Source organism: Triturus cristatus, chromosome 3_2 (assembly GCF_964204655.1).
Source record: "Triturus cristatus chromosome 3_2, aTriCri1.1, whole genome shotgun sequence".
In the NCBI taxonomy this organism is placed as follows: Eukaryota; Metazoa; Chordata; class Amphibia; order Caudata; family Salamandridae; genus Triturus; species Triturus cristatus.
Window position 1 is genome coordinate 170,876,751 of NC_140584.1, and position 288,358 is coordinate 171,165,108.

The 288,358-nt window shown below is 43.4% G+C and overlaps 1 protein-coding gene across 1 annotated transcript; it reads left to right on the forward strand.

Moving 5' to 3' along the window:
* Positions 1 to 13,261: 13,261 nt before the first annotated feature.
* Positions 13,262 to 191,434, forward strand: LOC146856971 (6-pyruvoyl tetrahydrobiopterin synthase-like). Its single transcript, XM_085646786.1, has 6 exons — positions 13,262 to 13,479; positions 123,469 to 123,548; positions 146,486 to 146,508; positions 164,628 to 164,684; positions 165,576 to 165,646; positions 190,970 to 191,434. The coding sequence occupies exons 1-6, from the start codon at positions 13,385 to 13,387 to the stop codon at positions 191,097 to 191,099; spliced, it is 456 nt and encodes a 151-aa protein (XP_085502912.1). The 5' UTR covers positions 13,262 to 13,384; the 3' UTR covers positions 191,100 to 191,434.
* Positions 191,435 to 288,358: the final 96,924 nt, after the last annotated feature.

Genomic DNA, 288,358 nt, shown 5'->3' on the forward strand with positions numbered 1-288,358 from the left:
AAATGTGCGATACCCTGCCTAGCATGCTGAATTCATGTCAATGGGGTGTGTAGCCTTATTTCCACAGATCCATCCCTGCATTGAAGGATGAGAGTGACATGCTGTGGTTTTGCCATACAGTTACACTGCTGGTTTGAGACAGTCGAAGTCAGAACAAACATTGCCTGTGCCATGGAGTCTCATAGTCCATTAAGTCTTCACATGCTCATTTGTGACATTACAAATGTGTTTTGTCCATAGGGTACTGAATGATGTGTGTACAGTTTTCAAAGTTCCCCTATGGTGATGTGTGCATTATGCACATGAGTACAATGCCTGTTTGTAACACTCTTGGTGGTAATTCATCTATGACACAACAGATAAAGGTGATTTGGAGATGTCATCCTTCTATAGATTTCATTATGTGTTTAGTCTCACATGTGTAGGCATTGTTATCCCGTTTCATATTGTACATGCATGTGATTTCTTTTATAGCCCACATTTAACCTCAGTGTGAGTCCCTCTGGCCTGCACAGAAACTGCCCAATGTTACAAGGACCCATCACTAAATGGACTGCGTGAAACATATGTGTTGTCCACCACCCTATTTCTCAATGAGCTATCTTAGGACTAAGGATTGCATAAGACAGGACTCCACCTTGTGAGAAGAGTGTGAGAATGTAAGTTCATGGCCCTAAATGTGACCACCATGACACATGTAGCCATGCACTGTGCAAGGACATTGAGGGGTGTGTAGTGTTGGACACTGTGAGTCTGCCACGACACATCAGTTCCAATGTATTGTATGTCATCTTCACTCACATACTGCATCACAGATGAGGGTAATTTTCACATCGGTTACTGTGTTGACACTCTGCATGTGTATGAGATGGCCATGTACATTGTCCACCCTCATACATGTATACATTTATCTGAGATTCTCTGATGCAAGTTTACTACATGTCATGCTGTATGGCCTCTGCTCAACATTTATGTATTAGTGTGCTATGTATTTTCATGCTCCTGTACTGACACACATTGGTACATAACACAGTGTCACTGAAACTTTCTCTTCTTGTCTCCCATGCCTGCAGCTTAAGGTCCACCAGCATAAGGTGATATGGAGGGCCATTGAACACAAGGTGTGGGCTCTTTGTGCCTCCAACCGATGGCACACATACTGTCACAAGAGGTGGGATGACATCTGCCGGCTGAGCAAAAACGTGGCAGAGATGACACTGGGGGTGCTCTCTCGGAGTGGCAGGTTGGCGCGCAGGAGCATGACACCACTAATGGCCCGCATCTTGGCAGTGACACAGTCAGAGCTGAATGGACGTTTGAGGGCCCATCAGAAGCAAGTTGGGGGTGAGTATTGTACAAAGTGTGACTTTGGGTGTGAGTGACTGAATGAATCCCAACCTGAGCCAGTGCGAAGCTCTGTTATTGTCTCTAGTGTGATGCAATTGCTTCTAAGTAGCCTCAGTGTTGAGTGCAGCTGTTCTGCATTTGTACAACATGTGGTTTCTCATGTGTTTAAAACCATGACCCTTGTCATTGCAGATAAGATGTGGCCTTGAGACATATGCTACATAGACATCACCTGGCAGTGAACAGCAGTGAGCATCATATTAGTGTGCATTCATAGATGTTTGCTGTCCACAACAGATAAATTGTGACATCTACACAGCTGATACCAATGTACAACTGTAGTTGTGCTTCAAAACACTGCATGGTGGATATCATGGGCTTGTAGCCATTGGAAAAGGACATTTTTGAGTTTTTCTCAATTGTGTGTCCTTAAATATACTCCATATATGACAGAGGCAACATGTTTTGATGTCTATCTATCTCACCTACAGGCACGTAGGTATGCTTACAGGGAATAGTATGTGTGGTTACAAGGAGGCACAGGGACAGCTATTTGGCTGTGTCAATGGCACATGGAGCATTACTATCAACTATGCATGTTTCTATCTTCTGATGATTGCATAAATTAAGCACATGCTGAATGTACATGGAGGAGTTCAACATGAGAGTATCATTTAAAAGTATTTTGCTCTGTTTGCATATGATGTACCTATGTCTCTGTCTCTTGCAGAATCTACCGAGGGCAGGGAAGGACGGGGGACTGACACCAGTGGGAAAATTGCTGGCATGACTGCTACACATGAGTTCACTGACACTGATGTGACCAGCGCCTCAGAGGGGAACAGGAGTACCCTGGATGAATCACGCCCGGAAACACCAACCTCCACATCTTCCGACTGCAGCAGTGACTCCTTGATGTTGGCGGGCTCAGGAAATTCCACATCTTCCTCTTCTTCTGCCACACCTTGTCTAGTGCCCACCCTCCAGGATGCTCCCAGAAGTGCTGTCTGTGCACCCAGCCCTAGGAAGAGTAGAGTCTCCATCCCCCCAGGCACCGCTGCCCCTGCCCATGTCTCCCCTGCTGCCCTCAGTGTGGAGGCAGTTGACCTTTTGCGCCAGCTGTGTTTGGGTCAGACTGCTCTCCTGAATCATGACAAGAAGTTGTCACAGGTAGTTGCATTCATGGAGGGCATTCATTCTGCAGGAGTGGCCTACACAGAACTATCCAGTCTTAGTCCTCCAGAGTGACGGCAGCCATTCAGCAGTCACAAGCTCCCAGTCCAGCAACCACCCTGCCATTGGCACTACCTGACAAGAGTGCCTACACGCTAGAGCCCTCAGGCACCAAGTCCTCCACACGCAGCACACAACAGCAGCACTCGAAGCGTACCAGACCATAGATACCATTACCACAGCACAAAACGGGCACACATGAGCGGAAAACCAAAAGCCCATTACGTGACACTCAGGGGCATTAGGCCAAGAAGCAGGCATCAACATCACATTCATAGAAAATCACCACCAACCAAGGGCAGTCCCATCCCCACACCTGCTCACAAAGACCCATAAACACTTGCCCTTTCTGCTGTGAACCTGGTGCCTGCCACGACCAAGCCCAATCACATTTCAAAGGCATATTCACCCAAAATGTCTACTCCCACCCACACCCCTGTGAAGCAGGGACAAGCAGGGACAAGAGCAAAGTGGGGAGTTTACCTTGACAACAGGGGATGCAGGGGAAGAGGCAAGGCCACCCCAAGCGCACCACCAGGTCCAGCAAATCCCCACGGGGAGAGCCACCTGCACCTGACACACCTTTGGTGGAGAGTGAGGCTGTTGTACCCACCTCACTTCCCACTCGGGCCAAGACACTAGTGGGCTATCGAATCCCCAAACAGTTGAGACCCAGCCCTCAACAATCACCCTCAACCACTGTGCCTCCACGCAGCATGTCTCCACCTCCACATGCCACCACTCCACCTGGTCCAAGCGGCCCTCAGGCTCCCGCACCCACTGATGCCTCTACCTCAGCAGGTTCTCTCTCTCCCAGGTCCAGTCCTCCAACTGGCCCGACAATCAGCCCCCTCCTAGTTCAACTTAAAGTCAAATATTTAAGCCAAGTCCTCCTCCCAACACCATTTCCCCAACAGCGGTTCCTGGGCTTCCCATATGTAGCCCCTGAGCTGTGGTGCTTTCATGGCACTGGACGGTGTTACCCATTTCCTCTGCAGTTTCTCATGCACACATGTGCGGACTAGAAATATGGACTGGCCAATGGCCGTGCTGTTTGTTAATTTTGATGCCCATTTCCTGTGCAGTTTCTCATGCACACATGTGCCTACTAGGAATTTGTACTGACCAATGGCCTTGCTGTTTGTTACTTTTGTTGGCCATTTCCTGTACAGTTTCTCATGCACAGACTAGAACTATGGACTAGACTATGACTATGGACTAGAACTATGGACTGGTCAATGACCTTGCAGTTTGGTACTTTTGATGCCCATTTCCTGTGCAGTTTCTCATGCACACATGTGTGGACTAGAACTATGGACTGGCCAATGGTCTTGAAGTTGGGTACTTTTGATACCCATTTCCTGTGCAGTTTCTTATGCACACATGTGCGGACTAGAACTATGGAATGGCCAATAGCCGTGCTGTTTGTTACTTTTGATGCCTATTTTTCTGTGCAGTCTGTCATGCACACATGTGCCTACTAGGAATTTGTACTGGCCAATGGCCTTGCTGTTTTTTACTTTTGATTCCCATTTCCTGTGCAGTTTCTCATGCACACATGTGCATGCTAGGAATTTGTAATGGCCAATGGCCTTGATGGTTTGTACTTTTGATGCCTATCTGGATATTATGTAATAAATACTGTTACTCCTGTTGTCTGCTTTGTGGCTGGCCTTGCTAAATGAAAAGAGTTTTATGTATGGGTATATGTTCATGTGACACCTGCTCTGTATGCCACTTCCATGGGCATCTGCGGAGGGTATGGGGCAAGGAGCGGCGCTTGCCCCCCCCTGGAGCGCCCCTCCTTGCCCCCCCCTGCAGACGCCCATGACCATCACCACGTGGTGTCTTCAATCCCTCGTTCACCCCTTTTTTAAACCTCACGTCAACTCGTCTCCCTCCTACCTCTACTTTAAACAGAGGTGCAACTAGAGTCAAATTTCAGGGGGGTGCTAATTTATCCAGCCATATGCAGAGCGGAAATGCAGGGGCTCTAAGAAGGGGTGAAAACACAACAAAGCCTCATTAGCAAGTAAATGGTCTTTTAAAGACCTGTGAAGTACTCGGTGCGGCTGTGTGTGTGCCCGGGAAGCTGTCTCAGCCGGTCTGCCACACACGACGGGTGGTGCTGCTAAAACCCTTTGAGCGCAATAAGCATGCATGCCTGACTTTAAACACTCTTTGTGCTAAAATCTGCGAATTTTTTTGTTGCTAGTTTAGTCTCCGATGGCAGCTTTGCTGGCGATAACAATTCAGGCACAAACTCCCATTAGCACCTGATACAGCATTATTATTTGGGTGCCGGCAATAGGGTATGTATTTGCATCCAATTACATGTGCCCTGAAACAAGGAAGAACATGAATAAACGTTTCCTGTGGCAAGTTTTGAATGTTATTACTCCTAGTGTACAGATTTGTTCATCAAATATCCTCCAGGTAGCACCCTTTGACAATTGCATGAGCAAACACAAGAGCAAACGGCATATATGATCAGCTCATAACTGGAGTAAGAACAAAAAATATAACCATTTGCCTTTGTTCTCTCCCCCACCTCAGAATTAGGCCTGTGAGGTGCTGTTTCTTCTTAAACCCTCGGCATAGAAACCAGACCAAACTAATGTAACTGTTTGTGTAATTGCGTATTTGTTGGGCAACCTGTTCTGGCACACATTGTTAATAGAGGGTAGAAAGCATTTACCACTTGCTTGTGAGCGTTATTATTTATTTGAGGTAAACCCACGCCCTTCAGATATTGGTGCACTTTAAAACGGGTGATTTACCACACACCTTTACAGTATATTGAGAATGACCTCATGTGGGGTACTACTGACATGTGCTCAGTACAGCGCAGAACATGAGGGTGCCCCTGCCAGATCCCGGGGCTGTTATTAAGCATGGTCCTGGATCCAGGGTGCCCTTCTTGAGGTAATGCTGATTTTGGCCTGGCTTAATTTGCCAACACCATGACACATTCAGCAGCACCCGCCACTGACAGCTCTTTATTCTGAGCATCAACCTGCAGACGGAGAAGGGGCTTTTTTCTTTTCACTTCCAGGTGGACCCAAACAATGGACTAATTTAAATGGCCATCAGCCCTCCTTTTGTTGTTGTATCACCTGGTGGAACCCCAAAACAAGGGCCTAATTTAAAGGGCCATCAGCACCCCTTTTGTTCGAGTATCATCATGGTGGGTACTACCTGGAGCCTAACACCTAAATGCTAATGCAATCCAGGGAAACTAACACCCACAGCTTGTGATCTGTACAAGGAAAATATGATTTGGAGGCAGGTTTTTGATGTTGAGATGACCACACACCGTAAGTATGTCAGATCTGGATGATTACACAAATTATAATTTTAAAAATGTTCTCATTTTTTAATTTAATTGTTTCATAGCATTTCTTATCCCAGTGTAGGGTGTCAAAGTATGTTACATCACACGCACACGTTAAACAAAAACAATAAATCATAAGTATTCAAATCAATCTAAAGTATGTTACATAAAACAATGAGGATTACAAATTGTCAAGAGTGCCTGGTCGGGAGAAACACAAAGTCATGATTAAAAACCCCATTAGACTTTCTTACTTCTGAATGACCTCTTTTAGCAATTTTGCTAACAGACAGATTTTGAAAATAACATTATGGTTCTAAACCCATGGTTCTAAACCCATACCTTGACACTTGCATGTAGCTCCTTGATGCCAATCCATAGCTCTCTGTGATATATTAGAATTATTGCAAGTTATGAACAGCAAGTAACAAGAGGATGTCAAAAGCAGTAACCCGCTTACCTTGATACATAAAATACAAATTTTAAATATGCATGTTAAACTTCATGATTCTTAATAGGGTGTGTACCAAACACAGATCTTTGCATTAACCACCAGAGACATCTTACTTTATTAAAGTAGGAGATGGATGTGGCACAACAACCCTATGGTGTATGAGATCATATGCAGCCTGATTCCTGTCCCCCATGGATCCTGCTGTGCCCCAGTGTTTATGTGCACCACCTGGCACACATCATGTCAGAGAATGGTGATGACGTTAACATTTTGCCTCTCCCAAGAAAAATTTCGGCGGACGCCCATGGCTACTTCCACATTGGCAATTACTTGGTTTACTTTTTCACAGGTTGCCAGAGGTCCCAGGCACTTTTGTTGTTCTTGACTCTGAGGCTTGAGGGTGTTAAGATGGTTGTTTGTGATGATCTACTCTTATCCTAATCATTCTATGTTCAGGTTTGCTAAATTGTAGACATATCATATTAGGATGCAATACCACAGCAGTGGTGGAGTCTATAACCAGGATTACTTGCTGGGTGTCCAGGGTCCCTCATATTTGTGTGATCTTTGCTGATGTGTGAACAGCAGTATTGATGTGTAGTCATCTTGTGTAGGCCTGTCTTCATGGCCACATGGGTACATTTGAATGTGTGCACTTGAGTAGTCATACAGTGTGATTGGCCTGTCATTGTCAGTAGCGTTGAGGTATATGTGCCCCTGCATATGCAAACCATACACATGTATGATCCAGGTAATGAGTGCCTGGTTGTTCACATTTTCAGAAATGTGCTTCAGATTGTGGGCACATGTAGGAGTTGTAGGTTGAGCACTGTGCAGTGTGTCGGTGTGTCCTTACACTCCTGTGGGACACCTACTTGTCGCTGTAAGTATGCAGAGTGTGTCACTGCAAAGTCTGTGTTGTATTTTGTTGATCAGCCATAGGCCTTGTTTAAGTTTGTGCTCACTGCGCTGACCTGCTCAGCCACAATGACATTATTTGTGAGTTTTCTCATGCATCGCTGTCACTTGACACATTTATGGGACAAGTATAGTATGTGGTATAAAGAGTCATACCATCCCCTATAGGTGCTTATGATGCTTACACATTGTGAGTTACTCCTCTGTGTGTTTTTGCACTGTACACTCCTGACCTGTCTAATACTGATGTACACACCACTACAGTCTCATGTCTTCCACCCCATGTCTTGCCAGTGTGTGACCCTCCCCACCACTTCATAGTGTGACACTATACTGTGGGAGGATGACCTGTGTACAGGACCAATGTGCCACTCAGGACAGTTTCACAATTAGTTATGTTGTATATTCCTCTACTTGATTCCAGTCATGGTTGCTCATGTGCAGTGCATATGTTCGGGCAGCACAGTTCTCTAGTCATGTTGTATGCATCTGGGTTTTCCTGAGTTGTGTAGCTGTGGGAGATGGCTAAGATGCATGTGTGTTTGCTGAGGTACTGCTACCCTTCCTGAGTGTGATGTGATCTGTGGACTGTGATGATTTGTGGTGTGGAAGTCCATGGTGGGGCACTCAGATGTGTGTGGTACTGGGTTTGTTGGTGTTCACACACTGCTTACTGTGCATGCACTGCTGTCAGTGTAAGTTGCCTTGTAGTTGTCTGGTGTGCATCCCCCTGATGTCCAGCTGACTTGACTTTGGGATGTATTGGTATGTGCATATGTTCCGTTTTTGTTGTTGATGGATGCAGTGTTTGCCCAGTGTTGGCTCTTTCTACTGGCAGGTGCATGTTTGTGTGATGTTCTAATTGCATGACATTGTGTGAGAGTAGTTTGTGCTTTACAATACATTCTGCTGTGTTTTGGATTTGTAGTGTGCATTTCTTGTGTGAATGTCACACGCTGCAATGTGTATTCTTGTTCATGAGTGTCTTTTGAGTGCATAATTGTGCTATGTCCTCCTATATTTGACCTGTCACTTGTCAGGATTGTGCATGTGCATTCTAGTGGTACACATTGACACCATGCTCACCTGATAACTGGTGTGGTGTCTATGTCTCTGTTAGATGATTTGTCCCATTGATCCCAGGTAGTGTTCATGATTGGCAATTGATGATGCAATTCTTGTTTGTGTTGGGGTATGGTGTCTGTGCATTTGTCCAGAATGCAAATGTTGTGTATTCCTGTTCTGTCTGGGGTCACATTGCCTATCCGCTGCTTGCCTTCACATGGCTGACCTTGTTGGACTTCTTTGGATATGTTTGTGAGATTTGTGTTTGGCTATTGGTTTTTGGATAGCATTGGTTCAGACATACCTGAGTGTGAGTCTGACATTTGTAGATACACACCAAGGTGTGTCATTGGTTGTCTGGGAATTCATAGGACCTTATTTGTACCTTTATGTGTGTTTCTCACAGATGTTAAGTGTTGCAGGTGTGAGACGGGTAGATGAGGGGTATGTGTGAAGGTCCTACTTGGGTTTGACAGTCAGGGAGTGTGACAATGAGTCATGTGTGTTGTGCTGGTGGCATACACATGTCAAGGTAGTTGAAACAGATTTGGACTGGTCACTGTATGGCTTCTGACACTTCCTATCATTCCTGTGCCTATACATAGCTTGCATTGCTCTATCCCAGAGATATTGCACAGATGTCACTTAGGTTTAATTACAATCACTGTGCCACCCATGTCTGATTTGATGGCCTAAGGGTTGTGTGATATGTTCCTCCTCTTGCATGTCATGTACAAATGCTATGTGGCTTGCTCCATGGTTTTCCAGCACTGTGCACTCCACTTTGGGCTAGTCCATTTCTTGTCATACATTGCTGCTGACCTATGGTATGTGTGTGTGGCAGAGTGTCAGTGTGGGATCTTTCTGAGGGACTTGAAATGCAGTGTGAACAGTTCAGTGGTTGTTAATATGTAGTGTGAGTCTTCAGTTCTTGTTTTACTCAGCTTGATTCACATGAGTGGTAGGCAGGTGTGAGGAGGAGGGTTGTCCAGGCCCTGCCGACCTGTGCAGGGTGTTCATCTTCACCCCAACCTTCCCAGTCAATCTACCTTGACCTTTGATATGTGAGGTGCGATGCCGAGCCACACCTGGCTGCTAAATGGTGCATTGAGGGGGGGCACAAAAGGGGCACACGGCATGTGCAGAAATGGATGTGGGAAGCGTTCTGTCAGCTGTGGCCAACTGATGAAGCCCACCATGTGGGTAGGGTGAAGGTGGGGCCCTGGGAAGCTGCCCAGACTGCCCATGCCTGGCGCTGGCCATGCCTACTACATTGTGGGCAGGTTTTCCTGCGTCTTCACTGCTGCGGTGAGTGCCTGGGACATTGCAGTGATTTTGCTGTTGATGGGTGACCCCGATGCGGAGGGGTGGATTTCTAGCAGGCAGGCATGTGCGAGTACACTGGGTGATATGTTCCTGTCTCCACCAGAGTGTCTGATGTAGACAGGAACCGTATTTCAGCACAGGAGTTGGAAATCATTTTCATCTTCACACTACTGATACTATTGACATTTTGATTTGTGTGTGTTCTATATGCGGATTTGATACGATGCCTGTATATTTAATTGTATGTTTCTGTGACTGCTCTATTCATTAATTTTTGGTTCCTTGTTGGCAACAAATCACTACTTTCAATATGTCACCTGTTCTTATGATATATTTAGTAATTGTCTTTTTGCATTAAGGAAATAGTCATTTAGTTATCCTAACCTCTTGTGGATTTTTGATACGTACCAGAGAATAAGCAAAAAGAAATTGCTTGTCTTTAGACTGATATTTTGAGATTAGTACACTTTGATTTAGTGGTTGCTGTTCAAGATGCATTTATATTGGTTAGAATTCATTTAATAAAAGTGTGGGTAATTGGTCAATTTTTCGCTGTGGATTTAGTTTTGATTATAAAAACAATGTTTTGCAGGGGACTTGCATGAATCAACATTTTGGATGACAACCACACTATGGTATAATTTATACTATTTTGGACTCAAATCATGTGGCAATACATATACGTATATACTATGTTTCTGGATTTATAAATGATGAAGGATAAATCTAATGAGAATATAATAGGATTAAAGAGAAATATCAAATGTCCTAGGCGATGTAGTTTGAAATAATACATAATGTCATACATGTAGATTTCTCAGTAGGTTCCACAGGGAGAATAGTTGTGCTCAATAGGATAGACATTGACTGATAGTACAACAAAGGGAGCCTAAGTGAATTAAATCACAAATCGTGTCATAGCTGAACAACCCATCCTGTCTCTAGACATGCTGTGTGTTCCAATTTTTAAATTAGGACTGAATTTCTTTGTGGCTCTATTACCTACGATAAAGGGTTATTAATGATCTTCCTGATGGCATATTGTGTAGTTGCATTTTTTTGTTTAGATATATTTTTAAGTATGACTGTTTTTTTTGTATTTTGTGTACATGATTGTATGATATTGAATTTTAGCTCTTGTTTATTGCTACTTATGTGTTTTTTATCATTCCGGAAGAAGTCCAAGTGTCTTAGGGATGGAACATGCTTGCTGTGTCTATGTCTTATTTGAACTTGTCAAGATGAAAATAAAGGATGCAAGTTCAGACAAGAGGAGTTGTCTAATTTTAAGATTTAATCAACTGATGAATGATATGGTGTTTTTTGCTTGGTTCATTTCAAATGTTGTAATATCACTCACTGAATGATTCTCCCATTTTATTTTGTTGGCCTGAACTTGCGACTTTGTCCTGGTCCAGCCTGACAAGATATATCCACGGTTGGCGCATTACACCTTTTGGTGCAATGTTCTCTAAAAACGTTAAAATTCAACATGTCCGGCTCTACTAATTAGATTTTTGTTGCTTTGGGCTTGTTTTATTTATTAAAAATCACTCTATTTTTCAAATACTGTTGTGGTGTCTTTTTGTGGTGTGTTTTTTACTGTTCGAAATGTTGCACAAATACTTTACACATTGCCTCTGAGTTAATCCTGACGGCTCTGTGTCAAGCTACCTGAGAGTTGAGTAGAGGTTAATTTAGGGTTTGCTAGTGACTTCACCCTGAGAAGGAATTTTGGATAAGTGCACATTGGTAACTATAGACAGACTTCTCTTAACTCCACATCTGCATATCTTGAATATATAATGCCAAGGTAAATATGTGTGAATTTAAGGGCCTGATTTAGATGTTGGTGGGATTTTAACGGAGAAGCCTTTGTTGGCGGCCTACCCGCCCACCTACCTGGTGGTCCTCCTTCCCGATTTAGATGCTGCATTGCAAGGGGCAAGAAGACCACTGAGATCCCGCCGATGCCGCCAGGACTTCGGACCCCACCCCTTCTGCAGGATGGGCTGTAGCAGGCAGCGGTGGAACTCCAGCCAGGATTACCACAGTTGGTATTAGGTTCTGGCTTATTTCAGAGGGAATTCCAATGGGAATCCCTTCTACTTGGAGTTGGCGAAAATGGATGAAGAGGGGTAAATACTCACCTTTTTTCAGGGTCTAGGCTGTGGTTACCTCCTCTTGTCCTTCGTCAAGGTCCCCCCGGTGCTGCTGTACCTTGATCGCGTCAGACCAGCAGCCCGTTTTGACAGACTAGAAGGTAAGTGTTGGTGGTGTGTGCGGGTATACACTGCATGGTGTGCATATGTTGGTGGGGTGGAAGGGTGGAGTGCAGAATGTACACATAACGCACACAACACTTATCCCACAGACATATATGTATGTCCTCACAACATATATGTGATGTACTTAAAGAAAATAATTAACATACCTACCCCCCGCTCCAGGAACAGCCCCCCCCCCCCCCGAACTCTGCCGACAGGACACTGCAAGGGTGGGCGGTTTGCCAGCACAGAAGACCGCCGCCACAGCGGTCTTCTTTCTATTGCGTATATATCTAGATAGGGCAGACGGACAGCCATCAGTTTAACAATGTTTCCGGAACTGCCAAGGTGGTGGGCTAGCAGTTGGACCGCCAAGATCTCAATCAGGCCCTAAATGTAGTAATCGATACTTAACTATTTGTACTTATGTTGCAAAACTTTTTTAACTATTAAGTCCATCAGGATTTTTCACTTTGATCATCCGGTTTTGGGACTTTACTCTGGGTGGGTTCGCTACCTTGGTCTCAATCATGGTATTTCACTGTAATTTGACTGAGCGTGTTTGCCAGTGTTCAAGAAAAGGCTGCTGATGCACAGTTGAGGCAAGGAACCCTGAGCTGGTTACAAGAGAACACTTGTGCACACGTCTGTAAGTACATGTGCGTTCTGCATGATTGAGCCTATAGTTCTGCGCAGCCCAGTAATTGTGCACCGGAAGCCTGGCGCAGAAAAGACTCTGAAAAGATAGGTGCTGATCTGGGGTCGGGCTCATAAAATTAGTGGGCATTCATAGATAAGTCAGTAGGCTTTACTCAAACTTCTGTAGTGCTTTCACTGTATTGTGCACCTTGTTGGGGGTGTTTCCGTTCCATTCAGCCTTGCATGCCCTTGACAGCAGTACATCACTGACCTTAAATGGTATGAGAGTGGGCTACGCGCTCTGCTCTCACTCGCGCACTCGCAGTTCCATCTTTGGACAAATAGACAGTCGTGCACAACGCTCTTCTATTCTCCATGTCCTATAATTTATATATTGGTGCACAAAATGTCTTTATTTAGACATGCAATACTAACTATTTATTTCTGAACAGTGCTTTGCAACTGACGTTTGGAGATGCATAAACGACATTACAGTTATCGACAACACTCGATTTTCATCTAAGTATGTTTGTTCTCAAAATGCAGAGAATATTTCACTCCTAAAAATATTCATCCCGTGTCCGTGTAAAATAAGGATCACTTGGCACCATAGTCCGAAGTAATGTGAAGCGCGAGGATAATTTGGCTCCATAGCCCGGTCATTTGAAGAGCGTCCATGATGTAATGGTCACAAGAAGAAACAGTATAAGTCAGACCCTCGGATGCAGGGCACAGTAGTCCTTTTCAGACGTTCATTGCCTGACGTTCACACTCTGCGAGAAGGGGTCCCGTTGAGACGCCATGACTCAAGTCAGCAACGCGAAGCGGGAACCATTTTCTAAAACGGTTACCCTGTCGTACACGCTGACCTTCGCAGCAGGACACAGACTGAGCAGGTGAGGTTACTCCCTCTCGCTCTCTTGCCATATCTATCTTCAGGCTCTCTCCCTTTCTCTTTATTTCACTAGTTCTCTTTCCGTATCAACCGTCCCCTCTCTTACACCCTTCCTCTTTGTCTCTCTTATTCTCTTCCTTCCTCTTGCTGTTTCACTGACTCTAGCGTCTCCCTCTCTTTGTATAACCTCATTCTTGTTTCACCTTCAACCCCTCTTTTCATATCTCTCTCTCGCTCTTTTTCACTGCATCAACTCAAACAAATATAATACTCATCATTACCAATAAGGTTTAGCAGAATTTCCTATTCATGGTATTTGTACTGTCCTTCCAAGACCTTGCTTTACGAGTCTGTGTAGAGAACGTATATAACAGAGCACTAGCACATCACGACAGCAGCCCTTGAAATCAGACATGAAAGTGAACACTTTTGGAAATTTCTTGTATATTTTGTGGTAAGACAGCAGGTGAAGTATGGTTGGAAGTGAGGTCCAAGCATCTGCAGGGGAGCAGGGGAAGAGTCATCAGTGTTGACATTTTTTCACTATTTGTGTGTCTAGCCTGCAACGTCGTTGCTTCTGGGAATGCCTGAGGTGTTTCTCACTACTTGTTAGGAGGCTAGTTATGCTCCCTTTGTTTGATGGTGGTGCCAGTTGTTTGTCAGGGATGAAGTAAGGTGATGTTCTTGCCTTCAGTGAAGAAAGTCTTTTTTGTGTAGAAGGAAACCTTTTATTGAAGACAAGGCTTTGACCTTTCAAATATGATTTGCAATGAGGTTTCTCTATTCAGCCTGCAGCCGGTGCTTTTGTTCCTTGTGTGTACCTAGGTTTCATTTTCTGTAGATTGATTGGCACTGGTGGTGCCCTGTGCGACAATGTTTGTTAGCAGCCCCCTAAGGCCACTTCACCCATGCATTGCCTCACTACCACCATTTAACAGTACCCCTTATGTCTCCAGAATCACACACTATCTGAGATACATTTAGTTTTATAGCACCACTCATCCTGTGTAAGGTGTCAGAACACTTTACATCACACACATATTGCACAGAGACAATTATACGTGTGTAATCAGTGTATAGGAAACGTTACATAAGACAGAGGTCTACAAGGTGCAGGAGTCACATGTCATCCTTAGTGGTAGGCTGTATAGTTTAAGAATCCTTGGTCTGGAAAAGCACTAATTTAAAATTTAAATTGTAACACCATTGTTAGGTGTTCTTTTTAACAATAAGAATTCATTTCTACCCAAATAAACCCTTTTCGCAAGATTAGGATAATGAAATACAAGGCAAAAAAGCATATAGCTCTAATCTACATCTTGCAGTTTGCAAGCAGTTCTTTGATGGCAGTTAATAGCTGACTGTAATCTGCATCTTGCAGTTTGCAAGCAGTTCTTTGATGACAGTTAACAGCTCACTGATCTATATTAGGATCTTAACTTCTAAACTTCAAGTAAAAAAAGGATGACTGTGACAAAAGCAGTAAACCACTGACCTATTTACATTATATGTTATCTGCACTGTATATATTCTTATCAGCAGGCATATTAACTCGCTGCTCTACGATGAGTCAAAACTTCCCCTAGACAAAACTCCGGTCTCTCTCTCTCTAGGAAGAACATTAATCACCAGAGTCATATTGACATTTTTATTGATGCCTGAACATTTCTGGAACCAAGGAACGCAGCTGTAGGTGCTTTTAAAATGATGGTATACTTGCAAACATGGCGTCCCCACCCCAAGTCAGCACCTTGTGCCATGGCACCGGTCGCACCGCCCAAGAGCCAGCCCTGTTGTAGGATGAAGTCTGCAGACATCAGAGGCGGAGTTGTATTTGCAAAAGCTGTTCAAGTGACCCTAAATAAGGCAGAAGGAAGTATTTTTCATGTGATGAAGGAGGATGTTGTCAGTTTTAGATCTTGATTTAGAGACTGGCGGATGGTTTACTCCATCACAAAAGTGACAGATATTCCGTCCACCTTATTACAAGTGACATAGGCTATAATGTGTGTATAATACATGGGAGCCTGCCATCCATGTTTGCAAGCCCTCTCTAACTTCCTTATTACAGGTGAATAGTAATACACAGAGGGTATATTTCCAAGGGAAGTGGCAGAGGGAGGCTTTAGTCTTTCTGCCTTAACGCCTCACTCTTCCACTTCAGAAACGCAGGGCTGCACCATATTTACAGGAATATGATGCAGCCCTGCATTTTCCACTGAGCTGGTGCTACACTTAGCAGCCTAGCACCAAAGCAGGCACCCTTGTCTGCGTGACGGGGAAGATTGTTTATGTACAGGAAGGTCCCCCTTCCTGCACATAAACACTCTCGAAATGCTGTTTATTAACTTCCATGTGTGCTGCTTAATGCAGCACACATAGAAATTGCTAAACTGCATTTAAAAAAAATGAATGTTTATGTGCAGGAAGGGGGACGTTCCTGTACATAAATAATGATTGGCCTTTTGCTGTTTTCATGTGTGCTGCACAATGCAGCACACATGAAAACAGCAAAAATGAGAAGAAATGAAACATTTCTCCTCGTTGTGCCAGGGTAAGACCAGGTTTTCCCTGGTCCAAATTCTGGCACTGCCTCCTCTTTACGGCTCCCTTGTAAATAGGGGGCAGCGTCAGGATTAATATGTGTTGCATGGGAACGCCCACTGCAACACCCATTGCCCTCCCCTTTCACGCTAAGCATAGTGTGAAAGGGGTCCTTATTTACAAGGCAGTGTTAGGCCATGTTAAGTGGCTTAACGCTGCCTTATAAATTAGGCGGAGCCCCTATCGCCAAAGGAACATCATAAAAAGTGACGTTCTCATGATGATAGGGGCTTGTAAATATGCCCCTCAGTCTATAATGAACAAATGATTCAGCCACTTAAAAATAATATCATATTTCAGTTGAGTCTTGACTTCACAATGCTTGCTACTAGAACCAGTAGCTGAGCAGAAATACAGGTCACAGAGCATAATTAAGGCAGAGGTTTCAAAACTGAAAACAATACCTGTGATGATCATAGCTTTGCCCCAGTAGTGGTGTGATGCCCCAGAACTACACTATGTGCATTCTTTGGCCAGGCATGGCAAGAGACTATAAAATTAATGGGTGAAGACCGCACATGGTCTTTTACAGCCCACACCAGCCACTGAGTGGCTTTGATGGGTCTTTAATGTGCATGTGCATGTGTTAGCCGCTCTACTGGTCCCTGCCTGACTAGCGCAGGGGCCTGTCACACTAGCAACAAGGGTTGGATCCACCTATTATTCCTGCTCATCTGACGCCACTCAGGTGGGTCACTGCGATCACCTCATAACGCCAATTCAGGCTGGCTGCCAAACGCTGCTTCAATTTCTGACCGGCCCGTCTCATGAGAGCATCAGAAAAACTCTGCTGTACGAGGGAGAATGAACTCATGAATGCTGAATGAAGCACATCAGGGAAAGTGTGAGTCATTTCCCCAGCGCAGCCTTACTCTGCCCGTGGCCACTGCAGGCCTGAGCAGTTCACTCCGAGCGCTCCGCTCCTCAAGCCACCATGAGGCTCCTCTCCCAAGACAGTCACCGCCACGGTAACCGGAATGGTCCCAGAATAACAAAGGCTACTCCAAGTCTGCTGCGAGTGGACACCAAAGAGGCACCAACAAGCATTTGCAGAGGTAAGAGGCTTTCACCTAACACCAGCAGACAAGTATTGGTCAAGTAAGAAAGAAAATTACTCTTCCCCTTGAGGCCTGCTCCTTTGTCATACTCACAGGGTCCCACAGCCATGGTCGATAACGCCAACAATGCTGAGTCTTCTCCAGGGATAACTCATGGCCAGCTTGCATGTGCTGGTTGGCGTGCTACCACCGTTCAGTGAAATCGCTGACCCGGCCACTGCTTCGCCTTGCTAGAAGCTGTGGGTTGGGAGGCTAGAGTACTTTTTTTATCCCCATGAGAGACTGATGGTACCATAAAACAGTCATTCCTGCTGCACTACATGGGTGAGGAGATATGCAAATTGTTTGAAAACTTGCAGACCGATGATGCAGCTGTGAGGGTGCTCAATGCACTTTTTGCACGCAGTTGAACGCCAAATTTGAGCATTTCAAGCTACCCCAAATCCGCCAATGCAAGGGGTAATCCATAGACACATTCTATGCATGCCTGCGTGAGTTGGCCTGCACCTGCACAGCAGATGACCAACCCAAGGGAGTAAGAGTTCAAATCATTCAGGGCTGCCCAAACAAAATTCTGATAGGTCCCATCCTGAGGCAGCCCAGCATCACCCTGGACGACATCCTCATTCTGGCCAGGTCCCCTGACCTCACAACCTGGGAAATGCACATAGCAATCCCACAACAACCAGAAAGAACCTCCTCGGGAAAGATAAATCACGTCAATGCCATGCACAAACAGGGCAAAACAGACAGACCCAGAATACCAAGAACCCCCCAGTCCAGATTCCACTGTGAAATTGTGGATGAAACAAGCACCCCCTTAAAGAATGCCTGATGCAAGAATGGACATGCTCGAAGTGTGGCATACCAAATCACTTTGCTGTTGCCTGCAGAGGGGGACCCAGAGGGAGAAGGGCATGAGGAAGACAAGCACCAATAAGGGCAATATGTCAATTATCCCTAGACAACTCGGAGTCACAAGGCGCTTCAAAGCCACCAACCCTTAACCAATTCGGGCTAGAAGACTCCTCACCGGACGATGAGGAGGAAGCGTTTCTAATTTCGTTCACAAGTGACCTCAAATGAACCAGACAACCTCAGCCTACATGCATACTTGAGATTGCAGGGTCCAGCATAAAACCCCTCATTGACACCGGTGCATCAGTGAACGTGAGGGACATCGAACAACACAGGCACCTGCAGCCAAAACCACCAATATCGCCAACAAACATCAAAATCTTAACGTATGGCAGCCAGACACAGCTACCGCTGAAAGGATGAATGACCATTAGAATAGGGTCGGAAGAGCAAGAAATTATGACTACATTCCATGTTGTTGACAGAGAAGTCAAAACACTGCTTGGGAACCACATGGCAGAAGACCTACGGCTAGTGTCACTACCACGCAATGTGACAGTCCTTCAAGAGAGACAAGCTCCTAAATCAGTTTTCAGATCTGTTCAAAGTACCCGGGTGCCTGAAGGCCCTGTCGATCAAGCTACACACCGACAAGTCCATCAAATCTGATAGCACCTCAACACCAATACATGCCTTTCCAATGAGTCCACTATTCAAACATAAGCAAACTCAAGAGCTAAGCGGTGATCAAAAGAGTCTCCAGCCCAATGCCGTGGATGTCCCCCGTGGTCATTGCTTAGAAACCTCAACCGCCAGGCAAGATATGGCTCTCCATAGACATACGCCTTCCCAACCAAGACATAAGTCACAAGTGTCACAAAATGCTGACAATGGATGACATACTTGTAGATCTGAACAAATCAAGATGGTTCTCCACGTTGGACCTCATTGCCGGGTACCATCAGCTACTACTCTCAGAAGAGAGCCGGTACATCACCACGTTCTCAAAACACTAAGGGTTACATTGATACAGAATTACATAAATGACAGAGATGATATCTTAATTCTTTCTGTGACAGCTGAGGAGCATCACCGTCACCTCCTAACAGCCCTGAGATGGCTGTCTGAACATGGCGTCACCCCTCATAAGGAAAAGTGCTTTCTTCCAAAACTTGATTGAGTTTCTTGGTACGTCTTTAACCAAGGAGTCCAAGTAGATCCCGACAAGTCCCACACCATCAAGCACGCGCCAACGCCAGCAGCAGTGTCTGAAGTGTGCCGTTTCCTGGAAATTGTCAAGTACTGTGGCTGATTTATCCCAAATCTGGTGACCATTGCCGAGCTCCTAAGGTCTCTCACCAAAAAAGACAACGCCTGGAAATGGGGCCGCAAAGAAAGGGGCACTTTACAAAAGAGAAGGAAGCCCTGCTCAGCAAGATGACGATGGCCTACTTTTCTAGATGAATTGTGATAAGCAGAAAGGAGAGATATATTACAACATGTTTATTGTCCCGCCATTTAGGTTGTTATAGAAAAGATTAAATGTATTTGAGCTTTAACACATCTGGATCTACAGCATTTTTTGAAATGTGACTTGTATTAAACCGATTCTAGTATCTCTCACACTGTTTTTGGATGTGTTTAGTTTTGCAGTAGCGATTCTAATTGTATTCTTCATGTTTAGAGACATTGTATATATTTTACAAGAAACATATCCAAGGATTTAAGTGTTTTGTGGAAAGGATGATGGTATGGCCTTGTATTAAATGGAATAAAGTACCCCTGCTGTACATTTTAAGGATATTGTAAATCATCTTGGAGTTCCATGATCTTATAAAGCAGCTTGGATTTTGGCCTTATTCCTCTATATATGGTCATGGAACTCTATGATGCATTTCAATATCCTTATAATTTATGATAGGGGCACTTTAGTCAATTTATATATTAGACAGATGAGATATTCCTCACATCTGTGAAGGACTAGCAGTTCTGCCAGACTCAGAACCTGACCCTAAATGTTGGCAATCACTAGTGAAATAGGGAAAGAATAAAAGCAAGATAATTTAATGAGAAGGGGGCAGGACACAGTTGGTTTATTTGTGGTGCCTCCTACTCCGGTTGCAACAAAGCTCTTGGACTGTTCCAGTCACTGTTATCTAGGAATGTTTTTTTAGAGGGTAGTGTGAAGGATGTCTGTAGAATCAATGAAGGATTTTGATTCCAAACTATTCACCCACTTTCCATGAGTCTGTAATCCCCTTAATGTTTCAAGGTTCTATAAGATTCTCCTGCTTATTCCTGTCAACTCTGTGTTTTTCCTTGACAATGTAAGTCTTTAAATGATCTTGAAGATCCATGATATTGGCTGTGTTTTGGTTATTTACTGGAAAAGGGCACCATGGTTTTGTTCCTGCCTAGTTTGTAGCAAATACTTTTTGATTTATGTCTTTCTATTTTTTGCTTCCTTCTTCATCTTTTTTCAGCTGACGTGTTTCACAGATTCAGCATCTGTGTTTCTGCTATCTTCTCTACATCTTTGATATGGGTAGATTATCTTCAGTGAAAGGGGCTTTTGGTTGTCTCAGTTTGCCATGTTACTAGGTTTATAAAACCAAAATGCTTGTTGTTTTACTTTAGATGTTTTCAAAGCTTTGTTACTCTGTACACACACACACACACACGCAATGAGGACTGGCTCATATGCTAGGGGTCATGTCCACATGTAGATGATGTAATTGCCTTTTGCCAATGCACTCCTCTTTCAAGAGTGAACGTCCATTCAGAATTACAAATGGAACCTTTCCCCCATGATTGAAATACCAAAGTGTGCATTTAGTACCACAAAAAATGGGTAGAAGGTAATTTGAGCAAGAGAGCCCTGTGGCATTTTTGTATAGGAAGAAGCAAATAGTTATTGCTACTAATAGTGATTCAGAGCAGAGGACACATCTGAGATCACTTCTATGTCAACCAAAACATACATTTGTGCACTTTTTACCAACACAGAAGTATACAAAAAAGTGATGGGTAGAATGCATGAAATAATCTCAGCCACTGGTAAGTACTAGGGCTGCATCATAGTCCACCATTAATTTACACATCACGCCACCTCAGTTTCGACCCAGCTTTAAGCAAATTAGTTGGTCCAGCCCAAACTGCCAGGCCAGGTCCTCCGTAACCCAGAACAGAAATAACTCAAGGCAGGATTCACCTGATTAGAACTCTTCAGTCAGATGTAGCTTTGCACCAGTGGTAAAGTGAGCAAGGAATTCACATCTAGGCATACCCATCAGACTTGGGGCATTGCATTGAAGAATACAAAAAAGAGATGGGGGAAATTTGTGTATCAATCTCAGCCACTAGTTGTTACCTGGGTCGCATCTATTGTTATTTTGCCCACAAAGTCACCTCAATTTGAAGCCAGCCATATGCAAATAAGTCTTGACCCTGATTTAAAACAAACAGTCCAGTCCGAATTAATAGCCATGTCCTCACTGAAATGGACCTCTAGCAATCCAAGACCTTTTTAAAGCTGATTATTACTTTCAGTCTGGTGTAGCTTTGCTCCACTGGCAAAATGATAACAGGACTTACATCTGGGCATACCCTTTACAGTTAGGGCTTTGCACTGGAGTATTCAAAAACTTGATAGGTGGGCTGCTTGAATCAATCTCAGTCACTGATAGTTACTTGGGCCACATCTCAATGTATAAATATCTTGCACAACATGCCACCTCAGTTTGGACCCAGCCATGTGTAGATCATTCTTGTTATGACTCCAACAGTAACAGTACAACACAAATTGCCAGGCTAGGTCCACTCCTGAACTAGAGCTGAGACTGTTTTTGCCCTGATCCAGGCTCCGCATTCAGGTATGGCTTGGTTACAGTGGTAAAGAGAGCACAGTATCCTTGTCTTGGTATCCACCTCAGGATTAAAGTGTCATACAGAAGTATACAAAACATGATGGGTGGAATGCTTGAATCGATTTCTGTCACTGCTAATTACTAAGGTCACATCTCAGTGCATCATTATTTTGCTCACCATGCCACCTCAGTTTGGAGCGACATATGCAAATCATTCTTGACTTTGCTACAATAGGGACAGTCCCGCCCAAACTGTCAGAACGGGTCCTCCCTGAACTGGAAAACAAATAACCTAAGAGCGGTTTTGTCCTGATTGTGTTTTTGCGGTTGGGTATAGCCCAGCTCCACTGGCAAAGTGAGCATAGGGCTCACTTCTGGGCATACCCAAGGCACTTAGAGCATCGCACTGAAGCATACCAAAAAGGGATGGGGGACTACATGAATCATTTTCAGCCTCTGGTACTTACTTGTGTCCACATCCAAGTCCATTGCTATTTTGCACACTATGCCACCTAAGTTTGGACAGGCATATGCAGATCAGTCTTGACATAGCTCCAGGAGGAACAGTCTAGCCCTAACTTCTAGCCCTAACTGCCTGGCCAGGCCTTCCCTGAAATGGAACACAAGCAACCCAAGACTGGTTTCACCTGAGGCTCTTCAGATAGGTGTAGCAAAATAAGAGAATATCATGACTTTAGAATTACATAGCTCCCATTGATTCCAAACAAACAAAAATAAAATCCTCAAAAATTGGTTCGCCATTCCTGATATTATCAAAATATGAAGGAGCGAAACTGCTGCACAGTAAGAATGACACATACATAACATCTCTATGAGGGAAGGATTTTAAGAAACTGGGAGGCAGTTTATTATCCAATTTCCAATACCCCCTTAAAAGTCTGTGATTACTTTGCCTCTCATTTCCTATACATGCCACCTGATTAGGTTTATTGCCTCTCCAATTGACAAATTGACATTCTGCTCCTCCTTGTTAAAAATCATTTAGTGGCCATTTGGGTGATTAGCTCCTTAGGAGCAGTTGCTTAAGATGTCAGTGTGGTGAGCACTGGCGATATGGTATAAAGCGAGCACTACCCCAGCACATATATATAATAATTGGGGCACTTGCCCAGTGAATATAGCTAACTCTCATCAAGTATCGGTGGAGACATATACTACCACATACCTATATGGTAGGCTGAATGATGGGATGAGAGCCACTTGAAGACCACTGGGGTGCACTAGGAATATTTTTAAGGTCCCTTTAGTGACCTAGATTATTTCATTGGCCCTTTAAGATTTGTTAGATCCCTTCATTTATGTTGGGCCACCTACATGTTAGCTGATGGGATTTAGGACTGGACTAGCAACAGGAAGGAATGAATAACCAGCAAGTTTATTGAAACACACTAACACAGGAATGAAGCCTTTGGTGCATGGGAATAATGTTTCCCATTAGAATTTGCAAAAAATTAATTTATGTAATATCTTGCAGTAACTATTTGAAGCGCCTGATCCAATGATGTAAATCGTGGCATACTGGCTTTCTAATTGATTGCTCTACAGTTATGTGTTTTTTTCTTTATGATTTTGCTGATACTGGCAACTTAAACTGAATGTGGAATTACATTTAACAAAGGTTTACAATGTATGCAATTAAATTATAATTATATTGCTTCATAATCCTCCAACTAGGTCAATCATGGTATACTGCTTTATGAATTGGCTGCTCTATATTTGTGTCTTTTTATGTCTATGATTTTGCTGATAATAATTGTCGAATTAATTTTGATGTGGAATTTACTATTTTAACAATGGTTTACAATGTATTTTATGAAATTATAATTATATATTGAGACATAACTGAAGGAGGATTATCACTGGGGCAAATTTCTAAAGATGGGTGCTTCAATATTCAGAGGAAGGCAGAAATGCTAAAATGGGTTCATGGAATACTAAACTTGTTTGATACAAATCAAATGTAGAACGGATCAGCCAGCTATCAATGTTATGGTTGCTCCTGTCTTCTTCCTTTTGTCCCTTTAGGTGTTCATGATAGGGACCCTGGAACCCGCAGGGTGTTTTAAAAGACCCCTCACTCACCTACCTAGTAGGTGACATGCTTCATCATTGGGTTCTCACCCTGGTTGACGAATGCTTCTAGGGTGTACACTGTTTGAAGCTTTTTTTAGCAGTGCTTGTATCTTTTCTCAGAATTGCGAAGAGAATTTCAAGTTTTAATATATGAGAGGTGATCAGTATCATATGCAGAAAAGGAGATCTTTGATACCAATTTTCTCTTGGCGATATATATCACCAGGTGGTGGGTGCTCCTGTGTAGTTATAGTTAGGTATGCATTTCCATAGGACATGCCTTTGTTGGTTTGCTAATATCTTTGGCATTGCTTCACGAATCATCACAAAAATTTACCAAAAAAGTGCACTTTTTCACCTAATTTATTCATGGAAAGTTTCATGGTGATCTGTCAAGCATTGAGGAGACAAGAAAAAGGGAGGGACCCCAAAACACAAATTCCCCACGCTCTTTCCATAGATTCTTTTTGAAAAGGTCTACTGCATAAATGGCTGAACAGAATTTCACCAAATGTGGCAGGAAACTAGATCTTGGTCCAGAAAACATGCTTTTTGTGATTTTGCATAAATCTGTTTATTAGTTTAGGAGAAATTAACATACAAAAATATTTGTATATCTTGATGTTTGGTTTCAAGAGACCCTTGCAGTAGTCTTACAAGCCCACAAAAAATAGGGCATTCTGATTGATATACAGGGCTTTTTCTCTTGGCCCTCCTCGCTCCTGCAGAAATGTATTCCTGCGGGAGCGATGGCTCCAATTGATGGCTGCAACACAAGAGTAATTTTGTGGCAGCCATGACAGGACTTGGGCATTTAGTCCCATGTCTTGAGCACATTAAAAAATCAAAAGAATATAGGGGTGCAGGGTAGTGATAGTGAATGGTAACTATAACTTGCACCCCTGCCATGCAAAGCCTTGTCATCAACTATATAATTTCAGATGTTGTAGGGATGTCATCAATGAAGTCATAGAGATGTAATATTTGAGGTAATTAGCAGTGCATGGAGGGGCATACGATGGAGATTGTAGTGGGGTAGAGTAGAGTGGCGTACACTGGATTTGCATAGAGAGGAGAAGCAGAGATTAGAGTTGCTCACTATTGAATAGAGTACAGTAGACTGCTGTAGAGGACAGTGGCATACAGTAGAAAAACATAAAGTGGAATTGCATACTGTAATGTAGGATAGCGCATAATGCAGTAGCATATAGTTGAGTAGCATATAGTAGATTAGCGTTCCCAGTAGTGCCGTACACTGGAATGGGGTAGAGTGGAATATAATCGAATGTAGTGACATACAGTGGAGTGTTGTCCAATGGAATAGCATAGAATGGAGTGGTGTACAGTGGAGTAGCATACACTAGAGTGGCATTTCTGTTAGATACCTCAGAGTGGTCTTACTCCCCATTTATCTGTGTGTGTGTTTCATCCAGAAGCAAGTCTGGTGTAGAGCCATCACAGGCTAGTGAAATGATACAGCTCAGCTGGAATTCAGGCATGGGGCAACCAGGACAATCCATAGAAATGCCCCTCGGCCAAACAAAGGCATAGGGCTGTTTATATAATTAAATCTGGACCCTTTCCTATTGTGCTGAGATCAGATTCGCTGTCATTGTTGATTCTAGCAATTCAGAGCTGTCTCCAAACAGACAACAATATGCAAGGGCAGTGTACTTGGACAAAATGTGCGATGTATGATAATGTGCCTATGAAGAAAGACATATACAAGCAAAACACTTTCTGAGTACACTATCGCATGTCAGAAAGCAAGCAAATTGTGCTAAAATGCATCATCTAAAAAGATGTCAACTTCAAACGTGAATGTGAGAAAGTGGCTCTGTATATACTGTTCCCAAATAGGTACAGTGTGTGCAGAGTTCACAGTCCCCAGAGGTTTGGCAGTGTCAAGTACCTCAACAGTAACTGGAAAGTTCCACAGGAGCAGATGACAGTTCCTCAATCCCCTACCCCGCTTCCGCGAACAGCTTAAAGGTATTCGCTAGGAGCAGAGAGGGGGAAAGGGGAGTTGGATGAGAAAAAGAGAGACTGCACTGCTTCGCTTCTCTGGGTCTCTTGATCTGGTTCTGTTCTGGAAACTCTTGTGAGACCTGAAAACCCAAGGGGACAAATTAAGCAACACTCTTAAACAAATCTAATATTACGTCTTTTTAACCTCTCTCTGAAGTACCTGTCTGTTTTCAGTGCCTAGCCACTCTCTATGCTTTCTTGCATTGGTGTTCGCAGTTCTACTTTGCTATTGGCATATGACTAGAGTTGTCTCCTGCAAAATATTAATGGTAGATGTTACAATGTCTGTAGAGCCTCTTATGTGAGCCTAAAACTACCTGATCTCCCTGTTACCTGTATCACAGTAGCGAAGCCTCTCTCATATGATTTAGAAAGAGGAAGTTGTCTTCACGCTCCTACTATTGATGAATGAATGAATTCCTTTTCTTGGAAGAGTTCTATATTATTTCAGTTGTCCATTATGCCTTGGTTGGTAAGTACCCTTATATCTATATATATATATATACACATAACTATACATACATGAAAATAAAGTTCTGTTCCTTTCACCTCTGGAACCTTATACTACAAAGAAACAGTTCTCGATGTCAGGCTGATTATCCAAGACTAATTCTTGTCAGGAAAATATGTACCTTCTTTAGTAAAGGGGTCTGTCCTCAGATGGGTAACTATACGAACCTTCTCGGTTCACAAGAACCCTACAGATACTTCTCACCAGAACTTGGACGTTGTCTCGAAATGAAGCTGCTGGAACTTCTGTGAATAAGCTGCTGGAACTTCTGTGAATAAGCTGCTGGAACTTCTGTGAATATTTCCCTTCTTCATGGAGTGGAACGCAAGAGAAAACTCCGAAGGACTAAAAGCTAAATTAGGTTGGCAGACGAGTCGGACCACAAATACGAAAACGGACTGCTCTCCTCAAAATTGACGGTTGAAGTGCGCCACACAGAGGGTGAGCGCGAGCCAAGCAACCGCGAAGTGAAAATTGTCCGAAACACTAGACCACCAACCTCAGCACCTCAATGGCAGCCATCTTGAGAGTCCGCGATCTGAGAGCGGACAAATCTTGGCAGCAGCAAGGTCAATTGCCTGATAGAGATGGCCCTACGCCTTCTGGAACACAGGTAACGGAGACCTCTTCTCTTTACGGGGCGGGTCCTAGAACTAGACTGACCATCCCTGACAGTACCTCCCACCAAACCCCCCCCCCCTCAACCTCATGTGGCTTATGTGGGTAGCTACGATGAAATTCCTTGATCAATCTAGGAGCATGTAAATTAGTCTTAGGTTCCCAAGATCTTTCCTCGGGACCAAATCCCTTCCAATCCACTAAATAGAACAACTTGCCACTCTTGATCTTGGAATCTAAGATTCGTTTTACCTCAAACTCTTCTTCTGACTGAAGGTTAATTGGGACTGGTGAACCCTTGGACATCAACTCTGTTGGACTTCTTTTGACCAGAGAAACATGAAACACTGAATGCAGCCTTAATTTGGGAGGGAGTCTGACCTTGACACTGACTGGATTCACCATTTTCTCTACACAAAAAGGACCCATGTATCTAGGCTGAAATTTTCGGTTTCCCTTCAAGCGAAAATTTCGAGTTGATATCCAGACCAAGTCCCCCTGTACATAAAGTGGATTTGGACGTCTCTTTTTGTCTGCCTGTTTCTTGTAAGAAATCTTTGCCTTAACTAAATTGTTGGCTGCAACTTGACAAGCCTTATGTAGACCTTGGATCACTGATTCTACCGCTGGCGAATCACTCTCCTGCTTCCCCACCAAAGTGTTTGGATGTCTACCTGAATTCAAATAAAAGGGGGAAAACCTGTAGAGGAGTGCTCAGCGTTGTTATAAGCAAATTCAGCTGCCCAAATTAAATTTGGCCACTCCCCTTCCTGATCCATCAAGAACAAACGCAAGTATTGCTCCAATTCTTGATTAACCCTCTCCGTTTGTCCATCCGTCTCCGGGTGGAAACTGGTAGACAAACGGGAGTCTACATTTAATCTCCTCAGAAAAGATCTCCAGAAATGAGACACAAATTGAGGGTCTCGATCTTAGATCACCACCTTGGGAATACCATGAGCCTTCACTACGTGCTGGGTAAATAAAGCTGATAACTGAGTAGCGTTTGGAACAGATTTCAGTGGCACAAAATGACTCATCTTAGAAAAATGATCTACCACTACCCAAATGGTATTGTACCCTTGACTAGAAGGAAGGTCAACTATAAAATCCATGGAAATGGTATGCCACGGATAAGGAGCTGGGGGAATCGGAAGCAGTAACCCCTGAGGAGCCTGTTGCAAAGGTTTTCCCTTGACACATTGCTCACAAGTAGCCACATATTGTCCCACCAGAGCATCCATTGCCGGCCACCAGAACTCTCTTTGAATCAACTCCAGGATCTTTTTAATTCCCTTGTGGCCAGCCATCAATCCATCATGAAAATGTTGTATAACCAGCTTCTGTAACTCCTCACTGGGCACAAATAATCTTTTCTCAAAATAAAGTTTCCCATCTTTCAATTCCCTTTCACTTCCTTCCTTTATCCAGTTCTTCTTCTCGTCTTCTGAATAGGCATTCACCAATTTGTTCTCAAACTCTGGGTACAGAATTGTTCCAATGATCTTGTCTGAGGGAATTATCAATCCAACGGGTTTCACTCGATCTTCATCACTCACACCCATTCGAGATAAAGCATCAGCTTTCCCATTGACTGATCCAGGCTTGTAGGTTAAGACAAAATTGTAGTCAGCAAAAAATAGCGACCATCTTAGCTGTCTAGGAGTAAGTGTTCGAGCTGATTTCAAAAACTGTAAATTGCGATGATCAGTAAACACGGTTACTTCATGCTTTGCCCCAAACAAATAGTGTCGCCACTCTTGGAAAGCATCCTTTACTGCCAACAATTTCTTATCTGCAATTGAGTAATTAGCCTCGGCATTAGTTAATTTGCGAGAGTGGAAAGCCACCGGATGAAGTTGGCCCGTGTTCTCATGCCTTTAGGAAAGGACACCCCCAATGGCCAAATTGGAGGCATCCGCTTCCACAAAAAACGGTGCTTCTGGATTTGGATGTTGCAGCACTGGAGCGGAGGTAAACACCTTCTTCAAATCTTGAAAGGCTTCTTCCGAGTCATTTCTCCACTCAAATTTGACTCCTTTCTTCAGTAACCGAGTGAGTGGACTAACCTTTTCAGAAAAATTCAAAATGAAGCGCCGATAAAAATTGGCAAAACCAATAAAGCTCTGCACCTCTTTCACACTCCTCGGGGACGGCCATTCTTGTATAGCTCTCACCTTGGCTTCATCCATTGAAACTCCCTCTGGTGTCAATACAAACCCCAAGAATTCCACTTGGGTAGAGTGAAACACACATTTCTCCAATTTGACAAACAGATGGTTTTCCAGCAGCTTCTTTAAAATGGCTCGCACATGCTGAACATGCTCCTTTATGTTGGGAGAAAAAATGAGTATGTCGTCTATGTAGACCACTGCAAAACGATCTAAAAATTCTTTCAAAACGTCATTAACAAAATGTTGAAATGCCGCCGGAGCATTACAAAGCCCGAATGGCATGACTTGATACTCAAAAAGGCCCAGTCTTGTTCGGAAAGCCGTTTTCCACTCCTCGCCTTCAGCCATGCGTACCAGATGATAGGCCCCCCTTAAATCCAATTTGGAGTACACTCTGGCTCCCTTTGCTTGATCTAACAATTCTGAGATTAAGGGCAAGGGGTAACGATTCTTCTTAGTTACCAAATTAAGCGCTCGATAATCTATGCACGTTCTCAAATTACCATCTTTCTTCGGAATGAAGAAAAGCGGAGAAGACACGGGTGATTGAGAGGGGCGAATAAAACCATTCGCCAAGTATTTCTCCACATAGTCCTTCAAATGTTGATTTTCTGTCTCTGAGAGGGCATAAATTCGACTGCAAGGTAAAGAAGCACCCGGAATCAGTTCAATTCGGCAATCATAGTCCCGATGAGGGGGTAATTTCTGGGCTTCCTGTTCGTCAAATACTGCGGCTAAATCCAGATATTCCTTTGGGATTTCCTGAACCTCCACTGAGCAAATGGAGCTGATTGGGTTGGCCAGATGCGTTGATGGTGAGGAAAAACACTCTTTACCACTCCTTTCTTGGCAATGATCCTGGCAATAATCTGAATCCATGACAATCGATCTCTTAGCCCAATCTATCTTCGGATTATGTTCTGTGAGCCAAGGCAACCCCAAGATGAGCTGAAATTGTGGGGCATCGATGAGACTAAACTTTAGAACACAAACATGATGACTTGGCCCTCTCAGAGTGATTTCCTCCGTGTCAAAAATGATGGGCCCCGATGACAAATTGGTTCCATCAACGGCTCGAACCGATTCAGGCCTTTCCTTCTTGAGAAATCCTATTCCTAAAGACCTTGCAAATCCAATGTCGCAAAAATTTACGGTAGCTCCAGAGTCAAACATCACTGAGATCTTGTCAACTATTGAATTTCCAAAACTAATTAAACCTGAAAGGATCAAGTGGGGAGCTGAAGATTGCAAGGTATTTGCTAATTGTTGAACATCGGAAGTTGTCTTTTGATTCGCTTCCACCAGGGCAACTTCTTCTACTGGTGGAGCCGGTCTTTTACCCATGTATTGTTCTTGGGCTTCTTAGAACATTCCCTAACAAAATGACCTGCTGCTCCACAATACATACAGAGCTTTCCCACTCTTCTCTTCTCTCTTTCTTCCTTAGATAAAGGACCTCGAATGGAACCAATTTGCATGGGTTCCTCTTCATTCACTGCCTCCTTTGATTTTACATTTTCCGACCTACTTCTATCAAACCGCGGTGGAAAACTTCTAACTTCTTTCCTTCGTTCACCTCTTCTTTCAGACTGTCGTTGGTCTATCTGCAGCACAAGATCGATTAACTCAGAAATTTCTGTAGGTCTCTTTGGAATTTGTGCCAAACCATCCTTCAGCTCGTCTTTCAATCCTCTATAAAAGATGGCAGCTCTCTTCGCTTCAGGCCAGTTGGTTTCCACGATCAACTTATTAAATTGAGCTAAATAAGCTACCAACTCTCGATTGCCTTGTTTTAGATCTAAAAGTTCATTATCAGTAGTTTGGGAAACTGATCGTCTGTCGCAGATTCGCAAGAATTCAGTCTTAAACTTCTCAAAGTCATAAAGAATGAGTTCATTATTATTCACCAAAGGCATTGACTAGGCAGCTGCATCTCCACTCAGGTAGGACAACACGAAGGCCACTTTAGACTGATCCTCTTTAAAGATTATGGGTCTACATAAAAAATGTAAGGAACACTGTGTCAGAAAAATCTGGGCCTTATTGGGATCCCCACTAAACCTCTCAGGAGCTGCCAAAGGAATTGTCGGAGAAATGGCATGAATCACCTGTGTAGTTAACTCAGCTGCTGAGGGGGCAGGGGAAAATAATGGGGACTTGTCCTCCTTAACTCCGGAACTAGTACCTTCTGCAAACTCATCAAACCTTTGTCTAAGGATCTGGGCCTCCTGCTGTGACCTCTTTACCTCTTCTCTAAGAGACTTATTCTCTTCCAGGGAATCACTTAGCTGTCTTTGTATATTATCTAATACTACAGCTAAAGCCTTAACATCTATTCCCTCAGTCATTCTGCTCAGGTGGAATACCGGTTGGTGGCACTTCAATCTGTCAAGTACCTCAACAGTAACTGGAAAGTTCCACAGGAGCAGATGACAGATCCTCAATCCCCTACCCCGCTTCCGCGAACAGCTTAAAGGTATTCGCTAGGAGCAGAGAGGGGGAAAGGGGAGTTGGATGAGAAAAAGAGAGACTGCACTGCTTCGCTTCTCTGGGTCTCTTGATCTGGTTCTGTTCTGGAAACTCTTGTGAGACCTGAAAACCCAAGGGGACAAATTAAGCAACACTCTTAAACAAATCTAATATTACGTCTTTTTAACCTCTCTCTGAAGTACCTGTCTGTTTTCAGTGCCTAGCTACTCTCTATGCTTTCTTGCATTGGTGTTCGCAGTTCTACTTCGCTATTGGCATATGACTAGAGTTGTCTCCTGCAAAATATTAATGGTAGATGTTACAATGTCTGTAGAGCCTCTTATGTGAGCCTAAAACTACCTGATCTCCCCGTTAGCTGTATCACAGTAGCGAAGCCTCTCTCATATGATTTAGAAAGAGGAAGTTGTCTTCACGCTCCTACTATTGATGAATGAATGAATTCCTTTTCTTGGAAGAGTTCTATATTATTTCAGTTGTCCATTATGCCTTGGTTGGTAATTACCCTTATATCTATATATATATATATATATACACATAACTATACATACATGAAAATAAAGTTCTGTTCCTTTCACCTCTGGAACCTTATACTACAAAGAAACAGTTCTCGATGTCAGGCTGATTATCCAAGACTAATTCTTGTCAGGAAAATATGTACCTTCTTTAGTAAAGGGGTCTGTCCTCAGATGGGTAACTATACGAACCTTCTCGGTTCACAAGAACCCTACAGATACTTCCCACCAGAACTTGGACGTTGTCTCGAAATGAAGCTGCTGGAACTTCTGTGAATAAGCTGCTGGAACTTCTGTGAATAAGCTGCTGGAACTTCTGTGAATATTTCCCTTCTTCATGGAGTGGAACGCAAGAGAAAACTCCGAAGGACTAAAAGCTTAATTAGGTTGGCAGACGAGTCGGACCACAAATACGAAAACGGACTGCTCTCCTCAAAATTGACGGTTGAAGTGCGCCACACAGAGGGTGAGCGAGAGCCAAGCAACCGCGAAGTGAAAATTGTCCGAAACACTAGACCGCCAACCTCAGCACCTCAATGGCAGCCATCTTGAGAGTCCGCGATCTGAGAGCGGACAAATCTTGGCAGCAGCAAGGTCAATTGCCTGATAGAGATGGCCCTACGCCTTCTGGAACACAGGTAACGGAGACCTCTTCTCTTTACGGGGCGGGTCCTAGAACTAGACTGACCATCCCTGACAGGCAGAGGCTAAAGTTAGATATAGCCTTACTCGCTAAAGTGGTAGCTTGATCGAGCAGTAAGGCAGTATCAGAGGACAGTGTAAAGCATTTTGTTGTACACACTCAGTCAGCAAATGGTTTCACACACTCAATAACTGAATTCTAGGCCAATGGTTTATATAAAAAAAATATATGCTTGTTTTATTTTAGAACCAACAATAGGTATCAAAATATACTTTCTAAGAATTAGATGCTTTAGGTAAATACTTTTGCAATATGCAATTGGCTTTTGTAGATAATTGCAAGTTGTTGCAATAAGCAACACAATTTCAAACACAATATTGCATTGAGCTCAATGGAAGGTTCAAGTTATTTGCAATAGATGACTTTCAGGATTACTTTTGTAACTCCAGGACTGGATCCTAGATTCAGTCCTGGGAAAGTTCTTAGAAACAAGTGATAAAAGTCGACTTAGTTACTGTTATGATTTTTAGGCAATATTTTTCTATTTTAAAAGTTGACACTTAGAAGAAATGTTATAGAAAATTCAAGTTGCAGGCATAGTATGTTCTCGTTACTTTTGTAAACCAGTACTGGGTGCCTAGACTCAGTACTGGGACCTCTATCTAAAACAGGTAAGTAATTACATTTTCACGATTTTTAAAGAATATTTAAAGTTTGCAAAAATCGACAGAAGAAATTTCACAGAAAAACATACAATGTTTTCCTATGGAAGAAAATTGGGTTACTGGTGAGTACGGTTGTGAATATTTTTCAGAGTCAGTGCTGGGTACCAAGATCCAGCACTGGGATCTCTCCTAAAAGCAGGTGAGCGTTTTTGTTTTCGTTACTCGGCTGATGCTTGGTGAATTTTTTAAATTTTAGAAACACCACACTAGAAGAAATTTCAGAAGAAACCAGTCAATGTTACCCTATGGAGAAAATTGAGTTATCGGCTTTTGGGTAAATACTCGACTGGCAGAGTTAAGGTTCTCGGCACAGACTCAGGGGTCTCCCAGGGTCAGGTAGTTACAGTTGTTACACCCTCAGCGGCGCTTGGGCAGCCGGGTGCAGAGTGAGTGAGGCCCAATGTTATCCTATGGGAGGCAGGGGGGCCTTGGTTTGTGGCTGCTGACTAGCAGGCCACGCGGCTGTGGGAGCTGGGCTCCTGGTCACTTGCTCAGGGCAAATGGGGAAGTAGATAGGTGTAGAGGTTACACTGCCAGGGCCACTCGGGCGGCTGGGTGCAGGGTGCTTTTGAGCCTTCGGGTGCTCAATTGATTTCAATGGGAAAGCTCCTGGTTGGAAAAAGGCTGCAAGCTCGGGGACGAAGATTCTTCAGGTGCCACCACCACTTCGAGAGGTAAGTTGGGTATTTGGAGGATAGGTAGGTACCCCGGGTTGGGCACAGGGGGCCGCAGGGCGCCGGGTGCAGGGGTGCCTTTTTGCGGTTGGGGGGTACCTGGTTCTGAGGCTGCAGGCGTCGTCAGGAGCATCAAGGGAAGTCCTTGGGTGCCGGACTCGGGGTCACAGTCGCCGGGGGGTCGTCCTTGTGGTCTTTGTTCACTCCGTCACAGGCCAGGCTTGGCGGGTGCAGAGTGTGCAGGGTTCGCAGTTCCGGGCTGATATCAGGGATTAGAAGTTGATTTTGAGCAGAGCCTCTGCTCATGGGAGTCCCAGGTGCTTAGAGCCAAAAGGTAGCCAGGTCCTCCGGGGTTTGTGAGGTTGCTGGCCACAAGAGGTGCCGGGTTGTAGCAGGAGCAGGTTCGAGGGTCGACAGGCCGGTAGGGCTGGGGCCAAAGCAGTTGGTGTCTTCCTCTTCTTAGCAGCTGCACAGCAGGTCTTCTTTCTTCTTGCTCTTCTTTGTATTTTTGGAATCTGGGGAAGGAAGGTTCAGGGTGCCACTAAATACTAGATTTAGGGGTGTTACAGGTACATAAAGGGCAGGGACCAATGGGTCCCTGTCCTGGGGTGGGTACACCCTCTATTCTGCCACTCTCCTGTGGGAGGGGGGCAGTAGCCTAGTCCTGATTGGGTAGGGCCTCCCATCTTCAAGATGGCGAGCGCCCGGAGATGTGCTTCACCTCGCCTCCCCCACCTAAGGGGTGGGGTTGGCAGGCTGGCACATCCCCTGTCCTTATTTGGGGTTTCCGGACAGGCTTTCCGCCAGACTGGGGGCTGCAAGTGGCCTGGGGAAGCTCACAGAGGCGACATGCCTTTGAAGCTTCGCCTTGTCCATCCTGGGGGAAGAGATCTAGCACCTCGCCCAGGATGTGCATTGTTGCAGGCCCAGGAAAGTAGGGTCTCTCCTACCCAGGGGTCCAGCAACATGTCTGCTGTGTGGCAGCCTAGGCAGCCTCCCAGACCAGACGTGGATTGTAGGTTAGGTTTCAGGGGGCATCTCTAAGATGCCCTCTGTGGTGCTTGGTACATTAAATCCCACACTGGCATCAGTGCGGGTTTAATGTGCTGAGAAGTTTGATACCAAACTTCTCAGTCTTCAGTGTTGCCATTATGGTGCTGTGGAGTTCGTATTTGACAAGCTCTCAGCACCATGTACTCTTAAATGGCAGCACTCCACTTACAGTGCCCAGGAATGGACCTGGGTACTGTAGGGGCACAGGGATCATGGCCCTGTGCCCACACTACTGGCATAGGACACCCAGCTAGAGGGGTGGCTGGTGTATGCCAGGGCAGTGTAGGTGGTGGGCATGGCACACAGGGATGTGTGCCATGTCAACTCTTTGTTTTATCTTGTACCCAGACACTCAGCCTGGGGGGACAGTGTGTGTATGTTAGGGTACAGGGCCTCTAAAGGTGGCACAAAGAGTGCTGCAGCCCTTAGAGGCCTTCCCTGGTCACAAGGCCCTGGGTACCTAGGGTACCATTTACCAGGGGCTGACATGTGGCCAGGGTTTGCCAATTTGGGTTTGAGGTTTTTAGGGAAGGAACATAGGCCCTGGGCACCTCATTGGCAAGAGCCCAGGGCACACTCAGTCAAAGTACATTCAGCAATTCAGCAAAAAGTGGGGGCATACCATAAAGAAAGATGGCACTTTCTCACACAACCCCCCCAAATGAAAGGTGATGAGACTAACCTTGCCCTATGGAGTCTTCATTGTCTAAGTGGAAGAACCTGGAAAGTCCATCTGCATTGGCATGGGCAGTCCCTGGTCTGTGTTCCATTTCAAAGTCCATTCCCTATAGGGAGCTGGACCACCTTAGTAGTTTTGGATTTTCCCCTTTCATCTGCATTAGCCATCCGAGAGGTCTGTGGTCAGTTTGAACCAGGAAGTGAGTACCAAACCAGTATGGCCTCAACTTCTGCAGGGACCAAACCACAGCAAAGGCCTCCCTCTCAATGGCACTCTAACGCTGCTCTCTGGGGAGTAGCCTCCTACTTATAAAAGCAACAGGTCGGTCTCGGCCTTCATCATTGGTCTGGGATAGGACCGCTCCTATCCCTAGCTCAGAGGCATCAGTCTGCACTATGAACTGCTTGGCATAATCTGGAGCTTATAGAATTGGTGCTGAGCACATTGCTTCTTTCAGGGTGTCAAAAGCCTTTTGGCAACTAACTGTCCAGTTAACCTTCTTGGGCATTTTCTTGGAGGTGAGTTCTGTGAGGGGGAGTCACAATGGACCCATATCCCTTCACAAACCTCCTGTAGTACCCAGTCAAGCCAAGGAATGCCCTGACTTAGGTCTGGGTTGTTGGAGCTACCCAGTCCAGGATGGCCTGGATCTTGGATTGTAAGGGTTGTACATGGCCTCCACCTACAAGGTGGCCCAAGTACACCACAGTGCCCTGCCCTATCCGGCATTTGGATGCCTTGATAGTGAGACCTGCATTTTGCATAGCCTCTAAAGCCTTCCCAAGGTGGATCAGGTGATCCTGCCAGGTGGAGATAAAGACAGCAATATCATCAAGATAAGCTGCACTAAAGGACTCCAGCCCAGCCAGGACATGGTTCACCAACCTCTGGACGGTGGCAGGGGCATTCTTTAACCCAAAGGGCATCACAGTAAACTGATTATGCCCATCAGGTGTGGAGAATGCTGTCTTTTCTTTTGCTCCTGGGGCCATGCCAATCTGCCAGTACCCTGCAGTTAAGTCAAAGTTACTGAGGAATTGGGCTGCCCCTAATTTATCTATCAGCTCATCTGCTCTTGGAATAGGGTGAGGATCTGTCTTTGTGACAGAGTGGAGCCCTCTATAGTCCACACAGAACCTCATCTCTCTCTTTCCACCCTGTTGATGAGGTTTGGGGACCAGAACCCCTGGGCTAGCCCAGGGGCTCTCAGAGGGTTCAATGACCCCTAACTCCAACATCTTGCTGACCTCAGCTTTGATGCTTTCCTTGACTTGGTCTGACTGGCGATAGATGTTGTTCTTGACAGGTGCACTGTCACCAGTGTCCACATCATGGGTACACCAGTTTATCGGACCAGGGGTAAGGGAAAAGAGTCTAGCTTACTGTTGCAAGACTTGCTTGCAGTCAGTCTGCTGTTGGGCAGAGAGGGTGTCTGAAAAGACTACACCATCTACTGACCCATCTTGTGGGCTGTAGGAGAGGAGGTCCAGGGAGAGGTTCACTCTCTGCATCCTGTTCCTCATCAGTCACCATCAGCATGGTGATGTCGCCCTGTCATTGTAGAGCTTAAGGCGGTTCACATGGCTAACCCTTTTGGGTGTCCTGCTAGTGCCCAGGTGAACTAAATAGGTGACCTCACTCTTTCTCTCTAGAATAGGGTAAGGGCCACTCCATCTATCTTGGAGGGCCCTTGGTGCCACTGGCTCCAAAACCCACACCTGTTGCCCAGGTTTAAATTCAACCGTTGCAGCTTTCTGGTCATACCACTGCTTCTGAAGCTCCTGGCTGGCCTCAAGGTTTTTGGATGCTTTCTCCATGTACTCAGCCATTCTGGACCTTAGGCCAAGCACATAGTCCACTATGTCTTGCTTGGGCTCTTGAAGAGGCCTCTCCCAGCCCTCTTTTACAAGACACAATGGTCCCCGTAGAGGATGACCAAACAGAAGTTCAAAGGGTGGGAAACCTACTCCCTTCTGTGGTACTTCTCTGTAAGTGAAAAGCAGGCATGATAACAGGACATCCCATCTCCTTTTGAGTTTCTCAGGGAGACCCATGATCATGCCTTTCAATGTCTTGTTGAATCTCTCAATAAGGCCATTGGTTTGTGGATGGTAGGGTGTAGTAAATTTGTACTGCACTCCACACTCCTTCCACATGTGTGTCGGGTGAGCAGACATGAAGTTGGAACCTCTGTCTGAAACCACCTCCTTAGGAAACCCTACCCTGGTGAAAACACCCAGGAGGGCCTTGGCTACTGCAGGGGCTGTAGTAGTCCTAAGTGGAATTGCTTCAGGGTACCTAGTAGCATGATCCACTACTACTAGAATACATGTGTTCCCTGAGGCTGAGGGAGGTTCAGGTGGACCCACAATGTCCACTCCTACCCTTTCAAAGGGCACCCCCAACACTGGTAGTGGGATGAGGGGGGGCCTTTGGGTAGCCACCTGTCTTGCCACTGGCTTAACAGGTAACACAGGCGATGACAAACTCCTTCACCTTTTGGTGCATCTGGGGCCAGTAAAAGTGACTCACTAGCCTTTCCCAAGTTTTGGATTGCCCCAGATGTCCAGCTAGGGGATGTCATGAACAAAATTTAGGAGGAACTCCCTATACTCCTGTGGCACTACCACCCTCCTGGTGGTTCCAGGAGTGGAGTTTCTTGCCTCAGCATACAGTAATACCTCTTCCCAATAAGCTCTGTGGGTACCACTGACATCTCCGTTTGCTCCTGCAAAAGCTTGCTGCCTCAGGTTTTCAAGAGTGGGACAGTCTCGCTGACCCTGGCACAGCTCTTCCCTAGAGGGTCCCCCTGGGCCCAAGAGTTCAACCTGGTAAGGGTCAAGCTCCTTGGGCTCTGTTCCCTCAAGGGTATCCAAATCTTCTCCCTGTGGAAAGGGGTCCTGAATGTTTTGCTGTACAGAAGCTGGTTCCCCAGTCTTCTTACCTTTTCTCTTGGTTGGTTGGGCCAATATTTCAGGCTCCAGACGTACTTTTTCATCCTTCCTCTTGCTCTGTGCTCTGGTTTGCACACACACCAATTCAGGGATGCCCAGCATGGCTGCATGGGCGTTTAGCTCAACCTCAGCCCAGGCTGAGGTTTCCAGATCATTTCCTACAGATATGCAGCTGGCAACTTTGGAGAGACCACTACCTGTTTCAGGCCAGTAAAACCCCCCCCAGCCTAATGTCACCATGGCCATGGGATGACTAGTGGTGACACTGTCAGCGTTGGTGACTGGGTAGGACTTCCCAATCAAATATTTCTCAAGGGAAACCAGTGTGTCTTTCACCATAGTGACACTGGCGCCTGTATCCCTCAGAGCTTCTACCCTAGTTCCATTCACCCAGGGGTACTGCAAATATTTCTTTAAGTTGGGTGGCCACAGAATACAGTGTCAAACCTTACTTCCCCTAGACTTGCTTCAGTGTGTTCCCAGATTTGCTCAGGGTACACTTCTGATTCCATCTGTATGCTTGCTGCCCCAGGAGTAGCTGTACTGGGTGCCTTAGGGGCTTTGTTGTGGGGGCAAGATTTATCTACAGTTAGGTGTCCTGACCTCTTACAGTTATTACACCATGTCTTTAAGGGATCAAAGTTCTTCCCCCTATAGGGTTGAGGCACATAGGGAGTCGTTTGGGTCCCACCCACCTGAACAGGTTTTTGGGGCCCTTCGGAAGACTCAGACTTTTTATCTTGGGGATTCTCACCACCTTTCCCCTGGGGAGGTTTTGTGACCACCATCTTCTGGTCACCCCCAGTGGCTGTCCTAGTCACCCTAGCGGTCTGCCTTCTTTCCCAATTCTTGGGAAGAAATTAGACCTAGGTCTACCAAATGCTGATGCAACTTTTTATTTGTGCAGTTACTTAATATATGTTCCTTCATGAATAAATTGTACAATCCAGTAAAATCCTGCACACCATGTCCAGCTAACCAACCATCCAGTGTCTTTACTGAGAAGTCTACAAAGTCAATCCAGGACTGGGTCTGGGTTTTGTGAGCCCCCTGAATCTAATTCTATACTCCTCAGTAGTGAATCCAAATCCCTCAATCAGAGTCTTCCTCATGAGGTCATAGGATCCTGCCTCTGGCCCAGAGAGGGTCATAAGCCTGTCTCTGCAGTTACCAGAGAACAGTTCCCACAGGAGTGCTCCCCAGAGAGGATTCATTACTCTTCTTATTTCACAAGCCCTCTCAAAGGCTGTGAACCATTTGGTGATGTCATCACCTTCCTCAAATTTAGGGACAATCCCTTTGGGGATTTTAGGATCAGACGTGTCCTCCCTATCCCTGTTTTTATTATTGTTGCCACCATTGATGGGTGCTAAACCCATCTCTCTCCTTTCTTTTTCTAGAGCCAGGAGCCTGGACTCTAGCTCTAATCTTTCGGCCAGCCTAGCTAAAAGGCTATCCTCTTCACTGGTGGGTCTCCCAGTGATCTCTCTGGTACCAGAGTAACCTGTGTGATCCCTAGGTCCCCAGATGCTAATTCTTGGATTGAAGGGTATGGGGGCCCTCTCCTCCCTAGGGAATAGTGTGGGGGGTCATTTTCCACCCCCTCTTCTTCCCTTTCCTCATCTGACTGGCCATCACCATGTTCAGATGGGTAGTCCTTAGCATACTCAGCCAAGAGCTCCTGGAGCCCTAGTTTGGTTGGATGCAGGCCCATTGGTATATTTTTAAGTTTGCACAGGGACCTCAATTCCTTGAAAGACAAGAATAAGTAAGGTGTGAGGTCGAGCTCCTCCACCAGGTCCATGTTATTATTTTCACTAATAGCTGGGTTTGTTTGAGTCATTCTAACCTAACAGTTCTAATCCTCTACCCTGACTATAGTGACTTTTATTTTTCTAAAATTCTAATGGGACTTAAGCAAGGCCTTGACAAGACTTTTAGTATTTTGAAAAAGACCAATCAGAATTCTAAAGGCAATTTTAAGAGTTCTGTCGTGTGATCAGATGGTAACTAAGTAGTCCAACAAATGCAAGTTTGTATCCCACCGCTGATCCACCAATGTGAGAAAGTGGCTCTGTATATACTGTTCCCAAATAGGTACAGTGTGTGCAGAGTCCACAGTCCCCAGAGGTTTGGCAGAGGATAAAGTTAGATATAACCTTACTCTCTAAAGTGGTAGCTTGGTCGAGCAGTAAGGCAGTATCAGAGGACAGTGTAAAGCATTTTGTTGTACACACTCAGTCAGCAAATGGTTTCACACACTCAATAACTGAATTCTAGGCCAATGGTTTATATAAAAAAAATATATGCTTCTTTTATTTTAGAACCAACAATAGGTATCAAAATATACTTTCTCAGAATGAGATGCTTTAGGTAAATACTTTTGCAATATGTAATTGGCTTTTATAGATAATTGCAAGTTGTTGCAATAAGCAACACAATTTCAAACACAATATTGTATTGAGTTCAATGGAAGTTTCAAGTTATTTGCAATAGATTACTTTCAGGATTACTTTTGCAACTCCAGGACTGGATCCTAGATTCAGTCCTGGGACAGTTCTTAGAAACAAGTGATACAAGTCGACTTTGTTACTGTTATGATTTTTAGGCAATATTTTGCTATTTTAAAAGTTGACACTTAGAAGAAATTTCATAGAAAACAGTCAATGATTCCCTAAGGAAGAAAATTCAAGTTGCAGGTATAGTATGTTCTTGTTACTTTTGTAATCCAGTACTATGTGCCTAGACTCAGTACTGGGACCTCTGTCTAAAACAGGTAAGTAATTACGTTTCAACAGTTAGCACAATTTGTAAAGAATATTTCAAGTTTGCAAAAATCGACAGAAGAAATTTCACAGAAAACAGACTATGGTTTCCTATGGAAGAAAATTGGGTTACTGGTAAGTACGGTAGTGAATATGTTTCAGGGTCAGTGCTGGGCACCAAGATCCAGCACTGGGATCTCTCCTAAAAGCAGGGGAGTATTTTTGTTTTTGCTACTCGGCTCATTTTTGGTGAATATTTTAAGTTTTAGAAACTCCACACTTAGAAGAAATTTCAGAAGAAACCAGTCAATGTTACCCTATGGAGAAAATTGAGCTATCGGCTTTTGGGTAAGTACTCGACTGGCAGAGTTAAGGTTCAGGGCACAGACTCAGGGATCTCCCAGGGTCAGGTAGGTACAGTTGTTACACCCTCAGCGGCGCAGGGGCAGCCGGGTGCAGAGTGAGTTAGGCCCAATGTTATCCTTTGGGAGGCAGGGGGGCCTTGGTTGGTGGCTTCTGACTAGCAGGCCACGCGGCTGTGGGAGCTGGGCTCCTGGTCACTTGCTCAGGGCAAATGGGGAAGTAGATAGGTGTAGAGGTTACACTGCCAGGCCACTCGGGCGGCTGGGTGCAGGGTGCTTTTGAGCCTTCGGGCACTAAATTGATTTCAATGGGAAAGCTCCTGGTTGGAAAAAGGCTGCAAGCTTGGGGACGAAGATTCTTCAGGTGCCACCACCACTTCGAGAGGTAAGTTGGGTAGTTGGAGGATAGGTAGGTACCCCGGGGTTGGGCACAGGGGGCCGCAGGGTGCCGGGTGCAGGGGTGTCTTTTGGTGTCGGGAAATCTTACCCTCTGTTAATTGTGGTGGGGGTAACTGGTTCTGAGGCTGCAGGCGTCGTCAGGAGCGTCGAGGGAAGTCCTTGGGTGCAAGACTCGGGGTCAAGGTCGCCGGGGGGTCGTCCTCGTGGTCTTTGTTCACTCCGGCACAGGCCAGGCTTGGCGGGTGCAGAGTGTGCAGGGTTCGCGGTTCCGGGCTGATGCCAGGGATTAGAAGCTGATTTTGAGCAGAGCCTCCGCTCATGGGAGTCCCAGGTGCTTAGAGCCAAAAGGTAGCCAGGTCCTCCGGGGTTTGTGAGGTTGCTGGCCACAAGAGGTGCCGGGTTGTAGCAGGAGCAGGAGCAGGTTCGAGGGTCGACAGGCCTGTAGGGCTGGGGCCAAAGCAGTTGGTGTCTTCCTCTTCTTAGCAGCTGCATGGCAGGTCTTCTTTCTTCTTGCTCTTCTTTGTATTTTTAGAATCTGGAATCTGGGGAAGGAAGGTTCAGGGTGCCCTTAAATACTAGATTTAGGGGCGTTACAGGTTGGTACAGGGCAGGGAACAATTGGTCCCTGTCTTGGGGCGGGTACACCCCCTATTCTGCCACTCTCCTGTGCGAGGGGGGCAGTAGCCTAGCCCTGATTGGGTAGGGCCTCCCATCTTCAAGATGGCGAGCGCCCGGAGATGTGCTTCACCGCGCCTCCCCCACCTGAGGGGTGGGGTTGGCAGGCTGGCACATCCCCTGTCCTGATTTGGGGTTTCCGGCCAGGCTTCCCGCCAGAGTGGAGGCTGCAAGTGGCCTGGGGAAGCTCACAGAGGTGGCATGCCTTTGAAGCTTCCCCCTGTTCATCCTGGGGGAGGAGATCTAGCACCTCACCCAGGATGTGCATTGTTGCAGGGGCTCTCCTACCCAGAGGTCCAGCAACAGGTCTGCTGTGTGGCAGCCTAGGCAGCCTCCCAGACCAGACGTGGATTGTAGGTTAGGTTTCAGGGGGCATCTCTAAGATGCCCTCTGTGGTGCTTGGTACATTAAATCCCACACTGGCATCAGTGCGGGTTTAATGTGCTGAGAAGTTTGATACCAAACTTCTCAGTCTTCAGTGTTGCCATTATGGTGCTGTGGCGTTCGTGTTTGACGAGCTCTCAGCACCATGTACTCTTAAATGGCAGCACTGCACTTACAGTGCCCAGGAATGGACCAGGGTACTGTAGGGGCACAGGGCTCATGCTCCTGTGCCCACACCACTGGCATAGCGCACCCAGCTAGAGGGGTGGCTGATGTATGCCAGGGCAGTGTAGGTGGTGGGCATGGCACACAGGGATGTGTGCCATGTTGAGTCTTTGTTTTGTCTTGTACCCAGATACTCAGCCTGCAAGGGCAGTGTGTGTGTGTTAGGGTACAGGGCCTCTAAGGGTGGCACAATGAGTGCCACAGCCCTTAGAGGCCTTCCCTGGTCACAAGGTACTGGGTACCTAGGGTACTATTTACCAGGGGCTGACATGTGGCCAGGGTTCGCCAATTTGGGTTTGAGGTTTTTAGGGAAGGAACATAGGCCCTGGGCACCTGATTGGCAGGAGCCCAGGGTACACTCAGTCAAAGTACATTCAGCAATTCAGCAAAAAGTGGGGGCATACCACGCAAGAAAGATGGCACTTTCTCACAGTGAACATGTAAGAAATGGGAGTATTTGTGCACAGGACCTAATAACCTCATACCACCGTAGGAGCAGCATAGACTGCAATATCATACAGTAGAGTGGTGTACAGTGGAGTGGCATACAGTGGGGTGGCATAGACTGCAGTGGCTTTCAGTGGAGTGGGGTAGAATGGAATATCTTAAAGTGGTGTGGCATAGAGTGTGTAGCGTAGAGTCAAGTGGCATAGACTGCAGTGTCATACACTGAAGTGGAGTAAAGTGGAATAACATAAAGTGGAGTGGTGTAGAGTGGAGCTGCGTTCAGTGAAATAGTGTAGAGTGCAATGCCATATAGTGGAGTGGTGTACAGTGGAATAGCACAGAGTGTAGTACAATGGAGTGACATACAGTGGAATAGCGTAGAGTGGAGTAGCATACATTGGAGTAGTGTACTGTGAACTGGCATAGACTGAAATGGTAGGGTACAATGGAATACCATACAGTATAGTGGCATAGATTGGAATTACGTCCAATGCCATATTGGGCAATCGAGAGGCATAGAATGGAGTACCGTAAACTACAGTAGCATACACTGCAGTGGAATACAGTGGAGTACTTCCAGTGGAGTGGCATTCAGTGGAATAGCGTGCAGTGGAGTCTGCTACATTTGAGTGTCATTCATTGGAAAAGCATAGATTGGGGAGGCTGGACAGTGGCAAGGTATAGAGTAGAATAGTGTATAGAGGAATAGCATACAGTGGAGTGGCGTACAAGTGGCATAAACTGGAGTGGTGTATGGTGTAGTTGGGTGTAGTGAAATACCATATGGTGGTGTGGCATAGAGAGGAGTTGCATACAGTGTAATAGAGTAGAGTGGAGTGGCATAGAATGGAGTGGCTAACAATGACATGGAAAAGAGGAGAGTGATGTGGAGTGTAGAGGTGTACTCTGTAGTGGCATACAGTGGAACACCGTAGAGTGGAGTGGTATTTAGTGGAGTGGCATAAAGTGGAGTTGCATACACAGGAGTGGCGTAGAGTAGAATACCATACAGTGGAGTGGCATATATTAAGGTGTGTACAGTGGAGAAGCATAGAGTGTAATGGTGTACAGTGGAGAGGCATATATTGGAGAGGCATAGAGTGGAGTGGTATACATTATAGTGGTGTAGAGTGGAATGGCGTATAGTATAGTGGCATAGAGCGGAGTGACAGAGTGCAGTGGTGTAAAATGCAGTGTTGTGTAGTGAAGTTTAATGTAGCTGGGGTAAAGGAGGCTCATTATGGTGGATATGCAAATGAAGGTATAAGTTAGTTAAGCAAAGTGATTTGATACATGTATCTAGAGTAACATATGGTAAATAAACAAGTTTGGCTAATATATGGTGCTTGGGGGCAATCTTTATTTTTCATTTCATTTCTATAAAGGCAGTCATTAATCAAACATAAAATGCCTTGTCATCGTCATGTACAGCTAAAATTACTGCTAAACTACTGCAACAACAAATATCACAAAATGTTATACCCTTATAACTTAAAAAATACCCTTTTTACCTCTAACCCCAGAAAAGATTATCTGCACACCTATTCTAATTCTGCCAGCTTTCCACCAAATATGACTGGCCATTTCGCCGTATGTCCAATACAAAAAGTCCATGGAAAATGCAATGGGACAAAATGTATTTTTTGACCCCCATTTTTTCTTTGCGCTCCTTTGACCAATCGCTGCAAAACTCTCCATCATCCACCAATGTAGAAGGAAGAAAAGGTAAGAAAAGCTTTATGGTAATTTGTCAAATTGCGCAAAGTAATTAAACGGCAAAAATCTGTGGCACTCCTATCTCTTATAACCATAACTTTAACTACAGAGTGGGTACTGCCACTCTCTAATATTTATATGCATTGCCCAGTGGCAGTCACCACTGGGTAGTTATAGTTAGGATCATGTTTCCATGGGAAATGTCTTTTGTGTTTTGCTAATAACTTTGGCGCCTTCAGCTGTTTGATGGATCTCCATGACACTTTCCAAAAAGTTCTCTTTTTTGCCCAGATTGTGCATGGAAAGTTTCAGGTTGATCCATTGATTGGATTACGGCAACCAAAGAGTGGGTCCCAAAATGCTAAATCTGCTTGCATTTTATTTCAGGCAGTGCTACCCAAAAAATTGCTGAACGGAATTTTACCATATTTGGCAAAAGGCTAGGTCTTGGCCCAGAAAGGGTACTTTTTGTGATTATGTATAAATGTGCTTAGTAGTTCTGGAACTGTTAAGCCCCAAAAATATGTGTATATCTGATTGATTAGGGGGACTCTCATGAGTGTCCCTTCAACCCAATTTTAAAAAAATTGGATTGGTGCAGTGGTCATTTTTACCACTCAACCATCTTGCTGCCATGGAGCAAGGCTATGATTGGCTGCTAGCAACATGAAGAAACATGTTGCTGGCATCCATTACAGGACCGTGGAACCCCTGTTCTGTAGTTAAAAAGTAAAACAAAAGTACAAGAGGGCAGGTTAGGGATGCCCTGCCTCCATTTACATGGCAGGGACCACAGGGACCCTAGGGACAATAATAAAAACAATTTACCATTTTTGGCATGATCCTGTTGGACTCCCACTCCATTGTAGAAAAAAATGGTGGTCTGCCATTTAAAAATGTATTTGGGGAAAGGTGTTGTTGGGGCCACCTCTCCAAGCCAATTTGGGCCCTGGCGACCCCATCCACTGGGGGCTGGTTTGTACAAAAAAGGGAGGGGCCTTAGAAGACCATGGGAACCCAATCCACTGGGAGCGAAATAAACCTTAAACTGAGAGTTGTCCATGTTGCCCCCCTCCCTAAACCTTAAAATGGTCAATTGCTCTGTTTAGGGAAGCCCGCCCTTGAGACAGAGTAGTTTCCATGCCCGCAGCAGCGCTGGCTGAGAAACATATACTTGCTCCCACCTGGTGGGATCAATTTTAAATCTCCCACCGGGTAGGAACAAACATGCCTTCCCTCCCTACAGCAACTTGGGCAGTGAATGCATGTCTGCTCCTAGTCTGCAAGAGATTTCAAAATACTTCTGCCTGCTGGGAGGAGACTTTTGTTTCTCTGCCCACACTCCTGCAGGCAGGAAACTGATATAGCTCTTGCTTGGAGGGAGCATGCAGCGGCAGCTGTTCCCTCTAGGCAGGTACAATGCAGGCTTCCATACCATGTGGAGATCTGACTGTGGCTGAGGGGCCCAGAGGTTCCCCCCACTGCCCGAATTTTGGTTTGTGGGTGAGCTGGATGTGCTCCAGGGCACCAATCTCTGGTCTGGAGATCGGGTAACCAAGGCATCTTCAGGCTAAAGGAGGGGGCCGTACGCCCCCGACTCATTAGTTAATTATGGCCCGGGACTGGGGTCCCAGGATACATTTAGGCTCAAGGATGGGGAACAAGTGTCCCTCTTCCCAATACACATATATTTGGCCCTGGGTATAGGGTTTCTGGGTATTCTTAAGGCTTGTGAAGGTGGGGGCCTTAATGCCCCCATCTCATATTAATTAGAATTTGGCTGTGGAGATGGGGTCCCTGAGACCCATTTGGGCTCAGGGAGGGGGCTCATGGGTCTTCTCCCTCAATATAAATATGTTCACCCCCAGGGATGGGGTGTCTGGGACCTCTTAAGGCTCATGGGGGTCATACACCCCCATTCATTTGAATTTGGACACAGTGAAGGGGTCCCTGAGGCCTTTTTGGGCTCAGGGAGGGGAAGCACACGTCCCTTAGCTAAAATAAGTGTTTTTGCCCCAGGGGCTGAGGTCCCCGGGCCTCTTCAGGATCAGGAAGGAGAGCCATGCACTCTCTCCACTATAAATTCTGTGTGACCATGTGGGATGGTGTACCCGGGACCCATTTGGGCTCAGGGTGGGGGGTAGTGTGCCCCTTTCCCTAACATAAATATTTTTGGCCCAAGAGAATAGGGTACTAGGGGCCAATAGTGGCCTGGGAATGTGGGGACAAGCAACCCCCTCCACCAGCAAGAAGCTGGCTGCCTGCATGAGGTAGGCCTGGGCGGTAAATTCCGTTCCGTTCGCGGAATTTGCGGAATTTGGGTAATTTCGCGTTCCGCGGAGAACGCGAAATTGCCCAAAAATCTGCGTTCCGCGACTTCGCGAAATTTTTTGCTTGTTCGCGTTCTCAATATGCGTGTTCGCGAGATATTTCACCCCGAGCACGCAAACAGCGATCGCGAATGGGAAAAAAGCATCGCGAACAAGCAATTCCGCGTGTTCGCGGAATTTCTGCGTGCTCGCGGAGATTTTTTACCGTTTCGCGGAGATTTGCGTAACGCGATTACGCAAATTCCGCCCACCCCTAGCATGAGGTTGGAGGTAGGGCCTTTCTGCAGGTCAGGCCCTGCAGCCAACCCCATGCTGCACAGCTAAAGGCCATGCATGGATGGGGTTGGCAGCCCGTGTAGAGCCATTTTCAGTGCCTCACCACATGCATTGACAGAGCACATGCATACAGTGGCTTATCAACAGGGCTGGTATTTATTTTTGCGACATTTCCGTCTGTATTTATCCATATATATTTTTTGTCAACTTTATCTGTATTTATTCATATTTATTTGGGGTTTTGGGAAAAAATAAAGCTGAAACTGGTATATTTCCACATTTATTTAACCAATAAATATGGAGTCATGCTTGAATGTCTGCCCAGTTTCAGCAATATGAACACCGGTAAAAGATAAATCAATGCACTTATATACAAATATGCACATTTCTTTTTCAGCCCTGCGCATATTAACTGCTGTCTAAGCCTTTTGAAAAAAATGCCTTTTTTTAACCCAGTTATTGGCCTGGCAGTCAGGGCAAAGTGTATTTAGAATCACTCACAACGCACCCAATTTCAGTTTTTATCCACATTTAAAAATAAGTACAGACAAGAAAATAAATGTTTTTTTGTCTGCATTTATCTGTAAAAATCAGTAAAAAAGGAAAACAAGGAGCCTTACTTATCAAGCACAGTACATGTGTAAGTATCTGGTGCACACAGTCATCTCTCCTATATAGCAATTATCACGCTGAGATGATTCTCCTAAAATATTCAAGGGTGCTTACAATTCTTAGTATTTACTATACACAATAATTGCACTGTTAAAAACAAATTTCAACAGAAAAAACTTGTCTGTTGGTCATCAACTGTCACCTGCATGCAGTGTTAGTCCTGTACACAAACATTCATAACCTGTTCAATACTTCAACACACATAGGAACCATTGGGAGCATAAATATTTTGTAAACATTTAGACTCGTCAGCAGCTAAGAGGTTGTATAAAATTAGATAGAGAACTAGGATGATACTTACCTTCCATTAAGCAAAGTATAAAACAAACCAACACACTCATTATATCAATCAACCGGGATTTATAAAGCATGACTAACCACCTGATAGGGTATCCAGGCAATTTCAAGTCCTGGAAGCTAATTCAAATAGCCAGATCTTGAGGGCCATTTGGAATTCTGGAAGTGAGGTGATTGGAGTTTCATTGGGAGGCTGTATCAGGTCATTGCTGCGATGTGGGAGAAGGAGTGTCATTCACTTTTGCTTCAGTAGATGGGGGGATTATGGGCAAGTGAAAGGGAGGCAAAGCATTCTCTTCTAGACGGTTGGTGGATGTTCAAGCTGTGGTTAATGAAGGTAGGTCCTTGGTTGTTAAAAAGCCTTGTGTGGGTCAGCAGCTTGAATTGGTATCTCCTCTGTACGGGGAGAAAATGAGGTTGCCTACGGTAGGCTCCGATGTGGGTTCAATCGGGGAAGGATGAGTCTGGCTGCAGTGTTATGTATGGTCTGAAGTCTCTGTAAGAGGTGTGCTATGATTCCAATATAGAGAGCATTGCCATAGTCCAGTCGTCTGGTGATGAGTGCCTGTGTCACGGTGTATTTCGTGTGTAGGGATAGTCATTTGAAGAACTCACTTTCATCTGCATGAGAAGAGTGAGGAAGCAGGTGGAGGAGATGGCATTGATCTGCGATTTCATGGTGAGCTGGTTGTCAATGAGGATTCCAAGGTTTCTGGTGTGGTCAGTGGGCGGGTCCTAGGTCTGATGGCCACCAGGAGTTGATCCATGTGGTGCTACTGTTGCTGAAGATCAGTACTTCTATCTTGTGTGTGTTCAGCTACAGGCAGTTGTTCTTAATCTAGTTAGAGATACTTGTCATGGATCTGTGGAAGTTGCTTCTGATGGTGGTGGGACTGTGAGTGAGTGAGAGGATTAGTTGGGTGTCATCTGTGTAGGAATTCTTTTTTGAGAGCGTTGGATCTGAAGATATTTACCAGCTGGATCATATATGGTTTGAAGAGCTTGGGGCAGAGGGATGAGCCCCGGGGGACACCATAGGTGATCTTCTTGGGTTTGAAGGTGAGCGGAGGGAGGTGGATCCTCTGGGTTCCTCTGGCAAAGAAGGATGAGATCCATCTGAGCATCTGAGCTTGCCTCTTGGATGCCTATGTGGTGGAGTCTTTTAATCAGAGTGTGGTGGGATACGGTATTGAAGGCTGCCAAGAGGTTGAGGAGGAGCAGAGCTGTTGTTCCCCCTTGGTTGAGGAGGGTTTGGATGTCATAGGAGGCTTCAATCAGGGCAGCTTTGGTGCTGTGATTGTTGTGGAAGCCAGATTGGGAGGAGCAGGGAGTAGCTGGTTCTGTTCCAGGTGTTTCATGAATTGCTTGTTAATGATCTTTCCAGTACCTTCCCTGGAAATGGGAGCAAGGAGAATGGCCGGTAGTGTTTGAGCTTGCTGGGGTTGGTAGAGGATTCTTTGAGTAGTGGGTTGGCATTGGTATGTTTCTAGGTGTCCGGAAATGTTGTAGTGTAGATAGAGGTGTGTTGTGCATGGTGGTGAGTTCCTGGCTAATCCTTTGGTTTCTGATATTGAAGATGTGGTGTGGGCATGGGTCTGAGGGAGCTTTAGAGTGGATGGATTTCATGGTGAAGGAGGTGTCCTGGGTGGAGAGGAGGTTCAAGGTGATCCGTCTGTGGTTTGTGTCAGTTGCAGTGGTAGTGTATCTGTCAAAGAAAATCTTAGGTGTGGGTTGGGGTTTGAAGTTTCTGTATATGGTTGTGATTTTCTCATGGAAAAAGTCAGCTCCTGTGATGGTGTGATGCTGTTTTTGCTGGCTGTTAGCAAATTCCTTAACAATGTTGAAAAGTTCCTTGTTGTTGGCACTGGTTTCGAGGTCTGTGGCTAGTGCTGCCTTCAGGAGGGAGAGGTTGAGAGAGGTGTTGATGGCAGCCCTGTCTGAGATGTCCTTGCTTACTTGGCATCTCCTCTCCAGCTGTTTGCTGTCTCATTTCACTGCTCTGAGTTCTTGGGTGTACCAGCTGGCCTTTTTGGTGGATTTTCTCTGGATGTTTCTCTTGATGGGAATGATGCAGTCAGTGCAATCGGTGATACAGGCGTTACAGTTCTTCACTCCCTGTTCGAGGTTAGAGGTGGTAGTGGGGTTGGAGGTGTTGAGGGCATCCACACAGCTGGTCCATGAGATTTTGTTCAGCCTCTGGAAGGGGGGTGCTGGTCATCTTGGGGATGGCGGTACGAGAGTTGGAGATGCTGAAGTGGATGATGGAGTGATCAGTCTATGTGAATTCCGTGACATGGCTGTATTTGATGCAGTTGCTGTAGGTGATAATGGGATCCAGCATGTTTCATGTGGTGTGTGTAGGGCCATGGATGATCTGGGTCAATCCGAGGATGTTCATACTGTTGAGTGTATATGGTGGTGGGGCACTGTATGCTTTCTTTGTGGATGATAGCTGTATGTCCTCCTGGCTTGTTGGTGTGGTCTTGGTGAGTGATTTTACATCCATTGTGGATTGCTGTGGCAATGTCTGAGGCAGATGTGGGGTTGAGCCAGGTCTCAGTGAGGAAGATGATGTTGAGTGCGAGGGTGGCAATGAGGTTACATATTTTCATTGGAATGCTTGCATAGTGAACATAAGTTGAGAAGGGTGGATGTGAGTTTGTGTTTTTGTTCAGGTGGCTTCTGTGGTGTGTTCAGGATGGGGCTGGTTGGTGGGCTGGTGTGTGTGCTGTGGCAGGTGCAGTGACCATTGCTGCAGGTGAAATGTCCTACCCTGGAAAGTGGGTCAGTGCATTGGCAGTGTTTGTTGTAGCATCTGGGGTTGAGGGTGTAGGGCTCTGCCAGGGTATATGTTCTGGGGGCAGGAGAACCAGGGGTTGTGGCACTCAGCTAGGTTCAGGTACGGATGGGCACTGAAGGGCTTGCCTTTAGTCCGCCAGTGGCATGACTGCTGTGGCATTCCGGTGGACAGTCAAGGAGTGGCCTGCAGTGGGCAGGACATCTGTTTGTGGGAAGAACCAGTAAGTGCAAAAACCCAAGTTTGAAAAACCAAGCAGCGGTGGTTTCACTGGATCAGTCTGGAACAAGCTGGAATTGGACACCGCAGGCACCACAGGCAAGTGGCAGGCTAGGTGTCCAGATGCTAACTGTGTGGTCGCACTGCAGCCTGCATTAAGTAAGTCCTGGAGTAGGTGGGGATTCTGTTGGCAGAAAGAATGGTGTGTGGGAAAACACTAACAGGAAAACCACCAGAGGGAAAACACGGGCATTAGCAGTGTCACTGGATCTGTTTTGAACCAGCAAATAGTAGGCTGGATGCCCAGGTGCCTACTAAGGCGGTTGTGCTGAGGCCTGCATTTAGTAGGTCCAGGGTTGGGTGGCACTTCTGTTGGCGGGAAGAATGGTGAGTGGGAAAAACCTGGGTTGGACAACCCTAGCATTAATCCAAGGCAGCAGCAGTGTCACTGGATCAGTTTGGAATAAGCAGGAACTGGAGGCCACGGGCAAGTGACTGGGTATGCTGACCAGGTGCCTACTAACTGGAAGATGTCATCAGTGATGTAATCAATGATGTGATTTGAGATGTCATCAGTGATTTCATAAATTATGTTATAGAACATGACATGAGTGTTGTAATATGTGAGGTCATAAGCCATGCAGAGCAGGGGACAAGGTTATATTTAGCTCTTCTAACTAACTGGTGAATTCCTGATCTTGGACATCCTTGGGGGCCAACAACCCCTACTGTTATCTCAAGTAAGTCCCACATAGCAGGATGGCGTGGAGTTGTTGGATGACACGCCCCCTTTAAACATCACACTGCAAATATGCCTCCTGGAGTACTACTGGTTGGGGTAAGAAGTCCACTTTAGCCCGGTGGCCCTCAGGAGTAGAGTAGAATTAATTCCCCAACCAGCAGTGCGCTAGGAGGCGGGTTTGCAGAGTCATGGGAAAAGTGTGTGTGGCTTCCAAGTCCTCTGAGCAATCCAGCTGCCAGGACTTACTGGAGGCAACAGGAGGGGTTCTTGGACCCAAAGGACTCTTAGAGTCCATGGGAAGTTCATCTCCCAACCACTACTATGCCAGGAGTCACATTTGCAGAGTGGTGGATAAGGGGCATGGCCTCTGGTGAGTTATAGTAGTTATTTTTAAACAATTGGAAGGAGGGGTGCTGCCCAGTTTCAGCCCCGGGACCCCATCCTCCAGGGCCCAGGCTGCAGTGTGGCTGCCCTGGTCCCACCCAGGGCACTCACTTTTTAAACATTCGGGACTGCGGCGGGAACCTCAAGGCTCCATGGTAACAGGCAGTTCCCTCTATGTAAAAGCAAATTGTGCTCAGCTTTGAGCAAGAAAGAGCAAAGTGGAGCACTGTTTGCTATGGGTTGGTGGGAGCGGTGCTCCTGCCAAGCCATAGCAAACGGCAATGTCAAACTGCAATTAAAGAAGTCCTGGGGGCGTGGTGGTTCCCAGGGCATAATAAGCTCCAGGAGTGGAGGGGCGTGCGCCCCCTCCTTTTTTGCAAAATGCCCCCAGGACCTGGCCCAAACCGGGGGCAGGTAATAAATGAAGCACGGAAGACCGTGCTTCATTACTTTAGTTTTTATTTTCAGACAGATCCGGGGCTCCCACGGAAAATGTTTTAAAAATTTGTTTTTTTGCTGGGGGGAGGGTCCCAGTGGGGTTTCTACGCTAATCCCTTTTATTTTTAAATTTTTTGTGGGGCTCGGTTCAACCGGGTCCCAAGAAAGCTGCCAACACTTCTTGGTTGAAGTGTTGGCAACAAATCAAATTTCATCAGGGTTTTAGTAGGCCGTTAAGCTCCCAGATAGCTATATTTTTTAACTTAAATATCTCTGAAACTACTAAACAGTTTTACACCAAATCACAAACAGCACACTTTCTTTACCAACAGCTAGCTTTTTGCCAAATTTGGTGCATTTTTGTTCAGCGGTTTGAGCTATAGTCGTGTTCAACAAATGAAAAATCCCGATAGACAAAATATGTAGAAAATATGTTTTGGGACCCCCCTTTTGTCTGGGCCACCGCTGCCTGACAGATCAGACCGAAACCTTCAACACAGCAGCTGAAACAAAAAGGTCAAGTTTTGTGAAAATGTTGTGAAGGTTTGTCAAGCAGCAATAAAGTTTTTGGCAAAACAAAAAATGCTTTTCCTATGGGAACTTTGGCCGAAGGGCTCCCCCGCTGCCCGAGAGACCGCTACCTCAACGGGACACATCAATATTTTAAAAAAGGGAAGGCCCTATGGCCTCCATGCAGCCCCGATGACCACCACCTCCCTGGGGCTAAAGTTAGCGCCCCCATCCAGGAGCCCTAGATGGCCCTGAGGACCGCCACACCCCCAGGTCTAACTCCAGCGATGCACCAGAGTGCCCATGCCTGGCACATTGCAGTTTGCTATGGCTTGGCAGGAGCACCGCTCATTGGTCTAAGCTCCACCAATAGGAACAATAGATGGAGGTTTCAAATGAACCAAACTCTTTGTACATTTAAAAATATTGTGACTGCATGGAAGAAGGCATAATGCCAAAATGTGTCTTCAGAAATAGTCATTCATATAACCCCGTGAGTGCTCTAAACTGTTTTGTAGTTGTTGTGTAACATAAACGGGTCTCACCCCCTTCTACGGATGCACCCACTGTGAGGTCGGCAGCCGTGGTGAGATCATGAAAATTAACCTATTTTGGATTGCCTGAACCACGGCTGCCAGACCCTGTCAGCTAATGAAGGCCATGGATTATACAAATCCAGGGTGCCCAGTTATGCGATGGACACCAGCGGAGATTCTGTGAACAATAACCGGTGGCAGGCGAGGGGCAGGTGCACAGTGATTGGGCTCTAACAGCATGATCGGTGATACGATAAGGCGAATATGCCAATGTGGGTCTGTGAGTAGCATCCCACTGTTCATTGGAGCAAAATGTGGATATTGTTTATTGAGGTTGAATAATAAATATATACATAGTTGTTGTGGCCGATATTACTCACCTGCGTGGGCCACAGTAAATCAAGTAAGAACATTGCTCATTGGTCTAAGCTTCACCAATAGGAACATTAGATGGAGGTTTTAAATGAATCAAACTCTGTGCATGTTTAATAATGATGTGACTGCATGGAAGAAGGCATAATGCCTAAACGCGTTTGCAGAAATAGTCATTCAGATTACCCCATGAGCTCTGCAAAATGTTTTGTAGATGCTGTGTAACATAAACGCTTCTCACCTCACCCCGTCTACTGATGCACCTGAATTTGGCAGCCTTGGTGGGATTGTAAAGATGAATATATATATATATATATATATATATATATATATATATATATATATATATATATATATATATATATATATATATATATATATATATATATATATATATCAAGAACAGAGTTTGCCTGTCGAAGAGAAAACCACACTACAGGTAAGTTTTTCGCCCAACCATCTTTATTGAAGGATGCTGCGAGAAAATCGGCTGGAGCAGCACAAATCTTCAATTGTCCAAAGCCTGACGCGTTTCGTGTGTGAACACTTCCTCAGAGGCGTGGACTTGCGAACCCAAGGCACGGCAATTTTGGCTAAATACATCTTCTTTCCCCGCCCAGAGTGGGCGTAGCCACCCCCGTGGCTTTCTGGTCTTGGTAGTGCCATTTCTTGCTTCAGTGAGCTGGCATGCCGTTGGTGCAAAGTGAAATAAAATAATACCACAGTGGGTTGTGGAGTCCGCCTCAAGTCCTCGCTGCATAAGTTTGCCCTTCAACAACAGGCACCTGCTCCCAAAGCAGCGGCGTCGGTTGGCGTCGCTGCAGGAATGCAAACTGCATCGGAGCTTTCTCGTGGCTCAGGCGGGGCCACTAACATCAAGAACAGAGTTTGCCTGTCGAAGAGAAAACCACACTACAGGTAAGTTTTTCGCCCAACCATCTTTATTGAAGGATGCTGCGAGGAAATCGGCTGGAGCAGCACAAATCTTCAATTGTCCAAAGCCTGACGCGTTTCGTGTGTGAACACTTCCTCAGAGGCGTGGACTTACGAACCCAAGGCACGGCAATTTTGGCTAAATACATCTTCTTTCCCCGCCCAGAGTGGGCGTAGCCACCCCCGTGGCTTTCTGGTCTTGGTAGTGCCATTTCTTGCTTCAGTGAGCTGGCATGCCGTTGGTGCAAAGTGAAATAAAATAATACCACAGTGGGTTGTGGAGTCCGCCTCAAGTCCTCGCTGCATAAGTTTGCCCTTCAACAACAGGCACCTGCTCCCAAAGCAGCGGCGTCGGTTGGCGTCGCTGCAGGAATGCAAACTGCATCGGAGCTTTCTCGTGGCTCAGGCGGGGCCACTAACATCAAGAACAGAGTTTGCCTGTCGAAGAGAAAACCACACTACAGGTAAGTTTTTTGCCCAACCATTCTTATTGAAGGATGCTGCGAGGAAATCGGCTGGAGCAGCACAAATCTTCAATTGTCCAAAGCCTGACGCGTTTCGTGTGTGAACACTTCCTCAGAGGCGTGGACTTGCGAACCCAAGGCACGGCAATTTTGGCTAAATACATCTTCTTTCCCCGCCCAGAGTGGGCGTAGCCACCCCCGTGGCTTTCTGGTCTTGGTAGTGCCATTTCTTGCTTCAGTGAGCTGGCATGCCGTTGGTGCAAAGTGAAATAAAATAATACCACAGTGGGTTGTGGAGTCCGCCTCAAGTCCTCGCTGCATAAGTTTGCCCTTCAACAACAGGCACCTGCTCCCAAAGCAGAGGCGCCGGTTGGCGTCGCTGCAGGAATGCAAACTGCATCGGAGCTTTCTCGTGGCTCAGGCGGGGCCACTAACATCAAGAACAGAGTTTATATATATATATATATATATATATATATATATATATATATATATATATATATATATATATATTTTGTTTTTTTTCCCAAGGTTTCTTCACAACTGACAGCCCCCCACTCCAAGGGAAAAACAGCACTGCCAGGTTGCTGCAGGTTCAAATTAAGTCCTTTTATTTAATTTCAAGCCACCGACAGTGTAGAAAGAGATATATATATATATTACCCACTGATGGTCGCCAGTGGGTAGTTATAGTTAGGACCTTGTTTCAATTCAAAAAGCGGTTTTTCTTTTGCTAATATCTTTGGCGCCGTTTGATGAATCATTGTAAAATTTTCAAAACTAATTGGGTGCTCCAGTCAGCTCCTGTCTTGAAAGTTTTCTGGGTAATTCATCAAGCGAAGGCTGAGAAAAAAGAGGGCCCCAAAACACGTTTTCCCCATGTTAATTTCAACTGGAAACTTTAGACAGGGCTCTAGCCCAAACTGCAGAACGGAATTACACCAAATTTAGCAAAAAGGTAGCTCTTGGTTCAGAAAGCGACCTCTTTCAAATGGTGTAAATCTGTTCAGTAGTTCCTGAGAAATTCATATATTTAGGAATATTAAAATCTGGTGACTGCGGTGGATCCGTGAACCCTCCCGATCCCGAGCTTGACTCTGATTGACTGCCAACACTTCAAACCAGAAAGTGTTGGCAGCAATCTTGTGACTCAGTTGAATGGAGTCACAAAAAAAAGGTGAAAAAACAAGAAAAGGGGGCTGGGTAGGAACACCCTGACCCCCTAGGCCCACAGGGACACCGAGAGCCCAAAAAAGCATTTAAAACAAATATTTTTGGGGGGATTTGCGTAGGGTCCGTGAATCCGGCCTATTGTTTTGTTTAAATGAAGCATGGTCTCCCGCGCTTTTTAAATTAAGCCCCTGGGTGGGTAGGTCCCGGGGCAATGCCGAATCTGATGTTGGGGCCTGCGGGGCCTCATGGTTATCCGATCTCGCGCTATGGCCTGAGGACTCGGCCATATAGTCCGACTGATCTACAGATGCTGGAATAGGGGGCAAAGAAGACTGAATGGGTATATTGGGGGACCCACCAAGGATTCCACCATTGTCTTCAGATTGAGCCTGGCCCAGTTTTGTAATTTCATAATCAGCATGATAAGCTTGAGGATGTTGGAGTATCTCCTCAGGATATTGGACCCGGGCATCTAATCGGCCGTTACTAGACAGTCTGGAGATTATGGCTTTAACTTCACCCTTAGAAGCCACCCATGTACGTAGGGGGCAGACGGCGCAGCCATGCTTAACTCGAGCTGGGGCCATGCTTTTGATCCACTCCTCGGTGACAGTGAGACCAAGTTTGAGCCCCCCCACCTTGCCCTCCTTTGCCTCCTTCTTTTGCCCCCTGGCCCATTTAGGTCCTTTCCTACCTGAAGATTTGCCACCACCATGGGGACTACCTAGACTTTTTTGGGAATTCACTGCAGCAACGGGCTCCTTAAGCACTACAGGTTGATCTACTTGTTTAGAGTCTGAATCAGGTTTGGCAGGTTCGGCAGTGTTTGAGGTGTACAGTGGGGTGGCTGATGTCCAGGGCTGGCCCAAAATCCCTCCAACAAGTCTACCTTCAGACTCGTAGAAGGCTCAAAGAAGGTCGGTAAGTCTGCTGCCTGACTAGAACCCCCACTGCCCGAGTTCTTTTTACCATCCTGCAGTACTGGACTTATGCCTTCAAGGCCTGATTGTAAGCATATAGTTGATGTAAGTAAAGATGAGCCTCTAAGAAGCAAAGGGGGTGCTGGTTCTTGAGAAACAACAGAATTAAAGTTAAGGGGGAGCTCCCACCTCAGTGTACCCCAAAGCTTGCAACTTACTGCTTACTGTAACATCCCCCATTACAGGGCTAGCTGGGTCATCTGCAAAGTTGATCCAATCCCCCTGTACTTTTACTGCTGCTGCAGAGTTCAAGGCCTCATCTCCCGGAGTGGAGTCTGCAGCCCTGATGGACTGGAGTAGCCCCCCAGCTCTCCCTGAGTGGAGAAGTCGAAGGATTGGTCTCCCCAGTAAGGAATCAGGGGGAGCTTCAGATGCCTTTCCTAATCCCCCTGTGTGGTTGGAAACAATCCGTGCTGTAGCTGCTGCATCTTCTACGCTCGTTGCTGCAGCTGCAGGCTCCCCAGCTCGACTACGTCCCTTCTGATTTGGAAGCAGATGAGGAGCCATCCTTAATCCAGGTTCTGCCTCAGTGAGGTCGGAGGCATGGCCGTGCTGAAAGCCACAGCAGCTGTGAAATGCAGGTGAGACCCCAGAACCCCACCGCACTGATCTGCTGAGATGGATGAAGCCACGGATCAGTGTTGAGCACAGCCTGCACATCTGTGATTAAGTAAGTCGGTGTTGTATCTGCCCCATACTCCTGTACTAATTACTCGACATCAGGGGAGGACAGGGGTCGGAGAACAGGAGGTGTCTTCAGTGATGTCACTGACCATGTCATGAGTGATGTAATATGTGATGTCATCAGCAGTGCATGCAGGGGCATGTGTTTCTCTGGTTTTGCACTAGTGAAATGTCAGCCTAACTATAACGTCCCTGAAACCTGTGTTTTTTTCCAGTGAGACCCCCCAGGGCTGGCTCCTGCAGTGTCCCGGGGTGCCCACCCCAGGACACTGCTGTTTGCTATGGCAGGGCATGTCACTACCCATGCACTCCTCAAATCACCCAGCGAGCACCATGTACTTATCCAATCACTCCGCCAAAACCCAAGCACTTATAAATTCACCATGCACTCTCCTTGCAGTACTGTATTCATCCAGTCAGTACCCATGTACTCATGCAATTACCCACACACTAACACATGCACTGCTACAATCCCCTGAGCACTACTGATGCAGTCCAACCATCTCATTGTCCCAACCCATGCACTCTTCCAATCACCCAGCCAGTTCCATGTCCTTATCTAATCACTGCACCAAAACACAAGAATTTATAAATTCACCATGCACTCTCCTTGCAGTACTCTAATCATCCAGTCAGTACCCATGTACTCATGCAATGACCCAGGCACTAACACATGCAGGTCTACAATCCCCTGAGCACTACTGATGCAGTCCAGCCATCTCCTTGTCACTACCCATGCACTCCTCCAATCACCCAGCCAGCACCATGTACTTATCCAATCACTCCGCCAAAATCCAAGCACTTATAAATTCACCATGCACTCTCCTTGCAGTACTCTATTCATCCAGTCAGTACCCATGTACTTATGCAATCGTCCAGGCACTAACACATGCACTGCTACAATCCCCTGAGCACTACTGATGCAGTCCATCCATCTCCTTGTCACTACCCATGCACTCCTCCAATCACCCAGCCAGTTCCATGTACTTATCCAATCACTCCGCCAAAACCCAAGCACTTATAAATTCACCATGCAGTCTCCTTGCAGTACTCTAATCATTCAGTCAGTACCCATGTACTCATGCAATGAACCAGGCAATAACACATGCACTGCTACAATTTCCTGAGCACTACTGATGCAGTCCAGCCATCTCCTTGTCACTACCATGCACTCCTCCAATCACCCAGCCAGTTCCATGTTCTTATCTAATCACTGCGCCAAAACACAAGCACTTATAAATTCACCATGCACTCTCCTTGCAGTACTCTAATCACCCAGCCAGTTCCATGTACTTATGTTATGTTATGTTAATTGGATTTATTGAGCGCAGCGGTTACCCTGGGGTGTCCTGGTGCTATGTACTGCCTGTACGTCAATGGGGTGAAGGTCAATGAGTAAACAACCAGGTGTTCAGTCCCTTTCTAATGGAGAGGAGATCTGCAGCATTCCTCAGGTGGAATGGCAGGTCCAATCACTCCGCCAAACCCAAAGCACTTATACATTGACCATGCACTATCCTTGCAGTACTCTAATCTTCCAGTTACTACCCATTTCCTCATGCAATGACCCGGGCACAAACACAGGCACTGCTACAATCCCCTGAGCACTACTCATGCAGTCCAGCCATCTCCTTGTCACTACCCATGCACTCTTCCAATCACCCAGCCAGTTCCAGGTCCTCATCTAATCACTGCACCAAAACACAAGCACTTATAAATTCACCATGCACTCTCCTTGCAGTACTCTAATCATCCAGTCAGTACCCATGTACTTATGCTATGACCCAAGCACTAACACATGCACTGCTACAATACCCTGAACACTACCCATGCAGTTGAGCCATCTCCCTGTCACTGCATATGCACTCCTCCATTCACCCAGTCAGCACCATGTACTTATCCAATCACTCTGCCAAAATCCAAGCACTTAAAAATTCACCATGCTCTCTCCTTGCAATACTCTCATCATCCAGTCAGTACCAATGTACTCATGCAATGACCCAGGCACCAACTCATGGCAAATACAGAGCAGGTCATGCTAATCACAGGGTACCCCAACGCATAGTGGTCCCTAGTGTATGTTGGTATTTTCACTATATTCGAAGTGTCTTTTAGCATAGCACTGGCTCTAGGCCTGGTTAGTCAGAGTCAGTTACCACCAGTACCCGTCAGCAAAACGTTGGGGGCACAGGAAGACTTTCTGCTCCTCTGTTGGTTCTTTCTGCACATCTCTTGCTTCTTCCTGCACTTTTCTTCGTCTTTCTGGACTTCTGTTGCTTCTTTCTGCATTTGTCTTGCTTCTTTCTCCACTTTGCTTCCTCTTTCTTCACATGTCCTACCTTTGTACGCATAGTTCAAAATTAGGTTTTAAAAAACCTTTGAAATTCACTAAAAAACCGTAGGCTTCAGGGACATTATAGTTAGAAATGAGAATTTAAAAAAACCTTTGAAATTCACTGAAGAAACCATAGGTTTCAGGGACGTTATAGTTAGAAATTAGCATTTAAAAAACCTTAGAAATTCACAGAAAAAAAACACAGGTTTCAGGGACTTTATAGTTAGTTGGACATTTCACTAATACAAAACCAGAGAGATTTGGTCGTTATAGTTAGTTCAGCTAACTATAACTCACGCCCCCACAATGCACTGCTGATGATGTCAAATATTACATCAATTATGACATGGTCAGTGACATCACTGATGACATCATTTATGACATCTCAAACGACATCACTGATGACATCATCCACCTGATAAGTTGATGCATGTCCTCATACCCTAATATAACCTTTGATACACCCACTCTAAAATACAGACTACCATTTTCGAAACCATAGACACACCAATACCAGTTAGTACATACCCACTCACTAATTCCTATGTCTACACACACATCCACTCATTCACCCATTCAGCCACTCATACATAGAGTAAACCATCAATATGGCATTATCATATGCACTCACATATCTATACAGACACTCAGACACCAACACTCATCCATAGAGTTACTCACACAGCTAGTCAGTCATGCAAAGAATCCATCACACTCCCATTTGCTCACCTATACAGTTATACACACACCACCTCACTTATTCAAACATATATTAACACATACTTACACTCTTATACAATAACTAATACAAGTACACACTGATCCATACAGCCACTCTTACAATCACTCACACTCACATATAGGCATTTATATGCTCCAACACTCACATATACTGCCTTTCACATATGCAGTTACTCACACATGTACCACAAAGGCATCCATTCACTCACCAATACATCCATACACACACTCACCTACCCATACTGCCCTTCATAGATGCACTCTTGAACACATACACCCAGTGAATCATCCACTCACACATCTATGCACAGTCCCATCCACCCACCCACCCACACAGACACTCAGGCACCCATACAGATACTCAGGAAACCAATCAATAACCCATATAGATCCTCATTTAGCTACTCACCAACCCATGCAACCGCTTACACACCAACTGACAAACTAAACTGTGTGAATGTCTGTATCAGTCACTAACCCATGCATTCAGTAAGACACATATAATCACTCAATTTTACAGTCAGTCACGCACCTACTAAATCATCCATCCAGACATTTATACGCCCACTCATTCTTCTATGCACCTGGGCATATATATATATATATATATATATATATATATATATATATATATATATATATATATATATATATATATATATATATATATATATTACCTACTGGCGGTCGCCAGTAGGTAGTTATAGTTAGGACCACGTTTCCATAGGAAAACCTCAACATTCTATTTTGAATAACTTTGGCGCCGGTCGACGAATCCTCGCGAATTTCTCAAAATAGGTGGGGCGCTACGCTCCGCTCCTACCCTGAAAGTCTCGGGGGGATTTGTCAAGCGGGGGCTGAGATAAAAGGGGGGTCCCAAAACGCGTTTTTCCCATGCATTTTTCCATAGGACCTTTAGACAGGGCTACAGCCCGAACGGCTGAACAGAATTACTAGAAATTTGGCAGAGAGGTAGTCCTCAGGTCAAGGAAGTGCCTTTTGTAGGTTTGGTGTAAATCTGTTCAGTAGATTCTGAGAAAATAGCCTTTAAATCAATATATATATCTGAGCCCGCTTACGGTACGCTTACCGTACGCTTACGGTAAGCGTACGGCGGCGTGCGCGAGCGCGATTCTGATTGGCTGTTAGATCTTAGTAAACATTCGAATCGGTCGAAACCAGGAAGCGGCGGCCGCCATTTTGTGTATTTCACTCTGAAAAAAAAGAGTGAAAACAAGGAAAGGGGGCAATGAGGAGAGTTACAGACCCCCTAACATTTGTAAGGGGGTCAAAGAAGGACAGAAAAGTACAAAAAAAACATTTATTGATTTAAAAAAAAATCACGGGGTACGCGTACGGTAAGCTTACGGTAAGCGTACGGTAAAAAAAAAAAAAAATAGATAAATGAAAAGCAGATTTAAGAGTTTAGAAATTAGGGAGCTCTAAAAAGAGCTGTTGTGTTTATGAAGTCATTTTTTTAGTGGTACCTACAAGTAAGTACCGATGCAGAGTCTAAGGTTCAAGAGGAAGACTCTGTTCCCTTCATCATTGAAGTGCACACCATCTCCTCTATAAATGTCTTGCATGTCATAACGCAAGTTGTTGTGGTAAATGGCACCCATACCATAGTCACGGAGGAAAGCAGAAACAGATTTGTTGACGTGCTTTCTTGCTTTGTCAATCTGTGGACAGAAATGATTGGACCAGTTCCATTTTTGCCTTTGGCATATGTTGGAAAACACAAAGGCAGTTTTAGGGAAAAGTGTAAACAGTTGTGCAAAGGTGTCCTTCATAAGCATTTCCAGACCTACCCCAGTCAAAGTGCCTAGGTCATTGCCACCACAGTGCACTATTATGAGGTCAGGGTGTTGGATTTGAATGAAGGATTTCACCAATGGCATCAATTGGTGCCACTTTAACCCTCTCTGACCAATCCATTTAATGTCTACATTTGGCAAAGCAAGGTCTCTCACCATATCTGTTTTCTCTGCAAACTTTTCACTCCAGAAGACATAGCTGTGCCCTACAATCCACACTGTGAACATCTTCAAAGGAGAACTGGATGCACTCAGGAGGTGTCTTTCAGTAGAATGGCAATAAGAAATGGAGGCATACATATTTTTTTAAAACAAAAAGAACTGATTGGCTGTTTCATACCATTCTAGAATAAAAACTAGGCTGTATGTGAAAATTAATAGAAGCATGTTTTGTATTGGTACAAAAAAATGTGTAACCAAAGAAAAGTACTATGGATTTGCTGTAAGGTTTGAAAAGTCAAGCACTCTTGCTCTGTGGAATTGAAACATTGTGTGTCGAACTTCTGACCTAACTGCACACAGCAGTGTTCCATGAGCTGTTGCTATGGTAGCAGGCAGAAGTCAAGTTGGGGGAAGGGTACTAGGCAGAAGTCAAGTTGGGGGCAGGGTACTTTTGGAAAAGGGTTGGTTTTCAACCAATAGAAATGTGTGAATACATGTGAAAAAAAGGGGGAAGCACTGAGATTTGAAACTTACATGTATATGTGTGGAAAAATAGAGGGAAAGTTTGCCATTATCTGGTTCTGCTGAGAGGAGAGAGGTGAACAGAACAGAGATCCTGGCTCTGATAATCTGCTGTTTGAGTGTCACATTTCTTTCACAACTAACTAATTTTAAAGGTGAGTTTACAGTTTGAGAGGGGATGTATGTGGTAACTTAAGAAATGAATAATAGAAATGGGAATTGTTTTTGTTGTAGTTACACATGGTGGTTTCATAATGTGTCAGTGTGTAAAAGTGATTTACACTTGCCCCGAAAAAAAAAAAGAGCAGTAAGTGTGCTTTCAAATTGGCAAAGAAATTTCGTTTTGGCACTAATGTGAAAACATGACTCTGTGTGCATAGAAGAATTATAGGCAGAGATTTATTGCGTCTTGCTCTGGTGATTTCACAGTTGCATTAGATGGAAAGGGGGAGCGAATTTTTGGGGGAAGAAGCAGAGGCTTAGCACACACCCATGTCCTTGCCGTGTATAGTCATGCACAGTATTTACAAGCGAGTGGGGTTTTCAGGTTTAAGTCTGTAATGCAAATACATTCAGCATCACTAAGGCTGGTTGCCCTTGGTGGAGTGTAGGCAGTCACAGAGAATGCACATGGTGGTGGTCTGAAAAAAAAACAGCTTGGACACGTGCAATTAAATAAATCAAAAATAGTGGTTTCATAATGTGTCAGTCTGTAAAAGTGATTTCAAATTGTAAAAAGAGATTTTCACTTGGCCCGAAAAAAAAAAGAGCAGTAAGTGTGCTTTCAAATTGGCAAAGAAATTTCGTTGTGGGACTAATGTGAAAACATGACTCTGTGTGCATAGAAGAATTATAGGCAGAGATTTATTGCGTCTTGCTCTGGTGATTTCACAGTTGCATTAGATGGAAAGGGGGAGCGAATTATTGGGGGAAGAAGCAGAGGCTTAGCACACACCCATGTCCTTGCCGTGTATAGTCATGCACAGTATTTACAAGCCAGTGGGGTTTTCAGGTTTAAGTCTGTAATGCAAATACATTCAGCATCACTAAGGCTGGTTGCCCTTGCTGGAGTGTAGGCAGTCACAGAGAATGCACATGGTGTTGGTCTGAAAAAAAAACAGCTTGGACACGTCCAATTAAATAAATCAAAAATAGTGGTTTCATAATGTGTCAGTCTGTAAAAGTGATTTCAAATTGTAAAAAGAGATTTTCACTTGGCCCGAAAAAAAAGAGCAGTAAGTGTGCTTTCAAATTGGTAAAGAAATTTCGTTTTGGCACTAATGTGAAAACATGACTCTGTGTGCATAGAAGAATTATAGGCAGAGATTTATTGCGTCTTGCTCTGGTGATTTCACAGTTGCATTAGATGGAAAGGGGGAGCGAATTATTGGGGGAAGAAGCAGAGGCTTAGCACACACCCATGTCCTTGCCGTGTATAGTCATGCACAGTATTTACAAGCCAGTGGGGTTTTCAGGTTTAAGTCTGTAATGCAAATACATTCAGCATCACTAAGGCTGGTTGCCCTTGCTGGAGTGTAGGCAGTCACAGAGAATGCACATGGTGGTGGTCTGAAAAAAAAACAGCTTGGACACGTGCAATTAAATAAATCAAAAATAGTGGTTTCATAATGTGTCAGTCTGTAAAAGTGATTTCAAATTGTAAAAAGAGATTTTCACTTGGCCCGAAAAAAAAAGAGCAGTAAGTGTGCTTTCAAATTGGTAAAGAAATTTCGTTTTGGCACTAATGTGAAAACATGACTCTGTGTGCATAGAAGAATTATAGGCAGAGATTTATTGCGTCTTGCTCTGGTGATTTCACAGTTGCATTAGATGGAAAGGGGGAGCGAATTATTGGGGGAAGAAGCAGAGGCTTAGCACACACCCATGTCCTTGCCGTGTATAGTCATGCACAGTATTTACAAGCCAGTGGGGTTTTCAGGTTTAAGTCTGTAATGCAAATACATTCAGCATCACTAAGGCTGGTTGCCCTTGCTGGAGTGTAGGCAGTCACAGAGAATGCACATGGTGGTGGTCTGAAAAAAAAACAGCTTGGACACGTGCAATTAAATAAATCAAAAATAGTGGTTTCATAATGTGTCAGTCTGTAAAAGTGATTTCAAATTGTAAAAAGAGATTTTCACTTGGCCCGAAAAAAAAAGAGCAGTAAGTGTGCTTTCAAATTGGCAAAGAAATTTCGTTTTGGCACTAATGTGAAAACATGACTCTGTGTGCATAGAAGAATTATAGGCAGAGATTTATTGCGTCTTGCTCTGGTGATTTCACAGTTGCATTAGATGGAAAGGGGGAGCGAATTTTTGGGGGAAGAAGCAGAGGCTTAGCACACACCCATGTCCTTGCCGTGTATAGTCATGCACAGTATTTACAAGCCAGTGGGGTTTTCAGGTTTAAGTCTGTAATGCAAATACATTCAGCATCACTAAGGCTGGTTGCCCTTGGTGGAGTGTAGGCAGTCACAGAGAATGCACATGGTGTTGGTCTGAAAAAAAAACAGCTTGGACACGTCCAATTAAATAAATCAAAAATAGTGGTTTCATAATGTGTCAGTCTGTAAAAGTGATTTCAAATTGTAAAAAGAGATTTTCACTTGGCCCGAAAAAAAAAGAGCAGTAAGTGTGCTTTGAAATTGGCAAAGAAATTTCGTTTTGGCACTAATGTGAAAACATGACTCTGTGTGCATAGAAGAATTATAGGCAGAGATTTATTGCGTCTTGCTCTGGTGATTTCACAGTTGCATTAGATGGAAAGGGGGAGCGAATTTTTGGGGGAAGAAGCAGAGGCTTAGCACACACCCATGTCCTTGCCGTGTATAGTCATGCACAGTATTTACAAGCCAGTGGGGTTTTCAGGTTTAAGTCTGTAATGCAAATACATTCAGCATCACTAAGGCTGGTTGCCCTTGCTGGAGTGTAGGCAGTCACAGAGAATACACATGGTGGTGGTCTGAAAAAACAGCTTGGACATGTGCATTTAAATAAATCAAAAAAAGTGGTTTTATAATGTGTCAGTCTGTAAAAGTGATTTCAAATTGTAAAAAGAGATTTTCACTTGGCCCGAAAAAAAAAGAGCAGTAAGTGTGCTTTCAAAATGGCAAAGAAATTTCGTTTTGGGACTAATGTGAAAACATGACTCTGTGTGCATAGAAGAATTATAGGCAGAGATTTATTGCGTCTTGCTCTGGTGATTTCACAGTTGCATTAGATGGAAAGGGGGAGCGAATTATTGGGGGAAGAAGCAGAGGCTTAGCACACACCCATGTCCTTGCCGTGTATAGTCATGCACAGTATTTACAAGCCAGTGGGGTTTTCAGGTTTAAGTCTGTAATGCAAATACATTCAGCATCACTAAGGCTGGTTGCCCTTGCTGGAGTGTAGGCAGTCACAGAGAATACACATGGTGGTGGTCTGAAAAAAAAACAGCTTGGACACGTGCAATTAAATAAATCAAAAATAGTGGTTTTATAATGTGTCAGTCTGTAAAAGTGATTTCAAATTGTAAAAAGAGATTTTCACTTGGCCCGAAAAAAAAGAGCAGTAAGTGTGCTTTCAAAATGGCAAAGAAATTTCGTTTTGGGACTAATGTGAAAACATGACTCTGTGTGCATAGAAGAATTATAGGCAGAGATTTATTGCGTCTTGCTCTGGTGATTTCACAGTTGCATTAGATGGAAAGGGGGAGCGAATTATTGGGGGAAGAAGCAGAGGCTTAGCACACACCCATGTCCTTGCCGTGTATAGTCATGCACAGTATTTACAAGCCAGTGGGGTTTTCAGGTTTAAGTCTGTAATGCAAATACATTCAGCATCACTAAGGCTGGTTGCCCTTGGTGGAGTGTAGCACTGTGGACATGGGCTTTTTAAAAAATCTGAAAAGTGGTTTCATAATGTGACAGTTTGTAAAAGAGATTTTCACTTGCCCAAAAAAAAAGAGCAGTTTGTGTGCATTCAAATTGGCAAAGAAATTTCGTTTTGTGACTATTGTGAAAAGAAATGTAGTAATATATTTAAATACAATAACAGATTTTTTTTTTAGTATTTTTCAGGTATTGCTGAAGAACAGTGAACAAAATTTAAGATGCCTACAAAATCTCGAGTTCAAAAAACGCTAAAAAAAAACAATATTTGAAGACAACTGGAGGACCAAAGTTAGTAGAAGATGCTGATGTTGGGAAAAAGAAAAAATCTTCTGGTAAGCAAAAAAAACAATTCCTAAACAAAATATTTAAAACAAAGAAAAATGTACAAAATGTCTGTTCTCGGAAAAATGTAACAAAACATAGAGAACAGCAAAAAATTGAGAATTTAGTTAATGCAAATATACCTTCTGCAATTGAAAAGTTTAACATAAACAGAAAAACAGCATTTAAAGAGATACGTAGAAAAATTTTTCAGAGAAGAGTTATGTCCAATTTGATAAAGGATATAAAGAAATATAAGCAAAAGGCTAAATATTACAAGAGAAAAAAAGAAATTGAAGCCATTGCAGCAAAAGCATTAGAATTAAAAAGGAAACTATTCATATTAATTTTGAATAGGATGCGTACATTAGATAAAATGGTTAATGTACTGAAATCACAAAGCAAAAGCAAAAGAGTAGTGAACAGAACAAACTTTTGTAAAGTGTTTTTAGGAAAGTGGATGCATAGTTCAAGTAGTGAACCTTTTTTTAATGAAGAGAGCTATTTTCAAAGTAATAGTTTGCTGCATGCAGTTGACACCAGAGGTCGTTCATACGAAGTAAAAAATGGTTGCATAATGGAGAAGGAGATAATGGTTCCAAGAGATGAGGTACAAGTGATGGCAGATGAGGCAATGGGGAGACGTCCTAAAGCCCCAGTGTACACTTGGAATTGTAGTAGTATTTGCACTGTGCGTCAGGAATCTATTGACAGATTTCGAGAGTTTCTAAGAGAATATAGTAAAAAAAGTGTAAAACAAAAGATTAAGGTGCTTCAAAGTCTGGATCCATGCAGAGTGAGAGAGAATACTGGTTTGCAGGGTCATTCTCTTGCTTGTCTATCTAGAAAAGTGTGCAATAGTGTTTTCCATCATTTTAGGATGCTGGCTGTTCATCATACTGAAATGAGAAAGTTTGTGAGACGGTTGTATTTTGCCAAAAGTCCAGCAATAAAGTTAAATGAATTGAATAGGGCTCTGTTCCGAGGAACGGTATCAGATGTAGAGAAGGTTGTTGATGAAATTCAGTTTTGTTACTTTGGTCCTGAACAAAACAGTGCAGAGAAGGACACAGTAAATGAGGAAGAAGTGGAAGAGAATGTAGAACCCTCTGTAAGAAACACATTTAATGATCACATAACAAAATTTGCAATAGTCTCTAATGAAAGACCAAATTTTACTTGTATTTGTTGCCGCAGAACTCATTATAGAAAACAAACTAGGAATGTTGATCTCTACAGAAAGAGTGAAAATGAAGATAATTATAAGTGGAAGGATTTTGCCACATATATATTTCTAGAAAATTGTTTTGAATTGGGTGAAGATCAGCGTATTTGTAAATACTGTTATAACAAGTTAGAGGAAAATAGAATGCCGACCAGAGCTGTACATAATAATTTAGAATTGGATGCTATTCCTGCTGAACTTTCTGAATTAAATACATATGAGTCTATACTCATTCAATGTGTTCATCCGTTCCAGACCATAGTACGTATGGAGCCCAAAACTGGTAAATTACCTCCTTCAGATTTACTGAGAGGTTTAAAAGGTAGAGTGGTGTATTTGCCCTTGGATTTGAAAAAAAATATGGAAACTATTGATGCGGATACTTTGGAAACTGAACCATTAATTATTCTGGTTAATGGTGTACCTACAAAGAATAAGAAGATTTGGCAGGAGCTGGTAGATGTGCGGAAAGTACAAAGAGCAAATTTGTATTTGAAAAAAAATAACAAATGGTATGAATCAATTTATATAGAAGAAGAAGAAGAAGAAGAAGATTTACAAGGAGACACAGAAACACCAACTGGACAAATTGAAAAAGTGGACAAGTCAAAGGAAGAAGAAATTTATGAACATTTTAGCATACATCCTCTCCATTCGAAAGAAGTTATGGGAGACAATATTGATCTCTTTCAGATGAAGAAAGCAAAAGGAAATCCCGTGAGTGTATGGGAGGAGAGCTTGGAAGCTCGATGTTTTCCCCAGCTGTTTCCTAAAGGAAAAGGAGGACGATACGATGAACGTCCAGAACAGATTCCAGCTTCAGAGTATCGAACTACAAGACTATATGCTGAAGATCCCAGATTTCGACAAAGTATTCCTTATTTGTTCCATCTTTTATTTGAAAGCGACTTGTCTGCACTGTCTTATGCAGTAAATCACATATTAAAAAGTGGAGTACATTTACAAAATGTGTCTGCTAAGGATTTTATGGAGAAAGTGCAGCACCGAGATGATCATTTGGAAACACAACTGATCAATCTGATGGCTTGTCAGCGTGGGACAAATGAATATTGGTACCGACGCCATGGTGAACTAAAATGCATGTTACGCAATTTAGGAACACCAACATGGTTCCTTACCCTAAGCTGTGCCGAGTACGCTTGGGATGATTTACTGGATTTTCTACGAGAGGCCAATTCAAACATTAAAAACATCGAATACAAGACAGCAGGAGAACTGTGCTCATTGGATCCGGTTAATGTTTGCAGATATTTCAATCATAGATTTGAGGCTATGATGTCCTTCATCTGCAATAAAAAAAATCCACCCCTTGGAGAAGTAGTGGATTTCTTTTGGAGAAAAGAGTACCAGGCAAGAGGTGCTCCTCATATTCATATGCTGCTGTGGATCAAGGATGCCCCAAAGTTTGGAACAGATACTGATGAAGCAGTGTTATCTTACATTGAAGAATAGGCAACATGTGCTATACCAAAAAGCACAGAAGAGAACAAGTTAAAGGAGCAAGTTCTACGTTTCCAAAGTCATCGGTGTGGAAAATACTGTCGACGGAAATACAAGAGCAAAGAAAAATACTACACTAAATGTCGATTTGGATTTCCTAGACCTGTTCTTTCAAATGGAAGAGTCAACAGTTTTATGTCAGCTGTGAGACATACTATCACAAGAAAATCACCTAAGAATACCTACAACCTTAAAAGAAAAGAAGAATCTAAAAATATAAATGACTACAACCCAGTCATTTTATCCATGTGGAACGCTAACATGGATATACAGTATGTTGCTGACAATTCCATTGCTGTTGCTCGATATGTAACGTCTTACATTACGAAATCAGAAAAAACAGAATTGAAGGAAATGTGGGAAGAGATTTCTCACGAGAAGACTGTCAGTAAGAAGCTGTACAGTTTCAGTTTGAAGATGTTATCGCATCGAGAAATTGGATCCTACGAATGTTCAGATAGGTTATCTTCTGCAAGTCTCTACTCGAAGTCAAGAAGAATAATTTGGGCAAGTTTAGGCCTTGCAGCAATGAGAAATCGGGTACTGAAATCTGTTGGAGAAATTGAATATTTGGCTGAGAATGACCCAGAAAGTACAGATATATTGAAAACAAACATGTTGGACACATATTATCCCAAGAGAAGTCATCATCTGGAGAACATGTGTCTCTATGAAGTGTTACAGAACTACATTTATTCACGGAAAGCTGCAGAAGACATCAACAGTGGAAAATATAAAGTTGTTGGTGAAGAAGGATGTTTGGTGAAGCAAACCAAAGGAAGTTTGATAAATCACCGGAAGCTGAGTTGCGACACTACCGACAAGAAAGAATTTTACTACTTGGCTCTTTTACAGTTGTTTAAACCATGGCGTACAGAGGATGAACTACTGGGAGAATTCCAGAGCTATGAAGATTCTTTTAATGCTTGTAAAGACAGCATACAATGCAGTACATTCTCAACTTATCTGCAAATGTTAAATGAAGAAATTAAACAGGAAACTACAATTGCAGCAGAAATAGCTAGAGACAGTTCTCAGGACAGCCAAAGTTCAGGAACATACAGTCAAGATCCCCTAGGACAACCAATCGTTGAAAATGAAGCATCAATAGCCATGAATGAAGTGGAAACGGCTATGAATCAAGGTCAAGAAGAATTTATAGACTTAGAAAATTTGGAAAGACAACTGAATCAAGAGCAGCAACAAATTTATGAAGAGATAAAAAACAAAATTGATCACGGATTTCTACATATCAAAAAAGAGTGCTCATGCACATCATTTCATCCAATCAGGATGTATGTAAGCGGACAAGCTGGCACTGGAAAAAGTTTCCTAATTAAAGTCATCAGAAGCTACCTAAAGCAAAAAACGGATTCTACTTTGTCTTGTGTGGTTACTGCTCCAACTGGGTTAGCAGCATATAACATAAAAGGAATCACCTTACATCGTTTGCTAATGTTACCAGTGGAGCATGAGAACAAAATACAATTCAACAAGCTAACTGGAGAAGCATCCTTGGAAGTTTCAAGAGTATTGAAGAAGATGCAAGTTCTCATTATTGATGAGGTGAGCATGGTATCGAACTTAATGCTTGCCTTTGTGCATTTAAGAATGCAGCAAATTTTGAAGACAGACTATGACGTGTTATTTGGTGGAAAACACGTCATAGTTTTTGGGGATCTTTTGCAACTTACTCCAGTTAAAGGACAACCAGTGTTTAATACTGTGACACATGAAGACACGAAGAAGTCATTGGGAAGCATTGGAAATACAAATATTTGGTCCTTCTTTGAGTACAAGGAACTTACAACTAATATGAGGCAAGCAAACGATGAAGAATATGGAAGTATTCTGAAAGATATCAGGATTGGAATACTCACAGAAGTTGGGAAAAAAGCATTACAGAGTCGGCTGCTACATAATTTATTTCCAAAGGAAGAAATAGTTGCAGAGAAAATATACAAGAATATTGCAGAAAACAAAAGTGTCATCTGCTTAATGCCAACTCTACGTGAATGCTCAATATTTAATGAGGAGCTTTTGAAATTGGAAAAGGAAGACATCAGGAAATTGGAAGCAGTGGACAAAATTGAGGATGGAAGAATTACTGTCACAGTAACAGGCAAACTGAAAAATAAATTGGACTCACTAGAGAAGAACATCTCCAAAACAGCAGGATTAGAAAAAAATCTATATGTTTGCATGAACTGTAGAGTGTTTTTAAGGAGAAATTTGGATGTTGAGAAAGGCTTAGTGAATGGAGCAATGGGAAGAGTTGTGGGTTTTATTAATTATCAGAAAAAAGAAGGAATTGAATGTTTAAAAATAAAATTTGATCAGATAGAAGAAGTTAAAGATATTTGTCGTTGTACAGTTCGTTTTATGCTTGTGAAAGACTTATATGTACGTAGGAAGCAGTTTCCGTTTTCTCTAGCATATGCTGTAACTATTCACAAGTCTCAAGGATTGACTGTAGATTGTGCATTTGTGAACATTGGTTCAACTGTGTTCAAAGAAGGTATGGCATATGTAGCTTTGTCACGAGTCAAAACATTATCAGGTTTATTCATGATAGACTTTGATGACTCAAAAGTTAGTGCTGATACAAACTGTGTAAAGGAGTATAATAGATTAAGAAGAAGCTATGCTCCTCATTTAGGTCAGTATCCTGTGTTGGAGAAACGTGTAGTTTCTCGTAAAAGGAGAAATGAGAATATCTGTAATGAACATATAGAGAAGAGGAAAAAAAAGAGGAGTGATGTAATTGCAAGCAAAAAGAAAAAGGAAAATGAAGAACAGGTTGTAGGATGTCATTTTGAAAATAGCTCTGGTGTCAACTGCTATGCAAATGTAGTGCTGAATGTTGCATTTTATCTGGAAAGTTTGCAAGAGCAGATAATAGTAAATCAGGGAAAAAGATTCTGTTCAGAGCTGAGTCTCCTTTTTCAAAAGCTGAGTAAAGATAAAACTCAAATAGAAAGTGCTACTGACATTAGAAAACTTTTAGATGTATGTTCAGGACGAACACAGTTTTCTCAAAATGAACAGCAAGATGCACACGAATTTTTGATGTATTTTCTTCAGGTAGTGGAAGAAGAAGGAGTTCCCATTGACATTTTTTTTGGTCTCTCTTATAAATGGGAACATAGTTGTGATAATTGTTATAATATATGTGGCTCTATTGTTGATAATGAAAGGTTTATTTATTTGACATTGCCAGAGAGTAAAACAGTCACTTTTGCAAAATTAGTTAAAGATGCTAATCATAGCATGAAATGTGGTGAGTGTAATTCTGACATGTTATCAACATTAATTTTAAGGGAATACGGACAGTATGTAATTTTAATGATGCAACGATGTAGAGCTGATGGATCAAAATTGGATACTTTAATAAAGAAGTTTACAGGACAGCAATTATCAATTTCAGGAAAAACTTTTGTAACTGTTGCAATAATTTTCCATGATGGACCTACTGTTACTTCTGGACATTACACAGTTTATCTAAAATGTGAAAAAGGCTGGACACTGTGTAATGATTCCCAATTGATTTTCAAACAACGTTTGCCTTTTGATTTAGCAAATTCCTATCTAATCTTCCTGAAACCTAAATTTTAGAGAGACTTGGCAAGATCTGGACAAAATAATTTTACCATTTTACTGGATTACCATTGCAATTTTGTAGAAAAAATATTTTTAAAATTATCATTTGGCCTAAAGGAAAGATAACCAATTGTAATGTGGACTTTTTTAATTTTTAATGCAATTTTGAAAAACCAATAATTTAGAGATAATCGGTAACTTCTGCACATTTTAAATTTTGGAATGCTATTGAACTGCCATTGGAAATTTTTTTCAAAAATGATTTAAAAAATTACTATTTGGCCATGTGGAAAAGTAAGCAATTCTATTGTGGACTAAATAAATTATTCAAAAAATTTTCGTGAACCAAAATGTTACAGAGAATCGGTGAGATCTGGACAGATTAAACTTTAGAATTTTAATGGATTTCCCTTGGAAATTTATTCCAGGAAAAAAAAAAAAAATACTATTTGGCCTAAAGGAAATAAAATCAGATGTATTTTGGAGTTATTTGAGATATAATATTGTGATTATACTTCTCAAACAAACATATCAGACGGTATTTTAAAGAAAAAAGTATTGTTTTTAGATGATATTTTTTTAGAATAATATGCATTTCTGTAATGATAAGTTTAAGTGAGAAGAGATTCTGGGCTTTTTTAATACAATCTTTGTGATTGTTAATTTTTTTTGCCCGCTGTAAAATGATGAATGCAATTGCTTTCACAATTAATAGTGAAATGCAATTTATTCTGAAAACAGCAAAAATAAGGCAAAAATATTTTTTGGTAAAAAATGTAAATATGTGTACTGTATTATTAAATGGTTTAAAAATATTAATACTTTTTTCTTTATTTTCAGATCGATATAGAAAATTTTCGGAAACTACAACCATTTTAAAAACTATTTTTTAAAAAAACAAATGAATAAATATTTTTTTGAGTGAGTATGGTAAGTCAATAATAAAAATTGTAGTCTCTCAAGGACTTTATAATGTGATAAATGATTTTTAGTGTTTTTTTTTAAAAAATAAAAAAAAGGTACGCTTACCGTACGCGTACGGTAAAAAAAAAAAAAAAAAGTTTTTAAAAACAAGTAAAAAAAAGATGGAAGATAAGGTTGGCTCTTAAAAGAACCGTTGTGTTCATGCAGGGACAGAGGAAAGGAAGCATGGGAAAATCATTCAAAGCTACAAATGTGCTGATCTATTTTGTTGTTCACTAGGGAAACACTGGTCTCCCTATGACAAATTAGACCTTTACAAAATGTGCAATGAATATCAACCTTCCGAAATCGAAGGTTCATTTCCAGAGGGCCAGCAAAAGGAGATTCTCCCCCCACAGATGAAGGGCTCACCTGACCTGCAGAAGAAGGAGTAAGCCCTGCAGGTGATGGTCCAGGCTGAGCTGCTGTGGATGTACTGGCTCGTCTTTCTGAAGAGTTACCTCCAAAAAGATGACCATGTGTCCTTCTGTGTACATCCTGGAGGTGTCTCTTCATGGTGTGATTCCCAAAGGAATACTTCCTGTTAGGATTACCTCTAGAAAGTACACGCTTACACAGCTTGCAAGTAACTAAGGGTGCATTCACCTTTTGCTGGCCTTCTGGAAAAGTAAAATAATCCCAAACATAAGAAGGCTTTACTTTCCTCGCTCTCTGCCTCAAGACAGTGCTGCTGGTGCTAGCCTCACTCTCAGAAGAGCTCTGCTGTTCTGCCATCGTATCCCAAAGACAAACCAGCTCCTTCTCCCAAGGGATCACAAGCAGAAATGAGGGGAATGGGTGTGGTGTAGGAGAGTTCTAGAACTGAAAGTACTTTCAACCAATCAAAAGTTGTGTTTCATGATCACATGACCTACCGTACGCTTACGGTACGCTTACGGTACGCTTACGGCAAAAAGTACGCGTGCGCGTAAAAAAGACACGCGCTTCCGCGCATGCGCATAACAGTCACTCCCCGGCACTTCCGCGTAACGTGCGCGTGTGGCGTAAGCGCGCACGCGTCCCACGCGCAGTACGCGCGGTTACGCAAATTGCGTAACTATACGCAAGCAGCGTAGATAGATTACGGACGTTGCGTAAACCGTACGCTTACCGTGAGCTTACGGTACGCGTACTAAAAAAAAATAAATAAAAAAAAAAAAAATCTGGTAATAAATTTTACGTTTATTTTAAAAAATATATTAAAAAAAAATATTTAAGGATTTTAAAAATTTAAGCATAGTCTTTATAAAATGAAAGAAAATTAAATTAAAAATATGTTTGAAAAAAATGAAGAATAAAAAAAAAAATTAGCATTTAAAAAACCTTGCAAATTCACTGAAAAAACCATGGGTTACACACACGTTATAGTAAGGAATTAGCATTTAAAAAACCTTACAAATTCACTGAAAAAACCATGGGTTTCACACACGTTATAGTTAGGAATTAGCATTTAAAAAACCTTAGAAATTCACTGAAAAAACCATAGGTTTCACACACGTTATAGTTAGGAATTAGCATTTAAAAAACCTTAGAAATTCAGTGAAAAAACCATAGGTTTCACACATGTTATAGTTAGCTGGACATTTTACTCATAAAAAACCAATGAAATTGCCCCGTTATAGTTAGTTCAGCTAACTATAACTCGCGCGCCCGCAATGCACTGCTGATGACGTCACATATTACATCACTCATGACATGGTCAGTGACATCACTCATGACATCACTGATGACATCTCAAATGACATCACTGATGACATCACTGATGACATCATCCTTGTGATAGAGTGGCAGACCTCCTCTCACCTTAATATAAGCTTTGATACACACATTCAAAAATAGAGACTAAAATTTTCAAAACAATGGACATACCAATACCAGTTACAACAACCTCTTCAGTAATTCTAAGGTCAACATACACATCCACTCATTCACCAACAGTCCTATACAGTCACTCATACATGTACTCACTCATCATATGTACTCATACACCTATACATCCTGTTACATAATGCCACTCATCCATAGAGTTACTCACACACATAGTCACTCATGCTAATAAAGAATCAAACATACATTCACCTGCATATACAGTTATACACACACCACCACACTTACTTCTACGGAAACTTACACATACTTAGTCTTTTAAACAATCACTTATAGAAACACATACTTATTCATACAGGAACTCTTTCAATCTGTCCCTCTCACATATACTCACTTATATACACCAATAGTCACATATACTAGTTTAAAACATATGTAGTTACTCCTGAAGACACTATTGGGACAGTCATTCACTCACTAACACACCCATACACACACTCATCCACCCATACAGTCCTGCACACATGCTGTCTTCAACACATACAAACAGTGAGTCACTCATTCATGCACCTATGCACTACGTAATACCCCCCACCGAACCATACAGACACTCAGACTGATACTCAAAAAAACAACTACTAACCTATATAGACACCCATGTAGCTACTCACCAACCCATGCAGCCACTTATACACAAAGTGAGAGATACACTTAATCAGTCAGTTACACAATCAATTTTTTAAAAACAAATCATCCATTTAGACACTTATATACCCATTTATTCTTCCATCGACCTTGAGATATACATATATAAAACATATTTAATTTTCAGAAAAACACACATTCACTGGATGATGTCATCAGTGAGGTCATCAGGGATGTCATTTGAGATGTCATCAGTGATGTCATGAGTGATGTCACTGACCATGTCATGAGTGATGTAATATGTGACGTCATCAGCAGTGCATTGCGGGCGCGCGAGTTATAGTTAGCTGAACTAACTATAACGGGGCAATTTCATTGGTTTTTTACGAGTAAAATGTCCAGCTAACTATAACATGTGTGAAACCTATGGTTTTTTCACTGAATTTCTAAGGTTTTTTAAATGCTAATTCCTAACTATAACGTGTGTGAAACCTATGGTTTTTTCAGTGAATATATATATATATATATTTAAAAAAAACAGTTTCTCTCCTTTGTACTTGGATAATAACATTTTCAAAGCAAAGACTGTTTTTGAGCAAGGGAAAGGTCTGCCGGTGCTAAACACATGCTTTAGGAAGAGACTTGCATGATAATGCGGTGGGCGACTGCATTCCAAGGATTCCTGTTTGGTCTGGCAGAAATGCGGGACTATTGGTTTTAAATGAAAGGCGTTATTGCGATGCCTTTGTTTTGGATAAATTTAAGGACACATAAATGATCCAGTCCGGGTTTTGCATGAGATACAGCATAGCATGATGGGAAGTGTAAGAACGAAATGAACTCAAAAGCATAATTCTAAAGCATAACTCTAACAGTACAACTGGTGAATAAGCTTAAAAGTAATTTAAAAGATTTACACTAGTATGTTTCTTTTCGAGAATTTTAGAGTTATGAAATGCTTTGAATAGTACTGATTCCCCAACATGCTGATGTAGACCCAACGTTTATTTTACAAAGTGCATCTTCTATTTTTATTGTTGAAGGGTCAGCTTTAAAAGAAGAACCAATATGGAGCATTTTTAGGTCGAGAAAGGCAGCAAGACTGCCGAAACGCGTCCCTCTGTTTATGTATCCAATGGAACCAAGACAATAAATGGGAGAATCCCACGATGACGAGTGCCTGATTCTTAATCATAACCGATTGGGAAGCATATTTCATATATATATATATATATATATATATATATATAAAATTCACTTAAAAAACCATAGGTTTCACACATGTTATAGTTAGCTGGACATTTCACTCGTTCAGATAACTATAACTCGCGCGACCGCAATCCACTGCTGATGACGTCACATATTACATCACTCATGACATGGTCAGTGGCATCAGTCATGACATCACTGATGACATCATCATTGTGATAGAGTGGCGGCCGCGCGAGTTATAGTTATCTGAACTAACTATAACGGGGGAATTTCAATGGTTTTTTACGAGTGAAATGTCCAGATAACTATAACATGTGTGAAACCTATGTTTTTTTAAGTGAATTTGCAAGGTTTTTTAAATGCTAATTCCTAACTATAACGTGTGTGAAACATATGGTTTTTTAAGTGAATTTGTACGTTTTTTTAAATGCTAAATGCTAAGTTATGTATGTTTTATTATATTTTTTATATATATATTTTTTAAAGGTTTTTCACCGTGCGCGCACGGAGCGCGCACCTCGCGATTTTTTTAAAAATGTTTTTCTCACCCTTCAGGGTCCTTCAGGGACCCCCTGACAAAGGCTAGGGGGTCAGGAACTCTCTACCCTGCCCCCTTTTTACGTTCTCCACCTTTCTTTTTCCCTGTCACACACACAACACACAAAATGGCGGCCGACACTTCCTGATTTCGACCGATTCGAACGTTGACTGACATGAAACCACCAATCAGAATTACGCTCGCGCACGTTAGGGTGCTCGCACGGTGCGTGCACGGTGCGCGCATGGTGCGCGGCTATAGATATGTATGTGCTTTTAACTGCAATTTTCTCAGGAACTACTGAACAGATTGACTCCATATATGCAAAAGGCACATCCCTGAGCTGAGGGATACCTCTTTGCCAAATTTTAAGTAATTCTGTTCAGCCGTTCAGGCTGTACCTTGGACTAAAGGTCCCTATGGAAAATTGCCAGGGGAAAACGTGTTTTGGGACCCCCCTTTTTTCTCAGCCCTCGCTTGACGAATCCCCCCGAGACTTTCAGGGTAGGAGCGGAGCGGAGCGCCCCACCTATTTTAAAAAATTTCGCGAGGATACGTCAACCGGCACCAAAGTTATTCCAAATAGAATGTTGCGGATTTCCTATGGAAACACGGTCCTAACTATAACTATCTACTGGCGACCGCCAGTAGATAATATATATATATAACATATTTAAACTTTACAGAAACAGACAGTCACTGGATGATGTCATCAGTGATGCCATCAGTGATGTCATTTGAGATGTCATCAGTAGTGTCACTGACCATGTCATGAATTCATGAATGATGTAATATGTGACGCCATCAGCAGTGCATTGTGGGGGTGCAAGTTATAGTTAGCTGAACTAACTATAACAGCTGAATTTCTCCTGTTTTGTATGAATGAAATGTCCAACTAACTATAACGTCCCTTAAACCTGTGTTTTTTTCAGTGAATTTCTAAGGTTTTTTAAATGCTAATTTCTAACTATAACGTCCCTGAAACCTATGTTTTTTTAGTGAATATATATTCACCAAAAAAACCAGGGGTGGTGTTGATACCTACAGCCAATTGTTATTGGGGTACCACATGGTGCAAGGAATGCCCTGTTACTCAATGGGCCTCCTCAACGGACTATCAAGACCAGAAGGCACCTGGCTGGGATATGTAAGCAAAGCAGCTGTACATCATTAAGCGGAGGAGGGGCGAGAGACTACCTGACTGGGTGTGGTCTCGGGAACAGCATAACATCGCTAGGCACCCCAGGAACACCAAGAACACCTTGAAACTGGCACTGATGAAGCCGCTTGAAGGCTGAAACGCGTATGCCGAGTGTTTCAGGGACAGAATCTCTCTGCGCATGAAAAATCAGTAAAGCCATTTTTATTCCCCGGAGTTGTGTCGCGCTGTCTACTTACTTGGAAGAGAGCATAGACTGTATGTTTTAACCAGCAAGCAGGCGCTGGATGGCGATGCGCCCTCTCGTTCTGGAGCAACGCGGTACAGCCTGCACTTGGAGTGTTTGTGTTTCCGCGTAGCCCCACCAGCATGTCAAAACCACTTGGAGTGATTCTGGATGCAAAGGGAGAGAGGAGGCAACATTGTGTGCCTGATAAGGGGACAAAGAAATGGCCGGACTCCCCAGTAACCAGGGGTGGTGTTGATACCTGCAGCCAATTGTTATTGGGGTACCACATGGTGCAAGGAATGCCCTGTTACTCAATGGGCCTCCTCAACGGACTATCAAGACCAGAAGGCACCTGGCTGGGATATGTAAGCAAAGCAGCTGTACATCATTAAGCGGAGGAGGGGCGAGAGACCACCTGACTGGGTGTGGTCTCGGGAACAGCAAAACATCGCTAGGCCCCCCAGGAACACCAAGAACACCTTGAAACTGGCACTGATGAAGCCGCTTGAAGGCTGAAACACGTATGCCAAGCGTTTCAGGGACAGAATCTCTCTGCGCATGAAAAATCAGTAAAGCCATTTTTATTCCCCAGAGTTGTGTCGCGCTGTCTATTTACTTGGAAGAGAGCATAGACTGTATGTTTTAACCAGCAAGCAGGCGCTGGATGGCGATGCGCCCTCTTGTTCTGGAGCAACGCGGTGCAGCCTGCACTTGGAGTGTTTGTGTTTCCGCGTAGCCCCCCCAGCATGTCAAAACCACTTGGAGTGATTCTGGATGCAAGGGGAGAGAGGAGGCAACATTGTGTGCCTGATAAGGGGACAAAGAAATGGCCGGACTCCCCAGTAACCAGGGGTGGTGTTGATACCTGCAGCCAATTGTTATTGGGGTACCACATGGTGCAAGGAATGCCCTGTTACTCAATGGGCCTCCTCAACGGACTATCAAGACCAGAAGGCACCTGGCTGGGATATGTAAGCAAAGCAGCTCTACATTATTAAGCGGAGGAGGGGCGAGAGACCACCTGACTGGGTGTGGTCTCAGGAACAGCATAACATCGCTAGGCCCCCCAGGAACATCAAGAACATCTTGAAACTGGCACTGATGAAGCCGCTTGAAGGCTGAAACGCGTATGCCGAGCGTTTCAGGGACAGTATCTCTCTGCGCATGAAAAATCAGTAAAGCCATTTTTATTCCCCGGAGTTGTGTCGCGCTGTCTACTTACTTGGAAGAGAGCATAGACTGTATGTTTTAACCAGCAAGCAGGCGCTGGATGGCGATGCGCCCTCTCGTTCTGGAGCAACGCGGTGCAGCCTGCACTTGGAGTGTTTGTGTTTCCGCGTAGCCCCCCAGCATGTCAAAACCACTTGGAGTGATTCTGGATGCAAAGGGAGAGAGGAGGCAACATTGTGTGCCTGATAAGGGGACAAAGAAATGGCCGGACTCCCCAGTAACCAGGGGTGGTGTTGATACCTGCAGCCAATTGTTATTGGGGTACCACATGGTGCAAGGAATGCCCTGTTACTCAATGGGCCTCCTCAACGGACTATCAAGACCAGAAGGCACCTGGCTGGGATATGTAAGCAAAGCAGCTGTACATCATTAAGTGGAGGAGGGGCGAGAGACCACCTGACTGGGTGTGGTCTCGGGAACAGCATAACATCTCTAGGCCCCCCAGGAACACCAAGAACACCTTGAAACTGGCACTGATGAAGCCGCTTGAAGGCTGAAAAGCGTATGGCGAGCGTTTCAGGGACAGAATCTCTCTGCGCATGAAAAATCAGTAAAGCCATTTTTATTCCCCGGAGTTGTGTCGCGCTGTCTACTTACTTGGAAGAGAGCATAGACTGTATGTTTTAACCAGCAAGCAGGCGCTGGATGGCGATGCGCCCTCTCGTTCTGGAGCAACGCGGTGCAGCCTGCACTTGGAGTGTTTGTGTTTCCGCGTAGCCCCCCCAGCATGTCAAAACCACTTGGAGTGATTCTGGATGCAAGGGGAGAGAGGAGGCAACATTGTGTGCCTGATAAGGGGACAAAGAAATGGCCGGACTCCCCAGTAACCAGGGGTGGTGTTGATACCTTCAGCCAATTGTTATTGGGGTACCACATGGTGCAAGGAATGCCCTGTTACTCAATGGGCCTCCTCAACGGACTATCAAGACCAGAAGGCACCTGGCTGGGATATGTAAGCAAAGCAGCTGTACATCATTAAGCGGAGGAGGGGCGAGAGACCACCTGACTGGGTGTGGTCTCGGGAACAGCAAAACATCGCTAGGCCCCCCAGGAACACCAAGAACACCTTGAAACTGGCACTGATGAAGCCGCTTGAAGGCTGAAACACGTATGCCAAGCGTTTCAGGGACAGAATCTCTCTGCGCATGAAAAATCAGTAAAGCCATTTTTATTCCCCAGAGTTGTGTCGCGCTGTCTATTTACTTGGAAGAGAGCATAGACTGTATGTTTTAACCAGCAAGCAGGCGCTGGATGGCGATGCGCCCTCTTGTTCTGGAGCAACGCGGTGCAGCCTGCACTTGGAGTGTTTGTGTTTCCGCGTAGCCCCCCCAGCATGTCAAAACCACTTGGAGTGATTCTGGATGCAAGGGGAGAGAGGAGGCAACATTGTGTGCCTGATAAGGGGACAAAGAAATGGCCGGACTCCCCAGTAACCAGGGGTGGTGTTGATACCTGCAGCCAATTGTTATTGGGGTACCACATGGTGCAAGGAATGCCCTGTTACTCAATGGGCCTCCTCAACGGACTATCAAGACCAGAAGGCACCTGGCTGGGATATGTAAGCAAAGCAGCTCTACATTATTAAGCGGAGGAGGGGCGAGAGACCACCTGACTGGGTGTGGTCTCAGGAACAGCATAACATCGCTAGGCCCCCCAGGAACATCAAGAACATCTTGAAACTGGCACTGATGAAGCCGCTTGAAGGCTGAAACGCGTATGCCGAGCGTTTCAGGGACAGTATCTCTCTGCGCATGAAAAATCAGTAAAGCCATTTTTATTCCCCGGAGTTGTGTCGCGCTGTCTACTTACTTGGAAGAGAGCATAGACTGTATGTTTTAACCAGCAAGCAGGCGCTGGATGGCGATGCGCCCTCTCGTTCTGGAGCAACGCGGTGCAGCCTGCACTTGGAGTGTTTGTGTTTCCGCGTAGCCCCCCAGCATGTCAAAACCACTTGGAGTGATTCTGGATGCAAAGGGAGAGAGGAGGCAACATTGTGTGCCTGATAAGGGGACAAAGAAATGGCCGGACTCCCCAGTAACCAGGGGTGGTGTTGATACCTGCAGCCAATTGTTATTGGGGTACCACATGGTGCAAGGAATGCCCTGTTACTCAATGGGCCTCCTCAACGGACTATCAAGACCAGAAGGCACCTGGCTGGGATATGTAAGCAAAGCAGCTGTACATCATTAAGCGGAGGAGGGGCGAGAGACCACCTGACTGGGTGTGGTCTCGGGAACAGCATAACATCTCTAGGCCCCCCAGGAACACCAAGAACACCTTGAAACTGGCACTGATGAAGCCGCTTGAAGGCTGAAAAGCGTATGGCGAGCGTTTCAGGGACAGAATCTCTCTGCGCATGAAAAATCAGTAAAGCCATTTTTATTCCCCGGAGTTGTGTCGCGCTGTCTACTTACTTGGAAGAGAGCATAGACTGTATGTTTTAACCAGCAAGCAGGCGCTGGATGGCGATGCGCCCTCTCGTTCTGGAGCAACGCGGTGCAGCCTGCACTTGGAGTGTTTGTGTTTCCGCGTAGCCCCCCCAGCATGTCAAAACCACTTGGAGTGATTCTGGATGCAAGGGGAGAGAGGAGGCAACATTGTGTGCCTGATAAGGGGACAAAGAAATGGCCGGACTCCCCAGTAACCAGGGGTGGTGTTGATACCTTCAGCCAATTGTTATTGGGGTACCACATGGTGCAAGGAATGCCCTGTTACTCAATGGGCCTCCTCAACGGACTATCAAGACCAGAAGGCACCTGGCTGGGATATGTAAGCAAAGCAGCTGTACATTATTAAGCGGAGGAGGGGTGAGAGACCACCTGACTGGGTGTGGTCTCAGGAACAGCATAACATCGCTAGGCCCCCCAGGAACACCAAGAACACCTTGAAACTGGCACTGATGAAGCCGCTTGAAGGCTGAAACGCGTATGCCGAGCGTTTCAGGGACAGTATCTCTCTGCGCATGAAAAATCAGTAAAGCCATTTTTATTCCCCGGAGTTGTGTCGCGCTGTCTACTTATTTGGAAGAGAGCATAGTCTGTATATATATATATATATATATATATATATATATATAGATTCACAAAAAAAACATAGGTTTTAGGGGTGTTATAGTTAGCTGGACATTTCACTATGACATCTGCTAGATGATGTCATCAGTGATGTCATCAGGGATGTCATCAGTGATGTCACTGACGATGTCATGAATGATTTAATATGTGACATCATCAGCAGTGGATTGCGGGTGAGCGAGTTATAGTTAGCTGAACTAACTAAAACGAAGGAATTTCAATGGTTTTGTAAAAGTAAAAGGTCCAGCTAACTATAACACCCCTAAAACCTATGGTTTTTTCAGTGAATTTCTAAGGTTTTTTAAATGCTAATGCTAATTCCTAACTATAAGATTTCTGAAACCTATGTTTTTTTCAGTGAATTTCAATGGTTTTAAAAATGCTAATTCCTAACTATAACATGTCTGAAACCTATGGTTTTTCAGTGAATTTCAAAGGTTTTTTAAAGGAAAATTTCAAAATGTATTTCTTGTTCCAATTTTTTTTATATTCTTTAACTACATTTTTTTAATCTACTTATTTTTATTTATTTTATTTTTTTAAATTACACTACACATATTTTTACAAATATATGTTTTTTAAATAAATATATATTGGTAATTATTTTATATTCTTTTAAATATGCTTATATATTTATTTTTTTGCTTGGAGTCACGCACCCAACGCGTTAGAATCGTGCATCGCATGCATTGACGTCACGCACCAAACGCGCTGGAGTCGCGCACCCTACAGGTTAGTAGTCGTGCATCCAACGCAAGGACACCAGGGGGCCGCGCTGGATGCGCGACTCCTAATTTTACCGTAAATTTTTTTTATATCCCCTATCACTATTTTTTATTATCCCCGGCGTCCCCATCCCCCGGAGCTTATAAAAAACATTGGTGACCGCGGGGGGAGCCCCAACGCCCCCACAGTCCTAGGCGGCTCCACACGTTCTTCGGGAGCCGGCATTGCTTTTCCACATGGGGAGCTGCTGACATGCAATATGGTTTGGATTTTGAAAGAGAGGGCAGGTTTCCCTGCTCTCTCTTTCAAAATCCAAACGAGAGAGCAGGTTTCTGGTTTTGAATGTTGACAACCACTTGACAGCCAATTAGCATTCAGCGCGTGATCGGGAGGGTGCGCTCAGGGTGCGCCGATCTAGCGCGGCCATAGATATCTATGTACTTTTAACTATAATTTTCTCAGGAACTACTGAACAGATTGACACCATTTAAGCAAAAGGCATGAGTCTGAACTGCGGACTACCTCTTTGCCAAATTTGGTGTCATTCCGTTCAGCAGTTCGGGCTGTAGCTGCGGCTAAAGGTCTTATGGGAAATTGCATGGGGAAAAGACATTTTGGGACCCCCCTTTTTTCTCGGCCCCCACTACACGAATCATCCCGAGACTTTCAGGATAGGAGCGGACTGGAGCTGGCCAAAATTTTTGAAAATTTCACGAAGATTCGTCAATCGGCGCCACAGTTATTGGGAATAAAATGTTGTGGATTTCCTATGGAAAATAGGTCCTAACTATAACTACCTACTGGCGACCGTATATATACATATATATATTATCTACTGGCGGTCGCCAGTAGATAGTTATAGTTAGGACCGAGTTTCCATAGGAAATCTGAAAATTCTATTTTGAATAACTTTGGCGCCGAATGACGAATCCTCGCAAAATTTTCAAAACTAATGGGGCACTCCGCTCAGCTCCTACCCTGAAAGTCTCGGGGTGATTCGTCAAGCGGGGCTGAGAAAAAAGGGGGGTCCCAAAACGCATTTTCCCCATGCATTTTCCCATAGGACCTTTAGTCGAAGGTACAGCCCGAACGGCTGAACAGAATTACTTGAAATTTGGCAAAGAGGTATTCCTCAGGTCAGGCATGTGCCTTTTGCATATATGGTGTCAATCTGTTCAGTAGTTCCTGAGAAAATTGCAGTTAAAAGCACATAAATATCTATATGCGCGCACCGTGCGCGCACCGTGCGCGCACCATAACGTGCGCGAGCGTAATTCTGATTGGTGGTTACATGTCAGTCAACATTCGAATCGGTCGAAATCAGGAAGTGTCGGCCGCCATTTTGTGTGTTTTGTTTGTGACAATGAAAAAGAAAGGTGGAGAACGTGAAAAGGGGGCAAGGTAGAGAGTTCCTGACCCCCTAGCCTTTGTCAGGGGGTTCCTGAAGGACCCCGAAGGGTGAAAAAAACTTTTTATTTTTTTTTCAAAAAATCGCGGGGTGCGCGCACGGTAAAAAACCTTAAAAAAAACAAACATTTTAAACGAGCCATTCCATATTACAGGATACAGTCAATCTATAACTATATACATAGGTAGCTTACTGTAAAATAAATATATAAAAAATATAATAAAACATACATACCTTAGCATTTCAAAAAACGTACAAATTCACTTAAAAATCCATAGGTTTCAAGCACGGTATAGTTAGGAATTAGCATTTAAAAAACCTTGCAAATTCACTTAAAAAACCATAGGTTTCACACATGTTATAGTTAGCTGGACATTTCACTCGTAAAAAACCATTGAAATTCCCACGTTATAGTTAGTTCAGATAACTATAACTCACGCGACCACCACTCTATCACAAGGATGATGTCATCAGTGATGTCATGAGTGCTGCCACTGACCATGTCATGAGTGATGTAATATGTGACGTCATCAGCAGTGGATTGCGGTCGCGCGAGTTATAGTTATCTGAACTAACTATAACGGGGGAATTTCAATGGTTTTTTACGAGTGAAATGTCCAGCTAACTATAACATGTGTGAAACCTATGGTTTTTTAAGTGAATTTGCAAGGTTTTTTAAATGCTAATTCCTAACTATAACGTGTTTGAAACCTATGGTTTTTTAAGTGAATATATATGTATGTATATATACACGAAATTCTGTCCAAAAGAACGAGGCCGCACACTACAGAAGGTCGCCTCCAACAAAAGCTTTGTTCATGTAGTGTATTTGAAAGCATTGCGAAAAACATTTAGTTTAAACCCTCCAGTGGGTGTGTAGAATTCAATTTAAAAGTAATGTTCGTTTGTTTATGGGCTCTCCAGTGAGCCTCCAAATACACTTCATGTCCCAGCATGCCATTAGTAAGTGGACTCACCTGAGAGGCCTCATTGCGGGGCTTGAAAAGAAAAGAAATCGCATGTAGTCATGGTGGTGATTTGGAAGCTGGTGTATGATTCACTTTCGTCCTGTGAACAAGGGCTGACGCGGCTTGAAACGCGTCAGGCAGAATGAAATGGACCGGATGGAGTGCCAGCTCTACGCGTGAATAAAGCTTTTGTTGGAGGCGACCTTCTGTAGTGTGTGGCCTCGTTCTTTTGGACAAAATTTGGTGTATATATGGTATATATATGTATATACACATATACATATATGTATATGTTCACTACCAGTCCTATAATGCCGAGTGCGATGTGATGGCAGAAATAAAAGAGGGGATTTCACTGGAAGTGTTGTGCCGTTTGTTACTAGGATTTGAAATGCTCATGAGGAAGGGTGACCAAGCCCGAAACGCGTCGAGCAGCGAATTGAGAGGGGCTGTGAGTCGCATGGATACGACCTGCATTGGTGAGCGGATGCCTTGTGCGAGTGCCGGTCCACCTAGGGGCAACCTTTTCTTCAATATTTAGTGGCCTGCCCGGTCACGGACTAGCACCACCGCGGGACTGAAGCGGGGCCGGTGTTGTTTGTAATGGACAGCATGATCGGCGCACGAGGTGCTCTTGTTAATGTGCAGGGGTCTCTATGCGGCACTGAAACTCCTGGAAAGTCGTGATGTTCCACTAATGACGGCAACCCACAGGGGGAACTATGTTCACTACCAGTCCCATAATGCCGAGTGCGATGTGATGCCAGAAATAAAAGAGGGGATTTCACTGGAAGTGTTGTGCCGTTTGTTACTGGGATTTGAAATGCTCATGAGGAAGGGCGACCAAGCCCGAAACGCGTCGAGCATCGAATTGAGAGGGGCTGTGAGTCGCATGGATACGACCTGCATTGGTGAGCGGATGCCTTGTGCGAGTGCCGGTCCACCTAGGGGCAACCTTTTCTTCAATATTTAGTGACCTGCCCGGTCACGGACTAGCACCACCGCGGGACTGAAGCGGGGCCGGTTTTGTTTGTAATGGACAGCATGATCGGCGCACGAGGTGCTCTTGTTAATGTGCAGGGGTCTCTATGCGGCACTGAAACTCCTGGAAAGTCGTGATGTTCCACTAATGACGGCAACCCACAGGGGGAACTATGTTCACTACCAGTCCCATAATGCCGAGTGCGATGTGATGCCAGAAATAAAAGAGGGGATTTCACTGGAAGTGTTGTGCCGTTTGTTACTGGGATTTGAAATGCTCATGAGGAAGGGCGACCAAGCCCGAAACGCGTCGAGCAGCGAATTGAGAGGGGCTGTGAGTCGCATGGATACGACCTGCATTGGTGAGCGGATGCCTTGTGCAAGTGCCGGTCCACCTAGGGGCAACCTTTTCTTCAATATTTAGTGACCTGCCCGGTCACGGACTAGCACCACCGCGGGACTGAAGCGGGGCCGGTTTTGTTTGTAATGGACAGCATGATCGGCGCACGAGGTGCTCTTGTTAATGTGCAGGGGTCTCTATGCGGCACTGAAACTCCTGGAAAGTCGTGATGTTCCACTAATGACGGCAACCCACAGGGGGAACTATGTTCACTACCAGTCCCATAATGCCGAGTGCGATGTGATGCCAGAAATAAAAGAGGGGATTTCACTGGAAGTGTTGTGCCGTTTGTTACTGGGATTTGAAATGCTCATGAGGAAGGGCGACCAAGCCCGAAACGCGTCGAGCAGCGAATTGAGAGGGGCTGTGAGTCGCATGGATACGACCTGCATTGGTGAGCGGATGCCTTGTGCGAGTGCCGGTCCACCTAGGGGCAACCTTTTCTTCAATATTTAGTGGCCTGCCCGGTCACGGACTAGCACCACCGCGGGACTGAAGCGGGGCCGGTGTTGTTTGTAATGGACAGCATGATCGGCGCACGAGGTGCTCTTGTTAATGTGCAGGGGTCTCTATGCGGCACTGAAACTCCTGGAAAGTCGTGATGTTCCACTAATGACGGCAACCCACAGGGGGAACTATGTTCACTACCAGTCCCATAATGCCGAGTGCGATGTGATGCCAGAAATAAAAGAGGGGATTTCACTGGAAGTGTTGTGCCGTTTGTTACTGGGATTTGAAATGCTCATGAGGAAGGGCGACCAAGCCCGAAACGCGTCGAGCAGCGAATTGAGAGGGGCTGTGAGTCGCATGGATACGACCTGCATTGGTGAGCGGATGCCTTGTGCGAGTGCCGGTCCACCTAGGGGCAACCTTTTCTTCAATACATATATATATACATATATTCTGCTCCAAAGTTGTCCACCTGTAAGTAGCACTCGACCAGCAGCTTGATTTATGTGAAGGAGCGGCTCCTACAAGCGGATCCCCATCCCTACCTACACATAAATCAAGCTGCTGGTCGAGTGCTACTTACAGGTGGACAACTTTGGATCAGAATATAACAAGCGGCCATCCAGCCACGGAGTATGCACCACCCCAGAAGTCTTGGGGGCCACGAAAGTGGAACAGCAGCCATACATAGATCGAGGACGGGCCCACTTGCAGGGTCTATACAGGACTTGATTATGTGCTTTCCGCACTACACTTCCCATAATGCACAGTCTCATTTGAGCCTCCCATTGGTGGGTGTGTCATATGTTAAATGGCGAATTGGCTTAGCGGTTGTGCACACCGTTTCCGTTAAAGCCTCTGAAGAGAAGCATATGGAGCTTCGAAACGCGTCAGGCAAATCCACTACGGAGCGGCTCCTACAAGCGGATCCCCGTCCCTACCTACACATAAATCAAGCTGCTGGTCTAGTGCTACTTACAGGTGGACAACTTTGGAGCAGAATATATACATATATATGTATATATACATACACATATAGATATAGAGATATAGATGTAGTCAGATATATGTTGATATAGTCATCTCTCTCTCTCTCTCTCTCTCTATCTATATATATATATTTTTTTTTCAGTCATACATACAACCACTCACTCACCCACACAACCATTCACACTCAAGAAAACCACTCACAGAAACCTTCACAGTTCCATACAGCCTCTTATACACCAACTCACATACCAATAGAGCCAATTACACAGCTACTCACTGACCCATACAGCCATTCACATACCCACTCACACTGCCATACAGCCATCCAGACACCCACCCACACACTGATACCTACAGTGACACAGCTACTCAGATGTTGGTTCCCTCCTCATTTGTTTTTTTCTTGACAGACATATCTAATCCTAGAATAGACCAATTTGTTATACATAGGATATTTTTGTACTATGCATGTGTATTTATATGACATTGCCAGTTTTTCAATTCTTCTTAATAGATATATTCATGCCATGCCTTTATTTTTATGCTTACTAGAACCTGTATCTTTTTGATTTTTATATAATCAAAAGGACCGGGTTTGCGCTTTGCACTTTACAACAATTCGATCTACATGGACAGAGTCCACCCGAAACCAACACAGTACTTGTATTGATTGTTCATATATTTATTTCGAAGTGGTGAATTTCTGTTTTCTGTTTTAGATGTAAAGGGTAATGAAGGGGTGATTTAATGGTTTTACATGTTTTTATTATTGTATTCTTGTTTTTACAAAATGATGTTTTTACGATCCTAGTGATCAAAATAAAGCTTTACAAACAAACAACCAACCACTCACATAGATCATCATACACCCATACAGCCACTCATACAGCCCCTCACACATATAGAAAAACACACAAACCCATTCACAGATCCATACAGCCACTCAGAGTCCCACTCATACACTAATACAGACAGTGACACAGCCACTCAGATAACATATGTTAGAATTAGAATCACTCATTGGTAGTACAGAAAGAATAGTAATCATACTTATGCAGTGGCTTAGTATATATATATATCTTTGAGTCTCAGAAACGTTTACGAAAGACACTCACTGGATGATGTCATCAGTGATATCTATTGAAATGCCTTCAGTGATGTCATCAGTGATGTAACTGACCATGGCATGAGTGATATAATAAGTGAGGTCATAGCATTGCATTGTGGGGTGTATGTTACAGTGAGTCCAGCTAACTATAACTGCTGCATTTCTATGATTTTGTGCTTGCAAAATCTGTGCCTAACTATATTGTCCTTGTAACCTTTGTTTTTTTCTGTGAATTTCTAAAGTTTTTTAAATTTTATTTCCTAACTGTTGCCTGTAACTTTTGAGAGTGAGTGTGTCAGTGAGTGCATGAGTGACTCAGTGGGTGTGTTAGTGTCTCACTGGGTATGTGAATGGGTATTGATAATCTGACTGGGTCTGTGAGTAGGTGCATGAGTGTGTGAGTTGGTTTGTGAGTACCTCCATTAGTGTCAGTCTGTGAGTGAGTGCATGAGTGTCTTGAGTGGATCTGTGTGTGGGTGTGTGAGTCTCTGAGTGGGTCTGTGAGTGAGTGCATGCATTTCCCTTTTGGTCTGTGAGTGAGTGCATGAGTCTCTTAATGGGTATGTGAGTGGGAGCAGACCAACTCATAGACCTAAGCAGACATTCACACACCCACTCAAGGACCCACACAGGTACTCTCACAACCACTCACAGACCCAAACAGGCACTCACAGACCCACTCTTAGACCCATACAGGTACTCACACACTCATTCACAGACCAATGCAGGCTTCCACTTACCCACTAATGGACACATGCATGCACTCATACCCCCACTCACTGATCAACACAGGAACTCACGGACCAACTCACAGGCTTATGCAGGCACTCACACAGCTATTCATAGACCCACATAGGCACTCACACACCAACTCACAGACCCATACAGGCACTCACAGACCCTCCAAGGCACTCACACAACCACTCACAGACTCACATAGGCACTCACATTCCCACCCACAGATCCATGTAGGCACTCAAACGCTCACTCAGAGACCAATGCAGGTACTCACAGAGCCACATAGGCACTAACACACCCATTCACAGACTCACATAGGCACTCACACACCCAGTTACAGACCCACACAGGCATTCACACACCCAGTCACAGACCCACACAGGTACCAACACACCCTCATACAGACTCACACAGGTACTTACACACTCACTCACACAGCTGATATTGTTGCTGTGTATTGAGAATATGCTTTTGGTTTTTGGGTCTGGTTCATATCCTTGGATTTTAATGAGATTAAATAAAAAATCATTTAAAAAACCAAACCAACCAGTGTATGGGAAAAGGGTTGGCTCTGAAAATAACTATTGTGTTAATGGTGTGCAGATGATAACTACACATGGAACAGGATGCAGTCTTTTAAATTGCTGAGGAACACCAGCTTGCCTTTCACTGTGAAATGAACTACATTGTCTAAATGTATTGCGTCCATATCAAAGCTTACATTTTCATGCTATATGGAGCCCATGTTGTGCTCTCTGAGGAATGCAGAAACTGTTTTATTGACATGTTTCCTGGATTTGTCTATCTGTGGACAAAATTTGTTTTGCCATTTTCACTTCTATCTTTGGCAAACATTAGAGGGCACCAAGGCTGTCCCTTTCAATACCACTCTTTCTAGAACTCTCTCTGGCCCCAAAACACAAAACTATGACCCACAATCCACACTTTGATAATTTTGGAGGCTGAGGGAGTTTTGAAGATGAAAGGCAGTTAAAATTGTTAACAGCATGTCAAAAGAAGATATTTGATTGAATGGCGGAGATGTGCAAAGAAGTAAATTAGGTAGTGACTTTCAGAAAATAAAGTGAGTAACTCTGTGAACGCCTTTTGAAAAATAAAAAAAATGGGATGGTGATTGAGATATGCTTGCAATAGCAAACACTCCTCCCCACCTGCTACACTTTAATTTGAAGCTAGTGTGGTGGCCATAGAAACTGCTCTGAATTTTTGACCTGCTGCTAGCATAGATTGTGCCAAACCGAGGAAACTATGGCAACTAAGCAAAAAGAGTGAGGAGTTGTAAACTAAAATAATATATACTGTAGAACTTAAAAAGAGGGTGGTGTAGACACACTACCTATTGTAGATTGGTTGCCTTTGTAATGACTAGTTTCTTACAAAGTGAAATGTACATGCAAACGATTAACAGTACAATGCTAAATGCATGTATGGTCGCTAGTTGTAATCGCAGATCTGCCATAAGTTAACATGGGGGTCAAGTTAAGCACCGTGGCGGATCCGTGAATCTGCTCAAAACCACTACTAATTTGAGTTTCTTACCAGGAGTCTATCAAAGATTTATTGAAAACCGTCGATCTGACAGTTATTTGTTAAGCTGTCTACGCACTGATTTTAAAGTGACATCAGGATAGCGCCAGAATAAAAATTACAGCATCTTGGTAGCCATTTTTAATAGCACTTTTTCTCTTTACTGTTTGTATTACTTTTTTGCACTGCAACCATCACCCTACCGTTTATATTCACGCCTGGGACAACTGGATAACCACCATAACCATCAGAGTGGTCGGTTCTCTCAGTACTGTCCTGAGTTCCCAGATGATGATAAGCCACCTCTGGTGGGTGATGGGAACTAAACTTTTTTGATATATCTCTTTTATCATATTTTTTGGTCTCTCAACTTGCCTGTCTTGTCAGTGTTTCCTTTATACAGAACATCAGACCCACAGTATCTTTGTAGAGTATATGTTGATTTGGGGATTTATACTGTAGTTGGTCTTTAAACTTCTCCCTTGGACTCTCCCCCACCCTTTTCCTTTCTGTGAGAATTTTGTGTATTGAGTTATTGAAAACTGGCCATTCATAAGTGGTATAACAAAAATAGAATATGAAAGTAAGGTTGTGATTTGCTAACTACATCAGTATCACTTAAACAGGAGTGGGAAGGGTTGTCATTGGTTTTTCTGTACTGAGAGTGGTATCCCATTCCTGTACCTCTGACTTGAGATTTGCACTGAAAAGAGATTCTAAGTGATACTGAGAAAAATATTGAAGAACAGCAAAGAGATTACACAGGCATGTCAATAAGGTTGTTCATTTAAAAGGGACGGTAGATGACGATATTAAGGAAAAGCACATTGAGCAGCAAAGGAAGAAGAAAAATGTCTAACAAAAAATATAGAGGTATTTTATGAAGCTACTGTTAATGAATATGTTTGGAAGTAGATGTGAGTGAATGATTATAGTAGATTATTTAATAGTTTATAATTAATACCCAGTCACAGAGACATGCAGGCACTGATACACTCAGTAACAGCCTAAAAAATGTGCCTATGAACTTAAAACAGATGTAGCAAGATAGTAACTGATACACTGAGAAAGACACTAATAAAACAATTCACCCACCCCTTTACTCACCTATAGATTCACTTACATAGTCATTCTCACTCCAATGCAGGCACTGTCAGAGTCTCTGAGACAGATATACAGCCATTCATTTAACCAGCAATCACTCTGTTACAGGCAGATGTACACACCCATATACCCAGTTATAAGCCTAGTCGCCGACCCATACAGCCAGTAAAATACCTATTTTCAAAACCATAGAGCCACTTATATATCTACTAGGAGAGTGACAGAGGCAGTTACAAATCCAGGCACACATCTGCACAGCACTTATATATCCAGCACAAACAGAGCCACTTGCACACACAGGGGTAGATTTACAATGAAAGTGAGCCATTTGGCTGCGCCGCAATGAGTCACTTTCAAAGCACAGGGATGCGGCATATTTACAACAATATGTCGCATCTCTGTGCTACCCCCTGCGCTGGCGCACAAACTGCAGCCATGCACTGGCGCAGGCACCCTTGCACCATGGTGCAAGGATGCCTGCGTAATGGGGAGATAGTTTTTGTGCAGGAAGGGGCACCTTCCTGCACAAAAACAATCACTACAGGCATTTTTCTTTTTCAATGCCTGCTGTAGAATGCAGCACACATTGCAAGAGGAAAAACAAGGAGAAATGAAAAAAATTATCCTCGTTGTGCCTCCCTACGCCTCCCCTGGGGAGGCATAGCATTCACACGCATTTCCAGATTTACGATTCCTTGTACATCTGGAAATGTGTCTCATTTCATGGGCACTGCATGGGGACACCCACAGCAACACCCATGGAAAACCCCTTTCACACAAAGCGCTGCCTGTAAAGGGGCCTTATTTACAAGGATAGGACAAGCCATGCAGTGTGACTTTTCCTGTCCTTGTAAATATGGAGCAGTAAGATACGCAACCAGTACGTCACAAAAAGTGATGTACTGGTGGTGCATGGGGCTTGTAAATCTTCCCCACAGTTTCCTAGCTCCACACTCACTAACTCAGCCAATAAGCAATCCCTGCAGGCCCTTAAATACTGATTTAGAGACCCTTAGAGATATTTAGACATCAAGTCACACACCAATATATTTACTTACATATAGAGTGACTCTCTATAGGAATGCGTTATTTTTTGTCATGGTCACCCCCGCCTTTGGCCTGGCATTCAATGGAATTTTGACAGAAAGTACTATACAGTTGTTCCCCCTATTGGCAATACCTTTAGCACACCCTGTAAGTCCCTAGTAAATGGTACCCCAGGTACCTAGGGCATGGGTTAATAAAGTAGGTCTCTAAGGGCTGCAACATGTATTATGCCACTCTAAGGGCCCCCTCAGCATCTTCATACAAACTGCCATTGCAGGTTGTGTGACATGGTGCAGAGAAAAGTAAAAACACAACATGGCACATCTCCTGTGTGCTGTGCCTTCAGATACTGCATGCAGTATAGGTAAGTCACCTCTACAACTGGCCTTACATCCCTAAGGCAGGGTACACTATACTACTAGTGTGGACATACCTGCATGGGCTTTTATGCCACTGTGTTGTTTAAACTGAGTCTAGATATTACGGATGAGCAGGGGAGCCATTTTAAGTACATGTGCTAGACTGGTAAAGATTAGTTCCCCAGCTACATGATGGTTTCACTGAAATTAGAGATGTTTGGTATCAAAACATCTCATTTTTATAAACCCACAGATATTCAGTTACATTTCTTTGGTCCTGAAATAGAGTCTGGAGAAAATTAGGAGATGGTATGTCAAGATGTAGAGGAACAGAAAACAGATAGGTTTGCAAAAGATATAGCAACATTTAATGCAGTTTCAACAGGGAAACCAAACTTTGTTTGTATATGTTGTTGACGCACTCACTACAAAAGCCACATTTTAAATGTAGATTTGTTCTAAAAAGCTGAGCAGGAAAACAGAGGTTAGTGGCTATAATTTCCTGTGTATTTATTTGTGGAGGAACCGTTCGATTTGTCAACACGACCGATCATATGTAAGTATAGCTTTGACAAATTAGAGTACAACAAAATGCCTGCAAAAGTAATATATAATAAGTTAGAGTTATTCCAAATTCCAGAGGAGCTTCGACATCTGAATGTTTATGAAACAATACTTACACACTCTATACACCTATTTCAAACAAGAGTTTGTATGGGACCAAAGACTGGGAAACTACCACAGGCTGAGCTACAGAAAAGCCATAAAGGTAGAGTTTTGTACTTACCTTTAGATTTTAAACATAAGATTAACATTTCAGGTGTAGAGAGAGATATGAATGAACCGTTAATTATTCTAGTGAATGATGTGCCCACAAAAAAACAACAAAAAAACTGTGAAGTGATAAAAATCTAGCCCATGCTATGCAGAAATCCGCAAGCGGCTTAGTTATTTGGTCATGCTGTTAGCATTCATTTTTGGCGCCTGGTGTTTGTCCGGCGCTGTAAAATCAGGGTGAACTACACCATGTGCAGCACAAGAGGGCAATGCTTTGATTCTTGCAACTTAAGTAGATTTTCTACCCAAGCTGCAGCTGTCTTAACCCGAACTGCAGTTTTCTCAACGTAAACAACAATCCGCGACCACCAGTGTTGAGAAATCTGACTGCCCGCTTTGAGAAATATCGCCAGGACGTTGGTGAGTACGAGTAAAGAAAAAAACTCTGCTTCGTGGAGCAGAGTTATTCAGAACTCCATCTGTTCCGTGGAGCATGGAGTGCAAAAAACTCTGCAAATGGAGCGGAATTCACTGCCCAGGCCTAATGTGAATAATGTAAAAAAGTTACATTCCACCTCAAGCAAAATAATGTGTATTACAAAGATAAAGATGTTCTCACAGATGAAAGTTGAACGGAGGATGAAATGTTACCATCAAGTGCACAGTTTGAAAATGTAGATAGAATTAAATTTGAAGAAATATATGAGCACTACAGTATCCATCCACTGCATTCAAAAGAAGTTTTTCAGAATACAATTAAACTGTACCAGATGAAACAAGCTAAAATAGCTCTAATGAGTGTGTGGGACAAAGGTTTAAAAACTTGTTTCCCACAATTATTTCCAACTGGAGTAGGCAGAGAGTATGATGACCATCCAGTGCAAATACCAGCACCTGAGTGTAGGTCAACCAGATTACATTCAGAGGACCCTATATTTCATCAACGTATTCCATATATATACCATCTGTTATCTGTAATTTATTAATATGGACTATCATGGGGCCAGATGTATGACCAATTTTATGCTGTTGCAAAGGGGTTTTAGGTCCGTTTGCGACTGCAAAATACGTGTGGCCCATGTACCAACCCTATTTTGCGAGTCGCTAATCAATTAGCTACTCACAAAATAGGGTTAGTGACTCGCTATTAGGAAGGGGCATTCCAAGGGCGTCCCTTCCTAATAGCGACTCTAAATCTATGGATGAATGTTTTGCAGTCGCAAAACACTTGCAGCTTAACAGCCTTCTCAGAAGGTTAGTAAGGCACTTGCAAATGGAGAAAAACTCTTCATTGTTTTCCACTGAAACTTACATCTGTCAAAGGACAGCCTCTGTTTAAAACACTGCCTCATGATTATACTCAGAATTCTTTGGGAAGCATTGGAAAAATCGATATTTGTTTAAACTTCCAATACAAAGAATTACTTAGGAATATGAGACAAGCATCTGACATTGAATATGGAAATATTCTGAATGATAATAGAGTAGGTGTTCTTTCAAAAGAGGGAAAGCGTCTGCAAGGATGTCGCCTTCTTAAAAAAGTGTTTCCAACAAACAAGACAACAGCAGAGATAATGTTTACTTTTTTTCTAGAACATCAACCAATTGTGTGCCTATTGCTTACACTGGTGGAGTGTGTTTTTTCAACAAAGAAATGCTGGAATTATAGAATGAAAACATTGTGGAATTGATGGCAATAAACAAAAAGGAACACCAAGGTGTTACAGTATTCTTAAATGAAAAGTTACAAGCAACACTGGATTCTTTGGAAAAATCTGTTTCAAGAGCTGCAGGTTTGGAGAAATGTTTAAGGGTTTGCAAACACTGGAAAGTCATTTTGTGTTGAAACTTAAATGTTGAGGACAGATTAGTTAATGGTGCCATGAGTAAAATTATTGATTTCCTTAGCTTTCCTAACTTGAGTGATATAGAGTACTTGGCAAATAAATTTGATTAGATTGATATTGTAAAGCAGTTTGGAAAGTCTGTTATACATTTTTTGGTTGTGAAAGGCGTATATGTGTGATGAAACAGTTTCCAGTTTCTCTAGCATAAGCTGTTACTATTCATAAATCTCAAGGTTTAAGTGTAGATGCAGCATTTGGTAATGTTGGCTGTACAGTGTTTAAGGAAGGTATGTCATATATAGCCTTATCTAGAGTTAGCACATTGTGTGGTTCATATCTAGTTGCATTTGACGACAACAAAGTAAGTGTAGATCCAAGGCTCATCTCTCAGCCCAACGTTATTCAGTGTCTACATGGCACCACTCGCCCACGTCGCCCGACTACACGACCTAATCATCATCTCCTATGCCGACGACACCCAGCTGATCCTCTCGCTCACCAAGGACCCCCACACCACCAAAACCAACCTCCACGAAGGAATGAAGGCCGTCGCCGACTGGATGAGGAACAGCCGACTGAATCTGAACTCGGACAAGACGGAGGTCCTCATCCTCGGCTCCACCCCCTCGGCCTGGGACCACTCCTGGTGGCCGACGGCACTAGGAGCACCTCCTACACCCACCAACCACGCACAAAACCTAGGGGTCATCCTCGACTCCACACTCTCCATGACAAAGCAAGTCAACGCCGTCACCTCCTCCTTCTTCAACACACTCCGCATGCTCCACAGGATCTTCAAGTGGATCCCCACCGAAACTAGAAGGACGGTCACCCAGGCCCTCGTCAGCAGCAGACTGGACTGCGGCAACGCACTCCATGCAGGAGCCCCAGCCAAACTCCTGAAACAACTCCAATGCATCCAGAACGCCTCTGCTTGCCTGATCCTGGACATCCCACGCCGCAGCCACATCACACCCCACCTGAAAGACCTGCACTGGCTCCCCATCAACAAGAGGATAAACTTCAAGCTCCTCACCCACGCACACAAGGCACTTAACGACACCGGACCAGTGTACCTCAACAGATGACTCAGTCTCTACACCCCCGGCCGCCAGCTCCGCTCCACAGACCATGCCCTCGCCACCATCCCCCGCATCCGAAGAGTGACCGCCGGCGGCAGATCATTCTCCCACCTCGCCGCCAAGACGTGGAACACCCTCCCCATCCACCTACGGCAGACCGAAGACCTTCTATCCTTCAGGAGACTCCTCAAGACCTGGCTCTTCGAACAGTAGCAGCAATCCCCCCAATTTCTGTACCGCAAAGGGTCCGCTGAACCATAAAATATATTTTTTTAGGACACTTGAATTAGTGCATTGACAAAAACATTACATATTTTGCGTTATGAAAGTTTTAGATTTGTACCTTTTAAAATGTATATAAAGTATATTTCTTCCCAAAAATGTACTAGGGTTAAAAAAAGCATTACTAAATTAAAAATGAAAATGAAACTGTAGTGCATTTTGCACTGAAAAACATGTAGAAATTCACTGATAAAAAACAAACATTACAGGGACATTATTATTTGTCAATAGATGTAAAAAAAACCTTTGAAATTCAATGAAAAAAACAAAGGTTATAGAGACGTCATAGTTAGGAAATATAATTTTAAAAGCATCAAAATTGACTGAAAAAAACAAAGGTTACCTTGACATTATACTTAGGAAATAGAATTTAAAAAAACATAGAAATTCACTCAAAAAACAACGGTCACAGATAGTTAGGTTTATGTTTTATCCATACAAAACCATTGAAATTCAGCAGCTATAGTTACCTGAGCTAACTTACGCATAGCAGTACTCTGCAAAGTGACCAAAAATCTTTGTCATGCTATGCGGAGTTCTGCCAGCAGCGCAGTGCGTTTGGTCACTATGCGCAGCGCAAGAGGACGCTGCTTCTTTTCTTACTGCTCAAGTATATTTTCTATCTGAGGGGCAACTTTCCCAATGGCAAATGGAAGCTTTCTCATCACGATCGGTCGCGACAATCCGCGACTGCCAGCGTTGAGAAATCTGAAAGCCCTCATTGAGAAATTTCATGGGAGGTAAGTTTTCCTCGCTTGTGCCCACCAACTTGACATTGTTCGCATGCAAGAGACGAAAACACTCTGAGCGAAGTTTTTCTAAACTTGGGTGCAGAGCAGTGAGAGCACAGAGAACTCAGCAAACGGAGAGGAGTTCACCGCCCAGGCCTACATATGCCCCCACAATGCACTGCTTATGGCCTTGCATATTACACCTCTCACGTCAGTGACATCACTGATGACATTATCCATAGAACCACTAACACACCCACTCACACAACCATACAACCTCTCATACAGCCACTCACATACCTACACAACCACTCATATATCCATTCACAAACCCATATAACAACTCAAACACCCACTCACTCACCCATATAGCCAGTCACACACCCACTCACTCACTCATGCAGTCACTCACAGAGCCACTCATTCACCCATGCAGCTATTCACAACTCCCCCATACAGCCACTAACACAGCCAATCACTCACCGATACAGCTAATCACACACCCACTTATTCGCTCATACAGCTACTCACACACCTACTCGCTTACCCATGCAGCCACTCACACACCACTCACTCACCCATACAACCACTCACACATCCACTCACACACCCACAAACCCGCCTACATACCCATTTATATATCCATACACCCACTCACATGCCCACTCACTCAGCCATGCAGCCACTCTAACAGACACTCACTCTCCAATACAGCCACTTACCCACCCACTCACTTACCCATATGACCACTCAAACATGCACTCATTCACCCATAGAGCCACTTACACACCCAATCACTCAACCATACAGCCACTCACTTAGCCACTCTGTCACCCATACAGCCACTCACACACCTACTCACTCACCTATAGTCACTAACACAGCCACTCAAGCATACACTCACTCAACAATGGAGTCACTCATGCTGCCACTCACTCACCCATCCAGCTACTAAAACACCCATTTATTCCCCAATACAGCCACTCGCACACATATTCACACATCCATACAGCCATTCGGACACCCACTCACACACGGATGCAGTCACACAGCCATTCCCATATTATATGTTAGAAATAGTATCACTCATTAGAAGTATATGAGGTATAGTAAATATGTTTAACACTCATTCACCTTTAGAAAACACTCACAATCCCTGGATAATGTCATCAGTGATGTCTTCAGTGGTGTCATTTGAGATTTCATCAGTGATGTCACATACCATGCCATGAGTGATGTAATATGTGAAGTCATAAGCAGTTCAGTACAGGAAGAAAATGAAGAGAAATAAATATGTTTCTCCTCTTTTCACCTCCCCTGCAAAGGTGTTGCATTTTCGCCCTTTCTACTTATGGAAATCTGGGAATGCATAAAAATCCATGGGTGAATAAGTGGAAAAACCCACGTTCCACTCATGGAATGCCCCTGTTATGCAAGGCAGTAACTTGGCCTGTAGCGCGTTAGTCCATATTTACAGAGCACTGCAGCATAACACAATGTGGACTTGGATTGCTTGGTAAATTTGAATTTCATAGCCAGTTGCAGTGGGACTTCATCCCCCAGCATTCACCAATGGAAGGAGGAGGGCTGCTACTCATTAAGCACTTAAAAGTGCTAAGCTTTTCCTGCAGCATGGGTCCTGCAGTGACTTTGCTTGGCCAGCTGGGGCGGGACTTCACCCTCCAGCATTTACCAGTGCAGGAATGCAGGGCTGCCAAATATTCAGTGCTTCAAAGAGCTAAACTTTTCAAAAATAAACAAATAAATTTTTTTTAAAATGAGAGTTGCTGAAACATGGCAGCAGCTGATGCTAGGCCGAATGCACCCTTAGAAATTGAAATCAGTCAAAAGGGGTGATGAATGCAGTTAATCTACGGCTGTCATGGTGAAGGGGCAAAATGATATTCTGACTTTAAATCTAGGGTGGTGAACCATTCAATGCCTTTTGTAAATGATAGCATATCATGGAGTTTAGGGAGGGGAAACTAATGTACCAAAATATTCTTAAGTCTCTTAAATCAAAACCTGAGTTTGCGATTTTGGCATCGCACTACTACAAGAGGTGCGACCCAGTCTGAAGATTCTGCAGGTTCAATGATGCCTGTGACTTGAAACTTCCCTATTTAGAGGACTCCTCCTTTCTGATATTCATTGGCACACTCCTGGTGCAATGGATACAAGGTGTGGCATTATCTCTCAAAATAAGTTTGCGCTGCCACCCCTTAAATTCCCCAATGGCACTAGAAATCATCTCATGGTATGAACTCACAATCTCAATTTGCTCTTGAACACCCTCCCTTATGGTTTAGACTGCTTCAGGTCAACTGGGATTATTGATCATTCCCCCTTGGTCCCACTAGCCTAGCACAGACAGGCCTGTCTTGGAGACATATAATTTGCACAATTCCTCCCTGCTTTTAAATGCAAATGGTAATTCCTTGCAGCCCACCAGTTTGATGGAATCCCCAGTAAAGCTTTTTGGGGAAATGTCAGGTGGATCTAATATTTACCCATATGTTGATGCAAACTTCTTCATCAATACACTTTCAATTGTATACAGGGATCCACGATCTGCTGTAATCATTATATTAATGTCTCCAATTGTTGACTCACACCTAGATTTCTTCCTCCTAGAACTGGGATTGCTTTCTGAATCTAAGCAAGAAACTGAACTCAAAACACACATGTCAGTGTCTTCATTGTCATCAATGTCTAGAGACTCTTGGCTTGAATCTCCTTCTAACACCTTTATGGCACTTCCTTTCTGTTTCCTGCAAACCTTTTGGAAATGACCTATAATTTCCACATCCTGAACAAGGTTGATTATGTGCAGGGCATTTTTGTCATTGGCAAAATGGCCTGCAAGACAACACCTCTAACACATGACCATATTTCTAGGATTTTCAGTTTTAGATTTCAGAAAACTGTTTGCTCTTTTCCAGCCTGTAATTTCATGGACTAGATCCCCAGCTTTGTGACTTTTGTCATCCGTTAGTTCTTTGTTACTCTCCAAAAGTACAGCCTTTGCACATTAGCCTGTCAATTCTGTAAGTTTGAAAATGTCTAATACCTCCTGAAACGGGGCTTCTCTTTTTGCTCATTGATTATCCTGCATTGACAGATTCACAGCAGGCATGACAATTTGATAACCAGTGCAATAGTAAAAACATCACATTAACCAGATTGTCTGGGCCTCTTTTGTACACAATTGAACTTTTTTAACCCTGATGGCCGTAGACATTGTAACAATAAATGTTTTTTCCTTATCAGGGGTGAAATCCTCATCGTCATCAAAAATAGCTATTTAATTAAAAAATATATTCACACCATTCTTGCCATTTGAGAGAAGAATCTCCAGAAGAAGTAAAATCAAGAGTTAAACATGTATCAGTACATTTTAGCCCTACACTTTTTACTCCACATGACATCACTTCACAAAAATCCCCATGGGATTGAGCGGTGGTGGCATCTTGTGGAAGATTGTACAGATTAGCCATTAGTTAAAGGAAGGTTGAACTTTGAGAGGACGTTTGGTTCACACTGATCACTTCCTGTAGGACCAGAAATGCTGGATTGTTTTGGTATGCCATGAATCATAACAAACTATTTGAAACTGACTCCACTCTTATTTGTGCTAACATCGGTGCAGATATTTGGGAGGGACATCTTGAACAAGTACATGAAATGCCTGATTTAGTCAGCGGGGGTCAGTCATCTCTTTGCTCTCTTTTCCACTGTGTATTGAATTTTCAGTGGATGAAGTAGTAAAAGCCATTTGTGAACGTCCTACACATAACACCCTGGGACATGATGGGGTACACATGGATTTATATAAAATGGAGGTGGATTTGTGGGCACCAATTCTAACAAATTTTTCCAACTTAGCCAGTAAGACCGGCCTACTCAATTTGTGATGCTCAGCCATTATTGTCCCCATCTTCAAAAAATGTATTAGGGCATCCCCTTGCATATCCCTTCTGTCATGGGTCGCCAATAATCATATTATCTCTAATGTAGTATATGACTTCAGGAATGGCCTGGGCACTGCAATGCTAGCTCTTAATTTATATATTTTCAACTATAAATATACATTGGCTAAAGGAGGCCCCTAATACCTTGCTTTTAAGGATTTGGCCTGCACTTTCGATAGCGTGGTCAGATCCAAATTATGGGAAATGCTGGAGTCAATGGTGATTAACCCTGGATTGTTATCTTTTTTACATGCTTTTCATCCTGACCTCATTATCAAATGGTGAATGTACAGAGAGCTTTGGCCTGGGACGAGGTGTCTGGCAGGGCTGTGTCCTAGCCCCAATCCTATATCTTCTGTACATTAACGGCCGTGACTCAGCCCTGGTTGTTAAGGGAAGGTATATGCCTATCGTGAGTGGTGGGAGTGTCCCTGTCCTTTTATATGCAAATGATGTGTTCCAAATGATCAGAATACCTAAGGGCCTTCAGCTTCTGTTTGATTATTTTGTTGATTTCATGGACGGTCTGGGCTTGAGAATAAATCTAGCTAAAACATTTGTTATGTCTGTGGCCCAAAGAACCTGAAATTGAGATGTTTTGTTATTCAGGGATCCCCAATTTCACGAACTCATGAGTTCCCATACTTGGGGGTTATGTTTTATTCATGAGGGTCTTTGGCTCTTTGTCTGAAACAGAGACATTTAAGGTTCTGTAATTTGACAGATTACCTCTTCAGTAGTCCTCCAAAATAGCAAACAAGCCTTAAACTGCCCTTGCTGAGATTTATAAAAGGAAGTATGTGCCCATTCTCACTTATGGGTCCGGTCTGTAGGCACTCAAATGATTTAAACACTTGCAGGAAGAGTAAAACAGAGTATGTAGGTGTATCCTGGGTCTATTGTCAAGGTCACCAACGTACGCTGTTCACGAGGAACTTGATTGTTTTAAGTAGCTGATGATATTAACCTGGCCCGCTGATTTTGTGGTTCTCCATTTGCGAAACACTGAGGTTTCACTGAAAAAGGAGATCATCAGGGATTGCCATTCAAGTGATAAGGGTCTTGATACTCCCTGGCTCTAGTACGTTAGGTATACTTGCACCAAGCTTGGTAGACCCAACATCTTTTCCTTGCCTGTGATGCAGCAGAGTTTACCAGCTCTACACATTCATTCACACAACACTCATATACATTCAAACACACAAATGAGCTGGGAAATATCCACTGGTCATCAATTTTATTTTACCCTAGGAAAACTTTTACACCAGTCTTCATACCATTTCTGTCTCCTGAGTAAATGAACAATTCAATAAGATCTAGTAGTAGATTAGAATCGGGAGGAAATACGATAATACATTTAACTTTTATTTAAAGAACCACAGACTCAGAAGGAGTTTTTAAATTTTATCCGAAATAATAATTTTTCAGAGTCAAATCAACATACACATGGATATACCAGAAGTCTCCTTCACGAAAAATAGTACAGTTAGCTTACAATCAGTTTGCATTAATACATTCTTGCAATGACAGCACCCGAGGAGAGAAAGAACAGAGAGCAAGTACGGAGCATTAACCCTACAGTTATATTTACCTAGAATGGTGTGAGGACCCCAACATCAGAGAGTCAAGGATTTAGGACAGGTTCTGGACAGAGAAGGTGACCTCCTCTAGTGTATCACCAGCGTTACACCTCTCTCTGGTGCTACTCTCTCTGGCCCGGCCTTGTCCGGACCCCTTCCTAGGAGTGCCTCCTCGGTTGTTCCACAAATCTTTCCTAGTGTTGGATTCTTCAGTCAGATTGCATCAAAATCGGACAGCATCTCAGCATAACATCAGCATCTCAGCATCATGTGTGTCTAACTATCTAGAACTCACCTCTGTTATACCAATAAAAATGTATGATCCACCCCCAATTGTTTCAATTCCATGTTCACCGGCAATTTGATTGGGCCAAGCAGTGAGGGGTCAAAGAAAAACACGTTAGAATACAAACTTAAAAGAATTCACTGTATACCATTTATTCTACTCTAACCCCATTTACTTAATAAATCTTTTGCATTAATGGCTTAGTAGAACTTGCATAGGTTAGTTTCAGCACAGTATGTGTATTAGTGCGCTACTTTAAAGCGGCCATTTTAGAAGCTGCAAAGTTTTTCCCAAAAGCGACAGAAAACGTCATACTACGTAGATGTAGTAGACGCATGCGCAGAAGAGTTCCAGCGTTTTTGGCGGCCATTTTAGGATACTCGGGTTAATTATTAGCGAAGCACATAGGAAAGCGTCCCCTAGATATAATATGTTGAATGTGGTGCATTGTTAGTACTCACGGACAGATTGATTATAGTGTTACAGGTTATTTGAGAGGATTGCATTGCTCCATCAATCCCCTCTCTGATGGCATTTTATGCCATCACTAAATTCTATTAAATCAGATGCCAACTTTAGCATTCTACCATTTCGATGTCTTCAAATCTTTTATTCCTTCCATTATCTTTCTTAATTTGTGATCCTTTCATTCTTTTTTAAACATTTTCTTTCAATTCAAGTCGTATTTCTTCTAATTTTCTTTTTCTACCTTTCTCATTCACTTCGTACCTTTTTCTTTTCCCACTGCATTTTCGACAACACATTATCATCAGAACTAGCAACGTTATGCCCAATATTATTTGACCTAAGATACCTTTACCTATATTAGAAAACAACTACTAATGGTGGAAAAACTATTTGTTATTTTCTTCCATACACTGTCAATCTCCAGTGGTTTCAGCTCTTCTTCCAAATGTGTAATATTTTTAATATATCTTCCAATCTCTATACTTTTGTCAGGTATATACGTGCAACAATGTTGCTCTTTCAGCATTTTACAGACTCCACCCTCTTTTGCCAATAAGATATCAAGGGCAAGTCGATTTTCAAAACCATAGATCTGACAGCAACAAATTCTGAATTGATCAGTAGAAATCCTCCAGCAGTGTCAATAGATAACCAATCAACTACTGTTGACAATTGACACATTTTTCGAGAATTTAGCAGACCCCCACTGAAGGTATCAATGCACCAAATATATCACCTACTATTTCCGAAAAACTAGCTCTTTTATATCTTGTTAGTCCACTACTGTCATTATTGCTTCCAGTGATTCTTTTAACATGATAGACTTTAGGGAATACTATTTCGAAATAGCAACTCCCATACCAGTGATCAGGCAACCTAAAATAAGCTTTGTTTCCACAAATATAATAAATTCCAGGGAATACTGGATCAGTTCCTCCTTTCAGTCCCCAACCCCCAATTACTAAGAAGATATGTTCACATTCACTGGAACCAATAAATACGTTGTTATATTCTGTTTTAAGTGTATGGAGACAGATTTTCACTTTCTTTTCAAAGTCCAGAGACATAGCAGCATGAGTCTTGCCAGTTACTAAAAGGTCTTCCCTTTCAGCCTATTTAGGTATCTGAGGTTTTGGCTCAGAGGCTCTTCTTTGGAAATCCTGTCTCCTGTTTTCTACTAAATTCAAAAATATATTTTCCTCTTCGTGCAATTTACAGGTTAAGTAGCGTTTATGTGCATCAGCTATATCTATTGTCTTCATTGTTAGGAAATATTCACCCATGAATTGTGAGTCTCTAGTGCTACATTTGAATAATAATACTGTCGTTTTCCAGTTCTATAGAATAAACTAGCCAGTGCACTACATGAAATTCCATATGTCAAGGGTAAATGATGATATGTTACCCCTTCAGCCACTGAGCTTGGCAATTTCATGCAAAAGTAACAATCACTAACTTCCATAGTTTCTACATAATGTACTAAGAGATTTGCAAATACATTTAAATCAGTTTCATTCTTATCTACAGTGTGGTGTAAATCTAGCTCCAGGGGCCTCATGTAGGAAGCCAAATACCGGTCGGTAACAGCCGAAATTCGGTAAATATCCCGTTACCGACCGGTATTTAGGCATTTGCGATGTAGGGGGCTGATTTTCTGGATTCGGTATTTACCGAATCGGAAATTAAGAAATCGGTAAAATACCGATTCGGTAAATACCGAATCCAGAAATGCAATGTAGGGAGCACTCTAAAGAGTGAAAATTAGTATTAAGAATTTGTTATTTACCACCAAATACAGGTTGGTGATAAATAACGAATACCTTGCAAAAAGCAATATTTTGCAGATTCAAGAGTGCCATGTGGCAGACATACATGCCCTTAGGGCATGTATGTGCGCCACATGTGCACACATGCAAGATTCAGGGGTGCAACAGGGTGTCAATGTGACACCCTGCCACCCTTGTATATGCTCCCCCCATTACCGAATCGGTATTTACCGAATCGGTAATGAGGCATACCTTCCCATTGATTCCTATGGGCCTCCAGGCCCATAGGAATCAATGGGAAGGTATGCCTCATTACCGAATCGGTAAATACCGATTCATAATTACCGAATTTTTCCGATTCGGTAATCTTTACCGAATCATTACCTACATCACATTTACCGATTCATAAATACCGGATCGGTAAAATTCGGTATTTATGAATCGGTAAATGTGAGGCTACCTACATATGGCCCCTGGTGTTTCCAAGCCTACTCTATCTCCTTTAGGGCCATATGTAGGTAGCCTCACATTTACCGATTCATAAATACCGAATTTTACCGATTCGGTATTTATGAATCGGTAAATGTGATGTAGGTAATGATTCGGTAAAGTTTACCGAATCGGAAAAATTCGGTAATTATGAATCGGTATTTACCGATTCGGTAATGAGGCATACCTTCCCATTGATTCCTATGGGCCTGGAGGCCCATAGGAATCAATGGGAAGGTATGCCTCATTACCGATTCGGTAAATACCGATTCGGTAATGGGGGAGCATATACAAGGGTGGCAGGGTGTCACATTGACACCCTGTTGCACCCCTGAATCTTGCATGTGTGCACATGTGGCGCACATACATGCCGTAAGGGCATGTATGTCTGCCACATGGCACTCTTGAATCTGCAAAATATTGCTTTTTGCAAGGTATTCGTTATTTATCACCAACCTGTATTTGGTGGTAAATAACACATTCTTAATACTAATTTTCACTCTTTAGAGTGCTCCCTACATTGCATTTCTGGATTCGGTATTTACCGAATCGGTATTTTACCGATTTCTTAATTTCCGATTCGGGAAATACCGAATCCAGAAAATCAGCCCCCTACATCGCAAATGCCTAAATACCGGTCGGTAACGGGATATTTACCGAATTTCGGCCGTTACCGACCGGTATTTGGCTTCCTACATGAGGCCCTTAGTGTTTGCAACTTCTGTATGTGTGTTAGTACTATTTTGTTTGTCAGTAACCATCAGATAGGGTATAGCTATTGCTAATATCACCCAAATTATGAGGACTAATATTAAACTACATACACAGATCTTACAACACTTCCTTATACAGCTTTGTTTTGGTTTTCCAGCAACATTATTCAGACATCTTGGGCAAGAAGATTATCTCTTCTTAATTTTCAGAACCTTGTATGAGATAACACCTTAGGCGCCTTTCTCTTTCAGGTCGGTGTCACTTCCTCTTTAATTTGTTCAACACTCCGTTCTTCATCACTTTCTTCATTTAAATCGAGATTTTCAAAGTCTTCAAGAATAACATATGTCCATTCAGGACCCTTGAACTTTTTATTCAATCTTCAATCTTTGACTCCTTCGCTTTGTTATTACCTTGGAAGGTCCAGATTGACTAGTTACTTCATTTACTTGATCAGGTTCTTCATTGATTGTCTTAAGTCGGTACCTCAGGCTCTTGATAATTCTTGGCCAATTATCACCTTTTTGACTTTTCTTAAACTTCACTGCACTGCCAGGTACTTCAAGACTCCTCTTATTTTCTTTAGATTTTGGCACAACTTGATCAGCTTCATCTTCAGATTTCCTCACTATCTGACCTTGTCCAAGGCTTATTATTTCGGCCTGTTCTGCCTGGATGGGTTCATCTACCTTAATCTGACCCTGTTCAAGATTAGTGATGTCTGGTTTTTCTTTTGTATCCTGAACTTGCGTTTCTATGCCTATCTGGTCCTGTTCAGGTCTTTTTACCTCTTTACCTTCTTCTGCCTGAACGTTTTCTCTAAATCCTAACTGTCCCTCCTCAGACTCCGGAATGGAGCTTTGAATTTCTTCTGTCTGAGTATATTGTTCTCTCCTTAGCTGTTCCAGCTCAGGCTCCCCAACAGTCGTTTCCCTACTTTCCTGAGAGAGTTCTTCTATACCTGCCTGGTCCTCACTCTCTTACTGTCTATCTAACTGTGTTTGACTTCTAGTTCTTATATGTACTTCAGGTATGTCCACCACTGGGATCCAGTCATCCTGATAAGTGCTCGGTTGATCTTGGGTAGCTACTTCAGGATCTTCTATAGGAAGTTTTTCAGCTGCACAACCTTCAGCACCACCGATTTCTGGTTTCAATTGTAACTCTTCTTTTTCAGGAGCTGGTACCCCTTTGGTATGGCTTGTTCAAATCCAATTAGGCAGCCCTGCACATTTTCCAGTGGTTGAGGTAGTCAATATAACTTGATGCTGTTTATCCCGCCTTGGTGCCAGGCACGATTCTCGAGTGTGATTCTTCACAACTACCCAGTCACTGGGATTCAGATCATGCGAGTGGCTCAGCTGTCTGTTGAAAGCATCTTCCCCAACGTTATGAGAGATAGAATGCACTCTGTTAGCCAACTCTTTGCAATACTCCAAAACCAAGTCATCAGTTATATTCAACAGCTTGTGTCCTGGTACACCTACTTGTCTCATTGCTCTTCCCATGAGTATTTCATGGGGACTCAATCCAGTATTTCTGTCTGGAATACTTCTTAGTCCCATCAGAACAAGAGGCAAAGCATCAGGCCATTCCAGTGGGGTGGATGCACAGACATTTCCGATTCTTGACTTGATTGTGCCATTCAATTGTTCTACCACTCCAGAAGCCTCTGGACGGTAAGCGCAGTGCAATTTTTGTTTGACTTTGAATGCTTCACAGATTAGTCAAATTGTTTCATTATTACAATGAGACCCTCTATCTGATTCAATCGTTACTGGAAAACCAAATCTAGGAATGAGTTCTCTTAATAAAAGTTTGGCCACTGTCAAGCTGTCATTTCTTCGGGTCTGGTATGCCTCCACTCACTTTAAAAATAAAGAAACTATGACAAGCACATATTTCAGCCCTCGGCAAACAGGCAGTTGAATGAAATCTAATTGGAGTCTCACAAAAGGACCTTCTGCCTTTCCAATCTTTCCCGTGCAGACCACAGTTTTCCTGCCAGGGTTAATTTGTTGACAAATTAAACATCTTTGGCAAAGGCTCTCTGCTACATTCCTGAACTTTGCGCTAAACCAATCTTGTCTGAAAAGTCGAATCATTGCATCCCTGCCCACGTGTGTCTCCATGGTACATTCTAGCCATTGACGCAAGCATACTGTCTGGCATGACCGGTCTGCCATCATAACACACTCACACACCATCTTCTGCCCTTCTTTGACATCCTATTTTCACCCACTCTTCCTTTTCTCTCTTGTCTACTGCATCCTGCAGATCATTCACCTCCTCCCAAGTTCCCACTCCTGCAAGTAGCATAAGTTGGCAGCTGATTCCACAAGTTTCGATTTTCTTGTTTAAGGCAATCTTATGCCTTGAGCAATTTTGGGCAACCTGGTCAGCATATCGGTTACCGGCTGTCATATAGTCATTCCCTGATTGGTGAGCAGCACACTTAACCATGGCCACCTCTTTTTGTAATTGAATTGCCTCCAGTAATTCTTTCACAAAAATTCAATTTTTAATAGGAGTCCCTGAAGAAGTCAGGAAATCTCTCTGCATCCACAGTTGGCCAGAATCATGCACAACCGCATAACCATATTGACTGTCAGTAATATTGGTTACTCTCCAATGTTTCCCAATTTTACATGCTTTAATTAAAGCAATCAGTTCAGCTACTTATGCAGATCTGACCTCTGGTAAATAGGATGCTTCGACTATTACAGTTAATGTACATACAGCGTAAGTAGCACTCAATCCTCCCTCCTCATGTCTCATGCATAAGCCGTCTACAAACAGCTCATGTTCTGCATTTTTCAAAGGTTCTTCTTGTATGTCAGGTTGTGGTTTGGTGCTAAGTTCAGTCACATCAAGACATTCATGCTCAACCTCATCTCTCACTTCCTCTTCGTAAGGATCAGGTAGCAAGGTAGCTGGATTAAGAACAGTACACTGCATTATTGTCACATTTTCAGCTCCCAGTATTATTCTTTCATATTTTATTAGTCTACCGGGAGTTAGGTACTGTGTTCGGCTCCTGGTCAGTAAAATCACCACTGCATGGGGGACATACACCTTGACAGGGTGTCCCATCACAATTGACTCACTCTGTTCTATGCTTACACAGGTTGCAGCAACAGCTTTCAGGCAACTGTTAATGCACAGGCACAGGATCCAAGGTAGCAGAAAAGTATGCCACTAGCCTCTTCATTAATCCGTGTCTATGTGTCAGAACTGAAAGCGCACAATTACCTCGCTCATAGCAGAATAATGCAAATTCTTTTGAATAGTCTGGCATGCCCAAAGTGGGTGCTTCACATAAATACTCCCGCAATTTTCTAAAAGATCCTATACTCTCCTCATCCCATTCTATAGGATCTTTTTCTCTCTTTCTGGTCATTTGTATCAGAGGGTTGGCTAGTAAAGCAAACCCTACAATCCACTGTCTACAGTACCCTACAATCCAAGGAACATTCTTATTTCTTTTGGGTTCGTGGCAATTGCATTTGTCTTATTATTCTGATTCTTTCAGAGGTCACCCTTCTAATTCCTCTTTCTATTTGATGTCCCAGATTTTTAACAGAATTTTTACAAAACTGAAGTTTTTCAGGGGACGCCTTATGTCCACCCTTTGCCAAATGATTTAATAATGCAATTGAATCAGTAACACAGTCCTCTCGTGTGTTTGATGCCACCAATAGGTCATCAATATACTGCACCAGGATTGACTCTCTGGGCAATACAAGAGATTCAAGGCTTCTTTGAGAATCTGATTAAATATTGATGGGCTTTCTGTCTACCCTTGAGGCACACGATTCCAGACATAAACATGCTCTTCAAATTTTAACGAAAATAGAAACTTGCTATCTGGATGCAATGGAATAGAAAAGAATGCATGACATAAATCGATCACTGTGAACGATCCTGCTTTCCATGGTATCTGATAAAGAATTACGACTGGATTAGGCACTACTGGGCAGCATGGTACAACAATCTTATTAATTTTCCTGAGGTCTTGAACCACCCTATATTTCCCGTTAGGTTTCTTAATGAAAATTATGGGTGAATTACAAGGGCTACTCATTATTTCTTTCAGGATACCTTGTTTGACCAATCGCTCTATCTCTGCTGTGACACCTGCCTTCACTTCTGGACTCATTTTGTATTGTCGGGTGTTCAGGTAAACGGCAACTTCTTTCACAGTCACTTTTACGGGATCTACATTTGCCATTAATCCTCTTTCTTTTCCAGTAAAATCCCATATTTCTGCATTTACAGTCAATTTGACTTCTGCAGGTAATTCGTTTTGTGTCATCATCGAATATAATTCATTTACTTCTGTTTAGCTAAAATGACCTTGTAAACTCCATCTTCATCTGGGGTTTGTATTGCAACACCATCCGGTGTGCAAAATACAGTGCAATTCATTTTGCACATCTGGTCTCTCCCAAACAAGTTTACAGGGATTGAGTCACAGAACACGAACTTATGCATTTCTTTAAAATTACCAATTTGCACCTCCATGGGTTCTGTAATTGGAGTGCTAATTCGTTTGTTTGAAACACCTACAACTTGCATATTCTCTCCCGGGAGGGGCAGGTAGTCAGTAGACCTGGTAGCACCAGTATCCAACAAGAAGGAAATATCATTTCCCTTTACTTTACCCTCTATATAAGGACCTGAATGATCTACCGGTAGGGATGCGCCAAGCACACCCCTTCTTCCCCCCTAGAGCACCATCATTCCTGATCATAATCAATCAGTGGGTCCTGCAAAAGAAACAGTGATGTTTCAAAATGTTTCTTACCACTTCCTTCCGGAAATCCGGCGTCCACACTGTACTTGGCTTGACTCATAAAATTTGATTTAGGGGCAGGTGGCAATTGACTCTGAAGATCTATACCCTGTTGCTGATAACTCATTAACACCTCATTCTGCGTCTGTGGATTTAAATTTTGATTGGGGCATTATTATTTTGTAGAGCTTTACACTCGTTCTTCCAATGCCCCAAATTCCGGCACCCATGACAGGGACATTTTTTCTTTGCCTCTTCCCGATGTAATCTTCCCCGTGGCTTACCCCCATTATTGTCACTTCGACCTTGTGCTCTTCTTTGATTTTCTGACTGTTTATTTAATTGGAGTTCTTGCTGTTCAGCTAATTTTACTAGAGCCCACAATACTTTTTCTTCTAAAGCTTTTCGCTTGTTATCAATTTCGTCCCCACAATATTTTGCATATTTTAAAATTTCGTCAATGGGCTTTGACTGCCAGCACAGCATGTGCTGCTTAATCATTTGAGATATATCCAATCTCTGCTCAGATACAAATCGATACACAAAATTAGTCATGTCTTTATTTTCTAAACTTTCAAACCCACTATACTGTTTGAACACTTGTAAAAGACGTTTGTAATAGGCATGTGCAGACACATCCTTTTCTTGAGTTGTTCTGTCTATCTTTACCCAATCAGTTTCTTTCGGGGAAATTTTACTCTTTAGAAAGGTGATCCCCTGATGATACTTTTTCATTACATCTTCTGACGGGGCTCCTGTTTTTGAGTCTCTTGGATATTCCTCACTAGGCCAATCCACAGTAATCTTACATTCTGTCCACAAATCTGCAGGTACTACTATGTCAAACAGACCATCCAGATCCTTCAATAAAACTTTTGAAACTTTCACAAACCTCTACACTTGTCTGTACCACTCGACTGGCTTCTATCTCAATTTTGGGAAATCATTCGTAAAATACAACATTTCCTGTCTATTCCATGGCACATGTACGTACCCCCCTCCGGGTACTTCTCTCATCGGATACAACCTTTCAGCATTTTCAGTTTCCCTCACGACATATTCAGATGTCGTTCGATTTACCTGTGCTTCTTCCTTTTTCTTTGCCCATCTAACTTTCCATCTTTCGAGATCTCCCCACATTTGCAATAGAAATAACAACTCTCTGATCTGCAACTTCTTCCAGACACATTCATGTTTTCCAAATCCTTTTCAGAAAATTCTGCTCTATAGGGTTTCTGCAACACCTTTGATTTCCATATGTCAATTCCCATTTCCAATGCCAAATTTGTCAGCTTTTCATGGAATGCCTTTGCATTTTGTGTAATGCTTCTACAAATAAACAGTAATTCTTCTTCACTTTGTGTTTAACCTGTCTAGACCCACATTTTCAGCAACCATGTCTTCCAATTTTACTCTCAATTTAAAAATGTCTAATAATTTTGACTGTGACTTTGGCTTCTCTATTTCTTGATACCATCTCTCTATATCTTCTGGGGTTACTATTGTGGCACTTCTAGTTCCCTATGATGTTTCTAATCTAACTTCCTTTGAACAACTGGGCAAATTTCTCTTTGGGGTTTCCATCATTGGCTCCCGTATGGGCAAATCCATCAATGATATTACTGATTCACATTCACTTGCTTGATCATCTCTAATAACCTTCTCTTTTCTAGGTTCTATACTTGGGGTAGGCATTACATTTGATATCTCTCAATACAATGGAACTACTGGACCTATTGTAACTGGTATGCTTAATGCTTCAGGATGTGCGTTTATCTGAGCTATTCTCCGAATCAATTCATCTCTATGTTTATTTATTACTTCCCTTTCCTTTTCTTGAAGTACCCTATCTGCGGTGTCATGTACTATCTGTGGAACCAAAGGTGTTCCTATCATCGGGGCACTAGGTGTCATCCTATTGAATCCATCATTATAAGGTGGAGGACTTTTCATCAATACGTCCTCTAAATACCCTTCTTCTGTTTCTCTGGTGTCTATCATGGTTAAGTGTTTGGTCTTCTCTGTACATTTACCTCCCATCTGCTCTTCTGATGTTAACACAGGATATAAACCTTCTGCCACCATGGCCGGTCTCCATTGTTTCATTTGACTATCTCTATTCTCTCAGGGAAATTTCGGGTAATATTTGCTTAAAGTTCTGTTACTTCGTGGTCTTTCATGTTCAAAGGCTTCTATTTCCAATTCTTCTAAAGCTTCATATTGGGTCAATCTAGGTCTGAGTTCTAATTTATTCATTCGTGTTCTTAAATTGTACAATATTCTTCCACTAAAACTTCCGTATTCAGGAAATTGCTAATATACCATCATCCTTTGTGTATTCTACCCAATTTTCTAATCATACACAGGTTTGATAGCCTCTCTCCACCATCATGTATGAAGCAGGCATATTTGGAGGAGGAATGGGAATCCCCTCTCTACTCGCAATGGGTTTATCCTTTTTGAAATAATTCTTAACCTTTTGTATAAATGTCATTTTTCTCTTTTCTCCGTACATTGCGTGCTTGTGCTTATTAAGGTACTGCTTGTAAGCAAACCCTACAAACCTTCTATCTGGTCTGGTCCCTATTAAGGTTGGATCATACATGCAAACTCCACTATCTATTATTATTCTCGGGATCTCTATTTTGGATGACAAATCAACCGCTTGCTTTAATTTTAATAATTCTCCAATACCAGCAGGTTTTCGAGTCTGCGGACCAATCAACTTCTGCTCTGCTTGCACGCTCAGCTAATGCTTGTGCAGCTTTTCTGTGATGTCAGTATCACTCCTTAAAACTGACCCCTCCTTTACAATTTCGCATCAACTACACGCCCGCTGTTTCAACCAATCCCAGCGCGGCTCTCATTGACATCAGTGCAGCACCCGCAACTGACCCCTCCTTCACAAGGTAATGCGAAAACTTATTTTCTCACAAACTTTTCACACAATTTCATTAATCAACAACGTATAAACATTCGCTATTGTGTCTGACCCACTAAATCAAAGAATAGTAAGAATTCTTTCACTGCCAGTAAAATCCTTCCGCTTACGCTTCACACACTACGAGAAAAAAAACCTTTCAACTTACTCTTCACACAAGCATCAGAGAACCTGCTACTCCTTCAGTGTTACCCTTTCTAGGTGATATAAAACCAACATTTTCACCAGCGAACTCCTCACTACCAATTATTCTCACTAACATTCAAGAAATTTTCCCTAATTTAGTGCTTCCAGCCCAGCGTAACTTTCAGCACTTTCTCGATCCAGACTAATAACCTCACTGCAGTGTGACTTCCATTTACCACCCACTATTCAATATTCCCAGGAATTTCCAGACAACGTAAAACAATACATAACGGGTTTTGGTTAAAACATAAATCAATAATTCAAATTTCAAATACACTCCTCACCTAACTAACTATACTAACCATGCCTCTGCTACCAAGTAAAACTGATGCAGCAGAGTTTACCAGCTCTATACATTCATACACACAACACTCATTTGGGCCCATATACATTCAAACATGCAAATGAGCTGGCAAATATCCACTGGTCATCAATTTTATGTTACCCTAGGAAAACTTTTACACCAGTCTTCTTACCATTCCTGTCTCCTGAGTAAATGAACAATTCGATAAGATCTAGTAGTAGATTAGAATAGGGAGGAAATACGATAATACATTTAACTTTTATTTAAAGAACCACAGACACAGAAGGAGTTTTAAAATTTTATCTGAATTAATAATTTTTGTGCGTCAAATCAACATACACATGGATATACCAGAAGTCTCCATCAGGAAAAATAGTACAGTTAGCTTATAATCAGTTTGCATTAATAAATTCTTGCATTGTCAGCACCCGAGGAGAGAAAGAACAGAGCGCAAGTACAGAGCATTAACCCTGCAGTTATATTTACCTAGAATGGTGTGAGGACCACGACATCAGAGAGTCAAGGATTTAGGACAGGTTCTGAACAGGGAAGGTGACCTCTTCTAGTGTAATGCCAGCGTTACACCCCTCTCTGGTGCTACTCTCTCCAGCTCAGGCTCGTCCGGACCCCTTCCTAGGTGTGCCTCCTCGGTTGTTCCACGAATTTTCCCTAGTGTTGGATTCTTCAGTCAGATTGCAGCAAAATCGGTCAGCATCTCAGCATAGCATCAGCATCTCAGCATCAAGTGTGTCTAACTATCTAGAACTTACCTCTGTTATACCAATTCAAATGTATGATCCACCCCCAAATGTTTTAATTCAATGTTCACCTGCAATTTGATTGGGCCAAGCAGTGGGGTGAGGACATCACATCATACTAAGTGCAAAAATGTTCTTTAGTCTATTGTCTAGTTTACCCGCTCCTTAATTTTAATACTCACAAGCTTTATTCCCACAAGCATTTCAGATGCGGATCGATAAGTCTATTTTACAATGTAGTTTCTCCTTCCTTCTCGTAGGGTCAAAAGTTGGTTTCCCATGTCCTTGCTGGGCTTAGGGTTTGGCAGCCAGTCAATTTACTTCACGTGTTCAGAATAAGCAGACGTTTGTGCATGCGTAGAAGCCACAAGGAAAACAGAGACGCGGTCACCCTCCAAGGCCCAAATATGAACTATTAATAAAGTCAAAGAAAAACACGTTAGAATACAAACTTAAATGAATTCACTGTATACCACTTACTTCTACTCTAACACCATTTACTTAATAAATCTTTTGCATTAATGGCTTAGTAGTACTTGCATAGGTTAGTTTCAGCACAGCATGTGCGTTAGTGTGTTACTTTAAAGCGGCCATTTTAGAAGCTATTGCGCAGCTGCAAAGTTTTCCCCCTAAGCGACAGAAAACGTCATACTACGTAGATGCAGTAGACACATGCGCCGAAGAGTTCCTGCGTTTTCGGCGGCCATTTTAGGACACTCGGGTTAATTACTAGTGAAGCACATAGGAAAGCGTCCCCTACATACAATATGTTGAATGTGGTGCATTGTTAGTCCTCACGGACAGATTGATTATAGTGTTACAGGTTATTCGAGAGGATTGCATACAAGCACGTTTGTTTTTATGCGAAACCTTGCTCCATCACCTGCTGACTTCACTGTGAGGGCCAAAACTGGCTTAAATCCAGCTTTGGTGAACTCAGACGAAGGGAAAGAGAATTGCAGAGCTAAGGAAGCCTGCCAACGGAGAGTAACTGTTGATAGAATCTACCCTAGGGTTGGAGCCTTAGCTGGCTATGGCCCTGAAAGCTTGATAGCTAGTTTTAGTTTGGGCTAGGTCAGATGCCAGCTTTCCTTTCACTTGGGCCAGTTTGATCCGAAGTCTAAGCTAGTTTGCACCTGCAATTAGTGCTCTTGGCAAACTTTGGTGCATTTTGGGGTTTTATGTAAGTTTTACATTAGCAATTCTGGAAAGTTTTTAATTCCGCTTCTTAGGGGCATCACTTTTTCTGGACACAGCTCACTACTGGTGTGGTCATCTTTCTCAAGCACACACTATGGCACAGACACTATCTACTGTTTTAGCAATCTGAATATTCCTGCTAACTTGCTACTCAAATTGGATGTGCTACCTGATTTTTAACAGCCATAGGTTTCCTTTTGCTTGCTCATTGTACTGAATTTTTTATCTACTGTTTTTGTTGTCTGAATATTCCTGCTCATTAACTGCTTAAACTAGATGTGCCACCTGATTTTTAACAACAGTAAGCTTTCCTTTGCCTGTTCCTTGCACTGAGCTTTCCATCAACATACTGTTTTTTGCACTGCTAGTTGGATGACGTGTCATTTCACGCTGCTGATATATGGAGACTTGCCGATATGGATTATGGTTTATGCTATTTGCTGATTAGCCATCCCACTGCACTTTCGTAGATGGTCCCATTTTTCATCATGCTCTGCCTTTTCTGTAAATGATTTTGATACAATTTTATATTGCGTGTTTATATATATATTTGTAATGTTTTTTATGGTATTTTATGTGTTTGGGCCTTTATTTTATGCATATATAAACCAAATAAAGCTATTGATTGAAATCAACCGATATGAAAATACAATTTCTACTTATTTTTTTGCAGTAACTACTTGACTGAAGAGGAAAACAAGAAGATATTTGGTATTTGCAATTATCCAAATGGACATGGGCACAATTATAGAGGTAAATGATGTCAAAAGCTTAATGAATACATTGAATTAATGTGATTATTCTCCTAAATTCATGAACATCAACCCAAAGCAATTCAGTCTATTTTTTTCTACAACTGAATTAAATTAATACATTTTTTTATGATGGAGCTTGGAGATTTTAGCTTCATATAAAATTGGCCTTATATTTGTTGCGAAATGTTCATTTTTTGTGTTTCATTTTCAGATTTGCTGTGCTGTTTACTTCTTTCTCATTTGCTTTGTATTTCTTTGTTTTTTGCCTCAGTTTCGTCTTTAAATGCCTCTCCTCCGTGTCTCCCCTATTTGATAACATGACTATTTTTAAACTTCATCTTTCTTTTTCAAATATGTCCTTATATTGGAGGAGACCACGTAATACCAGCTCCTATGTGGTACCCAAACCTGTCGCATCCTCTACCTACCTAACAGTGAAGTTCTGTCTCGGGTTGGCGCTGATAGACTGCGTGGTTTTGCAAACATTCAGGAACCATTGTAGGAGTTACACAGTTTCCAGACATGTCGTCCGCTCTGTCTTTTCACAGTATCTCGTGATGGTGCTGCTGGACACTATTATAATGCTCTACTTTCAAACACTTGGTTGACCTGGTTGGGAAATCCCATAGTTTGTAGAACTTTTAACAAAAATGTCAAAGTCCCCAAGTAAAACACTTTCTCAGCATCTATATATAGACCTGTCACAGGGATTTCAGTTGTTATGCAATAGTCAATGGCTTCTACTAAGAAGGGCCTGTTTGAAAATAATTGCCAATGATGGAATAAACCCATTCTGATCTTTATTTATCAACCTTGTCACTGACTCTGATATCCTTTGGATTTAACCATCCTCCCCTGGAGCTTCACATTGAGGGGGTGACTTCTTCTAACGTCTCTGCTTTAATGAGGTAATTAAGACTTGAGCATATATCTTTGCCACATTAATGTCCTATGGGCTTATATCTTCTTGATACATTGTGTGAAAATGTTAAAGAAATATATATTGGTTCAATTTGTTAACTATCAGTGACCAGACCTCCAGTCCTCGAGTCTGTAATTTTAATGACGTTATTCTGGGTTTTACAGGTTCTAGCCCTCCATGCTAGCTGTTTCCTACTAAACTCTCCCTCCTCATAAAGTTGTTGAGCAAACGTTTCGGAATTGAGAACTTGCTTTTCGAGAACACAATTCTGCAGCTGCTGTTTTGCAGACTTTCTAAATAATTCAGTTTGCAGTCTGATGGATGCAGTTTAGCCTCTGGTAAATAGAAGGCTTCTGAGAGTTCTTTAAATGTTTTATTTTCTCTAGCTTTTTAAGATTGATATGAAAAATCATCTTTCCCCTCATCATAATATTCTAAGACAGGGTTCTTCCCAGATGTTTTCTATTGCAGCAGAACCCTTGTTTTCCACGAAACGTAGTCAAGTTCTATTGTCCATCTCATCCAAAAATATCTGTCGGAGAGTAAAACCATGTTTAGAGAACAATTGTAAACTGGCCCAATCATCGACGGGAGAATTATCTATAAACAAATTACAGTATGGTCTGAAAAACTGTTTGGGATAAATTAATGTATGGTATTCAATACTGAATCAGAAATGAGAAAGTATTCAATAAGAGAAGTGGATTGATAATGAGCTGAAAATATGTAAATTGTAGGGATTCATGGCGCACTAGTTCTCCCTTAAGCCTAGAAATTACTCCAGCAGTTTGTTGTGCTCTGTGACACAAGTAAATGCTGGCAGCCAAGTAAAGTTCAATGTTCCTTTATTAGGTAGCTGGTACAAGTAAATGAAGATGGTACACAAGTAAATCAGATAGGTAGTCCAGGTAAACAGGTGAAGTAGATGTAGGTTAGACATTAGTCAACCCTTAATTCCATGTGACAGCAAACCCCACCAGGAGCAGCCTGCCTGCTGCTCAGCACATCTCTAACTGTCATCCCTCACTTACACAGACACCCAACATTCCACGCATCACAGAATTCCCAACATTCTACAGTAAACATACACACTGGCTAAGCAGCAGGAAGATTGATAAACTACAAGATATAAGTAAACTATGCAAGACATAACACATCTCCCTCCTTTTAAAATGAAAAATGAAAATTGCAAATACAGGTAAAGATTAAGAGAAAAACTATACACAAGAAAAATTACAAAAGCAACAAACAGTTCAAAACCCAGGGATATGCAATAATGTAGACATCACGAGAGGGTCAGAGTCATTAGAAACAGAAAGAATGGATAACTTACAATCAATGAATTGAGTAAAATAACCCATCCTCTCTGTCAGGGTCCGGGCTCTGTGACTCTGGGTTTGCCTTCCCCTCCCCTACTCACCGATGTTTCCCCCTTTCAGTCCCCGGACCCTGTCTCAGCTTGGACGGCGTCACCCGAATCTCCCCCTTCCGGGTACTGGCCCTTTAAGGAATGGACCGACAGCTATGGACTCCGCCCAGGGGGGTGGAGCCCCGTCGAGGCAGCCGACGTGAAAAGGCCGTCAGCCAATAAGGAAGAGGTCGTCAGTGGGAAGGAGAAAGTGGAACGACGAGCCGAGGAACGGAGAGGAGACGAGGACGCGAGGCTTACCGCAGTATCGAGGACCCCAGAAGGCGAGACCACCGAGGAGCCTGGAGGCCAACGATCCCGTGAAGCGCCCTGCCACGGTCCCGGAGGACGGTGGCTTGAACAGGTACGGCAGCGTTTGCTGGGTACCGGGAGGCGGGTCGAGCATAGAGCCGAGGGAGGAGTGGGGCTGCCCGGTGCGGAATCTTGACCTCTGCGCGCTCCCCTCTCTCTCTCTATAAGGCCGCTTGCGGTGGTGGATTCCCTCCATTCACGACCCCAAGACCTGATAGCTGGTGATAACCCGCACACCCTTCCCTTTATTCAGACAAGACCTACATACACCTAATCAGTCCCTTTTTCTTTTGTTTTTGGGTATTCCAACCCCCCCGCACCATCGTCGGAGGACGACTGACTCAAAGGCCGAGGGGACAACACGAGCGACTTCGAAGAGGGAGCACCTATCCCCCTGAAGGAAGACGCCCAAGACTCTCCCCGCCCTCTTTCTATTTTGGATTGGGAACCTTTTGTTACGTGACTTTAACGTTACAGCCTTGCAAAACCGAGACACTGGAATATAGTTTAATAAACAACGTATAACTACCGCACCCGTGTCGCACAGGTTTCTGCCCACTCTTACAAGTGGTGGAGAATGTGGGCACGATAACCCCCCCGACAGCCGGCGGTATCATGGAGAACCTGATACAACATATAGTAGAGGGGCAGAAGAAGCTCGAATGGGCGGTAGAGCGACAGCTGTCCGTCGCCCAAGCGGACCGCGACACATTCCGTGATCTTTTGAAGGCACAGCTAGAGACTCTCATTAGGGTTGTTGAAGAGCCCACAACCTCCCCGGCCGGTCAGAGAACACAACGGGGTATCTCTGCGTTACCTACAGTGTCCCTGCAAAAGTATACCACCGGGGAGGATCCGGATGCCTTTCTCTTAAATTTTGAAAGAGCAGCCAGGGCCTCCGGCTGGCCGGTGACGAAATGGCCCTTTTATTTGGCCCCCCTCCTGACAGGCGAAGCACAAGCAGCATATCAGGTAGCTAACGCAGGGGGAGTCACGCCCTATGAAGAGATTAAGGCACTGATATTGGACCATTTAGGTCTGGACTCCGAAGCCTATCGACTGCGGTTTAGGAAGGAGAAGGGAGCCCCCGGCGACACACCCAAGACTCTCTATTCCAAACTGAAACTGGCCGCCGAGAAATGGCTCAAGCCCGCAGATCATAACAAGGATGACCTCATGAATGCCATCATCCTTGAGCAGTTCTTGGACTCACTACCCTTCAACACACAAAGATGGTTGCACCAACATGCCAACCTCGCCATAGAACAGGCAGTTGACATGGCCACTTCCTACTCTCGGGCTCAGCCACGGTTCCCCTCCTGGGAACCGGAAAAGTCCACCAAAGCCCCTCCGGTACCCCGAAAGGCCCTCCGACCCATCAGAGAACCAGAGAGGGTGCGTCAGGGTCGTTACGAACCTCCAGTGCCTCATGGGCCCCAATGCTTTGACTGTGGCCATATTGCACGGGCATGCCCCTGGAAAAAGACCGAGGAGCCGATGGATGTCAGATATCTTCCTCGAAGTCTTCTGTACACCGCCGAAGTGGGGTCATGCTTTCACGTAAGTCTAAGGATAAATGGGAACAGGGTATTAGCCCTTTTGGACTCAGGGTGTAGACTGTCCGTAATATGGGCTTCTTTGGTATGCCCACAACACATCCTCCCTAAGAGAACCATACTCATACGGTGTGTACACGGGGACGTACGTTCTTACCCAATGGCCCGTGTCTCCTTAGAAACCCCCAAAGGTTATCATGCATCGGTGTCGGTAGGGGTCCTGGAGTCTCTACCCGAAGAAGTTATCGTAGGAGTTGACAATCCAGACTTTTTCGCCCTATTTATGGACACCCTAAGGCAAACAAACCCCGGAATCTCCACAGGGAAAGAGAAACCCGCCTTTTTGATGGAAGAACCATGGCTAACAGATAAAGACTTCCGTTGGGCTCAGCATAACGATGCTTCTCTCGCACACGCCAGGGAAGCAGCCAGAACCACCCCAAAAGACCACCCACGCTCATATCCCCATTTTCTTATATCTCATGACCTACTCTACCGGTTGGCGGGACCCCGGGATAAACCCCAGTTACTGGTTCCCCGCGAATTTCGAGAGCAACTATTATTTGTTGCTCATTCCCACTTATTGGCTGGCCATGTAGGAGCCGAGAAAACCACCCAGGGATTGCTACGACACTTCTATTGGCCCGGAATCTATGCCCAGACCAAACAATACTGTAGGGAATGCCCCATCTGCCAAAAGAAGAATCCGTACACCCCCCCCTCCTGTTTCCCTAAAAGCCACTTCCTATAGTGGGGAAACCCTTTGAGCGGGTGGGCTTAGACCTCATCGGACCACTACCTAGGTCACCAAAAGGGTTCCAATATGTGTTGGTTTTAGTGGACTATTGCACGAGATTCCCAGAAGCCTTTCCCCTTCGAGCCCCCACTACTTCCAACATCGCTGATAAGTTAATTGAATACTTCTCTCGAGTAGTGTTTCCCCGACAGATACTCACGGATCAAGGGACACCCTTTTTTTCGAAACTCATGTCTCAGGTCTGTTGGATGTTGGACGTGAAACACATTAAAACATCGGTGTATCATCCACAGACCGATGGCTTGGTAGAACGTTACAATGGGACCTTGAAACTGACCCTGAAGAAGATGTTGAGCAGCGAGGGCAAGGCCTGGGATCGGCTCCTTCCCCTAGCTCTCTTTGTCATACGGGTACAGGTACAAAGTAGTCTCGGTTGTTCCTCTTTTGAATTGTTATATGGACGACAACCGAGAACCCTGTTAGAAATGACAAGAGAAACATGGGAAAAGGATCACCAAGATACCAACAGCCTGCTTGAGTATGCTCAACACCTACGCTCCAGGATAGGGAAGCTCCGGGACTTAGTCCACGCAAACTTAGAGAGAAAACAACTCAGTCAAAAGCAGGGATATGACAAAGGAAAGAAATGGAGAACCCTGAGGGTGGGCGATTGGGTTCTGATTCGATTACCCTCGTCCCTCTCAAAAGGGGTAAACTAGTGGAAGGGCCCCTTTGAAGTCCTAGAAACCATTGGGAAGACGACCTATAGAATCCGCCTGGGCCCTAACAAGACCCAATTATATCACATTAACATCCTAAAGAAATGGTTGGGACCCCTTCCCGTGGCCAATCATCTAGTGACAACCCTGGCCTTACCGGACTGCTCTCTGGAACACCTGGTCGTCAACCCAGAATTGACAAAAGACCAGAAGAAAGAAGTGTTAGACGTAACCCTCGAATTCAGATCACTCTTTTCAGACCTCCCCGGAAAAACTAGAATGGTAGAACATCGCATAATAACCGAGCAGGGAAAAGTGATAAAACAAAAACCATATCGTATTCCGGCCGCCAGAAGGAACACAGTCACCGAGGAGGTCCACAACATGCTGCCTATGGGGGTTATCCAACCTTCGCAGAGTGAGTGGTCCTCCCCTATCGTGCTGGTGCCGAAACCCGATGGGTCCATACGATTCTGCATTGACTTCCGTGGGGTAAACGCCATCTCCCAGTTAGACGCATATCCTCTCCCTAGAGTAGACAAACTGGTCGAGAAACTAGGGGAAGCCCAATATATTACGACCATAGATCTGACTAAAGGATATTGGCAGGTACCCCTGAGGACCACAGATCAAGAAAAGACGGCTTTCTCTACTCCTGAGGGCCTATTTGAGTTCACAGTGCTTCCCTTTGGGTTACACGGTGCCCCGGCAACTTTTCAGAGACTGATGAATAAAGTACTGTACCCCCATCAGCAGTATTCGGCAGCGTATCTGGATGACATCGTTATTTACAGCCCCACCTTGGAAAGAACATCTTAGACATGTTCACCAGATACTGCTAGCACTGAAATCCGCGGGATTACATATAAACGCAAAAAAATCCTGCGTAGGGTTTAACAAGGTGAAATTTCTGGGATACGTACTCGGGAACGGGTGTCTCGAACCACAGGAAGAAAAAGTGAAAGCCATAACCAACACACCCATACCCTCCACGAAACGAGAGTTCCGGGCCTTTTTGGGTCTCACCGGCTATTATCGCCGTTTCATTCCTCAATACTCTGCCCTTTCCGCTCCCCTTACCGATCTGTTACAAAAGGGGGTCCCCAACAGGGCCTTGCGAATGCCTTCTCCCGCAGTTCTTGCTGCTTTCAATGCCTTGAAAACGGCTATTACTAGCCATCCCGTATTGATCTCACCCGACCATTCCCGTCCCTTTATACTCCAGACGGACGCCTCCGATGTGGGTATAGGTGCCGTCCTCTCCCAGATCACCATTGACGGTACGGAACGTCCGGTCCTTTATGTCAGCAGGAAGCTCTTTTTGCGGGAACAACGCTATCCCACCATCGAGAAGGAGTGATTCGCCATCAAATGGGCGGTCGAGAAACTTCGGTATTACCTCGAGGGAACCCATTTTATCTTATACACCGACCACGCTCCTCTCGTGTGGATGAGTAGAAACAAGGGAAACAATTCTAGGGTGATGAGATGGTTCCTGTCCCTCCAACCCTTTTCCTTCGAAGTCCGCCATAGGAGAGGCGCCCTTAACGCAAATGCTGACTACCTGTCCCGTTTTTCATTCGGCCCCGATCGGGACGAATCTGGGGGTGGGTTGTGTCAGGGTCCAGGCTCTGTGACTCCGGTATTGCCTTCCCCTCCCCTACTCACCGATGTTTCCCCCTTTCAGTCTCCGGACCCTGTCTCAGCTTGGACGGCGTCACCCGAATCTCCCCCTTCTGGGTACTGGCCCTTTAAGGAATGGACCGACAGCTATGGACTCCGCCCAGGGGGGTGGAGTCCCGTCGAGGCAGCCGACGTGAAAAGGCCGTCAGCCAATGAGGAAGAGGTCGTCAGCGGGAAGGAGGAAGTGGAACGACGAGCCGAGGAACGGAGAGGAGACGAGGACGCGAGGCTTACTGCAGTATCGAGGACCCCAGAAGGCGAGACCACCGAGGAGCTTGGAGGCCAACGATCCCGTGAAGCGCCCTGCCACGGTCCCGGAGGACGGTGGCTTGAACAGGTACGGCAGCGTTTGCTGGGTACCGGGAGGCGGGTTGAGCATAGAGCCGAGGGAGGAGTGGGGCTGCCCGGTGCGGAATCTTGACCTCTGCGCGCTCCCCTCTCTCTCTCTATAAGGCCGCTTGCGGTGGTGGATTTCCTCCCTTCACGACCCCAAGACCTGATAGCTGGTGATAACCCGCACACCCTTCCCTTTATTCAGACAAGACCTACATACACCTAATCGGTCCCTTTTTCTTTTGTTTTTGGGTATTCCAACCCCCCCGCACCATCGTCGGAGGACGACTGACTCCAAGGCCGAGGGGACAACACGAGCGACTTCGAAGAGGGAGCACCTATCCCCCTGAAGGAAGACGCCCAAGACTCTCCCCGCCCTCTTTCTATTTTGGATTGGGAACCTTTTGTTACATGACTTTAACGTTACAGCCTTGCAAAACCGAGACACTGGAATATAGTTTAATAAACAACGTATAACTACCGCACCCGTGTCGCGCTGGTTTCTGCCCACTCTTACATTCTCCCAATAAATATAATGAGAAAAGTTTGTTGCAAATCACAAAGGGCAATAACACACCCCACAACTTCAATCCCAAAAACAATGGAACACATAAATAGACAAGATTTCTGGCATAAGGAAACTTACATACATTGTGAAGATGGAGCTAAAAAACAATCATTCACCCCTCATATGAGGTACAAACTCTTGGGATTGCGACCCATAAAGTCCACCCACCTGTAAGGGTCTAAGACTTTAACCATGTATATGGGACCATAAACCATAAAAACCGCCCTGTGCAGGGAACCGTACTCATGAACCAAAACCAACCCAGTGTAAGGGTTACATGTAATGTTAATTGAAGAAATCCCCATAAACATACCCCGCGTAAGGGTTACCAATCAAATAACTGTTAATTGAAATTGTACCCATGAACCAAAACCAACCCAGTGTAAGGGTTAAATAATATGTTAATTGATGGAGACCCAATAAACATACTCCGTGTCAGGGTTACCAACTCAAACAAATCAAACAAATGTAAATGCGAACCATACCCATGAACCCCCCCATGTAGGGGCTGAGTGTAACGTTTAATGAGAAAGGAACTCATATTAACCCACCCCTGTGTAGAGGCCGCGTGTAATGCTTTATGAGAAAGGGACTCTTTCCCAAACCCATGACCATCCCTCATGTAAGGGAGAATATTGTACAGCTAGCCACTAAGGACAAGACTAGGGCGTCCCTGGGGCAAGGGAACCTAAACTGTGGGAGCTGAAACACGTAAACAGTAAAATTCCTCCAGCATAATATTGCAAACTCTGTGTGCAAGGAAGGCACAGAAAATGATTGCTGAAGTGTACACCCACTGTAAAATGTTCCAAAAGAAATCATGTGAAATATACACATCTCCAAATACCCCTTGCGTTTACTGTATTAGCCAACGGATAGAAAATCACCAAGAAGTTCCAGGTGGATACCATACAAGGCACACCACAAATGACTACTTAACAAGTTGTGATCCTTCACATGTAAACTAGCGTGTAACTAGTTAATCAATAGAGTCACAACAAAAATGTGAGCAAGTCTGTCCTAATGGTGATTGGAGCTGCAACCACAGTCTTGCAAAACGGGCTGAAGTCGACACCATATATGTCTCCAGTGCATACTTTTCCTTGGCTCCTCAAACAGCGTGTGACAGGGCAGGACACAACCTTAGCTGGGAGCTGGAACAAACAATTGGGCCACCGAAAGTATTGAAAGAAAGTACCTATTGTGCGTGGCAGGCTCGATGAGGCCAGAGAATACACCCTAAAAGCAGGTCACCTTGATAGACACATGTCCTCTGTCCGAAACGCTCTTATGCGCTGCACATCCCGCATCCGTGCAAGGGCGTAGAACGTGGTTGGCAAAGAAAACGGAGGAAATCACATCCAACTACAAAATGGCGGCACGCTATGTACGTCGCACCAGATGGCACATGGCGCGTTCGTACATCAAAGCACCACACAGAAGCCGCACGTCGCGAAGACTTCACCACGTCGAAGAATCCACAAATGGAGGACATCACAGGGGATCCACAAAGACTTTGCTGGACACTGTGAAGAAGATAAGGCTGCACGCGCAGTAGCTTGCTTGACGCATCTTTTGAACAAGGTGCACGCGCTCAGTGTGTAGGCGCTGTGCACAGCTCGTGCCATAACTTCAAATGGCAGACGAGCGGTTGAACTGCCAAAAGTCCAAGGGGCGGCCGGGGACACAATTAAATTAAAATAGACCTACCCCCATAAGTCCACAGCTAGACATGTAACGTGGATGGCCGGGAAACAACCCCATACTGCTAGGCCTCCACATCAGACCAGCTCCATTTGAAGTGTCAAAGACAAAATGACCACAGCTGACCTTGTGCTTACACGGGTCTGTATTTGTGCACGACCAAGTGTGTAGATAACTCTGCTCCAGTGGAGATACAAATCATCATGTAGATGCAAGGAGCACGTATAAACATTATGCTGGCACCTCCAAAGTAGTGCCCACATCTGGCAGTAGACATACTTTGCGCAGCACAGAAGCCCATGTAGATCTTGACATGTACTTTATCCAAGCAGTGTGTGTACATGCCTCATCGCCAAAATATATTGTGCTCTGTGACACAAGTAAATGCTGGTAGCCAAGTAAGGTTCATGTGTAGTTTTATTCAGTAGCTGGTCCAAGTAAATGAAGATGGTACACAAGTAAATCAGATAGGTAGTCCAGGTAAACAGCTGAAGTAGATGTAGGTTATCCAGTAGTCAACCCTTTGTTCCATGTGACAGCAAACCCCACCAGGAGCAGCCTGCCTGCTTCTCAGCCCATCTCTTTCTGTCATTTCTCACTCACAGAGACACCCAACATTCTGTGCATCACTGAATTCCCAACATTCTAAGATAAACATACAAACTGGCTGAGCAGCAGGAAGATTGATAAAATACAAGATAGAAGTAAACTATGCAGAGGCATAACACAGTTTTCGATTTTCCTTGCACATTCTCAGGCTTACTTGAATCTAATTCTGATGACTGGACAAAATTGAAATCGCCTCCTATTTTTATGTTCTTTGGAAATCTCGCTTACTGAAGAATTAAGTTATAGATATGCTCTGGATCATCAAAAATTGAAATGGAGAACGAGACAATCATAAAAGAGATTTGATTCAGTTGAATTTCCACAATAACCCACTTCCCCACATCATTAGCTACTGTTCTAGCTATTATTCCATACATTTTGTTATTAGTGATTGGTGAGCAATCCCTTTGTGCACAGCTGAAACAGAACTGCTCCGAACTGGTGGAATGGATCCCTATTAAGCATGTTTTCCCTTCTTGATATGAGTGTCCTGCAGTAGCACAACTTTTGCTTTTTATTAGGCTTCCTAACCTACATTTGCTTTTCAAATCAAATCAAATAAACTTTATTTAGTTTTAGAAATATAAAACCATAAAAGTTGACAATACATAAAAAATAATTATAATTTCCTAACAGTTTGGTGTAGTACCTCCAGAAACGTTCCAAGATTAGCTCGGTAGTGCTCAGCTGCTGTACTTGTTCATCTAGTACCTCTAGAATCGCCTCATCATCTTGCCGGAGTTGTAGCAAGGGGGCCAAGGTGGGGCCTGGGCATTCACCTTCACCATAAATTTGAGGAACTGTGTATTTTCCCAGATAGTTAAACTTGCTCTGTGCAGTCTTATGATAATCATCAATCTCAACCTTGATGCTACCCAGAAGACCTGTCTGCTATCTCCCAATGCTGTGTTTCCAAATCTGCAATCTCTACTGCTAGTCGAACCAGATGGCTTTGGAATGATCGCAGGACTCCAGTATGTTTGAATAGGGTTATTCCTCTTATATAGACATTGAACGCCTCCCACACTGTTGTGAACCAATATTTGTGGTAAAATATTCTCGGTTAGCCAGTGCTAGTTCATCTCTGAACACTGTATCCAATAATGTATATGGGGAAAAGTGCCTTGTAAATGCAGCTGACCACCCTGTGTGCAGCTCCGGCTCAAGCACTAAGAGTAAATGATCTGAGTATGTACGTGGGAGGGGCTAACATTCATATTGCGGGACATGGTGGACTAGCTTGCATGACAATCGCCAAAAGTCAGTGTGAGTTTGGATATTGTGCACTGTAGAATAGTGTGTAGAAAGTCCTCCCGTAGGGGGCTGGTTACAGCAGATGCCCAGCAGTCCACTGTGATCTGCTATGTCTGTCATGGTGCAGCTTGCCGCCGAACTAGGATCGGTCATGGTGCCAAAGAGCAGTGTGTGTGTTCTATAACAAATATGTCAGAGAAGGTCCCATGCCCCAGCAGATCCAAGAGAAGTTGTCCTACAAAGTGTTACATATTGTCTATATTGGTGAATTCAGCTATGCCCATGATTCTGAGGTTGTTCCTTCTCGAGTAGGCTTCCAGGTCCTCCATTTTTGATTGCAACACAAGAAGGAGTTTGTTTATTCATTGTTGTGTATATGGGAGAGTGACTTGTTCGTCTTCTGCTTCTGAAAATGTGTGCTCCACCATGTCCAGGCATTCCACATGTTTGTCCATTCTTTCAGACATGGGGTTCATTCTGAAGGTTAGAGCATCGACTTTGCCCTCAATTTTGATGTGGCTCAGCTGCGTGACCTCTAGGATTTGTTTCAGGTCTGTTTCTGTCTCTCGGCTAGATTCTTTCTTCACTTCTCCTGAGTCGCTTGCCTGCTCACGTCTGACACTGGTCGAGCTTCAAATTGGGCTGTGTTGTCCATTTTGCCCATTGCTGTGAGCAGTGGTCATGGTGTCCTGCCCTCAGGTGCCTCCTCAGCAGGACAGCTGATTAGAGGGGTTCAGCACACCACCAAGTGTTATGTACCCCAATCTAGGCCTAAATAGCTAAATGACCTTTCACCTACATTTGTGCTACCTTGCGGACCTTTAACCCAGTTATGTGCTGAATAAATGTTGATTGATTTCCTTTAAACTAGCCTCATTTATTATGCATGAGGACTTTTAGAAAAGTCCCCTGCACATGACACACATGACGTACATAACAAGATCAACATACTCTGTATAAAAGTCATGGTCATCTTAATCCTAGGGCGAAAGAACTACTTTGCATAATTACAGGTATTGATTTAGGCTCATTTACATATTCGTGCTCACAACATAGTGATTGAATTAGGAACCCAGAGGCTATCTTTATGGTATAAAAGAACCATACCTACAGTAGATAGACAAAGGAGAAGCTTCCACGCTGACACAAGACACTGAGGTCCCGGCCTGCAGAAGCTACAACACGCAGTGGTTTGACATCCCTTGCTAGGTTCCAACTCAAGACCAAGACAGGGTCCTTCATTCTCTTCCATCATGTAATGGGGTTGGCTCTTTCCTAGGGGATTCTTGGCTTTACACCCACATACATGCTATGTACACTTAGGTACACTCAGGTAGGGTTGCATCGTAGGAGTATGCTTGATTAGAGTCATGTATATATGCCTGCATATATTCACTGTTTTAGCACCATGGTAGAATTCTATATGTTATTTACTCTGTTGGTGCTTGTAATCTTATACGTTTCCTTCTGTCTGATGATTGTCGCAGCAAACATGTTTTATACTAAGATGATTTAATAAAGGAGGGTGCACCAGAAAGGAAGTCAAGGTCTTCAGAGTAAGTCCAGTTTCTTTTATTCTTCAAATATAGTCAAAGATTGGACATCAGCCAACGCGTTTCGTTCCATACAATGGAACTTAATCAGGGCTCAAATCAATTGACACGAGACAGCACATGAATAAATGAGCATTGTTTGGGCGTACTATTGATTCTTTCACCTCTTGGTGTATGTTTTCGGTTTTGGTGTCATTGTCACACTGGGGTGCCTTCCTGAGATGATCCATTCGAATACAGTTTATTTTGAATTTGAATTGTTATATGACATCTCAGACATCAACATTTTTACCTACCGTGTTTTTATAACTATTGGTTTGTACTATTTTTGTGAGTTATCGAAATTGACTCATGCAGCTTAACTGTGTTTGTGTTTATGTATTTTAGTGTAAGTTTTGTATTTTGTCCTTAAGACATGTTTGTGTTATTGTCATATGTCACTTTTTCATGTTGCCTTTTGTGATATTTGCGTTCTTAATGATGGTGTCTTTTTATTTGTTGTATTTATTCACGTGCTGTGCCATGTCAGCCCTGATGAAGTTCCATTGTATGGAACGAAACGCGTTGGCTGATGTCCAATCTTTGACTATATTTGAAGAATAAAAGACACTGCATGGACTTACTCTGATGACCTTGACTTCCTTTCTGGTGCACCCTCATTTATGAAAAAATTGCTTGTCTATGGATGTCAGTGGAACCACATTGCGGCGGGTTCTGGAGGTGCTACGCACAGAAATTTGAATTGAACTTGAATAGGGATTAACGTGCAGCCGCTCTTGTGCTTTTGAATACTTATTCTAGAATGATGCTAGTTCAATAAATACTTATTGAAAAACGTCCCCATTGTTTATTATCTGTATCTCTCTGAGACTAAGTGAGCATGATTGACTCAGCAAAAAGTACTGTACTGTTTTCACAATCCCTGAGAGATCAAGGGTTGCCATGTTTGATACTTGACAGCAACTATTCACTCCATGGTAAGGTTAAGGGGATTATGGTGGCACTCTGAGTTAGTTGGTCTAAAGGCTGACATATCCTTTGGGGGTGTCCAGAATCAGTCTAGACACCAATCCCTTAGTTTATGTTGTCTAAACGCGCAGATCCTATGTATTATTAGGAACTACACAACACAAGAACCTTGGGTTAAACCCTGCTGAATACACACTAGTTCCTCACCAGCCCAGATCCCAACAACAGTTCTTCTGACCCTCAGGCGTGGGGTCTCCCTCAACCAGGTAGACTCCTGCAGTGGGAAGGGTCTTCCACCAGCCCCTACCAAGAGTGGATTATCTCTGTGACAGCCTGTGTCCATTGCACACAGAATGTCACAATCCAGAAAGCGACGCTCGTATCTCTTCGGCGGCCCTACACTACTACATGCAGGATGTAAATTAGAAGGGAGGATGCCCCCTCATGTTATCTCCATAAAAGATATCATTATTGATCGAAGCTCCCTGAGGCGTTTTTATGTTTTAAATGTCATGTTGGGGAAAACCGGAAAACTGAATTCACCTGAGGCTTAAAAAAGTGTTGTTTTGTTGCTTTCGATAGAATTCTCTCTTGTATTCTGTAATCACCAAAATTCACAAGCATTATCTAAGGGTGTACGATTTTTAGATATTCTATGAAAGGTACTTGTATGATCTCATCATGGTTAGTTTTGAGTTCTGATTAAATCCTCTATGAACTCTACAACAGAGGAGGCTGATTTTTTTTCTTTTGGATATTCTAATAAATCATAAATTTGTTCAGCTTAATCGGTTTTCATGGTACTCAAGTTGCATCTTAATGCTACTTAGCTCTTTTGTGTGAGAGCAGCTCACTTTCACCAGTCCTCCTTGAGCCTCCTCAAGATCAAAGTCTCTAGCTTTAAATTCTTCAAGTTGATTCATAATAAGTATTGAATATCCTTTTTTAAGTATCTTAGCGTTCAAGGAGGAGAGCTGGATTACTTTTATTGTTTGTCCATTGAAACAGTAGTCAACAGTGCTTCATCTATCTCACTTGGAATTTCGGCCCCAGGGCTGGTTACAGTTGGGCTGACACTTTTATTTGATCGATGGGCACCATGTTGCAGAGTCCCAGTACAGGTTCTTCCCTATTTGTGTTTGGGATGGTGGAGAACTGCTCAGGCAGCCATGATTTCTCGACATCCTAGATGTGAGTTTAAGGGACCGAAGGGATCAACGGGGTCCTCCTTTTTTCCTTTTGTGTGCATATGGTACATTAGTGCCTGTGTTGTTGGTGGGATTCTTTTTGTGCAGAAAGGGGCACAAAAACAATCCTGGGACGCATTTTCCACTTTCTATGTGTGCTGCAGAATACAGCATACATGGAAAGAGGAAAAAAGAGGAGAAATAAAGGTATTTCTCGTCGTTGCACCCCCATGGGGAGGCATACGGTTTTGGCATATCCCCAGGTTTGCATGGTTTTGTAAATCTGGGAAAGCATCAAACTCCATGGGTGTAGTGTGGGAACACCCACCGCAATGCCCATGAAATGCCTCCTTAGCGCAGAATAAGGCAATGCCATGATTTGCACTGCCTTGCCTTACTCCATGTCTATGAAGCCATTCAAAGCCACACTGTGTGGCTTTGCTTGATCTCATAATATGATTTTGTGATTTGCGCCACCAGAGTGTCACAAAAATTGATGATACGGTGGCATAAGGGGCTCATAAATATGCCCCTTAGTGTAACAAAGTGTAAACAAAATTACCAAGATTATGCCAAATTGCATAATTTCAGGGTAAAATTTGAATGCAAGATTTACAGCTCAGGTAATTTTTGAATGCCAGCGTCATTTCAGGTCAAATGTTTAGCCAAGCTAATTTTTGATTGTGAAGCTACAATTCTAAACGTGAGTGGCTATGTTTTGGTCATGAGCATCTGTTAATTTAACATGGGCAATCAAAAAACATTTCAGGTCATTTTTTTACCTCAAGCAGACTGTTCAGGTAATATTTTACCACAAATCTGAAAATCTGAATACAAGCATCATTCTTTGGAATTACAGAATTTACCTAAAAATTATATTTTCAGTTGCATTTCTACCCAAACAGACAGTAATTTCAGATACTTTTGTGGCGATTTCATATATTTACGGTACAGCAAATTATACAAGTTTTGTACAGCAAACTACACAAGTTTTGCACATCCCTAATGATTATCAGTCGTCCCACATAATAATGATTTATTCCCCCATAGAGAAAAACAGAGAATGTTTTGCATCCCCTTCCAATAAAGCAGTATTTCCCAAACTGTGGATCGGTGCTCACCGGTGAGTTACAAGCCAATTTTAGGTGGGTCACAAAGGTCCTGGTATATGTAAGTAATCACATGTTTATTATTGATATTCACTAATTAATGGACAGTATGAGCTGAATTCCCACAGGCAGCTGTGAATCGGAAGACTCTGGAAAATCTCCAAGCGTGGTCACCAGGGCATTTTTGTTGCCGACGGACAGAAGTTTCCACCGTCACACTCACCTTCACGGCATGTGGTTAGATCCTGGCTGCACTAGTGTATTTCTGAATGCCTTTCCAGGTCTAGGGAGTTCCAGAGGGTTGTGTCATCCTTTTGGTGGTTCTGAAGGCAGTCTGGAAACCTAGACGCTCTTGTTCATCTGCGTCTCTCCCCAGAACAGGTAGCTGTGGAACTTGACTATTCACTCATAGCAATAGCTGCCATGTTGAACAGGGTAAATGGCAACATCTGAAGTGCATGTCAGAGGGTGCCATGCATCATTTGTTGCTGTATTCTCATGTCAAATCTATTGAAGTTTATCTGGATGGGTATCAGACCATTAAAAACAGATCAAGTCTGTACCCTCAGTTTGCTTTGGATCACTCAAACCCCTTGGCAAAGTCCACCCTTTTGTTTGTCAATACCTTTATCCAATTGAGCTCAACATGTGTGGTTTTGCTACTGGTCTAGTATAACATCCTCAACCTAGGGCTTATGGGTGAACCTCTGGATGAAAGTACAGAGCATCTAAAATCTTGCTGTCCAGAAGATTTACTACCAAAGGAAATGTAATCATGTTTCATCAGCCTGCAGGCAGCTCCACTGGTTGTCCGCAGCCCAAGGAACATTCATGGCAGAGAATGTTCTTGCCTTTGTGACCACTTTTTGGTCCATAAGTCCACACTCAGTTTGTGCTTTAGCTCCAGCGGGCTTTCAATTATTCCTCATACTTATAAGGCACAGATTCAAAGTCCGGCCTTATTTGTTCTTGGCCCTAAAGCCTTTAATGTTCTTTCTCTGCCCTTCAGAGCAATCCTACCTACCTGCACTGTGGAACATCCCTTAAAACCTTTTGATTTTTCTTATTGATATTCATGATGTTTTTTCCCGTTTCTATCACCATCCTCTCTAGCACTAAGATACCTTCGGAAAATTTGGTGATTTATATATAGAATTATAGATGGGTAACTGTGAATTATGGAGATGTTTTTCACCAAGGCTCTCTGCGTGACATCAAATAGACGAGAGCAAAAAAAAAAAACTGATTTCATTGATTACCCTCTATAATTTTATGTTATGTATGCTCCTCCCCAAATCATCTACCTCTGCTTTGATGTGTTACAGAGAGGCAGTGGAGTAATGGGAGAGCCTTACTTAACATGGCCTCCCCACACTGTCCCAATTTTTTTAAAAAATCTGACCTCCTATCACCTATCCCCACCACATTCTATGCCTTCCCTTTCTTCTCCTTCAGAAGCTGTGGTGTCTGCACTCCAGCACTACTTTGACTGCAGCTTTGACCCCTTGGGTAAAGGACTATACTATCAAGTGGTCAGTATATAGTGATCACAATCCCATTAGCTTGACATTGGCAGGTGGCTTTAAAAAAATCCAAAAATGGTTAGACCGGTTCGCACCCTGGATGTTCGTCCCACAGATCAGGCCCGTAGACTCAAATGGTGCTCGATAGTACCGGGGGACTTTCAGGCAAATTTGTCATACACCGTTGGAAAAGAGATGAACCTCTGTTTAGATGTCAAATCGAGGGACAGTGAGGTCCTTATGGCATATATTAAAATTTGTGGCTTCTGATCTTAAATGCCCGGTTAAGGATTCCCAATGCAAAGGGGAGAGATGGTTTGACCATAATTGCTCAGTCGCCCACCGAAAGCTGTTAGTAGCCTTAAAAGCAAAATCAGAGAACAGGTCTGCCCTAGCTGCGTTAAGGATAACATATAAATTGGCAATCCACAAACGCAAAAACGAGATCAAACAAGAGGCATGGAATGATCTGCTTTCTATTGACGTCATCAAAAATAGTGCCAAATTTTTGGACATTGTCAACAAACCTATCTTTCAAGATTCCATTGTCTCTCCCTTAGATTGTATCATACAGGAGCAAGATTGGTTTAATCATTTCAAACTGATGTATGGGGACCAGGGTTCTCCAGCTATTTCTTTTGAAGTTAAAGCTTATACTCTGATGTTTACAGAGTTAGAAGTTGCGGAGGCCATAGCTCAAATGACGGGCAATAAAGCCCCCGGACCAGATGGTGTCCCAGCCGATCTTTTTAAGTCTGACACTATATTTTGGTCGAAAATATTGGCTCATGTTTTTAACTCGGCTTGTAAATTAGGACTCCCTAGGTCATGGTCAGAGTCAGTAATTGTCCCAATTTTAAAAAAAGGAGACAGAGGGGACGCAAGCTGTTATAGACCAATATCGCTTATTGACTCTACAGTTAAGGTACTGGGCAGGGTGATACTTGGAAAATTGACAGCTTGGTTAGCTGAATCCAATATGCTTTCGAATCTGCAATACGGCTTCAGGAAAGGAAGAGGCACTATAGATCAATGCCTCAATCTGCACCTTTTAATCGGGAAGTATACCATTGCCAGGAAGGGAACATTCTACTTGGCATTTATGGACCTTTCCTCGGCATTCGACCGAGTCAATAGGTCAAAACTATGGTCAATGCTTCTCAATTTAGGTGTCGATAAAAATATCGTCTATTTCCTTGCCGATCTGCATAGGGACCTGACCGCTACTGTGAGGTATGACCAAAGGGGGAATTGCACACAGAGAATATGTATTGCAAATGGTGTGAGGCAGGGGTGTATTTTTGCCCTTTTACTTTTTACCCTTTATATTAATAATTTGGAGCAAGTTTTAGGACAAGCTAGTAAAGACATCCCGCGTGTGGGGGCTCGATTGATCCCGGCACTCCTTTACGCGGATGACGCCGCATTGTTAGCAAGAACGGCGGTTGGTTTACAACTTCTTTTAAATTCCTTTGCTACATTTATGAAATCTCTGGACTTAAGTGTAAACTTTGCAAAATCGCATATAATGATAACTGGCACTAAGCCGAGAAGGGTTAAAACACTTCATTGTGAGGGCAACGTGATCACTAGGGTCACAATTTTCCCCTATTTGGGCGTTCTATTTGACGAACGAGGCACATGGACTCCGCAATTACATGAAAAAAAGAATGTTTTGGCAAGATCCACATCCGCAGTTTTAGCTTTTGCCCGCAAATTAGGGGCAAAACCAATGCAAGCTCTTTTAAAAATATATGGCGCAAAATGTATCTCTATTGCAATCTATGGTTCAGACATTTGGGGTTTTCGTAAGGCAAGTAATATTCAAGCTGTTGAGAACAAATTTCTAAGAAATTTGTTAGTGGTGCCACAATCCTCACCTACATATATAATTCACCAAGAGTTGGGGATTGGTTTTATTGAGGACCAAATTGCATTAGCACCTCTCTTGAAATGGATCACAACCTGGTTAAACCCCGAATTAGCACTGAACCGTGAGATATTAAATGATTGCCTGGCCCTAGACCAAGCTAGCCACATCCCTTGGTTAAGCCATGTTAAAGGCTTGGCGGTGAAACTGGGTCGTCCAGACTTATTTAACTCACCAGCGAAAATAGTCAAGGGTGACTTGCAGTGGGTAAAACGTTCTTATTTATATATGGCGGCCATGGAAAGAGAAGAAAGGGAGCTGATAAAACCAACAGTACGCGATCATCAATTACTAAAAACCTCCCCTGCAATGGAACCATATTTGATTGTGGTATCTAACCCTAACCACCGCTTCCTCTTGACAAGATTTAGATTAAATCAATTACATTTCCTTCTTGCTGAACCCCCGGGTTGGAGAAAGGTGGAGGATCTGGGTGTGTGTTCTTGCGATAATTTTTCTGTGCAGGATACAATAAAATATCTTTTTTTGTGAGCATTTTTTGCACATTCGAAAGCGTTTTATTCTCCCAATTCTAAAAGACAAGGGCTTTTTACAAGTTAAACCGGCATTAATGTATCTACAGTTGCTATCCAATGTCTGGGAGATTTTTAGCATAGCAAGTTTTCTTACTGCTGCAAATAGGATAAAGAAGAAAAAAAAGAAATTGAGTGATTTTTAAGATTGTGATTACATTGATTGATCTTCATGTTTTAAGGTTTTTATGAGGGGATACTTTTGTTTCTCCTTCCTGACTCATTAAGATTAAATTGTGCAGTTAATTAATGTGGGGGATAATAACTGAGATTGATCTTTATGATTCAGCTTATATTAATTGACTTACATGTCTTATGGTTTTTCTATAAATGGTACATTATAGATTGTCTGTTTGTGACCACTTAATGCGTAGACTTGCGTAAAAACTTTCTTGCTGCTAATTAATATTTTAATAATTTTATCCTTTTTGTATAGTATGCTTTTATGGTTCTAATTAACCGAATAAAGTACTTTGACTGACTGACTGACTGCCTCTCACAGAGACAAGCCAGAGCAGCCTGGAATTCCGTTATGATGTAGCAACACAAAGATACGAGATCTGAAGCCCACAGTTGCTATATCACAGCAGTGAATTATCAGGTTTAGAACCTGACAATCAGTGAGAGCCCTTCATAGTAAATAGATAAACAATAATAATTCCATTACTATCCTATTCAGTGGCGTGCAAGGGAGGGGTGGTGGCCTCTCCCCCCCGCTCTTCTATGCGCATATCACAGGAATATAGCTAGCACCACCCGCACTCTTAAGGCCGCCACAGGCGGCAAACGCAGGTACCACCACAGGTGGCAAAGTGGCTAGCTACACAACTGGGAATATTTCTTGACAGCAACTTTGGAATCTATGGCTTTTTAGATTGTTTGGATACAAATTACACCTTAAAATTAATTTCTTGGCCCCATGTTTCCAATTACTACTTGGAGGGAGTGCTTCTGTAAAACACCTTCAGCAATTATGGCTTGCTCATCGTGTGCAAATCATATAGGGTACTTCCCCCTCACTACTTACACACTGCCACCGATAGACTTAATCAAACATCACCTTCCATGCCCACCAATTGAAACTCCCCCTAAAAAGGACTAACTGAGATGGACCACCAGTGGCATTCCGTGTACCATCAGTACTATTACCATTGCCTGCATTTCTCAACAATTTTAATAAAATATCGGTGGTAGTAATATGGTATACCAAGGCCAGAAACGTTGCTACACTGCACAGTACAATCTTGCTGGGAATGTTAATTTAGCACAGGTGTTAGTTACTTCCCGAAGACGGTCAGTATTCATTAACTTCTCTTGTTTGAAGTTCCTAAAATAGAAACCATATTCTTGTATCCGAATTTTGAGTAAATTGCTAATAGTGTTTACATCTTTGGGATTTTGTGTAGCAACTGAAGGGTTTGACCCAACTGTCCTACTAATAAGTAATAGCTTTTCTCTGTAAAGTGTCTTAGGGCCAGATGTATGAAGAAAACATTTTGCAATTTCCTTATTGCGAATCCTTGTGATTCGCAATTAGGAAATCAGCATGTATGAAAGTGTTTTAAGCACTTTCTGTGATTTCCAGTAAATCGCAAATGGCCTACCTCATGAATATTAATGAGGTAGTTCGCAATTTGCAATCCATTAAGAATCGCAAAAATCACAGTGATGGTGACCTGCTGAGGTCAGCTGACCACCATGTCTGAGATTGCTTTTAAATAAAGCAAAACCAAATTCTGTAAAGCAGCCCTTTTTCCTTAAAGGAAAACAGGATAATTTACAAAAAGAAAAATTAAATGTTTTCATGTAATTTTTGAAGAGCAGACCACTGACTTCTCTTAAAAAATGCTTTTAAAAACATTCACAAAGGGGAAGGGGTCCCTTGGGGACCCATTCCCATTTGCGAATGGATTACCACCTACTTGAAGTAGGTGGTAAAATGCAAATGTTTTGAGACAGCATTTCGGTCGCAAAACATTCATACTTACAGATGTGATTCAGTATTAGGAAGGGACGCCCTAAACATGCTCCTTTCTAATACCGAATTGCAAACCCAAATTGTAATTTGGTAACTGGTTACCGAATCTCAATTTGGGTTTGATACATGTGAAAAACCTTTTTTGCATTCGCGAACAGGCCGATTCTACGAATCATCCCATTTGTGACCTCAAAAAGGGTTCCTACATGTGGCCCATAGGATCTTAAAATTAACAATTGTCATTTCATCATCACATTTGCATCAGCTTTGGTTATGTTGTGTATAATCATAATCAAGTAACATATTCTCTTTTCTTTTTTTCCAACAGTTATAGTGACTGTACGAGGAGAAGTAAGATCCTTTACTTTTTTCATTTCATATTCTAATTTTATTTTCATGTATACATATAAAGACATGGACATAAACTGCTTTTGCTAGACCTGTTTTTACAGAACATTAACTATATTAAAATAAATGATGTATAGTGGAATAGAATGATGTAAAATTGATTCAAGATTCAGTCCTATCTATTTTTTTCATTACATTTTAAATGAAGACCAATATTTTCACTTGACAGGAGGGGATCTCACACAAAAAACCCACCTCTCTGAAATTGAGGGCCATATTTCTCATTATTGCAAGCAGCACAAGGCAGCACGTCACCTTGCTGCGCTACGTGAAAGTGAGAAGGCAGGAGTGTGTCATATCTATTAAGATATGGTGCATTCCTGCTCTCTGCCTATGCTTGCACACAAACTGCTGCGAAGTGCCAATGCAGACCCCCTGCAAGGGTGCCTGCGTTACAGGTAGGATTGTTTTAGTGCAGGATGGGGCCCCTTGCTGCACAAAAAAAATCCTCTGAGGCTATTCCCATTCTACATATGCTGCAGAATGCAGCACACATAAAACAAGGAAAAATTAGTAGAAATAAAGATATTTTTCCTTGTTACGCCTCTCCTTGGGAGGCGTCTACTCTGATGCATTCCCAGGTCTAGCAGTATTGGTAAATCTGGGAATGCTTCAGAATTCATGGGTGGATACATGGGAACACCCACACTCCACTCCCTTCAACAGAGTAACTCAAAGCATTTGCTTGAGCTGTCTTGTGATACTGTAGATTTACCAAGCACCTCTGGCCTTGCGTGGATTGGTAAATCTAATATAAGTTTTGCATCCCCCTTGTGCTACCTTGCTCGGCATATTGACGATGGAAAACTTTGTTGAATATACCCCTGAATATCTATTCATGCCAAAACAATTAATTCCTGTAAGCCTTCTTGCTATTCCTTTATCAGATTTAGTGAAGCCTGAGTAGGGGTGTCCAATTTCTATTATTTATTATTATTTTTATTATATTTATTATTATTACATTTATATTATTTTCACTTTTAATCAAATCCAGCCATAGAAAATATATGTTGCCTCTTGATTTGAAAGTTTAGCTTTTGGATATTTTTATGTTAGCAATGACCATTGCATGGAGACTTTTTCTGGGTTGGTTTAACCTTCTTGACATACATTTTCACTGAAGGAATGATTTTCCTGAAATAAAGGGGGAGAGTGTCAAACTTGGCATCCTGCAAAGTCTCAACGAAATTTCTAGTAGCATTCCATCTAATTATTTCAAGGGATCACGCCATTTATCAGCCAAGTAAAAGTCAAATGAAGCAGAACCCAACCAAAGTACAATTTTATTATAATGTAAAGTAATATGGTTTATGAATGTTTCACATTTTCCAAATATATAAACTCCTGGGAGCATATTTGCAAGAACTAACACATCAGCGTTGATGCGTCAGATTTCCTGAGCCTGACGCAAATGCCCTAACAGCTCCATGGATGCGCTGTATCTACAATGCAGTGCTCCATGGCGCAAGGATTCAAGCATGCATCAGAAATTCTGATGCATCTTTGGGTCTAAAGTGACACATTGCTGGAGTTGGTAGTAAGACTGAAGCAACTCTAGCAATGCGTCAAAACAGAGGGGCGAGTACCATGGTAAAAGCCTTGCATCAATCCTTATGCCTGGTTTGAGAAGGCATAGGGACTTTGATGCAGTAAAGTCGTAGAGTGACGCAGTCAAAAGTTGTAAAGTTCACTGCGTCAGTTCTACGTGGCTTTTAAAGTGGGAACGCCTACCCAGCATACATTATACCTGGCAAAGGTACAATGTGATGCTACCCTTTACAAACTGACACATTGGGCCTAACCCATCAGTTTATAAATATGGAGCAGTGTGAAGCACTGACTGCACCGTCACCCTGCATCAAAACAAATGATGTTGCAGCGGTGCTAGCTCCTTGCAAATATGCCCCTTGATGCTTTGGTGTAGAAATTATCTGCAGTGCTCGATTTGCAGACAGGGATGTGGCTTCATGGAGGAAGCCCATGTACATGCCCTAGCCAGGTGAATCTGTGTGGTGTGAACGTATAGTTTTCTTTCCAGATGTGGTCCTTGGGGGAGTGAAGGGTCTTGCGTTTTACAGTGCCATCCAGAGTTGAGTTGCTTTATGCCTGGATTGCCTCTGTGGAGTTTACCACAGTAAGTTTGTAAGTCTTCTGACCTTTGTCATTATTTGATCTGACCAATCCCCTTATTGCCCTAGCTAGTCATTGCCTTTCCTAGTTCTTGGTGGTAGTTTTTGCCTTGTAAGTTGCTAACACTGTTGTGTTCTTCTGTGACGCTACAGCTGTCACATTAGAAGAATGACCTGATTTTTTCTTTAGATATGGTGGAAAGAGCATTGCCTGCAATCAGTCTTGAGGGAAACCGGGCCAGGGGCAGGGTTACATCTCCAAGGCATCCCTGGGGCTTTATACTGATCACTTCTGCTGGAAGGTGGCTACTGGACCCCTGAGGTATATTTAAGTTGCCACAGGCCCCCGCAACTAGGGCATGAAACCGGAGCAGGCCAAGGGCAGGATTACATTTTCAAGGTTTCCCTGAGGCTTTATGCTGACCACTTTCACTGAGAGGCAGCTACTTGACCCCTGAATGTAAGGCACCACAAGCTCATGCAGTGCAAGACACAAAACCAGAGCAGGACAGGGGCAGAACTACATCTCTCAGGCTTTCCTGGGGCTTTATGTTGATCACTTCCACTGGGAGGCGCCCCTGAGGCGCATGTAAGGCACCGTAGGCCCACTCTGCGTGAGACACTTATTCAGACCAGGCCAAGGGCAGACAGAACCACATCTGTCAGGCTTTCCAGGGGCTTTCTGATGATAATGTCTGCCTTTTGCTTTTTTTGCCCGAAGTGGGATGGGTCCCATGCTCGCTGCGCCACTGGATGCAATCTAGCTTGGCTGATAAGGGGTAATACCCTGAAACCGGTCCTAAGATGCTTGTTTCCAGTCCATGGAGGACCCGGCCTGGCAGTTCAGGCTAGATTGTGCCCATGAGGAACAGGGTCAAGACTGATTTGTATATAGCTGGGTCCAAACTGGGGTGGCATAGAGAACAAAAGAATGATGGATTAAACCCAGATCTGTGACTGGTGGTGAGTGGTTGAAAAGTTTCAGAACTCTGTCCATCATCTTGTTGTGCTTACTAAAAAATCAGATGCTGCCGACCCACAAAAGAATCACTGAAGAGCAGTGAAATGCAAGAACTGTGTAAGAAGCAACTGACTTGACTCCTAACATGCCGGCCTGTCTGCTGTTCGAGATAAGTTGACTTATCCTGCAAGCTGCTATGCCTCTAATAGCCTGGGAGGGCTGACAACACTTCTGCCAAGACTCCAGAAGTCCTGTGGAGCAGCGGAGCTGCTTTACTACATTCTCCAAGCACCCAAAGAGACATAAGAGGACTCTGGACTGCGAAAACCCAGCACTGGAAAGCACATCTGCTCCCGCGCCGCTTAACCTGAGCAGAAGTGAGCCAGCATTGTCCCCCAGCCTCCCAGAGAAGAATCCCACCCTGGACTTGCCCACAGGAGACTTCCCAGTGCCGCCTGTAGCCTCTGTTTGAAGGCACCTTTTACCGGGAGTGCTCCCGGCTATGAAAATCTGATGCCTCAAGACACATCTGCACCCATCGCCACTCGCTTATGGAGAAGAGGACTGAAGTTGCCCCAAGTCCCCAAATATCATGAGACCTTGCCCCATATTCACCTTAAGTCCAGGAGATTTGGCACGTAAGTCGCTAAACTGTACTTGAATTACGTACTTGTTTTGGCCCCGTAGGATAACATTGCAGCTTCTTAAACATGCACTGTCGACTTTTGAAATGCAAAAGTATTCGTCTTTAAAAATGTACTCACCTGATCATATTGATTCTGGTGTCTAAACATATATAAAGATATGTGTCATTGTAGGACGCCCCATTTGCTACTCATTTTTGAAGGGCAACAAGGTGGAGCCAGTATCTCAGGGCAGAAGGATTAGCTGGAAGAGGATCTGCCCACTCTCCTTTTTAACAGAGTTTGTTATGAATGATTATGATTACTTTGAGACATGTCTGTCGTCATACCTGAAAAGGGAATGCCGGGTGACAGCTTTTTCTAATATTTGCTCCAGAGTAAGCGCTATGCTTACTCGTCAGGGGTTATTGGCAAGGGGGCCTTCCCAATTGGTTTGATCAGAGCTGTTCGATGGCTCTTCGTGATTTGGTTCAGGTCCTTCAGTCTGAGCCTAGAGTGGCAACCAGAGTGACAAAATGTAGGTGGATTTAAAAGCCGCCATTAAATATAGGAAGCTTGCTTTGTGTCAGAAGGAATGGGAAGATCTGGTAGATGTCTGCCACTTGAATTGCAGCTCCAAGTTCTGGGAAATTGTCAATCGTCCTTTTTTTTGGAGCCATGATTCCCCTGCTAATTATGATTTTATAGCTCCAGATACGTGGCTGACACAATTTAGAGGCATATATGGATCTATGTCCTCTGTGGGAGGGAGGAAGAGGAACTGTTTTGTTTCGAGTTATTATAACCTATGTTGTGAACTAGAGGAAGTTAAGGATACCATTGTTTGTATTTGTATCAATAAGGCACTTGGCACAGATGCGGTTCCATTTGGTTCATTTAGGTTGAATGATAACTTGTGGCCACCCCTGCTTACTATGGGCCCAAAACACAAAGTTAAAGTTAGACCAGAAGTCTAACTTAGACCAAAATTGTAACTTTATATTTTCGGTGTTCACAAAGGTAAGTTACTACTTGTAACTTTACCAGTAGTAATGTTACAAGTAGTAACTTAACTTTGTGAATACTGAAAAGTAGTAAAGTTAGACTTTTGTTGTAAATTAGACTTTCAGTCTAACTTTACCTTTGCGAATCGGGTCCTAAGTTCAGACCTGAAGTCTAAACTTAGACTTCGGATGTAAAGTTGGATTTTAGGTCTTCGAATTCCAGTATAAAGTTAGACTTCAGGGGTAAAGTTAGACGTTAGGTCTAAACCTAGACTTCACCTCCCACGTTAGAATTCAGGTCTAAGTTTATCTTTGTGAATCAGGCCCTATGTTTCCAAATGCTTTAGTTAAAACTGGGGTCCTATCTTTGTAAATGGGGTCTGTGATTACTATGATATTTAGAAATGGCCACAAGAGAGGCCCAAAATGTTATAGACCAATTTCATTAGTGGATTCTATAGTCAAGAATATTGGGAAGGTCATCTTATCTCAGATGCAGGAATCATCAGTGCAGAATGTGATTTTTTTCTGACATTCAATATGGCTTTAGACAGGAGAAAAACACTATTGATCAGGCTCTGAACGTTTACTTAATTATTATAAGTATACTGTGGCAAGGCAAGGGAGCATCCATATGGCATTTCTGAATTTGACTGTGTTAATAGAAGCAAACTCTGGCCTTCGAAAATTTCTTTGGGAGTTGATCTGAGCTTGTTCACGTTCTGGCTGACCTTCACATGAATATGTCTGCTTGTGTGAGATATAATGGGAAAGGGGACTGTACGGAATACTTTGCTTTTTACTCGGGGGTTATGCAGGGCTGTATTTTGGCCCCTTTTTTATTCGCATTATAAATTAATCATCTTTAGGGCCATTTAATGGGATCACTGACGAAATATCGAGAAGAAGAATATCGAATTGCCAAAATATCGAAGGAAAAATGTAGAATGCCAAAATATCAAAGCCCTATCTCCAAACAGGTAAGTACAAAAATATAGAATCCTAAATATCATTGTAAAAAATATAGTTAGTCACAATATCGAATTTTTTTAAATGTCTTAAAATTAATGTAAAATTAATTAAATAAAACATATAATTGACTGAAACATACTTAAAAATACTTAAATTACTTTAAAATTAATAAATAATTAATGTAAGTAAAAAAAATATGAATACATATATATTAACGTAATATTTATTTAAAAAATGCAATATTTTTTGCATAGGAAAGTGGGCGGGTAAAATTTACTATTACCACTCCAGTAAGTGCAATAGTAGAGAAAACGTTGGATAGCGGGAGGGTAAAAATTACTATTCCCACTCCAGAGAGTGCAACAGTAGGGAAAGCGTTGGATAGCGGGAGAGTAAAAATTAGTTTTCCCACTCCAGACACTGTAATATTAGGGAAAGCATTGGATAGCGTAGGGGTAAAAATTAATATTCACACTCCAGAGAGTGCAACCATAGGGAAAGCGTTGGATAGCGGGAGGGTAAAATTTACTATCCCCACTGCAGTGAGTTCAACAGTAGGGAAAGCATTGGATAGCGTAGGGGTAAAAATTACTATTCCCACTCCAAAGAGTGCAACAGTAGGGAAAGCGTTGGATAGAGTAGGGCTAAAAATTACTATTCCCACTCCAGAGAGTGCAACAGTAGGGAAAGCATTGGATAGCGGGAAGGCAAAATTTACTATTCCCACTCCAGTGAGTGCAACAGTAGGGAAAATGTCAGATGGCGTAGGGGTAAAAATTACTATTCCCACTCCAAAGAGTGCAACAGTAGGGAAAGCGTTGGATAGCGTAGAGGTAAAAATTACTATTCCCACTCCAGAGAGGACAACAGTAGGGAAAGCGTTGGATAGCGTAGGGGTAAAAATTACTATTCCCACTCCAAAGAGTGCAACTGTAGGGTAATCGTTGGATAGCGTAGGGGTAAAAATTACTATTCACACTCCAGAGAGTGCAACAGTAGGGAAAGCGTTGGATAGCGGGAGGGTAAAAATTACTATTCCCACTCCAAAGAGTGCAACAGTAGGGAAAGCGTTGGATAGCGTAGGGGTAAAAATTACTATTCCCACTCCAAAGAGTGCAACAGTAGGGAAAGCGTTGGATAGCGTAGGGGTAAAAATTACTATTCCCACTCCAGAGAGTGCAACAGTAGGGAAAGCGTTGGATAGCGGGAGGGTAAAATTTACTATTCCCACTCCAGTGAGTGCAACTCTAGGGTAAGCATTGGATACCGTAGGGGTAAAAATTATTATTTGCACTCCAGTGAGTGCAATAGTAGGGAAAGTGTTGGCTAGGGTAGGGGTAAAAATTACTATTCCCACTCCAGTGAGTGCAATAGTAGGGAAAATATTAATTTAATATTTTATTAAAAATAAATAAATTATTAATACCAAATAAAAATGTTAAAATTAATTACCAATCACACAATATTTAATAATTAATTTATTATAAATACCAATGTTTTTTTAATTAATAACCTATTAATAATTAATTAACAACCAATTAATTTCCAATACCAAAAATTAATAAATAAAATTAATACCAATTAATAATTAATTAAGAATAAATTCATTAGCAATATACAAACATTATTTCAATAATTAATTATTTACAATTAAATTAATTCCCACCATATTCCCTATGAACCCACAACCCACTACAAATAATAAATTGATACAATTAACATAATTATCAATTAAACAATTAATACTAATTAATTACCAATTAATACTAATTATTTACCAATTAATAATTAATCAACAACCAATTGATTTTCAATACCAATTAATAATTACCTAATAACAATTAAATTACTTCCCACCCTATTCCCCTATAAACCCACAACCTGCTACAGAAGTAAAACGCAACATTAAATTAAAAATAATTAATAATTCCTAAAAATTATTATTTAATGTACTATAATTAAATTACTTCCCACTCTAATCCCCTATAAACCCACAACCCGCTACGGAATTAAATTACACAAAATTTAAATAACATACAATTCATTACTTTAAAAATATTCAAACATACATTCCAAAATGTATACATACTTTTAACACATATACTAACACTTAAAACACTATACAAAAATTCGATATTTTTAACAACTATATTATAACCGTCGATATTACTTACTTCTATATTATTTAAATCGATATTTTATTTCTTACCTGATTTTCGATATTCTTCACCACTATATTTTGGCAATTCGATATTCTGTCCATTCTATATTAAAAACTCGATATTCTGTCCTATCGATATTTTGAATTCGATATTATGTCTGTTTACCCATTTAATGCGGGAGGGCCTTGATCTACCCTGAATAGGTAAGAGGCTGATTTCAGTACTCCTGTTTCAATCCAGAACTTGAGTTGAAAAGGTCATTTTTGAGGGACTCTCTGGATTGTAGGAAGAATCTTGCATGGTTGATATATGTGCAAGAGGGTTTCCAGGCTCTTGGGTGGCATGAGTTTTTTACAGCACCTGAATTTATCAGAAAATTAGATATAGAATGCACTAAGGAGCATTTCTTTGCCTGCAGAAAATCTGACAGGCAGGGTTTAGAATTGCATAAAGGTTTGGTGCGAGCATTTGTTATGCTTAAAACAACTTCGCTTATCAAGCCTTATTTGATGTTTGTTGACAATTGCTATTATCGTGACCTCCTAACAAAATTTCACTTTGGGATGCTACACCAAGTGCTCAAGTTTCCCAGAGGATGGTAATTGGTGGAGAATCTTCCCCCTTGTCACTGTGACAACATTTCAAGACAAGATACTCATCATTATCTTTTTTACTGTGATTTGTATTGTGATCTTTGTCGCTAATTTTCTATTCTCCTTCTTAAAGGTATGAATTTTATTCGGGTCAGACCTGCATTAATGTTTTTACAGATGCTAACTACAGAACGTATTTGTTTGTCTGCAGCTGGATTTTACGGGGTGCTGTAAAGAAAAGATTGTGTCTTGATAATTGATTGTTTTAATTGTTTCTATATGAGAAATTATTGCTGTGTTTATTGAGTTTTACAGTTTTTAAATTTCTTGTGTTCTTAACGTTGCATGTATTTATTGTTGGCTGGATGTTTTATGGAAATTATTTTCCGAAATAAACATTTGTGACTGACTGACTGACTGACACTCTTGAGCTCTGAATGGTATTCTACCTGTTCAATTGTCCCTGATTTCAATGCTTCCCTGCACTGTGACCTCTCTGTGTTTCCTTAGTGCTCCAAAGTGATCCTCCTACTTCTCTTGTGGTATGATTTGTTAAATTTAGTTTACTTTTTTAATGTTCTAATTTCACTTACTACAATATTTGCCTTGACCCCTCTGTCTCCACTCTAATCCCTCTAAAGGGCCTGCCAGTGACATCTCTATGTGGCTTATATTGCCCAAACTGGGTCTTTTCATTGCAGTGGTGAGGTATGCAGTGGTTTGTGGCATCTATGATGGTGAGTCGTGGGGTGTTGGTTTGGATACATTTTACTTGATGGAGAATGAGTTAGTTGTAAATCAATTAGGAGACACGTTCTTGATGGAGAAAAAAAAAGGTCAATTGGCAGCCGGACTGGGAGGAACAATGCAGTTTTAGATTCAGCACTACCCGCCTAAAGGAGCTAGAGAAATGAATCGTGCATAAATTAGAATCAAACATGCAATTAATTGCCTATTGAGTAACGGCGGTTTACTGTTGGTGCTCTGTATACCAAATTCCTCTAGAAGCTGGTCCTCCTATAGAAAAAAAGGCGCAGAGAGTCAATGCAGACACCACTGATTCTACATAAATAGATAAGACTGTAGTAGTGTGAATAATGTCAATACATTAAAAACATTGAATGAGTAGATAGTATGGCATTACTTTACTCCCTCTTACTGTGATGCACTATAGGGGCCCAGCCTGGTAGGTGAGCTCCCCAGAGTGCATGCTCTATTTCTGCATCATTTTATATAGATACAAGAAGGCAATACATCTAATTGGGGGAATCGACGTTTGAGAGCGCATATTGCTGTGCTAGTGTTATTGTGTCTGCTTAGTAGTCGGGTACATTTAGTCGTTATCTGTGTAACGACGAGAGTAAAACTAGATTGATTCAGAAAGTTCTCTGCAGTGTGTTTGTGCCTGGCCAATTTTCACTTGATTAATGGAGGACAAATTGTCGATTTCTCGAGCACAGAATGGTGCTTTCTATATGAACCTCATGATTCAGGGGGGTGTCTTATGAAGTTATGTGTATTTGAGGGGGTAGTACATTTATGCCAGTTTTATTTGACTGCTTTTCGGATATATATGTAGGTATGGTGCATGACAGTGTCATTCATTTGATGGTGAATGATTGAAAGGAAAGCTATTGTTTAGGGGGCAAACTTTCAAGAAACGGTGTTAAAATTATCGCTTGATAATATACCTTTGAGAATTCCAATAGAAGCCAATGTTCTGGTGTCAACATGGGCTTCTATCGGAATTCTCACGGGCATATTATCAAGCCCATTTTCGCCGCTTTAGCAGCAGTTTTCTGCCGCTAAAGTGGTGATAATTTTAACTCCGTGCTTGATAATATGCCCCCAAGCTTCTTTAAGACTGCTACAAATTACAATAATGACATTTAAAACAGAGTTGCCATTTTGGTGGCGCCTATCCGTGTAAAACAGTCTCTAAAATAGGCTTCTCCAATGAGTAGCTTGAGAGCTACTTGTAGCTCTTCAGCTGCACACAAGTAGCTCCCTGTGTACATCCCAGCCTTACAAATTGCTTTTTTTTTTTGCTTGGTTGCATAAATACATCTATGTCAAAATTTAAAAGTGTGCATTAGAGAAAAAATTCTGTGCATGTTCAGAACTTGGGTGCTGGTACATGGGGAAACTTGTTACTAATATTAACTTGGTGCCAGGGGCATTGCAGCTTGGGCTGTTATGTGTTATCCACTTAGAGCCCTTCACCGTTGACACAGCATTTTTTACATTAATCGAGGGAACCCTGCCTGATGAGGTGGTCACTGTTGGACATCTTGCATATGGTGACTACTAATGTAACCTTTCCTGATGTTGCCAGCATTAAAACTCTAAAAATATTCGAAGCTCGGGATGGTTTTCACTGGACATGAGTAGCTCTTACTACAGAAAAGGTAAAGGTTGGAGACCACTGCTCTAAGCTTCCCTCCCAGAGCTTGATGGCCAAGCTCAAGAATTTTGCAGTATGCTCAGTATGACAGGTTTTGTGAGGTGCCCTAGGAGCAGAATAGATTAGCCTGTGAAATAATTCTTGTGCCTTCTGCCTTGAAGACAGGTTTTAATTACTTCTTCTGAGCCTCAAGCAAAAACTGGGCAGAGGCAGACTATGTGTTTGCTAAACTGCTTGAATGTTTTGCAAACCCTGTATTAATTACTGTTTTGTGACTCTATTTTCCTGGAGCCGTCGAATTACTTGAAGGAGAGATAAAAGAGTCTGAATGCAGGAGGAGCTTCTTCTCCAAAGGGTTCCTTTTGTAATCAAGAGGTGGTTGTCTCACTGAGGAGTAGGGGTCAGTGGGATAGTTATAATGTGTATGCCTTGTTTTTGTGCTGATGTTGGTGATACAGTGTATCGTTTTTACTTCTTATTTTCTCAGCAGCTTTCGACAGCTCTGGGCATTTTCTTTTATTAAATTGAAGAGAGATGGCGGGTTGAATTTTGTCAGCTGGTTTGTGAAGCTATTCCCAGACAACAGCATGTTGGAGACTTGACTGGCCAACTCGTTCCTAATGTATGCTTCCACATGGTTATCCCTGCCGGCCTGCAATCCATTAAATCCTTAACTTATTAAATGTGCACCAGGGCAGACAGGGGAGTGAGGTCCATCTCTAGGTCTAGGCAGCATTGCGGCGTTGAATTCCTTAAGTTTAGCAGTCCCCTAATGCAGTTTTCAAAGATTCCTTCCACCTTTTAATAATTTTGTGATTTCATTAGAGATCCATACAAAAGGCTGGACCTATTGTTCTCTTTGTTAAGTGTATGGCTGGGCCGTGTGCCCCTCCTCTATATAATGCAGCAAACCACTGGCATAACAAAACATGAGGGGGCTACTCTTCAAGGTATTTGGAGGGAGCCCCTCTGGACGAAATCGGGGGCTCCAAGGCCAGAGCACTGTGCTGAGGGGCCCCCCTGGAGCTTAGGGGACCCCCCCTTCACCGCGAGGGCTGCGGAGGGCTGTGTTACGCCACTGCTGCAAACATTCATATGGCTCCGATTGTGCTTGGGTTTCTGCTTCACAGCTTCTCTATGTGGAGATTCAGGTTTAAGTTTTTGCCTAACGTGACCCCGAGATATGTGTAATATTGAACCTGCTCTATCTTGGTGATGCCGATGAGACAAGTACATTTTTGACTCCGACCAACCGAAATACATCACCTTAGGTTTGTTACTATTACTTTGGAGATTTATATTTTGTATCCAGTTGCTGTTGTCAACCTGTCTGAGTGGTTGACAAGGCGACCAAATTACTAGTGTAGGCCAATAACAGCACGGTTAACTTTCAGACATCATCCAATTTCTGTTATAATGTGTTGGACAGGTCTAATAAGTATAGACTGAAGAGTATAGGAGCCAAGTTGCAGCCTTGTTTCAGGCCATTGTAAGTGGAATTTTTGGACACAAACCTTAACCATTGACCAACTTGACTCTAACCCAGGTGTTATTATGTAGTTCTGTAATGAGCTGCAATAGACCTGGGTCTACCCCACATGCAAGTAGCTTCCCCTGGAGCCGAGAGCTAATCATTGTTTTGAAAGCAGTTGAAAAGTCAATAACGTATGCATGGAGATTATGGATTTTTTGTGTATGTGTGTTTTGTGTCCTAGCATTGTTAGCGCCACAATTCTGTCAATCACGGAGCATGCAGGGCAAAAGCCCTTCTGATGGAAATTTATTCTATTGGAATTGTCTGTCCATGCTTGCAGGTGTTTTTCCATACGCATCTAACAGTGCTATTGATCAGAAGCTACTAAGGGATTCTTTGTGCTAGATTGGTAGTACAATTGAGCCTTTCCATGAGGGAAGTTACTGACCCGAGTGAATAATAATGTTAAACATGGGGACAAAAAACACCCCATATTTATTGTGTTGAGTTTCAGCAGACCTATTGGGATGCCGCTGGGGCTAGGTGCTCATGAGTTATTGGTGATATTTATAAACTGTGTTGCCTTTGGGTATCTAATGCTCTATCGCGACATACCTGCATTACTGTCATGTTCAATATATCATATTCCGATACACTCTACAGATTTGTTAAATACTGATTCCAAAGTCAGTATGGAATGTGATTATCACAACCCACCTTTTGGGTGTTCGTACCTCCACCTACAACAGACCAGAATTTATGAGTGCTTTTGGTAAGTATTGAATGTTGCGGATCTGTTCAGTTGTGTTGTTGTGCTCTTGCTTTGATATTATGTATTTCCCTTCTCAGAGTGGACTTGAGGCTTTTAATTATTGGCACCTTCCGTACAATCCCTTCTGCCTTCAGGAGATACATTAGTTTCTTTATGTAGATTTTTTTTTAAATAATTCTATTTTGCACCCATTTGAGCATTTTGGTTTATTCTTGTGAGCATTTACGGCATCCATTATGGGCAAGGAAATTTCAGTAAGGAGCATTGTGAAAACATCGATGACTGTGGTATGTGTTCCGGAAAGAAATTTTGTAACTGCCAGAAAATTGGAAAAAAATGTTTGTGCCCACATTTTATGGATTTGTTGATTAGTTTCATATTTCCAGGTGATTCTTTTCCCTTCTGATACCATAAGGCCTCCCTTTTTTCAAGGTGTTTGTCTTTGCTGAGTTCCTTTAAAAACTGAGTATATTATGTTGTGGCCTGTGATCAAACTCTGACCTGTTGATTATACTGATTAGGTAGTGTTTTTGTTTTGTCAAATGTGTGGCTTTGGGGTTGTGTTGGACACATGATCGCGAGGAGGCCCTGTCACATATATGCTATCTGAATATAAACATTTGTAGATGAAATCTTGAATAACAGCGTGAAATAGTGATGCATCATCAATGACCATTTCTTCCATTTCTTATTCTGCCTGCCTCATGCCATTAAATGAGGGATGGAGGGGATGCCAACCTTGTATATCATCAAATCTTTGAAAGAGGTTCTTGTTTATGTCTCTTCTGTACACGTGTGCAAAGCCCTTTTGTGGTCTCAAACAGGCTGATTCGCAGAATTGGCCCATCTACAAACGCAAAAAGGCATTTTCAAATGTACAAACTCCTAATTGCAATTTGGTAACCTATTATTCCATCGCAGTTTGGGTTTGCAAATTAGTATTTGGAAGGGGTATGTATCAATGTTTAGCGACCGAAATGCAGTCACAAAACAGTCTCACTTTACCACCAACTCAAAGTTGGTGGTAAGCCATTCATTAATGGGAAAGGGTTCTGTGGTGATCTAGCATACATTATCACCAAGGTCTTTATGGGATGACGCTTAGACGTGGGAGAGATGTACAAGTTTCATTAGTGACTGATGGTGAGGAAAATAGAGAGGTTGTTGCAGGAGGTGAGAATAATATCAAATGGGTTGAGAAGTTTCCTACAGTGTTTGGTGACAAGTTAGGTAAAATTAATGGATTTAAACACAAGATTAAGGTCCAAGAGGGTGTTACCCCTGTGAAACACAAATTGAGGAATGTACCATTCAGTGTACTTGAAGATTTGGAAAACATTCTTAAAAGAATGTGTGATGATGGTGTAATAGAACCAATAGAATCATCTTTATGGTTAAGTCCATTGGTTATCGCAAGAAAAAAAAATGGGCAATTGAGAGTGTGTGTCGACTTAAGGAGTCTCAACAAAGTAATTTGGATTGACTCACACCCTTTGCCCAGGATTGACGATATCATAAGTACATTTTCAGGTGCTAGGTTATTTTCGAAAATTGACCTAGCATCTGTATATCATCAAGTGGTACTTGAGGAATCATCACGCCATTTAACAGCTTTTGTTTCTCCTATGGGTTCCTACCAATTTAAGAGAATGCCTTTCGGTCTTGCATCGGCTGCGGCTGTTTTTCAACGTGTGTTGGAGAATGTACTGAAAGGTATTGATGGGGTAGTGACCTTCCAGGACGACATTTTAATAGCGGGAAAAGATCAGATTAGTCATGACAAACGTATGAGTGATGTATTAGAGAGATTACAAAAATTTGGTGTTGTGGCCAATCGGGGTAAATGTGAATTTTCAAAGACTACAATAGAATATCTAGGTCATGTAATTTCGGAGAAAGGGGTAGAACCTAGACCTGGCTTAGCAGATGCTATCACCAAAGCACCCACGCCTAAGTCTAAAGAGAATGTGGCCTCCTTTTTAGGGCTTTGTGAATTTTATTCAAAATTCATTCAAAATTTTTCAGCGAAAACTGTAAAGTTGAGGGAGTTGTTAAAGAAAGACATAACATTCTGTTGGGAAGAGAAATGTCAAGCTGAGTTTGAAGGGTTGAAAAAGGAAATCATTTCCGCCGGAGTCCTTGCACCATTTGAACCTTCACAAGAATGCATTATTACTGTGGATGCCAGCAATGACGGTCTTGGTGCTACCATTACTCAGATGAAAGGGAAAACTGAGGTAACAATTGGGTTTGCATCAAGGTCATTGAGGTCTAATGAAAAAATGTTCTCTGTTATTGAAAAAGAACTATTGAGTTGCTGTTGGGCGGTTGAAAGATTTAAATGTTTTATTTGGGGGAGGAAATTTGTACTCAAAACTGACCCCAAACCTTTGGTTAGCATTCTAAGTGGGACAGTTATCAAAGATCACACCCCTAGAATAGCAAGATTGAGCTCAAAACTCCTACAGTATAACTTTTCAATTGAATACATTCCATGCAGTAAAAACATAAGGGCAGACTAATTATCTTGCTCACCCCTAAGTTTCACTGATTATCCAGAAAATTGTGAGGAAAACGATGAAGAATGTTTAATTGCATGTATCGATATTTGTTATGACACCACTTTTAATGAACGTGAATGGTTGGATGAATCTTCTAAAGATATGGAACTGGACAGTGTCAGGGAGTATGTCATGAGTGGGTGGCCTAAAGAAAAAAATCTGCCTCAAAATGTACAACCTTATTTCAAAGTGGCAGATGAACTATCCATTGAAGAAAAGGGGATGCTTGTACGGGGGGATAAGTTCATTCCACCAGTATCATTAAGGGAAAGGATTATTTCCTATGGTCATGAGGGTCATCTGGGACAAACTATAACCAAAAGGAAAATTAGAGATAGCTATTGGTGGCCCGGAATGGACTCTGCCATTGTAGCAAGTGTGCGGGGATGTGTTATCTGTGCTTCTAGTGACAAAGGTCTTAAAACAAAGGTAGTTCCATTACAACCTGTTGAATTACCTAACACAGTTTGGTCAAAGATCGCCATAGATTTTATAGGTCCTTTTGGTTCGCTTCCAGGGAAATTAAGATTTGCCATTGTAGTTGTAGATTACTCCAGCAAGTGGTGGGAAGTGAAATTTGTAGAAGAACCTAATACTGTTAGCGTTGTCAAGTTCTTGAAAAGTCTGTTTTTAAGGGAAGGTTTTCCTAAAGAAATTGTATCGGACAACGGTGTCCAATTTGTTTCTAAGGAAATGAAGAGTTTCCTTAGTAACAATGCTATCAGACACAGATGTGTTGCTTTATACCACCCACAAGCCAATGGTCTGGTAGAAAAAATGAATCGCACATTAGTTGAGTGTATACAATGGGCAATTCAAAACAAGTTTGATGTTTGTAACTCTGTTGAAGAAATGCTGTGGTCACATAGATGTTGTCCAAATGCTGTCACAGGTATCACACCATTTGAATTGTTACGAGGACGTCCACCTGCCTGAAAGTTGTGCCCTGCTTAGTTGAGTGAGTGTTAACTCAAAAGTGATCATTTGTTAAATATGGACAAAATTGTGAGACCAAAAGTTGAAGTTTTTCAAAGAAAAATGAAAAATCATTACGACACTACCCACAGAGTTAGACCTGTTGAAAGTAAACTATGTGTAGGAGACTGGGTTCGCATCAAGGACCCTAATCATGTTCCAAAGGGAATGTCTAAATTTAAACCTGCTGTCAGAATTGAGGTTGTGACTAGGAATTCAGTGAAAACTAGCAAAAATGAATGGTGGAATAGGGGAAGGGTGGTGAAGGTGGATTGTCACGATGCTCTTTCACATGATTCTTGTCTTTCACCCAAACCGTTTTTGCATTCTCATGTTCCTTCATCTTCCTCTACTGATATGGTTGTTTCTGAATCCAAGTGTTTATCTTATCCTGAACTCGAGCGTAGAAGTAGCAGGCGGAATGTTATCAAACCTTTAAGATATCGTGATTAATGTTCTTTTGTATTAATTATCAGATGTTTATGTATGTATTGATGTATTTACGCTATGTTATTCTATGTAATATGTTTCTGTTTTATTTATTGTAAAGAAGGGAGATATTGTGGTGATCTAGCATACATTCCAATGACATGGTGCTATGTCATTGGAATGTAGAATGTACTGTGTGAGGCTGCAGTGGAAAGATTCCATGTTTCACAGTTACTCTGGGACTGCAGCAGCTGTGGCTAATAAACCTATTGCTTGAAGTATTCAACTCTCCTACTCTTTACTTCACATTACTTCACCACAGGTTCCCTTTGGGACACCTTCCTGTTTGATAATGAAAAACTATTTATTTTTTTAAGAGCAGGCAATGGTCCAGCAGGCCGCTGCCTACTCATAAAAATGAAACTTGAACATTTTTATTTTTTATTTTTAAATGCATCTTGTATGGCTTTATTTAAAGGCAATCACAGACATGCTGGTCTGCGACCCCAGTAGACCACCAACCCTGTGATTTTTGCAATTCCATTGGGTCGCAAAGTGAGACCTATCTCAATAATATTCATGAGGTAGGTCTACTTGGAACCCACTGGAAACCGTACAGAGTGTAAAACGCACTTTGTAGATTAGTGTTTGCGATTACCAAATAGCAAATCACAAAAAAACGTTATTTGGTCATTGCAAACACTAAGCTTCTTACTTGTGGCCCTTCATCACAAAACTGTTGCAATTCATGCCAATAACGTGAACATCACACAAATTGCAGTAGACTGATGTGCTAAATATACTTCACAATTCACAATAAGCAATTATTTTTTTCTGTGTGATATATGTAAACTTATACCACTTGCTGTGTAACTTACACCATTTGTGTGATTTGATGAGATATTGAGTTGGCTATTGTGTATTCTTGCCTACAGGACTGTGTAATAATGTACATATCCAAAGACATATAGCATGCTCAGTATCTCATCTATTCCCCTTACAGATCGATCCAACCACAGGCATGGTGATCAACCTCACGGATTTAAAAGAGTACCTGGAGGTAAATTAGGCCATGTGTTTGTTATATCATGGTCTTAGCTGGTTTAATGAAAGCAAAGGTATATTTAAGGCTCCGAATCAGATATTTGCAAGACACACGCATCGCATTAGGATACTTTTTTTCTTGCAACAGCACTTCAAGTAGAAGCAAGCTTCCTCCTTTTTCCCAGCTGAGCAAGTGCTGTATGCTACTGTTGATTGTCCTCGCCTCATGGACTAAGACTTGGATAATGTGCTTCATTCAGAGATCCAATCAGGGCTAAGCCCTTCAGATACACTGGTTTCTTACCTGTGTAAGGTGGTAACTTCTGGATTAGCCTTCAATATCCCCTTACATAGGGGTGGTGAAACGAGAACGACAAGTCTGAACCCAGTACAGTGGTGTTTTATGGGCAAACCACCAAGAATTGCCAGAACCCCAACACTTCTAAAAGAAATTGGGCGATCTTCTCATGTCTAGAAGTGGGTGAAAATTTGGAAAGTTTCTACTCTGCAAGTGGTTTGAAGGTCACCTTATTCCTCTTAGAAGGAAACACAGCACACAAAATATATGTCCTATGACTGTGCTGGATGGATGGAATCTCACTATGTCTAATTATCCTGCATGTGGTAAACAAACTACAATATGGTGGCTCTGCCTGGTGTGTTAAATGAGCAGAGTTTGTCAAATATTGAAACTCCATTGAATAATTCATTGCAATGTACAAAGAACTTGTGGGGCAGTTGTGATATTCTGAAGAATGTTTTTCAGCCGATGAGAAAGTCTTCATTTCAAATCGCAAAAAGTGTGAAAAGCACAATTATGGCATGCCACTTCTGTAAAGTATATTTTAGAAGGCAGAGCTTTTCAGTATCTGTAATATGTCTTCCTTTGTTTTCCATGTACCACAAGAAAGCCATCTTAGAACCTTGTGACCACAAGAACCTGGATAAAGACGTGCCATATTTTGCTGACTCCACAAGGTATGTGATCTTCTTGTCTCCAAAGAAATGTACACTCGCAGAAATTAGATGTTTTGACACCAAATAATTCAGGACAATTAAATACAAATTTCAATATAGGAAGAGTATGTCACTATTATAGATTATATTTTACCCGATCACGTTGCTCCAGCTGTGCACAGAAAATATCGCTGCTTCCATCTACTAGACAGATCAAGTCAAGTGCTATTGGCCTATCAGACACAGATTCCAATCAGTACCCATGGGAATATTACACATTTAACCCATATTTCAGATCTAAACTCAACTCATACCATAACACTAATACTTTCCCTTTCTAATCCCCATGACATTTTTAACAGTTACACTTCCCTATACAAAACAGTAACATTAATCCTTACACAATCAATATTCAAAACCTGTACTCTCACCCTTCCTCTTACCTTTAAACTGAACCAAAAAAAATCCAACTTTAACACATCCACTATACATAAACATTAATTTCACCCTCACCATAAGATTAACCACAACCTTACAGTACCTCGTCCCTAAATGTGCGCAGACACATTAACATGCTTTTGACTCTAAACATAATCACAATCACTAATCACTGCCATTATCCTGGCTCGGACCTTTAAAGCAACATTAATCTTAACTCAAGTTATGATCCTAATCCCTAACCTTCACCCTACCTAAAAGAAATCCTAGCCATAACTCTAGCAGTCACCTTAACCTTCATGTCTTAGTCAGCAATAAAGGAAAATATGACTGCAAACTAAACTATTGCCCTAAATGTTGAGCATTCAATATTTAGTCTGCATTGTTCTTACTTTTGACACAATGTGATATCATGAGTCAATATTTCCACTGCCTTTAAGACTAAATGACGAGTGGATTTTTATGGCACCAATAAACAAAAAAACCCTTATAATTTTGAGAGCTTTATGGAATATGAGAGAAAGTTATATGAGTAACTGTTTGCACTCTCCCTTCTACACACAAAATCACAAAAAAGCAAATGTACTCCAAATCAGGCTCTCTATTTATGAAAACCAGACATCTACCATTTCATTCATTTTCAGGATGACTCATGTCCCAATAGTTAGAGGGAGGACCACCAGAGAATGCTCTAGTGGGGTGCATCCCTCATTATATTCGGAGGGACTATTAACCCGTTCCGTGCTCATGAGGAGCTCAGCTCGTCATGAATTACAGTGAAGCTGTGCTCATGACGAGCTGAGCTCGTCAAAACTGCCGCGGCCAGCCCATTCGCGATTAATTCCCCGCCTGTGCGGGAGAATTAATCAGTGCGCGGGGTCGTGACGGAATTACCCCCGCAGGGAAGGGGTTAAAGGATGTTTCTGAGGGATGGGGGATCCTAAAGAATAAAAATCCCAGTGCACCTTCCCCTTTAAATGTGGTTGTTTAATAATGGGTGGTGTAGGGGTGATTAAAAGTAAACGTTTGACACTTGAAACATGCGGCATGTGTCTTATTCAGGTTGACATGTTTCAGCCCAAAAGAGTCCCACAAAAGGGTCCAGGACTTTCTTCATAAGATCTTAAATTATGATATCATTACATATTTCTTTTTTATTTTCTATGTATTGTTCCTGACTCACAGTGCTTAAAAATCATTAAACTGAATGAATTATGCTAATAATACTAATGAATTATGGCCCATTCATTTAGGAAATAACATTGATCCAGTTCTGTAAATCATACTGTATCCTTACATGTGGCATTCATACTGTGCTGGACATGACTAGCTTTCAGAACAAACCAGTATTCTATTCAAGGCTATATACCTATATATATTCACTGAAAAAACCATAGGTTTCAGGGGTGTTATAGTTAGCTGGACTTTTCACTTGTACAAAACCATTGGAATTCCCCCGTTATAGTTAGTTCAGCTAACTATAACTCGCGCGCCCGCAATGCACTGCTGATGACGTCACATATTACATCACTCATGACATGGTCAGTGACATCACTCATGACATCACTGATGACTTTTCAAATGACATCACTGATGACATCATCCAGTGAATGTGTGTTTTTCTGAAAATTAAATATGTTTTATATATGTATATCTCAAGGTCGATGGAAGAATAAATGGGTATATAAGTGTCTAAATGGATGATTTGTTTTTGAAAAATTGATTGTGTAACTGACTGATTAAGTGTATCATAGTGAATACATGGCTTAGTGAGTAATGTTTAAATATGTAAATATCTGTATCAGTCTCTCACTTTGTGTCTAAGTGGCTGCATGGGTTGGTGAGTAGCTACATGGGTGTCTATATAGGTTATTAGTTGGTTTTTTGAGTATCAGTCTGAGTGTCTGCATGGTTCGGTGGGGGTATTACGTAGTGCATAGGTGCATAAATGAGTGACTCACTGTTTGTATGTGCTGAAGACAGCATGTGTGCAGGACTGTATGGGTGGATGAGTGTGTGTATGGGTGTGTTAGTGAGTGAATGACTGTCTCAATAGTGTCTTTATGAGTAACTACATATGTTTTAAACTAGTATATGTGACTATTGGTGTATATAAGTGAGAATATGTGAGAGTGAGAGATTGAAAGAGTTCCTGTATGAATAAGTATGTGTTTCTATAAGTGATTGTTTAAAAGACTAAGTATGTGTAAGTTTCCGTAGAAGTAAGTGTGGTGGTGTGTGTATAACTGTATATGCAAGTAAATGTATGTTTGATTCTTTATTAGCATGAGTGACTATGTGTATGAGTAACTCTATGGATGAGTGGCATTGTGTAACAGGATGTATAGGTGTATGAGTACATATGATGAGTGAGTACATGTATGAGTGACTGTATAGGACTGTTGGTGAATGAGTGGATGTGTATGTGGATCTTAGAATTACTGAAGAGGTTGTTGTAACTGGTATTGGTATGTCCATTGTTTTGAAAAGTTTAGTCTCTATTTTTGAATGTGTGTATCAAAGGTTATATTAGGGTGAGAGGAGGTCTGCCACTCTATCACAAGGATGATGTCATTAGTGATGTCATCAGTGATGTCATTTGAGATGTCATCAGTGATGTCATGAGTGATGTCACTGACCATGTCATGAGTGATGTAATATGTGACGTCATCAGCAGTGCATTGCGGGCGCGCGAGTTATAGTTAGCTGATCTAACTATAACGGGGGAATTTCAATGGTTTTGTACAAGTGAAAAGTCCAGCTAACTATAACACCCCTGAAACCTATGGTTTTTTCAGTGAATTTCTGAGATTTTTTAAATGCTAATTCCTAACTATAACGTGCCTGAAACCTATGGTTTTTTCTGTGAATTTCAAAGGTTTTTTAAATGCTAATTTCTAACTATGCCTACAGAGATAGGACATGTGAAGAAAGAAGAAAAAATGCAGAGAAAGAAAAAAAAGAAGTGCAGAAAGAAGCAACAGAAGTCCTCAAAGACGAAGAAAAGTGCAGGAAGAAGGATAACGTGCAGAAAGAACAAAAAGAAGAGCAGAAAGAAGCCTTGTTGCAAAATCATCCTGTACCCTCAACTTTTTCAGACGGATACTGGTGGTAACTGAGTCTGACTAACCAGTCCTAGAGCCAGTGCTATGTTAAAAGACACTTAGAATACCGTGAAAACACCTACATACACCTACATACACTAGGGAACATTATGCATTGGGGTCCCCCTGTGATTAGCATGACCTCTTCTGTAAGCCCCTAGTATATAATAGGGCAGGGACATTAAAACTACCTCTTAAAACAGGCCACAGGGCGTTTTTGCACAAGTTAACTCAGACCCTGTCCCCTCCCTTCACCACTGTGTAAACACGCCCTGTGTCCGTTTTTAGTTGGGAGATTAAGTTCATTTGAATCCTGAGGGTCCCTAGGGTCCAACTAGCCCACTAGGTACCTCCAGTAAGTGCCACAGAGCTGCGTTGCAGAGAGGTGTAAAAAGTGGCACGGCCTGGACCACCTCTCTGCAATGCAGCTCAGTGGCGCTTACTGGAAGCACTTGCTGGGCTAGTTAGCCCCCAGGGGCCCTCAGTATTGAAGGAAAATTATATCCTCAATTTAAAACGTGCCATAGTGTGTGTTTGCACATGTCACCTCAGGCCCCGTCCCCTCCCTTCACCACTGTGTAAACGCGCCCTGTGGCTGTTCTAAGTTGAGAGATTAAGTCCCCTTGAATCCTAAGGGTCTCTAGGGTCAAACTAGACCACTAGGTACCTCCATTAAGAGCCACAGAGCTGCGTTGCAGAGAGGTGTAAAAAGGGGCTTGGCCTCAGAACACCTGTCTGCAGCGCAGCTCCCTGGCGCATACTGGAGATGCCTGTTGGGCTAGTTGGCCCTCAGGGACCCTCAGTATTGAAGAGGAATTAATTCCCCAACTTACAACTCGCCAGGGGGCGCGTTTGCAGAGTGCTGCGAGGAGGGGGCGTGGCCTCCGGCACGATGCCAGTCTTTTATTTATTTTAATTTTTTAAGAAGGGGGGCTGTGTGGTTCCCCTTCTTATTCTAATTTATTGGCCCTGATGACCCCATCCCCCAGGGCCTGTCTCCTAATTATATTTTTTTGACCCCAATCCCCAGGGCCGGCCACTGTTTTTTATTATTTTAAAAAAATATATATTTATAGACACACCTAGGACATGCTGGACAAACCATACGTACCTATCACCATGACGATTTGCGTGATATTCATTAAAAGGCGACTATGCATACAATGAATCCACGTGGAATGTATTTACACCACTAGTGAAGCTCTGACATGTCTGATGCCCTACCGTGCCTAATCCCGGTAGACACCCTTGTCGTTTATATATACAAACATGGGTAGCTATTGACGGGCACATTTAATACACATGCACACCAAGCCATTCAAAGGGGATTCGACAAAAATTCGACCAAAACTATGCAAGAAACCCCCCTCACGGTTAATAAAACACACATCCACTGCCGGATGTGTAATACTTTTTATTTTACTCTCTGGAAAGGGGACGAACATCACTTGAGAGTCACAGCGCGCTCCTGGCAGAGCCCAATGCTGTGTTACACCCACCATTGCCTGCTGAGCAATGGTGGGTGTACACACCTCTGTGTTGTATTCCACTAGCTAGTGCATATGCTATGACACTCTCTAGCCCATGTGCACTGTAACACCACCCCGTGAATATGTCATGCCACACTTTATTGCCCCATCTAACGTGCCTTCCTGGATGCCTATGTTATAATGCACAGTGCTATGCCATACATATTACAATCTGGGATCCATATCTTTGTCACAGTGCATATGCAACGTTACACTCCCCAGCACATATTTTATATTACAACTTTAGAGACTAGTTAGGTTACACAACACTGCCCTGTGCATATTACACTCCAAGGCGCATATCGCATAGCACGCGCTAGTGCCTGTGCTATCTCGCCCTCTCCAATGAATCTGTCATTGCTCACAATGTATTGCATATTATATTTCACGCCCGGTTCATCTTATATCACACTTTTTGGTGCATAGTTTATACCATACACTATATCTAGTTTTTCATTTTCAATCGTGCTCTCAGGACTATGTTCTATATAACACTGTGTTCACCTACCCTTTTCACGGGCATTACATTTTGTGATAGGGTGTGGAGGGTCAGGGGGTGTTTCTGCCAAGTGAGCCCGGAGTCACAGTCACTCTTCTTCCTGAATAAAAGTGAGATTATGCTGCATACTTGTTCATATTTTAAGTAGTTCGCACAGACACACGTTTTAAAAACAATAAAGTTCCTAATACCCGCCTTCTCTGAACATTTAGCTTGCTGCCCCATCCCCCTCCTCCCTATCCTCTGTTGTGTGAATCCATGGACTAGCCTCCTCCCTCCTGCCATGCATGGTCTGATGTGCTGCCACTGCCCTCAATTTAGTATGATGTACCAGTCCACTCCTCCTGCCCTCCATTGCCCAATTCTATGCCCCATCATTGACCTCCTGCTTAAACTCTGTGCTTATCTTGCTGCCCCTATTCTCCTTCCCCCTGCCCTCCGATGTCTTTGTGCATGCCCCTGCTCCATCCTTTTTGCCCACCATGTTCCATGGACCTGCCACTCCTATCTACTCTGAGTGTTCTGTTGATCTGCCACTCCCCTCCCACCTGCCTAGCATTGTCAGATGACTGTAACCTGTCCCTGCCACCTCCACCCTGCCTGTCCACATGCCATGCCCCTATCCTCTTCCTCCTGTCCTACATGGTCCATTGTACTGCCACACCCTTCTGCCCTCCCTGGTCTGTTGTGCTGCAACTGCTCCTCCTGCCTGCCCCGTGCGGTCTGTTGTGAGGCCCCTTCCCCTGAACTTTCTTGTCTGTGCACAGGTCCTGACCCTCCCTTCTATCCTCCATCGTCCTTTGTGCATGCCCCTGCACCCTCCTTCTTGCCCATCATAGCCATTGTGCTGCCACTAACCCTCCCACTTGCCATGCATGATCTTCTGTGCTGCCATGGCCCCTCCTACCTTCCCTGTGTGGTCAGTTAGCTGCCCCTGAACCCCTCCCACCTTCCCGCCATGGTCTGTGTGTATGACATCACAGTCTCACTGTTGCTCTTCATGGTGTGTCTTGCTTCTAGTGCCCATCCTGCCTGACCTCCATGGCTATCTTGCTGCTCCTGCCCTGCCCCCTTGCCCCCAGCCCTCTGTTTACATGTGCATACCCCTACTCCCTCCCTCCTGGCTTGTCTGTTCCATTGTAATGCCCCTGATCCGTCCCTCCTGCCCTTTATGGTCTGTTATGCTGCAGCTTTCTCTCCTGTCTGTCCATTATGGTCAGCTAGCTACCATTGCCTCTTGCCCCTCTGTTCTCTGTTGTCCATGTGCATGGTCCTGTCCCCTCCCTCTTGCTTTCTATGGATTGTTGTGCTGCACTCCCGTCCCGCATGCCCTGTGTGGTGTATTGTGCTGCTGCAAACCCTGATGCCTGCCCTGCAGGGTCAGTTTGGTGCACCTCTCCATGTCCCTCCTGTCCTCTGTTATCCAAGTCCATGTCCCTACCCCATTTCCTTCCATGATCCATTGTAACATACTTGCGAACATTTTGAAGTTGGTAAGAGGGAGATTTTGAAAAAAAACTGGGGTATTGATTTTCCCCTTTGAGTTACATTGAAAAAGAGGAGATTGTAGACAGGAGACAGATCAAATAAAGCCCATTTGAGCTTAAACACATTGGACGTTTCCTGGCTGAATCGGGTCTGTTGGCATGTATGGTTGTACTACCATTGCCTCTTCCTTCTGCCCACAATGGTCTATTACATTGCCACAGCCTCTCTTGCAAGTCCTGTATTGTTGGTTTGTTGCCCCTGCCCCCCTTTCCACTGCCCTCCATAGTCTGTTGTGCTGCCACGGCCCTTCCTGCCTCCTCAGTGTGGTTAAATTGTTGCCTTTGCACCCTCCTACCTGCCTTCAATTTTCAGAGTCCGTGCCCCTGGCCTCTGCCTCTCAACAGTATCCTAATGAACAACTAGATTGCTAACATTCTATATTTATTACAAAAGTGTGGAACGCCTGACGTCATCTTGATGTAATCAAAACTGTAATACCTAGAGCATTTCCTTTAGAAATTACATATATGAGAGGGTCTTATTGACATCAAACTTATGGTTAGTGCTCTAAAAGACTAAAATAAGGACATATTTTCTGAGTTTTCAAATAGCGACAAAGCACTTTTAAATTATTTGTTACCTTTATGTTTTTTTATCCAGTTGACCACTTGATTAAATGTTGCACTTAGGGGAGAGGATGTGGTGTTACTTCCAGAACTGCAGACTTTGCAACTGGGGAACCAGGTTAGAGTTTCTGCTTCAGCTCGACATTCTGTGATTCTGGTCAAATCACTTAGTCTCCCTATGTCTACAACCAAAATGAATTTGTTCTTGTGTGATGTAACCAATGCTCATGTAAAGCTCTCCAATACCTGACAAGTCTACACTATATAACACTGCAAAAACACAAAATAATAAGTGTTTTGCACACTTCTGTCATTGGGCTATATTTGGGCTACATCTGGGTGATTTTGGGCTACATTTGGGCTCTTTTGTCTCCGGTGACCATCTTGGGAGATTTATTTGTTATGAAGTTTCCTAATTTCCTCATGTACTGCAGTCTCCTCAGTAGGAAATGCTTTCAGTTTTTTACTTTGATTCCATCATGAAGGTATTCAGATATGTCACACATTTGCCATAAATTCTGAATGTTAGCACTCTAGTTGCTCATTAGATCACTGTAGTAAAACTACTGTTCACCATGGAAGTCTGCTCCTGGTATTAAAAGTGCATGTTTCAGTCTGCATGTCAAAATTTTTTAATGAAATAGAAGAGGATTTGAGAAGTCACTCAAAATGTGCCCTCATTTTCTTTCTTCAGCATTAATCATAATTTCTATGGCAAAATGAACCCCCTCATTGTGTTCCTTTTTAAATTAAATGTTTTAAGTGTTACCAGTTTATTCCAATCAAGATGGCTTCAGGTGTGCCATACTTTTGTCAAAATGAAGACAGTAAGCGCTCTAGTTGTTTTTAAGAACACTCTGGGACATTCTGTCATTGGTCTATACTTGGGCTACATCTGGGTGATATTTGGGCTACATTTGGGCTCTTTTGTCTCTGGTGGCCATCTTGGGAGACTTATTTGTTATGAAGTTTCCTAATTTCCTCATTTACTGCAGTCTCCTCAGTAGGAAATACTTTCAGTTTTTTACTTTGATTCCATCAAGAAGGCATTCAGATGTGTCACACATTTGCCATAAATTCAGAATGTTAGCACTCTTTTTGCTCATTAGATCACTGTAGTAAAGCTACTGCTCACCAGGGAAAACTGCTGCTGGTATTGAAAGTGCATGTTTCAGTCTGCATGTCAGAATTTTTTAATGAAATAGAAGAGGATTTGAGAAGTCACTCAAAATGTGCCCTAATTTTTCTTTCTGCAGCACTAATCATACTTTTTATGGAAAAATGAACCCCCTCATTTTGTTCCTTTTTAAATTAAATGTTTTAAGAGTTACCACTTTAATCCAAGCAAGATGGCTTCAGGTGTGCCATACGTTTATCATAAGTAGGACTGTTAGCGCTCTAGTTGTTCTTTGAAACACTCTGGGAAGCTGCAGTAGAACACAAAGGAATCAACTGACAGTCTCTGCCCTTGTTGGATGTACATGTTTTACTGAGAATGTCAGACTTCATTCTCACATGACTGAGAAAGATAATGTGAATTTACAGAAAATAAGCTCTCAGTTTAGCTTATAGATCACCTTCCAAACCTCTGTGGGAAAGCATGAGAAAATATTTTTCTCTCAATCATGATATCCCAGCAGAAGGCTTTTTCACATGGTGAAATCACCTTAAAACATACCACAATTCCTAAAATGAGTATGGTACCATCAACACAGGATTTATAATGTAACTAAAGTCTTAAAACCTTCTATTAACTGCAATGCTTTTTAATGAGGTGCTATCATGTATATTGGTCCCAAGATGGCTGCCAACACTTCTTGGATGAAGTGCTGACAGCCAATCAGATCTCAGGATGAGATGTGTGGTTAGGCGCCGCCCACATATGTATATGAATTTACTTTTGATTTTCTCAGGAACTACTGAACAGATTGACACCAGACCTGCGAAAGGCACTTCCCTGACCTGAGGACTACCTCTCTGCCAAATTTAAAGTAATTCTGTTCAGCCGTTCGGGCTGTACCTTGGACTAAAGTTCCCTATGGAAAAATGCATGGGGAAAACGCGTTTTGGGACCCCCCTTTTTTCTCTGTCCCCGCTTGACGAATCGCCCCGAGACTTTCAGGGTAGGAGCAGAGCGGAGTGCCCCACCTATTTTGAAACTTTTGCGAGGATTCGTCAACCGGCGCCAAAGTTATTCCAAATAGAATGTTGCGGATTTCCTATGGAAACACAGTCCTAACTATAACTATCTACTGGCGACCGCCAGTAGATAATATACTGGCGGTCGCCAGTAGATAGTTATAGTTATAGTTATAGTTTTTTGAAAGCCACCATGAGATAACAGAAAACCTGTGATTGATTTTATTATTGGGTTGAAAGAGTCTGAATATTTATTTATTTATTTACATTCCACGTGTGTAGGATATTGTCTTTGCTTGTATATTTTTATGGATTTGCTGCTGTTATGTGCTTTCATTTTTTTTATGCAAAGAACCGAATAAAGCTAGTTTTGAACTAAACTGAACCTTCTGAATGTAGTCCTTTATGTCCCAATCCACCACAGAAGTACACTTCTAAAGGCCCCTATGACCTCAGGGGAGGAAATTAGTGACTCACAGGGTATCAGGCAGAACCAAACAGCAGGGTCTAGATCAGGTCTAATTGCCACAGATCAGATGGACAGTTGCAGGAAAAGGTCTCTTGTCAATTGTTGTATCCCTGTGGCTATAACAGGTCGGCCTTTTGACCCTTGGAGTCCATTTTGATATGATGGGTAGTAGAGGGAGCAGTTTCAGTCATCCAAAGTTCCTCTCAGGTCATTGACAGCAGGTCCAATACTCTTCTGTTCTTCCTCAGTTACAGGAGTATTGTTTAGTGGGTGCCTGGAGATGCCACATTTTTGCCTGGCAAGATCTAATAGGTGGGAATGACATCTGGTCACACAGTAAACAATGATGTAAATGTTCCTGGCCAGTCCTACCTAACTTGGGTGTTTTCAGGATGAAGGAAGTCTTCAGTCATACCAAACTTAGACTTTGAGGGCTGGGGGTATGTATGGGAAGTGTACTATGATAATCCTAGTGTCCTCCCAAATCTTACTCTAACTCTAAAATCTAATTTGAAGCAACAACCAGACAGTGCATATACCAGAATACTGTACTCTCCTTTGAAGTGCACCTCAAGTGTTAAATGTGAAACACAATGACAGACGTCTGGTAGGACAAAATCTGGAATTTCCAGCAATCAGAGAGTGGATACTCAATAATTGTCTGGCATCCTAGTCTCATCCTTAGAAGTGCTCCCCAAGGGTTGTAAAATCCCAGCAAAGTAGTCAAGCAGGATTTGACGTTAAAGAAGAATTTGACACAGTCAAAAAGGATACTCAAAGCCCCACATGGGTATTCTGTCAGGTTCAGAGGGGACCTCTTTGTCTGTCTAGAGCAGCCTCATTTTTTACCCTGGGGGCATTTATAACACATTCACACCTAATGCTAATTACTGGCTGACAGAAGTGGGAGAGCAAGTGGAAATAGGCCCTCAAAGGTTTAGGTAGAGAAAAGGTAACTTTCTATAAGTACCTTACCTTAATATTTCTAAACAATATGACTCCACCATTGAATTTGATTGTTACTAACTATGACAAATTATTGTATAATTATTTTTCTAGCTGCTTCCTAACTGAAATTGGCTTTATTACATGGGTAACATGTAATAATGTAACTCAGTGTTTTTCTCTGTAACAGCTTTACTACACTGAAAGTAGCATCTGTGGATTTTGTTACTGTAAGGACGTTTAACATTATATTCCTAAATGTCCTACTTTCAAATAAAATGCACCCGCCTACCCAGGGTTGACTTATAAACTTATATGACTTATAAATATTTAAAAGAAAGGTTTTGACCTGTCTAATGGGGTTATTTCGAGAGGTTGAATTTGCAGTTTAAACCTGTAACAGCCAGGCTTCAAATGGCAGACCCTCAGTCATTTTTGCACTGGCACTATAGTGGATAGCACAATGTGTTTCAGTGCACTAGTGACATTTAACATATGAGACCTGGTTACTCATTGTGCCATATACTAGGGACTTACAGGTAAGCTACATCTGCTAATCAGAGGTATGCCAATTTCGTCATTTTGAAAGGTAGATAGATAGATAGATAGATAGATAGATAGATAGATAGATAGATAGATAGATAGATAGATAGATAGATAGATAGATAGATAGATAGATAGATAGATAGATAGATAGATAGATAGATAGATAGATAGATAGATAGATAGATAGATAGATAGATAGATAGATATGTTAAAGAATGCCCGCCTTGCACTGTGTAATCAAAATTTGACCTATTAAACTAATGCCCCAAAAAAGGGCTAACAGAGAAAACTGCCTTGTCCACTAAGTTTACGTTTCATCCTAAAAAACATAATCACCAATCTTTGTACAATTGTTTATGATTTTATTAGCAAAACACAATCATCCTGCTTGTAATAGTGCACTTTTTGTGCAAAGTCTGTTGTGGTATGTTTTCTGTTAAAACTGCCTCAGTCAGGCTGGGATCTGGAGACATGACATCTGCAAAACAAGCCTGTCAGGGGCACCTGCGTGTCACAGCATGTCTACATCTAACAGCGCAGGATTCACAGCTCATGTCAGAGGACATATAGCCTCTCCTTATTCACTGTAGTCTTGCATGGCCCCCTATGTTTAAATTCCTTAATACTTTGCCTTCTTACTGGTCGATCCACTCGTTAAACCATTCCCCCCCTAACTTAGCTCTGTCTTCCTTTCGCCTATGCGATCTACTCTGCTTATGGACTAGCTAGTAAATTTTATTTTCTTCCTAAATTAGTGACCTGTTTTTCTTGCCACCCTGACTTAGTCGTTTCCAAGTCAGAACCCCTTTTTTCACATATACTGTCTGTCCTTTATTGTTTGCGCTAATCAAATAACAGTTTCCGTAACTTGTTACAATTGTTTACAACTCAAGACCTATGGTTACTCCATTGTTTTCTCCTCCTAGAGATTCTACCCGCTCACACTCCCATCCTGAAGATGATCTTTATTTTTAAAAAGATCGAAACGCCGTCGACGTCACAACCAAAACTCCTTCACTGTACTTGATCAAATTTGAGTTTTGTATAATGTTGTCAATGCGATATAAATTCACGCACCTTCACTTCTTCTGTGTGAGCTTTAGAACTTTTTCCGAAAATAACTGAATGGTACTCAATTTATGCTGTCAATAAATGTGATGTCATTCCGAAAAACCTTGTGTCCCAGCATACATTGTTTGTACTGCCTGTGAAAGTGTTCCTTCTGATTAAAAACTACGCTCATTAACTAGTAACCTTGGCTACCCGAGGATCTGATAGGACCCCCCCCCCCCTTAGACCATTGTTTCCTTCTACCGTGCATCTAACAATGGGCCAGCCCTCCAACTCCCACCTGTGCACCTCTCAAAAAAAAAACACATTTGAGCCTGTTGCAACATTATTTTGTTTTGTCAGCTCAGCTTGTATTTTGGCTCTCAAAGCAAGCTGCTTCCATAAATGTTCTAGTTTGCCTGCTTTTAGCTCTGCACCTACTGAACCCTAATGATTCTGACCACCAACACAGAGCAGAAGGGCCTCACACAGGTGAGAGATAGATAGAGACATATCAGCGAGCAGGATGCAGGTAACTGTGGTAAATAATTTAATTACCGGGACTTAATTTGATACAGAACATAATAAAAATAGCTCAGTAAATAAGAGGCAGAATCCGTGGTATTAGAGGTTCGGAATGGGCTTTATTCTAATGGACGATTTCGAAATCGTGGCCTCCAAGTTCCATCACCACGGAGGTTCAGGAAGTGAAGTACATACATTATTGATAATTATTCACTTTTATACAATAGGCATTACAGTGAAGTAAATGCAAGAGGCGTAACAATTGATAGCAAAGATAACATTTCACATGCGTAGCTGAAAAAGGCGTAATTGGGAGTAACAAGGAAAACGTCATTGGTTATGATGTCACATATGGGTGAACCTATGAAATAATTTCGCAATGTCAGCAGAAATACTTGGCAGAGATGCGCGCGCAGCAGCATGACGTGTGATTGACGTGCAGCTAGGGGGTGGAGGGGACTTGACATTTAGCTCTACATGTGGCGACAGAAGTCTGGAGGGTCAAGTCAACCTAATCCCAAATCATATCTAACATCCTATGTTTAAAGAACTATGTTATCCAAAAGAGAGGTCTCTTAGAGTAGAATCTTATTCTATACTGACTATACTGACTGTTAGTGCGTGTACAAGCGTCTAAGTGTCTACACTAGATGCGAGGGCAGGAATCTTCCATAGTAACAGGGCTATGAATTACTTGCATGAAGACAGAGAAGCCGGGCCTTTGCTCGGTAGCTGGAAGAATGTTTACTGAAACTACTAGACAGGAATGCATTGGGCAGGGATCGGAGCAGATAATTTCGAAGGTGAAATACAGTTCTTGGCAGGCAGCAAGCTGATGTCAGGCATCGTGAGCCGCGCAGGGAATGAGACAAAGTTCATGGTCACAGATGCAGGCTCGGACTGGAGCTTCAGAGACAGAAAGCAAGAAAAGCTTGATGACAGAATCAGGGCCTACTTGCCTGGACTGTAAAAATGGCATAAGTGAACCATATAAAGGCGGTGGCCTTTTGTACTTAGGAATGGAATATCCGGCCCATTCATGGCGGATCTGAAAGAGGACATGTTAACGGTGGACGCACATGTATTTGCGTCTTCATAACTGGAACTGGAAGGAACATACATGTACTTGTAACATGCACATAGAACCGTTGGGGTCCAAGATAGGGGACATAACTGACCAGAAAAATCCATATTTCCACATTCCCTCCTTGTCCCCTACTTGCCCGTCAAGAGACATCAATCTTCATCAATCCCTTGATCTGTTCATATAGCATCATTTGTTCTTCTTTCTTCTTCCGGGATTTTGAACGAAAATCTTGATGTGGAATGCACGATGTGGCACACAGACCACAAATCGCTGGTCCACATTGCAGGCATAAGCAGCAACTGAATAGTATGAGAAGGCCAATACCTAGGAAAGATAGAACTCTCCATCCCCAGGCTGATAACACGCTCCAAAACCAACCGGACCAAGTCCAGGTGCCTGGATTCTGGTGTATCTGGCTTACAATCTTATGAAGGCGGGTTATGGCTTTATATACAGATGGCGAATTTTCTGGTATGAATACACAGCAGCTTGATCCGATGACCCTACAAGCTCCGCCCCTATCGGCCAGGATGACGTCAAGGACAAGACGATTTTGAAGCACAACAATCCGCATAGCAGACTGCTCTTCTGTTAAATTGCCTAAGGCGGAAATAGTTTCGTTCACTACTGCTTCAAGGGTTCTAGTTAATCTACGTATCAGTTTACTATTAGTAACGGTACCTATATAGGGAAAGAGACCTTTATTGAAATCTGTGTATTTTTCCCATGCTGTTTCAGTGTAATCGACTATTGGGAGATCTCTCCTTTCTCTATTGTGTACTAAATGAGTATTTCTGTGATAATCAGGAGGAGCTAGGAAAACAGGTGGCAAAAGGAATCCAATGTAGCAGGTACCATCCCAATCTAGAGGCAAACGTACATATGCCGTCTGACCACATATAAAATAGGAATGGCGGGAAGCTCTAAATGTCGACTTGCCTTGATCACTAAATTCTATTACAGTGGTGCATCTACTATGGCCCATATGTATGGAACCATTCTTTCTTACACATAATTCACCTTTTACTGGAAATACTGACATGGCGGGCAAACTTGGAGTGACTTCGGATTCGACATTCAAGATCAAGAGATTAAGCGTAAAATTACCTAATCCATATACTTCGTTTTCTAGATCAGTTCCTGTTCTTTTGGGAAGTCCCTCCTTGTTGGGGTGGCAGACTTTAAGTAAAACTAAGTTCAGATTTCCCCATACCCAGTTGTCTTGATAAACTGCAGAATTTGAATCTAAGGAATTAATTAAGCTAAACCATGCTCCACAGGAGCCGTTGTGTGTGAACGGGTATGGAAAAAGAGGTAGAATTCCTTTATAGTTCTGATAGGGAGGGAGTCGGCCACATATCCAACAATTTGTAGCATTGCTAACCTGATGGGAATGATGTAACATACTAATAAAAGTGTTATTGCGCAGCGCAAATCTGTATGACAATTCATGCGGAGGTAATTCACTAAAAGAATGTTCAGCAGTAATATTATAAACATGTCTAGAAATAGGATAATATATGTGCAACAATATACTTGCAATAATTATAAAAAGACTTAAGGAAAACAAAATTAATAACGTCACTGTGCAATGACTACGCAGTGATTTACAATACGCATGTCGTTTCAACATTTTTCGGGTTTTTTCTCTATTCAGATCTAAGGGATACATGTCAGAGACAAATTCAACCGCTTCACCTTGGAGAGGACTTAAACAATCGAATTGCCCGACGGATTAGATCTGAGTTTTAGTTTATAATGTTCGTGACTACTGGTTTCAACCAAAGGAAGTTTTGAGTCAATGGGTGAAGACACGCGAGGTGTAGTTTTTATATCCGATGGTAGTCCATAAAATTTCTTGATATGACTTGAATGTACCCAGCCTTTTCTGCCTTCGATCTTCACGGCTGTCCTTGTGGTGAGCAAGACCAATTGTGGCGACCTCCACCTAGGATCCAGCTGAGTCTTTCGATCAAAGTTCCTCACTAAAACGAGATCCCCCGGAATTACGTCATGGGGTTTCACTTCAGTGTTGTCAGGAAAAGCTGCAGCTACCTGTGAACGACAAGATTGTAGTGCAGACATCAAGGAAGCCAAATAATCTGTCAGCATATTACAGTCAATATCAGTTATTTTACGTGGTATAGGCGTCCCCCACATATTTGGTGGTCTGCCAAAGATCACCTCATACGGAGATAGCCCTGTTCGAGAGTGTGCTACCATTCTCATGTAAAAGAGCGCAACTGGTAATGCTACTACCCAGTCGACACCTTTCTCCCTGCATATTTTGGACAATCTAATTTTCAGGGTCTGATTATGTCTTTCCACAAGACCTGCTGCCTCGGGGTGTCGGACACAGTGGAATTTCCACTGATAGCCTAACAAAAGTGAAACGTGTTTCATGAGTTCGGATGAGAACGGCTGGCCGTTATCTGAGTAGACAGCACGTGGTAAACCGTACCGTGGGAAGAATTCTCGAACTAGCTGTTTGGCAGTAGTCGGGGCAGTGTAATCTGAAACCGGGTATGCCTCTGTCCAACGGGAAAGAGCACAGACAACTACGAGAACATATTTGAATCCTCGACATCGTTCCATCTGGATATAATCCATCTGGAGGATTTCAAAAGGGGGATCAGGAGGCTGAAATCCACCCTGCTCTACGGGGATGCTTTTTCCTGGGTTGAACTGACAACAGATCATACAGGTACGAACTTTTTGTTTCGCTGCTGCTCGTAAATGCTTGTTGAACCAGATATGTTGAATGCTGTCTAGCATAGCTTTCTCTCCTAGATGCGCTGGACTATGGACAGTGTTAATAATGACTTGGACCATTGAATCAGGAAGGAACCATACAGATTTTTCCTTCGTCATCCATCCTTGATCCGTTTGGATCCCTCCTAATTCAGTCCATTTCCCTATTTCGTCTGGAGTAGCATGTGTCTGTATGTCAATTACATCAAGAGTGGGATCCTTAACCATCATGCAATGTGTTGGTGTCTGGACTATTGTCTTTGTCATGTCGGATGTTTGAGTTTGAGCAGTCTGTTTAGCTGTTCTGTCAGCTAGATCATTGCCTTGAGAAATGCTATCAGTAATTTTCGTATGAGCTTTGCATTTCATAATCGATATTGCAATGGGTAGATGTATTGCATCTAATAAGGCATGAATGAGGGGTCCGTGCTGAATGTGGGCACCGTGAGAAGTTAAATAACCTCTCTCTCGCCACAGCACGCCGAAGTCATGTACAACTCCGAATGCATAACGTGAATCAGTGTATATGTTGACTTTTTTATTTGTGGCTTGAATACAGGCCTGTGTCAGAGCGACGAGCTCTGCTGCTTGAGCGGACAAGGTATTTATACACTTGGTTTCAATAATTTCGGTGTCTGTTGTGACTGCATAAGCGGCCACTAACTCTCCTGTACTTGTTCTCATACATGAACCATCTACATACAACGTCAGGTCTGGGTCTGACAATGGAACATCTGTCAAGTCTTGTCTGGGTTTCGTCGTGATTGTAATAACGTCAATGCAGTCATGGGCTAGTGGGTCTGTTCCAATTACGGGTAAAAGTGTGGCAGGATTCAATGTGTTGCAACGTCTGATTTCTATATGTGGCTGAAACAATGTTAATTCGTAACCTGTAAGTCGCGCTATAGTTAAATGTTGTGTTTGCGTTCGATTCAAAAGAACCTCTACTGCATGTGGTACTTGTACTGTCAATGGATGTCCTAACACTATGGCATCGCTTTGTCTGATTGCTAAAGCTGTCGCTGCCACTGATTTCAGGCACGCAGGCAGAGCCTGAGCTACGGGATCTAATGTACTAGAAAAATAAGCACACGGTTTGTGTGATCCTGCTTGTTCCTGTGTGAGTACTGACAAGGCAGTACCTTCTCGTTCTGTAACAAAGAGTGTAAAATGTTTTCTGTAACATGGTGTTGCTAAAACAGGTGCTTGGCATAGAGCTTTCTTTAAGCTTTCAAAAGCTAGTGTGTGTTCCTGAGTCCAAGGGAGGACAGTCGATGTGGCTGCCTCCTGTGTTGTTAATTGAATGAGTGGTTTTGCTAGAAATGCATACTGAGGGATCCACTGCCTACAATATGAAGTGAGGCCTATGAAAGCCCGCACCTCCTTTTGCGTCTTGGGTATTGGCATGTTAGCTATTAACTGAATGCGATCTGGTGTAAGCTGCCTTCCCTCCTTGGACAGCGAGTGACCAAGGTAAATAACTCGCTGGACACAGAATTGCAGCTTAGAAGGGGACACCTTGTGCCCCTTTTCGGCTAGAAATTGTAAAACCGTCAGTGATGCTTTTTCACATTCAGGTTCGCTTCGGGCGGTGATCAGCAGATCATCGACATATTGAAGCAGAGCAGTGTTGACTGGCATGTGTATACTGTCAAGTTCTCGTTTCAGTGCTTGGCTATAGATGCTGGGGCTTTCTGTAAATCCTTGAGGTGCGCGTGTGAATTTAAAGCTACGTCCATTTAAACTAAATCCGAACAAGTATTGGCTTTCCGGATCTATTGGGACGCTGAAAAAGGCATTTTTGAGATCAATTACAGTAAAGAATGTTGCTTCGGAATCAATAGCTGTCAGTAATGAAGAGATGTCTGGAACTACGGGGTATTGTGGTACAATACATTTATTTAATTCACGCAGATCAATAACCAATCGATATACTGGGGGAGCCTTTGGATCAGTTCGTTTAAGAATCGGAATTATCGGTGAATTACATACATTGGAGTCGGTCTCCACAACCACTCCTTGGCCGATAAGCTCGTCAATGATTTGCAGTAAAGCCATTACAGCATCTGGGGGTAACTTGTATTGTCGCATTCGTGGTAGTACCACTCCTGCCTTTAGTGTGACTCGATATGGTGTAATGTTCATGCAACCAACATCAGTAGGGCCTTGTGCCCATAGATGTGTAGGTAAAGTCTGCAGTCGGGGATCCATGTCTCGAGACACATAATGACCTTTGAAATCACGTAAAAACAATCTTACTCCTTCCGGAGAACAACATATTATAGCTCCTAGAGCTTTCAGTGTTTTTATACCTAACAAGTTTTCTGGACATGATTTAGTAAGCAATAAATCTGTAGTTCTGGTCAAGGGTCCTATCGTAAGTGGAAGAGGCTGTGATACTTCATTAACAATAGGTTTTCCTGAAAAACCAAGGGAAATATTCTGTGAGCCTGAGAGGGGTGCCCCTGGAACTTCACTACGTTTTATAGTTGTTCGACTTGCCCCTGTATCAAGTAAAAATTTTCTATCTTGGCCTAATAATTCACTATGTACATAAGGTCCTTCTTGATCTACAGGGACCTCGATAAGGGGTAAGTCAACTTCCCTCTCTAGGCTGGTTCATGCGTATCGTTGGTAATCAGGATAGTCATACTGTGCGGTCTGGTACAGCTGTCGTGTCGTGGTTTGTGTGGCAGCAGCAGGCAACGCTGGTGCGGCCGGCACAAACTGTATAGACTGTTGTGGAGCTGGCATGGCCTGTGCATGCTGCGGTGCTCCTTGTTCATTCTGATCCTGTCTAGGTGGCCGTGGTCTTTCTTTTGTAATACCTGTGGCGATATTACGCTTCAGGACTGGGCAATCGTGTATATAATGACCTGGTTGTTTACAGTAGTTGCATGTCCCTTTTACAGGTCCTGCTGAATCACCGGAATGTGTCGTACCCTTTTTATGTCCTTCAGCTGGAACTGTCTGGGAGACTAGCATTTTCATTTTCGTGTCTTTCATGCGTCTTTGTTCATGTTCTTGTTCTTCTCTAATTCTATTGTAATGGTACTGTAACATTTGTGATGGGGTATTACCTTGCCAGGTACTCTCGAATTTTAATACTCTATTCTTCACTTGGGGCAAAGAATTTTCAACTAATTTTGTCACAAACAGATGTGGGTATGACTCGCTACTTGCTTTTATACCACTATTTATACCAAAACATTTTTCGAATCGGGCATAGAAATCACTAGTGTCTTCATCTTGCTTTTGTTTACAGGCTGAGATTGCACCCCAGTCTTCCTTTTTCGTGGTTAATAAACGTGGCAGTACCTGTACTAATAAACCTGGTAGTGCTTTAGTTTTGTCCCCAAGCCCCGAACCTGGACCTCGGGCCTTTTCTTCATTTTCTAATGCTGTCCAATCTATCTTTTGGTCTCCCACTTCCCACTCTTTTTCCTTGAGTTTTTCATAAATGCCAGCAGGCATCAATACCTTTAATATTGTCATAATGTCGGGATAGGTATACTCTCCCATGAGTAACATGTCTTTAATTTCTCGGTGAAAACCCGCTGGGTCTTTGTCATGACTGGGTACCACTTTCTTCATTTCCAACAATTCTATTTTTGATATGGGCGTATATACATATACACGTTTAAACTGATTGTCCTCGCCCTTTATTGGGTGCACTTCTCGTAAGGGATTCTGTCTGTCCATGTAATACATCGGTCTTTCCTTGGTGGCCAGTGAATCATGTTCTGGACATACAAAAAGAATGTACTGCTTTCTGGATTCTAGTATTTCCTTAATTAACTTAGTACCTGAACCTTTCCATCTATTCGTGAGTAATTCAGTCAATATATCAGGTAAGGGACCAGGATCTGAATGTTGGCTTTTATATAGTATAAGAAGTTGTTGAATCATATAAATCCCAGCTAAACGCTGTTCATCTGGGGTGAGGTTCAAAAATGTGTGTGCTACTGTATCATCATCATACTTTCCGGGACTGTCAATCCAATGAACGGCTGACCTGGCTAATTCTTGTTCATCCATAGAATCAAGAAAATGATAACCCCTTCGTTCTCGCAGTAATTTGTCAGCGGCTTGGAACGAATGCTCGGGGGACCTCATATTTATTATAGGTGTTTGGAAATTCCTGTTATTATCTGGACATATCGGACGTATCGGGTCAGTAAAGTATCTAGTACTATTACAAGATCTTCCTCTACCTACATAGGCTATGGTTTCTGACTGTCCTGTGGACAGTCCTGATCCTTCCTCCTCCTCGTTTTGTTCAAACTGGTCTACCGCTAATCTCTCTTCGTGTAGGCGTTCTATTTCTTTACGGATCTTTCTGCACATGGCTATTATACATTTTTGCCTGTCATGTCTCCCTTCTGATATGTTCTGGCTCCATCTGGTAAGAGTTTCCATTGTTTCCGGGTCTACCCCCGGTCGGTCTTGATTTCTGATCACACAATTTATGAGGAAACGTAACAGTTCCCCCTGTATCTCCACTTTCTGGTATTCCATAGCTCTGTTAATACTTTCAGAATCTCGCCCTGTTTGGACAAAATGATATATATTATCTAGATGCATAGTCATTCCTGGTAACTTCCCTAAATACACCGCGGCTCGTCTGATACGTAATGATGCCAGGATCATTTCGTCCTCTTTGCCGGGCACAGGGTCATATCTACAATCTACAAGAAGTTCCTTAAGCGTGCGGGAATTTATGAGTTTGGGGGTACGTGGATGTGCTGACTCTTGAAAGGTAAGTTTATTTATTCTGGGTGGCGTAGAAAAAATGTTGGTAGCCCCTCCCGTAGCCCCGTCTGGGGTATCGGGCGTGAAAGGATTCGTTGAACGCGATACAGCAACTATAGGTGTGGACATAGCTATAGAAGTAGCTGTAGGAACAGATGAGGAAACAGATGTGCTTGCCGGAACTTGTGTCAGGATTTGTTGTTGTAGAGATACAGATACAGGATCTTGGCGTTGAACCTCCCTGGCCGACGGTCTATGTGGGGCGGGGTTAGCATACTCGGGAGCTGCGTCATCTAAATATGAGGAAAGAAAAACATCTTCTGCGGTTCTAGGATGCCCCTTGGGATGTACTTTTATTGGAAATAATGGGGGTGGCAAGTCTTTTGGTGTCCCCGCAGTAGCCTTAGGTAATCCCTCGGCCAGAAGGGGATACATACCCTTCATAAGGGCATGTCTTTGTCTGTCTACTTGTTCTGATTTCACTCGTGTACCTTCTTCAATTAATAGATTTTCTCGGACTTCATTTGAATTCTCTTTACTCTTCTCTTCCTGTCTACGTGCTTTTTCTGTACGTCTATACGATTCTTTACGCCATAATTCAATGGCGTCTTTCTGTGATTGTCTAGCTTTCTTTTTCCATAATTCTTCCTCTACTTTCACGATGCACTCTGCATCCCAGGTCCCAGCTGCGGGCCACCTCTGACTTTCTGGTAATTCCTTAGTGTAGTCTACCCATAGATCAAGAAATAATATGGCGTCTAAGCCGTGTTTATGATACATGAAGTACCCTGGAGTGTCCCTAGGAGGAATAGGAACAGCTTCTTCGAGTACCCCTTTTCTAGTTGTGATCTGTCTTAATTTCGAAAAGAGCGGCATATTGAGAACTGATCTGATACTTGATCTTGAACAAACTTAATACAATAAACACGATAATGAACAGTCATTCATACCACAATATGCAGAACGTATTAACACATTTAACATTTAACATTTAAATGAGCAAACAATGATGATGACGATCTAAGGAAAACTTAATCACTTAAACATAATACTCGGCATTATCTGAATTATTCTGAATTTATATACTTGATATACTAGATATACTGCTAAACAGTACAGATACACTGCTAAAACAGTGCAGACCGGATTTGTGTACCCAAACCCGTCTGGACCGGCACAACTTATGTGCACGCCAGAACGCCTCCCCAGTAATGGTACTCACCGGGTAGCTCGGAACGGAAGGCCTCGGAACGGGACTGAACCGAACTGGACCGGACTGGACTCGACTCGACTCGAAAACTTCGGACACGTCAGGACATCGGAAACCTGGTGGGCCTCTGTATACCTCGGATCTTGCTCTCTCAGCTAGGCTCTGGTCGGGATACTTCGCACTTCTCACCGCCTCGTCTGGGTGTTGATCGCAGCCTCAGTCGCCCCCGCTTGACCGGAGGGAGATACAGGAAATCCTGCTGGTACGCGTTGTTGTCCGTCCAGCTGTGGCAGGAGACCGGGCCTGCAACGCACCGCCGGCGCGTGAGATGAGAAAGTGTCCCTGTTCGGGCGCCATTTATGTGGTAAATAATTTAATTACCGGGACTTAATTTGATACAGAACATAATAAAAATAGCTCAGTAAATAAGAGGCAGAATCCGTGGTATTAGAGGTTCGGAATGGGCTTTATTCTAATGGACGATTTCGAAATCGTGGCCTCCAAGTTCCATCACCACGGAGGTTCAGGAAGTGAAGTACATACATTATTGATAATTATTCACTTTTATACAATAGGCATTACAGTGAAGTAAATGCAAGAGGCGTAACAATTGATAGCAAAGATAACATTTCACATGCGTAGCTGAAAAAGGCGTAATTGGGAGTAACAAGGAAAACGTCATTGGTTATGATGTCACATATGGGTGGACCTATGAAATAATTTCGCAATGTCAGCAGAAATACTTGGCAGAGATGCGCGCGCAGCAGCATGACGTGTGATTGACGTGCAGCTAGGGGGTGGAGGGGACTTGACATTTAGCTCTACATGTGGCGACAGAAGTCTGGAGGGTCAAGTCAACCTAATCCCAAATCATATCTAACATCCTATGTTTAAAGAACTATGTTATCCAAAAGAGAGGTCTCTTAGAGTAGAATCTTATTCTATACTGACTATACTGACTGTTAGTGCGTCTACAAGCGTCTAAGTGTCTACACTAGATGCGAGGGCAGGAATCTTCCATAGTAACAGGGCTATGAATTACTTGCATGAAGACAGAGAAGCCGGGCCTTTGCTCGGTAGCTGGAAGAATGTTTACTGAAACTACTAGACAGGAATGCATTGGGCAGGGATGGGAGCAGATAATTTCGAAGGTGAAATACAGTTCTTGGCAGGCAGCAAGCTGATGTCAGGCATCGTGAGCCGCGCAGGGAATGAGACAAAGTTCATGGTCACAGATGCAGGCTCGGACTGGAGCTTCAGAGACAGAAAGCAAGAAAAGCTTGATGACAGAATCAGGGCCTACTTGCCTGGACTGTAAAAATGGCATAAGTGAACCATATAAAGGCGGTGGCCTTTTGTACTTAGGAATGGAATATCCGGCCCATTCATGGCGGATCTGAAAGAGGACATGTTAACGGTGGACGCACATGTATTTGCGTCTTCATAACTGGAACTGGAGGGAACATACATGTACTTGTAACATGCACATAGAACCGTTGGGGTCCAAGATAGGGGACATAACTGACCAGAAAAATCCATATTTCCACATAACAATGATATAGGTGGCTGGCATAAGTGAGGGAAGAGCTCTGTGGCCTACATGAAGCAATATTTACCTCATGCTTTGTCCTTCCTAGAACCCACTTCTTCCTCTGAGTGACTGACATTCCGTTGGGTCAGAGTGAAGGAAGCAGATTTTGGAACACTGAGCCCAGGATGTATCCTGGATAATCTGATCCATTTGTTCAATTGTAACCAGAATTAAATGCCTGTGTTGGAAACTCTGCCTGCCCTCACAGCGGCCTCATAGACACTCATCACTCTTGCAAGATTTGGCCCAAATCTTACATGCCCAATGTTTGTCTGGGAATATTGATGGCTCTGCTGCTCTTATAGTGGCAGATTAGGCAGATGAAGGGCTGTAGCCAAGGCTGAAAATCACCTCCTCCAGATCTAGTAGGGCACTGCCCTTAATGCTCACATTGACAGCCCACCCCTGCTCGTATTAAACCATAGCCCAACCACATTCTCAGAGATTCATACTGATTGAGAAACAATATATTTTGAAGGCTGACTCGTTTTCAACCACCCCCCTTTTGAGTAATACTAATTTTGAGGTTTAAGACATTAACACAACCAGGACATGTCTGCATTTACAATATTTTCTTCATTTCTGCCCCTTGCAGCACTTTGGAGAACGTTGCAGTGATGATATGGGAGAGCGTTCAGAAGATCCTCCCACCCGGGTTGCTGTATAAAGTGAAGGTTTTCGAAATGGATTTTTGTGGCGTCTCCTATAAAGGACCATCATTTTAATCATCACTGTTTTATTTATAGCTTAAACGTTAATAGGTTTCAAGGATTAATTGCTAAGTTTCATCAAGTGTTGGGAGGAAACCAGTGAGTTAACATTTCTTCCATGCCAATATTTTTAGCTCATCACTTGTATTACAAAACAGGGACCACTCATATGGTCCTAGCTACAAATAGAAAACATTATGTCTTTAGAATGTAACATTTTCCTTTTTTCATCTCGGGATATGGAGTGGCTCTTTTTAAAGAAGAAAAAAGAGCGTTGTTAACATACACATCAAAGAAAATATTTAATATTACATTTGATGAAAAAATAAATCTACTGACTATATTGACAAGGCTTCTCTTTTTTAACGACGTTCACGTTTTCAAAATTTTGCAATTATATGCCCTATGAAAATTGTGTTGCAAATTGTCACTGTGACAGTAATAGGGCTGCCAAAATGTTGACTCATCCCTACCAGTTTTAAATTAAGGGTTTATTGATAGTTTTCAAAATATTTAAAGAGCAATGTTAATCAATAAATCTGGCAATATAATTTGTTAATCACAAGGCAGAAATGTCTTCCAAACAAGACTGTACTCACTGATAAACATATTTTTACCTCTGATAAGACTACACATGCGAGTGGCTGGGCAGATTCCTAAGAACCAGGGCCGGCTCTAGGGGTCTGCAAACAGTGCCACTGCACTGGGTGCTGACTACAGGGGGGGGGGGGGGTGTTTGCAGGCATACTTTAGTTTTATAAGCACCTGCTTTCCTTACTCGCCTCCAGCAATTTTCATACAACAATAAAAATGTCAAGATATCTCTGATCATTAATGTTCTTCCAGAGAGAGATTGGAGTTTTGTCTACTGGAAGTTTTGACTTAGCCTAAGGTAGCACCGACGGTTTATATGCCAGCTGGAAGAAAGGGTTCCATGCAGATCACACTGTGCATAAATTGTAAATAGGTCAGTGTTTTTGTCAGAGAGACCCTTTTGCAACTTTTAGTGGTCTAAGCTAAAATCCTAACATAGACCAGTGAGCTAATAACTGTCATCAAAGATCTGCATGCAAACTGCAAGCTATAGATTAGAGTGTTATAATTTTCCTCTTAGTCTTTTATTATTCTAATTTTGTAATAAGGGTTTATTTCGGTAAAAAAAGAAGAATTCTTATTATTAAATGTAAACTCCCAACCATAGTGTTAGGTTTTAAATTCTGTGTCTGTGCTTCTCCAGACCAAGTACTCTTAAACTATACTGTCTATCAGTATAGATGACGTGCCTCCTACACCTTGCAGTCCTCTGTCATTCCTATGAAATGATATACACTCTTATGATTGATTGTCTCTGTGCAATGTGTGTGTGATGTACATTGGTATGAATGGTATTATAAACCTAATTAAATGTATCTGAGCGAGAGAGTGGTTATGGAGACTTGAGGGGCACTGTTAAAGGGTGGTAGTGAGGGAATCATTGGCGAACGTAGTCATTGGGGGGCACCAAAAAATATTGTCGCACAGGGCACCACCAGCGCTCAAGCCGGCCATGCTAAGAACATTACCCACCATACAGCATTAATAAACGTCATGATGCAAAGTATGCAGATCAAAATACTTGGCAAGTTAATCAGGGCTATGTTGTGTACAAATAGGACTAAATGTTGGCACTGACCACGGAAAGACTGAAGTGAAAACATTCAGCACTTCCTTTGCAAATGTATAGGTCTGATTCACAAAGGTAAACTTACAATTTTGTGTAAGTTTATGGTCATTTGCTATTCACAAAGGGATTTCCGAGTAGTATCTCTATGAGTGTGGAATCTCCACATATAATAAGATAGGTTGTGAATCAGGCCAGTATATATTCAATCCCACCTGTAGCTGCCGAGCTCAAAGGCAGGTGCCTCCGCTATCGTGAGAGTAGGACTCATGTGTTTAATTCTAAACACAAAAAGCACAGGGCACTCACAGGGTCAAAGTAATCATCTATTTATTCCAGACGCGTTTCAGTGAATATGCCTTCCTCAGTGTAAAATATGAAATGAAGCACACAGCGTATCAGTTCCTTTCATAGTCACTACCTTCCTTGTTTTCATTGGTAGTTTCCCCTTGATGACAAATGGAAAAAGGACTCTAGTCGCCATGTCAGTAAGTCAAAATATCAGTTCTTGGTGCAAAACATCCATCTGTACTTCAATGCCTTTATCGGTTATCATCCCTGAATGGATACTCACTGTTTATTTTCCTTACTTCCATGGATTGTTATCTTATGCCCCTTCCACGTTATTGTCTTTTTTCCATACAGGGGCTTGCATTGATCACTTTGCATACACTTGTCACTGTGCGCATCCACACCCTTTCGGCACCTGCTGGATTTTAAATTCAGGTACGTCCACAGGCATCCGTAAAATTACTGTTTGCAATGAATTTATATTATTCACAACCTCCTTGGTCGACCGGATAGTCCTTACAGCAACGCTTCTGATAGCGTGGCTCTTAAAATAATAACAGCTTCAATCCCAACTATAGCTGCCGAACTCAAAGGCGGTTGTCTCCGCTATTGTGAGGGTAGGACTCATTTGTTTAATTTGAAGCTCCAAATATACAGGGCACTCACGGGGTCAAATCAATCATATATTTGTTGCTGACGTGTTTCAGAAAATATACCTTCCACAGTGCATAATATGAAATGAAGCACAGATCGTCTAAGTTCCTTTAATAGTCACTACCTTGTTTTCATTGATAGTTTCCCCCCAATGGCAAATGGAAAAAGGTCTTCTGCGTTGTGATTAGATTCCTGCCGCCATGTCAGTACGTCAAAATATCAGTGCATGTTGCATAACATACATTTATAATTCAAATCCCCTATCCATTATCATTCCTGAATGGATAAGCACTATTTATTTTCCATACTTCCATGGATTGCCGTCTTATGCCCCATTCACGTTATTGTCTCTTGCAATACAGGGGCTTGCATTGATCACTTTGCATACACTGGTCACTGTGTGCCTCCACACCCCTTCGCCACCTGCTGGTTTTAAAATTCAGGTACGTCCACAGGCATCCGTAAAATTACTGTTTGCCATGAATTTGTATAATTTACGCCCTCCTTGGTTGACGTGATAGTCCTTACAGCAACAGTTCTGGCAGCGTGGCACTTAAAACAATAACAGCTCCAATCCCACCTGTAGTTGCCAAACTCAAAGGCGAGTGCCTCCACTATCATGAGGGTAGGACTTATATGTTTAAATTTGAAGCTCCAAAAAGTACGGGGCACTCACGGGGTCAAAGTAATCATATTTTATTGCAGAAGGCGTTTCAGCAAATATGCCTTCCTCAGTGCAAAATATGAAATGAAGCACAAAACGTCTCAGTTTCTTTAATAGTCGCTACCTTGTTTTGATTGGTAGTTTCCCCTCAATGGCAAGTGGAAAAAGGATTTCTGCGTTGTTACTGGACTCTGGCCTTCATGTCAGTACATCAAAATATCCGTGCTTGTTGCATGACATCCAGCTATACTTCAGTGCCAACTTTTGTTATCACCCTAAATGGATAAGCAGTGTTTATTTTCCTTACTTCCATGGAATGCTGTCGTATGCCCCATTCATGTTGGTGTCTCTTGCCATACAGGGGCTTGCATTAATCACTTTTCAGGGTGATCCATCAACCACGGGCAAAGAAAAAGGGAGGGTCCAAAAACACGTTTTTCTAATTTTAATTTCCATGGGAACTTCAGACAAGACTGTAGCCCAAACTGTTGAAAGCAAATACACAAAATGTTGTAGAAAGGTATCAGTTGTTCCAGAAAGTGACCTTTTTGTGAAATGGTGTAAATCTGTTCAGCAGTTTTGGAGTTATTTAAAGAAATTTACCGTTATATATATATAGGTACGGGGTTGATCCACGACCCCTCTCGATCTTGTGCTGAGATCTGATTGACTACCAACACTTCAAACCAGGAAGTGTTGGCAGCCATCTTTTGACTCGGTTGAACTGATTTACAGAAAAGGGATTAAAAAAAAGAAAAAGGGTCAGGGTAGAAACACACTGACCTCCACAGGCACCCCACAGGGTCAAAAAAGCATTATTTTTTAAAACAATCAGCAGGAGTCATGCTGAGTTTGTGAATCCCGACGCAAATATTTAACAAACACGAAGTGCTGGCTCCTGTGCTTTGTTTATTATAGGCCCCCAGGTGGGCCAGGTCCCGGGGGCATTTGTAATTATAGGAGGGGGGTGTGCATGGTCCCCCTCCTGGGGCACACTTATTCCCCAGGGACCACCACCTCCCTGGAGCTCTTTTTTAAAAAAATGTAGAGGATGCCCCAGGAACCACCACCTCCTTGGGGCTTTTTACTTTATAAATGGCAGGCCTTTTGGCTCCCCCTGCCAAGGGGACCGCCACCCCGAGGCTGTTTGTTTAGCAAATGCAGGTGGCCGCGTGGACCCCCCTACAGCCACGGGGGCCACCACTTACCTGGGGATTTAACTTTAAATAATGCGGGGTTGTGCAAGCCCCCCCCCCCGCAGCCCTGGGGACTGACACCTCCACAGGGCTAAATTAACTTTGAAAGGGGCCATCATGGAGCCATGGATGGCCACGGGGACCGCCGCCCCCAAAACTGGCTCCTGCAAAGTACTGGGGTGCCCATAACCAGGTAAATTGCAGTTTGCTATGGCTTGGTGAGAACACCGCTCCTGCCACGTCATAGCAAACAGTGCTCTGTTTTGAGCAAGCAAGAGCATTTTGCTCTCACTTCCTCAAAGTGAAACAAAATGTGTTTTTACACACAGGGAGCTGCATGTTAGCATGGTCCATGGGGGCCTTCAGTTTCCCCGCAGTCCCTATCTGTGGTAGTGGGTGCCCTGGGTGGGACCAAGGTACCCACACTACAGGGCAGGCCCCAGGGGATGGGGTTCCCAGGGCCAAAATCAGCCTGGGAGAGGTGTCTTGCAGCCCTCTCACATTACTTAAATAAGAAAAATAAGTAAAGCGACCGGGCCCCGGGTGTGGGTCCCCAGGACTGAAATTGACCTAAGAAGGAGGCTGCTCCACCCCCCCTATATATTAAGTGAAAAATAGAAAGGACGGGCACCAAGGATGAGGTCCCAGGGGCCCAAAATGGCCCTGGGAAGGGGGTTGTGTAGCTCCCCTCCCTTAAAAAGAAAAAATCTGAAAAGAAACCTCCAGCAAGTCACCAGAGGCCACACCCCCTTCACCACCACTCTGCAATCGTGCCTCCTGGCTCAGTGGTGGTTGGGGAATGAAGTCCCCTTGGTTGCTGTGAGTGCTTGGGGTCTAGGAACCCGTGCTGTTGCCTCCAGAAGGGCCTAGACAGTGGGATTGCTGAGAAGACTTGGAGGCCACACCCCCTTTCTCTACCACTCTGCAAACATGCCTCCTGCTTATGACCTCACATATTACATCACTGATGACATGGTCAGTGACATCACTGATGACATCTCAAATGACATCATTTATTACATCACTGATGACATCATCCACAGATTCACTGACACAACCACTCAAACCCCCATAGAGCCTTTCATACATCCACTCCTAAACAACCATTCACAAACCCATTCACAGACCCATACCAGAACTTACACTCACTGATTCATTGATCTACACACAAACACTCACTCAACTATACAGCCAGTCATACACCCACTCAGTAACTAATACAGCCACAGACATATACAGTCATACACCTTTGCAGCCATTCACACACTGAGTCAGTCACCCATACAGATACTCACACACTTATGAACTCACCCATACTGTAAATCATAGAGCCACTTAATCACTCATACAGATAAACACACAGCCACTCACAAACTCATATAGATATTAACACATACTCACCTATACAGTCACTGACGCAATCACAGCCACTCTCACATTCAATCACTCACCCATTCAGTCACTCTTATACCCATCAATCACCTGTACTACCTTTCACATACCCAGTTACTCACCCATATACACTGGATGATGTCATCAGTAATGTAATTTGAGATGTCATCAGTGATGTCACTGCCCATGTCATGGGTGATGTCATTAGCAGTGCATTGTGGGGTCATGAGTTATAGTTAGATCAGCTAACAATAACTGCTGAATTTCACTGTTTTTTATGAGTGAAATCTGACCTAACTGTAACGTGCCTGTAACCTTTGTTTTTTTTGTGAATATATATATACACACTCACACTTTCTCAATTGAAGATATATATATATATATATATATATATGTATATATATATATATATATATTCGCTGAAAAAACCATAGGTTTCAGACCTGTTATAGTTAGGAATTAACATTTTAAAAACCTTTGAAATTCACTGAAAAAACCATAGGTTTCAGACATGTTATAGTTAGGAAATAGCATTTAAAAAACCTTAGAAATTCACTGAAAAAACCATAGGTTTTAGGGGTGTTATAGTTAGCTGGACATTTCACTTGTACAAAACCATTGAAATTCCTCCGTTATAGTTAGTTCAGCTAACTATAACTCGCGCGCCCGCAATGCACTGCTGATGATGTCACATATTACATCATTCATGACAAGGTCAGTGACATCACTGATGACATCACTGTGAGTTGTAGCGCATACGCAACTTGTACATATTACGTGACGGTTGCGCGGTTGCGCGTGACATCATAAGCGTATTGGACGCGGTGGGTGCGCGACTTCCGCTAATTTTTTTTATTGTTCAAAAACTTATATATGTATATATATTTAATATCAATATTAAGACATTATTTGAGCTAATCTTAAAAATAATATTCTTTAACTATAAATAAAGTTACATTTCTTTTAAATGCAATTTCGCAAAGTCGTGCTGGGTGCGAGTTGGGTACGAGATGCGTGTGTGCACCCTACGCGGACCCCATGTGACCACAAAAAAAGAGATTTGATTGGTTCATTACACTTCCTATTGAAAGTATTGAAGGACCCCACAAATTTCAATCATTCTTGTTAGACCTTCCTTAGGAGAAGACATCTGCTAGCAAGAACTGCTCTTTTTGCTTATTGCACACCTGTTTGTCCTCAAATTTGGAGAAATGACAGCTAATCCACCATTATCTAATTCAGAAGATTCTGAGAGAGAAGAATTTGTGCCTGAACCTGCCCCTCCACAAAAGTACACTTCAATTGTGTGGAAGATTTTTACTTTTCCACCAGGGCTGAAAAAGGTTAATGCAACGAAAGTTACTTGCAAAATATGCAAGGCGGTCCTCTCCAGGGGAGACCCTACAAAGAAATACTCTTGTGGAACGGTGAGTATGCGGAAACATCTCCAAACACGACATCCAGTCAACTTCGCAGGAGAAGAGATGAGAAGACTGAGGGAAAATGCTCCTGCACCACCGGGTGTTGCAAGTACATCTGGGGCAACACCATCAACTTCCACATCTCGTCCTGATATTCGTCCCCAATTTGAGAAAGTCAGGATGCATTGTGTTAAATGCAACCACCTAATTGCATATGGAGAGAAATCAGTGGACCTTGTTTGTCGTGCCATCGACAACCACCGTTGCTCGTTTCCTTTATTTTTCTCCTCCTAATTTTCAGTTGTGTTTGTCCTGTTGACATTTTTTCCCTCTTTTAAAAAAACCCACAAAATTGATCAAAAAACCAACAAATAAAATATAAAACAACAAAAAGAAAAAAAAAAGTTTTTCTCAGAACTAACTAAGTTAAAAAAGAGCTAAACTTGTATGCTAGTGTGTGAAAGTTCACCTGAATGTATGTGTAGTAGATAATTGACTGAAAGAAAGAATTTGTGGTGTATGGTGAATGGAGAAGTGCAGAACTATAAGGAAGTGCTGCAGCATGACACTGTAAGGGATGTAACATATGTGCATAAATATGTTGCAAGGCTGTGCTTCCCTCTCCACAGTTGCTTAAACTGCAGCCATGTGGTGATACAGGCAGCCTTGCACCATGGTGCAAGGATGTCTGTGTCATGTGGAGATTGTTTTTGCGCAGAAAGGGACACCTTCCTGCACAAAAACAATCAGTGAAGGCAATTTTTCCTTCAATATATGCTGTGCATTGTAGCATATATTGAAAGCGAAAAAATGAGGAGAAGTGAAAACAATTCTCCTTGTTGTGCCTTGCTACACCAATTGGAGGATGGTGCAGCATTCACATACATGTCCAGATTTATGATTTTTTTTTTAACTGGAGATGTGTCTTGTTCTTTGAATCTTCAGAGCAAACACGCACAGCAACACCTATAGAACGTGTTTTCAATGCAAAGTGGTGTGTATGATGAGATTGTATTTACATGGAAAACAAAAGTATACAGAGTACCTTTTCCTCTCCTTGTAAATATGGAACAGAGTTAATAGTAGGCCAATTCTTATTATATGAGTACATTTCTGTACTGCTAACAGAGGACAAGGGTCTAATGTGACATGTGTAAAAACACTCAGTTATGTACTTTAAGAGATTTATTTATTTTAATTCTAAAATTACTAGGTCCTACAAGACCACCATATCTCTCTATTGTATACTATACCATGTGTCTTATAGACAGGTGCTCTGAAGTTGTGTCGTATTTGATACCTGTCTGCAATGGAATTCTCTGGCACAAATCTACTCCATCCATCTTCACTTTTTTCAACTGTGTTGAAACACACGCCATTGTGCATTTTAAAACTTACTTAAACTTACCTCAGCAGTAATACATTTAAAAAACACTACACATTTTATTCAGTTGTTTTTCATAATGTAAATTGTGGTGAATTACCTATTTTAGAATTAGGATCTGTAAAAGAAAAGAAAAAATAGTTATAACAGGTAATAATAATTTTTTAACAACGCAGCATAATTGAATCATTTTACAAAGTAATTTTTTTGCCTTTTTTTGCTGTTCTCAGAATATATTGAATTTCACTAGAAACAGTGATTTCAATCGTACTCATCACATAACAGCAGGCAAAAAAAAAAAACCCACAATCTATCCTCAGTAAAATACAAGATAATACAAATCACACATATATAAAATGCTTACTGCTAAGAAAATGTTATAACTTAAATTTATAAACACTCTAAATGTTGTCGCTTAAAAATATCCACCGAGACAATGTGTAAGAAAAAGTCCATAATTCAAACATATACCTTTCCATGAGGCCAAATGGTATTTTTGCACTCCTTTTTATGTAACTTGTCCAATGGTAATCCTATTAAATTATAATAATAAATTCCTCAGAGGCTGAATTATCTTCCTAAAACTTTGGCTTTAAAAATATTAGGTAGGAATTTGGTAATTCACTAGGCAAACGTTGTTTGAAAACCAACTGAGCATCATTACAAAGTGTCCAGCCTTTGTCACATTTTAGATAGGCAGTGTAATGTCCAGATGTTGTGGAAGGACCATCATGGAAAATTATTGCTAGTGCTACAAAAGTCCTTCCTGATATTGATAGTTGAGTTGCTACAAAATGCTTTATTAAAGTGTCCAATTTTCTTCCATCAGCTGTACAACATTGCATCATTAAAATTCTATATTGTCCATATCTTTGTAAAAATAATGTTGATAACATTTCTGATTTGCATTGGCTACACTCCATGTTTTGATTTGCAGCTTTAACTAATTTATTGAAAGACACTGATTTACAGTCCGGTAATGTTAAATATAGAAATCTTTCAGTGTCTACATTAGTGCTACAGGTATACATACAATTTTCACAATGATGTTCCCATTTATAACAAAGACCAAAAATATTTTCTATTTCTACACCTTCATTTTCCAATACGGCAAGCATATACATTAGAAATTCCTGAGCATCTTGTTAGATATTTTGCGTAAATTGTGTAGAACCAGAACATACATCCAAAAGATTACGAACATCAGAAACGGTTTGTATTTTACTTGCATCAGTTCTCAATTTTTCATAAACAGAATGCAACAAGGAACAACATTTTTTTCCCGATTCTCCATAATTTGCTGTTGCAAACCTTCAAGAAAAAAAACAACAATTACCACTACATTAGCATAGCAGCTGACACCTGAACTATTTTCAAACTGATAACCAACAATCTCTTCAACAGTGTCCTTTTTCTTTTTGCATGCAATGACAACATTATCTTGTTTTTTCCCTTCTCTACACCTTCAGTACAGATATTCTCATTCCTTCTTTTTCGACCAACCACACGCTTTTCAAATACAGGATATTGACCTAAATTGGGAGCATATGTTCTTCCTAACCTATTATACTCTTTTACACAGTTTGCATCTGCAGTAACCTTTGTGTCATCCAAATCAATCAAAAACAAACCATGTAATGTTCTGACTCGTGACAAAGCAACATATGCCATACCCTCTTTAAACACAGTAGATCCAATATTCACCAAAGCACTGTCTACACTTAATCCTTGAGATTAATGAAGTCACTGCGTATGCCAGAGAAAATGGAAATTGTTTCCTACGGACATATAAATCTTTAACAAGCAAAAAACGAACTGAACAACGACCAATTTCTTTAACTTCTTCAATCTGATCAAATTTAATTTTTAAAAAATCAATTCCATCTTTTTTCTGATAATTAACAAAATCCACAACTTTACCCATTGCTCCATTAACGAAATCTTTTTCTACATCCAAATTACGCCTTAAAATTACCTGACAGTTTATACATGCATATAGATTCTTTTCTAAACCAGCCGTTTTAGATATCTTTTTTTCTAAAGAATCCAATTTAGTTTTCAATTTTCCCGTCAAAGTAATAGTGATTCCTTCATGCTCTATTTTATCGATGGCTTCCATTTTTATAATTTCTTCATTTTCCAGTTTCAAAAGTTGTTCGTTGAATATAGAACACTCGCGCAGTGTTCGCATTAAGCAGATTACAGATTTATTTTCCGCAATTTTCATGTATATTTTCTCAGGAACTACATTTTCATTTGGAAACAAATTGGAAAGTAATCGACTCTGCAAAGGTTGTTTGCCATGTTCTGTCAGTAGTCCAATTCTTATATCTTGAAGAATACTTTCCATATTCAGCATATTTTTCATGAGTTCTTTGTATTCAAAATATGACCAAATGTTAATGTTTCCAACACTACCCAGAGACTTTCTAGTGTCTTCATGCGCAAGTCTTTTAAATACTGGTTGTCCGTTTACAGGAATCAGTTGCAGTAGATCTCCAAAAACTATGATGCGTTTTCCTCCAAATAACCCATCATACTCTGTTTTAAGAATTTGCTGCATTCTTAAATTCACAAAGGCAAGCATTAAGTTTGAGACCATGCTTACCTCATCAATAATGAGAAGTTTCATTTTCTTCAGGACTCTTGAAACTTCACAACAAGCTTCTCCAGATAGCTTGTGGTATTCCAATTTGTTCTCATGCTCTACTGGTAGCATTAGTAAACAATGTAAAGTAATTCCTTTAATGTTATGTTCTGCCAACCCAGTTGGAGCAGTGGCAACACAAGACAAATGTGACTCAGTTGTTTTCTGTAGATAACTTGTAATTACTTTAATTAAGAAACTTTTTCCTGTTCCAGCTTGTCCACTCACATACATTAGGATAGGTTGAAATGATGTGCATGAGCACTCTTTCTTTTCATGAAGTAATCCATGGTCAATCTGTTGTCTCACTTGCTGATATGTTTGTTCAACATTTAGTTACATCTTCTTGAGCTTGATGCATTGCTGTTTCCTCCTCATTCATGGCAATTGCTGCTTCATTTTCAACAATTGGTTGTCCTAGTGGATCTTGACTCAGCGCAGCAGAACTTTGACTCTCTTGAGAACTGTCTCTAGCAATCTCAGCTGCAATTGTAGCTTCTTGATCAATTTCATCATTTAGCATTTTCACATAATTTGCAAAAGCACTGCATTGTATGCTATCTTTACAAGCATTAAAGGAATCTTCATAGCTCTGAAAATCGCCAAGTAATTCCAGTTCTGAACGCCACGGTTTGAACAGTTGCAAAAGGGCTAAATAGTAAAATTCCCCTTGATCAGCAGTGTCGCAACTCAGCTTGCTGTGATTAATCTAATTTCCTTTCTTTTGTTTCACCAAACATCCTTCGTAACCAATGACTTCATATTTTCCATCATTGATGTTCTCTGTAGTATTCCATTTAAAAGTGTAGTTTTGCAGCACTTCATAGAGACACATGTTCTCAAGATGATGACTTCTGTTTGGGTAATATGTGTCCAACATATTCCTTTTCAAAATATCTGTACTTTCTGGTTCTTTTTCTGCTCAATATTCAATTTCGTGAACAGATTTCAGTACCCGATTTCGCATTGCAGCAAGACCTAGACTCACCCAAATGATTCTTCTAGATTTGGAGTATAAACTTGCAGATGATAACCGATCTGAGCATTCATATGCTCCAATTTCTCGATGCGATAACATCTTCAAACTGAAACTGTATAATTTCTTACTTAGAGTCTTCTCGTGAGAAATCTCTTCCCACATTTCTTTCAATTCCGTCTTTTCTGATTTAGTAATGTAGGACGTTACATATCGAGCAACAGCAATGGAATTGTCCGCAACGTACTGGATATCCATGTTAGCATTCCACATGGATAAAATAACTGGATTGTAGTCATTTATGTATTTTGACTCTTCTTCTTCTTAAGTTGTAGGTAATGTTCGGAGACTTTCTTGTGATGGTATGTCGCATAGCTGACATAAAACTGTTCACTCTTCCTTTGGATAATACAGGACGTGGAAATGCAAAACGACATTTGGTATAGAACTTATCCTTAGACTTGTACTTTCGCCGACAGTATTTTCCACATCGAATGGCTTTGGAATTGTAAGGCTTGTTGTTTTAAGTTTTTATCCTCTGTGCTTTTGGGTACAACACATGTGGCATATTCTTCAATAAAAGACAAAACAGTATCATCTGAATCTGTTCCAAATTTGGGGGCGTCTTTGCATAACAGCATATGTATATGAGGAGCACCTCTTGCTTGATACTCCTTTCTCCAAAAGAAATCCACAACTTCTCCAAGAGTAGGATTTCTTTTATTGCTGATAAAAGACATCATAACTTCAAATCTATGATTGAAATATCTGTATACATTAACAGGATGCAAAGAGCACAATTCTCCAGGTGTCTTGTATTCAATATTTTTTATATTGACATTTGCCTCTCAAAGAAATTCAAGTAAATCATCCCAAGCATACTCAGCACAGCATAGGGTAAGGAACCATGTAGGAGTTCCTAAGTTCCGTAGCATACATTTCAGTTCTCCATGACGACAGTACCAATATTCATTAGTCCCACGCTGACATGCCATCAGATTAATCAACTGAGATTCTAAATGATCATCTCTCTGATGCACTTTATCCATAAAATCCTTTGCAGATACATTTTGCAGATGCATTCCAGTTTTTAAAATGTGATTTACTGCATATGAAAGTCAAGACAAGTCACTTTCAAACAGAAGATGAAACATATAAGGGATACATTGTCGAAATCTTGGATCTTCTGCATATAATCTTGTGGTCCGATATTCAGATGCTGGAATCTGCTCAGGACGTTCATCATATCGTCCACCTTTTCCTGTTGGAAACAACTGCGGGAAACAATGAGCTTCCAAGCTCTCTTCCCATACACTCATGGGACTTCCTTTTGCTTTTTTCATTTGGAATAACTCAATAGTATTCCCCATCGTTTCTTTGGAATGAAGTGGATGTACACTGTAATGTTCATAGATTTCTTCACATCTGGACATTTCCACTTTTTCAATTTGTCCACTTGACGTTTCAGTATATTCTGCTAAATCTATTTCTTCTTCTCCTGCAAACACATTTCTATAGTACTCATTATTTTTTATCAGATACAATGTTGCCTTTTGCACTTTTCTAACATCCACTAACTTTTGCCAGATTTTCTTATTCTTAGTAGGAACACCATTAACTAGAATAACTAGTGGTTCATTTTCTACATGGTTTACACCAATAGTTTCAATGTTTTTCTTTAAATCTAACGGTAAATACACAACTCTTCCTTTTAATCCTCTTTGTAAATCTGATGGAGGCAATTAACCTGTTTTAGGCTCCATACGAACAATAGCCTGAAATGGGTGCACACATTGAATGAGAATAGACTCATAGGTATTTAAATCTATCAGCTCTGGAGGAATAGCAACCAACTCTAGATTATTATGAACAGCTCTAGCGGGCATTATATTCTCATTTAATTTGTTATAACAATATTTGCAAATACTCTGGTCAGAACCCAAATAAAAACAATTCTCTACCAACAAATAATTCCTTCCACTTATCATTATTTTCTGTTTCACTTTTTAAATACAGATTGACAATCCTAGTCTGATTTTTATAGTGAGTTCGCCGACAACAAATACAAGAAAAATGTGGTCTTTCACCTGAAATGACCTTAAACTTTGTAATTGATCTTCAACATTTTTTGTAATAGTGGGTTCTATATTGTCTTCAACATTTTGTTCTATTAATGTGTCAGTTTCTGCACTCTCTTGTTGAGGACCAAAGTAACAAAACTCAATATCATCACAAACCTTCTTCACATCTGATACTGACCCACGTAAAAGCGCATTGTTCAACTCATTTAACTTTAGTGCTGGACTTTTTGCATAATACAATCTTCTCACTAACTTCTGCATTTGAGTATGATGTACTGCCAACATCCTGAAATGGTGAAAAACACTTTGACAAACTTACCTAGAAAGACAAGCCAGAGAATGACCTTGCAAACCAGTATTTTGTCTCACTCTGCAAGGGTCTCGTCCTTGCAACACCTTAATCTTTCGTTTAACACTTTTTTTACTATATGCTCGGAAGAAATCGCATAATTTATCAATAGATTCTTGGCGTACACTACAAATACTACTGCAATCCCAAGTGTACACTGGGTCTTTAGGACGTCTCCCTAGAACTTCATCAGCTATCACATCTTCTGCATTTCTGGGAACCATTTTCTCTTTGTCAATTGGACAACCATTTCTAACCTCATAAGCTCGACCACTGGTGTCAACTGCATGCAACAAATCATTGGTTTGAAAATAGCTCTCTTCATTAAAAAAAGGCTCAGAACTTGAACTATGTTTCCATTCCACTAAAAAAAATAACAAAAATTACTTCTGTTAATTACTCTTTTCCTTTTCCTTTTGGCCTTCATTAAATGGATTGGTTTATCTAGTGATCGAATTCTGTTTAATACTAAAATGAATAGTTTCCTTTTTACTTCAAAAGCCTTTTCAACAATGGTTTCAATATGCTTCTTCTTTTTGTAACATAGTGCTCTCTTTTTATATTTCTGCGTATCTTTCAGCAAATTATGTACTACTCTCTTGTAAAATAATTTTTTGCCTATTTCTTTATACTGATTTTTTCTTCTTTTACCATACTTCGTGTCCTTTGACTGTTCATTTGATTTTTTTCTTTTCCTATTATTTTGATTATTTTGTCTAGTTGAAGCATTCTCAGTGGTTTCAGCATTCTGTACATTCTATTTGGCTCTACAAACATTTTTAATAAATTGCTTAGTGATCTTTACCAGAAGATTGTGTCTTTTTAGCCACATTATGGGCCTCATGTAGGTAAATTACATTTACCACTTCATAAATACCGAATCATACCGAATCGGTATTTATGAAGTGGTAAATGCAATGTAGGTAAAAAGTCGGTAAATATTACCAATTCGGAAAAATTAGGTAATTACCGAATCGGTATTTACCGATTCGGTAATGAGGCATACCTTCCCATTGATTTCTCAATGGGATGGTATGCCTCATTACCGAATCGGTAAATACCGATTCGGTAATGGGGGGAGCACATTCAAGGGTGGCAGGGTGTCACATTGACACCCTGTTGCACCCCTGATTCCTGCATGTGTGCACATGTGGCACACATACATGCCCTGAGGGCATGTATATCTGCCACATTGCACACTTAAACGTGCACAAAAATGCTTTTTTTTCACCTATTCGTCATTTACCACCAACCTTTAGTTGGTGGTAAATAACGAATCCCCACACCCACGACACACTCCCCCTACATCTCATTTCATGATTCGGTATTTACCGAATCGGTAAAATTACCGATTCGGTAATTTTACCGATTCGGTAAATACCGAATCATGAAATGAGCCCCCTACATCTCAAAAGCCCAAATACCGGTCGGTAACGGTATATTTACCGAAAATTGGCCGTTACCGACCGGTATTGGGCTTCCTACATGAGGCCCTATGTTGTTTATCCAATACTTGTGGTTGATTTTGCTTCAAGTAACTGTCCTTTTTCTGTTCTTTTCTCTTTCTTACTTTGTCCGGCATGATAACTTTATTTTAATGGTGATAAACAGTATTTGTAAAAATTAATCATAAATAAATGTACATTAATATCTTTATAAATGATACTTTTCTATTACTATACAACCACATTTTATATAAATACTGACTAAGAAATTATAGGCCTGAAGCACAAGTGTGATGGTGGTTAGAACACTACATGCATAGTGCATAGCAGTTTGAAGCACTCCATGTCCTAACACCTGGCTCACTGCATGAGTACATGCATACTGACTGTATGGTTACAGTACTATAAGGAGACACACTAGGTGAATTCATAATTGGCTGAGTTTTACTTTAGTGAATGGATTACTACATGGTAGATATAGATTCACTATGGGTTTGCAACAGCAGTCACAGTGTGTTTGCTGTAGTGTATGGATAGTGACTGGGGAATTGGAGGCCTGAAGCTCAAGTGTGAAGGTGGTTAGACCACTATATGCATAGTGCATAGCCGTTTGAAGCACTCCATGCCCTAAAGCCTGGCTCACTGCATGAGTACATGCATACTGACTGAATGATTGCAGTACTATAAGGAGACACACTAGGTGAATTCATAATTGGTTGAGTTTTACTTTAGTGAATGTATTACTACATGGTACAGAAAGAGTCACTATGGGTTTGCAACAGCAGTCAGAGAGTGTTTGCTGGAGTGTTTGAATAGTGACTGGGAAATTGTAGGCCTGAAGCACAAGTGTGAGGGTGGTTAGACCGCTACATGCATAGTGCATACCAGTTTGAAGCACTTCATGCCCTAAAGCCTGGGTCACTGCATGAGTACATACTTACTGACTGAGTGATTACAGTACTATAAGGAGAGACACTAGGTGGATTCATAGTTGGTTGAGTTTTACTTTAGTGAATGGATTACTACATGGTACAGAAAGAGTCACTATGGGTTTGCAACAGCAGTCACAGTGTGTTTGCTGGAGTGTATAGATAGTGACTGGGGGATTGTAGGCCTGAAGCACAAGTGTGAAGGTGGTTAGACCACTACATGCATAGTGCATACCAGTTTGAAGCACTTCAAGCCCTAAAGCCTGGGTCACTGCATGAGTACAGGCATACTGAGTGTATGATTACAGTACTATAATGAGAGACACTGGGTGAATGCATAATTAGTTGAATTTTACTTTAGTGAATGGATTACTACATGGTACAGAAAGAGTCACTATAAGATTGCAACAGCAGTCACAGTGTGTTTGCTGGAGTGAATGGATAGTGACTATGAAATTGTAGGCCTGAAGCACAAGTGTGAAGGTGGTTAGACCACTACATGCATAGTGCTTAGCTTTTTGAAGTACTCCATGCCCTAAAGCCTGGCTTACTGCATGAGTACATGCTTACTGCCTGAATGATTACAGTACTATAAGGAGAGACACTGGGTGAATTCATAATTGGTTGAGTTTTAGTTTAGTGAATGAATTAGTATATGGTATTGAAAGAGTCTCTATGGAATAGCAAGAGCAGTCACAGTGTGTTTGCTGGAGTGTATAGATAGTGACTGGGGAATTGTAGGCCTGAAGCACAAGTGTAAAGGTGGTTAGACCACTACATGCATGCTGCATAGCAGTTTGAAACACTTCATGTCCTAAAGCCTGGGTCACTGCATGAGTACATGCTTACTGACTGAATGATTACAGTACTATAAGGAGAGACACTGGCTGAATTCATAATTGGTTGAGTTTTACTTTAGTGAATGTATTACTGCATGGTACTGAATGAGTCACTATGGGATTGCAACAGCAGTCAAATACCAAAATGCTTCTCTCAGAATCATTCCTCAATACACTCAGACTCACAGTGTGATTCTAAACAACAAACACTGTACCTTGGAAGATACCAAAACACATTTAGTATACAGGAAGGGATAGTCCATATTAGTATAGGAGCCTGACTCATTTTGCAAATATATAAAGAATGACTGGTTTCTAATTCAACCAAAATGTGAAAACAGAATAGGTTTTTAATCAGTTATATGTCTGCAAACACATGAAATACCAAAATGCTTCTCTCCAAATTATTCCTAAATGCACAGAGACTCACAGTGTAATTCTAGACAAGCAACGCTATCCCTTACATTTTACCAAAACACATTTAGTACTCTACAAGACGTAAGGTGACTACACACATTCCTCCAAATTTTCTACTACATATTACTATAAAATGCATCTCTCAGAATAATTCCTAAATGCACACAGACTTACTGTGTGATTCTAGGCAAGCTACACTATCCCTTAAATTTTTCAAAAATACATTTACTAGTCTACAAGACGTAAGGTGACTGCACACATTCTACAACATTTTCTACTACACATTAGTACCCAAATGCTTCTCACAAAATGATTCCTAAATGCACACACACTCACTGTATGATTCTAGACAAGCAACACTATCCCTTGCATTTTACCAAAACACATTTACTAGTCTACAAGACGTAAGGTGACTGCACACATTCCACGGCATTTTCTACTACACATTTGTATAGAGTACTTCTGTCAGAATGGTTCCTTAATGCACACAGACCCACTGTGTGATTCTAGACAACCAACACTATCCCTTGCATTTCACAAAACTACATTTACTAGTCTACAAGATGTAAGGTGACTGCACACATTGCACAAAATGTTCTACTACACCTTAGTACCAAAATGTTTCTCTCAAAATGATTCCCAAATGCACACAGACTCACTGTGTGATTCTAGACAAGCAACACTATCCCTTACATTTTACCAAAACACATTTAGTAGTCTACAAGACGTAAGATGACTGCACACATTCCACAACATTTTCTACTACACATTAGTATAGAGTGTTTCTCTCAGAGTGATTCCTAAATGCACACAGACTCACTGTGTGATTCTAGACAAGCAACACTATCCCTTACATTTTACAAAAACACATTTACTAGCCTACAAGATGTAAGGTGACTGCACACATTGCACAAAATGTTCTACTACACATTAGTACCAAAATGTTTCTCTCAAAATGATTCCTAAATGCACACAGACTCACTGTGTGATTCTAGACAAGCAACACTATCCCTTACATTTTACCCAAACACATTTAGTAGTCTACAAGACGTAAGATGATTGCACACATTCCACAAAATGTTCTACTACACATTAGTATAGAGTGCTTCTCTCAGTATGATTCCTAAATGCACACAGACTCACTGTGTGATTCGAGACAAACAACACAATCCCTTGTATTTTACCAAAACACATTTCATAGTCAAGAAGGAGTACTGCATTTTAGTGTAGAAACTTAACAAATTTTTCAAATACATACACAATGACTGGTTTCTAGTTCTACCAAAACATGAAAACAGCACAGTTATCTGTCAGCAAACACATGGAAAATACAAATGCTTATCTTGGAATGGTTTCTAAATGCACACACACTCACAATAAGATTCTAGACAAAAAAAAGTGCTCCCTGCACTTTAGCAGGAGAAACACATTAGTACGAATAAAATCAAAATGGACCACATACATCCCCTCGCAATTAAATAACTCACCTTTCAAATTGTTTTGCAGATTAAGAAGTATGGCAGTCACACACCAGATTTTCTTATACAGAATCTCTGTACTGTGCACCTGTCAGCAAAACCAAAGAATGGCAAAGTTTCCCTCTCATTTTGCACACATATACATGTAAACATCAAATCACATTGCTTCCCACATTAATTCAAAAGCAAACACACATTTCTATTGGTTACACATTTCAACCCTTTCCAAATGATATAAATTTGAACCCTACCCCCAATCTGCCTTCTGCCTGTTACCATAGAAACAGTTCATGGAACACTTAACTGAGCACACAGGTCACAAGTTCAGCACACAATGTTGCTAATCAAAATAGCAAGTGTGCTTGACTTTTCAACATATCAGCTTATCCTATGTAATGTTCCTTTCAATCAGTTTTTGTTAACCAATAAGAATCATGCGTTTAAAAAACAGAAACATGCACCCTAGTTTTCAGTGTAGAATGTTGTGAAACAACCAATCATTTCTTTTCTTTTTTCAGAACTGCATCTTATCCACCATTTTAGAAAAATCTTACTTTTCAAACTGCCAATTCATTTACAGAGACCATCTGAGTGCATCCAGTCCTCCCTTCAAGATGCTTAGAGTGTGGATTGTGGGACACAGCTATATTTTCTGGAGCCAAAGGTATGCAGAAAACAAAGGCATTCACAAAGACCTAGGTTTGCCAAATGTAGACATTAAATGGATTGGACAGAGAGGGTTAAAGTGGCACCAATTGATGCCATTGGTAAAATCCTTTTTGCATCTCCAACACCTTGACCTCATAATTGTGCACTGTGGTGGCAATGACCTAGGCACTTTGATTGGGGTAGGTCTGGAAATGCTTATCAAGAACACCTTTGCAGAATTGATGTCACTTTTCCCCCAAACTGCCTCTCTCTATTCTAACATATGCCAAAGGCAGAAATGGAACTGGTCCAATCAATTTTGTCCATAGATTGAGAATGCTGGGAAACGTGATTAAATCTGTTTCTGCTTTTCTCCGAGACCATAGAATGGGGTCCATTTACCACAACAATCTGCGTTTCAATATGGATGGCATCTTTATAAGAGATGGTGTACATTTTACAGAAGAGGGAAACAGAGTCTTCCTCATAAACTTTAGACTCTGCATCGGTACTTACTTGTACACACAACAGCTCTTTTTAGAGCCACCCAAGATCTAAGGACATAAGCTTGATGTATATCTCAAAAAATGTTGGGGTTTTTTGCTTGGAGTCGCGCACCCAACGTGTTAGAATTGTGCATCCGACGCGTAGAAGTCGTGCACCACACGCGCTGGAGTTGCGCACCATACAAATTAGTAGTCATACATTCAACACGTGCACACCAGGGGGCCGCGCTGAGAGCTGAGCTGGATGCGCGACTCCTAATTTTAGAGTAAAAAAAAAAATAGCCCCTATCACTAATTTTTATTTTCCCCGGGGACCCCATCCCCCGGGGCTTATAAAAAATGTTGGGGACCGTGGGGGGAGCCCCAACGCCCCATGGTCCCAGCCGGCTCTCTTGGGGAGCCATTATTGCTTGTCCACATGGGGAGCTGCTAACATGCAGCTCCCCGTGTGGAAAAGCAATATGGTTTGGATTTTGAAAGAGAGAGCAGGTTTCCCTGCTCTCTCTTCAAAATCCAAACAAAGTTTGCTATGGGAGGGCGGGAGACTCCCGCCCTCTCATAGCAAACAACAGTGTCCTGGGGGTGGGCACCCCAGGACACTGCAGGAGCCGGCCCTGGGGTGTGGTGGTCCCCAGGGCCCTCGAGGGCTCCAGGAGGGGGGCCACGCAGCCCCCCTCCCTCAATACATAAAGCCCTGGGGGGGTGGTCCCCGGGGCTTGGGGGGCCAGTGAGCCCCCCCCACAGATTATACTGGGAGGGACTTTCAACCCCCTCCCAATTTATTTTGTAGCCCCGGGGGAGTGGCGGGCCCCCTTTAAATTTAATTATAAAAAAAGCTCAGTTTTATTATTTATTTTTTTACGGCATGATCCGCGTGCTTTGCAGTTTTTTAAAAAAAAGAAAAAAGTGGGGGTCCCTGGGAGTCCTTCTGGGACCCCCTAAGCAGGTCTAGAGGGTCAGGGTATTTCTATCCTGCCCCATTATACGTTTTGCACACTTATTCCACAGACTTCTTCAGCCCTGCTTCTACCGAGGCACAAAATGGCTGCCAACAGTTCCTGGTTTCGAATGTTGACAACCAATTAGCATTCAGCGCGTGATCGGGAGGGTGCGCTCAGGGTGCGCTCAGGGTGCGTGGATCCACCGTGCCCATAGACATATATGTACTTTTATCTGTTATTTTCTAAGGAACTACTGAACAGATTGACACCATTTAAGCAAAAGGCACGAGTCTGAACAGAGGACTACCTCTTTGCCAAATTTGGTGTAATTCTGTTTAGCAGTTCGGGCTGTAGCTGCAGCTAAAGGTCCTATGGGAAATTACATGGGGAACAAATGTTTTGGGACCCCCTTTTTTCTCAGCCCCCGCTACACGAATCATCCTGAGACTTTCAGGATAGGAGCGGACCGGAGCTGGCCAAAAGTTTTGAAAATTTTGCGAGGATTCGTCAATCGGCGCCAAAGTTATTGGGAATAGAATTTTGCGGATTTCCTATGGAAAATAGGTCCTACTATTTATAAAATAAGGTAATATATATATATATTTTTATACATATTCCAGTGAGAATGTGTAACGGATCAGTGACTTAATATAGTAGTATGCAGTATTTTATTTTCCTCATTTAACAACAGGTGGCAATTACCCACCAGATGAATCGCCTATACCTTTCTCCTGACCAAGACTTTTCCAGCAGAACTTGAGAAACTGTACTAGAACCCAAAGCGTTCTCATGTTGGACCATAGTCTTAATCATCAGACAGCCCTCAGCTCACATTTTAGGCCTTCTCATCTGCTTCTTCCTCCACCAACCCTCAAATGGTCACCACATCCCCTCTTTTCCAGATACAGGATTATTGCTAGCAAGCCTGTAGACTTGTAATGCTGAATGTACCTAGTTATAGAGCCCTTGTAAGACAGAGTATAACCATTTCAAGCATAAGTTCCTTCTTGCTAATAAAATTATTATGAATAGAACAAATCTCTGTTTCTTAGAAAATTTCATTAAAAGCTATTATCCTCATAAATACCTAAAAACACCAGTGCATGGCTGTTAGACCTGGCACCATTGGCGTGGGTCTCCCTTCCATATTTTGCTGTTGCCTCCTGTGTTTTTGCTATGTTTTTGCTGGTCTAGATGCTTTGGGCACTTTGCCACTGCTGTTCAGTGCCAAAGTGCAAGTGCTACCTATTGTAAATTGTTGTATTGGATTAGTGACTCCATGATTGGCTTATTTGAATTACTTGTCAGACCCTAGTACAGTGCACCATGTGTGCCCAGGGCTTGTAATTTAAATGCTGCTGGTGGGCTTGTAGCACTGAATGTACCACCCACGGAAGCAGCCGGTAATATGTGGCTCAGGCCTGCCATTGCAGAGCCTGTGTGCAGTCTGGGACTGCCATGTCGACTTGGCAAGTGCACCCACTTGCCTGTCCCTAAACCTTCCCTTTCAAACATATTAGTCACCCCTAAGGTAGGCCAAAGGGCAGGGTGCATTGTATATGAAAGTTAGTACATGCCCTGATGTGTGTGGCATGTCCTGATAGTGAATTACAGTCAATTTCGTTTTTCACTATTGCAAGGCTACCTGTTCCCATAGGCCAGAATTGGCAGTTTGATTATACCATCTTATAATCCTAACTGGCCCAGGGAACAAGGTAGAAATTCCAGTGTAGTATGCCTGAGCTCAGAATGTTAAAATACATCTTTTATTGTGGGTGATCTTTACATTCTGTGTTTAAAAATACTACTTTTAGAGAGTAGGAATTTTCTTGCCTAACCATCCAGCATGTCTCTGCTAGGGTTGTGTATTCCATGTCTGGTTTGTGAGTGACAAGTGGCTGGAGAGGGCCTTGGCTCCAGCAGTCTGAATAGAACCTGCATTGAATAGAGAGTAGGGGGCGGAGATGTCCTTTCACTGGGCCAGGTCTGCTCTCAAACAATGCTGTCTCCACCTCCCGCCAGGAAGCTGCACCCAGGATGACGGAACTCGTTTTGACTAGGTACAGACACTCTTTGCCTTCAGAGGAAAAAGGATTTTGCAGTATAAATATTGGGGCCCACACCCCAGAACTTTAGATCACTTCTGGGAATCAAGACAGACCTTTGTCAAGGAGAGTAGCCAAGGAAGCTGAAGGAGGAGACTGCCCCAGTGCTGGTTGCTGTCTGGGGTTGACCTGCAGTGGTTACTCATTTCCAAGAAAAGGGAAAAGGAACTTTGTGTACTTTATCATCTTGAGGAACATCTTCAAGGGCTTGAAGCTAAGCATGCCTCCTGTTCCGAAATCTCAGGGTCACAAAGACTTCACCACCAGCTCCCCCTGAATTTCCTTACTGGGAATTCTGCCTCCAGAGAGCTGCCTGCAGTTGTTTTGGGCCCTCTGGAGACTGGGAGTTGGAAGCGCGACGCATCAAGGGATAAGCATGTCGCTGCCGCAGCTGTTTGCCGTCGTATCGCCAAAGAAGGGTGCCGCCGCAACAGCAGTTTGCCGTTGCATCACCGACGAAGTGCGTGGCATCACCGGAGAAGCGTGCCGCCGCTGGAGAGGTCACCGAGTTGCTGCTTGGCTGTTGGGCATGCACGCATCGCATCCACGTTGTCGCATCGCATCGCATCAAAGACATAATTTTGTCACATCGCACCGGATTGTCACATCGCATCGAAGCGCCATCTTGTTGCATCGTCACCGGGCCGTATTAAGAAACAACGCATCTATTCCCCACACAGTAAGGAAGCGACACATCACCTCCCCTGCGCTGTAGTAAGGAACCGACGCATCCACTCCCCTGAGCGTAAGGAACCGTGCATCAACTTCCCTGCAACCCTTTTATTTGTAGTGCATGACGCATCCCAGGTACTTTGAGAGAAAAGTGTTGCATTTACAATCTACATTGAACTAAGCTATTTCTACCATTTTAAAGTCATATTTTTATTACAGTATTGTGGATTTTTGTCATTTGGTCTTGTGTTAAGTCTAGAAAAGATTACTTTTTTTTCTAAACTGGTGTAGTGTCCATTTGTAGTGTTTTCACTGTATTACTGTATGTGCCCACAAATGCTTTACACACTGCCTCTGAGATAAGCCTGTCTGCTCGTGCCAAACTACCAAGGGGGTGAGCAGGGATTATCCAGAAGTGTACCCCCCTCTCCTTGAATAAAAGCAAGGGCCCCTACTTGGTCAAAGGTATCTACCTCTGCCAACTAGAGCCTCCCATTTCTAACATTGGTGGTCAGCGGTGAGGACTTGGAATTGCATTTGTGATTCATATACAGTGATTGATGTACACTTCTAGTGAGTGCAGACCATAATGCGGGCACATACTTTTTGGTAGAATCTTTTTTCTTGGGACTTCTATTTTTTTTTAGAACTACAAATTTCCTTTTACCATGAGTAAAGCAGCATCCATTCCACCTGAAGATTTTGATTTTGAGGAAGAAAAGGTTAATGTTTACACTGTGCCACAGCTGAAGACCATCTGTACAAAGTTTAATATCTCCATAAAAGGCCTCTCCAGGAAGGAGGAATTCCAAAAGGCACTGAGGGCCTGGTTAGAAGATAGAAAAGCCAATGAGAATAATGAAGAGCCTGGAGAAGAGGCAGAGAATACAGATGGGCAGCTAGATGGGTCATTGTGCCTGACCAGGGAGAGGGCACCTTCCAGGCCAAGTAGCAGTGTTTCTTCCAAGGGCCTGTCCCCAGTAGAGCTGGAGGACAGGGACAGAGACAGGGTGCATTAGATTGAGCTAGCCAAGCTCAAACTGGGTGGGCAAATGAAGTTAAAACATAAGAAGTTTGCCCTGGAGGAAAAGAGTATGCATTTAGAGCATGAGAGACTGTTGAGGGAATTGGAGCTCAAGGCTAAGACCTTAGAAATTACTCCCTCTGGTGGCAGCATACCATCTGTGCCTGTAGAAACAAGAGTGTTTCTTCCCAAGGATGTGATTAAGGAGTTCTATAGGCATGAAGATATTGGGCAATGGTTTAAGGCCTATGATGTAGCTATGACCTCCCACCGGGTCCCTGAGAAGAATTGGGGAGCAGGGTTGTCGGGGCTGTTCCTCAGTGATGGGTGGGATACCTTGTTATATTTGCCCTCTGAGGATCAGAATTCCTATGTCCACATGAAGGAAACCTTAATGTCCAGGAATGACTTGACCCCAGAGCTTTATAGACAAAGGTTTGGGAATTGTAAGAAACTGGAGTGTTTCTTTCTTTGGCAGAGCATTGGATGGTTGGGTGAAGGGTAGCAAAGTGAATGATTTTGAAGCGCTCTATCATTTGATTGCATGGGAGCACTTGATCAATAATTGTTTTCCAGAGCTACGCCAGCACCTTATTGATTGCAAGCTGACTAACCCTAGGAAGCTTGCTGAGGAGGCGGACCGCTGGGTTAGTACCGGGGTCCACAAGGTTCATGTGGGAGACTTCGCCAAAGGTGGGCAGGGTCCCCAGCAGAAGAGTGGGGGGGACAAGGGTAAACAGAGGGAGTTCCAGAAAGGGCCCCAAAGTGATCCTAAAGGGAACCAAAGGAAGGGTTCCCAGCCTACCACTGAGAAGAAGTCAGGGGCCCCAACAGATACGCTTGTTCACAAGGGACCCCAAAATGTTTTAAGTGTGGTCTGGTGGGCCACTGCTTTTATGAACCTAAGTGTCCCCTGAAAGCAAATGCAGCACCCACGAGTGCACCGTCCCAGCAAATGGCTAGTGTAGCCCTGGGGGAGGAATTGGGTGCCCAAGGTGGGTGGGGTCCTGCAGAGATGTCCCTAGTCTCTTTAGGAGACTGTGAGGTAGTCCCCAGGATCCAACTGCCTGATAACACTAAAAAATATAGGCAGTGGGTGACCATCAATGGCCATAGAGTGGAGGCTCTAAGAGACACCGGAACCAGTGTGACAGCTGTCAGTTGTCAGCTGGTGTCTGAAGAGCAGGTAATCCCCTGTGCATTTTACATGGTTGTTGCCGCTGATAACACAGAGAGCCACTGCAAGGTGGCTCAGGTTCCCTTTGAGTGGGGAGGGTCTCAGGTACTCTTCAAGTAGCTGTGAGGCCAGCCATGCCTTTTGACTGTCTTTTGGGCAATTATTTGGAGAGCTCCTCTTAGGATAAGGTGGAGCAAAGTGCTCATTTGAAGATGTTGGGTTTACCAGAGTGGGCGTGTGTGACCACCTGGTCCATGGCAACCTGTAAGGGTGTTCAAGAGGAACTGGAGCCTGAAACAGTGGCCCAGGTGCCTGCCTTAAAGAGAAGAGGCAGAGGGCATGGGAAACCAGCTCCCACTTTTCCCATGGTCCAGGAGGAGGCAGACGTTGAGGGGGATCCCCTGGAACCTAAAGGGGAGCAGGAAGCTGAACTGGGGGACCACCACCTTTGAACTCACAATCCAACATAGATTCCTCACAAGGCTTGTCTGGAGCCTGAACAATAGACAAGGCTGGAAACAAGAATGTTTAAAGACCCAACACGCTGCACCAACAAATAACATTTTACCTCAGCAAGTGGTCCGTGTTATGCATCAGAGTAAGAAACATTAAAAACAGCCCAACTCCATTTAATCAGATATAGGAGTTCATCACCGCTTCTCAGACATGGCACCAGCGCGTCTCCTGTACCGCAAATACCAGTCCATCACTGCTGATAGCAAGTGACAGAGGGGGAAAGAAGCACCTTCATAGACTGATGTGAGTGCCGAAAATAAGATTTATGTTAGCATTTCAGATATGGGGCAACCGGAAAACAGTGCTGCCTCATTCTTTCAACTGTCAAACTTGCATCCAGACCATTCCAGAACCCACTTTGATGGGAGATTTAGTGAGCGCACCTATCCCACTGGCTCTCTACAGGAGACAACAGACTTGAGGAGACATAATGTGTGTGATATGCTGATTCATATGTGGCTGACTATGTTTAAATGAACTGTGAGTGCTTTGCCAAATGAAAAGTGTGTTCAGATCCTTAATAAAGCAAGAAACAACATCATGAGTAGTCAAACTTTATGAAAGGACATGTATGATGTTTTAAAGAGCACTAAAGACAGAGATTGGGCTGTAGATCCTGCATGAGTCAAACTACCACAAGGGTCAAGTTTTGAAATCGCATCAGAAATTTGGTGGTATACACAAAGTGGTTAGTTGCGGGTGGCTGTGCTGTTAAATTTGAGAATGGCCAGTGGTGGAATGGCAAACGAGTGGTCAAATTGAAGCAAATTGATGACAATTTGTGTGACAAGAATTGGTGTACTTACATCTATAAAACAAATAGTGATGCCGGAGTTACCAATGATTACCCTTTTTGGTCCAAATATACATTTCAGAGGAAGTAGGTTGCTCATCAAGGGAGAGAGGATCGGTGGAGAAGCCGTTGTCTCCCATCAAAGTAAAATGACTTTATTTTATAATGATGTAATTTGATTTAATTGATTTTACCCAGGTTTCATTTTTCTCATTCATGTATGGTGAAGACCTCATCACCTCCACCGCATAAGATCCAACAGTTAAAAACTTCATTGGATCTTCCTCAAAAAACGTCTAAACATCCAAAAGTCTGGTCACTAGGACATTCTCTAGCCTCTGTGCAGTTCCAAGTGCCCAGGACTAGAAGGCTTCAAGGGAGAGGGGCTGCTGAGGAAAAGGGAGACCTCAGATATTCATCCCACCTCCGTTAGGGAACTTGAGAATGGGCTTAGCCCCTCATCAGGCCTAACTAGCAACAAAAACATCAGGCCTTATACACACCATATGAAGGAAATAGTAAGCCCAATTTCTTGTGCCGCAATATATAAGAGGTACACAGAGACCACAGGATAGCTTTCCAACCACCTCCATGTTGCTGATAAAATGGGATCGCCAATCAATTGAGATCTAGGGAAGTGCCCAAAAGACTGACAAAAATAAGCCCAAATCTAACCCAAAAGGAAGGAAGTTTTGAGAAGAGGGCTGTAGTCAAGACACCTGGCATGATTGGGAGGGTTGCATTGCACTCTAGGACAAGAGGGGTATACATGGGACCTCAGGGCACATTGTGATCACCACCTGCATTCATTATATACATAACCCTGCGCACGTGTAGGCCAAAATCACCACCCGCACTGATAGTACCTCCCACATACACCTTGGAGAGAGGGGCTGGCGACGCTCCTGGAACCCTAACTAAAATTGATAACACCCCATGTTCTCGAGAATACCCCGTAAAAATGTTGCACCAGCTTAATTGTCAGCTAGGCATGGAGAGGGGGAGACCCGACATCCCGTTAAAATTAAAAGGCCCAACAACCCCTAGAAATGAATGTGTCCCATGAACAATAACGCACCTTTTACAATAAGATACCCTGGCTGGGGCCACCTTCCAGTGCCTCACCAAAAATGGGGCAAATGAATGGGGGGAAAAGCACACCACTAAAAAGAAAAGCAAAACAACACCGAAGGAAAATGAAGGTGCATGCAATTATGTACTGTTTTTGAACTAAGAAAACAAACATAGCTCTTATTCAACAGGTCGGCAATTAAAGGTCTAAAGTACACCACCTTTCCAGTTGCCACTTCAGTACACTGACAGGATCTACAGTGTGCAAATGAAAGAACTATAAACATTACAATGAACTGTTGCCTAAAACATTTTGACCAAAGACACTCCGAAATGCTGGAGGATCACCAACTCCTTCCCTAGATCCAGTCCCAAGACCTGCAATGTTCCCTGAAGTTATGTAGTATTGCACTTCAATGTACCCTCTGTTTGCTATGGGTGTTTCCGCATCCATTCATCACCAAAGCACTGCCTAGTCTGGTGGAGTCTACCGCGAATCTATCACTGCGCTTGCATAGGGACCTGACCCACATCACTTACAATTACACTGAATCCCACTAGCTTTCCACAAGCAATACATAGGGCCCTATTACACAACATGTGGTATCAGCAAATGACCACAGTGGGCTCCAAGACAACAGTCAGGTCGTGTTATGCATATTCATTGACACCGCATGCAATCGGCGCAGACAGGCTTTACTTGTCCCAAGAGGTAGCCCCCAAAAAAGCAAAATGTCTTCTCCACCTATAAGACATTAGTCAATCTCCTTGCTTTTGAGAACGTTAATAATAAAACAATTTAACATTCGTAAAGCCCATTTGGTCCCACAATAAGGACCATGAATCAATAATCAAAGTTGAGTAATTTTATTTCCAATTAATTGTCAATCCAATATACATGCATGTCAGGCAAATATTATAAAGATACAGTATTACAGCGGTAATTTGAAATGTCGAAGTCGTTCAGTCTCCATAGGATAAGATACAAATTGATCACAGCCACAACAATAGAGAAACTGAGAATTAGAAATAGGTGTTCCTTGAAGAAACTCTTATTCTATCTCTCAAATATGAACAAGTAAATTGTCATCTGATCAAGGGTCTAATCTAGAATAAGGATGGTTAATAAATTAGGTTCTCAAGGAAATGTGGAAATGCAGGATGGTGTCAGCATAAGGAAGACTTCAGTAGAAGTCTCCCAGAATTGTAATAAGTGTTTAGCCTGAAGCTTCACAATAGCAAGAGTAGGGCAAGCAGAGAGGTATGTACCCCTCAAAACCCAAGGGAATCTACTCTGCCTTCTAACAGTGTGAACATTAATTAAAACAAACAGAAACTTCAGCAACAATTGTATCTCTTACCCACCCCTCCACAGACCAATCGCCCCCATCCTCACATTGTGCAGTTGCAACATTACCAGAGTTTCCCATCACACAGAACTTGTACAGATGCTGCATCCTCGTACAGCCCTCCGTTCCTGATGTGCAATGAATAATAGGCATAACTCACTCGTTAGATCTTCACGTTTCTTGAAAAGATTTCTCCTCTCAGACTTTACTATCAAGCAACTAATGCAGACAACAATAGTCCTTTTCTCTAGTTAATAATACCTTTAGAATGCACTTGAAAAGGAAAGGACATGCTAACCAAGCAAAGCATATTTCGAAATCACATGGCCTTTCTTTAGTCAGGCTAACTTAAACAAAACAATTAAGGGTGTACTTCAAATAAATGGTTATCCTTGTGCAAATATAGTTCAAAAGTAAAAGCACACATGAATAAGTGCATGCATGATTACATTTTTGAATGTGACTTTCAGAACATATGCAAATTGTGACTCAAAGTGTAAATGCAGGGTGAATGCAGAATACATCTTCGTGTTAAACTGAAATTTAGTGCACACGTTTATAAAGGTTCAGGTCCTCGATGGTTATATTTCATTAATGTCTTTATATGTTCACACACATTAATCTTATTTAGGTGCACAATAAACATAATGTAAAATATAAATGCCAATTGTGCATTGATGACATGTAAGGGATGAAATCTAAATTGTGATCGTCCACTTTCGCTTCACTTTTTTTGCGTCTCCCTGCTCCTGTCTGCTAATATTGTGACCCATGTTTTTCCCGCTGCAGAATATCAAGAAGATATTAATACTTAAATGTGGTTCCCTTAAACATTTGACTGCTTTCAGCCTGTCTTTTAGAGAACAATTTTGTTTAATCTGTGCAGTGACAATTTTAGTTTAAATTACAGGATGTGTTTTGATTTGATTTTCAGGATCTATCTAGTCCTGTGTGGTGAATAGTAAGTGTTATTTACCCATTTATTCTCAAAGTGTAGATCATGCAATAGTTCTACTTATGTTTCTTTTTCCTTCAATGTTTGAATGTTGTTTCTGGGTTCAAACCAGTTAAGGTTGTCCCTTCTTTATTTTTATTTTAGAAGGGCCTCATGACTAGACAACAAAAAAATGGTTTAGATTCGGCTGAGCTATGTGTTGTCTGTCAATCCTTTCGCTTTTACCTTATATAAATATTTTCCATTCAGAAATACAAATTTTTTACTTTTCTGGTGTATACTTTACTAATGTTAAGGTAGTAAATAACTTACAATATACATTCAGCGACCATTAAGTTAGAAAGGCTGCCTTGCTAGCCTCAGAAATGATTCATCCCAGGCTTCTTGTGCAACTCCATCTTCGATTTGCTCTTCTTGATCATCTACCAGCTATGGAGGATGAGCTCAAGTCTGGAACTCCGAGAGGAGAATATATGCAGAGAGGCCAAATTGAAGGGACTGAATTCATATATTTCTTGTAATTTACTACTGGAGGTGACTAGTTTAGACAGTTTATCAAACCAGTGTTTCTGTTTCCAGTAAATTCTGCTAATTAGGGGCTCCTGAAATTGGAGTGTACATTTTTATTGTAAATTTTAAAGAGGAATTCACCTCTGAAACAAAGGCATGGTGCAAGGGTGCCTGCGTTTGCGCATGGCAACCAATTGTGCACCAGCGCAGGGGAAAGCACAGGGATGCAACATATTATTGTAAATAAATTGCATCCAAGTGCTTTGAAAGGGACTCAGTGCAGCACAGCCAAATGGCTTGCGGTCCTGCACTGAGTCACTTTCTTGTAGATAAGGCCCCATGTACTTATTGAGGAAATGAAATATATTATGATTGCTCTAAAGTGGGGAAGTGATTTGATCCTTCCTTTAACAAGAATTGCTATCCACCTACTTTTTTAAATGGTAATTCAGAGAATTCTTAGGGCAAAAAAATATACATATCTGCATTCCAAGCTATACTTGAAAGCGAGAGGTAGAGGAGATTGTTGGTGGGAGATTGGTTACCTTTCTCAGTGCTTGGTAGAATTTGTTCAAGGTCAATTATTTCTTCAGGTTCTCTCACTCAGCCATTCCTTAGAGATTCAAGCTCTCCCTCCAAATGATCACTTCTGGTGATCCTCTTCACAGAAACATAAAACAGAGACAGACATTGAAGGAAAAATAATGATCTTAAGTCAGAAGAGGCTGTGGGGTGCCGCCCAGATGGTGGCTGAGGCGGACATCATTGCTTACTCTCCATTCGAGTCTGGCTTCATCTGCAGGTATTCTGGGTCTCTGGGACTGCATTGGCATTGTTGGGGGCACCTGGCTACTCTCTTCACCTGCCTGGCTTGTGCTCGCCACTGCTGGTGTCTTTAGCAGCACAAAAGGGACTTGCTGCACCAACTCTCTTGAGGAGCCGCGTTGGCTGCTGCCATACCGCAGCGATGACTCGATAGAGCTGCAATGGCAGCAGCCTCCTCTCTTTCAGTCCCCTTCTGGAGCGAGGGCGGCCTGGAGGTCGACAGCCCTTCCTGCTGTTGGGGGCCAGGACACAACATGGGCCTGAGGCCTGGTAGCCAGCCAGAGTGGACTGCATGTGAGGGGAGCAGCTTCTTCTGGGCAGGAGGCACTTAGCACTACAGGAACCACTGAGATACCAACACACTCTGAGGGCTCACTTTCTGCAGAGGGGCCCATATTTGTATGCTTGTTCTCGATGCCCCTGACCTCTGCACGGAATATGTGCCCAGGCTGTGAAGACTGGCGACAACAGGTTGTGTGTCGGATGAGTGACCTGGGTCAGGCTGCTTTATAAACTCAGACGAGGCGAGGAAGTGGTTGGCGGCCCAGACAAGGCAGCTGGTACTACCATCTTTAGGCCACTTTGGACTGGCACTCCACCTAATTTGAACATATCTTGCAGGCTGTTATAAATTGGTTCTCTACTTGGCAAAGGTTTGCTTCCTTTCTAAGTAGGGACCGCAATCCTAGTCAGCATTTCAGCTACACAACCTAAATTAGCCTGTGCCCACCCTCTGGTAGCTTGGCACAGAGCAGGTAGGCTTAACGTAAGAGGCAAAGTATAAAGAGTGTATTCAAGCATCACAATAAGACTCCACACCGGTTTAGGAAAATAGAGGATATTTATCTGAGTACAACAAGACCACAATGACAAAAATCCAATAAGTAGATTAAACTGTCATATAGTGCTTAATATTCAATAGCACTTAGGGGTTACTTGAGGTTGCGCTGGACCTGGGTAAATCCAATGTTTCAGGCTGACCGCAAAGAGGACAGGCCAGCTATAGGACCCACTGAGGGCCTGTTGAAAAAGTACCTCAGATGGAGCAAGCATTGGCATCAAAGACTCGATGAGTCAGTTCCAATTCATGCAGTCAGAATCGATGTGTCAAGTTGAGCCTCCCAGTCGGGAACTCAGATCGGCGCTGCATCATCATCAAACTTCGCAGTTGGACTCAGTGTTTTGTCGTTGAGCCTCGCAGTTGAGACCTCAGCACTGTGTCGTCATCGAACATTGCAGGTGGGTGCCGTGTCATTGTTGTGCCGCACGTGGATGTCTTCAGGATGGAAGTGAGTTGGTATTGAAGTTTACTGAGTCAGTTCCAATCGACGCAAAGTTGTCACTGTGTCAGGTTTTGCGGAAAACAGGTTCAGAACCCTCTTTCAAAGGTTGGGACCGTATTGGCACCTCTTGGCAGGGCAAGACTCATAGTTGGCAGATTCCAACAGCTTAACGAGGGCTGAAGGAATTATTTTATGGACCTGAGACCTCGGGAACAGTAGGAAAGTCAGCAGGCCCTTGGAGAACAGGGGTACAAGGATGTAGAAAGCAGATCCAGTCCTTCTTACTCTAAGGTAAGATGCATCCGACAGCAGGGCAACACAGGAAAGCAGGTACCTAAGTGGCAGTCTCTTCTACAGCACAGCAAACAGCAGGCAGCAGACCAATACAGCAAAGCAGTTAGCAGAATGGCAGTCCCTCCTACAATCCAGCAGCTCTTCTTCCTGGCAGAATGGCCTTGGTTCCAGCAGCAAAGTTCTGATTTGGTGGTGTCAGGGGTCCAATACTTATACCCAGTTGTGCCTTTCAACTGGGGGAGGGCTTCAATGAGGCCTTTGAAGATCATAAGGTCCCTGCCTTTCTTTCCCTGGCTCAAGACCCACTACAGGGATTTATAAAGTGTTTTGTGTGGGGACAGGCACAGCCCTATTAAAGTGCACTTGTCAGCTCCTCCCTCCCAATCTACCTCAGGAAGGCCGATCAGCCTGGTGATGGGCCAGTAGGATGCAGATCACACCCCATCTCCCTTTGTGTGACTGCATAGCAGAAATGCACAAAGCCCACCTGTTACCCAACCCAGGCATGTTTTCAGAGACAAGCAGAGGCACAGAATGGATAAAGTAAGAAAATGCCAACTTTCTAAAAGTAACATTTTCGGACTTAAAATTTAAAGTCCAACTATACCATAAAAGTTGTAATTTTTAATTGTGAGTCTAGAGACACCAAATGCCAACTCTCTATCTTTTCCCAATTCGAAATTACACCTAAAAGATGTTTAGGGCAATTCCAATGCAACCTATGAGAAAATTAGGCCTTGTCGTTGTGAAAAACAAATTTAGCAGTTTTTCACTACCAAAATACTTGGAACTCAAAAGTGCGACTTATATGTAATAAAAGGGAAGGTTTGGGCCTGTCAGTTAGGTGAACTTGTATCTGCGTGCACTTTATCACTCAGCAAACAGATTGAAGCATTTGGGAGAACCTGGTGTCTTTGAGGAGACAATGCAGGGATGAGCTCAGTTTGTCTAACAAGAACAATGCTTCCCTGTGCCTGTCGCTGCCTAATGGGCAGATCCTGTGGGCAATGGATAGATGGCTACAAAGTCAAAGGAAGCAAGCATGTTGGGAAGCACCCATTGCTCTGCAGAATGTCACAAGAGCACCGGTGGCTTATAAATGTGCCTACTTCCTCAAGACATAGAATGTCCTAAAGTAAGAACCCAGACCTGCCCACCTGACCCCAACAACAACATCTACAGCCTGTGCTGTCATATTCATAGGCCCCATCCACAGAATGGAACTCTGGGTGTAGTAAAGCACAGTGCATGCCATGGTGTCACTCACAGCTGCCCCATTTGATCCTGTGCAAGCCGATTTCCATTGATGCAACCAAAATGGCATACATAAAATAAAACACAAGCACCTCAGTAGCTTAAATCAGCGGGCTCTAGTCTGTAACATGAACTCACAAATCCACTTCTGTAGAAAATGCAAGCAGCTTTAGCCAGCAGAGCTCAACTGCTGAACTATGCCGGGGCTCAGCTGCGGTATGCACTGCACTTCACGAGGTATGGTAAAATCTCGTATGTCATCCATCTTGCTCTGCTTTCACACACCAGACAACAGGCAGGCTCCCCTTTATCTGCTCTCAGCCACACACCGTAGTGCAAACAGGTGGCACATCATCTAATAGTCTGTGTGAGCCAGGAAGTGCTCCTGTTGCAGACACCCACCCAGAGTAAGAGCTCTGTCGGATCCCTGCCCCCAGAGCCGCAACAGAGGTGAGTCGCCTAGTTTTTTTTTTAAACCTGCTTTTAAGACTTCAAAAGCTAAGCTTCTAGTACATTTCTTAACAGATGTCTGCACCCCTTAAAGGGCAGGGTGTGCGCAGATGCGGCAGCGACTGATGGTGTGCGCAAGCCTGAATGGTTTTACCTTATTTGTGGGGAGGTGGCATTCACAGTAACAGGTATTTAGGAAATGTGCAAGCCCTGGACGCAAAATGTGGTACTTGTGAAAAAGAGCAGTCTGCCTCTGCTCAACTCCTTGTTCGACGTACTGCAGGGTATAAACAGATGTCATGTGCAGACTCTTCCGCCACCTTCTCTCTGCTGTGAGGAGAGTAGCCAAGTCAGTTTTTACGTTTTAGCCGACAACAAGCATGTTGGGACTTGTAGTTTTATGTTTACTAGAAGTGAGCACTGGTAAACTCTATCATGTGGTGGCTGGCAGAGTTTTTGATAAACTCCACTCTCCAAGTGGAGCGCAGAGTGGCAACACTTTGCCAACTCCACCAGTGGAGCAGAGTTTTCTAACCCTTATCGTATGCCTGCATCACAGAGCAGATGTGGAAGACCGTTCTCTGTGCAACAATGTGAGATATGTGGGCTTTCCATAATGCGCTGAGGGAACCAATGTAGAAATCCTCATAGAGCAGTAGATGTCTGAGAAGGTCCTGGCTGGGCAAATACCGAAATTTTTCTTCATTGAATGAGCTCATCATCTGCCGGATAGGCCCCCACAGCCGGGAGCCCACCTACGCCCAGAGATTGCCCAACTCCTCAATTACAGAGACAGGGATATGCTTCTCCAGCTTTTTTGTTCTAAGTTTCCCTGGCCTTTGAGAACCCCTTAAATCACTGCCTATCCGGACCATACTGCTGAAGTACAGCACCGCCATGCCTCTTACTGTGCGGGGAAGCCTCAGCTGCACACCTTGAGGCTTACCTATGCCTTGCTGTTTCCTGCAAAACTTCATGTTACAAATGGAGATCAAACCCACTTCTTCCAGACTCTCGAGAAGGTTTGGACCGGGCTTCACACTAAGGACCTGGTGGCCAACACTGCTCCGACCCAGGAGCCCGGGAATAGGCTCACACTGCAGTGATGCAGACCTGACAGGCCCCACTCCACTCCAACCTTGGAACACGTGGCTTGTGAAAAATGGTTGACGGGGTTCAGCACCATGTCCTCAACCCCTTTGAGGCCTTGAGATCTGAGAATGCCACTGACACTTATTCCAACCCTGACGACACTGGGCACTGTGGTCTCCACCGACAATGACGTATGTTGTCCATTGGTGACGCCTTGAACGGCTGATGACTTATGATTCCCTCTTGTTGTTTTGTCAAGGGGATAAGCTGGCTGTATCTCTACATCGGTGGGCTCCAGTGGATGACTGGGGTGGTGGAATGAGTCATTGTGGATCGAGAGGACTTCCGTATATAGTCACATTTACCGGGCAATTTGCTTCTTTGTCACCCATGCCCCTGTTTACTGTAATGGACCTATGAACATTGTTCTTCCCAATTCTGCTTTGTTTAAATGCTTTTTTGCTTTATGGCAGAGGATGGGCTATTTCCTATGCCGGGGAGTGGTGGGAGGGAATGTTTATTCTGTTTCTAGTTGTTTTGTTGCCTAGGGTATAGTCTTACCACTGTCTGTTGCTCTGTCTATTCACTATGCGATCTCCTGCTGGAGGATCAAGGGGGTGGATGGGATAGTATTCTCACCAGGAATGCCCCTGTGTTGGATAAAGAAACTTGTCATATATCGCCTCCTATCTCTAGCCTGCTCTGACCATCACACTATTATATTTGAGATAAAATTGTTAGAATGGTCCACGAATATAAGCCTGTGCAGTCTCAGTCTTGGAAAAACATAAACAGCTCCCTCCTTACCCAACACTTAACTAACACTGAACCCGAGTTTTCTCCTGACATAGAACAGGCCTCTCAAAGCTACACAGATTGGCTTCAGGCCACTTTCTATAAATTAATTCCATACACAAAAGTCTCCAGAAATAGGAAAACCCCCTTTGCTCCATGGTTTTCTGAAGCTCTTAGAGGCTCGAAAAGAAACATTGCAGGAGACAAGAAAGATGTTGGCGGTTACATTATGATCTCCAAGAGAAAATCCACTACAAGCAGGCTCTGGCTGGAAATAGGCATATCCTAATTAAGGAAAAGAGTGTGTACTGTATGCATCAAATAGAAACAGCCAAGGATTCCACCAAACAGTTGTTTGATGTGGTGCCTAAATATGCTTTACCACCAGACAACCAATTCTGGCATCTCTTCACAAGCTTTCTGTGACTCATTAGCACAATGTTTCCAGACCAAAGTAAACAAAATGTTTTCAAAGTTTGAGGCCTCCTCCTCATCTGAGACTGCATCCGATCCATCAAGGAGCCTCACGAGATGTGTACTTTTACGGCATTGTCCTCGGTCACAAAGAAACAGATAGTCACTATGATGAGCAATGGTAAGTCTGGCTCGCCGTTGGACCTGTGCCCTCCCACGGTCCTGTAACCTTTTTCAGATTGGATAGGTGCAAATCTGGCTGCCATTTTCAACACTGAGGGGCAGATTTATGTTTTACTTGCGCCTCATTTACGCCGCCGTTGCGTCACTTTTGTGACGCAGCAGCGGCGCAAATCCTGCGCCATGGTGCGGGGTATTTACAAACGTGACGCATCTCCCAGATGCGTCACGTTGTAAAGCCCTGCACCACATGTAGGCGTTCCAGGGCAGGTGGGGGCGTTCCGGCGCAGGAACGCCTCCTAAAAGTGGCTGAGTGAAATCTACAAGATTTCACTCAGTCACTTTTAGGCCCATGCTGCGTCAAAACCCTGCGCCTGCTTGAAGCAGGCGTAAGGATTGACGCAGCATTGTAGAGATAGGGCCCCCCAGATCATTGCTGGAGCTGCGTCGCGCTTGCGACGCAACTCCAGCAATGCGCCACTTTTCGGCACAGATGCGTCACGCATCTGTGCCGTTTTTGCCCCATGGTGCGCCGCATTATAAATGCGGCGCATCCATGGTGGCGCAGCTGTGGCGCATAATAACTGGCGCATCCCTGCTGATATGCAGGGATGCGCCAGTCGTCATAAATCTGCCCCTATGTTTATTTCTGGAGTCTTTCCTAATCAGTGGAAATGGGCCTCCATTCTTCTGCTTATAGAGAAACCATACCTTAACCCAGATGATCCCAACAAATACTAGGGCATATTGTGTCTCCCTCTAACTGCCAAACTTGTAGAAAAAGTGAGGAATAGCCAGCTCACACAATATATTCCAGATAATCAGCTGCTTGATGAGACGCAATTTGGTTTTAGGTCCGGGAATAGCACTGAGACAGCACTGATTAAAGCTACAGAAGAGATAAGGGTTGCGCTTGACAGAGGTGGAGTGGCGGCACTTATTCTCCTTGACCTGTCAGCAGCATTTGACACAGTTGATCTTGGGATGCTGATCAACCATATCACCACCCTGGGCATTACAGACAAAGCTACATCCCTGCTGACATCTTTTCTTACTGATAGATCACAATCACTAGTGCTGGGCAACTTTGAATTGACTACTTTCTCTCTCCCATGTGGGGTTCCGCAGGGCTTATTTATTAATCTGACTCTGTTTAACATTTATGTTACAGAGCTGGCTCTTCTAGTCAAATCTTTTGGCCTTGCGTTAACTTCCTATGCCGACGACACCCAAATTGTCCTGTCCAGTTTTTTTAAACGCATGGAGGTCTTGGCAACTTTCCATGACAGTATGCTGGCTATCAGCTCCTGGATGTCCAGTCACGGCCTCAAACTCAACTCAAGTAAGTCTGAGTGGACTCTGTTTGGTAATCTACTGCCTGCCTCGTCGTCCAGCTGGTGGCCAGAAGAACTGGGATCTCTTTCTATCCCAGCTACAAAAACAAACAATTTGGGTGTGATAGTAGATGAAAAGTTGAACTTCAAACCTAAAGTCAACTCTTTGATCTCCTGCTTTTACCTGCTCAGAATGATAAAAAAACTCTTTCCTTTTATCCCAGTGGAGGAGAGAAAGACAGTAATTACAGCATTGGTCCTTTCCAAGCTGGATTAATGCAACAGTCTATATGTTAATATGCAGGAAAACAACCCTAATAAGCTCCAAATGGTGTAGAATGTGGCTGCTAGGATTCTCAAGGGGACCGCTAAATTCATGTTGGTTGCCAAAGAAATTCAGAAGTTGCATTGGCTTCCTATAAGAAGCAGCATCATATTTAAGGTTTTGTGCATAGTCCATGAGGCATTGCATAATATTGGCCGAGGGTTTCTGATGCACTCTTTTCAGATATACACTCCTGTTAGACAGCTACGGCCTCTAGGTGTGAACCTTATGACTATTTCTAGATTTTACAAAGCCTGTTGGGGAGGCAGAAGCGTTGTTGTTGGAACTGCTAAGCTATGGAACAATCTGCCATCCCATATCAGAGCTTTGCCCACCCTTATCTCTTTCAGAAAAGAGCTAAAACCAGGCTCTTTATTAAGCAGAATCTCTCCTGCTCAGCTGTAGACTGCGCCAAGACACCTCAGGGTATATGTGTGCTTAACAAATTGCTGTAACATTACATAACATATCTGGATGTTTGCATGGCCCCACCTAGTGCACATGTAACTCCCCAAATAAAATGTCATGAACTGGAATGTACAGGGTTTGGCTACCACAGCTAAGCGCTACCGTGTCCACACTTATCTTAGGTGGCGGCATGTTCAGGTGGCATACCTCCAGAAGCAGCACCTTACCAAGACAAAAATGCCTCAAATTGCAGGCTAAATGGAAGGGAAAGGTGTAATGAACCACAGGGTTGGCTTATTCCATTCAGGTTCCAATCTAGGTTTGTTTCAGATGTCAACATGACTGACCCGGAAGACAGGTATGTTCTTTTCTAAGAGAGATTAGACTGTAAACCCTTAGTGTTTGTGGCTGTATATGTCCCAATGTGGGCCACCCGGCCTTTTTGGATGGACTCACACTTTCCTTGCTGCGAGACTCCCACACTCCTGCTCTGTGGGGCAGCGACTTCATCTGCATCCTTGACGTGGTTATGGGCTGTTTGATCCCCCCATTGAAGCGGTGGACTGCGGCAGAATAACTGCCCATGTGAGAGACTGGGTGTCCCATCATTGGGTTTGTTGATGCTTCGCACCTTCAGCACCCAGAGGAGCACGAGTACTCCTTTTACTCCCCAGTATGTGGCATACATACCCATAGGGACCGCATACAGAATATCTTTTACGCACAATCTCCAACCATTGTCCTCTCCTACTCTCCATGCGATGGGGCTGAGCTTACTTTAAAATTCCGAACTGGCGGTTGATGACCAATTCCCTCATTGATCCCCCTTTCCATGAGGGCTTGGCTGAGCACCTGACAGGGCACTTTGAGCTCAAGCTGACTCTACTTCTAATAGAGCAACTGAGTGGAACGCTCACAAGGCTGCAATACGTGGGCATTGTATTGCTACTACCTTGGGCGTTCAGCAGATGTTGCGCTGGGACATACTGGCTACAGAACAAGATATGTGATGCTTAGCATTGGAACAACCTCGATCCCATGCTTGGCTTGCTTCTTTATTACATCTGCATAAGGAACATAGGGACTTGGAGCGAGACCTGTGGAGGCTAGGCTATAGTCATTACATTTCCAGGTTGCACGTAGAGGGTTACTATTCAGGTAGGATGCTGACATGGCTGTTATGTGATAAAGCACCCCCAATTCCCCTTAGGTACAATGCAGATGGACAATGGCGAGATCCTTAATACACAGGGCGACATTAATGTGGCCTTTGTACGTCTTTATTGCTCCCTTTACACGGATGTTATGGGTCCTTACGGATCCATCATGTATCAATATCTGAGGGAGATGCCACTCCCCAAGCTCAATGCAGCACATGCAACTGGTCTTGATGCTCCCCTTCAACTAGAAGAATTGCATCTGGGCATTTCACAAACTGTGCATAGTAAAACGCTAGCTACCGATGGCCTCCCATTAGAATATTGCTCAACTTATGGAGCCATCCTGACACCCAAATCTCTAGAGGTTTACAATGCAGCATATGACACCTCCCTATGTTGGATTTGGACTGCAAAATCTTGAGGACAGTCCTAGCAAATAGATTGCTGCCCCTACTTATCACCTTCTTGCATGAGGATCAATCAGGTTTTATTCCAGGGCGGAGTTCCTTTCTCAATGTTCTCCGACTGCTGCAGCTTCTTCGTATGGATTTGGACACCACTGGTGTTCCGGTGGCGCTATCCCTTGACATTGGGAAAGCATTCGACACCTTAAGGTGGGATTACTTGTTTGCAATGCTCAAGGTCATGCTGGTTGGATCTGGCTACTCACAGTGGCTCAGGACCCTCTATGGGCAACCCACTGCTAGGGTCAAGATGGGCCCGTACATCTCTGGTACATTCAACATTTGTAGGGGCAACAAGCAGGGCTGCCCATGTCCCCTTTAGTTTTTGCCCTAGCCATGGAGCTGTTGGCTTGCCACTTGCATATGCAGGCCTGAGGAATGGGGAATCAGAGCTCAAGGACAAAAGCCACGTGATATCGCTATATGTGGCTGATGCGCTGATATACATATGGGATTTGGAGACTGCGCTGGTGGGAGTGATGTCACTGTTAGAGGAGTTTGGGGTAATGGATGCTCTTTGTGTCAACAGTGCTAATTCCTATCTGTTCCCCCTCTGTCTGGTCCCCGAGCTCAAGAGAGCTGATCTTCTTATGACAGACTTTTCATGGCAATGAGATACCTTTAAATATTTAGGTATAAGAATCTATCACTCCAATGCTGATCTTTTAGAGCCCAATCTATATGGGGCCCTAGGTTTGATGCACAGGTTGTTATTTTTTAGGCAGTCTCTCCCTCTGTCGCCAATGGGCCAAGTGGTCATTTCAAAGATGCTAATATTGCCTGCTTATTGTGCTACTTTTCAGCCCTTCCGTTTGTGACCCCTCCACTTTCTTTGCCGAGCTTAAATTTCTACTAGTGGAATTGATCTGCTGCGAGGGTAGGCGCAGGGGGGCTTTGGACAGATTATGCACTCCTTTGCTTGAGGGTCGACTTGGCGTGCCTAATTTTGAACTATCCTGTATACATGTTTCGCAGGCCCTGTTCATGGTGCGCCTTGGAGATACCACAGATGACAGTGGCTAGGTGTTGCTGAAAAGAAGTAGGAGTGATCCGGGCAGGTTTTTTTTACGACGAAAGGGGTGATATGTTCTTTTGCCAAGATGTGTGATCAACTTCATGTATTAGCTGGGTGGTTCTTGATCTATGAAGTTGTCCACCACGCACTGACCTCTGCTTGGGGGGCAGGAGCCGAGGGGGCCTGTGACCATGCTCCCACTTCACACTATGTTGGCATATGAGGGCACTCAGAGAATTTTGACAGGCCTGCAGTGGCTGTTTTGGGGCAGTAGCAGAAGCAGTTCACCTAATCCAGAGACTGCTGAACATCGGATCTCCTCCTCTGCTTGACAGATAAACAGGGGTCCTAGGCCTTGAGACTGGTTTAGGATGTTTCACAGAACTCCCACTTTCGTTTCACTCAATTTAATTTATTACACCAGAAATATCTTACACCCCACTGCTTATCGCGCCTGTTCCCTACATCTAATCCGAATCGCCCACGATTTGGGGTTATAGATGCATGATTTTTTAGGTCGAGCCTAGCGGCAGTGCGCATGCACTGCTCACTCTGCAAGACTGCTGTAGTAGAGTATGGGAGAGAAGCCGCGCCCTCTCTCCTCCCATATTTTTCATTGGCTTGTGTCATTTTCTGTTGTAAATGCTGCTTTCAGATCCGTTAATAGGCTTGTAAGTCCCTCCTTAGCATGGCCTTGTCTTCATTTGTAACCTCCCATGGCTACTGGCCCCTTTAATTTGGTTGTTACACAGGACCTGTTATTTAGTTTGCAAGCACTATTTACTTTATTGAGTTTCTCCTACTGCAGGCCGGACATGCGCTGTTTCAGCTGAAACCGCTTGTGTTTTTTTAAGCAGCAGGGCCGCTCTGTAACACGGGCGTCCACTTTCAATCTCTTTAACCCAGCATTATCTTGTGTCTGTTTCAAACCCCCCCAATTAAAAGGGATTCAGAAATAATTAGCCAATTAATTCATGTGGATTATGTAGCACATAATCGTGTGCTGATGGGCTGAAGCTGACAACAGCACATGTGTGTTATATGTCATCTGCTCTAAGTCACCTGACGGGTTGTTTTCAAAAGCCTGTTTGATTAACAACAACACCACCACCACAAAGACCAACACCACAGATACCATCACCAATACCACCACCACCAGTATTACCACCAATACCACCACCACCAATACCACCCCTAACAATACCACCCATACCACCAATACCTCCACCATCAATACCACTACCACCAAAACCACCACTACCAATACCACTGCCACAACCGATACCACCACCAATACCAATGCCACCACCACCAATACCAATACCACCACCACCACCATCAATACCACCACCACCAATAACTCCACCACCACCACCAATACCACCACCACCACCAATACCACCATCACCACCAATACCACCACCACCAATACCAACACCACCATTAATATAACCAGCACCAATACCACCACTAATACCACTACCACCACAAATACCAGCACCACCACCACCAATGCCACCAATATTACCACCAGTACCAGCACCACTAATACCACCGCCAATACCACCACCACTAATACCACCATCAAAACCGTCACAAATACCACCAGCAATACCAGCACCACCAGTACAAGCACCACCACCAATACCACCAACAATACCAGTACCACCTCCACCATTATCACCACCAATACCATCACCAATACCAGCACCAATACCACCACCACCACCAACACCACCACCAATCCCGCACAACCAATACCAGCACCACCACCCCCAATTCCACCACGACTACCAATACCAATAATACCACCAAAACCACCACCAATACCACCACCACCAATCCCAATACCAGCACCACCAATACCACCACCACCTATACCACCAATGCCACCACCACCACCAATACCACCACCAATACCACCACCAATACCACTACCACCAATACCACCAATACTAATACTAGCACCACTACCAATACCACCACAACCAATACCAATACCACACTACCAATACCACCACCTTAGCGCCTCTCGCTCACTAGTAATAATGCAGCCGAGACCATCCCTCCCTCCATGCCTGCCATAAAGCACAGCCTACCTTGCACCAGCAGGTAAAGCCAGAGCCCTACTATAGCTGGAGTGTTTTTATTAGGCCAAAGATAGCAATGACATTACGCAATACCACACTGCACACTCAAATCACAGAGAGGGCTGGAAATAGCTCCCCGCTCCCACTCTTCCTCCTGAGCCGCAACAGTGTAATTACAGAGTGAAAGGTGTTAGAGCAATTTGTTAGTATGTATAGCTAAGATCATAGATAAATCTCACTTCACACTTTGTGTGTGTGTAATTTACAACACTTAAACATCTTCTTCACTGCACTATTTATCACTATTTTAAAGACGTCGCAGGCTGGTCTCTTCCTTTGAGATTTACAATCTAAAAAGTGGTTGAGAAGGCCCTTTATTGCAATGTAATAGGTCTCACATTTGCAAGAGTTTAAGCTAGTAGGATTGTAAATGACAATGCCTTTTATTTATGTTGGTAAACTCAAAACATAAATAAAAGGCACTGTCATTACAATGCCGATAGCTCAAACTTGCGTGAATGCTAGACCTATTGTATTGTAAATGCCAATAAATAAGCTTTATTCAATAAAAATATCATCATAGCATAGTACAAGAGATAGTTCTTAAAACTCATGTCAAAACACATTGTGGAAACCCCACCCACGTTTATAAAATAAATTAAAAACCTATCCTCAAAGATGATAAAAATACAATAAAACACTTTAAAACTTCCAAAGATATTAATACTTTAAAATCCTAGGTAATATACAATTAATTATTTTTCCTAACACAGGGTCACAAATCATTACATCACTAATGTGCCCGATCATATCAGAGCTATACCACTGCGTTTAGCATGCGAGTGGCCAAATCCATAAATTATATACAAAAGAATAGTACAGATACAAGCCTTTAACCTATGGGAAGTGCCTGTGATCTAATAGCCCATGTCCAGCTCAAACATTTTGCCAATGCAATGATGATAAGAGTTAAAGTTTCCGAGCGCAACAATCTCAGCGCAACGTCATTCCTTCTGTTATCCAATGTTCTGCAAATTGGTGACAGCCACATTCGGCGGGGGGCAGTATAAGCTGAACAAACAAACAACAGATGGGCCAGTGACTCTGATTGGGCGGGACATATGGGACCAGATTCATCACCTAGAATACCCCAACTTGCTGTAAACGATCTTACTGGTAGTTAGCCTACCCTGAATTGGAAGTATAACTTCCGATCATGCCGCTTGGTTATGGTATCCCAGTACTGCTCCAACCTAGGGAATGATTTAACTTCTAGGAAATTTCCCGTAAGTGAAGAGGTGTCCCTATTCCTATAAGTGTTTTGGATCACCCAGTCCCAGTACTTTTCGCATCGCCTTTGAGGGGAACGGTGTACTTGTTGGATCCTCCCAAAGTGCTACCATACGAATACTTGTTAGGGAGACTCTAACCTCCTGCAGCCATTTTATTTTGATAAAGGGGTTTGTCCTAATGAAGTCCTTATGGCCTGCCGCGTAGGATGCCAGTTCTGGTGTAGACCAGATTCTCCACCAATACAGTAGGGGGCGCAGCCTTGCTATATCGGCCAGTGCCTTCCTACCTAGATCATAAAGCAGTGGGCGTATTGGGGTGCTTTGTGGGAGGCTAGTGATATTACACAAGAACCTATTTTTTGCTGCAGTTAACTTAGAAAGGTTCACGTACCCCCAAAGCTCAGCCCCATTTAAGGCGGAATTGACAACTTTCATGTTATATATTTGAAGCACTGGACTAACTGGTTTAGTGAGAGAGGTGTTAAACTCAGTTTGGAGGGTTCCAGCCAGTTGCCGGTGCTTCAATGTAGCCATAGCAAATTGCCGGTTCCACCTGTATCCCTCTGCATAATGACCCTTAGATATGTAAAATCAGTGACTTGTTCTAAGGGCCACTTGTTTAGCTTTATGCCTCCTCTAAATGCTCTATGAGGGATAAAATACATGAATTTTGTTTTTACCACATTAATTTCCAAGTCCTGTAGGTGACAGAACTCCTCAAAAAGTAGCAGAGCTCGTTGGAGACCGCTCAGCGTTTTCTTAGATAATTAAAGTGTCATCCGCAAACATTAAAATGGGGATTCTAACTCTAGCTAGGGCTGGGGCATCAGTTGGAGTAGACTCCAGGAATTTTGCAATCCCTTTAATAAACAGGGAAAATAGTGCAGGTGCCATTACGCAACCTTGGCGCACGCCTTTCTCTATAGGGAAAGGATTTGTAACGTTACCCAGTGCGCCTCATCCAATTTGGGCATAATTGCCCTCATAGAGTCTAACAATAAGAGATAACAATTCGGAGGACATTCCCAACTCTTGCAGTACTACCCATAACTTGCTACGGGAGACGAGGTTGAAAGCTGACTTAAGGGCCACAAAGTCAGCATACAAGCTGCCCTCTTCCAATATAGCAAAATGAATCAAAATACCTGATCGATAGTACTGGTACGAGCCTGAAAGCCAGCCTGCAATGGGAATAAAATGCCCTGCTCTTCAATCCAATCCTGCACCTTGTTTAAAATTAACCATCCCATTATCTTTTGCAGGGAATCAATTAGGCTAATAGGCCCTTAGTTTCCAGGGAGAGATTTATCACCTTTTTTAAAAGTGGGAATAATCTCAGCCCCTTTCCAGGAATCTAGGACCGGCGCACCCTTGGCAATTGCATTAGCCAGTAACACTATGTACCAACGCCATTTGGTCTCATCATAAAGGAAAATGTCGACTGGGATGCCATCGGGGCCGGTGCTTTTCCCCCCATTACTCCTCCCAAGGCGAGGCTGAAATCAGCCTCATCAAAAGCTGAACCGTGATAATACGAATGTAGGGGCTCCTCCATCGAGTTTCATCTAAACTACAGGCATATTGGGGTTTAGAATGGATAACCCATTGGTCCTGACTTACATGATTTTGCGGCTGCGATGGCTGGCCACCCCACTTTACTATGTTCCAAAACAATTTGAAACTCTTGTTTGTGCATGCCTGTCTGAGATCCTATTCTCGCCCCAAGCTTTCTTGGCCTTTTCCTGGGCTCTCCTATACGTTTGCCTCAAGGATCGTATTTTTCCAGGGTCCCCTTCTCTAATCGCATCCCCTAGGGATCTGCGCGCCACTTTACAGTCATTATTAAACTACTGACAAGCTTTATTTGGTTGAGTGTCCCTAGCTTTACTTTGCTTAAAGAAGTGAGTGCGTAACTGGGCAAAGCATTTATCATGGATGTCAATTGTGGACTCCGAAATCACAGGATTAGCCGTGCACACCTCCAGCTCTGCTATCGCACCATCAATGTCTTAAGAGATGTTAGCTAGAACATCAGGTTTCACAAGTATGTTAACCCATTTAAGTCGCCTCAGGTCATTTGAGGGAACCTCATCAATTGGCTACCTGGCTGAGTGAATTCTCTCAGTGGCAGTAAATCAAAGGTCGCACATAGTGGGGTTGTGGTCAGTTTCTAGCTGCTCTCTTACAACCATATCCCTAAGAGCGTACCATAGTTGCAAGTTAATCAGTAGATAGTCTATGCAGCTAACACTTTGGCCATTATTAAATGTGCTAGCCCCATGTCTATCAGATAGAGATCTATCATTTATTTGAATAGGCACATCCAACCATTCTTTTATTGGCATTAGTTCTAGTTTTGGGATACCCCAGAGAGCATGTTCCTCAGCAAATAGATCACATTTCTCATTTGTAAGAGGCTCAAAAGACACATTAAATTCGCCAGCGATTAGGACATTGGAGCCTCCAGAGTACCGGTCCAATAAGTCGTCGAGTGCTGCTAAAATTTCAGACTTTTTCCCATTGGATCCTCTCACGTAGTCATTATAGATGTCAACTACATCTTGCTGGCCCCACTTCAACCTGCTTATAAGAATATCCTTGCTCTGAGTCTGGAGTATCTGGATATCAAAACCAATCGCCTGGCTTACCCAGATTGATAGGCCCCCAGAGGGTCAACCTTTTCCCCCCACTAATCACTGGAACATGATAATTTAAGTAGCCTATACTGTAAAGGGGATCCACCTGCCAAGTTTCCTGGAAAAGACAAATGTTAAAGCACTCGATAAAGGTATGCCAGGCGGGTGATGCGACCTATGTCCTTAGCCCAGCTATATTCCAAGACATAACAGATATCGCAGGTGAGATATGGGAACCCAGCCCTTACTCATGGGAAGTGTCAAGTGATTCACCACTGAAAGCCCGCATCCCTATATGTGAAAGAGGTGGTGTCACTATGTTCCTAGTCACCAGATCAGGCATAATACACGGGGACTGTATAATAGAAGAGGTGTGAGAAGAGGTTTCCCTGCAAGTTAACGGAACAACATAAGATCCCAGATGGTTTTGGGCCTTGTTTAGCTGTCAATCATTAACCTCCAGGAAAGAACGTCCCACTAAACAAAGAGATAGTTCCTCGGGTGGTTGCCAATAGGAACTACTAAGCGAAAACCGCCTGAACCGGATGGAAGAACTTTCCGGAGGGCAAGTGCGGTATTCCAGGGCCAGAAGATTTTCAGCAAGGTCAGGCCCCTTGAACCCCTTCACTGCTAGGCCTCCCTCCCCCCCCGTGCTAAGCGTTTTTTTGGCTATTTGGGGTAGTTTGCACTTAGGCCCCTGTAACTTTTTGACCACATATGATATCCATGCCAAATTTGCGTCCTTTACTTCCAACATCATGGGGATTATTTTTTTTAAAATGGGAAAAAAGGGCTACAGATGAAAGTGTCTGATTTTGTCCCTGCAAATGGTATCAAAAAAGAGGCTGTGGTGCTGAAATCACCATCTTCCCAGCTTTCAGGGACAAGCAGACTTTTGTCAGAAAACTAAATTTTTTTACACAGTTTTGCCATTTTTCTGGGACATAGCCTATTTTTGCTATTTTCTGTGCTTTCAACCTCCTTCCAGTTAATGGTAGAAATGGGTATGAAAGCAATAATGGATCCTGAAAAGCTATATATTTTGGAAAAGTAGACAAAATTCTGAATTCGACAATGGGTCATTTGTGTAGATCCTTCAAGGTTTCTTTATAGAAACTAACTATTGAATATAGGAAAAATTGAAAAATAGTTGAAAAAGAACAGCCATTTGTATCAACGTTTTCACCTGTAAGTTCTTCTAATTATGACAGCTGTTTGAAAGCAATATATTGTTACATCCGCTCGACCTTTCTGGTTGTGGGGATATATAGGATTTGTAGGTTCACCAAGAACCCGACGAACCCAGAGCCAATAACTGAGGATCATCTTGCAATGGTTTTTTATTATGTACCGGGTATATAGGAATTCATTTGGGAAAATATATACATGGAAAAATCGGTATGAGAGACACCTATGGATTTCTGAAATTGGAACAAAATATAGAGTTTAGAAACAGTAGATATTTTAACATTTCCGAAATTATGAGTACCCATACTAGCATGAGATTTATAGGTCATTTTGCAAAATGACTTCTTTTTCACTCATTGTCTTTCATTTGGAAGGCACAAATGCATCGAAAGTCAATAGGTAATAACAGTTGCTCTAAGATTCTGTGTTACACTAAGTCTCCCAATAAAAATGGTACCTCACTTCTGTGGGTAGGCCTCGTGCCCGCGACAGGAAACAGCCCAAAATGCAACATGGACACACCACATTTTCAGAGTGAAAACTGACTGTTTTTTTGTAAAGTGCCTAGTTGTAGATATTGAACCCTAACTCTGCCAGCACTTAGGGAAACCTAGCAAACCTATACATTTTTAAAAACTAGACACCCAGGGGAATCTAGGATGGGGTGACTTGTCTGGCTCTCACCAGGTTCTGTTACCCAGAATCTTTTTCAAACCTCAAAATTTGTAAAAAAACAAACAAAAAAACATTTTCCTAATATTTCTGTGGTGGAAAGTTATGGACTCTGTGTGGATCTACAAAATTCCACCCCCCCCCTGCATCCCGAAAAGCCTTCCGAGAAAATGGTACCTCACTTGTGTGGGTAGGCCTAGTGCCCGCCACAGGAAATGGCTCAAAATACAAAATGGACACACCACATTTTCACAGTGAAAACTGACCCTTTTTTTGCAAATTGCCTAGCTGTAGATTTTGAACCCTAGCTCTGCCGGCACCTAGGGAAACCTAGCAAACCTATACATTTTTAATAAACTAGACACCCAGGGGGAATCCAGGATGGGGTGACTTGTCTGTCTCTCTCCAGGTTCTTTTACCCAGAATCCCTTGCAAACCTCAAAATTTGTCTAAAAAACACATTTTCCTCATATTTCTGTGGTGGAAAGTACTTAAAGTTTTCTGAGAAAAATGGTACCTCACTTGTGTGGGTAGGCCTAGTGCCCGCGACAGGAAATGTCCCAAAATGCAACATGGGCACACAACATTTTCACAGTGAAAACTGACACGTTTTTTGGAAATTGCCAAGCTGTAGATTTGAACCCTAACTCTGCCGGCACCTAGGGGAACCTAGAAAACCTATATATTTTTGAAAACTAGACACCCAGGGGAATCCAGGATGGGGTGAGTTGTCTGGCTTTCAGCAGGTTCTGTTACCCAGAATCTCTTTGAAACCTCAAAATTTGTAAAAAAAAAAAGACACATTTTCCTCATATTTCTGTGGTGGAAAGTTCTGGAATCTGCGTAGATCCACAAAATTTCACACACTCTGCGTTCCCTTAAGTCTTCTGAGAAAAATGGTACCTCACTTGTGTGGGTAGGCCTAGTGCCTGCGACAGGAAACGGCCCAAAATGCAACATGGGCACACCACATTTTCACAGTGAAAACTGACCCTTTTTTTGCAAATTGCCTAGCTGCAGATTTTGAAACCTAGCTCTGCCGGCACCTAGGGAAACCTAGCAAACCTATCCATTTTTAATAAACTAGACACCCAGGGGAATCCAGGATGGGGTTACTTGTCTGGCTCTCACCAGGTTCTATTACCCAGAATCCCTTGCAAACCTCAAAATGTGTCCAAAATCACATTTTCCTCATATTTCTGTGGTGGAAAGTTGTGTAATCTGCGTAGATCCACAAAATTCCACCCACTCCGTGTTCCCGAACGTCTTCCGAGAAAAATGGTACCTCACTTGTGTTGGTAGGCCGAGTGCCCGCGACAGGAAACGGCCCACAACGCAACATGGGCACAAAACATTTTTACAGTGAAAACTGACCCTTTTTTTGCAAAGTATCTAGCTGTAGATTTTGAACCCTAGCTCTGCCGGCACCAGTGCTTAATTTGTGCCGGTGCTTTCCGGTGCTCAGCACCGGCACTTATTTCACAGGGCCGGGTCTATTGAATCTAAGGACACGTTGTGACTGCCAATGCTTGATGGCTGCAAGATTGAGAGGGAAAGAGAAGTTCTGCTGCCAGGGTCATGCACTGTGCATATTTGGGCCGAGCTCAGTGACGAGGGAGAGAGGACAGCATTGCAACATAAGGCCCCACAGTGCGGGGGGGCAGTTCACCTAGCCCCTCCCAGCCTGTATTGTGCATGGCAAATTGATACACTTTGCATCCGCTGCTGCCGGGCTGGATCCTATTTTTTCAGCAACTGAAATGTATCTATTTCGTGAGGCAGGAGGCCCGAGCTTTTTTTTCCAGGAGTGGATGTGACCTGGCCTCCCTAGTGTGTGGATGAACTGAAGCTACAACTTAGCTTCACGTACAGCTCTGTGTACCAGTCTCCACTCGCGCTGTGCTGTGCTTGTAAAGCATATGGCCTTACAGAGAGTGGCTGTAGGCGCCAACGGACCCGAGGCGGCGTGGACCTGCTCAGGACCTTCGGTAGGATAAGGATTTTTGTATTTATTTTAATACTCCCCCTTCCCCCACGGCCCCACCCGACACCCCCCCCACACACACACCACCGCGTGTGAGCCGCAACTGGCTTTTTGTGGGTTTTATATAGAATAGGCCATTTATGGTTTGGGTGACGCATAGCGCCTGCTACAGTACAACGCTGGATTATGTGGTTCATATTATTTGGAACAATTACAAAATCTGGCAAGCAAATATGTTAATGTCAAGATTACTTAGTAATTGGAGAGGAGTTGGACTAACGGCTAGCGCGGTCGACTTTAAATCTGGGAAACAGAGTTCGAGTCTCGGCAATGACGCTGAACATCCTGTTTTTCTGGGCAAATCACTTAATCTCGCCGTGCCTAACAAAAGTGAATGTGTCCTTATGTAACGCAACTAGTGTAAAGCGCTCTGAAACCGATACCTTCGGGTCAAGTGTTTGCGCTATATAAAACTCCGTAAAGAAAAGAAATTGGTTGCGTTGCTTTGTGGGAAAAGTGAATTGTTGATTTACCCTATAAATTAAGGTATCATGAAGTAAGAGAAGAGGATCTGTGCTGTGCTCTCTTAATGTGTGCCATATAAATGTTGGAGAAAATACAGAGGTCGAGTTTTACAAACAAAAATATAGATATTTTAGCTGAGAGGTCATGGCTAGATGTGTCAGTAATTCCTTTGTATTATTCAGAAACACAGTCTTTATTTGTACTGCGGCATAATCTGCCACTAAGATGTCAGTGAGTAACTTATGAGAGGGAAGTTTGAGGGACCATACAAATCTTTACTGTTTGAAACGGACATATGAACCGCTCTCCTGCAAGGTTTTTCTGAAACTCAGGGAAAACAACATTTGGTTGGATGAGCACTCTTGGCATTGTATTGTCATTGCTGCTTTTGTGCTGGCGTCATATAGCAGGTGCCTGCATTGGCTTTCATATGGCACCGATCTGTTTGTGCATAGATATAAAGCAAGTGCTCTAATTCTCGAAGTAGAATATGATAAAAGAACATGCTCTCTTTCTGCTATAAACATGAGGTGAATCTTTTAGCTATGATGCCATTATTGCTTCTATATTGCGTTGATAACTTATCTATAATTTCTGGGTGGGATGTTCCACTAATAGTTACATTCATTCATTAGTAGTTGCATTCATCCATTCATTGACCAACATTCATAGAAAAAGTGAGATTTAAGGGTTTGGGACCTATTGTTTCCACATTTATAGTGGTTTCATGATGTAGCAAATATTTCACTGCATGGGTGCATTTTTCACCTGTGGCTACTTATTATACTGGCAATTTTTAATTTAAGTCCAACTCATGTACTGAGTCTGAGCCTACTAAGTCACTGATGGAAAGTGTTACTTATTGCATCTGCTAAAAACTTCATTACTCTTGGTTTCAGACGTTAACAAGTGTAATAACTAGCATCCATTACAGGTCAGTCCTTCAATAAAGAGGTATAAGATGAAGAATATGGTTCTCTCCACACTGGAATCAGTGCTTAATTTGCGCCGGTGCTTCCCGGTGCTTAGTACTGGCACTTATACTGTCTACTTGTCTGCTGAACCACCCACATCACATTACGAATATTCACAAGCTATTGATTACCTCCCACTCACACTGACTTGGCACAGTGTGTTCTCAAGGTCTTCGCAGACTGTTGCGGCTGGCTGTGCGAGCCTGAGCCAAGATTGAAGTTTCAGATATGGCATTGGCGCCTTTGGCGGTCTGTTTCTGGTGCGTGCAGCGGTGGGCGGGACACTGTCTGATCATTGGGCTGGATTTGGGCTGGAAGATTTTGTTCTGCGGGGGCAGGGGCTGTGCAGCAGCACGCAGATTTCATTCAGATTGCCACGCCTGGCACACCCGCAAGGCAGCCCGACGACGACATTGAGGGCAGGCAGCAGCACCAGGCCAAGTTTATTTCAGGGTAGAAGTTAAAGGCAGAGTGTGCCCACCACGTAACTGACCGCAAGTAAGTCCTAAATGGCAGTATCATTAACTGGTCATTACTGTCCGCCACCTCCCCCCAGCCTGTGGCGTAGCTTGCTTGGGCCGCCAAACAAGGCTCTTTGGTGTGGCACTGCACCAGTGTCTCTTTTTAAATAAAGATTTTCTTGACTGCGGCCCGGTGCACAAACATTAATTGCTGGCTCTAGTTCATGTACTACAGGCTGCGTTTGGTGTTTGCGCACATCTTGTACCACCTTCTTATGAAAAGAAGATTCTGGACGTATTGTGTGTAATGTGTCGCACATTTGTTGTGCTGATAATGGCTTCTGTGTTATTGTGCTGCAGTGTCTGCATTGCAAACTATTAGATGGGGTATAAAAGGAGCTGGGCAGTTTGCCTTTCATTTAGTTTTGTCACACACATTTAGGTTTAGCTGTCATGGGGACTACTCCATTTTTTTTATCCTTGCACTACTTCAGTACAAGTGCATCACCATGGCTGAGCTCGGCGAACAGGGACTTGAAGGGAAGCTGGGTGCTCGCGAGCCTGGCCACCTGAACCTGCGCTGTGCACTGTGGTCGGGCTTGAGCAGCAGCTTCTGCCAGTTCTGTGCACGTTGGACCCCAGGGACTCTGAACTTTGTTGGAAGTATGGGGAGTGCGCTGCTCCATTACGTGTTTTTCTGCCATGTGGGACCTCTGGACTGCGGTGGTGGCCACCTGAATCTGTACCTACTACTGGCTGGGGTTGCTGAGATCATAAAAGCTGATGCAGGGCCTAGCAACTGCTCATTGCTACACCGGTCGTATTGGGCCCCGGGAGACTCCGTCATTGATGATTGAAGCGATAAGCATGCTTGATGACTTCTAAGCTACTGAGCCTGACTGATTTTTTGTACTACCCTGTTGAGGGGCTTGGAGCTACATACAGGACCCTCGATGCATAAACATTGACATTGACAGCTGTGGGGCTGCCAGGGTTAGCAGGTGGGGCGGCTGAAGGGCCTGCAAGACTGAGGGGCTCTGTTCTCTTGCCTCCTTAATACACTCTATCTTTTTAAACTTGGTGTCTTAAGGGAAGAGCTTTGACTGCTCGTGCTCCCCGATGGCAGATAGTACAGCTGTGTCGCTGACCCATGATGTCACTTGAACCAACTATTCAGCAGGGACTCTTAACCTTCTTTTGCTGAGGGAACTTTGCGCAGCTTTGGCAAGACTGCCAGCCTGCACTCGGTGCTTATGTGTGACATTTCCATGCTCACATCATGTTGACATCTAACTATTAGCAGTGCCAGTTGAGGACATGGGTGGAGCTAATAGAGTAAGTGGGTGGAGCCAATGGGGAAAGTGGGTGGAGCCATAGAAAAGTAGGTGTGGACTTCGACAAACATTTGAGCACCTGCACTTCATATTTTACAAATTAAGCACTGGCCGGCACCTATGGAAACCTAGCACACCTATACAGTTTTGAAAACTAGACACACAGGGGAATGCAGGATGGGGTGACTTGTCTGGCTTTTACCAGTTTCTTTTACCCAGAATCCCTAGCAAACCTCAAAATGTGTCCAAAAAACTCATTTCATCACATTTCTGTGGTGGAAAGTTCTGAAATCAGCGTGGATCCACACATTTCCACTCACCCCGCATTCCCCAAAGTCTTCAGAGAAAAATGGTAACTCACTTGTGTTGGTAGGCCTAGTGCACGCGACACGAAATGACCCAATGCCTAATGGGCTTTCTGTCACCCTGGGGAGTAGTGATATTGGGGGCTATTGCCCGATATGCCCTGGAGGGAGGCAGAAAGACTGTGGATATTCTTTTGAGGGGTCTGGGGCATTGGGATGCCAATTCTGGTCAGCCCCCAGCCCTGCGTATATAAAAGCCAGCATCATTGCTGGCACATAGTGGGCTTTCTGCCCCCGACCCCCCGTTGGCAGATCAGGGGCTACTGCCCCCATCTGCCTCCTAGGAGGGGCAGAAAGACTGTGACATCTTTTTTGGGGTGGGTGGGGGCATTGGCATTCTCATTCTTGGCAGCCCCGACCCTGAACTTTGGAAAACAAATCCCTGGTGGCTAGTGGGCTTTCTGACTCCCCCTGGGGTGCTGATAAGGTGCTATTGCCCCATATGCCTCCCAGGAGGGGCAGAACGACTGTAGCATTTTTTGGGGGGGCGGGATTGGAGGCATTGACATGCCCATTCTGGGCAGCCCCCACCCCTACCTTTATAAAAAGAAAATCCCTGGTGCTTTGTGGGCTTTCTGTGCCCCCGGGGGGCAGATCAGGGGCTATGGCCCACATCTGCCTCCTGGGGGGCAGAAAGTCTTTGTTTTCTTTGGGGGGTAGGGTGGGGTAATTTGCATGCCCATTCTGGGCAGCCTCCACCCCCGGCCTATAAAAAAAATATCCCCTTTCATCTAGGGTGCTTTCTGTCCCCCACGGGGGGGCAGATTGGGGGCTACTGGCCCCATTTGCTCCCCAGAGGGGCAGAAAGTCTAGAATGTTGTGGGGGGAGGGGTGGGGGCTTTGGCATGCCCATCTTGGGCAACCCCCACTCCTACATTCATCAGGGGAAAACCCTGGGGTCTAGTGGGCTTTCTGCCCCCGGGAGGGGCAAATTGGTGGCTACTGCCCCATCTGCCCCCAGGGGGGCAGACAGACTGTAATTTGGGGGGGGGCATTGGCATGCCCATATTGAAAAGCCCCCACCATTAATTTGCATTTAAAATAAAATCCCTGGTTTCTAGTGGGCTTTCTGCCCACCTGGGGGGCAGATTGGGGGCTACTCTCCTCATCTGCCTCCCAGGGGGGGCAGGAAGAATGACATTTTGCGGCAGAGGGGTGGGGGCATTGGCATGCCCAAATTCGGCAGCCCCCACCCCTAATTACAAGTTTAAAAAAATCCCTGGTGTCTAGTGGGGGCAGAGTGGGGGCAACTTCCCCCATCTGCCCCCAGGGGGGGGCAGAAAGACTGACTGTGCCCAAAATAAAATGGGGGAGCAAAGACCCTTGCCCATGGAGCCGCTCCCCCCTCCCTGATGCCTAGTGGGTGGATCCCTGCTTGGGGATCGCCCTCCTGGGGCAATCCCCAAGGGAGATTCTCCCGTTTCCAATGATAACTCTCCCGTCTTTCTACGTGCTCAGGGGGCTGAGATGGCCCCTAAGCACGTAGAAAGCGATACTGAAATGAGCCTCTTGGCTCATTTCAGTTTCTACTCAAATGACGTCAGTGCGACGTTTGTGCTGATCATTATTTCAGGGAAACCGTGCATGCAGCCCAGGGAGCTGGGGAAGCCGTTCCCCAGCTCCCGAGGCTGTCAGGGGGAAAAGGAAATCCTTCTGCTCCCAAGCGTCCTGCGCATGCAAGGGGTTAACGTAAGTTCAATACAATCCAATGGTGGGAGGTAAGTCTGTATACCCTAGTAATGTCTTCCTGTATGACTGAGCGGCAACCCCTAACATGACGAATCCAATGGATAACTTTATTAGTCAGGGTAGCGCTTTCATGGCCCCTTCTGTTATCATATTTTGGTACATTAACCATGTGGATTTTAAGAGCTTGGGACGAGTTGGGACTAGGCAAGGTGGCAGGACGCTGTGGATTATTAGAAGAACTATCTGCCAAAGGTAAAGGAGAAGGTCCGCTACAGGAAAGATAAGCCTGCACTGGTGCTAAGTTTATACTAAAATCAGAAGGTCGCCTTGTCAATGTCGGAACTGACGCTAGCTTATGAGGTATGGCAACAGGGAGGAGCTGAGCAGAAACCCTGTGACAGTAGCCCTTGTCTCTAGTACCTGACACATATTGACCATAGTTTGCCTGACCGGATTGGGGTGGCTGTCTTGTCATAGAACTAGTATTCCCAGGATCTGAGGAATCCCTTTTCAGTAAGAAATTGACCATGGAGGTAAGATCCTCAATCATTGTTCGCATAGTCTCTACTTCTGATCTAAGAGTGTTAATAAGGCGGTTGGTTTCCTGAGATTCAGTGTTGGAACTTTCACCTGGCTGCGTACTAGAAGTCTGAGGGAGGCAAGAGGCCAGAGTGGGAGAAGGGAGCTGTAGTCTATCCTCCCTATCACCCTCAAGTGGCTCCGCCAGCAGTAAAAATCTGTTAGAACAGGGGATATCAAGACCCAACTGTTGTAGATTACTGCCTAGAGACTTTTTGGGAACCAGACATTCCCTTCCTGTATCTGATTTTTCCTCCCTTTGGGGTACAGAACCCCCTTTTCTAGTTGGCTTAAATAGCTGGCTGACGGCTCGGGCTAGGGTCGGAGGGTTGTGTGGGACATTGGAGAGGTTTGACACCATCCGGCTGCGTGGAAGATTCACCCTCTAAGATACCCTCACATTCACTAATGAGGGTGTCTGTCCAGTCTAAAACACAGTTACTGCCTGAATGTTTCTGCGTCTTCCTGGCCTTCTTTCCCCAATTGTACCTCCCAGTTCCTCCCCCTCCGCCCCCGCATCCGATTCCCATTCTTATGAGCTACAAGATATTAACAGCTGACAACAATCCAGCCTTGGCAATATATGCAGGTGCTCAGCACTAGGACTGAGCAGAAACAATCTAAATGAATCTAAATATCCTCATGCAAAAATGTTAGGCGGAATCAGACTATAAGTTCGATATTTTAAAATCCCGATTTGACAGTAAAGAACTGCAGGTTTAGACAGATTTAAACAGTACCTAGTCAAAATCATAATAGGCAGGGTGTGTCCAAACTAAGTCGTACTGCACTCCAATGTCCAGGCGCCAGAAGAAAGGGGGGTGGCCCTGCCCTGCCTCTTCCTGGCGATGACGGGCAAAGGACAGGCCTACCCTTGGCCCGGGCTTGGCCCTGGTGCGGCCAGGGCACGCCCGTGTGCATCACGCGCTTGGGGAGCCCTGAGCAATTTTTAAGCTCCTCCTGGCGCGTTCCTCCTGCGCTCCTGCCACTAAGCGTGCTAAGTGGTGTAGTCTCCTACCTCCCAGCAGCGATGTTGAAGGCAATCAGTGGCAGTGGCGAGGGGGATGAGCACATGGGCTCTGCAGGCTCCTCTGTGGTGGTGGCTGAAGGCTGTGATGGGCAAATGCTTGTTTCACCTGGTGTAGGATTGCCCAGGGGTGCAACGTGTTCAGGGGAGGTAGCACGGAATATCTCTGACTTAATTGATACTGTGCTCACGCCCTCCCTGGAGTCTGCTTCCTAGGAGTTCACTCTAGATCCAAAGGAGAACTATTTCCCCACAGATTTATTGACTTGGCCTTGTGTTGTGCAAGCTCCAGATTGCAACAGCATGGAAATCAGCAACTGCGCCGGATGCATCCATTTGGCTCCACACCTTGCTGCGCCGTGTGAAGGCCCAGGCAGTGGTGCTCTACGATGCCCGCCTGGGGGGCTGAGTGGGAGATCTCGTATACTTACAAAACCTGGTGGCAAAGGTGAAGTAGGCAAAAGATGATGCCAGCCACCTTAGGCTGAGTATGCAGTTGACATTTGTCTGTAGGTAAAACATGCGTTATATGAAGTTAACATCCAATGATACTTGGAGGGGGGCTTCATGACTGTTTTGTCTTACGTTTACTGCTGTCATGTTCCTTTTCTCCTTAACACACTGAATTTCTTTATCTTCTTTATTGTACATTTACCAACGATAATGCCTGCATGAAAGCATGTTTGTGTGTGTCCATGCAGCTTGAAGCGATTTCACATCGGTTGTGTACTGAAAATGAAAAGTAGGTTGAGAAATGTATGCAACACAGGATGTGGGAGCCCATATTCAGGGGCATGTTTGTAATGGTATTGAAATGTAATAAAGAAATGCAAAAGAAAAAAAGTCAGAAGACTTGTGATTCCCATTCTTTCTTGAGACAGGAGTTCAAGATTAGTATTCTCCTGTGTGTAAATAAGTCATCAGATTTCCAGCTAAATATAGACCTATACAATCTAAACGCTTTCCTAAAGACAATTTTTTTCAAGATGAATTCTCTGCCACAGATGATCCCATTGGTTCTTCAGGGGGATTTTCTGGCATCCCTGGATCTTCAAGATGGATACTTACATATTCCCATCCTCAAAGATCATCAGAAAGTTCTCAGCATTGCCATGAACTCACCCTGGCAATTCCAAGTGCTGTTATTCGATCTTAAAGCATCTTCAATGGTGTTCACCAACATGTTATCCCCAGTGATTGCCTTGCTGTATAAGAGTAATATACATTTCCATCCTTAGCTGGATGATCTCCTCATGGTCTCTGTTTCTACACAAAAGTTGCCCTCGTAAATTACATAGGTGGTGCAGACTTTGATGGATTTGGGTCTCTGATCAACCTAAAGACATCTGGATCTCTCGCAGGTCCTGATATGCATAGCATCATGTCTTCGAATGGAGATGGGTGTCATACATCTCCATATGGAAAAAAGAACCAAGTTGGTTCAGAGACTGTCGGCTCTTCTAAGAGCCAGGCATCAGCAGGGGACTTACGCTGTGTCCAATGAGACACGGCAATTAACCCTTCATTTAGGTCCCACAACTAAATTTATGTATATATTCCACTATTCATGGAGTTTAGGTTGCTTTGTTATGTATTATGTTCTTTTTACAACCAGCCTTTCTGTTTGTGGTCCCTTGGCTCATCGACACTTGAGTCCTCTGGTGCTCCAGGTGCTGCAACGTTGGCTTCCAACCCCAAACAATTTCGACCTTCCTATTACAGTGTCACAGTCCCTGCTAAATCACCTCCTTTGTTGGCTATACCCTCACAATTTGGAGAGAAGGGTCTCTTTTTCTCCCCATCACCAGTTTTCCAATAACAACATATGCCAGCATCAAAGTTTGGAGAGTAGTGCTGAACTCTCTCAGTGCACAAGTTTTTTTGAGAGCTCACAAAGTATTTCGTTCTTTGAGAGTGCCCAAAGCAGTTTTGGATAGCAATTCTGATATTGTAACAGACAATGGAGTAACTTTGTCACTCCTAAACAGACAATTTGGGAGAGGATCTCCCTCCCTAGATTACTTAGTTCTAAATATATTACGCTGGGGAAGGAATATCTTGGTCTCTCTGAAAGCAATTCATGTTTAGAGGAGAAATGTTGTAACAGCAGACACCCTAAGCAGAGTTTTTCCCTCCTCTCAGAATTTAGAGTTTACCAGGGAGGTGCTTCAGCTAATTTGTCGAATGTCTGCTATCCTAAAATAGATTAATTTGCAGATCGACACACTTCCCTTCATGTTTTCTTTCAAAACTCAAGGACCATTACGTGGCAGATGTTGATGCTTTGACATGATTTGACATGCCATTGGCCGAGGGTTCTCCTGAGTGTCTTTCCTCCATTCCCTCTCATGCCCATTCTACTCTCTAGGATTAAGTCTATCGTTATTGTTCATTGCAAGGGAAATTTGGCTCAGGGTTCAAAGTATGATTATGCTGCTCTTACATCTAAATCAATATAGTGGTGCTACAGTTTCCTTTATTTGGCAAAATGCTGTATGTCTTCACTTATTAAATTTGTCGGTTGCCTGAATTTTGTCAACTGTAATTTGTTATGCTTTGGTATTCCTGCTATAAGAAAGGAATGGGATAAGGAATGCATGAGTAGGTAATTCCCGGATTACCTCAATAATCCTCATTACTCTGATTCATTATTCCTTTATCTCATTACATGCATTCCCTCCCTTTCTCTCTCCCTCCCTCCCTCCTCCCACTGAGTCCTGAAAATGAGATCACTGTGTTTGCCACACAATCAATCAATCAATCAATCAATCAATCAATCAATCAATCAGTGATTTATAAAACGCGCTACTCACCCGTGAGGGTCTCAAGGCACTTGGGGTGGGGGGGTGGGGACGTGGGGAAGCAACTCCGTATCCAAAGGCTTGATCATTGAATTCAGCTCTGAGAAAATGAAACTTTCGGTATTCAGGGAGAGAAGAGAGAATATTTTAATGGGACACAGATTACTGTCTTCCCACTTAAGTCAAAAACATACTTAGGTATCCTATGCCCTTATTAATGGACCTCATCCAAAACAATAAAGGATTCCAAATAAGGGAAATAACACAGGACCCTCCTATGTTGTTTTTTTTTCCTAGACTTTGACCCACTCTATTAAGGGTGTGCTTAATCATCTAGTCTCACTTTGGTTTCTATAAACCAGGATGGGCTCAACCATATTCCACACAGCTCTTTAGATATCTGCTTGCCGGAGTCTGGCAATGATAAAGATACCTTACGGGCACCCAGGTATCACTTTTTTGTTTGTGATCTTTATATATTAAAAGCAAGAAAGGGGCATCTGTGGCAAATAGTGTCCCTACACCCTATGTACAGTCGACATTGTTCAGCCTTTTGAATAATGGCCAATAAGGTTCCAAGGCTTTATTCAGGGCCAAGTATGTTGAACCATATCTCAGTTATTATTTTGTGTACAGTCAAAAGTCCTATTCCTGTTAGTCATTAAATACAACAAACAACATTAATAATGCATAGAGGATAACTCGGCCTTCTATTTAAGTATGACAACCCCCAATTTTAGGATCTTATAAAGCATCATAAGGAGAGGGGACATGTCTCAGTAGTCACACTGTCCTCAAGTGTACCACGTTGGATTTGCATCTTTTTAGTGCCCCAGTATCTCCTTGTATACATCTGAATAAAGGGTGGCTATATATACCTGGGTGCCTATAATATAGTTTTATCATCTACTACCTTGGTTAAGAGATAGCTAAGGAGCTTCCTCGAATATGGTGAAGCCCATCCCAATTTATAGGGAGCAGGGTGAAACCTAATAATGAAGCGGCACCACTATTAGTGGGTGAGGGTCTAAAAAAACACCCAGAGAGGGTCTCATGAAATTTCCTTTATTTGGACTGTAGATGAAAATTATTCATTAGCGTAGGAAACATAATGTGGATCATATGCAGAAGTAGCCCAGTTTACCATGCATAACACAGAATAACATCATGTAATAGAATAATAGGAAACATTTGCGTTCGCAACATTTGAGAACTGACCAATGTATAGTATATGTACAGACACATATGCATTGGGTTTTATGGGTGGATGAGGTATTAAGGATGCTGTCTTTTGAGCCAACACCATGTTACATCAACCTATTTTCCTTGATACAAGACAAGTATCAGAAAGTAATCCTTGGCATTATGGGAGGGTATGCAGGCTGGAGAGTTGGTTACTCTAAGATGGCACTATCATGCCCTCTCTGGCAGTTTTTCAGAGTGTGGCAGCATTCTGTAGCACATAAATTCATATGTTGATCCTGCGCCTCATGGGGATTATGCCGCAACATCCTCACACAGGGGCCATTCTACCACAAGAGCAGACACTTAGACCCAAAATCAACCACAAAAAAGGGATAATGTTTGCCAGGCATGGTGCCAGTAGCATTCTTTATTCCCAAAGCTTTGGTTCACATAGCCATTGTTTGACCTAGTCTAGTAGTCAATCTTTATATACATGTCAATATGGTTTGGGACCATCATCACAATCTCATCTACAGTACTGCAAAGTCATTGTCTGTAACTTCTCATATCACTCACTGCACATTGTGCATCACTATGACCAACATCACAATCTCATACACAGGACAGAAAAGTCATTGTCAATGAATTCACATGTCACTCAGTGTATCTTGCACCACTTTACTTACACATCCACACTTTTTTCACAAAACTGTTTGTTTTGTCAGCAAATGGATAATGATGTGACTCAGCTCATCTACATACATGAAATGTTAAACATATTACAATAAAGAGTACACAATATGTATGGAATTGCACTTCCAATTATTTTGGGTGTTGCAAGTCATGACAATAATGTTGCATTGACAATGATTTCATTTAGATGAACGTGCTGAACTCCCCAGTTCCATACTCGTTGGGGACAGGCAGAGCCGAGGAATATAGTGTGGCAGTGCCAGTGACCCATCTCAGCTTATCCCAGGCCCAGCTGGTGGTGGAGTCATTAGGGTCTCTGGGTACGCCCTTGGGTAATACAGTGAATAGCCGCTTAGGAAGAACGAAATCCGCCTCTGGGTGGAGAAACAGGATCCTGGCATCAGGGTGGAACCATACAAAGGTGTAGCTGCATTGGGCTACAAGATAGTACAATTGTAGATCTGGCACACCATACCCTCCCCTCTCATATGGTAGGGTAAGCACCTGCCAACATACGCGAGCCTGTTTGCCACCCCAGACCAATCTGATAAGGTGCGAATGTAACGTCAAAAAGAAACTGTTTGGGAGGGGTATAGGGATATTATTAAAAAGATATCAAAATTTGGGGAGAACCACCATCTTGATAGCCGCAACTCTGCTGGTGAAGGACAACGGCAACCGCAGCCATCTCTCCACTTGAGCCTCGAGGGCGCTGATTGCTTGCCCATAATTGAGGCGAAGGATCTGAGCGGTGTCCAGGTGGATGTGAATGCCCAAGTACTTAATGGTGTCAGTGCACCATTCAAGAGGGAATTCACATTGGACATGCCAATGGGCTTGGCTGTGCTGGGCAAATATACTCAAAAGAAGAAAAAAAAATGGTGGCACTAAATGACTTCCATGATGAAGAATATCCACAGGGTGGCATTGCCAAACTTGGAACAGCAGTGAAAGGCCAAAGGGCAGGAGCAACGGAGAAAGTGTGTCTGTGCGGACTGTCTCCTAATGTCTCATTCTTCCTCTGGAAATTTGGGCCATGACCTTGTCTGTTAAGTGCATACATGTGTAGGTGTTTAATGTTTCCTACCTTTGTCCATCTACTGATGGTTCATTTATATCACTACAGTTTGGGTATGTGTTCATTGACGTGATTAATTATAGGGGACTACATGTCAACACTTACAATATTTGGGAAGCCTACCAAACTTTAATGTCACAGTTAATCTGTATAACATTTCTTCTGATTAAAACATCAATGGGGAAACTGTATTCCACTGATTCTTTCCTTCTGATACCCTGATAAGTGTTCCCAAAAGTTGATGTTTGCAGATGTGGAGTTCATCTTCCTTGCAATTGCTCTCAAAGGACACAAACAAGGAACAGGTATGCCACATTTTGTTAAAGTCAGTACATATTTTCTGGTGCATATTGCTTAAGATGATAGGCCAGCCATTGTAATGTGCCAATCAAGCAGAGTAGCCGATTTTTATAGCTGTTATAATGGCATTTGCAACATATAGGATGGAAATTAGACTTGCGAGGGATATTGTTTAATTGTGTGTACATAGTCTACAAAGTAGCAACAACATTGATTTTGCATATAAGTTATTTGCTCATTGCTGTTTTCACAGTACTTTAAGGGACTAGAAAATAACCTACTAAAGAGGTGGTGCTAGTGATAGAAAAACAGACAGGCTACTGTAAAGTGGTAGGTGGAGCCAATGTTGAACTGGCCTCTTGGGAACTCTTTCATCATCATCAATTTTGTTTTTTTAGGGATACATCACCATGAAAAAATACAGAAAAATACATGATATGAAAGATTAAATACATCGCAGAGGAAATCATTTGAAGTCTAAGAAAATCGTCATGTTCACATAAAAAATAAGAACTATTGTTATAGACAATACAGCAGTTAAAACAAAAATACATCTGAAAATATTCAAATCCCAGTGACTACATTTTAAGCTAGTTACAGTACTAAAATTGCCTTCAGGCTCAGTCCTAGCTGCTGCCTAATGATCCACACACAGTGCATGAACCAGTTCAGGAATACACAAAGGGCAGTGAGGTATCACATTGAAAACAATTGTTAAAGTAGGAAAATAATGCTGTGAGCCTAGGGGAAGACAAATAAGGCAAATCAATTTCCTCCTAGCTACAAAGTACATTGTGTGGAAAATAATAGATGTTCAAAATATTCTGTGATTTGGAAATTCCACAAAGAACACAAGGTATAAGGAGATTGGGCTGTGGACCAACTAGATGTACAGCTTCTAATTCGGAGAGTACCAAATCAGAATTTGAAGTAGAGAGCTTTCACTAAGGGAAGATGAATTTCATCTACAAATGCTTATAATGAGGGAAAAATTTTTAATTCAAAATATTTGGCTATAAGACTTCCCCTTTGGGCAACAACTTGTATCAGGCCCACTGTTTAATCCCAATCTAATTTTTTTAAATACCTTTAGAAACTGGTGTTAAAGAGAAGAAGGGTCTGTCCACCAGCTTCCCAACCTAATTGTGCTTAACCAAGATTCGACATGACGAGGCCAGGGTAAAACATTAAACAAATCAGTCTTCTGAATTTCAATTAGGCTGGCATTGTATGAGCCTAGCTCAACAGCAGTGGTGGCTGGTGAGCTGTGAAAGTAGTGAGGCGTTAAGACTTAATCCTGTATTTAAATGCGCCAAGGAGCACAGCAAATGCATGGGATTGTCCCGCTTAGCTTTCAGGCAAGCAGCGAGCCGCCATAAATGAAGGGTTGTGGGTAGGTTGTTTTCGGGTGGGAGGCATCACTCATGGTGGGATTAAATATATTTTTAAAAAACATATCTTTTGCCGTCGGCCGCTCCAGCGTCGCATCTCCTCTCGCCATCTCTTCTCTTCTTGCCTGCTGGACCCGGCAGCCCCTGTCCAATTCCTGCACTGCAGAGCTCAGCTGGGATTTGTCTGAGAAGGCAGAAAAGACGCCCTTCTCAGACCAGGGACTCTGTGGGGTTTCTCCAGCTCGGCTGCCCAATGCAGCTGGGCTGGAGAAAACCTAAGTGCGCATGTGTGTTTTGGTTGGCCTGAGATGACTGGCTAAAACACATATGGGCACTTAGAGAGTGGAGTGCACTAGCACTCTTCCCCTCTCCCACACCTTGGCCCTGCCCCTTCCAATAGCACTGGCTAGGAGCTGGTAAAAGTAAATTAAAACAATGCAAGAACATAGTTTTAATTTACAGTTGCTGTCTCTTAGCCAGGCAGTGGGGCCACACACCTCCACCATTGCGCAGGAGCCGCCACTGCAGGCAAGTTCTCCCTCTGAGAAAGGTTTTGAAAAAATGGACTAAAACAGTCAATTTTACAGCAATGTTCTCTATGTTGCCCAAAAAGCAATTGTATATATGGACATTTCAAGGAAAGACTCAAAATCTTTCACCGAAACTCCTAGTTGACCAAATAATCCTGACATGGCCATGGCTGCAGGCTAGTAGAGCTTGAGCCCGAATCTCCCTTGTGAAACTTGTATAATACAAAACAAGTAATTCTTTTGAATGTGCCAGAGTTGTCAAAGTTCATGCATGCAAGGTTGACAGGCTAGGAACATTGAGGACAATATATAGACAAGCAAATAATTATGCATGTGCTCAGTCTGACAACAGCTGCATGCCAAAGTACACTTCCTAGACTTTTCTGCTGCTGAAGAAGCAAAAACATAGCGGTCGCTGCATCTGATATATTGTTTTGGATGGGGAGGGAATCTCCCTTCAACTCATGGGTTTTAATGTGAGTTATGGAAGTTTGTGATGCATCATTCTCTTAAAATGGCATGACATGACTTTTGGAATGTACCTCGCTGAAAACAAACCTTCAGGGAAGCAGATTTGAAGGAGAGTAGACAAAAGCTTAGAAATTATAAATTGAGGAGGGCTCAAGGTGTGAGTAAACAAAAAGAAATTAGTGGGGGAGTCAAGGGAAGCTGTAGAGGAGAGTGAGTAAAACCCAACGAATCTGAGAGAGTTAAAGGGGCTGAGTCGAGTGGACCAACTTCAGAGTAGGTAAGAGTTTGAAAATAGTTGGAGAAGATATAGACAAAATCACAGTGAGGGTTGACAGTTCAAGGGTGCTAGTGGCGAGAGTTGAGGAAAGCATGAGAGATAAGAAGACAAAAAACATGGAGAGAAAATAGCTGCATAGAGAATGGAGCTTTAACAAATTAATTGGATGCTGTATGGAAAGGAGGACTTTGGTTCGGAGTTGACAAAAAAGCAGATGTGTGGATGCAGGACCGAAGACAAAACGAGGAAGACTGGACAAAAGGCATGCATGTGGTGAAATATTGAGGGTGGCTGGAGAAGAAAGTGAGTGTCTGGGGGTTGGCATGGAGAAACATAAATGGTCAAGGACTGAATGGTTATTAACTTATTATTCTTAAGAAAGGGAGTATAATAACAAGCATTTGCAATGCAATAGGTCTCCCATTTACGCAAGTTTAAGATATTGGCATTGTAAATGACAATGCCTTTTATTTATTTTTTAAAACCAAAACATATGTAGAAGGCATTGTCATTTACAATGCCAATAACTCAAACTCGTGTAAATGCGAGACCTATTGCATTGCAAATGTGTATAATTTAGTCCGATATTGCCATCTCGGTTGTCTGGTGACATTTGCAAACAACTAAGCTTTTGGCCTTGTGACTTATGATGTCACCAGGAACCCTTCATGGTAATATTGGACCATTTTACACAATCACTCGTCATGTAGCCACTGTATTTATTTATGTGGTACCCATTAAACATAGTGCTTGACATATATTCATTGGGACATAAAATGGATCAGTAACCAATGTATATCTATAGTGGGGTCACTAATACCTGTGTATTTTGAAATTATTATGTGCCACACCACAGAAATAAAACAGACATTTCGACTTGATTAATCCATGCATGGTTGAACCAGGTGTTTTAGACATACATTAAAATGGTAAATAGTCTGAATGAAATTGTTGGCTGGTTTCGTGTTTCACTCTGCGATGTTGAAACCATGTTTTGTAGCTGTCTGTTTTTAGGTCTCGGCCTGGCAAAAGCAGCGCATGTGCTGCTCTCGTCATACAGAGCTTCTTGGAATCGATATGATTCCAGAAGTGGTGTCGCGGCTCTGCCTCCATCTTTGATTTGCGCGCGTCATTTTGCGTCATAGATTAGGCAAAACACAGTGTAATAATTGCACCGGTGGCAATCATTACACTGAGGGTTGCCACCCTGTCCTCTTTTGGCCCCGCCCACCGGGATTTGATCTTTTATTTGCGGTAGGAGACAGTGTCACTCAATTAGCCGCTAAGCACTTTTTTCGTATTACGCGTTTGCCTTCAACAATGGCTGACGCGCTTTTTATTTCTCCGTTCTTGCGTCCACTCGCCAAGAAGGCATGTTTTCTGGTAAGAGCATGGTTGCATAAGTGTTACACAATCTATTTGAATATGGAAAGGGCAGTGTTAATAGAGTGGTGATCCAGTGCTCCTATCGAAGACCAAATAATTGTGGAGTATTTATTTCCCCGTTCTCGCGTCCACCCGCCATCTCGTTCAGGCCTTTAGTTCACAGGCACGTCACTATGCGACTGATGGATGGGAAACTATTGTAAAGGTTGCATGAAAGCAAATGCTTGTCTGGCCATGGATGTCTTGCGCAAGCGTGAATGTTCCACCCTCGTGCCATAAATCATCACGTCCTGCCTGCTTTGCATATTCGGAACACAAGTTGTAGAATGGTAGCGAGATGGCAACATTAAGTGTGCCACACCTTTTATTATAGTAAGTGTTAGATTTGGGGGTCTCTAGTTGGCAGAGGTAGGTACCTTTGACAAATAGGGACCCTTGCGTCTAGTCAGGGTAAGGGGGTAGACTCCTAAAATAATCCCTGCTCACCCCCTTGGTAGCTTGGCACGAGCAGACAGGCTTATCTCAGAGGCAGTTTGTGAAGCATTTGTGAACACATACAGTAACCAAGTGACAACACTACAGATGGACACCACACAAGTTTTATATCAAAATTAAATATTCTTTATATAGACTTATCACAAGACCACTAACGACAAAAATCCACAATACTGTACTTAAAATGGTAGAATTAGCTTAGTTCTCTTCAGATGTTAAAATGAGACACTTTGAGTTCAATGTACCTTAAGATGCGTAACGCTATACAACGAAAGTGTTGCAGGGAAGGTGATGCGTCGGTTCCTTACTGCGCTTCCATGGCAATGAGGCACACAACGCCGTGATGCGATGAAGATCCGGTGCAATGAAACAAAGATGGTGTATTTTTCTTGATGCGACACAATGCGGAACGCGACAGGCCCTGTGACACACTTCCCGGTGATGCGTCGGCGTCTGATGCGACATCGATCCTCTTCTCCGGCACTGCGAGACGCTCCGGCAATGATGCGAGCCGCGACAGGTCCTGCGACACGCTTCCCGGTGATGCGGCGGTGTCTGCTGCGACGTCGATCCTCTTCTCCGGTGAGGCAAGATGCTTCAGGAACGATGCAAGCCGCGACAGGCCTTGCAACATGCTTCCCGGTGATGCAGCGGCGTCTGCTGCGACATCAATCCTCTTCTCCGGCGATGCGAGATGCTTCGGGGACCCTGCGATGACTCAACAGTTCAACAGTTCTTCTGGTCCACAACAGGCCCAGCGACACGCTTCCCGGTGATGCGGCGGCATCTGATGCGACGTCAATCCTCTTCTCCAGTGATGTGAGGTGCTTTTTCCTGTTGTGAAGTGACAGCGGCAGTTCGGCGACATGCTTCGTACTCGTGAGTCGCTCTTCCAGCTCCCTGTGACACGCAGTCCCTCAGAAAGCCTTGCAAAACAGCAGGCACTTCCAAAGAACTCTTGGGGAGCTTGTTGGTGACGTCTGTTGTCCCTGAGACTTCAGCAGGAGGCAAGCTCTTTTCTCAAGCCCTTGGAGATCCTTCACAAGTTGAATAAAGTATACACAAAGTACCTTCTCCTCTCTCGGCAGTCAGGCAACCACTGCAGGTCAATCCCTCAAGCTTAGGGATAGTCTCTCCTCAGTCTCTCTGGTTCCTCTCCTCAGCAAAGGTTTCTTCTTGTTTCCCAAAGTGATCTAAAGTTCTTGGGTTTGGGTACCAATATTTATACTCAGTTTGTCTTTATTCTCTAAAGGCAGAGAGGCCTTTGCCTAGTCCAAACCTCTCTCTGTTGACAAGACTCCTTCTTTCCTCTCAGAGTGCAGGGCAGAAACATCAGACGCACCACAGGAGGTGGAGCCAGCATTGTGGAGGGAAGGCACAGCCCTATTCAGGTCCCAGGTGCAACTTCTCCCACCCATCTGCATGCAGATATCTGTATTCAGTCCTGTGCTAACTCACCCTGTCTCCTGGAATCCCCCAGCCCCTGTCACTCAAACTCCAGACAAGGGATACACAACCTAACAGAGGCAGGCTTGGATAATTAGACAAAAAAATACCTACTTTCTTAAAGTGGTATTTTCAAACAGAGAATGTTAAAACCAACTTCACTAAAAGATGTAGTTCAGGTATACCTAACTCGAATTTCTACCATGTTCCCCGAGTCAGTTAGGATTATAAGATGCAATAATCAAACTGCCCATTCTGGCCTATGGGGAACAGGTAGCCTTGCAGTAGTGAAAAACAAAAATGGCTGTAATTCACTATTAGGACATGCCACACACACCAGGACATGTCCTACCTTATACTTACAATGCACCCTGCCCTTGGGCCTACCATAGAGGTGTCTTATATGAAGAAAAGGAAAGGTTTAGGGACTGGCAAGTGGGTGCACTTTCCCAGTCAGCATGGCAGTACCAGACTGCACACAGGCTCTGCAATGGCAAGCCTTAGACACACTTTAACAGGCTGCTTCTGTGGGTGGCACAACCAGTGCTGCAAGCCCACTAGCAGCATTTGGATTACCAGCCCTGGGCACTCCTGGTGCACTGTACTAGGGTATGAGAGGTAAACAAAACCAGCCAATCATGGAATCACGAATCAACACATCATTTTACAACAGGGAGCACTTGCACTGTGGCACTGGATAGCAGTGGCACAGTGCCCAAAGCATCTAACACCAGCAAAAACACATGAGGCAACAGCAAAAAAATGGAAGGGAGACCCACGCCAAGGTGCCAGGTCTAACAGTAAGAAGGCGTGTTTTCTGGTAAGCGCATGGTTGCATAAGTGTTACACAATCTATTAGAATGTGAAAAGGGCAGTGTTAATAGAGTGGTTATCCAGTGCTCCTATCGAAGACCAATTAGTTGTGGAGTAGCATTTTGAATAGGAACTACAGTTTTCTTAATATATCCAATCTTTTAATAGAAATGTTATTCTTTTTAGGTCTCGCTGAGCCCAGCGCATGCGCTGGCTCGGAGAGACATTTTGTATGTGAGTTTTCAAAGTGCTGCTGGCTGGCCTAGTGCTTGCGTTCATGCGACCGTGCACGCGCTTACCGCTAGCCTTCAGCAGCACTTTGAAAACTCGCGCGTCATCGCGATCACTTTCGCTTTCAGAGCGATCGCGATGACGCACGCTTTCAATGCTTGTTAACGGAAGGATTGAGACTACACTTGCTCTAATCATTTGGCAAAGCCTTTCTACGTTGCCTGACTTTACCATGGGTACGTCATTGGCTTGACCTGACATGACCCCATCCGTGCCAGAATTTTAAAGCGTATGTAATGCGAATTCAGAGGTTTTTTTTGTACTCGATCTTTGTATGAGAGCTTATTGTATTCCGTTTTCTATTTCCAAGCACGAAAGGGAGGAGTCGTTTCTCTTCAGGGGCATGATTGAGCCATTATTGGTGCGACCAGAATAGAGAGGTGTGGCCAAGCAGTTGAAGTGTGACGTACTGTCCAATAGAATTGAGCAAGAAGTGTCTCTCAGCGTCGTCTTAGCCAATGAATGCACGGCATGGGCGTGGTTGTAAGCTGTGTTCTGTGGGCTGGTAGTAACTGCTCTGTCCTCCTGGCGAAGGCAGAGATTCTATGTCAGGACCGGAGGCTCCGATTATGCTTCTCAATTTTCTTTACTGAAAATTCTCAGCAGCCAATCATGTAAAGTAAAAACAAATAAATACACTACAATACCCATAAACACCACTGGGTATCACGTGACAACCATAGAGTAGACCCCTATATAAGGAATTCAAGAGAATACCATTTCCTCTTTCTTTGCTGCTCCGCGGCAGTTAAGTGCATTACTTTATTCCCTTACTTTACATTCATTGCGCTTTGTTGCTATAGGCGTTGATGCGCTTTGCTTTTTACCTGTTTCATGGTTAGATCGTTTGCCTCTTCCATTTCTTCCCGTTATGTGCCCCTAGCGCCTTTGGTGCGCTCGTCGGCTTTACTTGCCGCGATTACTCTTCGTTTCATTTCCCTTTGCTCAGCTTTGTCAACTCCTCTTGCCCAATCAGAAGATCAGATCGATCAAGAGAGAGTTGAGGTTGATTTTGCACAAGCAGATTGTGTCCTTGAGATCTGTAGCCCGGATCGTCGGCTTGTTAGCTTCCTCTATCCAAGCGATCTTCCCGGGTCAACTTCATTATCGAGCGCTTCAAAGGCTCAAGATCCGCCATCTCCATAAAGGCCTCCGGTATTCAGATCAGATTCCTCTCTCGGAGGAGGCGAGGTGGGAAATGTTGTGGTGGCTAGAGCACATGGAGTCGTGGAACGGTCGAGCCCTCTTCGGCACCACTCCGGAGGTGGTGATCGAATCCGATACCAGTCGGTGGGGTTGGGGAGCCCGTTGCGTTCCGGTGTCCACGGGCGGCCGGTGGTCTCCGGAGGAATTGAATCTCCACATCAATTGCCTGGAACTTCTGGCAGGTTCCTTTGCGATTCGCTGCCTTTCTCCACGTCAGATGAATTGTTGCATTCTTCTCCGCATGGACCATGTGTCAGCGGTTCGTTATGTGAACAAATTGGGCGGGACACGGTCCCGACTTCTGGCGGAGATTGCCAAGGATTTTTGGCACTTTTGCCTTCAAAACAGACTGTTTGTGGTGGCAGAGTATCTTCCAGGGTGCAGCAACCAGGTTGCCAATTGGAATTCCCGAGATCTTCAAGATTTCAGCGATTGGAGGCTTCGCCCTCGAGTGTTCCGGTTGTTGATCCACACATGGGGTCCTTGTCAGATCGATCTTTTTGCCTCCCGACTCAACACACAGCTTCCAGTATTCTTCAGCTGGCATCCCGATGCGGAGGCTCTTGCAACGGATGCTTTTCTTCAGGTGTGGCCTCCGGCTCTCTGTTATGCGTTTCCTCCATTTGTGATGATTCCCAGGGTCCTGGCCCGGGTCAAATGTTATCAGTCGGAGTTGATTCTGGTCACTCCTCTTTGGAGGGCTCAGGCGTGGTTCCCAGTACTTCTGGAGATGTTATGTGTGGTTCCTCTTCTTCTTCCCCTACGGTGGAATCTGTTGCTGGACTCTCTCAAATCCCCTCACCCTCTGATAACATCCAGCCAACTCTTGCTGGTCGCTTGGCGAATTTCAGGGATCGCTGGAAAGTCCCAGGCCTTTCGCGAAATGCTGCTGGATTTATCAGTGAATCTTGGTCGCCCAACACACACAAGCATTATGCCACAGCCTGGAAACGATGGTGTGATTGGTGCTCTCAACGGGAGGTGGATCCCTCTACGGCGGATGTCTCCATGGTAGTGAATTTTCTTGCATCCCTTGCTGCTTCTGGCCTTGCCTATCGCACTGTCAATAATTTCCGGTCAGCCATTTCTGCGGGTCACGTACCGATTGATGGCAAACCGATTGGTGAACACCCTTTATTGGGTAAGCTGCTCAGAGGTATTCGGTTGGTGAAACCACCTTGTTCTAAGTATTCGGAGCTTTGGGATGTTTCCATTGTCTTACATTTCTTGGACACCTAGACGGATAATCAGTTTCTGTCTCGTAAACAACTTTCTGCCAAGCTAACTATGCTGCTTTGTCTAGTGTCCTGCAAGCAAGTGTCTGATTTCCGCGCTCTTGACCTAGCGGGTCATAGATTTTCTCCGGAGAGTGTTACTTTCTTGATCACCAGATGCACTAAATGTAACACCTCTTCTGTCACCTACCCTGTGTTTCCTGATAATCCTAAACTATGTGTGGTACAATGTATCTGGGATTATGAGGTAAGTACTGCAGGTTTTCGCCATGATATGGGAGGTCAATTGTTGATAGCTTTACAGAAACCTTTTTGCCCAGTGACCCTGTTAAATGGTAGCGGCAGTTTCAGTCGATAACCTTTCAAGTATTTGCCCGGCGGTAATCGCCTCTCATACCACTCGATAATTTACCAATAAAAGAGGCAGGCGCCGGAGACTGGAAGGCAGGAAACAAAGTTTTATTCCGTCAGAGCAGAACACATCAGATCAGACAGCAAGGTATCGTCACGAGGTGCTCTAACTGCATCTCTGAGACCTGGTCTCTTATACACTGGTTTATTGCTTTATTACACATAGTACATTCTTGAGATTCCCTTGATGTACGGGGGGAATATCCCCTGAAGCCCCGGTTCAGATCCGATCCCACACATAGATACAGTAGAAGTTCCCACCCCACCCACAGTAGGAGATGGCTATTGCGCAGCAGGGTATTCCGCCAATTCCTGGGGGGTGTGTGACCGGTCGGGTCTCAGGGAGTAGGGGCTTTGATCTACTGTAATCCCTTTGATGTGGGGTGTTTCCCTTACAGTAGGGGCAATAAACTGCATCCGCAGGGCTAGGTGATGGCCTGGGACCAGTTCAGACAATGGGGCGCAGAGGAAGGGGGTTATCAAAGGAGAGGCATGACCATGTATGGGTTGTCGGTCGGAAGTGGTTCCGTAGCAGGGTCGCGCAGAAAGAGAGGGTTTATGGCCTGTATGAGAGAGCGGGGGTGGCCAGCGCGCGGGGGATGCTCGCAGCGCCAAGGGGACCGCGCTGGCGATTGACAATGAGTGGGGAGAGAGTGGGGTGCCTAAAATGGCGGCCGTGCATTCGCTGTGCGTGGCGCTGAGGAGAGGCAAGATGGCGCAGATAATGTTCAGTTTGTAAGCTAAATTTCCACAGTCCTCCCTTTTAACATATCTCGCCAGCTTGTCTAGTTCGGATTTATCCCCATAATACTACGGACCTCCACCTCATAAAGGGCTTTCATCCGCTCTGTTTCAAAGTTCAAAGTCTTAGGGCAGATGCAGTTCATAAAAAGCGAACATAAAGGTGGCAGACACTGAATCCCCAAGCAACATCCACATAGTATCACAATCGGTATTAGGATAAATGAAAACAGCCTCCATCCCCAACTTTTAATAGCGTCCCAAAACCAACTCCCCAGCGACCATTCTTCTTGCGCTTGATGGACCTCTGTGGACAGTCTGTGGAGGTGTTCAATTGCTTTGTAGACTGAGGGTGAGTTGTCTGGTACGTAGGTACAACAGCTGGACCCAATGATGCGGCATGCTCCTCCACGATCAGCCAGAACCACATCTAGAACGAGGCGGTTCTGAAGGGCCACTAAGCGGACGGCCTGGAGCTCGGCGGTGTTGTTGGCGAGGGCGCCAGCCGTAATGTTCATTGCCGTTTCGACTGCCTGGGTTAAGTGGCGGATGGCACGGCTGTTTGCCATTGGGCCCCAGAGTGGAACAAGGCCTTTGACTGCGTCCATGAACTGTGCTCCGGTGGAGTCGGCCTGCACAATGTCTTTGGCCCGTTTCTGTCGGTGATGGTTTGCTGGGGCCACATACGTCGGAGGAAGGACAAAGGCGATGTAGCAAGTGCCTCCCCAACCTCTCGGGAGCCAGGTGTAGGCCTTAGTACCACAGACGAAGTACATATTCGGGGAGGCAACAAAGGAGGGTGGGTCAACTGAATCCAATGTTCGGGTGATGAGGCAGGAGCTGTGGCCCACCAGCTGTGCCCCCAGGCCTTCGAGGCATACAGATCCAGTGATGTTGATGACGGACAGGGCCACTGTTAGGGTGGCGGCCGTCCGTTTTCGGAGGTAAGAGAAGGTGGGTCTGGCTGGATTGTTGAACACTTGCATTTCAACTCGTTCTTTGGCAGGGATGTCCATGTGAAAGGAAGTGTTCGATCTCAGAGGGCAGAAGAGGGCGGAAGTTCTACCAGTTTTGTTCATCCAGAACCCATGGTAGAAGTGTGACATGGTTCTGCCGGAAGTGGCATTGTCCTTGTAGCTCTCCTGCAGAAGGATCAGCCAGGCGAGGCAGGAACCATGGACAGAAAAAGGTGAAGGGATGAAAGGGATTGAGTGCCCAGTGGCATGTGGTAGCAATCCACAGATCCAGCAGTTAGTGGCGTTGGTGGCAAGATTGTGTTGGTGGAGCAACTGCACAAAAGAGTTATTCCAGAACTCCTTACGCCTTTCTCAGAGTTGGGGTGAAAGTGAGATCAGATGGTGCTCCTTCGTGGTGGTAGGTTGAACGGTGGTCAGCAATGTCTTATGAGCGGGTGTGTTCTCCTCCATGATCCAGAAGGTGACCATGAGGAGAAGGCAAAAGAGAAGGGTAATAAAAAGTGTTATAGTCTTAAAGCTGTGCATTCGGTCAGTCTTTGGGTTTTTGTAGGGGATCTTCGGACGTCCGGTTGCTTCCATCACCTTCATGTCGGGCGCTTCCATCACCTTCGAGAGACTCGGTAGCGGGCAGAACCACAGAATTTGCTTAGTTTCTCTCCTGGTGGCCTTTGAAGTGACTAGGCTACCGCTCTGAGATTTCCACTTAGCCTGTGGTCTGCTTAGCCGAAGTTCTCTCCTTTCGTCGCAAGTTATACCCTTCTTTGGATGGCACAGTGGGATCGGGATATTCAATCAATTCAAGTGTCTCTGTATCCGGGCCGCGGCTCAGGGATGGTCGGTCTTTGTTCAGAAGTTCCTCTTGGGCGGTGACGTTGTCCGTGGTTGTCAGGGTCGGTGATACCTTCTTGCAGTGGTGTGCATGCAGCCAATTGCGTTTCCCCTCCACTCGAAGAGCTGTTCGGGTGGTGATCAGGACTTGCAGGGGGCCCGTCCACCGGGGCTCCAGACTCTTGGTGCGCTGGAAGTTACGCACTAAGACGAAGTCACCTGGTTGGATGTCGTGCCCGGGGCCCCTGGAAACATCGGGAATGGCGTCCAGCACCTGCTGATGGATGATAGACAACGTTTTAGTTAGATTGTACAGATAATCAGACATGAGGACGTCCGGGACGTCGTGGATGGATGTCGGTTTTGGTGCAGTCCAAAGGTTCATGGGCCGCCCGAAGACGACCTCGTAGGGGGTTAAGTGGTGTTTGGTGGGGGTGGAACGCATTGATAGCAATGCTAGTGGGAGAGCGTCTGGCCATCTTAGCCCTGTGGTGGCGACTATTTTTGCTATCTTAAGCTTCAATGTGGCATTGTGTCGTTCAACCAGGCCTGCAGATTGGGGATGGAAAACCGCATGGAACTTCTGTTTTACACCCAACCCTTTTAAGATGAGTTGGATAACTTCGGCTACGAAGTGGGGGCCATTGTCGCTCCACAAAATTCGACAAAGGCCGTATCGGGGGAAGAATTCCTTCAGTAGTACCTTTGCGGTAGTCATAGCGGTGTTGTCATGGGTTGGGTAGGCTTCCACCCACTTGCTGAAGGCACACACAATGACGAGTACATACTTCAAACCTTGGCACCTTTCTAGCTGGACATAGTCCATTTGTAGGACTTCAAAGGGGTGATTGGGGACCCCAAACCCTCCCCGGGGTACAGCAGTTCCTTTCCCAGGGTTGTGTTGGAGGCATACTAGGCATTGTTGGACTAGACGTTTGGCTGAGTCTGGTATTTTGTCATTGTGCCAGACTTTAGAGATGAGTTCGATCATGGGGGCAGACCCTATGTGTGCGGGGGAGTGTGCCATGGTCAGCATGGGGATCAAGTATGAATCTGGTAACAACCATTTGTTCAAGTCTTTGGTTCGCCAGCAACCGTCATCGTCCTTCAATCCCACCCGGGCCCATTCAGTTAACTCGTGTGGTGTGCTGGCTAGTTGGATATCCCTAATTGTTTCCCTAGCATCGTTCCATTTCTCAGTTTGTGACCTGGTCACGTACATACGGGTCGTGGACCTATTCTCGGCTGTGGTTCGGGCAGTAATGTCAGCTAGTGCATTTCCCTGTCCTATAATGTCTGTCACCTTCTTGTGTGCCTGGCATTTGATCACAGCTAACCGTGTGGGGAGGAGGACTGCTTCGGTCAGGGCAGAGACTAGATCTCCATGCAGGATGGGTGTGCCATGAGAAGTCAAGAATCCCCTCTCTTTCCATAAGAGCCCAAAGTGGTGAACTACCCCGAAGGCGTACTGACTGTCTGTGTAAATGTTTGCGGTTGTCCCTGCTGCCAGGATGCAAGCTCGTGTAAGAGCAATTAGTTCCGCCGCCTGTGCGGATCGCTGTGTGATGCGGGCTGTCTCAACAACTGTTCGGGCTGTGGTGACTGCATAGGCAGCTGAGGTGGTGCCATCGGGGAGCTTGATGCATGAGCCATCCACCCACAGTTCTCCGTCAGGGTCCGGGAAGGCAGTATCCCGGAGGTCAACCCTACTCTTGGTTTGTTCGTCGGTGAGGGTCACGCAATCATGTATAGGGGATGCATTGGGGTCAGCGTCAGGGAGAGGCAGTAGTGTAGCTGGATTCAGAGTGGTGCATCGTTTCAATGTGATGTGGGGTGCAAGCAGAGTCAGTTCATAACCGGTCAGTCGTGCGCTAGTCAGGTGTTGAGTCTTGGTTTGGTTCAGGAGGGTGTCAACAGCATGGGGTACCAATACCGTGAGGGGGTTCGAGAGCACGATCCCCTCACTTTGTCGGATAGAGACAGCAGCGGCGGCTACTGCTCGAAGACAGGCGGGCAAAGCTCTGGCTACGGGGTCGAGAGTGGCAGAGAAGTAGGCACAAGGGCGTTGCTTAGGGCCTATGGACTGGGTTAGGACAGACAACGCACATCCTTCCCTTTCGTGGGTGTAGAGGGAGAAAGGTTTAGTGTAGTCTGGGGTTCCTAGGACTGGGGCCGAGCAGAGGGCGTCTCGTAATTCTTTGAAGGAGGATTGACATTCAGGTGTCCAGGGGAGGGGGAAGGGGACATCCTTAGCCAGCAGGGAAAGCAGAGGCTTTATGGTAAGACTGAAGTTTGGCAACCACTGTCGACAAAATGAGGTGAGGCCCACTAGGGATCGTACTTGCTTCTGAGTTTTGGGAACAGGGGTTTCTAGGATGGTTTGAATTCGGTCAGGGGTAAGTTTCCTCCCGTCTTTGGATAGTAGGTGGCCTAGATACGTTACCTGGGGCTGGCAGAATTGCAATTTCTTTCTGGAGACCTTGTGACCGTTCTCCGCAAGGAAGCGGAGGAGGTGAATGGTGGCTGTGACGGCAAGAGGAGTGGTGTCGGCCGCCAAAAGAATGTCATCGACGTACTGTATCAACACCACTCCATCGGGTAGTTGGACTGCATCCAGTTGCCTCTTGAGGGCTTGGCTGTAAATACTGGGACTCTCAGTGTAGCCTTGGGGTGCCCTGCAGAATCTGTACGAACGGGCTTTTAAAGTGAAGCCGAACAGGTAGCGGCTGTCTGGGTGGATGGGGATGGAAAAGAATGCGTTCTTGAGGTCAATAACAGTAAAGATGGTGGCAGTGGATGGAATCAGGGTGAGGATGGTGGTGATGTCTGAGACTACGGGGTACTGGGGTATGACTACTTTGTTAACCTCTCGCAAGTCAACAATGAAACGGTAGGCTTTCTCATCCCCCTCGCCTTGCTTCTTTACAATGGGTAGGATAGGGCTGTTGCAAACATTACTGACTACTTCTTCTACCACTCCTGCCTCGACCAGGGACTCGATGATTTCCACCAATGCCTTCTCGCCTTCGGGTGATATCCGATACTGTGGAAGCTTTGGGAGCACTGCGTCCGGTCGGACGGTTATGTGTACCGGGTCGATCACCATGCGCCCTACATCTGAGTCGGTTTTAGCCCATAGATGTGAAGGTAATGTGTCGAGTAGGGACGTATCAGCATCGGTTATAGAGAGCATACGCCGTGTGTGACAGGGTCTGGACAGATCTGGGTTATCGTGTAGGATGACTCGAACTCCGTCTGGGGAGCATCTGATGGTGGCTCGAAAATGTTTTAGCAAATCGAGCCCCATAATAGCATCGGGGGTGTTGGAGGAGAGCAGAAAGGTCGTGTCAGTGGTGTTATCTTCTAAGTCAAAGGAGATTGGTGCTGATAAGGGGTTAGTGGAGGGCGTTCCGTCAAAGCCTATTGAGGTTACGTGTGAGCCAGACAAGGGTGCCCTAGGAATCAGTCGTTTAGATAACGCACTACGTGTCGCCCCAGTATCTACCAGGAATGGAGATATTGTGCCCAAGACCTTAGCGGTGACGTAAGGACCTTGCTGGTCAACACGGAGTTCGACTGGATCCCTCCCTTGTCCCTGGCGGTCCTATGCGGAGTCATGGGTGCTCTCGTAGTCGGACTGCTGATACTGGTTTTGTCGGGGGCGATCAAAGGTGTTCGGTCTGCCTGGCCTGTCGTTGATGGTGTTGTTCGTGTGCCCTCGTCCCTGTCCTCTATTTCTGGGGTCATATGCTGTGTCTCTGGGGTCCCTATTCTTGTTCATTTCCAGAAGGACCGGGCACTGGGATTTCCAGTGTCCGAACCCTCTACAGAACGCACATTGATTCCCATCTAAGTCTCTCCGTCCGTTGTAGGGTGTAGGTGTATGGTCTCTAGGGGGTAGCTTTCTAGGGGCGGTTGGTTGGTAATTCTCTTTTGGGGGTTCCCTTCCTATGGTCACCCCTTGCAACTGTGCTATCATCACCCTCTCCTTTAATTCCTTTTTCTTCTTCTCTGACGCCCTATCGTTCTCGTTCTTCTGGTTTTCGTAGTATTGGGCCATCTGGAGAATTGCTGCGGGTTTGGAGGCTGCCCAACTACTCTCGCTGGTCTGTAGTTTCTGGGAAACTTCTGGCGACAGACCCTTTACATAATTCTGGACAAAAAGGTGATGTCCGGTTGCGGTGGTCATGTCTTGGCCACTGTAATCGGAGAACACAGTCTCGAATCGGGAGAAGTATTCAGACACATCCTCCTGGGGTTTCTGGCGGCAAGCCGTCACTATCGACCAGTCTACCTTTCTTTCTGGGATTAGAGTCTTCAGCTTTTGTACAATCTTGTCTGGGAGCTCTAAGATGGCCTTCGGGGGTTTCTGTCCTGGTTCTCGCTGTTTATCTATGTTATCGAGTTGTACCCAGGTATATCCGAACGGCTCAGCGTGGTCAACTTTCCGGATTTGTTTCCACACATCAGCCGGCAGGCATAGCCCAAAGAACAAGTCGATATCTGCTAACGTCATTATCGTTGAGCCTAAGGCTGTACCCAATTCAGTGTAGAAGGCAGTCGGGTTCTTTCTCAAGTCGGGTAGAGTCTTTCTAAAGGTCAAAATATCTTGCCGGTCCCACGGCTGGTAGACCCAGTTATATACAACCCTTCCCTTCGCATCTTGGTGGTTGATGTCGTCGTGTGTTCCCTGACCCCGTGGGGGGACCCAGTAGGGGGCAGCTTCTTTAATGGGCATCATGGCATCGGACCTTCCTCCCTGGGGCTTAGTTGCTATGGGGGTTTCTGTTTTGGTGGTCTGTCCATGTTCTTTAAGGTGTCGGTAGACCTCGAGTGTACGAGTGAAGAGGTTCGCTACATCGCCCTCTCTTTCTTCCCCAATGTCTACCTTCCTATATAGGGCCGCTAAGCCTTCGGGACCTTTATCGTGGTACCTATCCTCATATGCATTCAGGGCGTGATAACAGAGCCGTACGACGAAGTGTCGTCTGCGGCTGTCGGCATACGAGTTATACACGTCTGTTATATACTCCTCACTTTCTTTTCGTTCCACCAGCGTCCCTACTATCTTGTCAATTCCTGCTCGTTCATCCTTAGTTAATCGATTCATTCTGGTGGACTCTTTCTTTCCTATCTCATGGTCGTCTAGCGTTGTAGTCGACGTTGGGTTCGGCACAAGAGGCTCAGCCGGCGCGGAGGCCGTGAGGGCCGAGGCCCCTGTACTGCTTTCGCTCGTGTTCGGGGGTTGTGGGTGTTGCACTATTGATTGGGAGGGTGCATACGGAGGGGGCATGTAAATGATCGGGGGACCTAACAGTAACTCGTCATTCGTTCGCTGCTTGGAGGACAACTCAGGGTAGAGCAAAGAAGGGGTCCTAACAGCGTACTGGCCTGAGGTTACGGGCTCCTGTCTTAGTTTAGTTTCCCTTCTCTCCTTTATGTCTTCTTCTAACTTTCTAGCGGCAAGGTGAGCTGCCTTTCGTAATTCCTTTTCTGCTTTTACTTCTTCCCTCTTTTTCCGTTGCGTCGCTTCTTTGCGCCACATGCCGATACTGTCAAGCATAGTAGGCGTCGTCTTATTGCTACGCAGAGCTATTTCTAGCGCTTCTATCTTATGGTCGTCGAAGGATCCCATCAGTGGCCACTGACTTTCGGGGTCCTTCTTGGTATATTTATGCCACAGCTTGCTTTAAGCTACGGCGACTAGTCCATATTTAGTGAACATGTCCTTATTAGGGGTGCCTTCCAGTGGAGCCGGGTGGTTCACCTCTAATAAGCGGTCCGGGCAGAACCAACTACCAATCAGTGGGGAGAAGATAGGCATGACGGGTTTCAACGGGGACAAAAGTCAGCACTACCTATCTTTTCACTGCTTGCAAAGACTAGACAGAATATCTCTATTCTTCGTTATTTGTAAGCAGAGAATACCTCCAAAGAACCAATATCGAACAACTAGTGTTCGGACAATCAATCAATCAATCAATGGGGAGATAAAGATAGGCACGACGGGTTTCAACGGGGACAAAAGTCTGCGTTACCTACCCTTCACTATTTGCAAAGACTAGACAGAATATTCCTATTCTACGTTATTTGCAAACAGAGAATATCTCAAAAAGCACTATTCTTCAAAACAATCAGTGTTCGGACAATCAATCAATGGGGAGATAAAGATAGGCACGACGGGTTTCAACGGGGACAAAAGTCTGCGTTACCTACCCTTCACTATCTGCAAAGGGAGAGAGAGAGAGAGTATTTCTACTCCTCCCCGTTTGTAGACAGCGAATATCTCAAAAAGAACAATCAATGAGCAATACTAGTATTTCCAAAGCATCAAACAATCAATCAATTATTTCTCAATTTGTCGTGTATCACGACCTTACCCGGACCGCGTGGACAGTTTCTCGTCTTCCGCCTCCAGCGCCCGATCGTCCTCTACTCTCCGTATTTGCCGCGGCACTCCTGATGGTTCCCAGTCAGGACCGTAGATCACTCGAGAGAGGTCTGCTCGGAACCAGTGAAGTTCGGATGATCGGCTGCCAGACGAGGGTCTATTGGGCAGGAGCTCTCCCGATCGTTGCAGTCGTTCACTCTGTCGTCGGGACCTCTCCCACTGGATCCACGTGTCGCTGATGGGCCCCACGTTTGGGACGCCAATTGTTAAATGGTAGCGGCAGTTTCAGTCGATAACCTTTCAAGTATTTGCCCGGCGGTAATCGCCTCTCATACCACTCGATAATTTACCAATAAAAGAGGCAGGCGCCGGAGACTGGAAGGCAGGAAACAAAGTTTTATTCCGTCGGAGCAGAACACATCAGATCAGACAGCAAGGTATCGTCACGAGGTGCTCTAACTGCATCTCTGAGACCTGGTCTCTTATACACTGGTTTATTGCTTTATTACACATAGTACATTCTTGAGATTCCCTTGATGTACGGGGGGAATATCCCCTGAAGCCCCGGTTCAGATCCGATCCCACACATAGATACAGTAGAAGTTCCCACCCCACCCACAGTAGGAGATGGCTATTGCGCAGCAGGGTATTCCGCCAATTCCTGGGGGGTGTGTGACCGGTCGGGTCTCAGGGAGTAGGGGCTTTGATCTACTGTAATCCCTTTGATGTGGGGTGTTTCCCTTACAGTAGGGGCAATAAACTGCATCCGCAGGGCTAGGTGATGGCCTGGGACCAGTTCAGACAATGGGGCGCAGAGGAAGGGGGTTATCAAAGGAGAGGCATGACCATGTATGGGTTGTCGGTCGGAAGTGGTTCCGTAGCAGGGTCGCGCAGAAAGAGAGGGTTTATGGCCTGTATGAGAGAGCGGGGGTGGCCAGCGCGCGGGGGATGCTCGCAGCGCCAAGGGGACCGCGCTGGCGATTGACAATGAGTGGGGAGAGAGTGGGGTGCCTAAAATGGCGGCCGTGCATTCGCTGTGCGTGGCGCTGAGGAGAGGCAAGATGGCGCAGATAATGTTCAGTTTGTAAGCTAAATTTCCACAACCCCAGCTACCATAGCAAGATGGGTGCGTTGGCTCATGGGTGAAGCTGGTATTGATGTTTCAAGATTTGGTGCTCATTCTGCTCGTGCTGCTATGGCATCCAAAGCCTTTTCTGTAGGTGTCAGTTTATTAGACATTATGAATGCAGCTGATTGGCCATCTGACTCTACATTTAAAACTTTTTATTATAAACCAATTGTACATATTGCATCTGTTGTGGTGGTGCAGCTTTGAACAAGCATAATCGGAGCCTCCGGTCCTGACATAGAATTCAAAATTTGCGAACATACGTGACAAGAAATTTCAATTCTATTAAGGACACGGAGGCGAGGATTATCCCTCCCATGATTCAGTATTGTATTTCTGCTTTTATGCTGTTTATATTGCATTGTGTGATCATGCTGTTTTTTGCCCTTCCCTTTTTACTATGTGTCCCTCTTAAGGGGATTGTGGTATTACGGCTTGTCTTTCCATTTCAGGTTCTGATCTCAAATAAGTTGCTGATCTTCCTCGCTTATGGAGTTTTTTCAAGTCTCTTCATGAGGGAGCTGTTCCATTGAAGCTGCCTTCAAGTCTCGTTCCTGCCCGTTGGCCGACGGATTTCCTTCCATGCTTGGTTCTGCCTTTCAGCTGTTTCCGGATGTCACCATGTGTTTTGATTGTTCTTGGACTTAACTGTTTATTTTCACACAAAGAAAGAGGATGTGGTATTCTCTTGTATTCCTTATATAGGGGTTTACTCTATGGTTGTCACGTGATACCCAGTGGTGTTTATGGGTATTGTCGTGTATTTATTTGTTTTTACTTTACATGATTGGCTGCTGAGAATTTTCAGTAAAGAAAATTGAGAAGCATAATCCTCGCCTCCGTGTCCTTAATAGAATTGAAAATTCTTGTCACGTATGTTCGCAAATTTTGAATTGAGGACAGAGGCTGGGACATCTACGCAGGGAAGATGCACTCAGATGCCGCCGTCAGTAAGTGCAGGTGGGGGTGGGCTGTACAGCACCAAATGTACCTACCCTTCTCTGTAAGTAGATCTAAATAGTAAGCACCATCTCGCTTAAAACAAGCGCTGTCAACTGGCTCAAGGAAGGTTAGATATCCAGACTGACCAGTCATGAGCAAAAACATCCCTTTCGTCAAAAGGAATTGGCAGCGCCCCGTAGTTTCCAGACTGGGCTGATGTCTGCTATCCCATTATCTTTCTTCCCAATCGCTTTGTGACGCACTTTTCTTTTTATTCTGTATTCTTAATACGGGTCCCCCCTGCCCCCAGGACTACGCGGCTGATTATACATAGTCGACCCTGCTTCCTATCCCCTGGACGCTTAAGATCATTTGGGTGCCCACTGGTATTCTAGAGGTTTGTTGCGTTGCTCTTTGGGGGCTGTGGTCCTGTGTTTCGGGACTAGTGTCTCTCGCTTGTTCTGTGAACTACAACTCCTGCCGTGCCCGTTTGCAGCTGAACCACTTGTGACTTGGGGTCTACTCTGGGCTTGGGTGAGCCGTTTAGTGAGGCCGACCCGTGTAGCTGTAGTCATCCCGTGTAACTGGAACATCAGATGACGAAGCGAATGGGGCATATTTGTCAACCCAGCCTCATGTGGCGGGTGTCATCCCCTTTTATACAGCATGCATATACACTCTTTAAAAGCAACAACTATCCATAAAATTCCATTAGTTCACTGTCTTTGCAAAGCTGCATCGCCCTCCAAAGGATATTAGTTCATCGTCCAATGGGTATTTATGAACAAGAATCAAAACTGTAGCAGCCCTTTTCCTTTCAGTGAACCATCTTTATTTCAGCTGCATATTACTGAGAATCGAGACGTTGTTTGTATATATAGAGCTTATAAGTATTGCAGGAGTTGCACACAGACAGTGATTTAAATGGGCAGATACTGTCCAATACTGAGTACCTACACATCTCTGCAGCAATACATTAAATGAAAGAGTACCAGCACTTCTCAAAGGTGAACAGGTACTCCTATATAATGAGTACATGCACTTATAATTTTCCAGTTAAAGCACTGGTTACCGTGCAGGTCTTGGGGCCCATAGTGCACGTGAAGGTAAGGAGAGTGCGAAGTGTGGTGTCCTCTTGCCTCCCAGACCCGAGCGTTCTCTCTCGCTTGAACCTTCTGCTGCTTGCCTTCTCCCTGAGTGGACCTTGATGCACCTCTTTGGGTGGGAATAGTAGCCTGAAGGCAGGGAGGGTGAAGTAACAGTGACATAAAAATGGTCAGGGGGAAACAAAGAGTTGGAGAAATTAATGGGAAGAGAGACAGGGTTGATAGAGCCAAGTTAAGCGTGACTGCTTTTGTGCGAAGCTTCCAGAGGGTTAAGCATAGGTTAATTTGGGATTGCTTGTGACTTCACCCTAACAGAGAACTTTAGTTGCTGCTTGAGAAGGGGTTGACCCCCCCCACAACCAGTGACTCAATTTCTTACAGTAGTTTATACTGAGCCTCATAAACCCCCTAGACATGATCTGAAGTGACGAAAAATGTAACAGACACAAAGAGTTATTCTGTATGTCTGTAGCTTGGTTGCATTCCAATAGGTCGTTCTGCAAAAATGTGGTTGTATACACTTAAACAATGAACTATTAACCACATGTATTTGATAACTGGGTCCTTCCGATCCTCTTCAGTTACCTGTTCATAAGGCAGAGTAACTCCTCATGATCATTGAGCCTGTGTTTCAGTCACATATTTTTCCAGATATATTGCCTCCCATTTTTTCTGTCTTTATTCAGTTGATCCCCATCTAAAATCAATTGTAATTAGTTTCCACAGTCCACTGAATGTCATTTTGATTGATTTGTTTTTCTGCGTAATGCGCCACCAAGAGTGCTATGGTGCTCTGTATCTTGTTCTTGACCTATTTTGTATTATCCTCTTTCTGACTTCTTGTGAGACCAATGCGGTAGAGTTCGGAAGGGGAAGGTAATCTTGTCTGATAACATTCCTGTCTTTTGAAGACTGGGACCATGGGAGAGTGCCATGGGGTCCTCCCTTCTACAGGGTCAATTATGTTTTGTTGCAAGACATTATGTATTTCTTCCTCAATCTGTTTTTTAATGCTGAATGTGGTGTCTCTGAAATGGCGAGCAACTGGTTTCATGGTTTAGTCTATTCTATCCTATAATTTTCATATGCACTGAAAACTTGTGGGCAAGAGTTTCTCCACATCCATTTGGGCATCAGCAGACAGTGTTTATAACTTTGCACAGTACCTGCAACGGACCCAGTTTGATGGACGACCTGATGCTCCGGAGACATCAGGTTTTGGCAGAAGTTTCCACCATGTATATATTCACAGCAATAACGTGAGGGCCATCTGTGTGATGAGGTTGAAGCATGGAGACACATGTGAGAAGTCATTTTGAGCCATATGTGTAGAGATGTGTCAATTGGCAAATGATCAGGGTTGAGGGTAGTGTAGCAAAATCGACTCTGGTCATAACTTGGATATTGTCATGTGTCTATTAGAAAGGGGACCAGTGTTCCTTCATAGCGATGATCAGCAGTAGCTCAGATAGTCTGTTATTGTCTCAAACGGCCCTTGATGTTGAAAATATTTGCATTTTTTGCATTGTTCTGCGCCTGTCGGCATGACATGGCAACCTCTCTTACTTGGTGCAGTGGATAAGTAGTGTACTTTGTCTTTCTGTGATGCAATTATGTAGTTTTGGTTGCAGGAGACTTGTTATGTGAAGAACTTCTCATTCTCATTCCACAGCTCATACAGACACTTTGAAAATGCCCCAATTTACCCCATGCTGCTGTGGAATAGGCTTTGAGCATCTCTGCACATGCCTGAGTGGGGGGAAGGGAAGAGCCGCAGTGGGGTCAAACATGTTTGGTTCCTTACTCAGCAGTGTACATGCTTGTAGCTTGGTGAACGGATTTATCTGTTTCATTTTCGAATTTATGGTGACACATGACCTCTGCCTGGTATTCAGCTGTATGAGATGGTCTGGCAATGGCAAGAGTAGCATCCAATTTCCTTCACTCTTGTAGCAGCTTTTGAAGAAATGCATCTGATTGAAATTCTGTAATTCTTACAGTAAAAATCTTCTTTAGAGGTGCAATTGTCATAGTTGCAGTGCTATACAAATTTCCTTTTAGCCTCAGTAAATGAGCAGTTGTTTAGATAGAAAAATGCCAGGAGCCAATTGTTTCGATGAAAGTATGCCAGACTGCATTTCAATTTATCATTTGACGCCCTCGCCTCTAAAATCGGAAGATCACCACCCAAGTGTTAATTCTGAACACCCCAATGCACCAGTATGTCTGTCTTTGATTCATCGACTCAACCTGGCCCTAAATTGTTTCTGGCAATTTGGATGAAAGACAAAGGGCCTCCCAGGAAAGAGCAAATCAGAGACTGTGACATAGACGTGGATTATAGGTGGCTGTAGAGGCACAACATTGGATGTCTGTGGCTCACCTTTCACTTTTGACTCTTGTCTTCAGATGAGGAAGATGAAATGGTGCAGGATGGTGGATTAGAGGACATGTAGTGTCAGGAAGCAAATAATTGGAACTGGAACTGCGTGCCACACATGAAATTAAGGTCTTCTTCTCACTAAGGGTGTGAGCAAGAATCAAGACTGGCTCAGACCAATTCTGTTCAGGGATCCATCTTTCATTTGTATATTGCAGAGATCTAACACTCCCGTTGTATTTTATTCATGAGCAGGTTAGGTGTGCACTGCAAGAAGATACGTTAACAGTAACAATTGCAGCATACGCAGCTAGAACATTGTAGAAGTCCAATGTATTTGCAACGATATTCTTCAGATCTGACCATGTGTGTGTATGCTTGTAGTAGAGACTATCTGGACCTTAACTGGGTCTATGATTTCAAAAGTGACAAGGCAGTAGGCCGTACATAGCATCCCTTCTGTCACCATTGAATGGGAAATAAGTGGTGGAAACTGTCAAGCAACAGGTTTAGAAGTACTGTGGGTTTAGACAGGGATCATCTGACACACACACTCTACCTTGATCTTTGGACATGTCTGACGGGCACAGTCAGAGTAGTTGACACGTCTAGCTGATCTATATATAGACTACCTTTAGCTGTTGATCAAGGTCAGCTGTGTTGGTTCCTTTAAGATCTTTCCACTTCTGAAGAACCCCAACTAGATCCCAATGATGTCAACAACCGGCCCTTCACTCACCTACCCTTCATCGGTAATATAATTGAATAAACTGTCTACGCACAACTCCTAGATCAAATCAACGCAAACCAGCTCCTGCATGACTACCAGTCCAACTTCAGATGATATTGTAGCTTGGAGCTTGGTACCTTGCAAATTGTAGACCACTCCCACTCCCAACTATAAATCAAAAAGATCACAGCCTTCTGATGCTACCTGCCCTCTGAGCTACCTAGAAGCTTCCATTGAGTTTGTCAACCTCTACATGGGGCCCCTTGTGATCCTACATACTGATACCAGCATCAGGATTCACTAAAATACCAATAAAATCACAGAGAACAATAAGTAATATGTAGTCTAAACCTGGCTCCCTGCTCTGATTACATCAACAACTTTTACTCAACCGTTCTTGAAATGAGGCTCCATAACTGACTTTCAATCCGTGGTCCTCCTGCTTCCCGCTAGTAACCGCGCCCTGCTCCATAGTCTTCCCAGACACCACACTGGCCTCTTATGGGAATTATGAATGCCATATTATGCATCATCAAGGACCTGAAGAAATAGAATATCTTCATCTCTACCCAGGTTGAATTCCATTAGCTACTCTTGCTGACCTTCACCATCTTTTAAAACAGCTTATTTTCCTCAAAAACCATCAATGTCCGCACTCCACCTGTCTAGCTGTCAAGCTCCTTGTATCCAGTCGCACTTGACACCTACACATCAAGCAAACCATCAGACTAAAGACCCAGAAGTGCAAAACAATATGCATTTAAGATCTGAAACCTGTATGCACAGAGGCCGCTCCAGCCCTGCTCCAATTTAAAAAATGAGCTGAAGATAAAATGTGTAAAAGAACACTTCATCACTTTGCAGTAGTAGCTCACTTCCTCTCTCGGGATCAGCTACCCATCCAATCACTCAACTTTATCTTTCCAGGACAAACCTCAATTTATCTATTGATAAGTTCACCCTTACCAATCAAAGTTAACTTGAGCATGCTTTGGAACTGACAGGCAGACTAAGGATAATATTCCCACTCTCCAATCCTCTTTACGAACTAAGTTCACCCTTACCAATCAAAGTTACCTTGAGCATGCTTTGGAACTGACAGGCAGACTAAGGATAATATTCCCACTCTACAATCCTCTTTACGAACTCTACTTTAAATGTGGGACACTTTTTAGGTCTCGTTGAGTCAGCGCGCATGCGCTGCTCGGAGAGACATTTAGTAGATGAGTTTTCAAAGTGCTGCTAGCTGGCCTAGCGCTTGCGTTCACACGAGCGTGCACGCGCTTAGCCGGCAGCCAGCAGTATTTCACGGGTCATTAGAACCGTGATGACTTTCACATTCGCAAAAGTAAAGAAATAGAAAAAATATCTATTTCTTTACTTTTGCAATAATCGCGGCACCCGCGCTTTACTTTTAATGTTCAAAGTAAAGCGCCGGTGTCGCAATGCTTGTTCTCGCGCGTGCGGCCAATGCTTGTTTTATTTACAAGCGCACTTCTAGTGCAGATGGAGCTGAGAGTTGGAGAGATGCACTGCAGTGTTTGTTGGCTTTCCACTTGCTGAATGTGAGTCACTTTGCTCATTCTGAGCCCCGCACGTTCATGGGTGGTAACCGCGCACCCGATAAATCCTGATTCTGCTTGGTGATGTATTCACAGGCCAGGCTATTACCGTTAATACGGCACCGTTCCCAGAGTGAGGCAGGACACGAGATGACGCAGTAATATTGTTTGTTCTCCCCAGTTCTCAGAGGTGCAGATTCGGGCAGTGCCTGGTTTATTAGGCCCAATATTTGCATCATTTTACTTGGCAGAAACAGTGCAGGTAAAGAAACCACCGTGAACTTCAGAATCCACAATTACGGGGTGATCAGAATGAAGCCTGAAGTGTGATAAGCCAGCTGCCAAAAGAAGGCTGTATACTCCGAATATGCAAAAGAGAACTGAAGAAAAACCCTGTAAGAGGAGACCCTTCAGTTCATGGTGGATGTTACTTAAAGAAGGCATCAAGACCCTCCTCAACTCTGGTGGAATTGGGCACAAGCAGTTTTTGCACTTTTTTTTACCACTGCACCTGTTACAAAACAAACAAATATCACCTCGGCTGAATGTTGCGTCTGTTTTATGCAAACTGCCATCGGGAGGCAAACAGTTACAAAAATCATTCTTTTGGGCAAAAGCCTAATTAAGCAAGCATTGGCGTAGCCAATAGGTCTCTCATTTAGGACCTTATAAGTGTTTAGCCATGCAACAGTTAATGTTGTTGCACCAAGGATATTGTGCTGCATAACTAAATACTTATAAGGTCCCAAAGGCGAGACCTATTGGCTATGCCAATGCTTGTTTCAATGTGTTAAAATGCTTCGACAATAACGAGAATGTTACACGATTAGCTTTATCCCATAATGATTCCCTATTTTACAGTTAATTGTTGCATACTTTATGTAAGTGCCTCACAATTTCATCCCGTCCACAGAATTTATTTCGCCACTGACTGGCCCTGTTTGTAGTAGTTAATTACAGAAGAAACAATTATAAGGGTTTGGTATTATTGAAAATCTATAATTCAATGGACCTCTCACACGGTTGAATGGCAATCTTCAGTGCCCACAGACCCTAAAAGGCGAAAACAGCCACTGTTGTAGACCGTTTTGATAACTGAGCATGACAGGCAAAACTGTCACACGCTCGATAAGAGCAAAGCTCAACACTCCCTTTGCTCCCCAGGCGAATAAAGCGGATACTAGTTCACCATTCCCCGTTATTATGCAGCCTACAGCTATTGATCGTATGCTCAAAAGAGCGTTAGGGGCTGTGTCTAGCGAAATAGAGCGCACAGAGAGGCATCTGTCCTTAACCCCAGTATTTGACCTACCTTTAGCTACTCAAGATCAGGACCAAGAGGGCGTGTTAATTCTATCGCCCAGCCCGCCAGAGCCTAGCGAGCAGGATATCCCGTGTGCTCAACTGAATCCAATTAGGAATAGGGAGGACTTAGGCCCAGCCAAAAGCGCCACTATGCAAAGGAAGAAGAAAGGCTGCCCAAAGAAGCGAAAGACCAAAAATAGCACAGATAGTTCCTCCCACCCTGTGAGCAGAAACAACACTGGGGTAGAGCGAGCAATACAGACAACCCCTCAAGCAGATCCACCAATATGGTTGACTCAAATCACGTCAGATCTACAAGCTCACTTAGAAACATTTATTGTAAATCAGTTGAAGCCGTTGGCAAGCAGGCTGGATAAGATTCTAAGTGAACTAAAAAATAGGGAGATAAAAGGCAGATTAGTAGGGGAACTAAGCAATCCCAGTAGCACCCCAGACACTAAGTTAGTGCCCCAAAGGGAGAGGAACATCAGTAATACAAGGGACGCACAAATAATAACTGTACAGACCCATAAAGCCCCGGCTCCTCAAACACAAGTGTACAAGCCCAATAACCCAAGTGATAGAGGATTGCACACTCTTAATGGTCTAGGCGTGCAACAATCGGACAAGCAATCCCAACTCTCTGCTGACCCCAAAGTAAGAACTATACACAATGGAGAGGGGCTACTACAACAAACTCCATTAAGGTACTACCCACTGTAAATTTACCACCGGAGTCATGCCCGTTGGTGGTAGTTTTTGCTGGGATCCCGGAATTAAAACACGAACAGAGAGAATCACACCAGGAGCTAAAAAATAAACTTATCTATTGGCTGTCCCAAAATAGACCATTAGCTGATAATCAAGATGGGGAAATCCTTCTGGTTAGAAGAGTGAACTGGTTAGGAATCAGACCCAAAAACATTGAAGGCAATTGTATTATTGCTAACTTTAGGGATAGGGGGGTGGTTGAGCATATCCTCAGACAGGGGCCACTTGGGAGGGTGAGTGGCATAAGGCCTCTGTCACTCAGCTATTTTTATCTTAGGCAGCAGGAAACCAACGAGGGACAGTTTAACACATGGAGAAGCTGGGAGGGATTAAACTCGATCTCAAATAGGGCCCCAAATTGCGCACGAGGAATGGCAGGGATTTGGGAAGGAGGACACCCATGCTGGGTAAATAGGTTTAGCCCATTAAGGTCTCTAGAGGAGACTGATTGACTAATCGCCCCATATACCCCGGTAAAGCAGGCCGACATGGAACACAAGAATCTTGATTTGGACGTATTGGCTGGGGGAACACCACCCACACATTCTTTGGTCAAAGAGGATAGACAGTCAATATTAGGGGTTGGAAGGTGCAGGACCCCAATAAAGACCACGGAACCCTCTAACCCCATCGCTAAGGGACGCCCGCAAGTACCCTTAGGGACAGGAGCTATAGCCCCAGATCCAACACAGCAGGGCAGGGATCTACAGAGGCCACTTCCTAGGAACCAAGAGGGGTTGGTTAACATCTCTCAAGGCATGGCCGGGACAGGGACTGAAAACACTGCGAAAGAGGGACTGAGAATTATTTCTTGGAACATAGCAGGTCTTGCAGGTAAATTCGCTAACGAGGATTGGCGGCAATATATGGCCCACTTCCACATAATTTGCCTGCAAGAAACCTGGGTAACGGACAACACCCACTTTCACATGGCTGGATATAAATGCTTTTTCATCCCAGCACAAAAACCCACCTCAGGCAGAGCCAAGGGAGGATTGTCCATGTATGTAGACTTAAAAATACAAGGTAAATGGTTCAGTGTGGACTGGTTCGCATGGAACATCCAGGCCCTGAAGTTTAGGAACAAAGGGTTAAGGCTTGTGTTGTTTAACGTGTATAACACTGGTCTTCCAGGAAATGACACCCCCATTCTGAGGGAACTTGATTCCAGATTGAGCCAAGAACTTGTGCCTGTTAACGGTGCCCCGACCCCATCGACACTAGTAGTGGGTGATTTGAACTGCCACTTATGCCCCCTGTTGTTTCCGATTAATGTGAACTGGTCTCAATGCCCAGTGGAAAAAGGTCCCCATTTTAGCCACTCATTGAGCGGTATAGAACTGGGAAAGCTCCTTCAATCTTATGATCTGGAACACACGGTGGATATGATCCCACTGGGACCAGATGGCACACTCCCCCCCACTTTTAAAGGGAGAAGGTGCACCTCCTACATAGATTATATTTTTGCTTCTAGATGTTTAAAGAACCGGATCACTGACGTAGGAATTGAGTGGAGCCCCTTCAGTGACCACAATCCCTTGGTAATGGAGTTTTTGTACCTGGCGAAACAAAAGAACAGCCCAGCTGGGGGCATCTCTGAAAGAGTGACGGACCAAGGTAGAAGACTTAGGTGGGCAAAATTAGACGGGGAAAGATTTTACCGGTCCTTAATGGAAAAAGGTAAACCACTCATTGATGAGTGTTTAGATCTCTCTGTTGCAGGGGCTCGTTTAATAAATGCATTTGGCCAAATAACTTGTCTGGTGGAAGGGCTATTGTGGACCAAGGCCGCAAAGAAAACCAACTCTAATTCTCCGAGCTGGTTTGACGGGGACTGCACATGAGCCTTGAGGGAGCTAAAAAAAGCCCTTAGCAGTAAACCTAGCGACTCAATAAAAGTCAACATGTGCAGATTAAAATACACGAAGGAGCAAAAAAGAAGGAAAGCATCACTGCAGGGTGAAGCGTGGGCGGCCTTGAGGGAGGCCTCCGAAAAAAGGGATATTACAGAATTTTGGAGACTAATAAACACCCCTTGTTTTCAAGATAAAAACGCCCCTGTGGTTGCTACAAATATCCTTCCGGAACAGTGGACAGCCCACTTTGAGGGCCTGTACAACCATGGGGAGGAAGATAGGACAGAGGAGATGCGGGTGGTTACGCAGGGACAGGCACTGGAGTTTTCCCTAGAAGAAATTGTCTTG

Excerpts from the sequence above, each read along its gene's own strand:
- LOC146856971 (XM_085646786.1), top strand. The coding sequence starts at position 13,385 with ATGACTCAAGTCAGCAACGCGAAGCGGGAACCATTTTCTAAAACGGTT. Across the intron at positions 164,685-165,575 it reads ATTTAAAAGAGTACCTGGAG|AAAGCCATCTTAGAACCTTG; the intron begins GTAAATTAGGCC and ends ATGTACCACAAG. Across the intron at positions 165,647-190,969 it reads TATTTTGCTGACTCCACAAG|CACTTTGGAGAACGTTGCAG; the intron begins GTATGTGATCTT and ends TGCCCCTTGCAG.